Source organism: Tauraco erythrolophus, chromosome 12, assembly GCF_009769465.1.
Source record: "Tauraco erythrolophus isolate bTauEry1 chromosome 12, bTauEry1.pri, whole genome shotgun sequence".
NCBI lineage: Eukaryota > Metazoa > Chordata > Aves > Musophagiformes > Musophagidae > Tauraco > Tauraco erythrolophus.
In genome coordinates this window covers 10,301,387-10,581,271 of record NC_141476.1, presented here as the reverse complement: position 1 = coordinate 10,581,271, position 279,885 = coordinate 10,301,387, and the positions used below count along the sequence as shown (strand labels likewise).

At 46.1% G+C, this 279,885-nt stretch overlaps 15 protein-coding genes and 1 pseudogene across 21 annotated transcripts; 11 read left to right on the top strand and 5 right to left on the bottom strand.

Moving 5' to 3' along the window:
- The first annotated feature begins 400 nt into the window (after window positions 1-400).
- On the top strand, window positions 401-1,436 carry LOC104373534 (epidermal differentiation-specific protein pseudogene; annotated as a pseudogene).
- A 1,203-nt stretch (window positions 1,437-2,639) lies between these two features.
- On the top strand, window positions 2,640-8,768 carry QARS1 (glutaminyl-tRNA synthetase 1). Its single transcript, XM_086618966.1, has 24 exons — window positions 2,640-2,783; window positions 3,022-3,169; window positions 3,243-3,352; window positions 3,480-3,555; window positions 3,879-3,943; window positions 4,163-4,216; window positions 4,414-4,471; window positions 4,594-4,665; window positions 4,820-4,905; window positions 5,146-5,232; window positions 5,352-5,451; window positions 5,574-5,652; window positions 5,757-5,865; window positions 5,948-6,078; window positions 6,206-6,298; window positions 6,395-6,532; window positions 6,609-6,696; window positions 6,776-6,919; window positions 6,991-7,095; window positions 7,503-7,595; window positions 7,872-7,999; window positions 8,199-8,265; window positions 8,459-8,584; window positions 8,662-8,768. The coding sequence occupies exons 1-24, from the start codon at window positions 2,640-2,642 to the stop codon at window positions 8,710-8,712; spliced, it is 2,352 nt and encodes a 783-aa protein (XP_086475092.1). The 3' UTR covers window positions 8,713-8,768.
- A 1,988-nt stretch (window positions 8,769-10,756) lies between these two features.
- Window positions 10,757-34,367, top strand: QRICH1 (glutamine rich 1). The gene is given in 12 exon segments (XM_086618893.1): window positions 10,757-11,170; window positions 12,317-12,456; window positions 14,743-15,072; window positions 23,449-24,115; window positions 24,118-24,467; window positions 27,988-28,165; window positions 28,792-28,946; window positions 29,817-29,931; window positions 31,251-31,359; window positions 31,698-31,849; window positions 32,554-32,644; window positions 33,417-34,367. Coding segments are annotated over 10 exon segments (2,319 nt in total). The 5' UTR covers window positions 10,757-11,170; window positions 12,317-12,456; window positions 14,743-14,763; the 3' UTR covers window positions 33,610-34,367.
- A 6,722-nt stretch (window positions 34,368-41,089) lies between these two features.
- IMPDH2 (inosine monophosphate dehydrogenase 2) lies at window positions 41,090-52,929 on the top strand. Its single transcript, XM_086618780.1, is given in 20 exon segments — window positions 41,090-41,187; window positions 41,278-41,302; window positions 41,304-41,327; window positions 41,437-41,538; window positions 41,922-41,996; window positions 42,461-42,667; window positions 44,840-44,927; window positions 45,530-45,729; window positions 46,805-46,895; window positions 47,611-47,706; window positions 49,080-49,151; window positions 51,320-51,385; window positions 51,388-51,486; window positions 51,666-51,700; window positions 51,702-51,801; window positions 51,853-52,011; window positions 52,014-52,041; window positions 52,426-52,451; window positions 52,454-52,508; window positions 52,787-52,929. Coding segments are annotated over 20 exon segments (1,668 nt in total). The 3' UTR covers window positions 52,809-52,929.
- A 1,915-nt stretch (window positions 52,930-54,844) lies between these two features.
- NDUFAF3 (NADH:ubiquinone oxidoreductase complex assembly factor 3) lies at window positions 54,845-56,135 on the bottom strand. The gene is given in 9 exon segments (XM_086619257.1): window positions 54,845-54,935; window positions 54,938-54,976; window positions 55,150-55,260; window positions 55,550-55,595; window positions 55,597-55,617; window positions 55,713-55,732; window positions 55,735-55,819; window positions 55,822-55,925; window positions 56,018-56,135. Coding segments are annotated over 9 exon segments (600 nt in total). The 3' UTR covers window positions 54,845-54,879.
- A 4,226-nt stretch (window positions 56,136-60,361) lies between these two features.
- DALRD3 (DALR anticodon binding domain containing 3) lies at window positions 60,362-65,006 on the top strand. The gene is given in 15 exon segments (XM_086618988.1): window positions 60,362-60,547; window positions 60,640-60,796; window positions 60,799-60,925; window positions 61,001-61,281; window positions 61,536-61,594; window positions 61,693-61,815; window positions 62,137-62,207; window positions 62,826-62,884; window positions 63,206-63,288; window positions 63,388-63,511; window positions 63,621-63,650; window positions 63,653-63,678; window positions 63,787-63,900; window positions 64,124-64,196; window positions 64,435-65,006. Coding segments are annotated over 15 exon segments (1,614 nt in total). The 5' UTR covers window positions 60,362-60,376; the 3' UTR covers window positions 64,551-65,006.
- Window positions 65,007-65,781: 775 nt separating this feature from the next.
- WDR6 (WD repeat domain 6) lies at window positions 65,782-69,923 on the bottom strand. The gene is given in 24 exon segments (XM_086619256.1): window positions 65,782-65,876; window positions 65,879-65,977; window positions 65,980-66,270; window positions 66,387-66,512; window positions 66,618-66,727; window positions 66,931-67,026; window positions 67,365-67,491; window positions 67,494-67,520; window positions 67,523-67,680; window positions 67,682-67,766; window positions 67,769-67,909; window positions 67,912-67,998; window positions 68,001-68,057; window positions 68,060-68,155; window positions 68,158-68,367; window positions 68,370-68,426; window positions 68,429-68,482; window positions 68,485-68,634; window positions 68,637-68,996; window positions 68,999-69,079; window positions 69,082-69,410; window positions 69,412-69,592; window positions 69,595-69,786; window positions 69,857-69,923. Coding segments are annotated over 24 exon segments (3,276 nt in total).
- A 250-nt stretch (window positions 69,924-70,173) lies between these two features.
- On the bottom strand, window positions 70,174-88,543 carry P4HTM (prolyl 4-hydroxylase, transmembrane). Its single transcript, XM_086618961.1, is given in 15 exon segments — window positions 70,174-70,385; window positions 71,677-71,800; window positions 72,358-72,374; window positions 72,377-72,447; window positions 72,864-72,887; window positions 72,889-73,047; window positions 74,586-74,748; window positions 76,980-77,076; window positions 78,102-78,292; window positions 87,653-87,734; window positions 87,806-88,084; window positions 88,143-88,248; window positions 88,250-88,293; window positions 88,295-88,386; window positions 88,431-88,543. Coding segments are annotated over 15 exon segments (1,710 nt in total). The 5' UTR covers window positions 88,480-88,543.
- Window positions 80,429-83,872, top strand: LOC104384550 (secreted frizzled-related protein 5). The gene is made up of 4 exons (XM_009992964.2): window positions 80,429-80,754; window positions 81,525-81,697; window positions 82,615-82,701; window positions 83,541-83,872. The coding sequence occupies exons 1-4, from the start codon at window positions 80,429-80,431 to the stop codon at window positions 83,870-83,872; spliced, it is 918 nt and encodes a 305-aa protein (XP_009991266.2).
- Window positions 88,544-88,612: 69 nt separating the features above from the next.
- Window positions 88,613-123,949, bottom strand: ARIH2 (ariadne RBR E3 ubiquitin protein ligase 2). 3 transcript variants are annotated; one of them, XM_086618962.1, is made up of 15 exons: window positions 123,433-123,560; window positions 119,824-120,170; window positions 106,361-106,428; window positions 104,611-104,674; window positions 102,135-102,282; window positions 101,293-101,414; window positions 100,279-100,388; window positions 99,114-99,231; window positions 96,922-96,972; window positions 96,799-96,820; window positions 95,133-95,284; window positions 93,926-94,069; window positions 93,511-93,575; window positions 92,495-92,582; window positions 88,613-92,022 (listed from the first exon to the last, which is right to left on the bottom strand). In XM_086618962.1, the coding sequence occupies exons 2-15, from the start codon at window positions 120,070-120,072 to the stop codon at window positions 91,951-91,953; spliced, it is 1,473 nt and encodes a 490-aa protein (XP_086475088.1). In that variant the 5' UTR covers window positions 120,073-120,170; window positions 123,433-123,560; the 3' UTR covers window positions 88,613-91,950. The 3 variants fall into 3 exon arrangements, 2 of the variants coding, with proteins under 2 accessions (XP_086475088.1, XP_086475089.1); XM_086618963.1 differs by lacking the exons at window positions 93,511-93,575; window positions 123,433-123,560 and adding an exon at window positions 123,925-123,949 and having other exon boundaries at window positions 92,495-92,578; XR_015222478.1 differs by lacking the exons at window positions 88,613-92,022; window positions 123,433-123,560 and adding an exon at window positions 123,925-123,949 and having other exon boundaries at window positions 92,541-92,578; window positions 93,224-93,575.
- A 488-nt stretch (window positions 123,950-124,437) lies between these two features.
- On the top strand, window positions 124,438-136,038 carry SLC25A20 (solute carrier family 25 member 20). Its single transcript, XM_086618989.1, has 9 exons — window positions 124,438-124,578; window positions 125,316-125,408; window positions 127,369-127,496; window positions 129,717-129,807; window positions 130,799-130,916; window positions 132,093-132,165; window positions 132,668-132,777; window positions 134,942-135,066; window positions 135,589-136,038. Exons 1-9 carry the CDS (start codon window positions 124,474-124,476, stop codon window positions 135,649-135,651), a joined length of 906 nt encoding a protein of 301 aa, XP_086475115.1. The 5' UTR covers window positions 124,438-124,473; the 3' UTR covers window positions 135,652-136,038.
- A 25,221-nt stretch (window positions 136,039-161,259) lies between these two features.
- On the top strand, window positions 161,260-223,861 carry PRKAR2A (protein kinase cAMP-dependent type II regulatory subunit alpha). The gene is made up of 11 exons (XM_086618892.1): window positions 161,260-161,512; window positions 186,874-186,909; window positions 205,037-205,089; window positions 206,697-206,780; window positions 208,138-208,244; window positions 213,639-213,792; window positions 216,996-217,097; window positions 218,923-218,997; window positions 222,033-222,098; window positions 222,805-222,943; window positions 223,511-223,861. The coding sequence occupies exons 1-11, from the start codon at window positions 161,260-161,262 to the stop codon at window positions 223,642-223,644; spliced, it is 1,203 nt and encodes a 400-aa protein (XP_086475018.1). The 3' UTR covers window positions 223,645-223,861.
- A 6,044-nt stretch (window positions 223,862-229,905) lies between these two features.
- RPP14 (ribonuclease P/MRP subunit p14) lies at window positions 229,906-232,303 on the top strand. Its single transcript, XM_086618985.1, has 5 exons — window positions 229,906-229,991; window positions 230,086-230,170; window positions 230,883-230,959; window positions 231,560-231,638; window positions 232,247-232,303. Exons 1-5 carry the CDS (start codon window positions 229,906-229,908, stop codon window positions 232,301-232,303), a joined length of 384 nt encoding a protein of 127 aa, XP_086475111.1.
- A 35-nt stretch (window positions 232,304-232,338) lies between these two features.
- On the top strand, window positions 232,339-233,087 carry HTD2 (hydroxyacyl-thioester dehydratase type 2). Its single transcript, XM_086618987.1, has one exon. It carries the CDS (start codon window positions 232,351-232,353, stop codon window positions 232,855-232,857), a length of 507 nt encoding a protein of 168 aa, XP_086475113.1. The 5' UTR covers window positions 232,339-232,350; the 3' UTR covers window positions 232,858-233,087.
- A 2,320-nt stretch (window positions 233,088-235,407) lies between these two features.
- Window positions 235,408-272,985, top strand: PXK (PX domain containing serine/threonine kinase like). 5 transcript variants are annotated; one of them, XM_086618994.1, is made up of 18 exons: window positions 235,408-235,530; window positions 246,226-246,276; window positions 246,960-247,007; window positions 251,648-251,834; window positions 253,814-253,891; window positions 254,062-254,135; window positions 255,037-255,111; window positions 256,350-256,454; window positions 256,616-256,717; window positions 257,377-257,538; window positions 258,874-258,991; window positions 259,443-259,521; window positions 261,747-261,795; window positions 262,554-262,631; window positions 263,054-263,140; window positions 263,747-263,816; window positions 264,773-264,832; window positions 271,878-272,985. In XM_086618994.1, the coding sequence occupies exons 1-18, from the start codon at window positions 235,429-235,431 to the stop codon at window positions 272,075-272,077; spliced, it is 1,725 nt and encodes a 574-aa protein (XP_086475120.1). In that variant the 5' UTR covers window positions 235,408-235,428; the 3' UTR covers window positions 272,078-272,985. The 5 variants fall into 5 exon arrangements, with proteins under 5 accessions (XP_086475120.1, XP_086475118.1, XP_086475121.1 ...); XM_086618992.1 differs by having other exon boundaries at window positions 264,770-264,832; XM_086618995.1 differs by lacking the exon at window positions 271,878-272,985 and adding an exon at window positions 268,693-269,076 and having other exon boundaries at window positions 264,770-264,832.
- Window positions 272,986-273,033: 48 nt separating this feature from the next.
- On the bottom strand, window positions 273,034-277,797 carry PDHB (pyruvate dehydrogenase E1 subunit beta). The gene is made up of 9 exons (XM_086618998.1): window positions 277,648-277,797; window positions 277,335-277,442; window positions 277,201-277,263; window positions 277,081-277,116; window positions 276,706-276,991; window positions 275,886-275,996; window positions 275,255-275,346; window positions 274,675-274,816; window positions 273,034-274,291 (listed from the first exon to the last, which is right to left on the bottom strand). Exons 1-9 carry the CDS (start codon window positions 277,777-277,779, stop codon window positions 274,146-274,148), a joined length of 1,116 nt encoding a protein of 371 aa, XP_086475124.1. The 5' UTR covers window positions 277,780-277,797; the 3' UTR covers window positions 273,034-274,145.
- Window positions 277,798-279,885: the final 2,088 nt, after the last annotated feature.

Here is a 279,885-nt window from a genome sequence, read left to right as displayed (position 1 = left end):
GCTGGTCTGCGGGACTGGCTGGCATCCCGGTGCACCGGCTGCTGTGTGGCCGTGCGGGGCCTGGCTGGTTCCTGTCCACGGGAGCGGGGCTGGGTGCGGGTGCGGGGGCGAGCACTGTCATCGCCTTTGCTTCATGTCGCAGCACGCTCGGGCCCCACCACCCTCTCGTAAAAGGTGCAGCCACGGGCTGGTGTCGGGGCACTGCTGGCACAGACGGTGAGAGTGTGGGGACCGGGCGGAGGTGGTCAAAGAGGTGACAGAGGACAGGGGAGGAAAGGGCGTGCCAGAGGCCCCCATTGCTGGCTGGGCTTTCCCTACGGGCTTCCCGTAGCACCCACGACCCCACACGAGCGGACTTGACGCATGCTGTGCCCTCGCGGGGGAAGGCACCTGCAGCACCATGAATCGGATCACGGTATACGAGCGTGCCGACTTCAAGGGGCTGAGCCGGGAATTCACCTGCGATGTGCCTGACCTGCACGAGCTGGATTTCGGGGACTGCATTGCCTCCCTGAAGGTGGTGGGGCAGCCCTGGATCGCCTACACGGACCCCAAGTACGAGGGGGAGCTGCACGCCTTTGAGGAGGGTGAGTACCCCTCCGTGGAGCGGCCCAACAGCTTCTCGGCGCTGCGCCTGGTGCACCATGACTTGGGGGACCCCCAGATCACCCTCTACGAGCGCCCTAACTTCCAAGGCGCCTGCAAGGTGGTGACAGAGGAGACCAACTTGGCGTATGGGTACTTCAACGACCGGGTGGCCTCCCATGTGGTGCAGCGATGGTGTCTGGCTGCTCTACCAGCACCCTGGCCGGGGCGGTTGGCACTGCCTGGCATGGCCCGGTGAGCATCTTGCTGACTACAAACCTGAGCTGAACTTCCAGGCTCGGCTGTCCCATCTGCGCCCGCTGCGGCCCGGGCAGCCCCTGGTCTCAGCACGTCTCCTCTGGGAGCAGAAGCGTGTGGAAGAGGAGCGGGAGGTGCTGGTGGATGAGATCGAGGGGGTGAATGAGACGGAGTCGGAGCAGGTGCTGGCAGCCAGCAGCACCCGCGAGTACAGCACCACGCTTTGGCAGAGCTTCCACTTCAGCAACGCCACCAGCCTCAAAGCTGGGCTCTCCTTCACACTGACTGTGGAAGCCTCTAATGTCTTCACGGTGCAGAAAGGACGCAGCGAATCCAGCACCCGCCGGGAACGCGTGGAGGTGCAGCTGCCGGCAAAGATACCCCCGCGCACAGCGCTCAGCATCCAGGTCCTGCGGAAAGAGGTGACGCTTTCCGTCCCTGTCCTGCTCACCATCACCCAGAACGAAGCCGTTCGTACAGAGACGGGCGAGTACCGCAGCATCTCCGGTACCAATATCAGTGCCCGCTATAGCCTGAAGCCTCTGCCCGCTGCAGGCAGGGAGCAGGCAGCCATTGAGGGGACAGAGCCATAGCTCCGTCCCGGCACTGGGCACCGCCTCTGTCCTCTCAGTGGTGTGGGACCCCCAGGGGCACAGGTGCTACCTGCTTGACCCACCCATGGAGGAGCTGGGATCCGTCTCGCCTGGCTGTGTCCGGTGGCTCCGGCTGGCTCTGGCTGGTAGGACCTGATGGTGTCTCCACCCGACGGATGTTACCAATAAACCCTTTTCCCCATCTGCTTCTGCTGCTGCTGGGGTGGGAATGCGCTTGGGGGTGCTGGAAGACACCGGGCCGGGGGGAATACTGGGCTGGGGTGGACACCAGTTTGGGGAAGCTGGAGGAGACTGGTGATAACTGGTGACACCAGGCTGGGGGAGCCAGAACACCATGCAGCGGGGGCACTGGGTTGGAGAGGACATCATGCTGGGGGAGTGGGAAGACACTCAGCTGGGGCAGCTGCGGGGGACACTGGGCTGGGGAGAACAACAGGCTGGAGCAGCTGGGGGGACATGGGGGGTAGGGAAGTGGGGGAACACTGGGCTGGGGGGCCAAGGGACACCAGGCTGGGAGAGCCGGGGGACACGGGGCTGGGGAAACCTGACATCGGACTAGGGGACAGCAGGCCAGGGGCTGGGGCAGCGGCGGGACGCCGGTCTGGAGGGGACAGCGGTGTGGGGGAGCCAGAGGCACTGGGCTGGTGCAGCCGGGGGGACAGCAGCCGACCTGGCCCCGCACACACCGGGCTGGGGCAGCCACCGCGACCCCCGCGCGAGCCCCGGGGCATGCGTCCCCCCATGGGCCCGTCCTCGGGGTCGCCGGGGGAGGTGGGGACACGGGGAGGCGGCACTGCTGCCGGGCTCACGGCGGGCTACGGCTCCGGTCGGAGCGGGCTACGGCGGCCGGGCGAGCACAAAGGGCCGCGGGGCAGGGGGCGCCGGGAGGGCGGGGCCCGGCAACGGCGGCGGCCCCGCCCCTCCCCGCCTCCAGCCACGCCCCCCACGTGGCCGCCGGCGCCGGTGGGCTCTTTAAATGATGCAACGGGCCGCACGCTTGGCCCCGCCCTCTACGCGCCTATTCGCGGAACCGTCGCCGAGCTCCCCCGTCCCATTGGTGGAGGCGGAACTCTCTCACTGTCGATTGGCTCGACGAATGCCAGCGAGACGCCCTCCGCAATTCGATTGGCTGGGCGTGGTCCCGTCCCTCGGGCGGGCGGCGGCGGCAGCAGCAGCAGCAGCATGGCGGCGGCGGGAGCGATGACAGCAGGAGAGGCGGAGGAGGCGCTGGGGCTTTTCACCAGCATCGGCCTCAGCGAGGCCAAAGCGCGTGAGACGCTGCGCAATGGGGCGCTCAGCACGCTGCTCCGCCGGGCCGTCCTGCAGGTGCGCCCGCCGCGGGCCCCCCACGCCGGTCCCTCGATCCCCCGGTGCTCGGCGAGGCGGCGTCACTCCCGGGACTTCGCCCCCTCCCTGGGACTCCCCTCCCGGCCCCGCCTCCTCCCTACCCCGCCGAGCGGCCTCTGCCCTCGGCAGTCCCTCTGCCCCTCGCCCCGCCCCGAGGCTGCCGGTTCGCCAGGGTTCGCCCCGGGCCGGCCCTGACGCTGCCCCGCGGTGACGGCAGGCTCGGAGCGCGCTGGGCCCGGCCCTGGACAAAGCCACCGGGACGCTGCTGTACAATGCGGCCGCCCGCCTCAGGGACCCGAAGCACCTCGGCTTCCTCGTCGGCTACATCGCCCGCAGGGAGATCCTCACCGACCTGCAGCTCAGCGGTACCGTGCGGCCCCGGGACCCCCCCGGCCCCGGCGGGGAGGGCCCCGCTCCTCACCCCCGCTCTGTCCTCAGCCGCCCTGGAGTACGTGAGGAGCCATCCCCTGGAGCCCCTGGATGCAGCAGACTTCGAGCGGGCCTGCGGCGTGGGGGTGTGCGTCACCCCCGAGCAGATCGAGGAGGCGGTGAGTGGGGCCGCGGCCCTGCCCGCCCTGCGGGGACAGCGTCGGGGATGCTGGACGGAACGTACTGGCAGGCCCTGGCGCTCCCTGCCTGCCTTGCTCACTGCTGGGTTCCGGTCCCGCTCCGCAGGTGGAGGCTGTGATCGGCGAGCACCGAGCGGAGCTGCTGGCGGAGCGCTACCACTTCAACATGGGGCTGCTGATGGGTGAGTGTGGGGTGCTGGGGCAGCCCCTGCCTGGCACTCCTATCCCTCTGGATCCTGAGAGCCAGCCCTTTGCCATGGGCTGCCCTGGCCCCAGCTGCTGCGGCGCTGGGCCTCAGCCCACCCGACGCAGGGAAGATGTCCTGCTACGCTCCCTGCACGCGCAGGGCTGTGGGTGGCAGCTGCCTGTGGTGCCCTGTGCCAGGGACAGCCCTGGGGGCAAGGGTTGCCTTCAGCCACTGGCCGCAGTGTCCTGAGTCAGCGGCCCTGGCTGAAGCCCCCAGGGCTGGGCCATGCCCCTCACCCATGAGGTGCCCTGTCCGCAGGGGAGGCGCGGAGCCGGCTGCGGTGGGCGGACGGGAAGACTATCAAGAACGAGGTGGACCTGCAGGTGGGTGTGAGGGCAGCGGGTCAGGCGCTGGTATGATGTTCCCTGTTGATGCTATGCCTGGTGGGGGACCTGCTGGCCTGGCCCGTGGGAGGGCCTGGCGCTGGGGCACCCTGTCCCAGGCAGGTGTGGGCAGGGTGAGGGGTGACAGCTGAACAGGGCCACCTCCAGGCCTTGGGGCACTGGGAGCCTTTTCTACTGCTGTTTGTATCTCTTTCCCAGGTGCTGCATTTGCTGGGGCCAAAGACTGAAGCTGACCTGGAAAAGAAACCAAAGGTGAGGGGGAGGGGAAAGCTGGGAACTGGGATGGTGTTTCCTTGCTGAGTGTCCAGGCAGGATCCCAAATAGCTGCTCTGGGCCCAGTTGCTGCCATGGGCATGAGTCTGAGGAAGGGCTGAGGGCAGCAGGCTGGGCCCAGAGAGGAAGGCATGTGCCAGGGCTGGGCACTCAGGATGCTGTGCTGGTCCCTGCAGGCTGCAAAGGCCCGGATAGCCCCGGCGGAGAAGCAGAAGGCAGCTGTGGTGGAGAATGGTAAGAGACTGTCCTCTTGCAGGCAGCTTCCTCAGCTCTCCGGTTCCTGGCTGGGACCTTCCTCCGAGCTGGGCCCTGGGAGCTGTGGTCAGGCCCCTCCTCAGCCGCATCTTTCTCTGCAGGTGAGGAAGGCACGGAGACACGGTCGCTGCTGGAACAGCTGCGAGGAGAAGCCCTCAAGTTCCACAAGCCGGGTGAGCGCAAGTAGCTGCTGCCATGTGGAGGACCTGAACCCAGCTCTCTGTGCTGTGGGCGACTGGCCCAGCTGGGTGTCCTTTTCTGCCAGCTGCTGGGCTTGGCTTGGTTTAGAGGGGTGCTGCCGCAACCCTGAGCGTCCTCTGCCTGCAGGAGAGAACTACAAGACGGAAGGCTACGTGGTGACGCCCAACACCATGGCTCTGCTTAAGCAGCACCTGGCAATCACAGGTGGGCAGGTGAGGCCATGTTCTCCAGCTCAGCAGTTCTGCGTGAAGGCAGCACTGCTGTGCCAGGCTCCAGCCTGGTGGGTGGGGTGCTGAAGGGACACACAGCTCATCAGAGGCATGGCCAGAGGCAGCACCCTTCTGGCATGGGGGGCCCTGTGGGATCGTAGGGGGCTCATGTCAGTGCCTCCGCTGTCTGGAAGTGGGGAGATTCTCCTGCTGAAGGACAGAGGTGTCCCCTTCCCCCTGCAGGTGCGGACACGGTTCCCTCCTGAGCCCAACGGGATCCTGCACATTGGCCATGCCAAGGCCATCAACTTCAATTTTGGCTACGCCAAGGTGAGAATCACCAAGCCCCGCTGGCAGCTCCCCTGAACCCTACCTCCCTGCTCTGCTTGGCCGCTGGCCTGGCCCTGTGGTCCCTCAGGGAGCGGTTGCTAACTGTCCTCCCATCCCAGGCCAACAGTGGCGTGTGCTTCCTGCGCTATGATGACACCAACCCTGAGAAGGAGGAGGAGAAGTACTTCACAGCCATCCGGGAGATGGTGGAGTGGCTGGGTATGGCTCAAGCTGGGGAGGGCAGGATCAGGCCAGGTGCTGCTGGGGACATTCTTGCATGCAGGTCCTGCTGCTGGGCCCTGAGGGTGCATCCAACCCACTCTATCTCCCTGTCCCCACAGGATACCAGCCCTATGCAGTGACCCACGCGTCAGATTACTTTGACCAGCTCTACACCTGGGCCCTGGAGCTCATCCGCAGGTGAGCATACTGGGGCGGTGCGGATGTCCTGCACTGCAGCTGGGGCTCCTCATTTCCCAGGGGATGGGCTGCTCACATCTGGTGACCATGTGTCCCCCCTACAGAGGCCAAGCATATGTCTGCCATCAGAAGGTCGAGGAGATCAAGGGCCACAACCCACCGCCCTCGCCGTGGCGGGACCGGCCCATAGAGGAGTCACTCCTGCTCTTCGAGGTACTCCTGGCTGGGCGCAGGTGCTGCATGCCCGTGGGTTCCGGGTCCATGGCTCAGCCAACAGCTTCCCTCCACTCCACAGGACATGCGAAAGGGCAAGTTTGGGGAGGGGGAGGCCACGCTGCGGATGAAGTTGGTGATGGAGGATGGGAAGATGGACCCCGTCGCCTACCGTGTCAAGTTCACTCCGCATCACCGCACCGGGGACAAGTGGTAGGGAGGGCCTGTGGTGTCCTGGCACGTGTGGCGGGGATGAGCCTGTGTCTCCTGGCAGCGGGGAGGTCTCGGGAAGGGCACAGCATGGGGCTCTGCCCCAGGGCTGACTGCATCTGCCTTGCAGGTGCATCTACCCCACGTATGACTACACACACTGCCTCTGCGACTCCATCGAGCACATCACACACTCCCTCTGCACCAAAGAGTTCCAGGCCAGGTGAGCACCGTGCATGGCACGGCCCCAGGTGGTGGGTGCGAGGGGCTGTGGGTGGGTGTGAAGCTAAGCCGGGCTGTGCCTATGCCTCCCTTGCAGGCGCTCCTCCTACTTCTGGCTGTGCAACGCGCTGGATGTCTACTGCCCCGTGCAGTGGGAGTACGGGCGCCTGAACCTGCTCTACACTGTCGTCTCCAAGAGGAAGATCATCCGGCTGGTGGAGACGGGTGCTGTGAGGTAGGAGCAGGGCCAGCAGACAGGGTGGTGGCTCTCACCTGGGGCACACCTGGCTGTCACACCAGTGTTTTCTCAGGGACTGGGATGACCCACGGCTCTTCACACTGACAGCCCTGCGCCGGCGAGGCTTCCCCCCCGAGGCCATCAACAACTTCTGTGCCCGGGTATGTGCCAGGGACAGGATGGGACAGGGCAGGTGGATGCGACCCTTGGCCAGTGTGGTGACAGCAGGCTGTCCTGCAGGTTGGTGTGACGGTGGCCCAAGCGACAATGGAGCCACATCTGCTGGAGGCATGTGCACGGGAGGTGCTGAATGAGCAGGCCCCCCGCGCCATGGCCGTCCTGGAGCCTCTCAAGGTCACCATCACCAACTTCCCTGCCCTGAAGGTGAGACTGCTGCGGGCTGGGGTGGGAGTGGGGTTCCCCAAGGTCAGCACTCACCCCCTCCTTCTCCCCAGGCACTCGAGGTCCTTGTGCCCAACTTTCCAGCCGATGAGAGCCGGGGTTTTCACAAAGTGCCCTTCCAGCCCACCATCTACATCGAGGAGACGGACTTCAGGGAGGTGAGCCATGCCCAGTGGGCCGTCCTGCTGTCACTCCCAGGAGCTATGGCTCAGGCAGCGGGAGCCTGGCAGTGCTGGGAGCAGCGCTGATGCTGCACAGCACACAGTGGGTGTCCTGGCATCTGACTGCAACTCCCAAATGTGCCAGCAGTTCTGCTGGGCACCAGGGAAATGCCTATTGCCCTCAGCCTGGCCAGGACACATCCAACCAATGGTGCCCACACGTGGCCTGTGCACTGGGGAATGTCCCGCAGCAACATGGGAGTTCAAACAGCCCTGGGTGTGCTGATCCCAGGGGCAGCAGGAGCTGGTTGAGGGACGCAGTTATGGGGACAGAGAGACATGCTGGGTGCAGAGACTTGCTGCCTGTGCTGGGACCCCTCGTGCAGCTGTGAACTCTCTCACAGGAGGTGGACAAGGGCTACAAGCGCCTGGCCCCTGGGCAGCCGGTGGGGCTGCGCCACGCTGGTTATGTGATTGCCGTCCAGAACGTCATCAAGGTGGGTGGCTCTGGGCACTGGTGACACGAGGTTGGGCTGTGGGATGTCAGGACATGGCCATACCCCACCAGGGCAGGGCAGCGATGGTCAGTTTGGGCTGGGCGCTATGGGCACAGCACGGGTGCAGGCTGCCTGTGTGGCAGCTCCCTGCCAGCCCTGTGCCTCACACAGCAGGGAGCAAGGTGGCCCTGAGTTGGGGGCTATCGGTTTGGCCTCGGGGCTGCCCTGTGGGATGAGGCTGCTGCCTTTTGGCTCATCTCATCTTCTCTTCTCCAGGACGCCAGCGGGCACGTGATCGAGCTGGAGGTGACCTGCACCAAGTCAGACGTGGCAGAGAAGCCCAAAGCCTTCATCCACTGGGTATCGGAGCCGCTGGCGTGTGAAGTGCGGCTCTACGAGCGGCTGTGAGTACTTGGCCACCTGCAGAGGCGTGGGTGCAAGCTCAGCGGTGCTGGAGCGGCCGTGTGGCCGTGCAGCAGTGGGCGCTGCTGGGGGCTGCCCGGCTCCTTGGCGGGGAAGATGCTGCTGTAGGGTCCTGTGAGCTGCTGCCACGGGGCACCGCGTCCCCTCACGTGGCTTTGGGATGAGACTGTCTCATGGCAGGTTTTTGCACAAAAATCCTGAGGATCCGTCGGAGGTGCCTGGTGGCTTTCTGAGTGACCTCAATCCTGTGAGTAGTGGCAGGAGCTGGGGTTACAGGCCCAGGGGGAGCTTGGGACCTCCTGCACCTACGACGGAGGTACCCACTTCCATGCAACCCCTGGCTCTCCCTGGGCAGGGCTCTGCCCTGTCCCGGTGGGGAGAGGGGCTGTGTAGGGGGCAGAGGGGCCGGGGGTGCTGGCTGAGCTGCCTCCCCCTGCCAGGACTCCTTGCGTGTGGTCCCCAACGCCCTGGTTGACAGCTCCGTCCTCTCTGCCCGGCCTTTCGACAAGTTCCAGTTTGAGCGGCTGGGTTACTTCTCTGTGGATCCCGACAGCGAGGAGGGGAAGGTGAGCCCTGGGGAGGGGGCAGCGGGGCTCCCCCTGCCTGCTTGGGGGCTCCAGGCTGACCCTCTGCCTCTCCCCAGATGGTGTTCAACCGCACAGTGACGCTGAAGGAGGACCCTGGCAAGGCTTGAGGGACCCGCCGCTGCCACCCTGTCGTGGTGCTGCTTCCTCGGGGCTCCCTGTGCACCCCCAGCATCGCTGTGCCTTGGCGCAGCCCCCTGGGGCGCCCCACAGCATCACCTCAATAAACAGAACATCCCAGCACTGTCACTGCCTCCTGTTCCCCTGTTCAGCCTTGGGGTGCCAGGGTTGGGGGGGCCTCCCCTGTTCCTGGGGGGTTGGGGTCTGCTTCTGGCTGGTGCGCCCCCGCGGGAGGTGCAGCTTCCCCTGCCCGGGTCCGTGAGGCTGGGCTGGGCGTTGAGGGTGTTGGGGTGGGATGGAGGAGGGTCCCGAGGGCCCGCCATGGGCCGCGGCGGGTGCAGGCAGGGGGCAGGCAGGCGGGAGGGTGTGCACGCTGTGTACAAACACCGCCCGAGCGCCGTTCCCACTTAAGGTGGACTCGAATGGGGCGGCCCCTGCCCGGCCCCGGGCTGGCGGTCAGGGGGGTGCCACCCCAGGACCGGCTTGGCCGCCGTGGCCTGAGCCCCGTGCCCGGGGCCCCGGCCCTGCCGGGGGTGGGGGGAAGCTCTGCCCAGCTCCGCGGGCCACCTTAAGCGGCAGCGGGGACGGGGAGGCCGCGCCGAGCACATGGGCACGTTAAAGCAGCCCCGGCTCGGCCCACGGTGTGGGAGACTCTTCGCCCCGCGGTCCCGCGCGGGGGGCAGGTGCAGGGCGCAGCCCCCGCCGGTACCAGCCGCGGCGGCCCCAGCGCCCTCCCCGGGGAGCCCCTGCGTTGGGGTCTCGCCCACCCGCGGGCCGGCGCGGGGCCTCGCCCCGGTTGCTGCGTGGGGGTCGCGGCCGAGTGGCGCCGCCCGCGCCTGGCACGGAGCAGCGGGGCGGCCGGGGGGGACCGGCGGCGCCCCAGGGCCACGCGTGCCGGTGGCGGACCGAGCTCCGAGGCCGCGACCGGGAGCCGCCCCCACCCCCACCCCCGTCGGGGTCATCGCCCCCCGCGTGTCCCGGACCCGCGGACCCCCAGATCCGCGCGCGTCACACGCGGAGAGCGCCCCCCGGCGGCCGCCCCCACCCCCCTCCTCCTCGCCGGGGCGCGGCCCCTTTAAGGCGAGGGGCGGGCCCTGGCTCCGCGCTCTCGCGGGACTTGGGAGCCGCGCTCTCGCGAGGCCAGAGCCATGCGCTGATTGGCTGCGGGGGGTTGAATGTAAGATGGCGCCCAGGGAGCTGTGAGGGGAAAAGACTCAGGGCCGAGGCGGCAGCGGCGCGAGGCGACGGCGGCAGCGGGGCCGGGGTGAGGCGGGGCCGGGCCGGACGGGGCCACGCCGCGGCGCAGCGGGGCCGCCGGGTCGGGAGGGTGCGCGGCGGCCGCGGGGCCGGGCGGGGCCTCTCGTCGGGCGCGGGGGGGGAGGCGGCGGCGGCGGCGGTGGTTCCGGGGGCGGCGCGGCGCGGGCCCGGCGGGGAGGGGGGGGAAGAAGGGAGAGGAGGGGGCGGCCCCGCCACCCGGGCGCGCGCACCCCCCCCCCGTCCGCGAGGACGCGCGCAGCTTTGCCGTGCACGCGCGGGGCGCGCCCCCTGCTCGCCCCCTCCCCCTCCACCGGGCGCGTCTCCGCCTCCCTCCCCCCCCCTCTTCCCCGCGCGGGCATGGGCGGTGGCGGCGCGCGCCGGAAGGCGCGGCCTCGGCCGCTGCGCGGCGCGGCCCTCGGCGGCCGCCGTCCCCGGCGGAGCCCCCAACATGGCTTCTGCGGCGGGAGGGGCGGCGCGCCGCGGGCCCGGGCCCGGCCGCCCCGCCGGGGAACAAAGGCGGCGGGGAGCGGCTCGGGCAGCGCCGCGCTCCCCGCGGGCGGGGGCCGGCCGCGCCGCAGGAGGAAGCTCCGCGCCCCCCGCTCGAGCAGGGGAGAGGGCGAACCGTGGCCGATGATCTCAGGGGCTAAGTATGGAGCTTCGCCTCGTCTGGGCTGGGTGGCGGGGCGGCCCGTGTCGCTCCCGTCTGTCCCGGGTCTCCGGGCAGAGCCGGGCCGCGGCTGCTCGGCCGGGAACACCTGCGGAGGGAGGCGGGGGGACCTCTGGATACGGTCACTGCTGCTGCCTTGTTCTAAGTTCTGTCTTCCAGTAACTCCCGGGTCACCGGTTGCACCGTGCCTGTCACCTCACGGCGCGAGTGCTCCGTGCCCTGTGACTGGTGCACTCACACGCTCATTCCCAGTAACACTGAACTAGGCTGAGGGATATGATGGTTAGGAATTGGGCATCTTGCAATTCTTCAGTAGAAGCTGCTAGCTGTGCGGATGATAATATCTTTCTTTCCTGATGTTTTTTTTTTTTTTTCTTAATGGGATACATATTAAAATAAAATGACTTTAATAAAGAAAGAGGAACTGGGGATGGAAAGGGCTTCTTTGTTCTGTCTTCTCCAGAACGTTACAAGTCTAAGAGCTCAGGACAAGAGCAGCAGAAATACATGCAACATGGTGACTGGTGAGTCCAGATTGTCCACATGCTGCAAGTTGTGTGTGTGTTTTCAGTAACCTCAGTCTAAGTTTTATGAACTAACCGTATGTGCTCATGATCTTCAAAGAGCTTCTTGAACTTATTTCCTGGAAGAAATGCAGTTATGCCGAACAGGGAGGAATTACTTCCCTTTATCAGAGAAAGCTTATTGCCTGGGCGCTCTGTTTATTTAAAATGCAGTATTAGAAACATGCTGCCAAGATGTAGCGAGGATGGGTGTTGCCGTTTCTAATGCGTGTCTGCGGGATAAATGGAATGTGTAAATTAGTATGTTTTAATAACTAACAGTAAAAGTGGCAGCTGCAGCAGCAAGCTGTGTATGTTGCCCTACAAAAGCCCGTTGAATGCACACTTGAGCCTTAAAGAGAGCCTTCTGTCAAATGCAGGTGGGTTTAGTTTTAACAAAGAAAATTTCTGGGAATACAGCGTTACTTTCCTGAATCTTCATCTTCCTGAATCTTCTGCGTAGGGTTTGTGAAGTGCAGTTTTGAGTGGTTCCGTGCTTTTAGTTAAATAACACCAAGCAGCCTTCACACTAACAGGAATGACTCTGGGAGAAACTTAGTCCAGCCCACACTGTTACCTGTGGTGTCTTTAACTCCTTTCTGATTGCCAGAGTTGCAGAGCTGTAGAGAAAACCAAAGGAAGATCCTGCTGCTGATCCAGAGCAGGAACAAATACTGTGTGGCATGGTGGGGTTCTGATCTGTGGTTGGGACTCCAAGTGCTGCAGTTGCTCATTTGAGCCTTTCACTGTTTTAGGCTTTAGTGGCTCTCAGTGTAGTAACTTCTAGCAAATATAAAGGAAGTTTTTTTTCCGTGCTAGAAGAGAGGAAAAGAGATTTTCCTTCTGAGTCCTTTTGATAAAGGAAGATTTGCTAGTAGGGGAAGACTGGCCTAGTAGGCTCTGGATTTTGATGCTGAAAAGAACTAATTAAGATGGAGCAGCTAGGCAGGGTCAAGGATTTGTATCGAAGAAATTAACACTGTGTTTGTTCTGCTTCCTGGTGGTTGGAAGAGGTAGGTGATGATTTGGTGGTGGACCTCTTCTTGATCTTTGGGCCTGCTGCTTTTGAATCTGGGTTTCTGATGGCTTCTGGTCTCTGCTACGCAGGAGCACGAGGAACCTGTGAGCAGCTCTTGACGGAAGGGTTGGAGTTCCAAAACTAAAAGTGAGAGCTAGCGGATAGCTGCCGTTGAAAACGGTGACCCTGCTGACCTCCCTGCTCTCTCCTTTGATGAGATTAACAGAAGGTGAATAGCTGTTCCCTGAGTCCTTCCAACATAATAAGCGCCAGTGCAGGAGCAAGGAGGAAGGCAGGACCTTTGCCGAGAGGTGATCCCATCCTACTCAGCAGCAGCTAGCTGTCAAAGAGCACATACTCTCAAAGAACACCTGTAGTGTTCACCGCTGGGTTCCCAACGTAGCATCCTTGAGGATTGTTCCTCAGAAGAGTCTTTCCCTCTGAAAGCTGTGTGTGCTAGTGCACCTCTGAGTGGACGTGCAAAATGATTATGCTCTTCTGAAAGCCTCACTGCAGTATTGATGTCAAATGTTCACAAGTTCCAAGTAGAAAATTGGGATAAGTCGATTGCTCAAAATCTGTTTTCCAGCTTCAGAGTATGTAACGGAGCCTCTTATAATTAGATGCAAGATGCGTTCCAGTGTGCCTGGTGTAGGTCCTGTCCGAGGCACTGAGGATACACTAACAAGGTTGTTCTTTATTGATTTCACCCTGGATATGTGGTCACCTGGGAAGGGGTTAGTAATGTGTCCTCTGGAGGTGTAGAGTGCTCCTGGGTGGCTCCTGGAGGAAACCTCACTCGGCAGCAAAGTGAATAGTCTTACTGGCTCTATCGCACAGAGCTGGCTTGAAAATGTGTTAGATGAGAATCTCTGGAAGGCAGGAGAATTGTTTTTCTGTCCAGCTCTGGGCTCTACAGGAGCTGCTGTATGCTAGTTTTTACAGAGTTGGATTTACTAAGTGAGCACTGTTAGCTGGTGCTTTTTACTAAACACCGATGCATGTTTTAAGAATATTTTCTGTAGTAATCTCAAACAGCAACAAATGTTGCTTAATAACTCCAGAAACTATAGATGGAGTGCAAGCTGTCTCATGTGTGTTCCTCTTACCTTTGATATTCATTCCTTCTCCTGTGAGCCTGGTCCAGTGCACTAGCCATGAACCTTCTCCATGTAAACAAAAATTTCTGTGTGTTTAGACTGCTGTCACATAACAGTAAAGAGTGGTTAGAATTTGGTCTAGCCCCTGGTGATTTTGGTGGGAATTGGAGACGGCCTTCTGGAGTACGCTTGGGCGCCACTGGGCACCTAGAACTAACTCCCATTTTCACACAATTATGTTCAGCCATGTATTTGTCTTGGTTCTGCTTTGTTAAATCATGGTAAAATTACTTAAGAAGTTCTGCTTTTGTACCTGTTCTCTTTAGAACTACAATCAGAATGTACATGTAGTGATGTTCATCCCCTTTTCCTCATTTCTGCAGCTCGATCTAGTGGTACTGAACCACCTCCTCTAGTGCTAATCTTGTGCTGTTTCTCATCTTTTCACAACCATCTCAGTGTCTCGTAGTGGTATAGCTCAAATCTGTTTATCCTTCGTCAAGACTAATTAGTGCCTTAGAAACAACCAATATACTCACTGCAGAAACAATTTGTGGGTTTAAACAAGATAAGTCAATAAAAAGAATGCTGTCAGAGTATGCCCTAGAGCTTTCTAATGTTCTCAGGTGGAGTCATCTTTTTTGTTTATTTTTTTTCCCTTGCTCTCACTTCCTCCCTGATCATCTGATTTCTTTTTCTGTCTTTTGTCTTCATACATGGCATGTTTCATGTTAACTTCTCCCTATATTAAAAGGACATCAGGAATTGGTGCTGCTTTGTCATTTCCAGAGCTCTGCTCCTCCGTGTATATAGTTGCCCATCTGAGGGATCTCTTGATTTCAGCACTCTCCTTTTGCTTACTATGTTCAAATCGATAAGGCTGTCCTTGTCCTAATAGCAGTGGGCTGAATGCTGCATCTGATGCTCTTCTGTTGTGCTTTCCATTAGCTGCCTAGAATAGAACTGCATGGCCTGATAGAACATGCTGCTCAGTTCTCCCACCTCTGTGGCTGTGAAGCAGGGCCACAGATATTGATTTCTAAGCTTCTCTCACTAATACTGCATGCTGCAAATGAATGAAATGTATGACTTGATTTCGTCTGTTATGGGACTCGCCTGGTCTGGGTGAAGTACAGAACTAGAAGATTTCTTATATGGCAGTGAACTCTGTGAATAGTACCACAATTACACCTGGTTATCGTTCAGACTTCCCTGAGCTGCAAAGGGTTAATCTGAGAAACGTGTAGCAGCACAAGATGCCTCGTAAAACTAAAGCATCTGTCTCAGGCATCTGGCTGTGCATGTTTGCTAGTTTTCCTATGGTGCTCGGTATGAGAAATTGGTTACTGGAGTTAGGAATATCCCTGCATCAAAGGAGTGCTGTAGTTAAGACTTTTACTTTCTCTTTCCTTAAGGAACCCTAAGGACTTTGCAATATGAATAATTCTCTGGAGAACACCATTTCCTTTGAAGAATACGTCCGTGTGAAGGCACGAACAATCCCCCAGCACAGGATGAAGGAGTTTCTGGACTCCCTTGCTTCCAAGGGGCCGGAAGCTCTGCAGGAGTTCCAGCAGACAGCCACCACCACAATGGTCTATCAGCAGGGTGGCAACTGCATTTACACGGACAGCACAGAGGTGGCTGGGTCTTTGCTTGAACTTGCTTGTCCTGTGACAACGAGCGTCCAGCAGCAAACTCAGCCAGAGCAGCAGATACAGGTTCAGCAACCCCAGCAAGTCCAGGTAAGAGTCTTAAATAATCTCTAAATTTATATATGACTTGCTAAGCCATGGAGTAGTGTTCAGAGCCAGCTGCTGCCTAACCTGAAACCACAGGCAAACACTTAAAAGGCAGGGGCAATTAACTTTATATAGAGCAGCACTATTTCCCTTTCATTTAAGGAATTTGGTAGTAAATTTCTCTCTTGACTGTGCCTCCATTGAGCCCTGCTGTGGGAGGAGCAGCAGCACACATAGCGATGTAGTGGTGTAACCTATTGGAGAAGTGGTTGACAGTTCTGGCGTGCGCACAGCTCCCCAAAGCCTTGCGCTCTGTGTGAAGCTGCTATAAATACCATCCCTCTCTGCTTGTCTTACTTCATCTGGTTGTTCAGGCTGGCCATGGGATCTAACTCCCCTTCAGTTTTTGTTAATGAAATTAATACTCTTTAATTTGCGTCAGCGTTTTGAAAGTTACAGTTCTCGAACTGGCTTTTAAGTCAGGGGGAAGTGCAGGGGAGTCGACATATGATATGAACCAGGGGATGATACCTTTCAGGAGAGAATCTCTAAAAGATGCATATGTGTCAAGGTAGATTATCCCTTTGCACAGTGGAAGGAGTCTTCTCTGGGTTTTTTTGATAGATATTACAGTAATTTTTATTAAATATTAATTGAGTAAATCCAGCACCAAACATGTAACTTAGGATAACTGCTTTGGTCCTCAAACACACTTTGTAATTTGAAGAATTTATAGGTTGCAGGGCATTTGTCAAGGTTTTCTTGCGATATGTCTCCAATCAGCTGAACTCTGTCTACAGTTGTAATTCTGATACACTTCAGACTGGAATTTTTCTACCTTCTGTAGCACGAATGTAAAGTTTTGAGCTCTCTTCTTTTGCAACAAAGAAGGGTATGGAGACACAAATGACTGGAGATAAGGTAGTGTGAACTTGCTGTGTGCTAACAGCTCACTTGCCTGCTTTTATCCTACAGCAAAGACAAACTTGCTTCTTTCACTGGGTAGCTCGTCTCCAGTTTCTCTGTTGAGTAAATGAAAGCTTAACTGGGACTTCGGTAACCTGTTGCCCTACAGTAACTTGTGTCGCAAAGCTTTTGAAGAATAAAAGCCTCTAGTCTCAGAGGCACGACTTGGATCTCTGCGTGAGTCTATTAAAACTGATCAGGGGTGCTTTTGGTTCTGCCAGCTAGCAAATGTTTTGGGAGAAGTTTCATTTTTCAGTAGAAGAACTAGGAGGGTCAGCTTTTTAGGGTGACTCAGCCCTGAAGAAGTGGAAGGCCTCAAACCAATTGTAAGAGTCAGAAGGAATCTCTTTTCTGTCTTTTTTTTTTTTTCCTTCTCTCCCCTGCTGCTGCCTCCTTTCAGAACTACTCAGAGTTCAGGCTTGACCCTTGCAAGTCTAATAGTAACAGAGATGGGGAGGGAGGTCATATATCATTGCCTCAGAAAAAAATAATCTCCTGACCTTCTTGAAAATAACCATGGAGTTGCTGCCAGAGACCTGTTCTTGTTTTTTAAACTGAATGGCCTGTACCCTGAGCATGAAAAGCATCTGATGAAAGTCAAGATTTCATGAACTTTCCTAAAGAATGTTGTCTGCACTCTCCCTCTTGTTTTTGGTATGAATCTGCTTTAAAATACCTGCTTTCACATCTGTCAGCACAGATCATAATTAGTGTTTGTGTTGCCAACCCTGCTGCTCTCTTTAGGATGTTACAACTCCCAGAACACTTAGGTGGCACATCTGGTACTAGATAAGGCTGCAGCTGGATTCACGTGTACTTGAGCAGCTAGCTCAGAATTAGCTTGACTTTTTTTGCAAGGATGGGGTGGAGAGGAATGTCTTTACCCCTGTGCAAGAGAGATTTTCTGTCTTACTGAGATGTGGTTTATGTTAAACCTGTGATTTAGTGTTCACCTGTCTCAAGACTGTCACTGTGGCAGCAGTAGCAGAGCACAGTGTCTGAATTTTGTTGTGATGCTGAGGAGACAGTGTTCCACTAGAGCTGGCTGGCTCACTTAGCTAAAATACTGCTTGTGTTGTATTATGAGAAATTTTGGTCGTCTGCCGAAGCCTCTTATCTTTCGATCAAACTTATGTCATCTAAGTACTTGACTTGATAATCTGTTTAGTTCTTGCTAATCCAATTGCAAATCAGTGGAAGACCCTTTGAATGACTATGCTTATGTCTGGCAGTGGTGCTGAAGGTGACTAATAATATGACCCGTCAGATGACCTCATGGTTGCAAGTGCTGATGACAAGTTTACGATCATAAAGATAGACAGACGGTGCTCAGGTTTCATCCTAGATTTTACTTGTTGTGAACAACCAAAGATGGTTCATGACTTCTTGCCACTGTTAATTATTCTGGCAAAATAAACTTCCTCTTTGAAGAAGCTGCCACCTTAGGGTTTTCTTGCCTAAAAGGTTCAACAAACTGTTGCCAAATGTTTGTTTTAGAGGCTGAGTGGACGCAAGTGTTGGGTTATGTCCTAGTCAGTACTACAGTACAAGTATCTCGGAGCTCCTTACGTGCCCAGTGTCACAGCAGTGAAGAGTGTAGTTTGTCGAGTTGTCGTACCCTGAGCTGCATCAGGGGTGGCTGGGAAGAGCTGTGTTTTGCTCCAGTCAAGTAAGAGTTTTATCAGCTCTGGCTTTGGTGAGATAGTTGCTAGTTGGTCTTGTGCATGGACGCCATTGAACTTATGCTGCTAGTGAGAGGAGGTGTTTGCGCTGACTTACGTGCTGAGTACGGTATTTCTGCAGTGGGCCTCTTGTGCCTCTTCCTCTTCTGCAAGAAGATTTTACTGAAAGAGTATCAGAGGACGGAAAGTATCTTCCCTTAGGATACATTAGGATATATCCTAAGGAAACGTGGGAAAGATCCTCAGTTTCAGCCTTTTGTTAAGATAGTCTGATGGCTAGGTGGCAAGAGCTTCTTGGACAGGGCTTGAGGGGAGGGTGCCACAGGTGAGCAAGATTACAGGACTATGTAAGGAATGGTTAAATGCCTGCATAAAATGTCTTGTCAGTTAAGACCTGTGCCTTTCTAATTGCTCAGTTCCTTATATTTACTGTTCAGTCTTCCTCCAGTTTATTCTGTGACTTCTGACCATTACAGGAAGCTGGGCATTATTAATGACATGAGGCAGGAAAAGATGCCCTTAAGTAGCTTTGAAGAAAATCTTATCTCTGGCTGTGCTCAGAATACATCTTGCCTCCACTTCTGATGGGTGCAGTTTCCCTCTGCCCCATTCTTGGTTATGGAGCTTAGCCTGGAGGTAGGGCTCCTATTTGCTTACCTTTGAAAAGCATCCCAAAAAGATATAAAGATATTAGTGTAGCGGCTAGTATTAATTAGTGGTAAGCTGTCTTGTTTTCTCTGGTTTATGTGTTTTAACTGTCTTAGGCCTAAATCCTGCCCCAGTGTGCAGCTTGACAACATAATCTTGATATTGTAACTGTTCAAACACACAGAAGGCCTAATTTGATCTGTGGAATTCTCTCTCTGATGTTGATGAATGACCAGAGGAAAAACCTGGAGTGAGAATCTGTCTGGTGGTTATTCTGAAAAGCTGGCTTGTACACTCCCTGTAGACCTTGTTTACTTAGATAGATAGCAAAGGACTTCCTGTAAAGTAGTTGAATAACAAGTTCCAGCATTTCCTGCTACTTCAGTGATCAGTCTTTTCACCTACTCTGTACTTCAGATCTGTTTTTCACTGGTGTGTATGCTTTCTGGCGTAATGTGAAAAGGAACTTTTTGTTACAGTGTTAGTTTTTAATGCTGCAGTCGCTTTAGCTTCGGACTGTGAGGGAAGTGTATTTTGAGCCTTCTTTCCTTAGATTGTGCTAAATAATAATTATGAGATCGTTCTTCTCCTCTCATTAACTTTTTGTCTAAGAGTTTGACTTCTGTCAGCTTGCTCAGGTGTGGAAGTTTGAGATGCACCTACATTACTTCTAGGAGGAATTTGGAGTCTACTTCCTGCAGCAAGTTTGCCACCTGCCCCCACTTACCTCTCCTAGGTTTGGAGCCTGTCATTTGGAATTCCCTTCAGATGAAACTAAGCCGTGAGATGCAGTCTTGTTGTGTCTAGGTGTTTGGCTAGTGGGCAAGGCTAGACCTAAGTTTGAAATAGTCTTCTGGAATGTGTAGTGTGGATGCTAGTAGGTCTTCAGTCTTGCTCTAAAGGTCTGCTGTTAGTGTAACTTACTACTTGCTAGTGTAAACATAGCTTCAGAAGCCAAGATGTGTTTGTAAAGAGACATTTAAGAGCTGGTCAGGTGCTCTAGGGCAAGCTAGATACCAGGAAATCTATGCAGGCAAGAGTTGGTATGCATGCTTGTTTGGAGCTAGGTTTTAGGAAATAGTAGGTAATCAGGTCAGTCCACAGATGAGATTTTGTTTGCTTGGGAATTCTTTCAACTTAATTGTTTCAGAACTGCAGTTCTGCAGTCTGATTCCTGATTGGGTGGAGAATCCACACAGGGCAGACATGTTATGAATCCTACTTGAAAGTTTGTCAGAGTTAGTCTGTCAACCATGAGGAAAATAAACTTTCGGAAACCAGGGTTCAGCTGTTGTCATGCTTGTGGAGTTACTCATTTTCTCTTTGCATGTGCTCAGTTCTAGATGGAACATGTTTTTAAGCTTAATGTGACAAGATTTGCTGTAAGGGAATCTTAAAAATTTAGTTCTGCCCTCCATTTATGATGCGGGGCTGACTTCTAATGCTTTTGATTCTCCAGTCAGCTAGTACTTGGTCCAACTTCTAGCTACTTTATGGTAAAAAGGCATTTCCCTGTGTGATGGTAGCCTGCTGGGAAGTGATTCTTTTCATGCTGTTAGATTCAAACTTCTGGCAATAAGCATTTTTTCAGTACTGGTAACTTGGCAAGTTCCTCTCTTGCACCAGTGCAACCCAGAAATTCTCAGCATAACATGTTCTTGCTTTTAAATCTTCACCTTGTGCTGAAGATTAAGTCCTCTCTGCTGGTCTTGCCCTGTAAACTTAAAGCATTCTTCTTTGTACAGAGTCTTTTAAAAAGTCAACTGCTACTGGTGTTCAGTGTAATTCTTTGTCCTTTTTTTCTCAGCTAGCAAGTTGGACAATGAGGTCAACGTAAGAAGCCCTGGTCTCAGACTGAAGTCTGTAAATCTGAAATGAATGCTTGTAGCACCCCTGGGTACAATCTGCTTGAAAACAGGGAGGGATCTACTGCAAAATACAGTGGTTAAAAATGGATGTGTAATTCACAAGGGGTGCATAATGTGCAGTAGGTAGGGCTCCAATATCCTTTAAATAGGAAAAGTGTCTAGTCAGAAGCATGATGTTTGCAGTTTGAGAACTTTCAATGATTATGGAGTCTGATGACTTCATCTTGTGTGGGTCTGGGCTCTTCTTTGGATGTTAACAGTAACATTCTAGTTGTAGGGGTTAAGATTTAGTCCTGAGGGAGTATCGTAGGCCCTCAGGTCTTGATTGCTCATCTGCTGAAAGCGATGGAAGTTGCCTATGACTTTCAGACACAGCAGGCTCAGGCTCTAAAATGGTTGATGGTTCAAAGCTGCACCAGGGGAGGTTTAGACTGGACATTAGGAAGCATTCCTTTAGCGAGAGGGTGGTCAAACCCTGGAGCAGGCTTCTTAGAGAGGCGGTCAATGCCCCAAGCCTGTCAGTGTTCAAGAAGCTTTTGGACAATTCCCTTAATGACCTGCTTTAGCTTATGGTCAGCCCTGAATTGATCAGGCAGTTGGACTAGATCATTGTAGGTACCTTTTGTCTGAAATACTCTGTTCTGTAAAAGTGGAAAGAAGAAAATCCTGTCTTGTCGAGTCTGTTCTTAGACCATGCCTCTTGCTGACAGTGCCTCTTGCATAAACCTTTTCCATTACCTTTCTAATTGCACTTGGGTGATAAAATTATTTCAGTGCAGGAGTGGGTTTTCAGTTCTTACTACTAGCAGAAAAACCATAGTCCTTACTTTGTGTATGTTACAGCAGTATCAGGAACTGTAATGTAAAATTTTGTATGGAAAGAAGCTGAGGATACTTTTAAGGTGTTCTTAGTCAACCTGTGCAGATTGTGAAAACACACTGCAGAAGTACAGGACAAATGACACGTTTACCTCTTTCTGTGACATGATTTTTGAATCCTAGCCGTTAAAGCAAATGTTTTTTGTATGAAATTGAAAACATATCAGTGCAGTAATGCATTTTAGTTTGTTCAGTCTTGGGCCTTTGCCTTGCAGGTAATCTTTTTGAACAAAGGCTTAAATTAATCCCAAGGACTATATTAGTGGTTTTTAAGTCGGATATTTTGGAGAATACTTGCCTGAGAGGTGTAATTGAAACTGGTTTTCTTAAACTGAACTCTTAACTGGGATCCGTGCTGGGGCCTGTTTGCCCAAGGCAATACTCATGCTGTAGGGCATTATGATAAAGAGTGTCAAATAGAATCGAAGAAGCATCCCATAGGTGACTTCATCTTTTTCAATTAACTGCCTGATCAAATCACTCGTTGATGCAGCTTTTTAAACTGTCATGCTGACACAAGGTCATATGTTTCTTGTTACCTTGCAGGAAATTATTATAGAAAGTCCGTGTCATCTGGATTACAGTATACTGCATATAGGTGCCAGCAGGAACCTGTGAAATTTCCTATTCTTCCTGGAAATAGAATTAGTTCTTAGCAGGAGGTGACTTGTAAAACTGGTCTGCAAGCCGTGTGTTTTGCTACCCCACTTTTTTCCTTGGCAAGTCTTAGTTGGCCGCAAATGAATTCTTAACTTTTTTTCTAAGACCTGTTAGAGGTGATGTTGGGAAGTGAGATTCCGTGTATCTGAGCAACGCAGACCTGCGTGGTAGTTCTTTAGTATGGTTGGGCTGGCTAGTGTGGGGTCTCTGTGCAAATGCTGCATTAGCTTGCCTTACTCTAGGAAGTGAGGTAGAAAAGGGTGAGGGAACATGATTAGGAAGACATAGTTTTGCAACTAAATAAATCTGTGTTGGCTTCAAATTTCATATGGCCCTCAGAGGTGCCACTGATAAAACTCTACATCTCTCAGTGGGATTTGAGAGGAGAGGCTGAGTAATTAATTCACTCTCTTAAGGTACAGTGTTAAGGAAGGCTGGGGAAGCAGATGATTGTGGGAACCTGGGATATCACTTCTAGTAGACAAATGCAACAAAGTCGCTGTGTAAATTTGAGAGACAAAGCGGTGAAATGTTTGGATGAGGAGAGCACACCTCGCTTTGTTCCCTGGGAGTGGATATACCAGCTGGGTTGAGTTTGAGGCCTGGAATGTGAAGTTGTTGAGACCTGGACTTTGTGTTGGGGGCTACCTCTGACTTCTAGCTTTAAGTCTGCTCCTGGACCAGTGCTAGATAGTGTGACTGACCTTGGACAGATGAGCATTGATGTGAGAGGGTGTGATTTTTATTTTATTTTTCCCCTGAAATAAAAGGAACTGTGTTTGGATCCAAGTTTTAACTTATTTTGTCCATATTATTCATCATTGTTGAAGAGCATGAGCTAGAAAACACAACTGAGTAATTTGGACAATAAATGGAATTAAATGGAATAAGTAAATGATGAAAAAAGTATTGGTTTTAATTATCACTGCCAAAGAATACTTCTGAAGTTTAAAAAACAATGCTGCGGTGTTGCCCCTTAGCCCAGGACAAAGATTCAGGTTGAACTTGCAGCTTTGTGTTGACACCCGTTTTTGTAGCGTTACTATTAGTGGTTGATGTCAAAATAATATTTCTGTGCTTTATGTGGAAAGAGCCAAGTGCTGGTTTCAACTTACCCATGCTTCTTGCTGCCTGTCACAGTCAAGTGATCGTGAGGCCGTGTGGGGGACTGGGATTGAAACAGTAAAACAATCTTTAGAGCACAGTAAGAACGACACAGGCTCCTGCGTTTTGTAGCAGGATAAACTTAATATGAGAATTGTAATGTGCGTGTCCTTAAAGCCTTGCTATTGCAAGGCCTATGCTGAAATAACATCTTAGCAATGCAGATAGCTCTGAAGACTCTTTTGGCTTCCAAGGATGCAATCTGTTGGCTTGAGCTCGCACCGCTTTGAGGAGGGAGATGCAGCTCACGCGCTGCTCTGTCTGTGCTGAGAAGTGTGGTCATGTGCAATGCTGCGCAAACACATCATCTACTGCATCGTTGTTATCAACCAGAGTAACTTGGTTTCATTTTCCTGAGTTCTTTACTAATGGAGTAATATATGGAATTGTAAAACTGAGCGTGAAAGACCTGGAGCATAGACCTCCAGTGGTGGACCATTTCTGTTGGTGGCCTCCCTGTTGCATCGCTAATGTGTTGCTGATCTCTAACTGCTGAATTGATGTCGTTGCAGGTTCAGGTCCAGGTCCAGCAGTCACCGCAGCAGGTGTCCGCCCAGCAGCTCTCTCCACAGCTCACTGTCCATCAGGCTTCGGAGCAGCCAATACAGGTCCAAGTGCAGATCCAAGGCCAGGCGCAGCAGCAGGCATCCCAGACAATACAGAGTCAATCCCTTCAGAGCCCCAGCCTGTCTCAGCTGCAGGCAGCTCAAATCCAAGTGCAGCATGTGCAGACTGCCCAACAGATCCAGGCTGCGGAGATACAGGAAGAACACATACAACACCAGCAGATTCAGGCCCAGCTTGTTGCAGGACAGGCCATTACTGGTGGCCAGCAGATACAGATCCAAACAGTTGGGGCACTGTCACCTCCACCTTCTCAACAAGGCTCTCCACGAGAGGGAGAGCGACGGATCAGCACTGCTAGTGTCCTTCAGCCCGTGAAGAAACGTAAAGTGGATATGCCTATTACTGTATCATACGCTATTTCAGGACAGCCAGTTGCCACAGTGCTGGCCATTCCTCAGGGCCAGCAGCAAAGTTATGTCTCTTTAAGGCCAGACTTGTTAACAGTGGACAGTGCCCACCTGTACAGTGCCACTGGGACCATTACTAGCCCCACTGGAGAGACCTGGACCATCCCTGTTTACTCTGCTCAGCCACGTGGTGACCTTCAGCAGCAAACATAACCCACATCGCCATCCCTCAGGAGGCCTACAATGCCGTCCACGTCAGTGGCTCGCCAACGACGCTGGCTACCGTGAAGCTGGAAGATGACAAGGATAAGATGGTGGGAAGTACTTCAGTAGTGAAGAACTCTCACGAGGAAGTGGTGCAGACTCTTGCTAACTCCCTCTTTCCAGCGCAGTTTATGAATGGCAACATCCACATTCCAGTGGCAGTGCAGGCAGTGGCAGGGACGTACCAGAATACAGCACAGACAGTGCACATATGGGACCCACAGCAGCAACAGCAGCAGCCCACGCCCCAAGAGCAGGGGCAGCAGCAGCAGCAGCTACAAGTCACTTGCTCAGTAAGTTAAAACTGCTTCTTGGTCTGTCTGTGACTAACAACTTCCACGTGTGGTGGAGAGGGAGGATGTTAGCGCAGAGCTGGTATTTAGGAAGTAGAGATGTGTCTGTCCCAGTAGCCTGGGCATGACGTAGGGCGTTTGACTCCCGATAGGTGTAGGACTGCCATGTGTTAATGTTGGTACATAATTACAGGAGGCAAAACTTCCCAAAAGAAAGTTCAGTCTTGATCTTCGTAGTGTGAATTAATAAATACATGCTTATTGCTAGCTGCTTCATAGCAGGTGTTCTGAGGTCTGCAGTCTTCTCCTGAGCTGTTCTAGGGGTTGCAGTGGACAGGGCAGGGATGACTGCAGCCAAGTGGGGTCACCTGGTTATCAGTTACGTTGTCTTACACAACATGTTGGAGTCCACAGCCGATCCAGAGCCCAGGTGAAGTGTCAAAATCTGACTAGTTGTGAGCAAACTTCATGGATCAGGTGTACCTATGTGTAACACAGTGTCCTCCTTCTGGTAAATGCCTTGTGTGTGAGAGCACAGTAATAAGCAATGGCAAGTAAGCATCTCTTCATAGTGCTTGGCAAACGTGGCAGCCAAATTTGCTGGTTTTATAAAGACTTTATTGCTAACTTTAAGCCATAGTTTATTTTGAATTGTCTTTTAAAACTTGAATAGCTAGTGCTATTAATGGCCTCTTATCTGTGCAAATGGATGTAATTTATCTTTTATTACCAGAAAGTGAAAAGTGATTGATCTGTCAGATCAATCACTTTTTTTGCTGAATGGAATGAAAGCAAAAATATCCAAGTCTGCTAGCATAAATGTTGTTATAAATTCTTTCCAGTTTATAAATAACACTGTTGGCTTTATAAAGGCATATATGCCCTCTACTTCATCAGTAAGCACTGAGACAAGGAGGATTACTTTCTGTAGTAGGTCTGATTCTGAGTTGGTTGTGGGCTGTAGCCCACCAAGGTCGTCACTGAAAAGTGTTCCCTGCAGCTCTAGGTAACTTTCAGTGCTGGATGCCCTCTTTTATAAAGCTGTACTTTAAGCTACAGCTTATGGGTCTTGTAATGTGTGGGGTTTTGTTTGGTTGGTTTGGTTTTGTCATGTTCAGAGCACCTTCTGTAGCTCATCTTTTCCCTGTATTGGTACTTCAGAGATACTTCATCGCTTTAATCTACTTGAACAAACTAAGTTGATAGAACTTCTTGCCTTTCTGCTTAACAGGGTTTTTAGACTTATTCTAGGGTCTTTTAGGAGCATGAGCCAAGTTTTTGAGATCCTTTCTGAGGTATTAACTCCATGATTTCTTTAATGGTTACTTATAAAGCTTCTACTAATGCTGTATATTCCTGTGCGCAGTGGTCTGCAATTCTTGGGTGTTGGACGCTTTTCTGATCTCAGTTCTCTGGAGTACTGGGTGCTGCATGAGCCCCTAAATACAGAGGCAAGTCCAGGAAGGATGCGTTCTTCCCCTAAGAGGGCAATAAAGCCACTGTAGGTGAACATCAAACTTTTGGAGTTGTCCCTCTCACAACAGTGAGGCTGAGAAGGAATTTGCCTGCTTGCCCCACGCTGTCCTCTGGCATTGTGCTGCTGCGGGATCTGGGCAAATTGCAGCTTTTTTTCTCTACTTGTGTGTGTGCAGTTAAGAAACAACTGCCAGTTCAGCCTGTGTGCCTGCCTTCATGCTGAACAAGGCGTCTGCCAGGTCAGGGTGGAAGATTGCCCTTAGGCTGGGCTGATGGAGGTGGTTGGCTCTGGAAAGCTTTCTGCTCTCTGGAGAGTAATGGAGCAGTGCTCTGGAGGAGGGAAGAGGCTCAGTTCTGCCTCCTGCAAAGACAAGGTGTCAGTTCACCCTTGGACTCTTGTCCTCTGTAAGACGGATGCTTGCTTGATAACTTAAACTTTGTCACCAGCTGCCTTGATAAAAGCTGGGCCCTGTCAGTCATAGTCTCCCTCTGCAGCTGTGGTGGATGCTGCTGGTGATGCAGGGGCTGGTAAGCAAAGAGCTATTAAGAGCTGATGCAGAAAAAGAAAAAACAAGCAGAGGCAATTGAAAGGCTCTAGTCTGAGGCTCTTGCAGGCTTTGCCTCTTCAGCTGTTTTTTTTGATACACTATGTAAGGTACAGGTGTTACTGCAGTTTCTATGTCATTTTCATTATGGTCTCTAGTACTGTCAGAGCAGCTTTCACTGATTATTGGTATTTGGCAGTATCAAAGGAGAAGTTACTTCATTGCAACAAAGCCTTGCTTTTTGGGGTGGCTCTTAAGAAGAAGGCAAAACTGTTTTGATGTAAAAATTGCTATCTTTATAACATTTGGGGTGCCACTGAGAATTTGACTAAGGGCTGTGAAGCTTCAAGTTAATCTCCTTAATTGAGGTAGCCCTGAGACTTTCTGTAGCATAAGATTGAGAAGCTTTAGTGAAGAATGCAGCTGGAGGGCTCACTGCTCTTTCTGGAAACGTGCCATCAGTTGCCTGTAAAATAAGTTTGTTTCACTTCTTGGTGACTTAAGGTCCTGTTGCAAAGTAAACTTCCAAAGGGTCAGGAGACCTTTTAGATCTATAGTAGGTCATACGGTAGCTGTTCACAGTGAACAGTAGCTAGTCTTCATTAGCAGTATTTGATAGTTTATGAGAATTTCATCACAACTGAATTAATGGTTTGATGCTGGTGTTCTAGTGTGTTTTTTTTATACGTCTTACACATTGATTAATCTTACCGGTTGTTGATAAGAACAGAGCATATTTGTTCTGTCTGCCTGTTACATACTGAATAATGAAGAGAGCCATCAAGGGTGGGAAGGATGCTAGCAGCGTACAATGCGTGATTGTACCCAGAACCTTGCTCAGGACAGTCCAGGTTTGGAGCACCTGTGGTCAGTAAAGCCGATGACACCTTGCTGTGCTTCCCTGCCTGGTCTCTCTAGCTGCTGTGTCTCAAGGCTGTGTCTGCGAGGGGCCTTGGGCTGCTCTTGTTGTTGTGAGATTATGGACTTGAGTGGTGGTTCAGAGTGACAAGTTAGCTGAAGCCAAGAAAAATGCATTGGAGAAAACAGGGCTTCAAAATCGATAGTCATCTGCTTCAGTGTTCAAGGGGAGATGAGAAGTCTGTTGTTGAGAGGACTTTAGCTGTATGACGATCCTTGCCCTTGAATGTGCCAACTAGCTTCTTGATGGTATTCCAGCAAGAACAGCTTGTGGCTGTTAGGTCTTCTGTGATGTTCTGCAGGACTTGTAAATGCATCAAATTGCAAGTCGTGTGGATTTGCTGAAGGGGTTACAGATACTTCCATTCAAACTAAAAGTGTTCTTGAAGACGAATACTCTTTCATGAGCAACCATTCAGGTTAGACAGCAATAGTTTTGTTCCTTTAATTAATTTCTTGTTGGAGAAGAGTGTTGCGAAAGGCTGATGCCCTGGGGCTAGAGGTAGTGCGGCATTACTTGTCCTTTGTCAAACTGTTGCGTATCAAAGTGTTTATATAAACTGAAATGTTTTCTTTCATAGGCTCAAACCGTTCAGGTTGCTGAGGTTGAGCCACAGCCACAGCCACAAACTTCACCTGAACTTCTACTTCCAAACTCTCTGAAGCCAGAAGAAGGGCTTGAAGTATGGAAAAGCTGGGCACAGACCAAGAATGCAGAGCTGGAAAAAGAAGCCCAAAATAGGCTAGCACCTATTGGAAGTATGTGTCATGACCACGTGGTCTTTCCTTTCAAGTAGGATTAGGAATGACTAAAATGTTAGCTGTTTACCACTCTGGAAAAAAAAAAAAACCTTTGTTTAATCAGTGATTGTTTTTAAATTTAAACTTTGGTTTACTCTGCAGTACTAATTATTGCATGCTCCCACTGCCACAGGACATGTTCCAAGGGAAGTAGTAGCTCTATCCTGAGCCGACTTGAGCACCTAGGCTGGTAGCAGTGGAAAAAGGCACTGTGTGACTGTGGTGCATGGACGAACAAAATGGCTGTGAATGCCAGCCAAGCTGGTAGAGAGTCATGGAGTTGCTGTTTTCCTATTGCTGCAGGGCAGCGTTTCATTGTGGGCATGGTAAAAGAAGGCAATAGTCATGCAGTTGGTGGGGCAGAGAGTCTTCCTGTCGGATTCTTCCTCGGTTGTTTTTTAGTAGATCTCAGAGCCTAATATCTTGATTTATTTTAGCTTTCTTAATTATACTAGGGGAATGAGGTAATACTGGGCCTGCCAGATAGAATGGCAAAGCTGGAGATGTGGGAAATCATCCCTGAAAGATTGGGAAATAATATGGCTTTATGGCTTAAATAATATGGCTTTGTGTTGTTTTTGCAGGGCGTCAGCTGCTGAGGTTCCAGGAAGATCTCATCTCTTCAGCTGTGGCTGAGCTGAATTATGGTCTATGCTTAATGACACGAGAAGCTCGAAATGGTGATGGTGAACCCTATGATCCAGATGTGCTCTACTATATCTTCTTGTGTATTCAGAAGGTAGGGGGAGGACAGCTATATGTGCAGCAGAGCTGTGCATGTTGCCAGCATGCACAGAGAAGATTCTCTGTTGTAAAATGGAGGCTTCTATTGCTTCTATTCTATGGCTTCTACTAAGTTTCCCAACAATCTCATAAGAAAAAAGACTTTTTGCTTAAAAAAAAAAAAAAAAAAAATTAATGTGCAGCAATGTTTTCACCTACTGGTTACGTTTGTGAAGAATCGTTAATAAGTGAGTTCAGTATCATGGTGAGAATAATAAATCCTTTTAGTCTTTTTGGTGAGAGGAGGAGAGTTGGATGATGTTTGAGGATATCAATGTCAAAACTTGATCTAGTTGAAGCTTTAACAGGCAAGGACTTAGCTTTGTAAGAGGTCCAAGCTGGAAATATTAGTGTGCTTTCTGGAAGAGCTGCAGGAACAGAGGTAAACTCTGGTAGGAGAATTGTGCATCTCTCTCCTTAACCTGAAAAAGTAGTGTCTGAAGGACAGTCATGTGAAATAGCTTGCGGTGAACACACCTGAAGTAAAAGGTGCGGTGAACACACCTGAAGTAAAAGGTGCGGTGAACACACCTGAAGTAAAAGGTGCGGTGAACACACCTGAAGTAAAAGGTGAAATCCAACCAGCTTTACTTTCTAAGATGGTTTTTCCTTTCTGTCTTAGCATTCACCGTGATAGTAACTGAGATTACTTACCCCGTACTGGCCTTGGTGCAAGGGTCCTCACTCTTCTAACTAGGATGTATTAGTATTCAGTGCTGTGCTGTAAAATGCTTGACTGACCGGGTATGTGGGCTCTTAGGATAACATCTGGTCTGAGGAAAATACTTGCTACCACTGTGCTGGATGTGTTGTGAATCTCTTACAGTATCTCTTTGAAAATGGCCGAGTAGATGACATCTTCTCAGATCTCTACTACATTCGGTTCACTGAATGGCTGCATGAAGTCCTCAAGGACGTACAGCCCCGCGTTTCCCCTCTTGGTGAGTACTTTTGTTTAGGAACTTCAAAACTTTCTGGAGTTTGTAATGTTTAAACTGAACTACAGCATAAGTGTAGTCTGCACAAAAGCCCTTTTGAAGTACTTAATGGCCCTAGAACAGCTCATGCTGGTCAGGGAGAAAAATGTTGCATCTGCAGCGAATGCTGGAGTTATTGCACATGTCAGGCTTTAGCCCTGATTGTCGCTGAGGATTATTTGTCTATCACTTGTCACCCATCAGAAAGCAGATTGTTGGGACTTTGTAGTGTCATGAGATTGGCTTACTTAGAAGCCAGCTGATCCTTGATCTGAATCAAGCTTTCTCATCTGAAGTACTAATACATCTTGCCTCTAATATGTATTGTTACTTTGGGAGATAATACAACACTGTCATGTCGCCATGTAGCCAGATGGATACAGTCTGTAGGACCAACTAAGTGTCAAAGAAAAAAAACAATGCATGATTAGAGCCTCGAATGCTCCTATCAAATGCAGCTCATCTCAACCCTGTGTTTAGAAGATGATGGCAACAGGGTTGGGGGGAGCAGTTCCAGAAGACAGATTTTGACAATATGAGAACTAGATTAAGAATTGCATTTTCAGAGCACAGAAACCTAGTTTCTCATTACTTCATTCCCTTTGGTCTGATCAGATGTCAGTGAAGAAGCTGTGACTTGTGTTCAGGAAAGTAGCTGATGTTACAGGGTAGATGGTTAAGTAGCACCATGAGTTTTGGAATCCTTTTGTTTTCACTCTGGCTGTTTGATCTGTGCTTTGTCATTCCACAAGCCCTGGAGTTCATACCGCTGTCTGTTTTTCTGTTTATCTGTGTATTTGGGGTATAGTATTTCTCTTCTACACAAAGGAAAAAAATCTGAGAATCAAAGGATTACTCACGTGTCCAAATACATCACTTGGCACTGTGCGCTGACTAAAGCTGCGCACACGGCCAAGAGCTGATTTGTTACACTGGCCTGCCTGCTCTCACATATTATTGGATTAGGAGCATCTGCATTGGAGTCGAGCCATTAATTAAAAGCTGTTTAAGTGCATATTTATTTCTCTCTGGGCTGGGAGGTATAGGCGTATTGCAGAAGCATACTCTCCGCAACTAGAGGTTGACGTATGTGTACAGGTGTTTCCTAACTGTACCTGCTATTAAAAGTTATTTGCACAGTAGTGAATCTCCATTATTAGTGAGGATCTCCTCCTCCTCCCCTTAAGATTTATGTATTCTCCAATACTTGCAAACTATAAAATGCTGCCTGTGTTCCTGTTGTGACTGTCTCCTGGTGTGATGCTGATGTATGATTATTGCAGGTTATGTCCTCTCCAGTCACGTAACAGAAGAGATGCTGTGGGAGTGTAAGCAGCTAGGAGCTCACTCCCCTTCCACCTTGCTCACTACACTGATGTTTTTTAATACAAAGTAAGTACTTAGGTCTTTGGGAATCTTGGGGAATAAAAACTTCAAGTGCCTTGACAGAGTTGGTAGGAAACTGCTGCACTGGATTAGGGCAAAATAAAGAATTTCCAATGGTTGCGCACAGAGCCCTCTTGGAACCTCATCAGGCACAGAAGATGCAGTACAACAAGGAAATGAGCTAGCAGATGAACTTGTAGGCTGTTGTGTGCTTCGCTGCTGGAAGAGTCTTTAACTTGGTGTTGGTTTAAGCTTCAGGTGACTTAGGATGAGTAAACTACCTCACTGTCCTGACTTTCTTTTACTTGCCTCTCAATGTCTTGTGTTCTCTCCTTGCTGCTCAGATACTTCCTGTTGAAAACAGTAGACCAGCACATGAAGCTGGCCTTCTCCAAGGTGTTGAGGCAGACCAAGAAGAACCCTTCTAATCCCAAGGATAAAAGCACGAGTATCCGCTATACGAAGGCTCTTGGCATACACCAGACAGGACAGAAAGGTAGTGTCTGGAAGTTTTCTTTGGGAATATTTACTTACTGGGCTTGAAGGAAGTGGATGAACCTGGAGATGTCTGCAGGTAGGGCCACGAGAACCCGACTGGCTCTGCCAGTTATCTTCAGCCTAGCAGCACGAGTTTTCTGTGCATTGTCTTGAGAGAGTGCAGTACCTTCTAATAATAAGCCTGGGGACGTACCTTACCTGAGGCATGTAGGACCAATCAAGAGCTAAGGATAACTTTTTTTGTTACTTGTGTTTTTTATGAGCAAAGGGACTGTTGGGTGTAAGTGCTTATGAACAGAGAATCTTCTTTGGGAGGGCTTCTCTTACCTTGACTCCTGTGAACCCATGTAAAATCCATCTGTAAGTACACTCTGTCCTCTTAAAAGCACAGACCTGTGATTTAGCTGAGGCACTTGCAGTCTCAGTAGTGGGATTTCTCTCATTTTGGGTCCAGGTAGAGGAGAAGTGGAAAGAAGGATGTGAATGGCTTCTGTTCTTCAGTAGTCTTGGGATAAAGTGAGCTTTCCATATAATGCTTTGAGTGTTTACAACCAGGTGTCTGTGCCCTGGAACAGCCATATGTCTCTTGCCAGCTCTTACGTGGTGACAAGATGTTTTGGAGTGCTGAGGCTGTAAGGCACTGCTCGGTTTGCTGTGCTTGATACAGAGTGTCTGACAGGCTTCTGGGGGGCTGGTTTGTAGTTACAGATGACATGTATGCAGAGCAGACTGAGAATCCAGAGAACCCCCTGAGGTGTCCGATAAAGCTGTATGACTTCTACCTCTTCAAATGGTGAGAGCTCTTGTTCATCTGTATCGTTGCTTTGTCTTCTGTGACTGTTACGCTGCATCTTGTGGCTGGCCTAGTTCTCAGGGCTGTGTTCTGTTGCTGGCGCAGTTTCTACATTTGCATAAATTTACTTAAATGGGGAGGGATGTTGATGTTAGAGGGTGAGATTTACTCCGATTGCACTTAAGTTGAACTTCTGTGGTATTTAGAGACAAATCCTGATTTGTGAACTGGCTGCTCTTAATCTCATACCCACTCTGGAGGCTTGCTGTGATGGCATCAGCTCAGCGTTCTGCCTGTTACTTGCAAGCAAGTCATCTGGAAGCATCCACTACCCTAATCCATGAGATTAGGGTACTATTCAAATCGGGTTCTGAATGAAAATGAGGACTTGCTATGGAGATTGGCGGGAGCCTTGAAGGACTCACTTCTAAATGTAAACGTTCCTCTGCACGGATGGGTCTGCAGCTAGCCTAGATGTGAAAATACCCCATCCTTGCTTCACTCTGAAAGACCCCCTAAAGCCATGCGTGTGTTATACTTACCAGTGTGAAATAAAAATTACTTTCTTGTAGTCATCACCATGGCTTTTTAACCTTGGCATGGCCTAAAAACTTTGGGACCACTGTTGCCCCCAGATGTAACTCCATACCTTTGTGTCTCATCAGCCAGATGTTCACTGTCAGGACTTGTGAAGCCTGGGGTGAGGACAGTGGTGGTCTCTCCCTCCCAGGACATTCTGTTAGTCTGGTTATTTCTGATTTTCCTCATGCAGCCCCCAGAGTGTGAAAGGCCGGAATGACACGTTTTACTTGACACCGGAGCCAGTGGTGGCCCCCAACAGCCCTATCTGGTATTCCATCCAGCCGATCAGCAGAGAGCAGATGGAGCAGATGCTCACCCGGATCCTGGTGATACGAGAGATTCAGGAAGCTATTGCTGTGGCTAATGCCAGCACCATGCACTAAGGCATCCTTCTTGGCTCAGAAGGGGTGGGATGGGGTGACGGGGGAGGGACAAGCAAAGATAAATTGTACAGACTTTTACACTAAAGGAGATGCCCAAGTTTTTGGTTTTTTATTGGTGTAGTTATATGAAGCCCTTTTAGGCTTCTTCTCTTTAAAAGAATCTAAAGGAAAACCTACCCATTGTGTATCCTACCCAACACACCAAACTGTTGGAACCATTGGAGGCTGCATATCCCCTGCAAGCTGGGAGCTGTGGAAAGCTGCTGGTTGACTCTGTTTTTTTTATGATGTAGAAAACATGAACTACAGGATTGGCCTGGATGGCTGGGGCCTCTGTCTCCTTGGAGCACGTGCAGCCTAGAGGGCACAGAATGATGGATGGACCTGCTCAGCCAGTGGAGGAGAGGCAGGCATCTTCTTTTCTTGTGCTCGGACGTTAATTTGCTGTTATCTTGGAAGGAAGAGGAGAGAGTGAACTGCAATTGTGATTTATACAAAAAGAAAAAAAATACACAAAAACAACAAACCAACGATTTCTATTCAGACCTTTAAGTGACATTTTTAGATGTTAAAAGTACAAACTTTACCACACTCTTCTTTTTTGGCCTGACATTGAGGCCTTAAACCTTGAGGCTCCTGTGCCTGATGGAATTCTTGTAACATACACTTGTGTATCATATAAAGATACCACCCTGTTTCTCTTATGTATTCTTACTCTAGTTGTTTATTAAGAATGACGAGCACGTCTTTTCAACATGCCATTGAACAACGTGTCTTTATTTGGGGAAGAGTGAGCTGTGAGGGTGGGGGGAACTCATTATACACAGATCAGTATGCAAACTGGTTGTTTTCATCCCTGTTTGTGCTTTCCAGCTCGACTCCACTGGACTTTTCACCCCTACAAATTAGGAAGGTAGAAGGGGATTAACTTCTGTTGAAGGACCTGATTGCCTGCTTGCAGATGGAAGCTCAGTGTCAGGCTAGGAACATGGGATCTGTGAGACCAGATCAGACCATCAGTCTGTCCTAATGTTCTGTGGCCAGCCTGTGAGGCTTCACCCCTAGGCAAATCCCCTTCTCCCTACCTTCAAAAACGCATCACACCAACGGCATGATGGAGGGGTGTTGGAGGGAAAAGGCCTTCCAGGAGCAGCATGTGGCTTACTCCTGCCATTTAACAGCCTTTTTCACAGTTTTTAACACAGCCGTGTAGCTTCTGGCATTGTTCATGATCATAAACCCCAACCCTGTAGCCTTGCCTTGCTGCATCTTAAATGGTTGCTGTATTTTATATCATTAACAAATAGTGTGCTCTTTTGAAGCCAGCGGGTAGCCAACTGTGCTTGAAACGGGAGATCACTCTAGCCAGGCTTGTTATTTGTGCCACCAGCTTCTTGGATGCAGAGAGATGACTCTGCCTCTTGAACTTGTCTTCCCTGCTCCTCCATCTCACGCCCCTTCCCTGTTCCAAAATATATATATATATTTAAATATATATTACAGTAAAAGAATTTAAACTTGTGTACAGGCAAGCAATTTTTCTGAAGCTTCTGTTGACCAGCACCTGTCTGTATTGAGAAGGAAGGTCTGCCCTCTCTGTCGGTTGCACACAGTGTAAATCTGCACATAGGGTGAGAGTAGCCGTAATGTTCCCTGCCTTTGTGCTTTTGATTGGTGTTGAGGTGTCTGGGCTTAGAGAGACCTCAAGCTTCTGATGCTTCATACTGTCGTTGGTGTTCATGAGAAAGCTGATGTGCTTGAGTTAGCTGTCAGAATGAGCTGTTTGTTCCCTGTGTAGGACTCTCTGCTCAAATAAGTGCAGAGAGGTGAAGTAGCAACGCATTGTTGTTTCCTAATACCTGTACTCTAAAGTAGACTCTTAGCTCAGTGTCTGCCCTCAGAGCCATGCCAGGGGAGAATAGCCTGGGGTTGGTGTCTAGATCCCAGTGGGTAAGTTGGGAAGATGGTGCCCGGGTGGTGGGTAGTGTTGGCAACATGTACCCTCAGCTCAAGTCAGCTGTTGGAAGCCAGCAGTTGCCCCTTGGTAGGGCTGCTGTCAGGATTGCTAATACTGCTTCAGCTGTCAGAAGCCTGTTAATCCCTTCACCACATCTTAGTGACTGGAATGTCCATCTCTGGCCCTAATTTAAGGACATGGTTAGGGGCAAGCTCCCACTGTTTCAAGCAGCTGAGTGTACTTGTTGCTCAGGGTGACCAACAGGCCTGTACAGAGTGGATTGCCCATTCTTTTGGGCAGTTTGTCCTGTCTTCTGAACAGAGTTGCAAAGATCTGAGAGAAACTGCAGACACCTGTGCTCGAGTCCCAGTGTGTGCTCTGCAGTACTGCATGGGAAGCTAGCTCCAGCATGCCCGCACCTCACTGTGAGCCTGCTGCTGCGTCTGTCTCCATCACAAATGCAGTGGGTGTTGAAGTCATCTGCCAGATGCCCAGTGTGCAAATCAATTCGTTAGGTTGTTTGGGAGTCATCTCTTACTCTAAAAATTGCCAGAAGCTGGAATAACTTGACAGAATATTGGGGCAGTTCCTGGTTAGGGGTGAACAGATACTTCAGCTGAGCTTTCTGGGGAATCAATTCCATGCTACTTTAAAATCTAGATTGTTCACTCTCCTTGCTATCCTTAACTGCAGGATGATCTAAAAATCTTTGTAGGGGAAGAGTTCTCCTTGATCTTGGAGTATACTGCCTAAGAGTTGGGGAGCTTGGTACACGGTGAGCTGTGTAGATCTCCTAACGATTGGTTTTGTCCTGACAGACTGAAGTGTTTCCGTTATTTTTCTCATTGTTCAGATGTACTTAGGAGAGGGATTTGCTGATGCAGAAGTGGACGGCCGTACTGTTCTGTACTGTCTCATCAGAATGTCCACTGTGTTAACTTCATTCCCTATTTTTAGAGACAATCGATATACTGTGACTTAAGGAGTATTTTCCTGGACCTGGTTTCTAGTCTGGCTCTCTGGAGCTAGTTTAAAAGGTACAGTATTGCTAGAATATACATACTATGTTCTTTGATAGTGAAGAACACGATCTGCTCCCTTTTAGGGGCTCATAGGAAGACGTGCACAGAGTAGCACAGAAGAGTGCTGTGGCTTAGGGTTGCTATCCAAGTTCTGGGAAACGTTCCCAGTCAAACATGTAAAATAGCTTTTTAACACTTTCCTGTAACCAGCTTGACTGCTGCTTAAAGGGCATTCCCCTCAGCTCCGAGAGTGCCAAACTGCTAGCTCTTGTGTGCGTGTACATATGAAACGAGAACTCTCCATGCCCACTCCCTTGTATGAGACAGGCTGAAAATTCATTGATCTCCAAATAAAGCTGAGAAGCCAAGCTAGAGACCCTGCGTTGTTGGTTTTGAACTACGCCCATCTTGTCTTTGTGGTATGAAAGGAACCATAGAAAGCAGAACATGACTGACTATTGTGAAGCACCTCACATTCTGACATGAGGCTCGTGTATTGTTCTATCTCTTGATGCTAATAGCATTGCTTTCCAAAGGGAACTTGTAGCCTCTTACACACTTGTCCATGGCACCATTAGGTTTTCATTTGCTTTCAAGAGTTTAAGCGCTTCCTCTAAGTGGTAATGGCTGAAGAACAGAGGGCAGCCTCGAGAGTGGTTCTTCGCTCCTGTCTAGAGTGGTGAGTAAAAGGAACAGTCTGAGTAACTTAATAGGGCTCTCACCTGTTGTCTGCTTCGCCCCTAGAGGTCTCCTGGATTTTAGGTGGGAGACAAGATCTGAAGTAGTTCCTGAACTGTTCTGCCTTGGACCAATGAAGAAAAACTTCATCTGATCCCTACATAAGAATCCTCTTCTGCACTCTTGCTCCTAGGGTAGAAATTGAGAGTCTTGTTCTCAGCTGCATCAGGGCTACTCTGCCTCAGTGTACGTAGAATGGATTAGGCCATCTCCAAGCCTCCTGCGCCGTGATAAGAACAGATCCAAAAGTGGTAGAAGAGAGCCCTCTGAGCATACGTGGGGTGGAGGACTTGGTGGTACTGTAGTTGCTCATCCTCTTGCTGGTCTGAGTGCTGTTAGACATTGACTCTGCACAGTCCAACCAAACTGGAATCTTATCCAAGTTTAATAGTGACTTACTTGCAATTAGTGTTTGGACTCTTAAATCACTGCTAAAGTGGGATTGAAAACTGTCTTCCACCCTAGACAGGGCTTTTCTCCCCATCATCTTGCTGGAGCTGCTCTTCTCAAATACTACAGGGAATGTACCTTACCCTGATGTTTCAGCCTGTTCTGTTTCCCTGGTGCCAATGCATAGGAAAGAGGCCTTCTCAGCTCAAGCATCTTCCTACCTTAAGGAGCATCTCAAATCTTCTTCCGGAAGTCTCACTGACATGCTGCCCCCAAATCTCTGACGTGATTGCTGTGTCCCCTGCTTGTCAGTTTCTTTCGTTGCGTGGCTGCAGCTCAGCTCTCAGCAGTCGCTTTCCCTGTATAACCTCGCGCATGGCAGCCACGTTTGCCTGCTTCTCCGTTCTCCTTTGAGCTCATTGGAATGGGGAGGCAGATTGAACTTACAGCAGCAATAAACTGTGTCTAGAACTTGAGAGGGACCTTCAGGAGAGAACAAGGTGGAGAGGATGTCTCAGAAAGGCAGGGTCCCCTTGCAGCCCAGAGCCTCGCTTAATGATGAGTGTGCAGCCTATATGCAAAATACGTCTTGTCTGTCCCTCCCGTGTTGACCCTGGTCTAAACAGCACATGTGATTGGCATCCTGCAAAGTGACCTTCAGAACTCTCCAGTAGCTTTGCCCCGTGAGTAACTCACACTACAAATCATTTTAAAGAGATGCACTCAACTATTTTTTTAATTTAATTTTACTCTTATATTCTCTGCTCTTTGTAATCTGCTTGGAAATAAAATGTTTTTCCCTGCAGCCTTTGTTGTAGTCTGTTTGAGAACCATTAAACTTTGGTGTTTCTCTTGGAACAGAAGCCAGCCTGCCTGTTTGCTGTTGTGCCCGTGCTTCAGCCTAACAGCCGAGATCGGTGGGTGCTCCCAGAGAGGCTTAGCAAACCTTTGTTAGCGCGGTCCTTATTTATAATACAGCGTAGAGAGACCTATTAAAGCCATCTGGGGCTGGCACGATGCCTCCTGTTCTGCTGAGCCTGTGACAGGTAACACTGACGTGAGAGTGTGTGTCCTTGGCAGGCAGCGTTTCCCTTTGGAAGGCCTCCGGGATGAGCATCTCGGTGCCTTTACTGGTTACTGCTTTTGGTGGTGTGAGCCTAAGATACTTTATTTTACTGCAAAGGACAGTGGATTTCTTACAGCTCCATAGCCCAAGCAAACTGCAAATAATGGGAAATCAGCCTCTGGATAGGTAAAATCAGCTCTTAACTGAGAACTGACCCAGGAGTTATATAAAGAAGTAAAACACCGTCTTGTATAGCAGACTGTCAAGCAACAAGAACTGAAACCCTGTCAAGTTCAGAGCGAAGCGACAAGCACTTTTAACACACGGCTGTGGGAAGATGGCGTTGATGTTGCCATTCACAGTACTAGTAACAGGATCGCTGCCCGTCTCTTGGCCTAAAGTTTCACGTGGCATCAGGAATCCTTGTCGCTGGCTCTACACTATGCAAGGGCTGCCTTTTCTTAGTTATGCCAGGGCCCCTGGAAGCCACACATCCCCTTCCTCACAGAAAAGTGAGCGTCCCTGCACTGGGACATGTGCCTTCCTTGCTGCTCCTGAGACCAAACAGGCTGCCTGAGTGTCCTGCTTCTGTCTGTACCATGGTTCACTGGTTTGGGGTTGTTTTTCCTTCCCTGTGTGAAAGTAAACATTGGCGTCTACTGAAGCCTAGCTTAACTGGTCTCTCTGAACTCTGTTGTCTTTTGGAGAACCTTACTCCAGACCAAAATATGTTCAAGCCTCTAGTTTGGATTAACATGACCGACGAACCTCACAGCATACAATGACCATTTGCTTCCAAGTATTCTGGGAGACCTTAATAGACATCTCCGTTCACGTTTCCTGTGTCCTATAGCTGGGTAGCACAAGTAATGCTTATTTCTTAAAGCTACTTGCTGATCTTTGGACAAGGATTTAATCTACTGCAGTAAGACAGTTGGAGATATAGGAGCACCATTCTTTAGTTTCCTGAACTTATTCATGTTAAATAGTGGGATGCCTTGGAGAGACTGTTGTACAAGAGCAGGGTAAGAAGGGGTCTGGTCATCTCATTGCCCTGGTGCTCTGTGGCCAGGTCCGGTATATCACAACAAGCAAATAAACTATCAGAGGAGGAGGTTGTTCTGTAGCCCACAGTACAGGAATTTTTCCTGATAGCCAAATGGATCTGCAGGGAAGGGAACATCTCATCCTGGAAATAGCTGATCGCTGGTGCCTGCAACTCTCCTCTAAGGCAGATCTGTGTTTATGCCTGTTTCTCTCCTGCAGGTGCAGCCCTCCCTACTCCTGCTATTGCTCTTTGGAATCCTCCCTCCAGCTGCCACCTGCAGCACGGGCAGGAAGGGGCCACGCTGAGACCCCACAACGCACGGTACAGTGCGGCCATCCTCTTCCCATTTGTTTGCACAGCCTGGCCTGGGGCTTTGGCAAGAGGCGGCTTGTGTGGGGCTAATGCCCAGCTGGGATCAGTCCAGGTCCTCCCCTGCGGGACTGCTGCCTCAGCGCGATTCCCTCTGTTCTTTGTGCCTTTCATTCCCCTCCCGTTGCTGGACTGTTGCCTCGCTCCTGCCTCTTGACTTCCATCCTTCTCACAGATCACTTCTGACTGACAAAGTTGCCGTGGTGTCTGGTGACTTCCTCCAGCTCTGCCTCCACCACAGGTCCGACAACCACGCTCTTGTCTTTCTTCCGAAGCTGCTGGAGTATTTAGCGTTGAACTCGGCACCCAGCCCGCCGGGCCCCACGGGTAGTGTCTCCCCGTCCGAGTCCTTTTTAAATAACCTTTTTCGGTTATTTTCTAAGCTCGTGTCCCAGCGCACGGGTCCTGCTGTTGCGAGCGAAGCCGGGGAGTGTCGCACCGGGCAGCACCGCGCCGTACCCGGAGCTCGGTTCTCTCCTCGCTGCGTCCGTCCTACACCTGCACCAGCTGCTCGGCTTGGGCAAAAAAAACGCCCCTTGGAGCTCGCGACGCCCGCGCTGACCCTGTTTCACCGGGCCGGACGTTTGCGGGTCCGGTGCTGTGAAGTCCCGGGCTGCGACCCCGGGGCCCGCTGCGTCCGGCTGCGGCGCGGGGGACAGCACCCGCGGGGCAGCTCCGGGAGACCGGGCCGGCCTCTGGTGCCCGCCGGGCAGGAAGCGGCGAGGCCGCTGCCCAGCCCCTTCCGGCGGCCGCTCCGAGCCGCGCTCTCGCGGGGCGGGGTCTGCTTGAGCCCTCGCGGCCGCCGTCGCGGTGCGCGTGCGCTCGGGGGCGCGCGGGGCGGGGCGGCGCGGCGCGGCGCGGCGGGCACGCGGCGGCGGCGGGCCGGCGCGATGGCGGACTACCTCATCAGCGGCGGCACCGGCTACGTGCCCGACGACGGGCTGACGGCGCAGCAGCTCTTCAGCTGCGGCGATGGGCTCACCTACAAGTGAGCGGGGCCGGGCCGGGGGCGCGGGGCCGGGAGCGTGGGGCCGGGGGCGGTGCGGTGGCTGACGCGTCTCCCCTGGTTACCCCCCAGCGACTTCCTCATCCTCCCGGGGTACAATCGACTTCACGGCGGACCAGGTGGTGAGTGGCCGGGGCGGGGGAGCGCGGCGGGGGCCGGTATCGGGGCCGGGGCCGGTATCGGTGCCGCCGCCGCCGCTCACACCCCCGCCCGCCGCCTGCCTCCCGCCAGGACCTGACCTCGGCGCTGACCAAGAGGATCACCCTGAAAACTCCGCTGGTCTCTTCCCCCATGGACACGGTCACCGAGGCCGGCATGGCCATCGCCATGGCGGTGAGTGCGGCCCCGCGGGGCGGGCATGGCCCTGGGTGCGTCCCCTCTGCCGCCCTTACCAGCACGGCGGGGCCCCGGCCCGGAGCGGGGGTGGAGATGCCGTGCGAGGCACAGGCCCGTCTGCTCTGGGGTCGCCCCGGTGCTCCAGAGACGCCCCTGCAGCCCCCTCGGACAGAGGTGTGCCTCCGGGCTTCTCCTGGCACCCGTGAGGCAGCGGGCAGCAGAGCCGTGCCGCGGGCAGGCACCCCGCTCATCCCCGCCGTGCCACACGGCTCCCCGAGGGTGGTCTGGGCGGTCCCGCTCCCCGTGCCCAGCTGCTGGATCCAGCCGGCGAGGGGCCGTGTGGTTTCTGCAGCGACTCACCGCTGCCTTTGCGTTCCCAGCTCACCGGGGGAATCGGGTTCATCCACCACAACTGCACCCCGGAATTCCAGGCCAATGAAGTGCGGAAGGTGAAGGTGAGTGGCTGGAGCGGCAGCAACGAACCGCGCTCTCAGGGTGCTCCGTGGAGGTGGGCAGTGGGGTTTGGCCCTGCCGAAGGAGCCATGAGAGGAAACCGTTAAAGCGTGCCGGATCTTGGTGCTTCAAAATGGCAGCGCTGCCGTGGTCGCCTGCACGAACCTCTTACTGTGTGTGAGGCACTGTCCCACGTGCAGCCTGGGGTTTTAGAACTGCCCGGCCTCCTGGTGTGGGAGAATTCCCCAAATTTCAGGAAGGAGGTTAGCCTGGGAACTCTTGGGAATCTAGCATTACTTGGATGAGCCTTGGTGCTGGTTGGGAGTCACCCTGCCAGTGAGCACCTGGCCAGGCTGGGTGGTTGCAGACCTTTGTAAATGGCTGCAGTAACCACCAGGCATGTGTCCAGCTTCTGCTCGGCCTGGCAGTGCCGCCTAGCCTGGCTGCTGAATCTGCTTTTTTCCAGAAATACGAGCAAGGATTCATCACAGACCCTGTGGTACTGAGCCCCAATGACCGCGTGCGAGATGTGTTTGAAGCAAAAGCTCGTCATGGATTCTGTGGGATTCCTATCACGGATAATGGGAAGATGGGAGGCAAGCTGGTTGGGATCATCTCATCTCGAGATATTGATTTCCTGAAAGAGTCAGAGCACGACTTGCCTCTCGGCGAGGTGAGGAGGGCTTGTGAGCACCTGATGGATGCGAGCGTTGCGTTGGGAAGCAGTGTGGCTGGTGGTGAGGAGCAGGGTGAGTGCATGGCTGTGAGGATGCTGCGCCAGTGGGAGGTGGCAGCTCCATGTGAGCCCTGCAGGTCTGTCTGTAACTGTATTTCCAGGGGAGAGCGTCTCGTTTGTTTACGCGCTCGCCGCAGCTCCGGCAGTTCAGGTACAAGAGGATCGCCGTGCTGCTGGCGTTCGCGTGACTCCTCCTGCGGGGTTATCTTTCCGTGTTGGGGAAGCCATCCTCTACAGCCGGTGCTCTCCCCTTGTTCAGTAATTAATTCCTGGTGTTCCTGGCTGCTGCTGTGGTCCCATGGTGCGTGCTGGTGCTGGCCAGGGCTGTAGCAGCTGTGCCATGCCTGGCAAGCCCTCCAAGCGCTGATCTTCTTTTTCTGGACTGCCTTTCCCCGCGTGCCTCATCTGGGCTCCCTGCTCTTTAAAATAACCCCCTGGACTTGGAGCCTTGCGGTTCAGGCTTTGTAACGCTGCGCTGTCAAACTCCCCTCGTACAGAGAACGTCCTCCGTGATGCCGATTCCTGTGAGTTCTGGCATTCCTGTCACGTGGGCTGTGTAACCGTAGATCCACGGCACTGTCAGGTTACACCACCAGTGTTCCTTGGCCAGGCTCTGCCCTTGACTCATGACTATTTTTAGCTCTTGCTGACCAAACCTGGTGTCACATGCTCATCCCTGTTTGGTTTGAAATCGCCTATAAATACGTGTAACAAGAGTCTCAAGCCAGGAGTAGGTTATGAAAGTGCACATGGCCCTTGGAAGCGATGCTGGCCCATTCACAGGAGCCAGATAAGAATCTCCTCTCATCCTTTATGTGGATCATTCAGCGCTGTGAAGTTGGAAGCTTGCTGCTGTTAGCATTTGGTGCTTGCCTCTGTCACCAGGCAAGGCGAGGGGAATGAATGGTCTCCTAGATCTCTCCCTGTCCAGCAGTCATCTTGCTGAGCCATTTGTTGCCATCCACTTAAACACAGAGGTCTCCCGTAGCTCAGAAAGCTCATGGATCCCACAGGCTTAGGGAGTGTGTCGGGATATGTCTGTTGATTCCTCGGGCGAAAAGCCTGAGGTGTGGGTTCTGTCACAGACAGGATTTTGGGTGGGTGCAGGTGGGGTGGACCTCTTTCCTGATGCAAAACGACTGTTCCTGTGGTATAGCTAACTAAAACATTACCTCTTTTCTTTGTTGTGTGCAACTAATCTACCTTCCTCGAGGGTTTAGAGAGTTTTCCCTTTTCGCTTTACCTGTCCTTGGGTAACTTTTTATGAAAACATCCCACGTGAACTTTGTGATCGCAGAACGCTGTGGGTGGGGAGGGACCTCGAGGTCCCTTGTCCGGCCTTCTGCTTGAGGTGCGTTCAGCTGGAGCAGGTTGCATGGGGCTGTGTCTGCATCTCCACAGATGGAAGTTTCACTGCCTCTCTGGGCTGCTCTTCCACCATTTGACCACTGTCACGGTGAAAGCTTTTTTGTGTATACCACGTCAGATGTTCCCGTGATCCGGCTTGTGTCCATGGCCCCTTGCCTTTCTGCTGTGTTTTGGTGCTTGTTTGTCAGAGTGAGCGTGGGTGAGCCTGTTTGTTTGGATTGCAGCGACTCCTTTGCCCTGTTGACCTTGCCAACAGCAGCAGTGGGTTATTCTGGGCAGAGCCCTTCCAGAGCCTGTGTGCTGGGGATCGCTGCCTGAAAACGAACCTGGGGGTAGCGTTTCTGCCAGAAGAGCATGGGACTCTGGAGGTGTCTCCAGCCCTTATTTGCCTGCACTCTATTAAAAGGGAGGGCCGTTCGGGTGACATCCCAAACAAGGGTTATCTGAGAGTCACCCCTTGCTTCTGGGTGCGCTTCCTCAGCTTGCTGAGGACCTCTGCCATCTCCTGTTTTCACTGCACCGCTGGGCTTGGGGGCTGATGGCTGCTGCTTGCATGGGGACAGCACTTCGGAGGCTGTTCCTGTGTGTTTCTGGAGGCGTGTTGCTGTGCTGTGGGCTCCTTTGTCTGTAGAGCGCTCTGACACGACTGCTGCGCAGTGTTTCACGTGGGCAGAGGGGTTCGGTATTTTCAGATCAGTGCGAAGGAGTTCTTGTAACTTTTTATCTTCTCCCTCCCACTAGATTATGACAAAGCGGGAGGATCTTGTTGTGGCCCCGGCTGGTGTAATGTTGAAAGAAGCGAATGAAATTCTGCAAAGGAGTAAAAAAGGTACCTGCGCACGTCCGTGGCGTTAGGGAGAGCCGTGGAAGTGCCGGGCTGGGGGCACTAGTGGGTGAATGTGGACACGCGTCCCTGCGTGGGTGGAACATGGAAGGGGTGCGTTCCAGCACAAGGAGAGGACAGTGAGGAGAGAGTGCCCGCAGCCCTGTGCCAGGGTACAGAGTTCACATGCGTTCATCTCAAATCTCAAATCTGTTGAAGCTGAGGGATTCTTGGCAGCCCAGGAGCTGAAGGGTGCCTGAATGTCCAGCCACACATCTTCAATTTTCTATCCCGGCCTTCACATTTTAGCACTCAGTTCAGCTCTGTCAGGGTTTGGTAGTTTGACTTTTAACATGTTGTCCTGGGTCTAATTATTGAAAATGATGCACGTTTTCTTTGGCCAATGTGAGGATACTGAGTCCTTCTCCAGTCTTGCAAACTCCTTGCTCTGTTTCCTGAGCCAGGGCTGCTGGCATCCATGGCCAAGCAAGATTTGGTAACGCACCTCTTTGAGCCTCCGCCTTGTACCAGTTGCTGCCTGCCTGATGCTCCTGGTCTGCTGCGCTGCTCCAGAAATCCGCAGTGATGTTCTTTCTGTTTGTTTCAAGGCAAGCTGCCAATTGTTAATGAAGATGATGAGTTGGTGGCTATAATTGCCCGCACCGACCTCAAGAAGAACCGGGACTACCCTCTGGCTTCTAAGGATTCCAAGAAGCAGCTGCTCTGTGGTGCCGCTATTGGGACCCACGAAGATGACAAGTACCGGTTGGACCTCCTGGTGCAGGCTGGCGTGGACGCGGTAGTGCTGGTGAGCCATGCACAGGCGTCACATTGGGTGGGCTGAGGGGTCCGATTTGAATGAATCCCTCTGACAGTGGGGCAGCAACATGGCACTTACTGTCTTCGTTACAGGCCCTTTTGTGTCAGAATATGACAGTTTGTTGACCTCTCAGTCTCATTTGGGTTGGAGTCCTCAAATCTGAGGGATTCCTCTTGCCTGGGAACTTACTTGACCTGGAGAGAGTATGTGGGGTGCATTGAAGCCCTGAAGGCTGAGAAGAGAAACACTGTCTGTTAATAAGAGAATCTTCTACAAATGCTTCTTGCAGTCTGCCGCCATCTCTGTGACCTTCCTGACTAGTGTTGAATGTTCTTCCAGTTTCCCTTCAGTTGTTGAGTGTGTGTTACTGTGTTACTCTCTTAACCTCCTGATGTTCAGGAGTGGTCAGCCCAGAGCTGCTCTGCTCGTCTCCCTCTCTGGCCTGTGAGCTTTCAGGCACAGCAGTCGCTGCCTCTATTTGCATGTTTGTTTTCGCATCGATTGTCAGCTTGTGAGTCCGTGGTGCTCTGAGGGCATGGCTGGGCAGCGCTGCAGCTGGAAATGTTTAACAGACACTGCAGGTTGGCCAGGTCATGGAGGTTGGCAGGGCCTCAGCGTTCAGTGGTCGACGTCTGGTGTTCCAGCTGCTCTGCTGCGCAGCGGAGGTGCGTCCCTCCGCCAGCCCTTCTGGGTTTCACAAGGAACATTCACCGTTTCACCTGTAGTTAGAGACAGGGCTGACAGTGTCCTGGTGGTGGAACCAGACGGTTCTTACCCACAGCCAGATGTGCTGCTTGTTGCCTTCTGTAGAAGCCACAGGATTTAAACATGAAGGATATTACTGAAGTCTTTACGATAAACTGCCTTGCAGAGGGATGGTACATTATTGTCTTGACAGCAGCTTCTCCTCTGGTTCTGTGCTTGGTTTGAGGAGTCATTTTGCCCACTTAGCCATCCTAGCAGAGCCCAGTAAGCAGAGTGAAGATCTGAGGCTCTTCCAGAGCTGTATTTGTAATCTTTTGCAGAAATTCTGGTTGAAATTTGTTTTTTTTTTCTGTTGCAGGATTCCTCTCAGGGGAACTCCATCTTCCAGATCAATATGATAAAATATATTAAGGAGAAATATCCCAACCTACAAGTTATTGGAGGAAACGGTAGGCATGTGTTGAAGACGGTCCTTGTCTTTAAATTACATTTGTTTCTTAGACGTAGAGGCAGCTGCAGGGACCTGAATGAAAGAGTCATCTTGGTAAACGTCTGTGAACTTAAAATGTTTTCCTCTGGCTTGTGGAAGAGAGCAAGACCACTCTGCAGATATGGTGCAGTACCTTGCTCCTGCCACAGCTGCAAACATTTTGAAACCTTTGTTCTGCAGCCTGTTACAGATTAGCTTCTTTTACACACCAGTTTAAAATTTTGGGTAATAGTAATAAATATTGCTCAATGTGGAAATCTAATGGAAATTCTCCCTGCCACTTGACAGCAGAGTTCAGCAGTCCTTGTCTTTACCTGGCTGGTGTGTTACTGGTGCTGCTGTCAGCCTGTGCTCTGCCCAAAGAGCACCTGGTGTGGCCCAAAGAGTGCTTTGCACCCTGTGATGACCTCTGCTACCTCAGCCTTTGGGTGTAAGCATGTTGCAGAGTAGCCTAAAGGAGCTGTGTCATCTCGTGCACTGGGGACAGCTGAGACAGGAACTAACTGCTGCTTTTGCAGATAGACCTGGTAGCAGTGGACAGCCAGGCCTGGCTCTGACACAGGCTGGTGCCCTGGGTAGGGGACGTTTGCAGCTACAGGGGGAGCACCAGGGCAGAGCAGTGTTGTGCACAAAATCTGCTTGTCTCTCTTCAAACCAGTTTCTGCTCCCCACAGTTGTGACCGCTGCTCAGGCCAAGAACCTCATTGACGCAGGGGTCGATGCCCTGAGAGTCGGGATGGGCAGTGGCTCCATCTGCATCACACAGGAAGGTGAGAGAGATCAGCCGTCTCCTAAATAGGCTGAAGACATCTGTTCAGTAGAGATTCCCTGCTGAAAAGCAGCATAGCTGGGGTGGACTTCTCCTGTAAGGGCAGTGTCTGACAGCAAGCCGTCTTTCACCCCCTTCATCCAGGATGTTCTCATCACCTGGGTCCAACCTTTGGGGTGGCAGCAGCAGCAGCAGCAAAGGCATTTCCCAGTACTGACCGAGACTGAGTAGAGCAGGTGTGGCGCACGTGGCTTTTCCCAAGAGGAGCTGCTGGCTTGGTGTGGGATGGGGCTGGCAGGCAACTCTGCAGGGAGAGGGGCTTACCAGATCCCCAGTGCTGACAGGGGAAGGGCACTGGGCTCTCTGCGCTCCCTTTCCCTCTGGCAGTGGTGCACGTGATGCTTGAGAATTCATCTGCTGGGCTCCCTGCCTTTCTGCAATTTCCAGGCCAAATGGGATTTCTGGCCATTGTCTCTGCAGTGAGCTGGAGCTTGTGCTGGGCAGAGGCCATGTCTCCCATAGCTAAAAGGTGGAGAGGGGCGTCCCTGGGGCTGGAGAAAGGCTGCCTTGAGGACAGGCTCAGTCCTTGTGTGTTGAACCTGGCACACAAGGTGCAGAGAGGTGGTGCAATGCGCTGCAGCCCACAAACACAGCCCCTCCCTGCTTTGCTCCTTGGTCTGCCACGGGAGGCAGCAAGAGGGTAGCTTGTGGCTAAAGGTGCTGCATTAGCTCTGCTACATCCAGTGTGGAGCCTCAGAGCAGCCCTGGACCTAGGCTGCTTTGCCTGCTGGGGGAGCGCTGGCCGCGGGGAGCTTCCCAGTCAGGGCAGTCTGTCTCGGGTGACCTTTCTAGGGAGGTCACAGTGTCCTTGGACTGACGCTTCCATAGCCAGGGCAGAAACAGGACACGTCTTCCTCTGGCTCCAAGGCAGAGGACCCGCTGAGGCGTGCTGCGTTCTGCAGCAGGGTGAACATCTCCAGAGGGTGCCTCTCAGCTACCGTGGGAGGTGGGACTGGGTACTGGTTTTGGGGAAAGAACAAAGCAGAGGTAGAACGTGGTGCTTCACAGGAGAGGTGATTGCAGAACTCTTAACTGCAGCTCCCCAGGTTTTTGGCCCTTAGGGCAAGAACTCTGGCTCTTTGGGTTAGAGGGGGTCACCTCTGGCTGGCTGCTGGGGTAGGGCGAGCATGCACTGTGCACAGCCAGGCCTGGCTGGCTTGGATCTGACCGCTGGCTTGGCTCGGGCTAGGAAGGGTTTGCCAGGTCAGCTCTGTCCCACACCGTATGCTCTGCCTAGTAGCAGGTCACTGCTGGGGTCCTTTGTTCTGCTGCTGTTCTTCTGTCTCTAAAATGTGTGTGTTTGTTTTTGTTTAGCTGCTCCAAAGATCCCTCCAGACCTAAAGTCCCACAGCCCCAAATGCCCTTCTACTGTCACGGGCACCTATAGTAAGTCACTTGCCCTGTTCCCAACCCTAATTACGTGTCTTGAAGCAGGACCCTGATTTGGCTGCACATGGCCCTACTGCTTGTTTGAGAATAATTTAGCTGTAGATGCACTTGGGGTTTTGTGGCTTTGGATACTGGTTTTGAATCTGAAATGGAAGCTGAGAAGCCTTTCTGAATTCCTAAAGCAGGGTCTGAACTGTCAAAGCTGAGGGCACTCAGGCCTGTCCACCCTTTGCTCCAGAATCCAGTTAGGAGCCCGACTGGGCTTTCTGACTGCGTCTTCTGGATCTCTAGCCGGCATGCCCCTGCTGATCCAGTGCTGGGAGGTGATCCCTGAGCAGTCCTCGATCGTGCTCTAAATCTGTCCCCAGTTGTGGGCACGTTGCGCACTGGCTAAGCTTCACTTGAAGCCAGCTCCCCTGGGGCTGCAGAGGGACTGAACTGCAGACGGCCACCTTGGCAGCTGCGTACCAGAACCACGTCTTTCCCCAGTGATGCCTGTGGAGAGAAAGGGCTCTTCGCCTGCCCAGCACCGGGCACAGTGTTGTCTGCTCTGTACTTCTCTGCTGCTACCAGATGGAGCAGCCTAACACACCTCAAAGGAAAGAGGTTTCTGTTGAAGATCCCGGAAGGTTTTCTCTAGCAGATGGTCTTGTAGGGCTGCCCTCTGCAGATACGCTAAAAAGCGACGTACCCTCACCCAGACCACTCTGTGCGTGTGCTCTGAACCCTGCTTTGGAAGCCTGCGCTCTGAAGCTTTGGCGTTGGGCACTGGGACAGTCGGAACGGTGCGATGCTCCCAGGGCCCCTGAGCCAAGCTGTTCCTTAAAGGGCTGGTCTCCGTGGTTGCTCTTGTGAGGTTTCTGCAGGCCTTGCACTGTCTGTGGCACAATCCCATAGACGCTGCACTCTAGACCCTCCAAAATCGGGTGCTTCTCTCCACAGAGCTCCTCCCTTGCAGCGTTGTTCCGCTGCAGCGTGGCCTTTAGCAGTGCGGTACCGAGCGAGACCATCTCTTTAAGACTAACGGCATTCCTGTTACAGCTGGGACTCTCGCTGGCCAGCTGGGCCCCAGCCTAACACCGAGTTTTGTTCAATTAAAATCAGTCCTTTCACCATCTCAGCCCAGAGTCCGGCTTCCCTCTCAGCAGCCGCTGCTGAGCACTGGGAGCAGAGCAACTGCAGACTCCTGCCTCAGCAAACCTCTGCCAGGGATGCGTGCTGCCAGTGCTGCTGCCAGGCAGGCTGAACCTGGAGCTCGCGCTCCAAAGTACTAATCCCGCATGGTCATAATCTTAGCTGGTGTTTTGGACTAATGGTGACTGGAGAAAATGCTTCCAGTTAATTGTGGGAAGGGAAGTCTCCCTGAGAGAAGCTTATCTCAGCGTAGTTGCATGCCTATGGCTGACAAATGAGTTACAAGACATGCCTTGTACTGGTTTTCCCCTCGCACAATGGGAAGCCTCTAACTGCTACCGAGCTGAGAAGAGCAGGTAAATCCAAAGCTAATAACTCCCTTCCTGTGGGGCAGCTAAACTTGACAGAATCCTTGCTACGTTGCAGGGCAGGAGGATAAATTCTTCCCCATAAGCCATCAAATCATCCTGCCCGTTTCCTTTCCCACTGCTGCATGTGTGTGTGTGTGTGTGCAGATGTATATGTATGGATATGTCTATACATATATACACGTACCAGCTTTCTCCCAGCCAGCTGCCTTTCTGTGCAAGAAGCACATCATACAGCTGCTGGGTATACGGAGAAGGGGTCTGGCACCGCTAGGAGGGAGCGAGCGGTGGGACATGGCTACATGCCAGGGATGCTCTGGAGAGGGGCTTTTGGAGTCTGCTCCACTTCCTTCCCAAGCTCCTCACACGTCTGCTGTGCACCAGGACAAGCCACAAGTCTCGGCTGATCCCAGGCATTCAGTTCAAGACACCAGTCCTAAGGTCACCCACAGCTTTGTGGAGTTGAGGGCCGTGAGGATGTCCCATCAGGCATCTCCTGGGCATCCGCTTTTCTTGCAACTCGGACAGGGAAGGAGCATCCAGGGGATTTGTGCATTCCCAAGTGCTGGAGCATGTGTGTGCTGGAAGCCTAAAGGGCCTGCTGGGGAGGGAACGTGCTGCTGCATGGGAGCTGACTCTTCTCTGCTCTCTCCCCACCCGCAGTGCTGGCGTGCGGCCGTCCCCAGGCCACAGCGGTGTACAAGGTGTCCGAATACGCCAGGAGGTTCGGCGTCCCGTGATTGCAGACGGAGGGATCCAGACGGTTGGGCACATCGCAAAGGCCCTTGCACTCGGGGCCCTCCACAGGTGAGCAGCGATCAGGCAGCCAGGTCGCACGTGGTGTGGGGAGCGTACTAGGAAGGGTTCCTGGACAGCGTTTGACGCTGGGTGTGAGGGTGCTGCGGGCATGGCGGGTCCAGCGCAGTGCCGTGCCCAGGGACCCCGAGGGTTTTTACAGCCACAGCCTTCCTGCTGCTGACGTGCTGCTCTTGATGATCTCTTGTGCCAGTGATGATGGGCTCGCTCCTGGCTGCCACCACGGAGGGCCCCAGGGGAATACTTCTTCTCGGATGGAATTAGGCTGAAGAAATACCGTGGCATGGGCTCGCTAGATGCCATGGATAAGAACTTGGGCAGCCAGAATCGTATTTCAGGTAAGAGATGGTGCTTTGGGGGCAGCAGATCAAGCTTTTGAGGCTTCTTTGCTTCACAAACTTTCTTTGATTTGTGCTCCCATTGCAGCGAGACAGACAAAATCAAAGTGGCCCAGGGGGTCTCCGGCGCAGTGCAGGACAAGGGCTCTATCCACAAGTTCATTCCGTACCTGATTGCTGGGATCCAGCATTCTTGCCAGGATATGGTGCCAAGAGCCTGACCCAAGTTCGGTGAGTGCTTCCCCTCACTTGTGCTCTGGTTAGGCCACAGTGCTGCTGCCACTCGGGTCTCTGGGCAAGTGGTACCCAAGCTGCAGCATGTTCTGACCTCGCTGTAGCCCTTTTCCCTCGTCTCCAGTGGGGCACTGTGTCATAGATTTTCGAGCCCCAGGGATGCAGGGACCATGGTCTCCTGTGGCATATTCTGCTGGTTGGACCTGAATCTTGGGTTACCTTACTCTGTCTGGCTCTTGGGAGCACAGCAAAGATCATTCTGGACGCAGCTGGAGAAACTAGTGCCCCTTGTCCCAGCTGCCCCAGCTGAATGTGTGTGTGCTGGAGGCACTGTCTTCCCTGGACTCTGGCTGGCACGTGACGCGTGTCCTTCCCCCTCAGAGCTATGATGTACTCGGGAGAGCTGAAGTTGAGAAGAGGACGACATCTGCCCAGGTGGAAGGAGGGGTGCATGGCCTCCACTCGTAAGTGCTGCTGGCAGGACTGCTTTCCTCCCTGGGGTGGGCGTTGGGGAGAAGTTAAGGTGCTGCTCTCCTGTGCCTCGCTGGCTTCACCTCTTGAGCCGCAGCCTGTTGTCTGGCCTGGGCCAGTACTCCATCTCCTAGCAGGGCATGAGCCAAAGGAGCTGTTCACTGCCAGTGTGCTGGGGCTCTTTCCCCACCATGGGCTGGCAGGCTCTGGTCCTTGTCCTGGTCAGGTGGGTCAGTAAAACGAGTCTCCGGTTTGCTGCTCTCCCTCACAGGTATGAGAAGCGCCTCTTCTGAAGGAGGTCCATCTGTGTCCATCATCGTGCCACTCAGCCCTGTGCCACCCTGCATGGGAGCTACTCTTGCTGCAGAAGTGCCATTACTCTCTGGGCTGCCTGGAGCTCCTGTGTCCCTTGGCTGCTTCTCACCCGGGAGCAGTGATCCTGGGCTAGTGCCTGGAGCTTCGCACATGTTAGTCATGTTTACAATAAAAGCGGGAAAGATGTGCAATTGGCGTCAGCCCTGAGCTCCTTCTTCCTTCTGTCCTTCTCCTTCCCTGCCTCTCCCCTTTGTTTCCTGCACCCTCTTGGGAGCAGCTGATGGCCCCAGAAGGGACACTGCCTATGAGGGGTGATGGGGAGAGGACAGCTCTTTGACAGGGCTGAGTGGATAATTCAGTGTGGGGTGTTTAAGAAAAACTTCCTGAGAGCAGAAAACAAGAAAAGGCAAGAAAGGAAAAGGATTTCACAGCACCATCAGCTACTGCTGGGAGCTGCCGCAGGACCCTGTCCCTGGTGCAGCTGCTGCAATTAGCACGTAGGTGCTTGTGTGTTTATGTGTGCACCCACCCCTGGAACTGCTCTGCGCTGGCAGCTGCTTACACACACCAGGCCTTTGTACCTGCTTGGTCCTCACTCATCCGCCTTTCTCCTTCCCTTTCTTTCTTCTGCTAAACATCCCATACTGTCCCCCACAACCTCCAGATGCTTCTCCCCACAGTGCCCCAGCACCTTGGGATGGTTGGTGCAGGTGGTACAGATCACTTGCACAGGTTTCACCTACTGTTTGTTTGCCAGGTGTGTGGACAATGAAAGTGGAAGGGCACAACTAAGACCTCATGGGCTTATGAAGGAGCCAGGGTCTGTGTTTCTGCACACCTGACCAGTGCAAATGTCCTCCACATGGCCAGGTTACCTGTGCTCCCAACACCACGTGCCAAAGGTATTTGACGTGTGTATCAGCGCCCCTCCAACACTGTCAATGTCACTCCTGCCAAAGAGCACGTTTAGCATCAGTGTTTTATGTTGCTAATTCGACTGAAAAAAAAAAATCACTCTGCAGCATGGCAATTTCCAATTAGATTTACACACTCTAAAACCAGAGCTCTGAATCACAACATTATTGGGTCAGTGTCAAACATTCATTAACACAGCTGGCTCATTAAGCAAAGCCAGCCCACAGCCTGCCTCCACGCTGGGTGCTGCAGTCCCATAAGCCCCTCCTTGGGCCCACTGAGGCAGCAAGGTTTGGGGAATTAATTCCACATACCTCCCCCCCTCCATCCCCAGGGGTGGCATCCACAACCATGAGCCAGTGCACAACAGCAGGGTGGAGGACAGTGACCCTCCCCGTGCCCCCTGCTCGAGCTGTGAGCCTGCAGGGCAATGGGGTGCAGCACCTGGTGCTGAGCCGGGACTGACTGCAGCTTCACAAGGGACCAGGTGCTGTGGGGGGTCCAAAACGCCCACAGGAGACCCTGGGGCAGATCAGCACCAGCTGGGACACCCAGATGCCAGTGCTGGCCGTGTCCAGGGAGCTGCCGGCAGGTGGCGGCCCTAACGCCACACAGGCTGCCCGTGGAGCTGTGTCAGCCAACCCACAGCCCCACTGCCACCACCCAACCAGCTCCGCAGGGGCAGCGAGGCACATGCAGCGTGATGTGCGTTATAGCCTCGCTCTACTGTGCGTTAACGAGCACACATGGCCTTGTACTTCTAATTTACGTGTATTTTCCTTCCGGAGCCCCAAAAGCACCCAGAGTGCGCAGCTCACCCTGCAACCTCCGCCCTGCCTTGGGGCAATGGCTTCCTGCTGCCGAGGCAGAGCAGTAGGGCTGCTGGTGCGGTGCTGCTGGCAATGCTCCGGCTTTGCGTGGTGCACTGGGCGAGGTGGCTGGGAAGCCAGGGACTCTGGGGCAGAGCCAAGTCCGCACAATTCACACCACCCTCCTGCGTACAGAGAGCTACCAGCCAGCCACACCTGGGCTCGCACAGTGTAGTCCAAAGTGTTTTCTCCGCCTGGAATGGTGATGGCTGGGGAGCTCCAGGCAGAAAAGAGGAAGAGCTGCTCCGCCCATGACAGGCAGGGCCTACAACCCCTTGTAGGTGCCCCGCGGAGGGATAAGTCCAGCAGCTGCCACACGCTTTCACTTGTTAGGAAGTTGAAAGTTGCACACCGGCATTTGGCTGTGAAATAGAAAAGGGAGGGAGTTAAGCCCCAGGCTCCCAGCGGAAGATGCAGCCCTTCCCCAGGGGGCATGACCCCCCTCTCTCCTACCAGTAATCAGGCAGGCAGAGGCCCAGGGAGGGGCTCCCAGTGGCCACCACCCTCCCCTTCACTGTGCACACCCCTCTGTCACCCCTCCTCACCGTGTCCTGCACCTCCACAGCGATCCCGCATGCCCGAATCTGCTTCAGCACGGCGGGGTGGAGCCGCTCCACCCTGTCTCCTGTGCCCAGCACCAAGATCTCTGCAACCAGGACATGCCCGCAGGCAAGGGTGGGCAGGACCACACTCGGGCTGCCTCGGCCCAGCCCTGCCCTCCCTGCAGGGACCCACAGCCGCCCCTACAGGAGCCCCACCGAGCGGGAAGCCTGCCCTGCTGTGCTGTGGGAAGGAAGGAAGACAGAGAGCAGCTCCTTCCCCCAAAACACCAGCAGGGCATTGCAGAGCGGGCTGGGGCAGAGCTGTGCGGGCCGCAGCTCAGGAGCCAGCCCGGGCATGCTGTGGCGGCGCAGGGCCCCGGCCGCCCCACGTACCTATTCGGGGTTCCAGCAGCCAGAAGAGCGACAGACTCTCACGCGAAAATGTCCCTGTAGGAGCCAACCTGTGGGGACACCGAGGGGCACTGAGCGGGGCAGACCTCCCACGGTGCCCGCCCACAGCGCGGGTGCAGCCCTTGCCCCGCCGCCGGGCACTCACGTTCCACTGGAGGATGGCGCGGGCAGGATGGCGCAGGGCCCCACGACCAGGTCACCGCTGATGGTGAAGCCGCGGTTGGTGTAAGCCCTCGACGAACAAGGTGTTGGAGGGACTCCGGCTCCAGCACCGTCACCCGCGTCCGCTGGTACAGTTCGTCGTCCGCTGGGGTGAGGCGGTGAGTACGGCACGGCGCCCTGCGGGGACCGGGAGCGGCTCGGACACGCGGGGCCCACGGCCAACCCCCCGGCCGCCCTACCGAGCCCCACGGCCGCCGCCTCTGGGGCCCCGCAGCGATTCCCCCCGACCAGCCCCAGGGTGACCGCCGCGGCCCCGGCACCGCTGCTCGTGCTCGTGCTCGTGCCCGTACCCGCCGACCGCCCGCCGCGCCACCGGGCGCAGCAGCCGCAGCGCCGCCACCGCCATGGCCGCTCCGCTACCGGAAGCGCAGAGCGGCCCCGCCTCCTCGCCGCGCCCCGCCTCGTCCCGCTCGCGCCCCCCGGCGGGCCGCCGCCGGCGCAGCGCACGGGCTGGGACAGCGGGACCGGGGGCGGGAGCGGGACCGTCGCGGGCCCCCCGGGGCACCCACCTCCTGCGGGGGGGCGGCGGGGAGGGACACACGCAACCCTACACCCTCCCCTGCGCCCGAGTCCGTCTCGACCTGCTGCGCCCGGGGCGGGCTGCGGCTGGCGCCGGAGCGAAACCGAAAGCAGCGGCGGGGCGGCGGAGCGGCACGGCGGGTGCGGGGCGGCGGGGGCACCGCGGGGCTGCGCTGCCCCGGCCCTGCCTCACCGGCGCGGGAGTCCGCCCGGGCGTTCCGATCCCCGCTGCCGGGAGGGCCGCGGACCGGCCCGGGCTGCTGCGCCTGAGGCTGCGGGGCCGGAGGTGAGGAGGGGAGCGGGCGGCTCCCGGTCCCGTGTCCCCGCCACCCCCCGCGGGTCGACCGGCAGGGGCGGCGGGAGGGAGCGGGACCGGGGCTGGGCTTTGCTCCGTTCCCGCAGCCGCGGGGCGCCCGCCCTTCCCCGCGCCTAGCCCCGCCGGTGCCCCGGGCTCGGCGTGGCTCCTCGGCCTCCCTGCTGTTGCCCCTGGCACAGCTCTGCTCCGGTCCTGTGGCCCCCGGCACCATGTGCCCCCCGCTGTGGGGTGGCTGCTGCCAGCCGGGACTGAGCCCCCCGAGCCACCGCCGTGACCTCCCTGCCCCGATCACCGCGGGCTGACGGGTTCCTCCTGCCCCTCTCCTCCGTGCCGCACTCGGCGGGGCTGGGGGCAGCAAGTGGCAGGGGACTTGGGGGCTCAGGGGGTGCCCTGGGGCTGGGGACCCGTGTGCCCCACCCTGTCCACCCACCCGGGGCTGGCCAGATCCCTGACACCACAGAGGTTACCAGGAAGCTCCCCGGCGTTGGGTGACGGGACCTTTCCCGCCGCCTTGCCATGCCTTCCTGGGGTGGGGAGGCATCAGGAGTCCCCAGCACCCTGCAGACGGCACCTTTCCGTCCACAGCAGGGTCCTGGGTGCCCCTTGTGAGCACCACGTGAACGCCACATGGAGCTGGTGGGATTCCCCACATGGTTTCACTTCCCCCATGGCGGGTGCCCAAGAGCCTCCTCACGGGGGGCCGGGCGGCAGAGGGGCCAGAGGTGCTGACAGCAGTGAGGGCCATGCTGTGCCACTGCCAGGCGCAGGTGCGCAGGGCGGGTGCCCTCCCTCGGGGACGGCTCAGGTTCCGGGCCGCGCCGGGGGCTGCTGGGCTGGCACCAGATGCTCCAGCCCCACTGGGGCTTTGTTCGGAGCTGCTTCCTTTTGGCTCAGCCGCGTCGCCCTCCCCTTGGCACCCGGCCCGCGGTGCGGGGGGAGCCTGCAGCACAACCCCAGCCTCTGCTGGCACCCCCGGCCACAAACCGGCCCAGCTGCGGCTCCCACGCAGCAACTTCACACCCCGTTCCCCAGTGGTAAGTCGCCCTCGTCCCCACTTGGCCTGCTGGCTGCCCCAGGGTCGGGGTGGCATGGTGGTGGCCCCTGTGCCCATCCCTCCACGGCGCCGGTGCGGGCAACGGAATCCCAAAGCGCTGTCCCCGCTGCGCCCAGCTGCCCTGGGGTTTTCGTTACCCGCGCTACCCGCCCCTGCCTCGCCCCACATGCCCCCCACCCTGCTGCCCGCTGCTGCCCATGCTGAGCCAGGCACTGGGCAAGAGCTGCTTGCCCTACTCCAACCCCTCCATGGGGCTGGGGCAGGCGCCTGGAGGCCACTCTGGGAGAAGGAGGGTGTTGGGATGAGGGATTACTTGTGCTCAACCTCGTGGTTCAGGTCCCCTGTGCCCAGGCCGCGGGCCTCTCTGGCAATCTTGTGCCCCCAATGGCTAAAAATAGCAGCTCGCCTCCTGGGGACTAACTGCCTGGGTGAGCGTGCCAAGTGGCAGCCCCAGCTGCTGGCCACAGTGTGGATGTGGCCACCTGTGCTGGCGCGGTACAGGTTCATGAATGCGGCACGAGCTTCCTGCCACTGCGGGCCTGTGCCAGGCTCTCTCTGCCCCCCCGCAGTGCCCAGTGCCCGTAGAGGTGAGCAGTGCCCAGGCAGGATCTGACCCCTGGAGAGAGACGGCTTTGGAATGACACGATCACTCCCGCTGAGCGGGCAGCCAGAGAGCCATCGGGGATGTCGTGTCTGTCCGAAGCTCTTTCAGCACCTCCGAGAGCCCCCCCCCCGCCACTACGCTGCCAGGCTGTATGTGGGCTGCCTGCAGGGACCACCGGCACTCTGGCGATGGGGATGGATCCAGCCGGACCCCACCCCAGCAGCGTCACAAGGTCCGAGTGTGCTCCCAGCCTGTGCTGGTGCGTCACCCCCGGCCAGCTGGGCAGGGGTCTCAGGTGGCTCCTGCCCTGCGGACAGTCAGCAGTTGGTCTGGTGTGAGCAGCGATTCTCAGATCACCTCTTGGCTGTGGGTGGTGCAGGCAGCACCCCGCCAGGGCATGGCCCCGCGCTGCCAGGTGGGACGCAGCTGCCCCCAGCTGGGGGATATGGCCCCGCTCCTGCCCCGGGGCTTCAGAGCTGCCTGCCGAGCCCCAGAATGAGTCGCTGCGTTTCCGGCAGAGCCCATGCAACGGACCGTGCTGCCAGGATCTGCCCTTGCCCTGGCCCCCCACGCACACAAGCCCCGGAGGAACCGGTTTGGGCCCTGCGGGCAGAGTGGCCCCCCCGGCCCTGGCCTTGTGGGGAGGGCAGGAAGGGAAGGGCAGGAGGGAGGTCTCCAGTGACATGTGCTCCCTGCTGCTGCGGCAGGGTTTGGCACTGCCTGGTTACCCACTCCCTGCCAGGCAGGCTCCGTGGCACAGGGCTGGGTGCGTGCAAGGCCCTTGTCCCCGGCTCCAAGTCGGAACCAGCTTTGGCCGCAGCCCTGAAGGGCAAGAGTGGACCTCGCTGCCCTGCGCTGTGCAGGGACCCAGGCAGCAGTGCAGGCCCCATCTCTGTGAAGCGGCGCTTGAGACACCACTGCTACAAGAGGAGCTCGGCTCTGCAGATGTCATCAAGACCATGATGGCACGATCTAATCGTTTCCACCTCCTGGAGCTGATGAGCAGGACGCTTTGCTGACGTGCTGGGTGGGAGGGCAGCTCCTTGCACCCATCCTTCTTGCCAGGTCCAGCAAAGCAGCCAGAGCTGGGGCAGCAAGCAGCTCGGAGAGAGCGTGGTGGGATATGAACCCACAGCCACTCGCTGTCCTTTGCTGTGCAGAGCCCAGTGGTGGCAAACTGCACCTTGCAAGTGCTGCCAGTTCTCCCCAGCTCACCTGTCCCCTGCCCTGCCAAGCCCTGAGGGTGCTGAGGCCGAGCTGCTGAGCCTCGAGTTGCTGTGCGTGCGGTCGGAGTCTGCCTTATGCCCTCGGGTCCGTCCAAAACCACCTGCCTGCTGCTGCCCAGTGCTGTCAAGCCCACTGCCAGAGCCCTTCCTGCCCTGCCACTCTGCAGGGCGGCCCATGCCGTGCAGCTGGGCTGTGCCGTGCCGGCGGCTCGGCTGCATTTATCGCCTCGGGCGGCCCTGTTTCCGAGCGGCAGCGGACTGGGTCTGCGCGACCTCGGTGCAGCCTCTAGCGCTCTTGCTCCTGCCCGGTTGCCAGTGGTTTTGGCTCTGGGCCCCTCTAGCACCTGGGGACGGGCAGAAGCAGCCCTGAGGAGTGCTGCCCCTTCGTCCTGGGCTGGAGCAGCCCCCGGTCCCCAGTCCAGAGGTGCAGGGGGAGCCCCAGTGCCCTCCGCTCGGCCGTGCCAGTAGCCGCCCCTGCGGCCTCTCCTCAGGGTGCCCCCACTGGCTCTGACACCGCCAGGCCGTGCTGAGGGTGAGACTGTGCCGAGCCCATGAGGGGCCGGGGCCCCCCTGGCGGCCTTTGTGCACGGCGGCAGCGCCGGAGCACACACCCGCCGGGCCTGGCCGCGCTCCGCCGAGCCCCGCCCCGCCACACCCATCATGGCGGCGCTGCCGTGCCGTGGCACACCACGACGACCCCGTGCCCGTTACCGCCAAGATGGCTGCCCCGCCCTGCCCGCGCCCAAGATGGCCGCCCGGGAGCGCCGCGCGCCGCGCCCAACATGGCGGCCGCCCGCCGCCGGGGATGGCGCGCGGGTGAGTGATGCCACTTCCGGCGTGCCGCAGCGGAAGCTCCGGCCGGGCTGCCATGGCGACAGCCGAGGGCCGGCCAGGGGTGGCGGCGACGCTGCGGGCGCTGAACGGGGCGCTGGGGCGGCCCGCCGCGCTCTGGGTGAAGGAGAGCGGCGCCCGCAACCTACGGCACCGCGACTTCCTGGCGCCGCGGGCCGCGCTGAGCGCCGCCTTCCCCGGGGGGCAGGTAAGGCCGCGGGGCGGGGCGGAACGGGGGGCGAGGCCTGCCCCGCGCCACGTGCCGGCGAGGGACCGACTCCTGACGCTTTCGCCCGGCAGGTGCCCGCTGACGTCGTGGCGGCGGTGACGTCAGTGGGGGGCCCGGGGGTGCTGGCGGTGCAGGGCTGCCGGCAGACGGCGGCGGGGCTGGCGGTGCAGCTGCGGCGCCCCGAGGCCTGCCGGCGGCTGCTGGGCTCCCCGCCTGGCCCGCCCCCCCCGCCGCGGCGGCGGCGGCGCGGGTGGTGCTGCACTGCCCGGCGCTGCGCGGCCCCGCCGCCCTGCGGCCCCGCCACCTCCGCCCGCTCCTGCTGGCCGACCACCTGGCCCAGCTGCTGCGCGCCCAGGGGTGAGTGCCGCCCCCCGCCCTGCCGCCCCGCTGCCCGCCCCGCGCCGCCAGCGCCCGCCTCTCCCTCCGCTGCAGGGTCAGCGTCCACCTGGTCCCGGCCCTCGCTGAGGAGGGCAGCCACGAGCTCCTGCGGCAGCTCCGCGTCGACTGGCCCTCCGCCCCCGGTGGCTCAGCCCTCCCCGACACCATCTCGGCCTTGAAGCGGGCGCTGGGCCGGTCCCCCTGTGCCGCAGCCTGTGAGCAGGAACCGGGCAGAGCTGCGCTGCCCGAGGATGTCATCTGCAAAGTGCACTTGAAGGGCTTCGTGGAGCAGCAGGGCTTGGTGGGCTACGACCCCAATCTAGATGTCCTTCTCGGTGAGCCTCACATGTACAGCAGCCCTGGTGTGACAGAGTGGGGGCAAACGGCTGCAAACAGGCCCACTTCCTTTTTTTCCACTTGTTTTTACAGAAAATAAGGGGGGGTTGGATCCAAATTGCCTTCTCCTCTTCTTCCCCTTCAGTCTGGTTTGAGCCACAAACACATACAGCCTGGGGCAGACCCGATGGTGCAGGACGGCGGGGGGCGGTGAAGCCCCGTGTCCCGCTCTGAGTGTCCTTCCCTCTTTCAGTGACGGAGAGGAAGCTGCGGTCCCTGGCTGAGCTGCAGCAAGCCGTTCTGCAGAGCACGGTGAGGAACCCTGCGGGGCCGTCAGCCTTGTGCTTTCCACACGTCGTTCCCATCCGGCATGCAATAGCATTTGAGCTCCCTGCTGTGCTTTGCTGCAGGCTGAAGGCCAGGGGAGCTGCTGCAGCATCGTGCACGTGGTGAGCTGCGAGGAGGAATTCCAGCAGCAGCAGCTGGATCTGCTCTGGAGGATTTTGGATCCAGGAGCTCACACAGCTTTGCAGGTGAGGAACATCCAGCCCTCCTCGCTGTGGCCCCCAGCATCCTTGCGCTCAGCTGACCTTCTTCAGTCCCTGCAGCGAATGCCAAGGCCCAGCCTCGCCCCCTTGTGAGGCCTCCCTTTCCCTTGGCGGCCCCACCATCCCGTTGCCCGGGTGGTGGAGCAGCCTCTCAACCCTTGGTATTTCAGCGCGGAAGGAGAGGCAGGGGAAGACTGCAGGGACACAGCTAGAACAGGGCTGGGTTTAGCCCAGTTCTCCTGCACTGGGTTTTGGTGGAACTTCTGAGTCTTTACCCCCCCAGCCCCAGCCTCTCCTCTCTTTCAGAAACACCTTGTCTGTGGACCAGTGAAGGTGACAAACCCCTCATCGCCCATTGGGGCCGACCAGTACTTCCAGTAAGTTGGTGTAAGGTACATGCCACGCTGCTCCCCACCAAGGCTCCCTGTGCCCTGCCCAGCCCCGTGGGAACCCAGGCAGCCAGCCACACTGCAGCACTGAGCGAGCTGGTGGCACACGGAGAGTTCTGCACAGTCCTTCCGTTCTGTTTTTCCACGGCCTCAGGGCTGTTTCGAGAGGACTAGAGGTGCAAAACACAGGCCACAGGACCCTCCCCAGTCTCAGTGGCCTCCTCCAGCAGTGCTGCTTCTGGTCCTCTCAGTGCTGCCAGGGGGCTGCTGGAAGGCAGCAGCAGCAGGACGTGGGTGCTGCAGCAGTGCAGGGTGGTATCTCCTTGCCTTCACGTATTAGCAGACGGCCCTGGCCAAAAGGCAGAGCTTGTGCCCAGCCAAGCGGCTTCCTTGCAGCTCTCTCCAGGCAGCAGCAGCACAAGGGGCTGGCCATGGCGCGGCTGTCCCTGCCCAGCTCTCCTGGAGGTTTTGTACTGCTTTTGCTCGGCTGGGTCGCTGCTGCAGCTGGCATGCCCTGAGCAGCTCGAAGGCTGGGGAGCCCTGGCGTGCTCTCTGGGGCCAGCTCAGCCCAGGAGTGGTGGCCCTGAGTGTCTCTCTTCCTCCCAGGCTCCGTAAGCGCCAGATGTATGAAGCCTCTGTGATGAAGTACGGGGAGCTTGCACAAGGTGAGAGTTTGCTCTGCATCCCCATTTCCACTGCTCCCACAATCTCCCCCCTCACCTTCAAGTCTGCAGCCAGTGGGGCTCTCCTCTGTGCGGTGCGCCCTCCCTCCCCTCCACGAGGGAGCCTGGTGCTGACCTTGCTTGGGGGAAGGCGTCTAAACCGCCATGCAGGGCACCAGCACAGAGCAGCACTTGCAGATGGAGGCCAGGGCTGGGGGAGTGTGGTGGTCCTTGGCTTCCACCAGAGGGGGTTCCTGCCTGCGCACTGGGGGGTGACACGGGAATGGAGCGAGCTGTGCATGATGCTACCTGTGTTCTCTGCAGATGAGGCCTGGACTGAGGTGATTGATACCCTCACCGTGGCTGCCATCAGGTTTGAGATGCTGAGCACTGCTCACCGGAGTCAGGTAGGACAGCGGTTTGTGCAGCCAGGGCAGGCAAGCTGTGGGGATTGTGGAGTGGCTCTGTGCTGGGCAACCTGGACTGCAGCTTCTCCCTGCCCTCAGATCACCCTGGACCTGGAGGACAGCAGCATCTCCACGAAGGGAACCAAGAGTGGTGCCTTCGTAATGTACAACTGCGCCCGGCTGGCCACGCTCTTCGACACCTACCAGCGGGCTGTGGAGCGGGGTGAGCGCCAGCCCCACAACTGTCCTCTAACAGCTGCCCCTGGGCTGTTCCTCACACCTGGAGCCACACCGGCTTCTCCGGGCACAACACTATACCACCCCCTTTCCAGGCACGTACCCACCTCTGCCATCAGCATCAGAACTAACTACTCCTGCCTCCGGGAAGAGGTGAGTGCTGAGGAGGAGAATGCGGGGACCTGTGCTCCCTGAGCTCCAGTGATGGATGCTGCTGGCCCAGGAGGATCCAGCCCCCTCCAACACGTAATCCTTTCACAGGGCGAATGGCTTCTGCTCTTCAACTATCTCCTGCCATTCCCTGAAGTCCTGCAGCGGGCAGCACAGCTGCCCCCACCCAGCAAGGGGATCCGGATCACAGCCAACACAGAGACAGTCAGTGACACATGCTGTAGCACCCGTGGGTGCTGCCCCAACGCTCCCAGCCCAGAGCACTGCTATGCGCCAGCAAGGTGCTGCCCACCCATGAGCAACGCAGGAGCAGTGCCGAGGGAAGAGACTGCAGCACCCCTGGGGCTGCTTCTGCTGTGCTTGGGGTGGGAAAGGGCTCAAGGCTGGCCACATCCCACCGTGCCAAAAGAAGCTCTCTGTCTTGCAGGTGTGCAAGTTCCTGATCCAGCTCAGCATGGATTTTAGCTCATACTACAACCGGGTCCATGTCCTGGGGGTGAGTCCGATGCCCCAGCCCTGCAGGCTTGTGGCCCTGCAGTCCTTCCTGAGGCTACACTGCAGTTACGGGGCACCTGGGTGGGGAATGGGCTCCGGGGGGGGCCAGAGCATGATGCAGCCCCATGACGGCCCCTCCAGGATGTGTACACAGGGTGCAGAAGCAGTGGTGCCTCTAGGGCTGGCCCATTGTGTGGCAATGTGGCCACCAGCCCCAAGTCGCTGTCCTTCTCCCCACAGGAGCCATCCCTCACCTCTTTGACCAGATGTTTGCCCGCCTCCGGCTCCTGGGAGCAGTGAGGGACGTGTTCCACAGTGCGCTGGCGACTCTGCACCTCCCTCCTCTCAGCCAGATCTGAGCCACACTGAAGAGCCACACCGCAGTGTCACAGGCATCAGGACAACGCTCCACGAGGGGAAGGAGAGGGCACGTCCTCCCTGGCAGGGCGAGGGGCTGCCCCACCACCAGGCAGGGAGTCGGGGCATGCCTCAGCCCCATGCAGGTGCTTCCCTTCCCACCTCCCACACAGTCTGAGGGTTTGGTTCCGCGCACCGAGCTGCTGTGCCCAGCGTGGGAGCCGGGTGTGCCTGCTACGCTCACACCAGCAGAAGGGAGGACGCCCATGGCCCCTGCAAGCTGGGCTGGGGAGTATGGGGGGAGATGGCACCGGTGACCAGTCCCCACAAAGGCAGGCACCAGCCTCACTTCCCTCAAAGCCATTTATTGAACGTTGCTCCGTGCAGGCAGGGAGCTCCTGAGGCTCGAGGCTCCTCTCAGGCCCTGGGCCAGGCCCTGATACCGGGGTGCAATAAATTTCTTGCTGGACAAATGCTGTGTGTGTGTGTCTGACCCCAACAGAGCACCTTGCCCCATGTTGGGGCTGGGGCCACGTGCAGCTTCTGTCCTTCCCTGTGCTCCCACTGCGCTGGGTTCTGCTGCTGCGCAGGAATAACCCACTCAGCTTGAGGCAGTACTGGAGGGGTGGGATGCCAGGCTTAGGCTGGCTAAGCTCATGTGGGCTGCCACTCCTCACCCTGCAGGGTGCTGCTGTGGAGGATCAGTGTCCCCACTCATTTCAGCACAGTCCCCAGCACCACAGGGTCAGGGCTGTTACCCAGGGTCCTGTCCCAGGAAGCTGCAGCGTGCCTTGTGCTGCACCAGCACCAGGCCAGTGCTGGCCTCCTGCTGCCCTCAAGCTCCCAGGGACAGGCGTGGCATGCAGTGCCCTCCAGAGTAGGTTCCTATCTGAGACCAGGGCTGGAAAGCCTGGACATAGGTCCCTCACACCTTGGGGAGCCAGAACTTGTGCTGGGCAGGGTGGACCCTGATGACCCCACTCCTCCTCTATTGCCTGGAGAGCCATAGACTGGTCCAGGATGGGCCACATCTGCCTTCTCCCTGTGAGACCACCAGCCTCAAGCACTCCAGATGAGGCTCTGCTGTCCCCGAAGGGGCCAAACACACCCATCTCCTCCGCAGGGGACATATCAGCACGCAGGCTGGGACGGGCTGCGGTGACAGGCAGAGGATAAGTGCCAGGTGCCCTCCCCAAGCAGGTGGGGAGCGGGGTAAGCTGCACCCCTGCCCCGTTACTGGGGACCCTCCGGTGGAGGGGGCACAGAGGCGGCTGTGCCACACAGCATCTCCAGGCCCTGCCCGCAGAGCACGCAGTAGTACCGCAGCTCCCCCCGGCCTCCGCCACCTCCCAGCAGTCCAGCTCAGCCAGGTCAGGCACGTGGAAGAAGGTGGTTCTGAGTGCGTCCAGCCCACTCGGGCCCCGGCGCACAGCGTCAGGCGCTGGTCCACTGAGGCGGAGAGCAGCAGGTCTGGCCGCAGCACCCGGATCCCTGTCACGTGGGCAGCATGGGCGCAGGGCACGGCCGCCCGCTCCAGGATGCGCAGGCAGGTCCCTGCTGCAGCTGTGCCCCTGTCCAGGTCCACCTCCAGCAGGCAGACGTGGATGGAGCCATCATCGCTGCCGCTGGCCACCAGGTACGTCCCCTCCGGTGTCTCGCGGACGTGGAGACTGTTCACGCCGCAGCTGTGGGCCATGACAGTGAGCAGCGGAGTGCCCAGGGCTGGAAAAACAGGCTCGGTCAGGAGAGCAACGCTCACCTTGGCCAGAGGGAGCAGAGGAGCCGCCAGCACGGCCTCCCTCGGAAGGCAGAGCAGAGCTGCCTGCAGCTGCACCCACCCAGGGGCTGCATCTCTCCCTCTGCTCGGTGCAGCGCATCTGCTGCATCTGTGACAGGGCTGGTGATGTCCCAGAAGGCGACGCTGCCGTCGGTGGCGGCACTGCACAGGAGGTGCCTCCTAGAAGGGATGTGAGGGAGCCTCCGGCTGCAGCTGTGCAACAGGAAGCCCCAAGGGTCCTCGCGTCTCCCCAGAGCCTCGCTGGTCACAGCGCAGTGCTTGGGGCTCCTCTCTCCTGCCTGCGTGTGCAGGAACGCCTCCACCTTCAGCACGCAGCGCTGGTGGTGAAACGACTCTGCCACCAGCACCAGCTTCCGGGTGGCCTCCAGCAGCCCAAAGACCCTGCATTGGAGCAGAGGGCAGCTGGCCATGGGAGAAGAGGGCTCCCAGCACCTCCGCTCTCACTTCCCACCACGCGCCATCCTGCTCCCAGCTCAGGGCCGGCCATGCCCAAAGCAGCAGCCTCCCCATGAAGCTTGCTCTGCTCCTGTCCCTGTTGCCAGCCCCAACTCTTCTCCCTGCCAAGCCCCATGACAGTTCCTCACCGCACTGATCCATCACTGCAGGCGGCAGCCAAGAACTTCCAGGGTGTCAGCAGCTGCTCGGAGCTGGTCCCGGGCACGACCGAGAGGGACATGTACCTGCAGGAATCACACGACGCTCACCGACACCTCAGTGACACACGGGGAGGGGGTGGCCCAGCAGAGCAGTGCAAGCCCAGCACGGGACACAGCTCCGAGCACTCAGAGGAGGCAGGAGGAAAGACCGGGACTTCCCCTAACCCTAAAAGCCCCTCGAGGCCCAGCTGCTGGGCTCAGGACACCAGGGACACGTGCCTAAAGCCAAGCCAGCTCTTTCTGCCTCGGCTGAGCCCATGGCCACGCAGAGCGGGCATCCCAGCAGAGGCCAGTGTGGCTCCCAGCACCCTCCCGGCTCCCGGTTGCCTCTAACCCTGCCTCAGGTGGTCCCCGAGCATCACCTCGTCTCTGGGTCCATCTTGACGAGCTTGTGTCTGTTCTTCTTCCGCTCCCAGTGCTCATCCAGTCGGTGGGAGGCCACGTGGACAACCTGGCAGGCCACGGTGCTCTCAAAGGCTGGGTCCCCGCACACAGTAGCCGGTAGCACTCGATCTGTCCCGACCGCCCGCGGAGAAGACCAGGGTGGACAAGCCCTCGTTGCCGAAGCCCTTGTCACTGGCCAGTGCCAGCGCCCTCACGCTGGAGATGTGGTCGCTGAGCCGGGCGAGGGGCACAGCTGCCCGGGAGCGCTCGCTGAGCGCCAGGACGCAGGCCGTGGTCCTCGCTGCCGGTGACGAAGACGTGAAGGGTGGCGTGGCCGGGCAGCTCCACTGCCCCTAGGCGCCGTACGCAGGCGATCTGCCGCCGTGCAGGGACGCCAGGAGCACCTGCTGCACGCAGGGCTCGGCCTCGTGGCGGTACAGCATCACGTCCCCGCACTTGACAAAGGCGAAGGCCTCAGCTGAGGGACTGCTGCAGTAGCTCCAGGAGCGGTGCCCTCCGCCCAGGGCACGCAGTGGAGGTTCTCACCAGTCCTGCTGCTCCACACCACAAAGTTGTCAGCGTGAAAGCCCAGCACAAGCAGGTCCCCATCTGGGTGAAGCGCAGCTCCTCGATCCACTGCAGCCCTTTGCAAGGCCTGTGCTTCTGCAGGACTCCAGCTGCTGGCCCTGCAGGCGGAGCTGGCGGTAGCAGCCATCCCGACCAGTGCTGTAAATGTAGCCTCTGTGGCAGGTCACTGAGGTAACCCCCATCTTCCATGGAGCCCAAAGAGCACGGACAGGGGGGCCTGAAGGGGAAGAGCCCCTTTTTGCGGCGAGCAAGAGGGTTCCGACTCGCTGCTAGAGTCCTCGCTGACTGGGCTGGTGCCACCATTGGCGATGCTGGTGCTTTCCCCAGCCTGCCCCGAGGAGCTGCTGCAAGGGAAGAGGAGGAGGGAGCCCCGGCGGTCCCCGCAGACCAGAGCCCAGCCTGGGGCAGGAAGGCCGCACAGGTGTGCCAGCGCTGCTTGCAGGGGGGCAGCAATAGCGTCCCATGAGCCGCACCCAGGGCGCCTGCCCAGGGCAGTGGGTGACATCCACCAGAGCATCTCCCCATCGGGCCCGGAGGCCAGGAGGGCGGTGGCGGCGGGCAGCCCGGGGCGGGGGGCCCAGCCCAGCCCACGCACGGCCCCCTCGAACAGCCTCAGCTCGGCGGCGGCCCCGGGGCGGTGGAGGGCAAAGAGGAGGAGGCGCCGTCGCCGCTGCCCAGGGCGCAGAGCGCCCCGGCCCCGCCGGGCAAGGGGGCGGCGGCCAGCACCCCGCGGGGCCCGCCGGTGGCCGGCGGCAGCACCGGCACCCAGCGCCCCGCCGCCGTTTCGTATGCCCGCCAGCCCGCCCGCCTCGTCCAGACCAGCACCCGCTGCGGTCCCGCCAGCAGCACGGCCCGCGGCCGCCCCGGGGCCCTCAGCGCCGCTGCCACGGGGACCGGGGCCGCGTCTTCCCGCCGTGGCCGCCAGAGCCGGACGCCGCCGTCGTCGCCGCCCGCGGCGAGGCAGCCGCCGGCGGGGCGCAGGGCCAGGGCGCGCAGGGCCCCGCGGTGCCCCCGCCGCGCCCCCGCACACCGCCGCCGCCGTCCCACTCCAGGCAGGCGCCGTCCTCCCCGGCGCTGACCGGGCACGGCCCCCGCAGCGCCACGCGGCCACGCGCGCGCCGTGCCCGTAGCACACCAGCAGGCAGGAGCCGTCCCCGTCCCCGTCCCCGCCGCCCAGCTCGCCCACGGCCCACAGCCGCACGCTGCGGTCCTCGGAGGCGGAGGCGAGCAGCCCCCGCGGCGCCGCGTAGCAGAGCGCCAGCACCGCGCCCCGGTGACCGCGCAGCCGCCGCCGCGGGGTCTCCGCCGCTGCCGCCCGCCACACCACCACGGCCCCCGCCGCCGTGCCGGCCGCCAGCGCCAGCCGCGCCCAGCCCGTCCCCGCCAGCGCGGCGCAGCGCAGCGCCCCGGCCCCGCCGCAGCTCGCCCGCCGCAGCCCGCCCGCCGCCCCGCCACTCGTACAGCGCCACGGCCCCGCAGCCCAGCGCCAGCGCCAGCCGCCCGCCCGCCGCCCACCGCGCCTCCCACACCCGCGCCCCCCAGCCCTCGCCGCCGCCGCCGCACGCCCGCGCCGCCCCCAGCGCCGAACCGCCCCGCGCCAGCCGCGCCCCGCCGCCCGCCCGTCGCGCCGCACCATCAGCACCGCCAGCCAGCGCCCGCCGAAGGCCGCCACCCGCCACCACCGCCCCGCCGGCGGGCCGGGCTCGGCCCGCAGCCCCTGCACGCTAGCCTCACGCAGCACGCTCCGCCGGCCCGCCGCCACCGCCGGCCCGCCGCTGCTCAGCCGGAACGCCGCCACCTCCGGGCCCGTGCCTGCGAGCACCGCGTCAGCCGCCGCCGCCGCCAGCCCCGTCCCCCGCCCCGCTCCCGGTCCCGCGCTCACCCGCCAGCAGCACGTCCCCCGCGAACTCCAGCGCCGTCACCGGCGCCACCAGCGCCACCGACTCCATCTTGACGGCACCGGCGCGGCGCCCGCCGCTCATTGGCCGGGCGCCGCGCGCCGCCGCTCTTCCCGCCGCTCATTGGCCGGGCCCCGCTGCCCCTCCCCCAGAGCACGCGGAGGCGGTGCCGCTGCCTTCACGCTTTATTGGCACGCGACGCGGCCCGGCCGCGCAGCACGTGGCTCGCGCCCCGCCCCCCCCCGCCTAGCGCGGGAAAAGGCCACGTGCGCGCGGCGGCTCCCCCCGCCGCCCGCCCGCCCTACAGCTCCAGGTGCACCCCGCTGTACGCTTTGTCCACCGTCCACTCGCCCGGGGCCCCGGCCCCCGCGTAACGCTCCATCTCCTGCTGGAACTGCAGCTGGCGCCGGCGGATGGGGTCCACGTTGATCCAGTTGTTGGCGATCCACTTGGTGCCCTGGGTGACCAGGCAGCCCCCGTGCAGGGCGAAGTCATCCAGGTCCCCCACCCAGCCTGCGGAGCGAAAAGCCCTGCTGGGAGGCGGCGGGGAGTGCTGCGACACAGGCAGGCACAGCCAGGACGGCACGGGAGGCTCCCGCCCTCCTGCCCACAGTGCCTGCTTGGATTTTAGCTCAGACGCATCGTACGGGAGTTGGCTCCTCCTGGCACCCCTCCATCTCGACACTACCCACTCCTAGCCCCTACTTGGAGCTCCCCAGGGCAGGCGCCCTGAGTGCACAACGCTCGTTGCCTCCATGTCTCCACTCAGCACAAGGGGCTCTCGCATTCTGCATCATGACTGCCGTTTTTCTCAGCTCTTCCCAAAAGGGGCGGCTGGCATGGAAGAGATGGGTGCTGCCACTGGAAGGCCCACGGAAGTCAGAGGCTCACAGTCATATTAGAGATTGCATTTCAGCAGTCCTAAATTATCCTGTCTTTACGGAGGTCCCATGGTTTTTCTGTGGTAGGCTCGCATCAGCAGCTGCCTTCCATTTAGGAACAATTGCTCATAAAAATATAACAGGGATCTTCTTACAGGAGAGTGATGGCCTTGATATTATCAGTAGCCCAAAGACCAATAGCCCAAACGCTGGTCTTGTGACCTCCTCTGTGGATTTTCTAGAGATGGAAACATGCTCCCAGGGGAGCTTGGATGCTATACTCCTTTCTTCCACCGCTGCTCAAAATACGCCATGGAAACGCTCTGGGTCATACTCACCAGCAGCCTGGAAGATTCATGTCAATGCCCCAGTCTGGCTGTCAGGGAAAACCACGCTGCCTTTCATCAGAAGAACAGCCCCAAGGACACATACCATCAGGCTGCAGCCGAGCTATAAAGCACGATTCGGCCCCAAGCACAGCAGAGCCTTGCGCAGGGCGGGCCATGCCTCCCTGTGCTGCAGAGCTGGTGGCTGTGCCTTTGTCTACCTCCCCTCCCACCCCTTTGGGCAACACCACATCAGTGAAACATTTTGAATTGCAGACCAAGTTCCAGCAGGAGTTTTAGCTCGCACAGCAGGATGGGAGGCAGTCGGCAATGGCTAGTGCAGCCAAGGTCTTTTGTTTGCTAGCTAGTCCTGTCCCTTAAAGACACTAGGAACCACCGACCTACCGCCTGTAAACAAAGGCCTTTCACAGTCAGGAAGCTCCTACCCAGCTGGTGACAAGTAGACTCCACAGTTCCCACTAGCAGGCAGCTACCACTCTTTGGCCCTCTCTGAGCTCCCACCCGCTGCAAGAAGACGGCTGTCGCCTCCTGCAGTCCTACTGCTCCCAAGAGCTGAGTCCTGAAACAAGCCCCTACCTTCTCCGTCTGACAGGTAGTTGTACCAGAAGACAGCAGTGCCTTGCTGAGGTTTCACTCGCAAATTGCCCTTGTCGCAGTTTTTCCGAGTATCACGCAGGTCAACATCATTCTGGATCAAAGACTGGCAAGAAACCATAGAGAAGGTGTCGCAAACAAGGCTGGAATGAAGCACACGCACTGGCTGCCTCTGCTGCCAGCTGTCATCCTGCCCTTTGCCTGGACGCCCCACAGCTCGAGGCTGATGCTGGGCAGGGCAGGGCTTTCATAACCCACCCAGAGCAGCTGATTTCAGCCCCCAGGAGGTCCGTGACCTGTTTCTGAGCAGCTGCCCATGCCTTAACACATTGCCTGATGGCAGCACAACAGACCTGCCAAGACTTTGTCTGAGGAAACCTGCCCAGGTAGAAGCGAGAAGGACCCGCGTTATGGCAGCAGGGCCAACAGACCACCCCTCACACCTCTGAGTGTGGGGGCCTGCAGCTGTCAGAGCCCTGCGCCCCTTCCCTTGGCCTCAGAGGGAGAGACGGTAAGCAGAGCACAGCTTCCCCATGCTCCAGCTACGCAGGCTGACATCCACCAGCCTCATGCACCGGACCCCTTCTGCAGCCACAGAGAATAATGACATTCAAAGAGGGACTCGAGATCCCCAGGGGTAACACGCAGGTGAGATTCATTTACCATCTCTTCATACGTCTGTTATCAGCTATAGGAAAGACTGTTTCGCCTCCTCCAGTCACGTTGTTCAGGTAGAACAGCACCGTCACATACCTGCAAGACAGAGTGGCTGTGAGGGGACACAACTGGAAGAGGAGGGGCTGTCCGTATCCTGCCCCTCCACCATACATACAGTGGTTCCTCCAAGACATCACAAGATCCATGATTTACATCATCAGCTTTTCTCCAAGGACAAGACAAGGACAAAAAGAAATCCCCAGCCACTACCGTGAAAGTGCGTTTCTAGCCTCTGGTGGGGATGGCCCAGCAGCTCTGCAGAACCACTCTGCCCTCCTTGTGTGGACCCACAGGATTCTCCCACCTGCCCTTTGAACCCCTTCATGCCAGCGATCTCCAGAGCTGGTTTGCGAGCCCACAACCTGAGCACCGAGTTCTGCGTGAGATGAGGCGAAACGGCTCTCCACACCTCTTCCCTAATGCGTTCCGGACTGTGCCAAGTTAGACCTTACCTGCACGAGGTCTCAAAGGGCGCTTTCATTGGCAACCAGCTTGGTGTGGCTGCAGGCAGTCTCAGGGAAGACGGGGCCACTGTCCATGTGGGCATGGTAGTGCCCTCCTTGGTCGTACCGCACAACCTGGAGGGGCTCGCTGTGCTCCACAATCTCAGGGGGCAAGCGAGTCAGGCGCATCACCCTGAGGAAGAGGAGCAGAGTGGGTGAGGGGAAAGCACCATCATCCCCGTCGGCCGCTACTCCCAAGCACTGAATAAATCCAGAGAAAGATAACCCCCTTCCCCAACAGACCGAGAGATGGATGGGCTGCAGCAAGCATGCCAAGAGATAACTAGGTCCTTACAGATCTGTTGGACCATCAGCATCAGCTCAGAAAGTTCTTGTCAAGGTTAAGGAAAAAACCCAAACCAAAGAGTGCATCTCCAGCAGGACTGCTATCAGGAAGACTTTGCTGGCTCAGCAAGATCCCTGTGTGTGTGTCCCTGGAGCCTCCATGTGCCATCTCACCCTTCTCTGGACTCCTGCACACCACCTACAGACCTTGGGGACAGTTAGCAAAGCACAGAGCCCCTGCTGAGAGTGAACGAGAGACTAGCTCTAGGATATTCTTGTCACCTAACTCACCTTTCCCTGTTGCCTTTTCAGCCCTCCTGCTCTGGGATTTTTCCGCTGCTACATCTGAGATCATCCCCAAGGCAAGCAGGTACCTCTCGAGACCTGCCAAAGAACACTCATAGCTCTGAGAATCCAGACCAGTGAAGCCCTCGGGGCAGGTGCAAGGGGAATGCAGCACCCAGGCAGGATGGCAAAGCCCCTCCAGGCACTGCATGGTCCCAGGGAGGACCAACAGCCTCCTTCAGCGCTACATCTTCACGTCTGCAGAGGGCTTGTAACAGTGGCCAACTGAAGAGCGTAAAAGCCCATGCCTGTGTGCGCTGGCTAGCTGGCATGGAGAAGGTGGCAGCCACAGTCTGCTCTAATCAAGGCAATATGTGACCCCATTCTCCCACTGGAATGCTCTGAAAAAAAAGGAGTGGCCAACAGCCACTTTCAAGCCTTAGGACAGATTTTACCCACCCACATTCTGGGAGAGGACCAGCGCCACAAGAACAAGAGAGTCTCCAGCCAATTAGCTGAAACTCACCACAGCTAAATGATTTGGCCTGTGTGCTGTGTTTCAACGCAATGAAGGGAAAGGTAAGAGGTTCTCCTTCTTCTGCTGTGAGCTGCCCCGCAATACTTGTGCTGGGAGCACTGAACTAACTCGGCTCACTTGAGATGAAGTCGTGCCTGGTAAAAAGTCAGCTCTGAACAGCTAAGACAGATTTCAGTGAAATGCAGAGTACTACAGCAAATGACAGTAACTACTGGCACCCAGACAGCATTGGAAACAGGCATTTCTCCCAGTAAGCTCATTTACTAATTAGAATGAATTATTTCATATATGCCAAGTCTTCTTGGTTTTACAGGGCTGTTCCCAAAAGTGAATGGAGATGCTGAAAGGTTTGATTTTTCTTTTTCCTTTCCACGGGACAATACAAATTTTTGTTCTAATGAAAACCTCCTCTCCCCTTTTGTGTCTGTGTTCATTGCTCTTTATACTCCGAAGACTTTCACACAATTAGGAAGTGTGAATATTAGCAGTCTGCCACTGCCTCTCCCAGCACAGGTGGTCCTCGTGCCTACACAAATCCAACCGCTTGGCTGCCTGGCCCTTACCTTTGCCGTATGGCTCTCATGACCTGGTGTGCCCCCTCGCCCTGGTACAGCCAGGTGTGCTGGCTGTTGCGCACCAAGTCACTCATCTTCACTTTCTGGCTTCCCATGTACTTGTGGAAATCACGGATATTCAATTGTTTGAACTCCTCCAAACTCAGCACACCTACGGGAAAAGAGGAAAAGCTGGCTGACTCCAGTGCAGGTAGTAGTTCTTGTCCTGTACTCGGAGAAACCACCAGCTGAGGGCACTGCAGAAATTGCCTTCCTCAAACAAAGGCCATTCAGGGTCCACCACTGTGCCCACCACGGGCTGCACCCTGTACATGCCGCCTTGCAGACCCCAGCAGCGCTCTCACCTTTAGCTGAGCAGAGGGTACACAGTAATCTGCAAAGGTGACCTGTTAGCTGCCATGCAGAGTCAGAACTGGGACAGGCAAAATACCAGTTTGAACTTTAAAAAAGCTCCTAAAACACACAAACTAATCCATCAGAAGAGAGAAGTTACAGTTCTAACACATGCAATGCCACAGCTAAAAAGCCTGTACCACCTGATGCCTTGGGACTTGTTACTTCGATATTTAAATAGACAGTTCTAAGAGGTGGGACACCTCAGACCACATTTTCTACAAGACCTTGCAGGGTCATTGAAAAAAGCCAAACCCAAAACAACAACACTACCTGCATTTGTGTAACTGCAAAACATGAGCAAGAAATACAACAGAGCATGAGCCTGTGTAAGTAGAAATAAACAGAAAAGCGAGAGGTGAAAAGTGGTTTCTACCAAAACAGGTATTTCTTGTTTGGATTCAACTAGACTCAGCAGGGATGGATTTTTGGCTGTTGTCACCTTCGGAAAAATCCTCACCTTGTTGTTTCCCCTTTCTGGAGAAGAAGGAAGCCCTGTGCTGGGAAACTCGGTCCCTGGGACCAGAGCATGCAGAGCGCTGCAGTGTCCTGCCTGACATCGTGGGCTGTGAGCGGAGCTCGCTCAGGCAACAAACCCAGTGCTGGTGTGGTGCCAGCTCTGTTCCCTGGGCACACAGCACACCTCCAGCAGGAGGAAGGACCAGCCACCAGGGCCAGCCTGGGCCAGCTCCTCAGGTGCCAGTGGTTGTGACCAAATTATCCACTGTTATTACTTCTAGCGTGTCGTGGTGGGGGGACATTCGCTGGTGAGGTGGGCGAGAAGCAAAAAAGGCCTTGACTCTGTGTAAGCACTGCTCAGCAATAACAAAAAATCCCTGTGTTATCAACACCATTTCCAGCACAAATCCAAAAACATAGCCCCATAGTAGCTACTATGAAGACAATTAACTCTAGCCTAGCCCAAACCAGCACATAGTGTCTCCCTGTCCCCATTTCCCCTTACTCCACGCAGGTCTTTGATGACGCAGTGCCCATCCAGGTTGTGACCTGGTCTCTTGGTGTCACGTACCAATCTAACGAGAAGGGAAGCAGCTCTGTGGAAGCAGGTTCTGCCAGGAGCACTTTAACAAGACCTTTCATTTGTTAATATCCGGAACAGTGGAAAAAGTCCTACCCCCTGCCAAGAATGCCATCGGCCTGGAGGAGTAGGGGCACAGGGTGCCCTCTGGATATTTAGGCATTCACAGGGGTACTGCTTACAATCCAAAGCGGCTCCTCCTGGGCAGCTCTCAATGCCAGGTCACTGAAGACAGAGCCTGTGCGTTCACTTAATTTGATTAGGAATGGAGAGTTGCTTAATTGAGGCCACTCTAATTAGAGCAGCAGAAGTTAGAGTGCAATTCCGGACCAGCGGGAGCCCTTGGGAGACCAGGGGCAGGAGGGGCAGAAGTGGCCTCATGGAATACGGAGAGTTTGCAGCGGCAAAGAGAGGGGTCAGCAACAACGTCCGACTAATAAGACCACCCTCACCTCTGCTTGTTCTGCCCTCCCTGTCAGTGGTGCGGTGCTGCCAGCCCGCTGCAGAAGTCTCCCTAAAAACAGGGAGGAAGGGAAAGGTGCACCTTAAAACCTGCAGCCCAGTTAACAAGAGCTACGTAGTCAGAGCCAGAGCAGTCTCAGACCACGGGAGCAGATGTGCACCCTGTGACAGTGGGGCACGAACCAAGGCAGGTTGGACAGGGCAGAGGGAGTGCAGAGCTATGTTCTGGTCCTGCTTCGGCAAGATCCGATCCCAGGCGGTGAAACTAGTCTGCTGCTAGACTGGGGATGAAGGGGCAGGAGTCCGGCGATGAGAGTTTACACTGATTTTACTTTTCTGCAAAGGTCCTAAAGCAGTGTCATTTTCCTTTGAAGAACACAGCTAGAGGAACAGGCCTGGGCAGGGACATGGCTCTTGCTCTGCCCTGCATGGCTGTGTGAGGTGTCCAGCGTGCTTAGGGCAAAGGATTCCCCTGGAGCTGCTCTTACCATTCCCATCAGGATCGGCCTTGACTGCAGTGTACATCTCCCGGATGTTTTCAGGGGTCATCCACCTGCCGTTCCCAAGCCGGGTGTGGGTCAACACCTGAAATTCATAAATGGATCAACACTGGGCACTGGTCTCTTGTACCAACGAAACCCTACAAATTCCTGCTTGAGGTCTGGCGAGTTCTCCTCCGCAGAGCATCGGCCAGCCAAGCGTCAGCACGTCTCTGCAGAAAGACGACTGCGGTGAGAATCGTCTGGCAGCCACAGAGTTTGTGGCTGATGAGTGCTGTTATTTCCAGTTTAGGTCATGGCAAATGACTGCTGGGACTCAGTTAACCACTCATGAGATGGAACGGGCACGGCTCTTTCTCTTGAAGGGAAAGTAAACTACTTATGATAAAAGTGAATGCTTTAATTGTCCAAGATAAGGGCTTGGAACAAAACGCTTCCTTTCCATGTGGAGTGAGAGATGCAGTACCCTGGAGACCTCTCAGCAGGCTCTGACCTCCAGAGAAAGGAGCCTTGCCCTGGGTTGTCACTGGCACAGCTCCTCATACTCCACAACGCTGACTGCCCGCAGCCAGCACATACCCCCAGCCCTACCTGAAATGGGAGCCTGGGGAGGGACATCCTTGAACTGCCAGCACCTGCCCTGGTGCACCCTGCCATACAGGGCAAGAGTGCTGAAGAGCTGTGGACAAGGTCCTCATTATCCCCCTCCAGGGTCATCAACAGGGGTGGCTTGCTGATGTCTGGTCAATTAAGTGCAGTCAGTCCCCACAGGCTGTACAAAGCAGTGCCCACGCTACAAACCCACTTCCTTGGGACACCCAGCAAGAGGAAACCCACAGCACAGGAACATTTAACCCAGCATATTCCAACACAAATCTCCTGCCAAGGACCGCTGCTACCTCCCAACAGCATCACAACTGCTGCACGTTTCCCCAGAAACTTCCATGCTGAAGGCCAGCACAGTCTTGAGACATAGTGCTGAGCAAATACTGATCAGCATATAGTGGGGTCTGCCCTACCCAAGCACACAAGCAACCAAGAGACCATTTGAGCAGAAGACCTGCCAGAGGGTCCCCCAGCAAACCTCCCCTGGTCTGTCCCGTGCTCTACCTCTTTGAGCTGCAGCTGCCCGTCCTGATTGTGGTCCAGGAGATTGAAAATGTCCATCTGGCTGATTTCTATCATTTCCATGGCTTCCTCATAGTCATCTGTTGGTAGGATCTGGCTCTTCTGCAGCCCCTTCAGCTGTGCCAGATGGACGATAAGCTTGCACTCCTCCTCTGTTAGGAAGTCAGGAATTTCTGCAGCAAAAGTGTGAGCAGCAACAGAGACTGAGGAACTGTTACAGTGGGATGTCATACTGATGGCAGGCCACTCAGCAGGGGCAAAAAAAAAAAGGTGGTGGAGGGGACACTGAGAAAACTGCCTAAGTTTGGGACATTCAAACACATTCACTCTTCTACCAGAAGAGCTCTAAAAGAGCACACACCATACACCTGAGCTGCTGGAGGCAGGTATTTTACAACTGCAGTTCCTAAATGTTTGGATCCAGGGGTCAAGCCCCTAAACTCTCTGGCAGATACCACAATGGACAAAGGAGTGAACAAACACGTGCGTATCACCGTGTATTATCACTTCAAAGGTGACATGTGGATCACAGTCTGGGAACTGCTGCTACAGGAAGGGAGGCCAAAATCTTTACAGTGGGCAGCGGTGAGAGCCAGGGTTTCAGGCTTCCTTGCTGTCACGTGGAGAGGACAGCACTTTGCACAAAACCAAACGCCTTTCAGGGGAAAAAACAGTGCTCTACTATGAAACTCAAACAGCAAGGAGACAACTTCCAAACCTATTCCCACTCATTCCCTTATCTCCCACTAAAAAAGGTCTCCAAATGCGATATTAAAAGGGAAGACACTGTGCATGGTGGATGCCACACTCCATACCCAGGTAGCATCCCAGTATCACTGGCCTTCCTTTGCAGCATGACATCAGCAGCAAACAGACGATATCAGGACCCCACGCAAATTTACACGCAGAGAAATCCAGCGATGACTGTGAGGCTGAGATTTCTGGCTGCACGGTGCACTGGGCGCATGCTCACAAAACACTGGCGAGGTCCCATTCCACAGCACAGCTGCACTGTGGCCCAGCAAGTTGAGAAGATCCTTCTGGCTGATGATGTCTGTCACTGCTATGGGGATCTTGTTAGCAGCAGCTGAGACTATTGAAAAGGGAAAGCAAAACTACCAAAGCAGGACAGGTTTAAGTGCTGCCAGGCCCAAGGTCCCCAAACTGCAGCCCACTAGAGCTCCTGCAGGTATGAGCTACAGACTCGTTTTATCTCCACTACAGCAACAATCGTCAAAGGGGAAAAAAAAAGTTAATTACTTCCGTGACCTTAAATCAACTCCATCAGCTCCAACTGTCAATAGCAGTTGGCGAAGTACAGACCAGAACTAGCCCTGGAGAAAACGAGATGTTCCTGGGAAGCCCCAGAAACACAATGCAGCTGGCTGTATCCATAACACCCTCCGAGGAAACAATTTCCGCCACAGGCAGCGCAGGGTCCTTGTGCCAGAGGATGCTTCAGAGCCGGAGCTTCCGCTGGCCGGTTTGAACCTCATGGCACGGCACCAGGCCTGAACGAACCACGCACGCTGGCAAGCGACGCCCCTGGTATTTCCAGTTCCCCAAACTGGGCTACAATAATCATGGTTTCTGGAATCTTAATTACGTGCTGGAGGAAGGACAATCCCGCTCTTCAGGGTAGTAACGGGATTTCGTAACGAAGCAGAGAGTCTGTTAACCGGAAAGCGTGCTCTGTCACGCAGGTTGCAAGGTGAGGGGGTTTCCAGCTGCCAATCCCATCTGCAAACAACCTAGCTCCACAGCTGCAAATTAGTTCCTCCCTACCCTCAGCTTTCCCAAACGGTTAACTTCTGGCTGCGAGACCATCCTATCTCTCCGCCTGCTCCACAATAGATCCAGCTAAACAAATGCCTCCTAATTGACTTTGAGCAACACTTGATTGCTTTTACAAAAAACAAAAGAGAGGAAAACATTGGGGTTTATGAAATAATGACTAATCCTGGAGCAAGAGAAAGGGGATGGGTTGGAGCACTGGTGTCAAACAGAGATTCAATCTCGGCTGAAAGAGCCCCAAGACACACTGGCCAAGTCATTCATCCCTCCCCAACTGCCCTCATTTCCACACCTGCTGATCTAAGCCAAACCCCTGCTAAAATCCAAACAATCGGGGCCGCTGGCAAATGAAAATTGGAGCATTGTCTTCCCCATGAGGGCTCTGAAAGGGCCGCGCTTAATGAGGATGGATTGACAGAGAGGTGGCTTGTAGGCTATAAAAGGCGTCCCACAGTCAGGAGGCAGCTCAGTCCAGGGTGTGCCGCCTGTTCGCCCGCTCCCAGCTTGCTCCAAGCATGGTCATGGCCCACCGCAGGCGCCTCTCGAGGTCGGGCGGCCCATGGCTGCTGGGTCTCCTGGCACGCCTGCTGCTCTGGGGCTCTCCAGGAGCCTGGGCAAGCTACCTGAGGAGATCGTCCAGCTGCACACCCATTCCACACCGCATGGCCTTGTGCTATGATATTGGCTACTCCGAGATGAGGATTCCCAACCTGCTGGAGCACGAGACCATGCCAGAAGCGATCCAGCAGTCTTCCAGCTGGCTGCCCTTGCTGGCCAGGGAGTGCCACCCAGATGCTAGGATTTTCCTCTGCTCCCTTTTTGCACCAATCTGCTTGGACAGGTAAGATGTTTTACAAGTTATTTCAGCTGTAGCAAGTAACGCTCCCCATGAGTGCAACTGCCTTTGCCTCCCAAGAGAAAACGCGTGCAACGTGATCAGCACAGCCCCCAAGAAGCCGTGCTGCCCCTCTCGGCAAGGGGTAATTGGATTACCCAGCAGGGACCTTCCCCCTGAAAGTGAAACATGAGAGTTTCATTTCACAGCTGCAGAAACAATACGTTCCCTCCTCTGGATTTTCCTGCTCTCCCAGCCCAGGCACTGCTGCCGTCTCCCCTGTCTGCCCACTCACACACCGCAGCAGCTCCTGGCACCCACCGGCTTCATCTCCCACTTCCCCTGCAGTCCCTTTCCCAGTTCCTGCTCCAGGTGCACAGGGGCTTCCTCAGCCCAACACTGCCAGCACCAGAGAGAAATCCTCAGTTTTGAGGTGCAGCCATCAAAGAATAGAGCTGCTAAGGAAATCAGTTATCTAATTAGACACCTGTAAAGGTCAGCAGTCTTTGCACAACTAGAGAAGATCCGGGGTTAGGGGGTGGGGAAGGGCTTTTGGCAGCAGCCTGTATCAAACAGCCTCATCCCTCCTGTCCTCAGACATTTCTTGTTTGCTTCCTGGGCATGAATGTTCAAAAGACATCAAAGATCCCAAAATAGCTCTGCTAGCGTTAGAGTGTGCAAGACAGCCCTGTGTGGCAGCAGTGCAGTGCCAGGGCTCAACCCTCAGCCTGCTGCCCCCAAGTCCAGAGGTGCTGCAATCCCCATCCCCTCCCCAGGCTCATCTACCCCTGCCGCAGCCTCTGTGAAGCCGTCAAGAGAAGCTGCGCACCCGTCATGGCTTGTTACGGCTATCCCTGGCCCGAAATCCTGAACTGCAACAAGTTTCCTGCAGACCACGAACTGTGCATCGCAGCAGTCTCCATGGACGAAAATTCCTCGAGCAGGAGAAGTAAGGGCTTGGGTTTTTCCTCATGTTTTCCCATATGTAATACTGAAAGCTCAAAAGGATGAGCCTATGCCTTGTTTCTATTCCTAGTATTTCTGGGTTTAAGCTATATTTAAAAAAAAAAAAAAATTCTAGTTTTGTTCTCTCTGGGAACTCCACCATGTGTAGAAAATTAATGTAAAGTTGACTGCAGCTTGTTCCCCTCTCTGCTCTATTCATTAGCTCCCCGGGTGCCATGAGACCACACGGGATGTGGGGCAGGGGGAAGAAATCGCTGCAAAAGCCTAATGCCCAGGCACAGCTTGTGTGCGGGCTCCAGGCAGCGAGATGTGCTCCCAGCGGAGCTAAGGAGCTGCAGCCCTGATCTTTCAGCTGTGTCCAGGGTTTAAATAAACACGCAAAAAGAAATGTTTTGCAAGCCTTCTCTTTAAACATTAGGAAACACCACAAAGGGGCATAAGCCTCTGCAGGCATGAGTTACACAAGAAAAATATCTTTAAGACTGAAAGACTAAATTAAACATCCAGATGCTGATGAACACTGGGGGAGATTTGAGAGCAGTTAAAGGGAGATCTGACGCCTCATTTCAGCATCACTGGATGGAGTCTGGCCATACCAACAGCTTTATTGTTTCATCCAAACCAGGAGATCTCCATTAAGCATTTTCACTGCTGCTTTAACATGCAGCAACACACACAAGCCTAAACAAAGCATGACAAGCAGCGTCTGCCCCAGCCACAAAACAGAGAGCTCAACATTTCCCACTCTGGCAGCCTAAGCTGTCTCTCCAGGGACTGGGTAGCTCGGGAGGAAGCACCACTCGGAAACAGCAAGCCACCACTCGCAGATCTCAAAATTACATTATGCCTTTTCCAGTGAAGCTTGACAAGGGTGTTATAACCAAATTTCTGTTGCAGCAGTACCCCGAGCCAGCTGCAAGGACTGTGAGCTTGAGGAGGCCAGCACTGCCAGGGAGATCCTGGAAAACCTCTGTGCCAATGATTTTGGTGAGTAAACCCCCTTCTCCTTTCAGTTGCTGCCACTCTTTCCAGCAGCCAAGGAGTGCCACGGACAGAAAATGGCTCTGCCATAACAAACTGACTTGGAGAAACTGCAGCTTCCACAGCAGATCCCAGGGATTTTCAGGTCCCAACTTACCTGTTAGGTATCAGGAGGGCCCAGCTCCAGGCAGCACCAAAGGTGACAATGTGCTTTATTTCTGTGGGCTCTGATTTGGTTTTGGTTTGCGGCTGCTAAATACAAGCACTACTTGGTTTTCCCTTGGAGACCAACATTTCAACTGATGCCCATAAAAACCTCTAGCAAACTCCTCGTTAGTTATTTCAAACTTCAATACCGTTGTTCTAGTAACGCGACTCTTCCTCTCCCAGCCTGAGCAGGTGGCTCTGCTCAATCTGCTGGCAGGAAGTTTTCAAGCTACTGTCCCGAATTCAGGCACACAACCTTCATGGAAAAAAAAATAAAATTCAATATCCTGGGCAGTAGGCAGTCATGTCACCTCCTGAAACCCCAGCTCAGAGAAAAGTCAAGTAATTTGCACGAGACCAGGATTTTGATGCATCCACTTGCTTGTGCTCCTGCTTCCTACAAGGTTTCTGCCCACGCAGTGGTGCTGATACGCCTTCATCACTCTCGTGAGAAAAGTGGAGTGAGAAGAATGGCAAATGAGAACTTTTACAAGTTCACTGCAATTACAACAGCTTGGACAGATGTGTCACCACAGCTGTCCAGAAACAGCAAGAGAGCCTTGCGTTGGTTGTGTGTTTAAGTAGGTAAGAGCTATGAAAAGTAAACAGAACTAATAGCTCTTTTTCCAACTCCACAGCAGTGAAAATCCGAATCCTGAGGAAGAACATCACCACCACCATCTCGGACTTTGACCTGGACCCCTCCAGGGTGGAGGTCCTGAAGCACGGCCCGCTCCTCAGAACCGAAATCCCTGCCAGGCTCCAGCAGTGGCTGGACATAGATGCTACCTGTGTCCACAACATCATGAGAGGCACTCATGCAGGGGTCTTTGTTGTAAGCGGCGAAGTACAGAGTGACAAAGTGGTGGTGAACAAGGCCTACGCCTGGCAGAAGAATAGGAACCTGCACCAGGCGGTGCGGAGGTGGAAGCATCACCGCTGCCCTGAACAGGCTGGCCGGAAGGTCTGAAAAATCTCAATTCCAACAACAAGAAACTGCTCCCTTCCCTACGGCTAGAAAATTCCTTTCCCTGGCAGTTGGTGTTTTGGAGTTGTACAGTAAATACTTCTAGGTGATTCAAAGCAATCATAGTCCACAGATAGGGCCTCACTACAGATCCCTGTTTTACTGAGACAGAGCTTAAGGATGTAGATGTAACGCACTCCTCTTGCAAGGCTCTGCAGATCCAGGACTTGCGATGGACAGCTTTGTGTCGGACCCAACATCACAATAAAACTGAACCAAACTCTGCAGGCGAGTACAAACTAGAAGAGACCTTAATAACAGTTCCTTCTCATTCTCGTCATCAAAGTTGACAGCCATTTCAGCTTCCTTGTTTGACCCTGAGACATTGATGTCGCCCAAGTGCCTGCTTGCTTTCCATCTAGAGAGATTACGCAAAAGTATCCTCGACTGCTAAGAGGTGCTTTTTTAGGTAACGGAGTAAATACTTTACTTCTGAACAGTCTGGGGTAAATTAAGGGGGAGAGGAACCAACCCAGGCAATGCCTGCTCCCTTAAAAAATGAAGGCTAAACTCTGCTCTTGAGCAGTCACTCGGCCTGTGTCTTCAGCTTGCTGCGCTGAGAGTTGATGAGCATCCACACAGGTAAAAGGAAACAGTAGGAAAAAGGAAACTTTCCTTTCTCAGGCAGGAAAGGCACAGAGCAACAATAGCTGAGGGTTTCTGCGTGACAGGGAAAACCATTTTTTAACATCAGAAATTCAGTTTGGATCAGAAGATTCTGATAACTGGGAAACTACTCACAAAAGCCTTGAGACAGATCAGAGCAGGACTGGGACATCAGCTGTTTAAAACTCTGCTCTGGTGTGCAACGGCAGCTTCGCTTGGGACTCGGAGGGGAGCCCCAGCCCCAGCACAGCAGGAGATCCCCCCCAGTTCTGATATGGGCCAGGGAAGAAGCATTACACATCTGTCTGGCCTTTCCTCTGCACGCAAGGAAGACAGAAAAGGTGGCAAAACTCAGCCTCGTCAAGTTTTCTGCAGCTCACCCTCTCACCCAAGTAAGCAAGGACCGTAATTCCCTACAGGGGTAAACACAGCTATAGCTCTACACTCCAGACCACAGAGCAGAAACCAGCAAATCCTCAAGTGAGGAAAACAAGTTGGATTTCTACTGCCTCACAAAGCACTGTCCATAGAAAGTTTTCTGCACTGAATTAAACCTGGGACTGAAATGAGAAGTAGAAAAAAACGGCTTTTGGGAGAAACACGTTCTGCCTTGCTCATGATGCCTGCAGTCTCAGCTGTGGAGAGAGCCACTTGGTTTGATGGAGACACATTGCCTCCCTGTGCTCGTAAAGCACACCAACAACCCGCCATCAGATCTCCTCTTCGGATTTAGCGTGAGCTGAGACAAGCACTCAGACACTCACACGGAAATTCAGCTGCTCCCTGACATTTGTGCAGTGATTACTTCTATTCCCTGAGGCTCCGAAGGAAAACACAGCGAGATTTTTTATTTTTACTCCTCCTCGCTGCCTTGTCTTGCAAACTGCTGCCCAATCTACAGAATCCGCTGCCAGGTGGTCCCTGCAACGGCAATATTTTCTGAACAGACTGTGCTTGGAAAACACAACAGAACACATGAAAACTCTGAAGGTGGAAAAGGCTTTGTCTGATATTTGTTTTCCATTAATAGCATTATTTGATTATTAGTGTTTCCTAACTAAAAAGTGCACAGATGGTCTGACTTACAAGCTTTAGAAATGACGTCTCATAGCCAGCAGGGGAAAAAATAGGGCAGGGATTTTTTCATGGCTCCACGAAATACACTTGGGTTCCATGCAAACGACTTACCCACATTTAAAAAACAAACCGCAAGTTCCCTGTGGTGCCTCTGTGCCATGCTCCACAGCACAGAGCTCACATTAAATCATTAACGAGCCATCCGCTGCTGTAGTCCCACTACAGCCCACTCTGCTGAAAGCAAAGATCGCAGACCAGCCACTTATTTCCCTAAATTGGCTCTTGCGTGCCGCAACACTTCATGTTAAGTAAAATCCCCAGAAATCCAAGAGTCCTTCTTTGCTAGCGACTTCTGAGTTTGTCAAACACAACCCAGTTAAATACACACTTCCACTAATTTAAACAACAGAAATGTAATAAATTAGCTTTTTTTAAACCAGTTCATTTAGATTGGTACTATTTGCATAGATAAAGCAGTCTCTGGCAGTCTTTTAAAGTCAGAGCTGGCTCCCGGCAGGTTCATCTGGGAGATAAGAGCTGTCTTGCGACTTGCGGTTTCTAAATAAGGGACTCCCTATCGGAGGACAAAGGAGAACAGCCTCGTATGGCATCTCAAAAGTTGAACGTCTGTCGCTGTCTCTGATACCATCCTCAGGGAGCAAAGCTTCCCTCGGAACCGACGGAGCTGCCAAAGACATAAGTTGTGGCATTAGTGCTGCTGGGACCAACCTGCCTTTTCTTAACTTCAGCGCCTTCCTTGTAGGCCAGGATCAACTCTTCTACTTAAGCAGCGTCAGCAGGGCAGAGAAGGTTGAAACAGGAGTTTTCCTGAGCAAAAATCGGAGTAATTGCCCCAGATCCTGGTTCTGGTAATGACATTGGCTTTGTGAACGCTGGGGGATATCAGTTCCAAGCTAGTGTGTCTGTTTACTGAATGTCAGACAGACATCCACATAGAAATTTGCAAACCATGACCACCACTTATGTAGAAATGACAAAAGAACTTTGTATATTTCTTCCACACAATTATTGCATTAAAGGAGTTTAATAAGAAACCTATCTGATTTACGGCCAGGCTTTCAGTGTATATAATCTGTTTGGAATCAGGAAAAAAACCTCTTCTTATTGAGAAAGCATCTAAAGACTCTCAGCGCTATCTTTTCAGAGACAACAGGTTTTCTCTGACTTTGCAGCAGTAGGAATTTTGTTATCATCTGTCTCAAAAAATTAATTTGTATATTCTCAGTGGATTTCCAGAACACAGAGTTCCATTAAAATTACTTTACCAGTCACAGCAAAAAACACAGAAAGGTAAAGGTTTTAAAATATCTGAAAGACGGATGCCATGTAGTTGTGTATCAGAGCAGCCAGAAATAATGATAAATCTAGAACGGGATGCAAAATGGTGGAAGACACTAAGTCTATCAATTCTGTTACTCGTTTGCTCAGCACTGAAGCACCAACACTAAATTGCTTATCATCATTTATTACCAAAAGCTTGGGGATTTCTTGTCCCTTCCTAATACTTAGCAGTTTCTTCCAGGTCCTCTTCGGTGATCTTCTGTCTATTCATGGTATTTTAAAGGGAATCTGAAAAACCTGGAAAGGTTAATCTTCCAAATTATTCTAGGTGAGCCATCCAGAACAAGCGACCCCTACAAATACTGTACCAAAAACACCTTGAACAAAATCACGTTCATTTCAACACAGCCCCAAGGAAAAGCGGCGCAGGGAGGAGAAGGGAACACGCCAGAAGTCATTTTCCCTGGAGCGGGTGTCAGGGGCGGGTGTGAGCCAGACGCCCCCGGCCATTGTCACTGTCCCCGCCGGGCAGCGGAAATCTCCCAGACCCGCCTGCCGGGACCCACGGGCAGCGCTCCCACAGCCCCGGTACCGGCTGGCAGCTGGGCCATCACCCCACAAGCCAGCCGGCCGGCTATCGGCGTGCCTGGGAGCCGGCAGCAGCGCGGGCCGCTCTCCGCCGCTGCCGTACCGGCAGGGAGGATGCCGGGGACGCGGGCCAGCGGCGCCGGTACTCACCGAAGAGGAGCGGCTTGAGGCTGAGGGTGCGCACGGCGTGGACTCTGCCGGGCACCAGCTCCACCCGCTGCGTGTGGCCCACCTGCGGGGAGAGCGGCGGTGAGCGGCGGCGCGGCCCCGGCCCCGGCCCCAGCACCCCCGGTGCAGCCTTGCCTTGATTCCCTCGAGGCGCGGGAGGGCGCGGGCGGGCGGCGGCGGCGGCGGCGGGGGAGCGGCGGGCGGCCCGCCGGCCTCTCCGGCGCTGAGGTGCACGAAGAGCAGCAGCCCCAGCACGTTGAGGACGTAGAGGTGGGCGAAGACCATGAGGACGAGGAAGTAGGGCCGCGAGCAGACGGGCCGCGGGCGGCCCCCCGGCGGGCCGGGCAGGGGGGGACCCCTCCGCCGCGCCGCAGCAGCCGCCGCCGCCGCCATCGCGCCCCGGCCCGCCCAGGCCTCGCGGTCACCATGGCAACGACCCGGCGTGCTGCGTCACCGCGCCGCGGGGCGGGGCCAGCGCGCCGCCGGGGGTAAGGGCAGCGGCGCGGGCGCGGCGCCGGGTACGGCGGCGGGCGCTGACCCCTCCCGTCCCCAAGAAGAGCCGGGACACCTCCGAAGTAGAAATCACAATTTATTCCAAATAAACCAAGGGCGCGCCTCTGGCAAACCGTCTCGCGGGCGGTTTGTGCCGCCCCTGCCCCTCTCCGGTGCCTGCGAAGGAAAGCGCGGGGCGGGAGCAGCGCGGCGGCCCCCAGCCCCTGCCGGGGCACGCGGCTGCCCCCCACCAGCGCTGTCCCGAAACCTGAACCAGACAGGGGCGAGGAAAGGAATTCCCAGAACAAATGCCTCATTTAAAAATAAGTTCTATTTTTTTTTTTTCACCCGCTTAAAAGTCTAAAATTTAGAGTGCAAGACTATAGTACCGAACCTCCTGCTGCCCCGTCCCGGCGCGGGCACAGCGCGGCCGCCAGCACGCAGAGCAGCAGTCATGCAGTTTGCGTTATCAGTAGAAAAATTTTTTGTTACAGTCTGGGAAGCCTGAGGACTGTTAGAGACGAGGCAGCCAATGCACTAACACAAGCGAAGCTGAAATAAAAAGAGCATTGGATGCAAGGATGGAGCGGTGTGGGCTGGCGCAGGAACTGGAAACAAGTGCAAAAAGAAAAAAAAAAAGAGAGAACAAGCATTCCACATCTGTAGCAGTAACACACCAAAGGGAAACTTGTGCCTCAGAATTAACGGCTCCTGAGCCACTTTCTATTCACCCTACATCCATGTAACCTTGACTCGAATAGGGCCGTCTGCTTATTAAAGGGGGGAAAAACTGGCTGTGTCTTTTGGTGTCGAGAACTCCCGTTTCCTTCCCGTCACCTGCCTCTCAAGCAGTACCTGTGACTTTACACGAAAGAGCCAATAGTCCCTGTGCTGTGTAGGTTTTGTCTTGGAGGCCTGCGACTTTCTGAATGACACCAATACAGAAGTCATCCTGGTCTGCAAAACAAGTAAATCCTGTTGTTTTCTGGAGTATAGAAACAGGACCTGTGCGTGCAAACCAGGACTTTCACTACCTTTTAGAAGGGGTTTTGTTCTTTTAAAACAAATAGAACTGCTGACAAAATTTTCTAGTTTCAGAAAACTTGAAAGAGTTAGGGGGTGCACTGTGCAGTATTTATTACGGTTCCTCAGCCACGCACCTCAGCAGTCTGTTCAGTAAGTTTGGCCACAGCTCTATGGTTTAGCTTGTCTACAAACAAGGATTCATAGCAAAGCATTTTGCGGGGGCATAGGAGAGAGAGGGGGAGGGGAGAGACAAAACCCCATTCTCATCTAGCCCAAAGCTGTCAATTATGTAACAGAAGTGAGAGCTCTTCGGATTAGGAAACTCCACATACCTGCTCTGCAAGAGATTAGGTGTTATGCTAGTTACATTTAGACAACAAGAACACCAGCTTTTATCCTAATTAGTACTTTGCACATTACATTTTTCAAGAACAGTTCAAATATTGGTTCTACGCACTGCGAACTGCTGGGCCTCAGCAACTCTTTCCCCGTGCTATCCCTGGCCCTGGGTCCAGGTGCCCAGACTCTGAAAATCATTTGGAAAGGGAAGAGAAAGGAAGAGTCTAACCTCTAGAACATATGAGGAGGCACAAAGAGGCTGCTGCCGGGAGCAGAGGAGGGAATGAAATCAGGAAACAGCAGCTGGAGACAGGACCTATCTACCCCATGGCTCCAGCCTAGAGGGGAGCCAGAACAGGACAGAGCAGGAACACAAGCAGCCTCAGTTACAGAGATCTCTTGGGCAGCAAAGCAGCACTGCTCCCAGAAACCACGGACTCCCTCCCTGCCCTTGACCTGCTCCCTGGCTCCAGCTACCTCTCTGCAACCCTGCTCTACCCTCAGCTGCTTCTGTTGTAACCCCCACTCCACTGCCAGCCGCAGCTCGGCAACACACTCCCCCGTTCCCTGAGGATATATCCCACACCATGGAAGGGAGGGGAGGAAGGAAAAGGCCTCTCTCAGTTTGAATTTTCTGCTGTGTACAAGAAGCATGGCCACAGGATTAGCTCCCATGACAGATACTCTGCTTTTAAACTGATGCATCTCTCTTGTTAAATCCATCTGCTCAATATTGCAATCGTGCTGCAAATACTTGGCTCACATGCCTCAGGTACACGAAAAAGGCTCCAACAGCAGAGTTCGCTTATTCCAACATGCAGGAATTTAGCACTTTTCCCCCTCCGGTTTAATATTTGTCAAGTGACATTGTATCGGAGCAACAGAGGATACAGGGATGCACCAAAGGCAACACTTCCACATACAGTGTGGAAGAGAATCCCGTGAGTTCTCCACAGAGGTGAAGATTTCCTCAGATCAGACTCCAGCTCAGCTTACTGGGTGCAAACAACACGTTCCTGGTGCAAGTGACACACATGCCTGTGAAATCTTAACGTGTGGCCCGCTTCCTGTAGCAACAGGCATGCATCAGCATTCAGTAACCTTTTTCATGTTAACCCCTACTAAGATGAACTAGGTTTTCATATTTTTATTTAGTGTATATTTTACATTAGAAAAAAGAATGTTAATAAAAAGCTCCACATGCTCCTAACAATCAATTTTCTGATAAGTCCCCACCAGTATCAATACTAATATACAACTAAATTAATTTTGCTAGTTAATTTTCTGCCTGGCTTGGTGCAGGCTCTGCACAAGCAGCGCACCTGTATTCAAGTGCCCGTCCACATTGCCAACATGTGCCAGGGAGCGTGTTGTACATAATTATTCCTCCTCATAACGTAGCAGTGTTTAGTCTCACCTTGATGAATGGGATCGAATTTTCTCAGCCATGTTACCCAGCAGGCACAAATAATCTTTACCAGGCCTGCACGGCACTGTTATAACATGGATTGTTTCACTCTGCAAAAGCCCCAAGCTCGATTAACAACTGTATGCTACTATTCCCTCATCACTCACTTTGGCAATACAACACCCTCCCCACAAAAACAAGTAAAGCAAAAATCTACATGGAAGACCTAAAATCATCAAATGCAGAATATGACCTGACTCAAGGCATATCCCCCAGTGTTAACCTGGTCTCTCCCCTACAATTCCTCTGTTTGCTTTCGTTTGTGTAGCAGGATTTTGCACAGCTGATTTACAAGAAAAGAGATGTCACACGTCATCATACTAAATCACGGCCACTGCTGGTACTGTCGGGTCAGACACAGCAGAAGCCACTCTTAACACCAGCCAGTCTCCTCGTGCAATGCAACTGCTACAATGCCCTGGTTAAAGGAGCATTGGGAAATCCAGCTGAGAGATTTTGTAACCTCCTCCAGCGTCTAGGAGGACTTTTGGGTCAGAGGAAGGGAGAGGGGGGGAAAAGCCCATTTAATTTACAAGCAGATTAAGGAAAAACACTCCACTGCCAATTTATTTTTAAAAAGGGTTGTGTGTTATTCTAAGGTTTGTCTGTATAATTGTACAACCGTTGAAAATTACATAAATTGTAATGATCTAATACTATTAACAGCCATTCAGAGAAAACTCCCTCGCCTTCTGAGACCACCAAGGGCAGGAGGGAAAAGTCCCAGGAAATACGCCAATCTGAACTCTGGCCTCTAGCCTGGCAGAAACAAAAACAGAAAGATAAGAGAACAAACTGGACTAAGATGTGGTGTTTGCATGTGTCTGACTTGCAAGGGGAGGGGTGGCTTTGTCCTTGGCCGTGTTCTCCCAGAGGCAGTGCCTGCTTATCCTGGTGAAGCTGCCATCACTTCACTCGCTGCTCTCACCCCTGCACTTTGTCACTTCCTCCTGTCTTATGTGTCATGGAAGTCTTTCAGCAGGGTCCTCCGTCTCTGCTCTGCTATGTGCATCTGATTCTCTAAGTCCTGATAAAACAGAAGGTAGAAACTGTTAGCATGAACTCCCCAGAGAAGAGCTCATTTCCTTTAGGGAGGGACTAAGCTCCAGCCTGAGAAGCACCAACCCTCACACTTCACATGCACTGGATCACAAGAGCGCAGATCCTTTTTCTTTTGACGTGGGGTCCCTCTGCAGTTACCTGGCTCCTGCTCTGTCTAAAAAGCTACACACTTAAGGAATCTGCTCTTCACCAGAAGGCTACATGCAGCTTCCTCCAGAGCTTTCTTGGTCCTGTTTCAGTTTGCAGGACTCACTGCAATCCTCCCACCTCCCCTGTAAGGCAGTGAGCACTCCACTTCTACAACATCTGCTGGCTAAAGCTGAGTTTCTGGATCTGGCTTCTCGGAACTCTCACTTGACTGCCTTCCTGCTCCTGCGGAAGCGTTAAGCCCAACAAACAAAATCTGGCCAGCAGGCTCAAGTAAGCAGAATACTCACCCCTCTGTCATAGCTGTCTGCTCGCTCCACCTTCCATGAGAGATTTTCAATTTCAGCTTCCAGCTGGGCCTGCTGGTATTCAAACTGCGAAGAGGAAAATTGGAGACAGCAACAAGAAACTAGTTTAGTGGAGCAGTTTTATGCCACACACTACACTTGAGGAGCAGACAAATGTGTTCTGCTGACAGCTGTGCTGGCAGAGCAGGTCTGTGCCTCCTCCTTATCCATCTTCAGCTAGACAGCATTGCCCCTTCCAGGAGTTTCTTGTGTAAGCACTCCCCAGCCTGCATTCAGTCATCCTAAAAACACTGCAAGTGACAAATATCTCCTAACTCAGCTAATTTTGCCATAAACGGGTCACAAAATGCTCTCGTGCACAGCTCTGCAGACAGAGCAGAGGAATAGTTAACCACTGCTAGGAGCAGTAAGTTTTTCCACTGGCACAGTCAGATCAGGTGAGAACATCTGTCCACAGCCTCAGAAAATACATATGATCCTATGAGGAGAGATTGGATAACAGGTTTTACTGGACAACTGAGTCAAAGAAACAACCTCTTCAGTGAATTCAGGGCTATTTTCGGACATGCCCAGCCCATGAGATGCACCAAGTCAGCAAGGAACTTACAGCAGGAATAAAAGCAAAGCTACACCCTGATTCAAGGCTGAAAAAGCTATCCTCCAGCAGCTCTTCTCATGAAATACAGCCCACAGCTCTATGATAAGTCTTACCAAGGAATAAATGCACACTTCCAGCCTCAAACATTCTGGATAAATTGCTTGTTAGTGAAAGTGCAGTGAAGTGCCCTGGGAAAATAACGTAATGTGTCAGAGGACTGTGCTGCTGGACAACTCAAAGTGAAGAGGAAAGGTGCGAAATCACCTATTATTTGACCTGTCCTTACCTCAAACTCAGCACTAATATTTTGGACACTGCCAAGCTCTGGAATTCAGACCAGCATGCTGCCAGCTATACCCCAAAAAGCTATCGGCAAAAAAAGAGCAAAGCATCTTACCAGTTCTTTCTGGGACCAGACTCCATGTAGTAGGCATATGGATATGTGTACTGCAGGGTGTAACGACACTGTGAGGGAGTGGGAGGAAAAGAGAGAAAAGAAGGACAAGAGTCTCAGACTTGGAAGTCAGCACAGTCACATCTGTGTGACCACTACAGACTAAGAAGCTACCTTCTGACAAGGACAACTGGATGCTTCATGGTGGCATTTCCCGTATCTTCCTTGGAAGAACTTGTGCAGTTAAAGTATAACTTCACAGAGGTCACTTCCGGATGAGTTTTGGCTAGTTCATGTCCTAGACCAGAGCTACTGTCCCACATATTCACACCCCCTAAATTCCATTCCTCACTTGGTGTTCTGAATTTAGGATTCTGGTGTGTATTCTCTTCTCTGTGCCAAACGAGACACAATCACCCACCTTTGCAAGTAGTTTTGCAGCATTTTGTAGGTATTGCCAGTCTATCCATGTTCCCAAATTGTTCATAACTCTTTCTTGGATTTTCTCCTGGATTCGTTGGTATGTCTGTGCCTCCAGCTGTAGGCTTTTATTGTGATTCTCCCACTGCAAGGGGTGGGGAAATAGGGAAAGAAAAAATGGCATGAGACCAGAGTACTGCTGCTATAAAAGCACAAGCTCTAGCAAGCAGAAATCGAAGTGGGGCAGGAGTCCAGCAAGGCAAGACATGCTGTGTGAAAGTACAGCAAGGCAGCCCCTCCAGCAGCAAGTGGTGGAGGCTGTATACAACAGACTGACAGCAGCAAAGAGCAGGGAGCCAACCCAGCTCCTCAGAGTGGGAATGCCCTCTGGACACACAACAACCTTGTGTCTAACAAGATGGAAAGTAATGGTGATTCCCCTACTTAACATTGATTTCTATAGAAGGTCGAGAGTTTAAATTAACATTTAACATGGGCTCAGTGAACTCCAACATCCATGTGCACATTGTAAACATAGCCATTTCCCAAAGCCTGTGGTCTGGAGAGCCAGGAACAAACACGTTTATTTTACTGCAGGACTTGGCTCATGGAATGAAACTTATTTTAATGGGGAAACTGAAATGCAGCAGCATTTAACCTCTACCACATTGTCTCCTAAGAGATGCTGCTCTAGAATTGCACTGTACGGTCAGGTGCATCGAGCCTGCTGTGTGGACAGAGATGCTCTGACTGCAACTTTTAAAAAATGTGATTATATGAAATTTTAGGAAAACTTTGCTACAGCCAATGGAGCTTTGAACATGGCAGAGTTTATTTAGTCTTTGTCTCTATAAAGACATATTGCAAGGAACTGAAGTTCCTCGATTCTGGAAGGAAATGACTGGAGCAATATCTATCTACTGCAGCAGCACTCAGCCTGCAGAAAAATGGTACAGAGGCACACAGGTAATACTGATTTTCTCTAGCACAATGGAATATAGGAGCGAATACTATCTGCTTTGGGTACGACATTACAGGTTTGGATGGGACTCGCAGGGCAGGATTTTGAGTGAAAAACAAGGGCCTGAAAATTCTGCACAGATTCTCTTGGGGCAGTTTCTTGCATGGAGATTGCTGGCAATGACCTTTGCACCAGGCAGGGAGCATTAAAAGGCTACAGCAGCTCTGGCCAAGGAGATGTCTCCTACCCTCTCAAAATAGAACAAGTACTTCTTAAGGGCCTCCCTGGCCTGTGCTTGCTGACTCTGGTTTACAATATCAGGATTCTCTTTGTACCGACTGCATTCGTAGTACTCGCTGCCGTGAGTCTTCCAGTCTCCCAGACACATCCAGCAGAAGTCTGCAGAAAACAGCAAAAACCCACTGTGATGCACAGAAAAAAAACCTTTGAGAAAGAGAAGATTCAGAAGACACAGCCCATCTGTTTTCAGATACTTCTGCTAAGCCAAGAAACATATACACTTTGTATCATCTTGCATAATGGAACACATTAGCAAACCAAAAATACCAGCCTGTCTTGAAGATTTCGTTGTACAGCATCCCGTGCAACTATGGAAAGTAAATCCTGAAGCGCTGCATCCAGTACATCAAGACTAATGGGCAGAGCTGTACTTCTGCTCTGCACAGGCTGTCACTCTAGATTAACGAAAAGGCAGGCTGCAGTCTTATTTGTGAGTTGCATCCTCCCCACCACTGGCACACTGCCCCATGCGGACCTCTGGCTGAATAAAATATGAACAATCAAATCCAAAAGTGAACTAACTCATGCAAAAGAAAGTCTGCTCTCAGTTCTCTCAAGGAGGCAACTACCCAGGTAACTTCAGGTATCAGTGGTTTACGACACTTTGAGTTAGGAGTCACTGAATTGGGAAGAAAGTGGAGGAAAGAGAGCAATAGCCAAACTCGTGTAGACAGTTTCCTGATTTAAGAGAGAGGCTGTGAGTGTTCCACTGGGAAGGAAAAAATACGGAGATTAAGTTGCTACGATAGGAATCACTTCTGAATTACTCATAATAAGAGACTGAAATTTATATTTCCAGAGTTCACCAGCCTTCTTGAGTGCTAGTCACCATGGTACCTTGGCACTTGCCTGCTCACCCTTGTCACAGAGCTCCATCAAAGCACGTCCAGTGCTGCTGAGGACCCCAAAGCAAAGGAAATGAGAGAGGACAGTAATCTTCAATAATCTTCCAAAAAAGGTTCTAATATTATAATATTTCCTAGTGGCACACTTAACTTAGCGGGCTGAATACAAACTATCTTGTTCCAAGGCAAAAGAAATTAATTCTGCCACAAAAAGATAAGTGCAAGAGCAGGCTGTCCTTTTGTATGACCACGCAATGGGCCAAAGACACTCAGGCTGCTAATTGCACAGAGGCGGACTGAGAAGTCCAACAGATAATGTCACTCAGAACAATCCATAGCTCCTGTGGTTTCATCTGGGTTGAAGCTCATTTCCATCACTAAGCAGAAGGACTTCAGCTCATCTGAGTAAATGACTCAGTTCTGCCAGTATTTTCAGTTGATGACAAATACAATTACATGGAAAGCATGTAATACTCTCCTCTGAGATGGATTCCACTGCTAATATTATGGCAGAGATGGAGACCTCTCTATACAGCGGACATGTCAGGGAGAGGGAGCCAAATTGGCACTGTATCAGAACCGAGCTGAGATGACAGCCAATAAAAAAAAAGCTATCACACAAGTCTGTAATTAATATCCTGTTCACCTTTTACTAGGGGAAAAAAATATTTCTGTCAATGTTCACAATTTGTCTTCATATCACAAAGAAAAAGAGGAGAGAACATCACCACTAACAAATACTGCAAACTGCTTCCAAATCCTACTTACCATGCTTGCATTTGGAGCATTGCTGAAAAAGAAGAGACAGGAGGCACTGATTAGTGGAAAGCGAGTTAAAAAAACCTTCTGCTTAGAACAAGGAAGGTCTGACGTGTTCAGGGAATTGCTCACCATGTGATTGCAGCCTCCATTCTTTTCAATACAGATATTGCACTTGGGACACTGGGAAAACAGAAGCATTTGTTAGATACAGCTCTGTCTCTAGCAGCCTTCTGAAGAATGACAACACTTGAATGATTATTCCCCTCTTGCTTTTTTTTTTTCTAATATGCATACATGTATATGAGAACATTAACATATACACACCCTGCCTCCCACTGACTCCTGACAGTTCCATTTAAAAAGGAGGCAGAAAGGCAAAGCCAGGGAGTTACACTGCAACACTGGACTGTTTGATCAAGAAAACAAATTTGCCATTGTTACTCCTTGTAAAATTGAAGGTCTCACCGAGCTACCACTTAGCAGTTGCTCAGGCATAGGGATGTAAGTACTTCACATATGACAGTAGCTTCCACAGCTACTTAGACTACAAGATAATCAACACTAGGTTGTGCCTTCAGCAGCCACTAACAGGTAACAACTTAGCTAGCTGCAGAGAATCTGGCTGACCACAGTGAGAGCTGCACACTTTCTCGCTCCACGGATGCCCTGGAGTGTCAAGTGAGTTACATTTTTTGGGTTGCACGGGTACAAAGGAGGAATTGAGTTTTGCTGCTTTTTTTGTAAGTTTTAATGGCAGGCAAAATGTATGCCAGGACAACGCTCAAGATAACAGAACCTGTCCCAGTTTTAGCTGGGACCGGGTTAGCTCTTCTTTTGAACAGCTAGAAGAGCTCCGTGTTTTGGTTTTACTCAGAGGCTCACTCTGAGAAGAACGGTGATAGCAAGTTGATGTTTGTGGTTGGACGTGAAACTCCAAGGACTTTTCAGTGTGCCAGAGTGCAGAAACACGGCGGGATAAGGGGGGAGCATAGCTGGGACAAGGGGGACACGATTCCCCTTGTGATTTGTGGTGGAACTTAAGACTGAGGGCCAAACTGGCCAATTAGTATTCCATATCATGCAGCGTCATGCCCAGTATAAAAGTGAGGGGCAGCCGGAGAGAAGGGCTTTTGCGCTTTGGCTCTTTTGCACTTTTGCTCTTTTGCACTTGCTGCGCTGTTGCTCTATTGTTTTTCTTTCTTCTCTTTCTCTCTCTCTCTCTCTCTGCCCCTCTCTATTTCGGGGCCTCACGTCCGTCCGGGATTGCGGCTTCGGGACGAGACGGGCTTCGCATACGAGGGGGTGGTGAGCATCTACACTGTATTAAATCATCTGTATTAAATTATTCTTATCTCAACCCACGGGTTTCCCGTTTATCCTTTAATTCTCTCCCTCATTCCTGGGGGTGGGGGAGGGAGAGTGACCGGCTGTGTGTGTGTGGGGGGGGGTTCAACCTAACCCACGACAGAACCTTATTTCTACAAAAAAGCATAGCAGAAGCAATGTCATCACACATTGACACCTCCACAGAAAGAAGGGAATTTAAGATCTCTAGTCTAAGTACCCACTTTCCTAACACAACTGCAGCTTGTGGCTAATTGGCACTGTCACAATTGTCAGTGGCTATAGCAGAACAAATGCCAGCTAAGAACTGTATGGAAGTCAGCACACAAAATCACCAAAAGACATTAAAAGTTCCAATCTGTAGACAACTAATATCCTAGAGGATAAAGGTAGTATACCTCTAACTTTTAAAGACAATTCTATAGGTAGACTAAAGTGCACAATATTTAATATTTTTTCTTTTTCTTGTGTCTAAATCTACTAGAAATACTTCCATGTCTAATTTACAGACTTCACCTGTCCCATTTTGCTGTCCTTTCCAAATCAAGACTTTATCTCCCTCACCTTCCAGTTCACAGTACTCCATACAGGTGTTCAGGTTTAAACACCTCTAGTGCCTTATCTGGTACTGACTCCACACTTACTACACTCTGTCATTTTAAAATACATCTCTACTGATCACTTCAAAGTAGTCACAATTCTTTAGCCTGTGGGAGGGCGGCACATCTGGCTGCCAAAGACATTCACACCAGGTCTGGAATAACGACCACCAGGTCCTTACTACAGGAGGGCAGCTGTACTTCCCACACAAAGCATTCCCAAGGCATTCAGTTGTGTTATATCACAGTCCCTAGGCAGCTGTGAGAATCTGCAGTCTGTGAAAAGGCAGCACACAATGCTACGTATATATAGAATCGTATCTTGCTTTCCAGGCAGGGCTAGAGGGCAAGAAAAAACATGCAGGTGCTTGTCCTTACATCTTTAGTGTGAGCACTGATGTAGTTGGCTGTTTCGGAGTCATCTGCACACTTGGTGAGCCATTTCCGAATGGTAGCACAGTCTGTGGGTGCGTGGTACATCTGCCGACACTTAAAGCTTAATAGGGGAGGTGAGGGGTAAGGAGAAAGAAAAAGAGAAAAAAAAAAAAGACATATAAGTTTCCAAGGAAGTGACTCAAGAATTGACATTTTCCTGATGACCAAAATCTGGGAGGCCGAGCGAGGATAAGGGATGCAAATGGACTCGTGTATTTCTAGAGTGTAAAGGCCAAGGTTGAACTCCAGTAAAGCCCTACCCTCTTGTGCAGAAGCCAGAGTCAGGATGGGAACTGAGGCCTTCTGTGACAAATCGCATGCCTGAGGGCGGACACATCCCTCCCTGGAGCCTACCTATGCCTGCAGAGGCCTGGGGCATACCAGCGGCTTTACAAGTAGCCTGACTCCAGTGGTAGACATCAGGCACCCGCATTAGCATGCCCTGACCAGCCCGAGGTGAGTAAGGGCCATCTGAATGGAGATACCAGTAAACTGGGTCTGTAAACTAGTCGTATCGTGCTCCACAGACATTCTCAGCAGCAGTGATTCTGGAGACTCAGAAGCAGAAGACATTTCAGCATCCCTGCAAGCTATCTTTTTTCTCTGGTTCCAAATACATTTGAAGTCAGACAAGGAATATTAGCGTTCCTATTAAGCAGAAATGTATTCTTGCTCGAGCCTCAAAACATACCAGACGCCCTGGGAGTCAAATACTTGTAATAAACTTAAAAACTCAATACCAACAGATAGCGGTGAGGCCTCCACATCCATTACCAGCGTCTCTACCGCTCACTACATGTGTACCAAAATTTGTAACCTAGCCGAAACATGAAAATGGCAGATTTGCAACCTCTTCATTACTCAAGACCTGCATTCCCTGGTTGTGAGAACACCCAGCTCCCAAGGAGCTTAGGGAGCGAGGGGACAGCTGACCACCTGTAGAAGTCAGACCCCAAGTGTCCAATTACTCAAGATAACTCAAGTTACAAACAACTCCAGCAAAGCATTTGAGATGCTGCCACACATTGAACCTGTTGGCAAGCAAACGGAGTAGTTCTGAGGACAGCATACACTTTCCCCGTGATCTTTAACCTTCTCTGTTTCTTACCAGAAGACCTCATTGCAACGATTGCACTGCACTCGCCGGGCTTTTGGCTCTTGTACCTGTATGACCATAGGGCAATCTGCACCAGGACACAGCTGCAGCTGATAATGGCTCTGTGAACATACCAAGGTGGTAAGATCAGCAGTGGGTGCAGAAGAGCATTATCTATTCACATTTAACAACTCCTATCCTCAAAAACATACAAGTCAGTTATTTCTTGCTGAAAGAGAGTGAAAACTGTCACCAGGTCGTGGTTAACGGAGCAGATAAACCTCTTCCACGTTAGGAAAGGGAGTCTTAGTTACTTACAGCTTCTGTAGAACACAGAATTCCAATGGAGGGTTACAGACGAAGTAACCACAGTAACACAACCATAAGACCCCACCCAGACACTGAACAGACAATTTTCCTCCATCTGAGCTCTTTCCCCATCCTCTCCTTATGCCCCAGAACGTACTCAGCCGCTCTCCTGCAGTGGCTTTCCCTCCCAAAGGGTCTCTTATTGAAGAGAGGTGACACCACTCTTTCATACTGCTTTGCTGCTTCTTGAGTGTTCCCAGTCTGTTCCCAGTTACCAGAATACTCCTGCACATTTAACCTTAACAGTCGCTGCTTTAATGTCAAAAACCCTCACATAAAATGTTATCCAGCAAGCCCATTCAGCTGGGCTACACCAAGACAAGGGACATATTTTTCAGAAGCTAAAATATCTGTGCAAGAGCAGGAAGGACTTTAAAATTCAGTCTGAAATTTGGAGTTCTCAGCTGCAATGTTCTGAGAATTCTGAAGCACCAGCCAAGGAGTTGCTGGGTGACCTTACAGCAGAATTTACTTTGGCAATCTGCTAGAGCACTTCTCACTGACACTGTCCTAGAGGGGCAGCCACATCATGTTTACCGGGGACAATTTTGCTGCAGTTACTGCAGTTCTCATCAAAGATGCAAGACACTTCAAACAAAATTTCTGCAAGTCATTGGTGAATTGACCCAGGGTATTTTAAAACTGAAAAAACAATACCTCCACATAGTCCCTGAAGAGGTAGCGCCTGTATTTGTCTTTCAGCTCTTCACTAGGCAGTAATGGAAACACAAAGTCCTCTGGTGTCCGAAGCAGGCAGTCCTGAGCCATGCAGGAGACCCCTGAAAAGAGAAAGCAACATTTTAGCACAGTGCAGCTTATACTAAGGAGTGAATGCACAGAGAGCATTCAACACAGTTTCCTAGGTGCCATCTGTTGTTGTGGCAAGAAAGGACACAACTGTGAAACCAATCTATCAGGGCTGCTGAAAAGCTGAAGCCTAACTGTCTTCACTGAAAGATGACAGGGCACATGCGCATCCAGGACCAGTAGGTGCTTCAACTAGTCTTCACAAGGTCAGATACTTCAAGTAGCGAAATTGCATGTTACTGCCATGCCAGCAAGAAAGGCTAAGAAAAGCCCAAAGCAACTCTGGCAACTACTGGCTTCTACCCAACACAAAGGGAACAGATGTTTGCAACCAGGAGCACTCCAGGAGCAGTGCAACAATACATCATGAGAGATGAAAACTCAAAATGCAGTAGATTTGCAGCTTCTAACTTGTTACTGTCATGCTCTTGAGATCACAAGGGGAAAAAAGCAGCAAACAGATCTATGGACTTGCATGTTTTATCAGGCAGGACTAGCACTCCCCTGGTGGTATGCCAACACTAACCAGGGATTCAGGTAAGACGACTAGTTCAAGTTACGTGTGTCACAAATATTCATTTCCATGCTCCATTTTCTCATTACTGATATGTTTTAGACCAATTCAGGCAGTCATCATCAGAACAGCCAATGTGGCAAATACAGACCCAGTACCATATTTGCCTTGAACTCACCGACTCCGACACCATCCTTGACGAGCACTGTACAATGCTGCTCCCAACAGCTGCGACAGAACTGGTGCTGACAAGCCAGAGAGAGCAAGTTCTCCTTCCGGACAAACTGCATGCACACTGCGCAGTGATGGGAGGAATGTACCATTGCCTGGGAGAGAGACGAATCAGCATTACAGTGAAAGCATCCCAGCTCTGCCAGAGTATTCTCACCTCATCCACAGGCACCTGCATCACCTTCCTTGTGACAATGGTCTCAGGTGAGCTCCAGGCCAGAACAGGTGCATAAGCAGCTGGTGTGTTGGGGTGCTGCACTGCCCCAACAGTCGGTCCTTCTCAAGAACCTCTATAATCTCACGGAGCACAACAGATTGACAGTCACTGCACAGCTCCTGCCTCTAATCTAGTGCTACCCAGAACTCACCTTTACTTTTCTGGTTCTTACTCTCACCTTTTTTGAAAAATGAGGAAATACATCATTGTGTCAGTCCTTCCCTGAATTTACTGATATTGTTTGTTAGCTGGGTCAGACTCTACCACTGTTCCACAGGCCCTGGAGAGTAGCTATAGCTGGAAGCAGGCTTAGCAGTGCCCTTTTTCTGGACAATGACTTTGGGTAAGAGGAGAAGCAACTGAAGGTGCAGTGTGTAGAGTGTTTATACAGACAGTAAAGGGAGTTCATAGACCATAATCTCTTATCTTCTGCCTATGCTACATTTGGCAAAGCAGGCATCATCCCTTCAGCTGAAAAAGATTAGAGGGTTTGTTTCAAGTCAGGCATAATTCTGCTATTGCTTCACCAAACCACTGGGAAGCAGTCTGGATCTCCCCTTGGGTAGCACAGAGCTAATCTCTAGACAACAGATCTAGACTTCAACACATCTCTGCTCACCCTTGGGACCTAAGAACTAAGTCTAGCACAGCATCATCAAAAGCAAGGCTCTACCAAGCTGTTAGCAGGAGTTTATGTTCCTATTTCTTCTTCATAGAGAAGTCATACAATCAGTTTTCATCTGCTAAAACCTTTGCTACTCTCCAAGAAGCCTGTGCGAGATAGCCGTCTGTTTCCATGCCCAGCTCTGCATGCCAAAGACGCAGAGGAGCAGCAGCATGATACACAGCCATGTGACCAACAGAGCTTGCTTTATAGCATGACCACATGAAAAAGGAAATAATGCCACTTTGTTCTAACCAGCCTCACTGATGGACCAGAACACGATTCACTGAGCCTGCAACTGCACTTATTGCCCAGATCAACTGCTCAACTTGAACGGCACGCACACTACCTCAAAACTTCACAAGCTGTCTCTCTGAGCTCACCACTATAGCTTCTACAGACACTCAGTTTGAGCATCTGCCCCCAAAATACCATCATTCCGCATTAGGACTCAAAGCACAGAGCAATTTGCCCTAGCATATGCAAGACTGTAAGGAATTGCCTACCAAACCAAGTCTGTCAAGACTCAAACTAACCTTTTAACTGTAATATCTTTCTTACCCAAATGAAATCACCATTGCAGTAGAGAGTACTTAAGTGACAGCTGATACAAGATTCGGATAAATCTCAAATACATGGGCTAATTTGCAGGTATGTCAAATAGCAAAGTTGTTTTTTTTTTCTGGACTCTGGGCAGATAATTTATTTTGAGTCCATGGAGCTTACTGCTGTCAGCTGTTTTAGCATTTTCACTCTCTGCTAGTTACAAGTCAGCTCAGATGCCAAATCAGGCTTTCAAAATCTCCCCTCCCCCCTCAACCCAAAGAGCATTTCTTAGATGTAATATTTTACCACTCAAAATCTGACACATGGCAACGTGTTCCTGGGGTAACTGTGGATTGTACCAAGACAGCAACTGTGAATGAAACCTGTAAACATGCAACAGGAAGTTTCTATTTAAAGGTAAAAAAAAAAAAAAAAAATGGTATCTAAAGACCTGTGTGGCCCTGGCTGCAAAACACAAGCTGTTGGTTCAAACACCACTACTGACTGGCTCAGCCACAAAAGCACTGGGAGATTTGGCTTAAGCATCCCTGAGCAGAGCAGCGCAGCAAAGTCATCTCAGGAAAAAAAAATATTAAAAAAATTTCTGTTCCAGCCACAGACAAGCTCTGTTCACTCTGTGCAGCCAGAGCTTCCCTTGAGTGTCTTTCACAGAGAGAGCAGAATTGTAAGCCCGTACACTCTGCTCCTTCCATTGTGTACCATCACTCATGCCAAAAAAATGAGCTTCATTTTCTTAAGGCAAGTTATTCTTCAACACTACCTGCAAGACAATGGCAAAGTTGTCTAACATTTAAATATTAGACACCTCTTGAACGCATTCTCACTTAAAAAATAAACCCAGCATTGAGTTAGGGTGTTGGACCTGAGTTTGCAAAGGGTTAACGGGACAGACTATGCCATTAGTAACGCAATCCTCTGATGAGGTGGTCAGAGGTGTCTGCCAAGGGAACAGACCAAAATAGTTAGCATACTTACATGTTTGGATGAGGTGGGCTGAACTCGTGCTTCTACTAGCAATTGAGCAGCATTAGACTTGTGCCTGAAAAGGCAATTGAAGAATGATCAAATCAATTTCTGAATACATTTTGTTCTGTTAAATTGATTCTTCTTGCCCGAATAAATAATAGGCTCTGTGCAAACGGTGGGGTAGGTTTCAACAAGGAAAGTGGAAATGTGTCCTGTGTGAGGAGCTGAACTCTCATCAACAAAACTTAGGGTTTTTTCAAAATCAGAAACAGAACAATACCTCTCCCAGTAATGGATTAACATTTCTCTCACACTCCTTAATGAATATTTTTCTACAACTCTCTCTCTTCTGAAAAATTATTTTTGAAGCTAAGATTTTCTATCCATACTCCTAGAGCAGTCCTAAGCCCCTGTCCATTATAGCACACTCCAGTGAGGCTCCTGTCTGTATCCTATTCCTTTGTAAAATCAAGCTGTCCTGTTAGGTCTCACTTACTCCAGTCTATTATCTAGTTAAGTATTTACTCTGTGACAGATTATCACCCCTTAGGCATGAAGCTGTCTATCAGCAGCTTTGGCATTAAATGTGTTTTGCTGATCGTGATTTCCATTGCAGAGGAATGTTTATATCTCAATGAATTCAGAAATAGCAGCATCACTGTTGTGACTGTGCTGTAAATCCCCTCTCCTCACCAGCAGTTTTTAGGCATATTAGGGAGCTTTCATTTGATAACGTCGCTTTGTACCAAGACAGAAGTTTGAAGACCAGATAAACTGGAGAACAACTGGCAAAGTCATAGCTTTAGAAGCAAACCCTTCCTCAAACTCCCTCTTGTTTAAATCTCGATAGTTAACCTGCAGAATCGCCCTGAGCTGCTGTGCAGGAATCTCACCCTCCACCTTCTCCAGAGAAAAGCCTTCACAGATGCATGGTAACCAACAAGCCAGTTACCAAAGATGCTGCAACAATATGCATACATGAGATGCATTTCCCATATGTTCTCTAAATGAAGTTGCTGGCTACAGGGCCAAAAACGGCATGGCAGAATGAGTCAGACTGATACGCTCTCTATTTTCAGACAATGTTCGGTTCTGAGCCAGTATTTTCTGGAGGGGCTGCCAGACAGCAGTGCCTCCTGACACACTTCCCGTATATGTTTGGGCAGAGTCTGAACCTTCCTTTTGAAATCAGCTGGAGGACTTTGTTACAGTGACACTGACCAAGCAACAAAGGGGCTGCAGTTCTCAGTTCTCTCACACCATCTTCTCCTGCTTTCCAAATGCTAGTCAGCTTGGAAAAAATCATCACTTATGTTCAGAAGGAGCAAAAACATCAATGTGAATGTACTAGTAAAGAATACATCAGCATCAGCTTCTTTATGATTCAGGGCTCATATGTTCAAAACAGAACGCATCTTATCTTTTTATTTGTTAAAATAGATAAATGTAGATGCGGCACTCTCAATCTGGTACCTCTAAGTTTAAGCTAAATGCATCCACAGGGTTCCCAGCACGACAACAATTCCTCAGACTGAAAGACATTCACCAGCACTACGCTCTCCCTGTTTACAAATTTCTTACAGGCAACGCAGCCTCACCAAAAGAGTGGTTTTCCTCTGCTCCCTGGAACGGACCGAGTGGCCTGCTTTCAGGTTCAAAGATGCTTGTCAAAAAGACACCTATGGACCACCCTGAGCACTCTTGCACAGCAAGGGGGAAAAGCACTCAGCACAGAAGAGATAAGACACTTTACACTTACCTTTCCAAAATCTCTGAGATTTGCCAATGGAAACTAACTAAAACTAGCTTTGCAACAGCATGTGATACCTAAGTGGAAAACAGAAGAAAAAAAAAAGTCAAGTTAGGCATATTTTGAGGCCACACCTCTGCTTAGGACTGTGATCATCTTGTAAGACTAGTAAATTGTACAAACTCAGTACAATATCCCAGTGATACTCAATTCCCATTAAACTGCTAGCCATAACATTCACAGACAGTACATCTGCAATACACGGGTTGGAATGGAGCATGGCACAGAGGGGAAGGAATCAAGAATTCACTGTATTAGCTTAATTGCTTATGGAAGTCCCACATCAAGTCCTGACTGCAGTCGTCACTTGAGAGGCCCAGATCAGACTGGGATCAGGGTCCTTGCAAAGTAGGCACCATGAGACAGACAGATACCACTTACCGAGCTGGAGAAGCAGTAACAAGCTGCAAATGCAGGTACACTGTGACAGCAAAGGGTAGAGGGGAAAAACCAAAACATTTTCCCAAGCCTTCAGTAGAGAAGGAATACAAAGGTGGAAAGCTGCTGTTACAGGGATTACTTCCATGCAGAGTTGCTTGCATGACATGGACTCCTGGCAAGCACTAGCACAATCTGGGCTAGCCCAAACACTCTCTAGAATACTGCAATATGACATTTAAAGCCATGTTACAAGGGCACAAGCAAACAACTTCTCCTTTTCTTCCACATATTAATTTATTTCAGAAGAAAACAGATTCATCTGCTAGCACAAAAAGGCTCATACCCACCAAGACCACAGGCATCTGCTGAGCTGCTGAACCTTCAACCTTCCTCTAGACCCTTCATGCCTTTATCAAGCCCATGAAGTTCAAACAAAGCAGCTCTCCTGCAAACAAGACACCTCTACCAGAAGGATTCAGAAGGCTCACAACCCCTGCCTCCTCACACCAATCTGTGCTAGGAAGCACCTGGCAAGCCTCACGGTCTGCACATTCTGCATTCAAACACCCTCTGATGTTAAAGGGCTCTACCTCCTGCACTCCAAGACAAGCTATCACCATAGCACCTTTCTCTCCGAGATAGGAAACACAAGTCCTTCCGTCCTAGCTGCAGAAAGAGCTCCTTTTTTTTTTCCCCTAGAGAAGCTGTCAGTCCCAATCATCAGCTGAAAAGCCATAAGCCTTCTTGAATCCTGTCACAGGTGAATCACAGTATCCAATGTACTGGTGATACAGATACACAGCAACCCCAACACAACCTTGGAAGGAAAAACAAGCAATGGTTGCTCCTTCTACAGAACAGACAGGCTCTGCACACCTAGGCTAGAGTATTCATTACTCTTCTAAATCTACCCCACTAAAGAGGTGCAGTTTCACAACACAACTGACCTTTTCCTGCCACACGACACTGTCCCAGTCTGGCACTGGCATTTGTCAGCGCTGGATGGTCGGTTCAGCAAGCTAAACCTGTGTAGCACCAATACACGATGCCACTGGGGTGTTTAATTGGCTCGTATCCACCTTTGCTTTCTGATTTGCCCACTTTGCTGGCCACTAAGAAATCCCAGTCATAAAAGAGTAATTTTCAATATTCAAATTACCCTTTTTCTAGAAGAACTGAAGCATTAGCTCATGCTGTGTAAGATCTGATATGTCACCTTCCTCGACTTTACCAGCGATGTGACCCTCAGAAAACAACGGCTGCCCAGGCGGTGCCACCCGCCCTCCCTCCCTCCCAGCACAGAAGCCTGTGATTAGATGGAGCGTGGCACACAGGGCTGCTGCTGACAACACACACAGTCTGCTCCAGTTTGTAGGGATGAAGTGCCGCTGCCAGCCTTGGATGGGTTGTTATCTTAAGCCCCCAGCCTGGCAGACCCAGACAGACACCTTTGACTTGTTTGTACAAGACAGACATCTGCATTTCGCGTTTGTAAAACAAACAAGCATCAGGAATGTGGTCTCTACAAGACTGGCTTCCTGCAAATGCAAACCACATGCTAATGAATCATTCTCTAACAGCAATGCAATTATTTCTCAGTAGCAGTAAGGAAGAACCATCATCTGACAAAAAAAAAAAAAAACAAAAACAGACTTAAATGGGAAGTTTATCTGTAACATATGAAAATGAATATTTTTCAGTGGCATTTTCAGAGCCTGAGGTGTAGCATCCATTGCAGCATCATGACTCCATGAAGTTATTTGTTCCCAGAAAAAGAAACAAGTAATTAAAGAGTGAAGATGTACAGAAAAAGAAAAACAAATACTAGCATACACATTTCTGAAATCTAACAATCTACCCTAACAGAATCAAATGCTTTTGAGTCAAATTACTTGTCAAGCAAAATGTGGAATTAATGCTCCACAAAGATGCCAGATTAACAGATCTGGAAGAATAACAAAGCTTCTGTGACCATTCCGATTTTGCTCCAACTGTAAGCACTGACAGGATCAGCTGTAGTGCTGATTTTATTACTTTCATCATAAAAGTACCCAAGAACAAAACATTTTCAAATCATAAAGCCAAGTTCATGACATGAGTCCACTTTCATAAAAGCCCTGAAGCAGGAAAGTTTTTTATACTACCTGATTGGAGTGCATGTGATCTTGCAAAAAAGAAGTCCCAGAGTCAGCCAGTTGCAGCAACGTACCCACAACCTGCTTGGCATGGAAATGCTAGTTCTTACACATTAAAGATAGATAATATTCAAACTGTAAGAAAGAGGGATGGGAGAGGAGCAGGTAACTTATGAGGCTGGGGCCGTGCCTGCTGAGTGGAGTCTCATCACATTATAATCTGTCCTGCTCACCAACAGCAAGGCTGGTAATTCAGAAGGCAACGTGAATACCATCAGGGGTCAGTGCTACTGGAGAGATTCAAGAAAACAAGCATGAGAAGAAAAACAAGTGTTTAACAAAAGCCTGCTTCTATTGATTAGCAGCACTCTCCAGCCTCTTCAATGATTGTACATTCACCATGAGTGAATGATTGTACAAAGTCAGCCAGTTCTTCCACAATAACACCCCAGAATAATTGAAGTGTTTCTTTGTAAGCAGGAGGCAAAACATGCTGAGCACAGAAAAATACCACTGCAATCAGAGGTCTGGTGTACATAATTCATTACCTTACAGTACTGGAGAAGCAACGTAGAGAAGCTGATACTGCTGGCTGAACTATTCAGTTAGAAGACATCGATGCCCCTCCGTACACACCCACTGCAGCCTCAAGGTTTAGGAAATAAGCCTCGGTTGCTGTTCAGGAACACTGTCCAATACAGCGTTTGCTGGACAGTCAGAAATTTCACACAATGAAAGAACTCAAACTTACAAAACATTTCAGAAAGAGCTACGATTCAGTCCCAAATCAGTCACTGGGAAATCTCAAGTTATCCAGGAACAATAATGTTCTGTCTCAGACACAAAACAAATAAAAAAGATGCCTTTGATAAATCATGAGCTTTGTTTAAACTTTCCTATTCTCCTTTCAGAATTCCAAGACCCGATGTCTTGCTGGCAGCGAGTCATTTCAGTAAAATACTTCTACAGACCACGGTGCAGAAGGGAATGCATATTGTAGATGCTGCACTTCTATTTTAGTTTTTGTCTGCAACTGATGAACTGTGTCAATGCTTCTACATAGCTTGACTTCTCCAGAAGTCATCCAGCTGTGATTAAATTTATTAAAGTTTAGAAGATAGAAGCCGAAAGCAGTAGTCATGCTAAAAAATGTCTTTCTTTCCCTCATTCTCATTTCACCATTTTCTCACCATCAGCTTAAAACTTTAAGATCAAAAATCAGCTCAGTCCAATTCCGAACCTGGAAAATTTCCAACTGAAGACTAGGCTTCTTTCTTCACGATGAGGTGGCAAAGCTGAAGAGACAAGACCTCATCCAATCCGCAATTTCAGGCTTCACCTTAAAACAGGAATTTGGTCACCTCAGAAGCCCCTTCCATACCCCTATCAGCCTGACTCTGACTTCCCAGTGATAAAAGGCTGCTGATTGCCAGAAATCGGCACCAAAGGCTAATGTTTATCACCGCGCTGGAAAAGAGGCACAGTGTCTATGCACACAGGAAGAATGCCAAGAGGAAGCTGCTCTGCATAAGGGAGCCTCTACAGGAGTTGTAAAAAAAGTCTCAAAAATTTACACAGTGCTGGACAAAATTTGATTCTGAAAGTAGAACAAAGAAGTCATGCCATCGCATTAAATACACATATTCATCTTCTGGAAGAGAGCACAGTATTTTTTCTTATTATTTCTATCTCCATTTATCTCCTGGGTTCTTCACTCTCCAAGATAAGCAAAATTCTCACTCTTCTGAAGTGCGAGAGACAGTCTGGCACTCTCTAGGAAAACACAATACCAAAAGAATTTGCGAAGAAGCTTTGCAGGTACCTTGCTGGGTTTGGAGAGCTCTAAGACAACTACGTCTCAACTTGCTTCCCCAGATAAGCTAAGTTGTTTGAAGAGCTGAAGTTTCATCTCCCTACAACAGAAAATTTTTTCAACCATGCCACTTTGACAGCTGCTAATTCAGGCAGAAATGTTTCTTAAAAGCTAAAAAACCACCATCTTTTGTAGAGCTTATATTCTACAGAAATTGCTCATGCATATTTATGCTGCATGCATATCTCATGAGTTCCTTTCACTTTTCTCCAAGGGATGGCCTATTTTTTGGAGGTGTGTTTCAATCCTCACTTTGGCAGAGATATGGTATCAGGAATTTAAAACAAGAATCATCATGATTCTCAGATAGATTCAATTCAGAGTGAGTTGGAGATGATATGATCTGGTTGGAGCTGACATTCCATGGCTTAGCACCAAGCTGACAATTCCTCTTAGATTAAGGTTGCACTGAAATATCTGGCCGAGGTGAACACAAACCTGGCATAAAGAAATGCAGTTTCCATTTCTTGTGTTTCCCTTAATCAAAGGGGTTTATACAAATAGATTTAAGCAAATAGGATTAATATTGAGAAGCATTTATTTTAATCCATGTATAGTTTTTGTTAGTTTTACAAGGAAAGTAAGAACTTGGAAAGATATTAGTTTGTGTGTTGCATCGAAACTTCTAAAACACACTCTTAAATTCTTTACAACAGTAAAAACATAGAGCAAGAGCGTCTGAAATTGTTGCTTTTGGTGAGCAATGATGGGCAAAATAGAGGAGACTGAATTGAGTTTGCAGTAGAGAACAGTACCATTTCAGAAAGAAACCGTACTTTGTATCAAATAATTTTGCTGAAGAAAAAAAATATCTTCAGACACACTTTACTTAAGGATACCGAGGTGAAAAAGCAACCTATAAATAGAAAAAATACTATTTTACACTCATTTCTCATGTGGAAAGTAGATTTGACTCCCTCCATGCCCCACTGGGAAAACTATCCAACTGCCCTGTTTTTACTGAAGGACTTCTCAGAAAACTGTAGAAATACTAGGAATTGAGAAGAAATAGAAAGTCAATCAAAAAGCTTTTTTTTGGGCCACATTTTCTTGTTTGTTTTGATCTACCCCTCTTTTAAGCAGACTTCCAACATGCAATCCTGGTAGAAAACGCATGAGGTTGCAGGGGCTTGAGCTGTGATTAACATCACCTGTGATAAACACCCCGTGTTCAGAGTCTTGTGGCAAAGTCCTCCACAGCTGTTACAGGTTTCTGAGCTGTTTTCAAAGCTGAACTAGCCAGCAGTGTGCCCAGGTGGCCAAAAAGGCCAATGGGATACTGGCGTGTATCAAGAATAGTGTGACCAGCAGGAGCAGGGAAGTGATCCTGCCCCTGTACTTGGCACTGGTGAGGCCGCACCTGGAATACTGTATCCAGTTTTGGGCCCCTCGCTTTAAGAGAGATATTGAGCTCCTGGAGCGAGTCCAAAGAAGGGCGACTAAACTGGTCAAGGGGCTGGAAAATAAAACTTATGAGGAGCGGCTGAGGGAGTTGGGGCTGTTTAGCCTGGAGAAGAGGAGGCTGAGGGGAGACCTGATTACAGCCTACAAATACTTGAGAAAAGATGGTGGGAAGGTAGGGGAAGGGCTCTTTACATTAGTGATGGGTGATAGAACAAGAGGAAATGGGTATAATCTTAGTCAGGGGAGATTCAGGTTGGATGTTAGGAAGTATTTCTTCTCTGAAAGGGTTGTCAGCCACTGGAATAGGCTGCCCAGGGAGGTGGTTGAGTCCCCATCCCTGGATGTGTTTAAGAATAGGGTGGATGAACTGCTTAGGGATATGGTTTAATGGGGATTAGGGATGGTTGGACTCGATGATCTCTAAGGTCTTTTCCAACCTAGAAATCTATGAACTCAAATTAATTTTACTTATCAGAGAAAAAAAAAAAAGACAAAGTTACAACAAAATTAGATACCTTGCGCTTTTTTTCTTAGTTCAGTCAAGCTTAACAAAACGTGGGGAAAAAGCCCTCCATCTTTAGGTTTCACTCACAGTATTGCTTACAGTTTGTCTGACATTTCAGCCCCTCTCCCGATTACAGAGTGCAGGCTGCACCAGGGAAAGAAAGTAATTCAGAGTCTGGAGCTGCAGTCTCGATACCGTGGAAAGGTCTTGACAAAGAGCTCTGTTTCATCACAGTGTTTTAATCTGCACCCCTGTCACTTACCCTCTGGCATGCAGAGACCTGGTGTCAGTCTGTAAGATTAGAAGCATATTTAGGAGGCAGAGTGCAGTTTGGGAATGGCAAATACTGCCAGTGTTACACACACAGTTTGTGAAGCTGTTGGTGCACAACCTAGTTGGCCACATACTGAAGAAAGGGGATTTCGGGTTAAATTCTAACTCCTTCTCTGCACTTACATATTGCTTTAATCCATCCGCTCTCCTACGCAGGACAGCAACAATTTCAGATGCAGCTGCCAACGAACAGGATCAGTAGGACTCAGCTAGGAAATCTCAACATACGTATTTCTCAAGCTGTTAGGTTATTTTTCCTGAGGAGATTCAGAAATAAATTTGAAAAAAAAGACTTAAGCAAGATAGCATGCCAGAAGGCATTATTACAAAATAGCTATGAGATTCCTTCTTTGAAAGATTTAGAGCAAAAGAAATGCAGCAAGAAAGCTGTAAGACGGCACATGGATAGAAGATTGACATGAGACTCCCCAGCTGTACTCACTGGAGTTCTTTCCCATGTAACATAGTGTCTGAGAGTATCAATGCCCAGTGCACACTGCACTGCGTTCCCCAAAAAGCCCAGCAACAGATCCCACTGCTGCACTCAACTCAGCCCCTGCCCAGATGCCTTCCCAGTAAAACACAGGAGAAACAGACAATTCCTTCTGGTTGACAGAAAGGAGGATGCGGAAGATGCACAGGGAGGAAGCGAAGGGCAGGTAATAACCTGAATCCACACACAGTCGTGACCAGTGGCTCAGGACACAGGGCAGCCAACTCGAACTGGAAAGCATTGGTGAGTAATCCCTGTTCGGTCCCAAATAACATAGTCCTTTACTTGACAATCCCAGCTTCTAAGGGCATTTTTATTTTGTTATTAAAAAAAAATTAAGAGGAGGAACATCTGCTTTGTAAAACAGTGTTTCATCGTACGCAACATAGCTCCTTTCTGCTGCGCCATCCCTGATAGGCACAGCACACAAATTTGGCAACCTACTTCAGCTGCTTCACGCCACTCCTGTGATCATGCTGTCCAGCTGTAAGCTTGCAACATGAAACACTTACTGAAAGATTGTTTCGGCCTTTTTAATGACTTGTGTCTTGCCTCTACCTCCCACCAAGATCACACTCATCAACAGCTGTGAACAGATTTTTTTTTTTTTCTTCTTACTGCAGTCATACTGGCTGTAAGATACACTTAAGGTGTGAATCACCAAGAAATGTGTGGGCTATAATCACCCTCCACATTTGTGGCTCATTTTTCCAATCAAGTTGAGAATTTCAGCAGTCCAGGGCAATAAGGAACAAAACTGATTTCTCTCCTCAAATGACTTCATGAAGTTGTCACAAGGTTGCAAGGCCTGGGCTCTAGAGCCAGCTCTCTAATCTTGATTATCAGAAGTCTACAGAAACCTACTATGCTTTTTAAAAAAAAGACCGTTAGGAGCCAAAATAAAACACACACCGAAGAGAGTTACGGTTATCTTCATGTCCTCTTGATGCTTAACGCACTCCTAAAATACAGACATTGTGAATCTGGTAAGCAACAGTACAGCTTTCATATAGCAAAATTCCCTGCATCTTTCTGCTTAGGAACAAAAAGTGGGTAAAGGACAAAGGCACGTCTCAAATGTCTCTGCTCCTAAGGGTTACGAGTTCAGACAGGATGCCCCACATAATGTTGGCTTGATATTAAAACACAGAGCACAGTACAGATATAACCCTGTGTGTCCTGACTAATCTAGGGTCTACAGGTACCTTGAAACAGCGCGTTATCATTGCCAAACAGCACCACGGGGGTTCCGTGGAGAAGTCAAATTTGCCTATCGGGGCCTACCATTTACAATAAATGACATTTAAATATTTACTAACTCTTCACTAATTTAAACTAATATTTACCAATGTTGGTTCTTATGGACAATAACTTTGAACGTAAGTTTTTCAAACTGTTTTTATGTACGTGCATTTTAATATTTCAAGGGGCTTTAATACTTCTCGTGTGCTCAATGCACTTAGGTGCAGCTAGTCTTTTATGACCGCCATTTTATGTTGCATGTAAGTTTCATGAAGTCATCCAAAAGGATGACTACGCAACACGGCAGGTTTGTTCAGATAAGCGCCCCACACCACACACTCGGTCGCGGTCTGCACAGCGATACAGGGAGGCACACACGCCAGTGTCTTGACATCTGGCTCTTTACAGACTCCGCGATTGTGCTGAACGAGCGTTCTGCGAGCGCCAGCTCCTTCGAGTAGAGCTGCTCACACAGGCTGCCAATCTCCACGCACATGACTCCGGATCTGCTAAAGATGGTATTTGAAAAGGACCGCTGCCAGCGTTCACCAAGCAGCTCTACAAACTGGCTGTTCTGTGTCAGCGCAATTTGAGTACGTGGAACAGTTTCAGAGGGCTCTGTTTTTATGAGCAAGTGCTAACTTGGTTGCATTAAAAGACGTGACATCAATAAGGTGAGCAAGAATACATGAAAAATTGGCTTATCTCCGAAAGATCAGTAGTGATAACATGCATTAATAGATTCAGTGCTGTGTCATGACATCAAACACTTTTTGCACCTACCAAGTTTTATTCTTCACAGGACAGGGCTAGAAAAAACGCACAATACATCACAAGCTGTTATTTCAACAAGAAAGGGAAGTAAGCTTTTGGCTGTCTGGTAAATATCAGCAGATTACTCACATTAACAAATTGAAAATCATAAGTTCTTCAGTTTTACAATTCCTTTGATTTTAGTGGAAAGACTACATCAGTATCAATTGCCTGTAAAACAACACGACTATCTTTCCTCGTTACCTTGTATGTGCAGAAATACCTTCGCTTCCTCATGACTGACAATCAGCTTCTAAAAAGACATAAAGTCAAGGTAATATTTTTTCATAAATTGTAATTGCAATTGTCTTATCTGGTAGTTTATATTACTAGTTCAAAAAGTTTGGTAAAAACTAGAAAGATCTGTCTCATCACTGAAACAGAGAAGCTACTGCCAGTTATCTGGAACATCACAGATATTCCAGACTTGTACGGAGACCCTCAGCAGAGTCAGTAAGTGTCATTCACAAACAAAACCAATATGACATCATCACATACTTAATTGCTTGCCAGTGACAGGGTCAACGTTGTTTGTACAACTGCTGAGTATCCTACTGTTTGTGTGCATGTACTGTTACTGACATTCCAGGAACCACAATCACTCAATGACGATTCGACACAGTTATCTTGAAAACAAAATTATTACTATACAATTTTAATTCACTTTTGAAAGATACTGGATTTTATAATATCTGCTTTTTAAAAAGAACTGTTGTAAATGTCTTTGCTGGTCTGCAGGCTATAGATGTCATTCTGTTTTCAAAAGTATTGTCCTTAACAAGTGTAGAGTGTTGGTCAGGTGACCTTTTGGGAAATTAAAAGTGATTTGCTTCAATTCACAGGCCTTTTGGTCAGAGAATCATAGTTTTGGATAATATTAGTTTGAGATTTTCTTCTGGCATGTTTCAACAGAGATAGCCTGTCCTAATTTTAGTCAGAGCATTAACTGAACCCTCCACAAACAGACCCTCATATTAACAGCACTAACATTTCCTCTTTTTCCTGGAAAGCACAGATCCACTCACAGTTTTTACTAAAACCTAAATGGAGAGAAACTTTCAGAGTACCACTTATGAAGTCCCTCTAGCTTCAGTATGGTTCTGAGTCAACCACTACAGTAGTTGCAGGCCCGGCACACAGCACAGCTGCTTGTGTCTGCTACCTTGTTTGTACTATTTTTTCTATTCAGAATTCCCCACTTGATAAAAAGCAAGTCAGGAGAATTCAAGGTGCAAGTTTCCTACGACAGTAAGAGATACAGGGGCATACATCTACCTGTATGCTGGGTTTCATGCTTTTATCAGACTTCAGATTTTAACTGATTTTTGTCTCTAACTGGGGTAGATAAAAAAAAAAGGTGTTTTGTTGAAGAGGCTGTCTCTTTTGATGTTGCATTCCAACTTCTAAGCACATGCAAGGTGCTCACACCTAACCTGGTTAGCCAGCCAATACAAGGTTTGTTCAGTCATGTCTTTAGCATCAGCAGGAGCAAGAACCAAGCCAGCTGCATCTCACAAGGAATGAAAAAAGGTAGCCAAGAGGGTTTCCAAGGATGATCACCCTTTACCTCAGTGCTTTCAAGAAAACCAGAATTCAACAATCAGCCTGAAATAGCTGAATAAAACAGTTTTTATAAGAACATTGAGGGTTAGTGACCAGAGCAAACAAAATACTATTATTTAGATTGTTATTGGCTGATAACAGTACAGATTGCAAGTATTAAGATGTAAAGCTCTGAATACTTGTTTCTGGTCTTCAAAGTTTGTTGACAAAACATCACCCAGAAAAACCACACTCAATACACACCTCTCCCAGTTTAACCTTCGGAAAGTGAATCACCTAATGACAACATATAGTGGCAGAACATTCAAACATGGCTTCAAGCCTATTTATTGCATTCATTTTTTCTTTGCTTTAGGAAATTGTATTAGTCTATTCATTTCACGTGACAGCAAATCGCTCAGATACCATGTCACGCATTGCCTTCAACAGCGCACCTCCTGAAGACAGTCTTTAATTTACCTTCTTCTTTCCTTGTCAGGGGCAACCTCTCTGCCTTAAATATGAGCTAATGCTGAAGTGCGCTACGTAACCACTAACTATCACAAGGGACAGAAGATGAAATCAACAAAACGAACTAGTGTGCTCCAAAAGAACAATCACCACTATCCAAAAAACCCAAGACATTATGAAAGGTAGTCTTCAAAAGAAAAAGTTTTTTCGAGCTCAAGCAAATTAGAGGAAAGAAGTTAACACAGTTCTTAACAAAAGTCTGTCCCTGTTTATTCATATCCATTAAGACAACAGAAAATAATGGTAACAAATAGTTCAACATGTTCCATTCAATTTCCTTCTTCTCTACGCTTGCTAATGCAATGCAAATTCTTTCCACTCCAGTTTGTCTCAGAAAACTGACAAAATGACAAGTGTCCTTTGGGGAAGAGAGGGGGTTGCTAAAGTATTGTAAGAAAGCATGCCAGCAAACAAAAAGCACATGTTGCAGATACACAACGAACTTCCAAGAAAAGTGCAATTCTTGCACCACCATTGCTAGCGAACAGAGAGTTACTGTGGCACTTCAAGAGCTAAAGACTTAGTGTGTGGCTTACCAGATCACAGTTTTCCAGGTTTGCACCCAGATTCATTTTGATCTTTCCATGAACAAACCAAAATGTGTAGCGCTTCATTTTTAAGCAATTAAGCAAGCATATTCTTGACATTAAAGGAATCTAAAATGTTCTCTCTTTGCGTCATATTTAGGGCCAAATTTGAGCTAGGAGGTTGGTATTATCTGGTCAACTATAATATTTGCTCAGTGAGACTTTCAGAATTCTTGGAAAACTTATTTTAACTGTGCAAGTTTGCTTCTAAAGACTAAAAGCATTGCTTTTCTTAATTTAATTCAAGAGAACGATATGGCAGGAGTCCCATTTTTGAAGGGTGCTCCATTTGAAGGCAAACAGTAAGGAGCAGAAAAGCTGTTATAAATTTTTATTTAATCGCTAAGAACCAAGAGCAATTGGCAGCTGGATCAAAAGTGCTGACCAACTATTCTCGTTTGTTCTTTTCTTTTGCCTCCCTTTTCTTACAATCTGCAGGGAACAGCAGGCATTCAGAGCTCACTGAAGAAATCACAGACATGAGTTTGACAGTCAAGAAAGAAAACTTCATTTTCCAAGGTGGTGAATACTGGGAACAAGCACAATAGACAGCAAAATCAGCTAGTGTCGCTGCAAAAATATAGTTACACTATTTCTATAGAACACTCTGATGTGCAAATAATGATCAAGAGATAATTCTAAATTTCTTAAATTAGGTTGGATTCAGACCAAATGAGCAGGAATCAAAACCTATCCAATATGTTTTTTCATATGCTGTGGTCACATGGTCTGCTTTCAGGGGTTGTTCCGGAGAAGCAGCAGCACTAAGAGACCTGTTAGAAAGCAGATGCATTGGCAATTTCAACCCAGTATCAACACCTAGAGCTTAGGAAACTGCTTTCCTCTGACCTGCACTGGGATCAAAGTACACAGGCAAGGCAGAGAGGGAACTTCTTTTTATTCCTAGTCTGCACTACAGTAATCAGTTGCACAAAGAGAAAGAAAACTTCACAAAAGTCTTATTGAACATAATACCATGGGGCTGACTTGGAGTGGGACTCTTCTGTGATGAATTAATCACTACAAAAGCTGGCAAGTTGATTGTACTTTAATTGCTGTCACTGCAACATTAGGGTTAATACCTGGCATGACAGCTGATCTGTCTTTTTGAAAGTCTATGATTATTCTCTCAGAACCAACAAAGAAAGGTGGTTTTGTTAGAATTACAGAGTTTTAGCATGTCTTTCTATCTGTCAGTTATCTTCTCAAACACAGGTGTACCAATCGGAACCATTTATGATTTAGTTTATTTCTTTTCTATATACCCTCTTCGCACTGTGCTAATGCAAAGAGTTGTAACTCAGGAATTTTGGTCAGCAAGTTCAGCTCTGTAAAACAAAATAATTGTAAGAATCAACATTCAGTAAGGAAGACTTTTCAGGCCCCAGAACCAGCATACAACAATTTTAAAAGTTTGAGTCAGTTTTGAACCAGGGACCTTCAACAATGTTCCTCCAACCCCCCCGTAACAGTAATATCTCCACAGCTTTTATTTCAAACTGTATATTCAGCATTTACCTTTTCAATCACAGACTTATTTTACACCTGTGTTAACGCAGAAACCTTTCCTCACCTTTAACGTGGCAGCCAAGCTGGCCATGTGTTCATTCAGAGTGCTCTCCGACTCCTTGTAAGTCAGGCAGGTGAACTGATACTCCTCTGGGTCAAAGGCATCTGCTCCCTGCTGCTCCACGTCGTTAGCTACCCCATCATAATAATCCTCAATATCCCCAGGATCCTCATCCTCTTCCTCCTCCTCGCAATTAGGGTCATAATCCTCTTCATTGCTGTCAGAGCCCTGGCTGTTCATGTCCACGGACATCTTAATGCCCTGCCAAACTGCAGACCAGGAAAGCAATTGCAGCTTCTTTTTCTCCTCCAAACTTTATCGTTCTTTTGATTTCATCTGAGCTTTGTCTCCTAAGGGGGGAAAAACAATTTTTTCTGTTGCCTAAGAAATTGTAAGAGAGGCCATGTCAACATCATGCAGGTGATCAAACAGCCAGGAATGGAATGACCCAATGGCCCAGCTAAAGAAATACTCTGCTGTGCAGGTCCCTGGTTTGGATACACTACGACTCTTGCACCTGCAAAGCCAAGTCTGCTCTTACAGGCGAGGTCTAAAACCTTGGAGATTGCCTTATTACATTGCATTCTAGCCCCCAGCACAGGTCCTGAGACTTCTGACATTTGGAAAGTGTCTCCATAACCTTCACTACAGATCTTTTCAGAGATACAACCAGATACATGACATTTTAAGTTCTTACAAACAGCCTGAAGTGCCGCAGAAAAGCATCATAGCCGTTTCACCAACAGGAAAAAACAAAAGCCACTTAACTATGACCACAGTAGCTAGAAAGGCAACCTGTGATACCCTGCACAAGTCCGTGTTGCTTCAGAACCACAGCCATTAAGTGGGGCTTTGGAAAATAAGACAAGGAAACATCTCTCTCATACACCCAATTTAACAGTCTTCAACACTATCTCAGAAGAAATGGTGAAATTAGTTAATTCCTTTAAGTAGATTCTGCTGGATGCGATGTGGTTTGGGCCTTACATCTGAGGAGGGAAATAAAAGAAATTCTGTCATTTTATTACCTTCTCAATATGCATTTGTTACTTTCTGAATGTAGAAATTTATGCTCGAGTGTTGACAGCTGCTATTCAAGAAGAATTAGAACGGCTATTTTTTTTCCCCCTAAGATTCTCACTGATATTGGAAAATTCACATATTTGACTTTACTTATCTAAAAGCCTTATCTTATCTACAAGCCTTCTGCTTATGTAACTAAACCAGCATGGATTCAAGTTCTAAGAGGTTCAGCATTAGTGCGCGTATCAGCCTTGAATTATGGTCACCTCGTATTTGGCCACAAATTTCCATTTAAACAAATAATTCAGCTTAGAAAGAGAATGTATTAAATACAAAAGACTTAATGCTGCAAACAAATTTTACGTATAAAAATATATACCTAAAATCAAAGCTATCTTTTCCACGAGCAGCATGTATTGGGTTTCTTACACGTTTGTATTTTGCATTACTGTGTTGTTAGCTGTTACTCAAATATATTCCCACAGTATCACAGTTTGTAGCTGCTGGGGAAACAATAACCAAGTCTGAAGAATCCTGACTTTAGAGCACAGGAAATATCAACCATAAATCTTCATTATTTGTTCTCAAGTTGTTTGCTTTCTGTTTCCAATAACCTGACCAGGCAGCACAGAATAACCAGGAAGAGATGTGATGTACAATTAATTTCAGGGGCTGCAGCGATTTCAGCAGATACAAACTTCCAGTGAGAGAGAATGAAGGCCAGGAGCTAATTATATTATCCCCTGAATTCTGGTCTCCGTTCCTTTCATCTGCCTCTCGATTTCTTAGCTATCCACAACATAAGTAGCACACAAATAATTCATAGCACTGCTTCCCATAGAACTTCAGTGGAAGAGGGCACCATGTCTCCATACTGGAGGGAAACAAAACGTGAAGTCTGATTCCACAGACACAAAGCAAACCTACACTGTCCCTCCCTGTCCCCTGCTTAGAGTTAATGATTCAGCTCTGGGCTTAATCTGTATCAACAATGACCTCTTGCATAAAAGTAGTACTGGATCTTTACCTGTTAAACCTTGTGTTAAAGGAATAACTTACTGGAGAATCTAAAACTACCGTGAGCATTCCTACAGACTTATCAATAGGCTAGTGTGCAACAGCTTTGTTCAACCAAACTCAGAGCATCACAAAGTCCGAGCAACCAGTCAGGAAGCTTCTCAAACCCACTCGGATCATCCCACACTCTAGAGCCATAAAAAAATGCAAAACATTGGGTTCGTTTGCTATCTCAACACATAGTGAGTCCCGTCCAAGCAGTTAAGATGGTTTTAGACCTTTAAATAGAATAATGGGCCTACCCAGTACCTCAGTAGTTACACACCAGTTGCTGAGGAGGAGGCTCAGAGGAGTGCAGAGCCGCTTCTCTGTGCCACTAGCTCACTTATTCGAACAATCAAAGGAGCTGCTTGCACTGGCAAATAGGATACATCAAGCCGAAAACAGTCTGCAGACTGGATGACTTTTGTGCCTCCTGTAGCAACATTCTTGGAAAGAGCTCACTTCCAGGGTAACTGAACGTCAGACAGACATGCGCGAAGAGAGAGGAAGGCTAAGGTACGAGCTCTGCGGACGAAGCAAAGCAGGATACTAGGAAAACAAGGAACAGAACTTGCCTCACCTAAGGCCCGCATGACCCAATCATGAGCTCTCTGAATACAAACAAAAGCAAGACACAGCTAATACTTGATAACACTAGTTTTAAGACAATAAAGATGCTCAATACAAAAAAGAGGGTCAAAACCCACAGTAATGCCTTCAAGTATGCCACCATCAGCCTCTCTCTGACCTCACCACCGTTAGATACAGTAAAATACCTCACCCTACAGCACACCTTGTCCTTCTACATCATTCTTTTCTGATCTCTTGCCCTCTGTATCCACCTTTGCTGGACTTGTCTAGTAAGTGCTTTGTAGGATACTCTTACTTTTTCTGTTGATACTTCACAGCCATTTGAGACAGGTTTTTCTTCTCTCATCTCTTTATTGATAATTCTGAAATAGAGAAAGTCTAACTCAAATCTGCCTCCCGAACTACTTATCCATGTAAACTCCAAATGGATTGACACTCTCTCTCTTCTCTGCAACCATCTACAATCCCTACTCCACACTTGCTATCAATGTTCATCACATCTTTGTCTATGCCACTCAAGCCTGTAGTCTGTGGATCATCCTGAATTGCTTCCTCACAGGCACAGCATGCATACTTTGCCATTTCCTTCTCTGCTGGGTTTTTCGACAGGATTTTTTCAGCCCAAGAGTGAGAAACTAGAACATCCCCCACCCTTTTCACCACAGATGACTCTGCAGAGCCCTCCTTGCAGCCGTATCACACATCCCCCGTGAATCTGCATGCTCTCCTCCCACTTCTCAGTCTTTGTTCGTACTATCACGACTGCCTTGTCCTTCCCAACTCACCTAATCCATTTCACGCCTGTCCTTTCCAATCTATCATCGCTTCTAGCAAGCTATTTTACACACAAGCCTTCCTTCCACGGTAGCTCCAGGCTCGGGCAGGAAGGTATCCAGTTCATTTAAACTACCTTAGGCCCGTTTCTTTTGTGATGCGTACAAGACTTAAATCCCGTACTTGTCCCACGCTGACAGAACACTGCATACTTGTAGGAATCAAGCCCAGGAAAACTGGGGGAGAGAAGGGAGCCGTGGAGGAAGAGTCCGAGCGGTGGCGGGGCGAGGAGAGAGCCCCAGCACAGCCCGCTCGCAGCCCGCGCCCAGCGCCGGCCTGAGAGCTCATGGGCTGCGGATCTCCCCGGGCAGCCCGGCCCGGACACCGGCTCCAGGGCGGAGCGCTAAACTGAGCGCAAGTTGCAGAGAAGCGGCACCGCGTCGCTCACGCCGGGCTCGCTCCGCCCCGGGACTTGCCGCGCCGCCTAGGCCCCCACCGACTCCCGCTGAGGGACACGGACACGGGCCCGGCAGGCGGCGGCGGTAGCGGCGGCGCTCACCGGGCGCCTCCGCCTCCCCGCCACCACGGGACGGCGCGGCACAGGCCGCCCCGCCGGAGCGCCCCGCCGCCTCCCCCTCCGCAGCCCCCCACACTTACCGGGCGCCGCGGAGCGCGGCCGGGCAGCGGGCGGGGGAGGCGGGGAGCAGCACCCCGGGCTCCTCCTGCCGGGCCGCCACTGCCTGCACGCCGGAAGCAGCCGCCTCCGGGGGGCGTCACTTCCGCCGGGCGGGGCCTGAGCCGCCGCCGGGCCGGACCACTGCGCTGCGCCGGGGAGGGGGGGGACAACCGGACAACCGAACTGCCGAGCAGGAAGGGCGTCGGGCCGGCGGCCCGGGGCCGCCCCACGGTACCGGCTTAGCACCCTCAGGAGACGCTGGCAGCCTGACCTCGGCCGGTGCCGGCGCTCGATGACAACACCCGCCGCCAGCCAGCCCGGCACGGCGGCTGGGGAAGGACCAACCGCCGCCCCCGCACCGCCGCGGGCAGGGGCCGCCGCGATCCCGGCCTGCTCCGCGCTCACCTCCCCCAGTATCCCGGCGTGCCGCGCGGCCCGGCACTGGGGTAAAGGTCGCAGGGCGGAGGGGGCGGTACTGGCTCGGCAGGGACGCAGCGCCCCGCTCCCGTTCTTCCCCCGCCACCGCCACCATGGCGAAGCAGCCCCAGCCCATCAGCCCCGTGAAGAACTTCTTCGCTGGCGGCTTCGGGGGCGTCTGCCTGGTGTTCGTGGGGCACCCGCTGGACACCATCAAGGTGAGGCGGCACCGCAGCGCGGGTCCCGCGGGGCGGCGGGGACGGGGGGGCGGCGGGGGCCCGGTGCCCGGTGCCGTGCCGCCCGGGGCAGCAGGAGGGGGGGGGGACTACGGTTCCCGGCGGGCACTGCGCGGGGAGCGGCGATGCTTTCCGGTGGGGAGGTGGGCTGCGGGGGGACTACGCGTCCCGGCACGCGCCGCGGGGGAGGCGGGGCTTACCCTGCCGTCCGTGCGGCGGTGCGCCCCCTGCCGGCGCGGCGGTGCGGGGTCCCGCCAGCGGCCGGTTTAACGGGAAGGAGCGCCGGTGCTCCTGGCCTGGGGGGGGTTGGGAGCCGGAGCTGATCCCGCGAGCCCCGTGCTGCGGCGGGGGCCCGCAGCGCCCCTGGGCCGGAGGGAGGCCGGGAGAAACTTGGGGCGGGGGGTTGGGACAAACCAGGGTCCCGAAGGATCCGCCTGCGCACCGAGCGTGTGAGGAAGCTGAGCACGGTAGGATAGGAAAACACTTGTCAGGTGTTGAGGTGGGATTATGATCCTGATGTCATCCCAGCAGTTAATCATATACGTTAAATTTAATCTCATCTTTTCTGCAAAGGGCTAAAGTGATGTTAATCTCTCTACCAATGCCATAAAGTCCAGTCACAAAACTTGCTCCATAATAGCCACATAGAGGCGTTCTCTGAACCAAACTTCAGACAGTAATGTTTAATAAAACAATGCTTTCCTCTCCCACCTTACTAGGTCAGACTGCAAACCCAGCCTAAGCCGCAGCCTGGTCAGCCTCTGCTCTATTCTGGGACCTTCGACTGCTTCAGAAAGACTCTCGTTGGAGAGGTACCGTGTCGTTTGTGATGTCTGCCAAAAACATCAGTTGTTCCTGTACATTGCAGGAATGGAATTGTGTGGAAATGTTGCCCCCCAGAGACTACACAGTTATTTGGTTATCCAATTTGAGTTGATTCTAACTAAAATTCTAAAGCAGGTTACAAAACTTGGGGAATACTTAGCATCCACGTGCTCCAGGTGCTTATGTCTCTGTTTTGTTAAGATATGCTTTTGGTTCAAAACAGCGTAATATTAATATCTGAAGTTATAGACTGGAGTGAATGTTGGCAGTTGTTTGCTGGCTTTGTTGTTGTAGTCGGTGGAATCTTGCTGTCTTTGGTATTTGGAGTTGTCTCTGGAAGTCCTAAAATAGGCAATGACTTCTGTTGATACAAGTAGTATTTTTACTTTCTTCTATAGTATGTTATGCCATCTATGGGAAGGCAGAGGAGCATTAATTAATATTTTTTTTTTGGTTTTTTTTGAGAAAAGAGGGTATTGACCTCTTTTAATAGCAGTTTTGTTCAGTCTTCTGAAGAAGGTAGACAGTGGTTTTCACTCCTGAATCAGCCATATCATGTGATTGAACTGTAGTCTATTTTGGTTTTAGAAAGGTGCGTGGCCTTGGTTTAAAGATTTTAAGTGATGTAGAAGCCAGTTTTCTACTTCATAAGTTTTCCCAGCAGCTATTTACCATTTGGAAACAATGACTGTATAGCCGAACTGTTTGTTTACTAGTCTGAAGTCTTATTTTCTAACCACTGGATCTCGTTAGGTAACTCTCTGTTAAATGAAAGATCTGCTTCATATCTGAAATCTGTTTTAATTATGGTATTAACAGGTCGTTATATAACCAAAGTAAATCTTGCTTCCCTAGTCTCTGCCACAAAGCACTGAAATGCTTTGCTAGCTCTGAATCCCTTGTGGTTTTTAACACCCCTGCTGAAGCACAGACGTCAGAACTGAACCGTAATAATAGCCTTGTGATGTGAAGTTCAAAAGTAATGCTGCCTCTCTACTCCTACTCAGTACTCATCAGCTTCTATAAGGAAAACTATTAAATCTCTCTGCCAAGGCCTTTTGTTTCCCACTGCTCATGGGAAGGTTGAGCAGGAGTGTTAGATCTTTGTCAGCCAGATAAAATTTCATTACAGAGTCAGTTGTGCCTGTACGTGGACAGACACGCACTGCGATACACTGATTTATCTGGAAGGGAATGAAGGGGCAGATGGACCAGCAAATATTTAACTTGTGGATCTAGCCTTTATCTAAAAAGATAACTCTCGTTTTTATTAGAAGAAGTTCAGTTCAAAAGCAAGATAAATAAAATAAATGCTGCTGCTGGGGTCTGCATTAAATTTTTTCCATGGGTGTAGTCTGATGAAAGGAAACACGAGGAACGTAAAGTTGTATGGTGAAAAAGTTTTGACTTAGGGAAGGAAAGAAAAATAATTTGCTTTTGAACTCGTTCCAAATTGAGTCTGTGTGGGGAGTGAAGTATTTCAGGTTAGTCTCCCTGGATCTTCCTTTATCTAAAGAATTAATTTGGTTCAGCATTCTCAGGATCAGTGTCAGGATTTTACACTACTGCATTTGATGACTTATTAGTGAAGCATATGTGCGGTTTTGTATGTATCTGAGAGAGAAGACTTTTGACATAATCTATTAGGACTATTTTTCAGGTGGCTTTTAACTTAACTTTCTCATACTTGAGATGTAACAGTACTGGAACAGAAGAGTATAAGTGGTGCCAGTGTTTTCCAGGAAGGACAGCTTTCCTCTGCAACAGGCTCTGAGCCTCAGCTAAACATGTATAACTGCAAATGAACAATAGACCCTGTTATTCCTCTGATTAATTTGACTGTCTGACTGACACTATCCTGTATAGTAGCCTTTTGCTTCTCAGTAAGTTGAAACGTACGCAAAGTCTCCGCAAAACCAAGTAATTCTGTGATAATGTTTCTTGCAGGGAGTCCGAGGGTTATATAGAGGAATGGCAGCTCCTATTATCGGAGTGACACCCATGTTTGCTGTGTGCTTCTTTGGATTTGGCTTGGGAAAAAGACTCCAACAGAGAAAACCTGATGACGTTTTGACGTGAGTTTCCGAGTTAATCAGACAGTTGGAAAGGGCTCTTGCAGCCTGCTGTGTTGTCGCACATTGAGTTGTGGTGTAAATTTGTCTCTTCTCCTAGGTTATAAATATAGTTCTAAAAAATAAAACACTTGTGTGTTTTAATGCTTCTGGAAGCGTGGGACTGATAGCACAGGCTAAAAACAGACAGCATGTGGGCAGGTGCTATGCAATTCCCTTTCTACGCAAGAAAGAGCCATTAAGGAACAATTCCGTTTTAGATGAGTACCCTGCGAGTTATGTAATGATTGCCTCCCAACAGTCTCGCTATTAACAGAAACTATGGGAGAAATAAATTCATGGTCAAGCAGTCTTGACAACATTCACAGTCCTAATTCTCTTTCCCCTGTTAGTCGTGACTCTTACTGTGTCCTTACGTTAGGATATAATAATCGCCATATAAATGGTTTATTATTAATTTCGGAAACGAGGCGTTTATGAGCAGCTGTCCTCTCAGGCTTGTCTGACCTTCTGGAAAAGAGATGGGAAGCTAAGAAAACTTTGTATGGCTTTCTGCAAGCTAACTTAAGCACGAAGAAAGCCCCCCAACCCATAAAGTACGCCCTTAACTTCTTTGCTGAGTTGTGATTTATTGCTCTACAGGAGCTGTAACTTAGTAACGTTTTACTCTATTATTTGTGCAATACGTGGGAGCTCTGTCAGAAGGCAGGAGTTGATTGTGTTGAGCCAAGTGTGGAGGGGTGGGGAAGTGCCGTTTCTGTTGGAGCCTTGCCTGCAGAGGGGCTGAGCAGGTGATGTGAGTGCACCTGACTATACAGCGCTAGCGGCTGCCGTGAGATGCGGAGTGAGCTGCATCTGCTCGGGTTGCTCGGAGGGAGGCACTGCTATCTTACCCTCCAGTTTACCACAGTAATGTCCTCCTGCAGACAAGGCTGAAGAGTAAGACCAGGGAAACAATAAGGGGTGGAGAATACAAGGAAACAAATGGGCTGTGGGCTTATTTCCAGGAGCGTTATCATCTCAATGCCTTGTGTTTTTTACATGTCGTACCAAAAGGAAGTTTTAAGGAGCAAGCTGGAGCAGGGCAGTGTATTTTTTTGAGTGTTTATGCAGAACTCCTCCCAAGGAGAGCAGTGGGAGAGAAAGAACAAAGGTCAACTAATAGATGGAAGAACTGTTGTTGTGCCCAAGTGTGTTGTGTCTTAGGTGCAGACTTTACACGATAAGATACTGTGTGTGTGGGATGTGAGGCCCAAAAAGAAATGTCAGACTCTTAGCAGCCTGGTTGTGGGTCTAGAGGCAGGCAGGATGGCTGTGGTTCCTCGTGTTGATTTTTAAGAGAAGTTTTGGAAGGAAGGAGATGGAGAGAAACTTGAGGAACCTGCTCTGTCTTTTTCTGGGGATGAATAATCCCGAAGTGAGTTAGAAAACTCAAAGCTTAGATGGAGCAAGAAGTGCATGTGGAGTGGTGAGGGAGGTCTGAATGGTTTGGAAGTTTTAATGGGAATTTAAGAGTAAAGAAAGGTGTAGGAATTGGAAAACCTGGATAGAATGCCTTCTCTTGGGCAAGTGAAGAGAAGTGGGAGGTGTGGAATTCAATTAAATTGAGATATTAGATCATCTTACTAGAGAACATAGCAGGATGTTGAATGTAAAAATAAGTTTGTGATGGAGAAACACAGTCTGTTGAAGAGATTTCTGTCATGGAGACTTGAAAAAACATGAAAGCAGGTGCGGAATGTGTGGAATGATGGCAGGTCAGTAGGACAGACTCAACGATGGTAGAGGCCGAAGGAGTGAGGGACTCAGGTGTTACAGAAAGGAGGCTCCTGGCTGCACAAGCAGGAATATGCATAGAAGCTGGAGTTGCTGAGAACAGTGTGAGAGACTGGAGGAGGAAGAGACTGTTGAGTATAAAAATCAATGGGAAATGCTGTAGCGAAAAATGCAAGTACAAAGAATATTAGCAAATACAATGGACGTGAAGAGCTGAGCTATGGTTGCTGTGGGAACCAGGGCTTTGAATCCTAGAGATCTTAAATGTTTAGCTCTAATTATGCATTGCTGAGGCACTTCTGCCCTGATCAAAAGCAGTGGATGTATTTCTAGTTCCACTGCCAGCCTTGTGCGGAACAGCATAATCTGGTGATACAAGGGGTCTTTCTGCCCTTCGTTTCCTCTGTACTGTGTTGTGTTAGGGTCTCTTCTGTTTCCTCGGGGCAGATATCCTCAGCTGTTTGCTGCTGGCATGTTGTCAGGAGTGTTCACAACAGTAATCATGGCTCCAGGAGAGAGAATCAAGTGCCTTTTACAGGTAAGGCATTGGATGGCGGTGATGGGAATTTAATCTTAGGGGTCTTGTCTTTCCATACCAGGAACTTCTTTGGTTAGTGTATTTACTCTGTTCTGTTTTTTGGCAGGACTGAGACAACTGTCATTTAATGCAACTGTGTCACGAAGAAGCATTATACAAACTCACCATGACAGCATAAGTACATACAGCATTCATTGCTCTATTCGTTTTACAGAGCACAGGCCTTACACTGTGTGGCATTATATGAGGCATTGGTGGACGCCTCAGTCCACTTCAAAGTATGGAAAAGTCCATTTTTTCAGAATGAAACTTTTTCTAAAAAATGCAAACCTACTAGATTATAAGACTCTTTCTAGTGTAAAGATTTTCTGTTACCTTGACAGGTTCCCAATAGATAACTAAGGAATGCATTTCAAAATACATTAAATAGTTTTCTAAAGTTTGGGTGACTGTCAGCTCTACACCTCCTCCAGGGTTTTTAAAGTATTGTTGGAAATTGTACACCTGAAGAAAGGAAAATACCGTCTTTAGCAGAGATGGGAAACTCTGGCTATTTCAGACTATGTTGAACTCCGTTGGTATGGTGATGGGTGGTCACGTGTTAGTTCTGACAGACATGATATTATCATGGAAGCTTTTATACACACACAAATATTTGAATTTCACTGAACTATTTGAAGGTTACTTTTTGTCAGTGCAAGTGTAGAATTACCTCACTGACTTCAGTTGTTTCAAACTTAGACTGGGGAAGAATAAGGGAGAATTTAGCTGCTGCATGGAACAGTAAACATATCCTCAGCTTAAATGGGAGAGCTGACAGAGAGGTCACTGAAGAAGTGACAGAGAGGTTTCACATGCAGGAGTGCCTGTGGAATGAGTATGTGCTCTTTCCTCTCTGGAAACGTGCGTATGTCTTTCTAACAATGAGCTGAATGATTGTTCACCAGCCAGAAAACTTCACTAGTCGGAAACTGTCACTTTAATCCTTCAGATCCAGGCAGCTACAGGTGAAACTAAATACAGTGGCTCTTTGGACTGCGCAAAACAGCTGTACCGCGAAGCTGGGATTCGTGGCGTGTACAAGGGGACGGTGCTCACCCTCATGAGAGGTAACGGATGGAGACATTCTGATGCTGCTCTGTGTGGGACACTTTTAAGATAAGAACCCTGACATAGTATCATAGATCTCACTGTCCCTTTAGCCAATTGGAGGTGCTGTATCATTCTTTTTTCTTTTTTTCCAGTCTGCAGAGCCACTCCAATGCCTCAAAGGGACTGACAAATAAACATGAGATTCTCAGTGAGGAAGGAAGAGATTAGATGACAAGGATCAGAGGGATATAGGAAGTAATTAAGATCTGAGAAGCCAAGAGGAATGAGAGACTTTAGGAGAAGAGCAGAGAGAACAAAAAGAAAAGAAAAATACAGAAGTGGGCGGATTTTTTATTTTCTTTTTTTTTTTCTTTCCCCCTTCCTTGGGAGAAGTATTGTGACTGTCTGTGTCTGTTGCTGTGTAATGCTGACTGCTTTAAATGATGTGATTGCAGCAGTTAAGCTTTCTACCTGCTTGAGTGTGGGTTATTTTGGACGGGGATGTCATGACCCCTCTCACACAACAAAGTGTACCAGACACTGAATCTTTTACGTGTTTCAGTACTTTCTCCTTTGAAAAGCGTTAGGTTGTTCCCTGTCCTGAGGCAATGTTTTCCAAAGATAAGCTGAAATTTCTGTATTTTGATATCTCAGTTTAGGAATTTGTTCTATCTTCTGCTTCTCATAGAAGTGTAGCAGCTAGCAATGTAACTCTGGCAGCATCCCTAGCCAGAGGCTGGTTTAGGCATGAGCTGCAGGAGTGCCTTAGAAAAACCCAAACCAAAACCCATTAACTGCAAAAAACACCCAAAATAGAATCATTAGAAGAAATAGCATGCAAAACTCTTGAAGTTCCTGAACTGCTCTGATCTGCTATGCAGTGATTAAGAAAGCTTAGAGCTGTCTTATCATTAGCTGAACGGTCAGCAGACAGGTTACGGTCTGATTTGAAAGGCTGCTGACAGAAGTGCTTGAGAAAAGATATTTTCCCAGTTCTTGCCTTTAGCACCTCTTCTCTCTGGGAAAGTTTAAGCTCCCCTGTCTAGAGCAATAGAAGGTTTTATTTTGTTTGTTGAGAAGGTTCAGAAAAGGAATCTGGATGTAGTGGTGTTGCTGAGCTGGCATGAGGCTGCTGTGCCTCTAGGCTTCATTTTGTTTCCCACCACTTACAGTCTTTGTTGTTTACCCACTAGACGTCCCAGCCAGTGGAATGTACTTCATGACGTACGAATGGCTGAAGAACATTCTGACCCCTGAGGGAAAGAGGTTAGTGAAATCTCACAGTCATCATTTTCTGGATTTCTCAGACGTTGCTGATTCATCTCCCCAGTTAAGAAGAGATATAGAGCAGTATCATCAAAACAAATCTTAAAAAAAAAAAAAAGTTGCTCATCTTGTGAGTTGAGCTGTTTTGGTCTGGAGTTAACTGACAATTAAAGTAGTATTCTGAGTTTCTCTCAGATTCTAGTCTTGGATCTTATTAGCCAAGTAAGGAATACCTGAAGTAGGTCTCTTCACTTTCACCCTGTGTGTGCACAAAGAGCTGAGGGTTTTTGTTGCTGGGTTTTTTGGTTGGTTGTTTTTTTTTTTTTTTTCCCAGAGCGTCTGTGCGTGTGCTGCTGAATGAAAAGATTTGAACCTGTAGGGTGGAATTAGTATATTTTTGCCCACAGGGCTCTGATTCTTGGAAATCTTGAATTTTTACTTTTTTTTTTTTTCCCTTTATTTGTTTTCATTTTTCTCCCACCCCACCCCAATCCTGCCACAGTGTGAGTGACCTCAGTGCGCCCAGGATCCTCTTGGCTGGAGGCCTGGCTGGGATCTTCAACTGGGCAGTTGCCATTCCACCAGATGTGCTGAAATCCCGTTTCCAGACTGGTGAGTTGCGTGCTGCTTGTCATGGCCACACTCAGTGCAGTGCTCCTGGGAATGGGCTGGGCAGCGATGGAAGATGCCATCTGTCATGGCACCTGGGAGGTAGCATGTCTTGAGCACTGCTTGAGACAAGTACATGAAAAATCCAAGTGTGTTCCTAGCTTTTTAGTTGGTTTCTTTGCAAATTTTTGGCAAATCAGACTGCACTTCTCTGTTTCTGCCTCCCTGCTAATACACTGATCCCAATTTAACATACCTGTTGTGAAACTTAAGCAAAGTTGTCATAATAATAGAAGGCTTGTCATGGCTGTTTTGTTACACATGTAATTCTTTGAGAGGTTTTGTTATTTCACTTCAGACATAGTTGTATAAATTGTAGCCTGTGCTATCTGAAATTCTCAGTAACTGAGTGTGCCTTGCTGAGAGCATTGCTTTTAGACTAGGAGCTCTGCTCTGAAGTATCTGTGGCCTAATTATAGTGAGGATGGCCCCAGGCTTTGCGTTTCAGCAAAGTTTGACAGGTTTTTCATTGGTTTCTCTGGGAGTCCTAGTTGAAAGTTTTTGTTAAGGCTCCCCATAGTCTCTGTTTGTAGAGTCAGGTCTCCACTGGACAGTAACCATTTTTATTGAGTCACAGATCATGATAATCTAGTGCAAGAGACTTGTTTTCTCTTTCTCTTTCTCTGAATAATGGCTGCTGTGATTGTTTGATACCGTACCTAGGGCTGAGTGTGAAGTACATTACAGCTTTGCATCCTTGTTCCACTGAGCCAGTCCCCGATGCTGCTGTATAGATGATGTGGGTTAATGGTGGTTCTGTTTAACTGGGCTGGTTTGTGGAGTGCTTGTTCAGAGGGCTGGCAGAGGCAGTACACCCCAGAGAAGTGTCAGGAGATGGAAGACTTGTTCTTTGAATAGAAGAACTTTTTAAAAACACCCCAGCAAATCTGTGTAACATCAGCATTATAACAGCCTGTGCTTTTCACTGGAAGTCTGTTGCTGTTCTTGGCTGGGGCATGTGATAGGATTGTTTTCTGTTTCTTATAAACTGGCTTCATCAATTTTTATATCTGACCTTCCTATCTCCTAATTGCAGCTCTTGGGAGAGCTGTGGTCAGCAGTGTAAGTAACAGCTCAGACTTCCAACCCTGACAAAAGTTATTCTCTTCTTCCCTGCCCCTCAACAATGTAAATTCTTTGTGGTGATGGTGAGCACCTACCTTCTGTTGCTGAGCCTTTAGTAAGGTGTCCATTTTGTTTTCTTGCTTTTGACTGAAACAGATAATTTTCCTAAGCAGATGTTGTCACAACATAGCTTAAGCAATGCTTAGATTCTGGTGTCACCTGGATGGTATAGAAATAGGAAAATCCTGGTGTTGTGGTTTGACACAGACGGCAACTAAACACCACACAGCTGCTCACTCACTCTCCTCCACTCCCAGGGGAATGGAGAAGTGAATTAAAGGGGAAAAGGGAAGGAGTCTGTGGGTTGAGATAAGAATATAATAATAAATTAAAATCAATTATAAAATAATATATGCATATATATATAAAGATAATAATACGTAGAAACAAGTGATGCACAATATATTTGATGACCACCTGGTGACAAATTCCCGTCCCATCCTGGTAAGCAATCCCGAAACAAGTAAGTCCTGACACCGCAATCCTGGACGAGTGAGAGGCCTGGAAAAAAGAGTGAGCGAGAGAGAAATCTGAGAGTTCGAGAAAAGACTGAGAGAGCCCTTCAAAAGAGAGAGAGATTACAACTTCCTTGTCAACCCTGATCTATATACTGGGCATGACGTTGCATGGTATGGAACATTCCACTGGCCGGTTTGAACACTCAATCCTAAATGTAAGTTCAAATCACAAGGGGAGTTTTGGCCCCTTGTCCTGGCCATGCTCCCCTTCAGCCTGCTGTGCTCCTGCACACTGGCAAAGCTGAAAAGTCCTTTATGTCTTAGGAACTATAAACATCAGTGCACTATCAATATTCTTTTCATAACAAATTCCATCCTAAATCCAAAACACAGCACTATTCTAGCTGCTAAAAAGAAAACTAACTCTGTCCCAGCCGAAACCAGGACACTTGTTATATATGTCACATCCTTCAGCACTTGTAAGTGCCACACATCTTAGCTAATGTGTTTTGTATCCCTTTCAGCTCCTTCAGGAAAATACCCAAATGGCTTTAGAGATGTGCTGAGAGAACTCCTCAGAGAGGAAGGAGTTGCATCTCTGTATAAGGGCTTCACAGCTGTAATGATCAGGGCATTTCCGGCTAATGCGGTAAGTAAACTGTGATTCCAGATGGGTTTTGGGGACCTGACCACTCCCAGTGGATGTTCGCAGCCTGTAGAGGAGATGACTGGCTGCTTACTGTTGTACCGTTTCAGTGAGATTCTTGTCACTGCAGGTGGTTTTGACTGTTGGTGTCCAGGTCCTAAAAATGTGCCTTAATCTAGGAGGAACACCAAGTAAACTTTGCTTCAAAGCTTCGCATGAAAGCCCTTAGTTGACTTTCTCTGATAGTCTTTCTGTACTGGTTGTACATCCACCAGTAGAAGACAGAAATGTGTGGATAAGTTTGGACTGGCTTCCCCTTCGATAAGGGAGGAGCCTAACGGAATAGAAGTTCTGCCTTTGTGTAGAGGGATAGCATAGAATTCTTGCCTCTGGTCCAAGACCTTTTTTTGTTCTCTTTCTCCTTCTACATCAGCTACGTCAGGTGTTTATAGTGCTGCATTTCAAAAACCTTGCTTGGAATATGTTTTTAGAATCCTCATTTGTTCTGTGTTCTCTCTTTTCTAGGCTTGTTTTCTTGGTTTTGAAGTTGCTATGAAGTTTCTTAACTGGATTGCACCAGGTCTATGAACACTAGGAAGTCTTTGGAAATTAAAGAGGAGAGGAAGACAGTGCCAAGTCTGCCTCAAAGGAATAAATGAATGATCACTTCAAGTTTCAGGAATTATTGCTTGCCTAATACCTTTTTGCCTTCCTCACATTCTTTAGGTGATGCTATGTGCCGTGCAGAAATGTAAGCCGTAGCTCTGAAACAGAGTTGATGAGGAGTTCGAGGTGATACACCTGTCTTCTGAGTCAGTGTACCACAGCAATAATGCTGCTCACAGACAGCTGTCACTGTTAAACACATGACCTTAAGTACTTCCTCATGGAAGACGGAGACACTTCTTAAAACGTAATTCTTTATTTACTGAAGAAACATGTAGCTATTAATGCTGAAAAACTTCCTTAAAATAATTGTTTGGCAGTGTGTACTGAACTCTCAGGGCCTAAGCAGCTGCACATACTGGTGCCTACAAGCAATATCAGATAGCAGTCTCATCTCTTGTCGTTTTTCAGTTGTGGCGATTTCTATGTTGGCAGTGCTTTTGGTCTCACATGCATGTAACGCAGCAAACGCAGAACTAAGCAGGGGAGGCTGTTTCAGCGGGTTGCGGGGTATTGTAGGTACCACATGGGATCTTGCACACTGATCTTTTCTGTGGAACTAGGAGGGAAAATGAATTGCGCTTGACATTTGTGCTAAGCTTTACTGGAGCAGCCAGTGGGAAAATGTGTTTCATTAAACTGAACTTTTCATTGAAATCCTTTTCTGTCTTTCCCGCTGAAGATAACCCAAATGTGATCTCGAAAGTACAGCATGGTTTGTAGCAACCCACGATATATTTGATTCATCAGATGCTGTGTCCTGGGCTTCGATCCCTGACATTGACTGAGAAAATTTAACAGTGCTTCCAAGAACTCAATTTCTCTGACATGAGGGGGATCCAGGAAGGGGACACTGGCTCTGCAGTCTTGTCTAACTTTATTCTTGCTCCTATTCCTTGGTTTTCTCTTAATCTTATTACACATAATCACACTTTCATTTGAGAAATGAGTATTGCTAAGAAGCAAAAGCAACTTTAATTTCTTTTGGTTTTGATGCAGTGTTATTGGAACTCAATAAAACTAGGTGCTGCTTGGCTAGAATGTGTGCTTTGGTTCATTTACTTTTTGCATGATTGTGCATGGTTAGTTTTGCAAAAGTTTTCCAGCTCTTAATTTTGAGATGTGATTGGGAAATAAGTTGTGCTGCACTGTCTTTAATTCTTAACTTCTTGCCTTTTAGCTTTTGGATTCCTGACATGAGCCGTTGAAGTGAATGTTCTGCACCTTGCATGTCTGTCATACAAGTCTTGTTAGGCGCTGTGGTGCAAACACAACTTTTTTAAATATGAAGCCAGACACTAAATAACGCATTTTCCTTGTGGAAAGCATTTATGTTTTCCAGGGAGAAGCCTGGACACAGATAGAGGGGAGCTTGGGGAAAGCTTCTGTCCTGATGGCCCACAGGAAAGGAGGCTGAGAGTTTGTCCTTGGTCTGGCGTAGTCTGTTTGTCTGTACCGTAAGGACACAGGCTTCACATTGGCTTTCCCCAGGCAGGGTCAGCCCTGAAACCCTTCCACCCAAAAGTGCTGCAGAAGCCTAGAGTCCCACTTTCCTTCCCAATTTTTTGGAAAGACCAGAAGGCAACCTGCCTTTCTCAGAGCCCACCTCTTGTGTTTTACAGGGTGGGGGTGTGAAACCAGTGAGGTAGCCCCTGATGTGGGAAAAAAAATCCCAGTTGCTTGGAGCTGCCTCCATGTTCTCTCTGCTGCCTTACCCACCGCGGACCTGCCCCATTCCTCGCTGCTTGGTAACCTGCTGCTGCTCCTGCTTTTCGAAGTCACTGCAGCTATGGATGAATGAAATACTTAAATCACGAACACAGTTAATACTGGTTCGGAGAAGTGGTTATTAAAGGACATTAACCTCTCAAGTGGTTTTAAACACGACTCTAGGTTCACTGAGGCTAAATTCAACCTAGTTTCAAGAGGACCAGGTCTGCTTTTATGGCTCTGTGCTTCCTGACCACCAAAGGCTATCTCGTACTTCTTTGGTTTCCCATCTGCTCTGGCCACTTTTCTGACTTCAGTGCTTCAGCTGTGATGCTTAGAAGCAACTTTGAGGTTTAAGAAGTGTTAGAAAGCTGAATTTTTTCCTTCCCTTTTACTGTGTGTTCCAGAAACATTGACGTTTCATGGGAGGGACAGACATGCACAGGCTCTGCACCTCCTCTCTTAAAATTATAGACACCGATGTTTAACACTGCCTGTTCCAGCTGCCCTGTCAAATGCATCCCGTTGAGCTCCTCATCTCACCGGAAGCTAGGGAGAACTGAAGCATGTCATCCTCGTTGTAAGTGCTGCTCGAGGTTGGTTTGTGATGCCGTTGCCCAGCAGATGGCTGTCTGGGGCTGTCAGCACGATGGACGAGCCTGCAGGTCCAAAGGCAAGGTCAGAGGCACGGCAGCCAGCGCAGCAGCTGCTGCTGGCAGGCCACCGCCTCCCTTTGTGGCAGCTGCAACTTCCCGAGTTGGGCTGCAAAACTTCTACGTCTTTGTCAGGACAGACAGGCAGCTGGAAGGCAGGAACCTCTTCTCCTCGTCTGTCCTGCTGAGGAAGACCGTGATCCTCCAGGCTTGGTGCTGAGCTGTGGGCTGTAGTTAGTGCTCCTGCCCATTCCAATCCTATTAGTCTGGAGTGCTGCAGACTGCAAAAAACTTTTAATTCTTGGAAACCAAATCAGAGAATAGTAACACCCCAGATTCAGTTGCTGGGTTTAACAGCACAGCTCTTCTTCCATGAGGGCACAGAGGAGCCTTCTCTTAGTCCGTGTGCCGGCTTCTGGCTTGGTGCTCCAGCACTTGCCTTGGCTGTGCTGTCACCAGCTCAGGTCACCTGTCTGTGGCATTAAACAGTAACTGCTCTGAAAGACTGAGAGATTCCCTGTGCTCTCTAACACTTCAGTTGTTACTAGTAGCTGTAAACCGTCTCCCTTCTGCCAAACTATCCTTTTTAATACCTCTTTTTTTTTTTTTAAAATAAGCATTTTAGATCCTTTTTCCAATTTCAGTTGTCCTAATTATACTCTCCCCAGTGTGAAGTTTTTGCAGAGCTTTGTGTTTTGCATGATAAAGTCCTGGCTATTTAATGTGCTTGATTTCATCTGGTGCTTTTAGATAAGTAAAATGTGGAAAAAGGCAATCAGGAATGAGGTTTTGCTTTCCAACAGCAGGGGTGGGAGGAGATGAGCTTTGGGAAGGCCGATTAGACACATCTGCCTGTTTGTTCAAAAACTGAAACCCAGGCACCCTGGAAATGTTTAAAAAGCTGCTCATGTCTCTCAAGATTCTGCCATACAAAATTTGCTAAATCCTTGCTCCCTGGTGTGGGCAGCCTCAGAATGAGAGGAATTTTACACAGGTACAGTTTCCGGCATGCTGAGGACTCTCTTGCTCTCAGAAGCCCAGATTTACACTCAAATGTTATTTTATAATTGCCCAGCTTCTTGTGGGAATTGAGGTAGCACATGTACAATTTAATGGTACGCAGCAGCAGCTGGTAAGCTGGGTCTCTGTAACAGAAAAGGATGCTGATGACATTTGTCTTTACATTCCTTGTCCTGATAACATACCTTTTTTTCTGTATCAAAATCAGCATAGAGTTCCACCAAATTGTTGTGCTGTACATCTTCCTGGCCCATCCTTCTTTGATGCGAGTGATTTTTTCCAGTGGTGATTCAGGGTGCCTGGAAGTATTCCAGAAGTAATCCATGACACAAATCTTTCATGCTTGCATTTCAGATCTTCCATGCTTGTGTTTCTCTGCCCATTGTGTGCAAGTGGCTTTTGTGTACACGCAGCGTTGCTATATTGACAGAAAGGTCCTTGGAATACCCCTGACAAGTCAATCTTGATCAAATTTGACTAATTAAAGGCAGCTGCCTATGGGAGGATTACTACAAACTCTCCAGTTTGGAAAAGACATTGCACATAGATCTTACAAATGATGAGTAGTGAAGAGGGTGCATTTACTCATATTTCTCACAGTACAAGACACACAGTGTGTCCAGTGAGGTTATCAAGCAATATTTAAAATAAAAATACTTTTTATATGTTGTGTGCAATTAAGCTATATAGGTCATTGCCACAGAATGTAAAGTGCTTTAAAAAAAAATCGTGGAAGAACAGTTCATCAAGAACTACTGAAAACTGATACGGCTACAAAGTCTTGCACAAGACGTTCCTGAGTTGCAGGTTGATAGGAACCAGGAGAGTGTGCTAGGGAAGTCACACTGCGTGCTTTATTTCTTGTGTTCTTTCCCTAAACATCTGCTGCTGGCTGCTGTCAGGTACAGGACAGGCAGCAGAGAGCCAGACCTCCGATCCGATCTTTGATAGTATGGCTGGTGTTCTTCTTAGGGCATCACGGGATAAACCCTGACTAGTTCTGTGGGGTCTGCACACAGGAGGATGGGCTGGCCATGACCTTCTCAATAGCAACGTACACTAGGACACAGCACCAGTTACGGCTTTGCACGTGCCAAATTGGCCTCTAACAGCTCAGATTCACATTTTTACGTTGTTCTTACTATCTGCTGCCTCTTAGGTAAGAGGACTCCTCTGTCAATAGCCTGTTTGTGCAGGTGAGGGACCAGCCTTGTGCACAGCCCAAGGAAAGTGGCTTTCACCACTACACAGTTGACAGAGTGACAGAGGAGTTGAGGTTGGAAGACATCTCTGCAGCTGGTCCAGTTCAGCCCCCCCTTCTGAAAGTAGGGTCCACTAGAGCAGATTGCCCAGGACTGTGTCCAGTTGTTTTTTTAGTATCTCCAAGGATAGGAACTCTGCAGCCTCTTGGGGCAACCTGCTCTGGTGTGCCATCACCTTCACAGCAAAGTGAGTTATCCCTTAAGTTTAAGTGGAATTTTCTGTGTTTCAATTTGTGTCCTGTCACTGGACACCACTGAGAAAAGTCTGGCTCCATCTCCTTCTAAAATCCCTCCCGTCAGGTATCTATACACGTTGGTAAGATCCTCCCAGAGCCTTCTCTTCCCCAGTCTGAACAATTCCAGCTGTCTTGGCCCTCCTCATATTGCAGATGCTCCAATCCCTTCATCATCTTTGTAGTGCTTCACTGACTGCTCCGGTATGTCCATGTCTCTCTTGTACTGGGGAGTCCAGGACTGGACACAGCGCTCCAGGTGTGGCCTCACCAGGGCTGAGTGGAGGAAAGGATCACTCACCTCCTGGCACCTGCTGGCTATGCTCTTCCTAGAGCAGCCCAGCAGGCTGGTGGCCACCTTTGCCACAAGGGCACATTGGTGGCCCATGCTGAACCTTTTCTCCACCAGGACCCTCATGGCCTTTGCTGCATGGCTTCCCAGCTGGTTGGTCCCTCCAGTCTTGACTGGTGTATTGGGTTATTCTTCCCCAGGAGTGCCATTTTGTACTTCCCTTTGGAAAACTTCATGCTTTTGGTTCAGCTCTACAGCCTGTTGAGGGCCCTCTGAATGGTGGCATAACCCTCTGGGGTACCAACCACTCCTCCTGGCTTGGCATCATCTGCAAACTCACTGAGGCTCTGTCCCAGCCTCCAGGTAATTAAAGAAGATGTTACATAGTGGTGGCCCCAGTACTCACCCTGGGGCACACCGCTGGTGACTGGCCTCATCATGAGACACCTGGACTTCGTGTTGCTGATCCCAACTCTCAGAGCCTGGCAGCTCAGCCACTTGTCAGTCGACTGATCTAATCTGTACTTTATCAGTTAGTCCAGGAGGATGTCATGGGAGACATCATCGAAAGCCTTGCCAAAGCCAAGATAAACAACCTCCACTGGTCTCCCCTCATCCACTGAGCCTGTCATCTCACCATCAATGACTTTCCCATTGGTCTCAGGGGCCTTGGATTGTCAAGGCAGCTGTAGAAGAAATGCCTCAGTAAACCAGTGGCTGCGTTTTGGAGCTGTCCTCGAGCAAGTGATCTTTCACTGTGGCCAGAACAGTCCCTTCCAGCAGCTGCAGCCCCTGGGCAGGAACGCACCTCATGCATGCAGCGTGGGATGGCTCTCCTCACGACATCTTGCTTCCAACCGTAACGTGTGACCGCACTGCTTGTTTGTACAGGCCACGGACAAAAATACTTGCTGAGTCAGTGGCAAGAAGCCACGTACGCTGTGGCACTGAGCTGCTGCCATGGGGCGTGCTCTGCACCGAAGGGCTTCAATGCTCAACTGTTCCCGTTTGAAAATAGCCCTGGCTGCCCTGGCAGCTGTTTGCTGGGGACTTCTGCTCCTGTCCAGAGGATGGCAGGGAGATGGCTGCCTCGCCACCGGGGGCTTCCCAGGGAAGAGGGCTGTAGGGATGGCTGGGATTCCTGCCTCTTCCCCGCTCTCTGAGATGCATTTTGGGTGATCTGACTGAGTGTGGCTGTGCTCGTTCGTAACAGTGGGCTGGCCGCCTGCTCAGTGGCCGTGGACGTGGCTCCGTCTGACCCTGGTTCATGCTGTGCTTTGCCTCTCTGCCTGGTAGACCCTGGCCTGAGAAAGCCACTCAGTGAAGGAAAAGGAATGGGCTGCCTGATGCTGGACGCTTGAAATGGAAAACTATTTCTAATTCGGGGAGATTTGTGTATAAAACTGAGGACATTTTCCATTACCTCAATGTGTTAGAATAGTTCTGCAAGTATATCTCAAACCTGGTAAAAATGTAAACCTGAGGTAGAGCTTGGACAGGATTTTTGCTAAAGTATATCTCTGAATTCGGATGGTTTAGTTTAAGCTCAGACAGTTTAGCTTAAGCACGGACGGTTCAGTTTAAGCAGTTTACAACGCATAGATTCTCCCCAGGCTTACTAGAAGCCTGCCTATAAAGATCAGTATCTCAGCTACAGCAGTAGGCTATAGATAAGCTTCACTTCCCTTTGCAGGTGACAGCTGGAATGTGGATTTGCTGAAGTGCATGAGGCTGTTGCTAGCCGTCGGCATGGCCGAGTGGAAGCCTACAATGTTTATCCGTGCAATGAGCTGACTTCCCTTCTTCACCAGCGACCCGAGCGCCAGCTTCTCCAGCAGCACTGCTGCTACTCTGGGTCTGAGAGAAGTTGCGCATGAGTTTTGGATACCAAAGTAAATTTTGAGCTGTCTGGTTATGGATTCCCCAATGCTGAAAGCATATCCTAGCAGCAACATTTCTCCTTGGTACTATTTCCTAATACTGTTTCCTAATAGTTATTTATTGCTGGCAGCTGCTTGATGCTTCCTCTCTCCACTCATACCATCAAAAAATTCTAAACTCCAATTTAGCCTTGAACGTTTGTCCTGGTAGACTGAAGGCAAGGAAATCAATTTTCTGTCCCTTCCCATCTTTAATCTCTGTGCAGATTTCAGCAGAACCAGCTGAAATGCTGAAAAGGTGTAAAATTACAGTGAGTCCTCCTGCTCCGGCTAAGCCCATGTGATTCAGAAAAGCTCCTGACTGCCTGCACAGACAAATCCTAAAAAAATACTTCCCTCTGAAACATAATCCTCCCACTCATCCCTCCCCTCCCTCCCTGCTCACCCTTGACTCCCTATCAATCACTGCCAGGCAATTATCTGCTTCGTTTACTGCGTCCTGGCCGGAGCCAAAGTTCGGGAACTGGCAGTTGATGGCAGGAGATCACTCAGCGGGAGGGAACTCGCTGTTCCCCGAGGCAGCCACCCATTTCCCAGCAGTGGCAGGAGTGCTTGGCTGCAAGGCTCAGCGAGCTTCTACCCTGGCTCTGACAGCAGAAGCTTCTCCTGGGAAGGAGCCTGAGGCTGCACCAGGCAGGAAGTCAGAGCAGGGTCTCCACCGGCTCCACCAGCATCCCGGGAAATGGGCTGACATCTTCTGCCACTGAGATGGGGAAGGTATGTGGACAGAGCCCTGGGCAGCCCTCCCAGTCTCTGTCCTTGCCCACCACCCAGGAGTTCCAGGTGGAGGAAGCTGGGCTACTCCGATCCCCCCTGTCTCCGTTCAGCAAAAGCTGCATTGGGACGGCAAAGTTCAATTTCTCCTGGGCTGAGGAGGTGCCTGGAGGTGGTTCTGCTTTCGCCAGGGGCGTCATTGATGAGGCATGGTGACACAGCACCAGTGTGAAAACTCCGTCTCTCCTGATATGAGCAATTCCTTGTGACACAGACAAGTGCTCGAGAGTGCTGATGAAAAATTTTTTGAGTTTTCCCCATTTTCCTCCCTATATGTCCAGCTAAGCATCGCTCCGTCCCACATACCCTTTGTCCCAAAGGTACAGAGTCACTCCTGGCATTTGCAGATCGAAGTCTGTTCTTCCAGGATAATCTGTCCACCCACATTTTCCAGCAGTACCATCTGAAGACATTTCTTTAAGAAATCTGCAAATAAAAGGAAAATGTGTCTTTTTATTTTTGTTTCCTAATCAACTGGAATTTATTACAGCTAAGGTTACTCTTTCTGGAAAAGATAAAAGCAGCTGTGTCACTGAGAATGGCCTTAATCAGACCAAGGATCTCTCAGCCCGAAGCTCTGCCCCCAGCAAGGAGAACAGGAGGCACAGAGCACCCAGCTGTACCTCCCCGGGGTGCTGCCCCCGGCTCCCCCATCCACAGCCACACACTGGGATTTACTGGGCTGGAGATTGTATCTGCATCTTTGCATTTCAGAGCTCCGGACTGGATTATCTATATGATCACCTTTTGGCCTCTGCAATACCCGGTGGCAGCAAGTGACACTGTTTAATTACAGGTCACTTTGTCTTAGATTGGCTGAATGATGATTTCACTGGTGTCACTTAAATCTTGTCTTGTGAGAAATAACAACAAATTGTTTCCCCTTCATCTGTTCTGAAATAATTAATGACTTTCTGGACCTTTCTCCTTTGGGTCCTTTTCCAAGCTAATGTCTTATTTAACCTCTCCTTGTACAAAGCCATGATCCTCCTTTCCTCTTTTTTTATATTTCTTCTAGTTCCACATACAATTTTTTATGGAAAGATAGTAGTTTCTATACAGCCATATCAAATTTTTCTGTTTTATTCTCTATTATTTTCCTAGGGGCAGTGGTACAGTTGGTTAATTAAAATTGGTATTGATTTCTAAATATGCTGAAAAGTTTCTTTATTGAGTAGTTGGCTAATATTCTATCTTCTATAGGTTCTTCTACAATTAAAACCCTCTGGTCCATCATTTCTGGTAAACTTGAATTATCTGAAAAAACAAAACCCTTTTACTAAAGTCTTTGCTGAAGGTGGTGTATACATTGGAAAAGGATGGGGGTTTTAATTTAATCCATGTAGCCTAGCAACATTTACACCATCAATAAACAAGCACTGTTTTTGTGAGCAAAAGGCTGCCCAGCCCTTTCTTTATCCTGACTCCCTTGGTAGGACTGGTAATATTGAAAACGCCCAGCCCACTGCATTTAAAGTGTCTTCTTCTTTCTTCGTGTCCCTTTTATTGGCACTTCAGCTCACCTGCTAAAGCTTTGCTCAGAATAATTCTAAGATCTTGAAATGAGGTGCCCGTGGAAGATGCTTATTTTGATTTTTATGGTTAGTTTTAGTTGTTAAAGGAGCTGCTTATCATATTAGTCATATGGCTGTTCTAGAGTCTCTGAAATGCGATTGCCAGGAAACTTGAAATCTGTTAAATGTTTGCTCACAAGTGTTTTCTGCAGGAAGATCTTTGACAACTGTGTGTCACTTTCTGAAATTTGCCACAACTCAACTTGGCAGGGGAGGATCTTCTCAAAATCACTGGTTTCCTGGGATGTTTGTGTTTAGAAATGTGAGAGCGAACGGCAATGCCATCCTCACCTGGGTCACTGTGGTGATGAAAATGGGAAATTCGACTTCATAATGTACACAGATGCTTTCAGTTAGACATCAGCAATAACTCAGTTTCATAAACTCGTAGATCCACAGAACACATGGCCAAAGAGTCGTCACGCAGTGACCTCCAGCCCCAAGGCAGCTTTGCCCGAGCTCTGCATCATGTAACGACAGATAGGACGCAGAGGAAGGTTCACTTGGAGGGGACTCTGCCCAGCCTCTCAGAGCCTTTTCTGTGCCAAAGGACAGCAGAAACCCCTCTTGGCGACGTGATGCAACACCACCAGTGGCTGCAAAGTCCTTCATGGGTTATACCTGGTATCTGCAAAGGCTTTGCAAAGCCAGTCTGATCTCAGTTTCTTTAAACCCAGTTAATAGCTTACAGCTTGTACGGGCAGAGATGTGAACATCTCGGGATCCAGCAGCAATATCTGGCTCTGGCAGAACATGACACTGAGACATCATAAAGGGCTACAAGAAAATGGCGGAGTTACATATTTTGGGGAAAAGAGTCATTTTGACATGTAAGCTCGTTGTACACAATATGCAAACCCAAGTACCTCTCAAAGAATTTTAAATACTTGGTAGAATCCAGCTGGGAAGGCACAATCTTTTGTGCTCTTGTTAGGTTTTACATCTGTGAGTTTGTTTTTTTTTCTTTTCTGGGATGTCTTCTTTTGTTATTCTTTGTACATTTAATTAAGGAAACAGTCAATACATTGTTACATGTAGAGTGTTTTTGTTTTACTTCAGAGTATCTCAAGTATAATGTCTTTTTTAATAAATAAACAACACAAGTAGTACACATTTTGCTACAATGTGTAACTATCTGACTGAAAACACTGGTGCTCCTGAATTAAATTCAAACCAATGGTCCTTACTACTTGATTTTTTTTCATAAGATATCAGATTTTTCTGTCATATGCCATGAAATTCAACTTAAATTAATTCTAAATATACTTTTTTTCATTTCTGATCTTAAGAACTTAATTACTATTTAATGTTTTAGTTATTCTTGATAACTCCTTTCTTTCCAAGACCTTCTTTGCCCTAAATATTGCTGAAGTGACTTCTTTTAATAAATGAATAAATATAAAAAGAGGTTTCCATTTACTAAAAGCATTGAGCAGTGTTCCTTAATCCCTCTAACTTGTTCCAGCGACCAGAGTATTCATTTCCAAAAGAGTGTTCCCTGAGATTTCTTCTGGAGATCAAATACTGCTTTTGAGATTTGGTCATGATTTTGTTCCTGTTCCCGTAGCTCTTCCCTAATCAGTTTCAATATGAATTTAGAGATGAATGAGAAATCTGTTATTCTATACATGTCATAAGTAAAACATAATCTCATTTCCCTGAGGGTAGTTCTTCTCAGCAGTCTGGGAGCCTGAATTGCTGACACAGGGAATGCTTGCTGCCTTCTCTATTTTATCTTCTTTATCGGGTCTTTTCCTGTAAAAATATATACCAGTCAAAATTCCAAAAATAATTCAACCTTTCCCAAAGTACTGGCCTATTTTAAAGTGCATTTTAAACTATTTGCTTTTGACTGTGAGCAGAAGCTGAACCCTGTGATAGAGATAACTGAATAAGTAACAACATCTTTTATTATGAGATACCATCGCTTCTTGTTCTTATATTCAGCTTCAGTCTGAAACGATGTGAGTTTAACAAAGAGTGCATGGCTTCCCTTTGCTTGAGCTGAACAAAAGAGCTGCTGGAGCAGATCTGTCATGTCTAGCAGTTGATCAGTTACTTGATTGGTTTTAGTTTTATCATTTTTGCCTTTGTTGTTTTGTTCTTTTGATCTTCAAATATCTCTGTTTAAAGGCAATTAATAATCATTTCAGGGTTTTCTAAAGCTTCAGGTGTGCTACTTCTGATGGAGATAACCACTGTGAGGCAAGGGACTGCCCCATCCCAGGGGCAGGGGGCCACAGAGGACCACAGCAGCCAAGGAGGACCATGGGAGCTGCGAGATGCTGAGCAGCAGAGCCTGGTCCAGCTCCCTCTGTGTCCCCACTGTCCCTGGCTGTGGGTCCTGCCGACCCCCAGCCAGACTCAACCATGGCCAGGCTCTTGGCTTGTGCTTGGCTGCCATCCTCAGCAGCTCCCGGCTTCCCTTCCCCAGGGAAGCCACCAGCCCTCGCTGTGTGCCTGGACATGTTCCCACCCAGCACCGGCCCCTATTTTGCTCATCACTGAAGCTCTTCAGGAGGATCCTTTCCATTTTACTAAACCTATTTCCCAAGCTCATCATCTTTGTATTTTTCCGCAATGGGAATAGGCTCTTCCCAGTCAAACCAACTTTCCCGCAGCTTTCTTTTTAAACACCGGCACTGTCACTGTGTCACAGTTCATACTCAGCTCCCAAGAGATCCTCCTATATAACCTTTTGGTTATTCCTCACATATTCAAATCCTCTCTTTTAGCTGCACTTTTGCTACTGCAAGAACATTTTCCATTCTTTTGTCCTTTTTTCCCCTCCACTTTCCACCCCTATTGTGTTTCTCATGCGCCGTGGCTTTTTTTCAGCAGCTAATTATTGGCTTCTCTCTCTGGGCTGTTCCTCTGAGACTTGGATTTTGATCCCAAGCAACTGGCATACATTTTCCCCTTGTTTAAAGCCTCCCTGTAGGTAAAAACAATTTTGCAAACTGAAAGAAGATTTAAATCAGCATTCTTTCTGTAACGGATTTCTCTCCTTTTGAGCACTGCTTTGATTTCCACAGTATTTCTTTTAAAGTTCGGCAGCAAGGTCTTAAGAAAACAGCAGCTCATTGCTTTTGAGATAAACTCTTATCTTTTTTATAATTTAATATCCCTGCCACTAAGCGGAAAATTTACCCACCAGTCTCTGTGCCTGTTACGTAGCCTAGGAAGCAGCAATAACACTTACCCTGTTAGCTCTGGGACAGCTTAGATTAAACAACTTTGCAATTAAAGTGTACGTAAATACATAAATATTACAGCCTTTTTCCTCCTTCCTCATTTCGGGCAATTTCATCAATCAAATCTCCTCTCATTGACTGTTTTTTCTGTAGCTCTGAGGCACTGCCACGCAGCTCAGGCTCAGGAGGTTTCTCCTTGGTCTGGTCAAACACCATCCCTCCCCATCAGCATCCTGAACGCCACCCACCCGAGCCCTCTGCCTTGAGTCCAGTGGGTCAACTCATCCCTCTCTGCCCCTCTCAGTCCCTTCTTGTCTTTGCTGTTATATTTTCACACCCTTTTCAATCAGGCAGTTGAAATTTTCGGAATTCTTTGGCAGTAAATCTTTTTGTAACCCTCTGCTGAGCTTTAAAGGGGTCGATAGGTTTAGAGTGTAAGTGGAGTGGAGTGAGTTTACCCTGCGATACAAAGCTGAACAGAAAATAAAAAGATAAAATAGTTAAATAGAAAAAAAAAAGTGTTTCTGAGACAAGTCCCATTTTGATGCTGATTCTTCAAATCTAGGGTGCTTTCAGATAAGGAGAAATCAGGCAGCTATTGAGGGGAAAAGCAAAGCAAGCACGGTCCGACTGCGCTGTCAAACGTACAAAGAAAACCAAGAGGAAACACGGCGCTTCCAGCTTCGATCAGGTTTGGTTACTTGCAATGCAGTTTGTAATGGCCATGTTCCTTCGCACTGGAGATGGTTCAGCGGGAAACCGTCGTCAAATGGAAACTGCAGAGTGATCGGGGCAGAACCGCTTCTGATCTGCTCTGGGATGTGCTCCGCTGTCAGAAAAAGCTACATTCCCACTTGCCTTTATCTCAAAAAGTTCAAATATTCAGAGGCAGGGAGGAGATTGAGGGAGACAGGCCATAATTACATTCTTCTTTCTGGTATGATTAAACATGAACAAAAGAACAACTGCAATGCATATCCCCTGCGCTGAGATCCTCCTGCAAACGCACACACAGAGCCAAACTTCGCCAGCAATCTTCCTGTTTCATCGGCAAATCTATGTTCTGCACATCAAATGTCGCTGAGAATGACAGGGAAATAAACTCCATAAAATCTGAAGAAGGACCTGACTGAGCTCAGCCAGAGAGAGGGCTTGATTAATAATTCAGAATAATACTTTGAACACTAAATGGTCTTTTGTGTTCCTCTAAGCTGTAGTATAAATCTAGGCTGAATCTTTTTCAACAGGTCTGCGCTAGCTGTGACTCAGAAAAAACAGTCACCTTCAAAGGGGTGCGAAGAAAGAGAGGAAGCAGGTTTTTTTCTGCATGTTGCCTCTAGTTTCTTGCTGACTGCAAATTAAACCTCAAGGAACTGACATTGCTGCCGTGCGTTTGAAAGGGAACTCCCCCCCCCTCACCCCTGGCACAACTGCAGATAGAGTGGAGCATCAGGGTGGGGAACAAGCAGCTTTGAGGTGACATCAGAGTCATAGATGTGTGGGTTTGGGATGCGTTCTTGGCTGTTGTTTTTCAGTTTCTCAGTGTGCTGAAGCGAACAAAAGACACGCAGCCTTCTGGGAAGACAGACTTCCCCAAGGCAGTCTGAATTTAAGGTGAAATACAGCAGATGAATCCCTCCAAGGCAGGGAGCAGGTGATACCATGCTGATGTCCATGCACCAGCCCTCTCTGCAGATGTTTCTGGAGAGCACTGCCCAGCTGTGGTGCGGAGATATGGAAAACCACTGACGTGCCTATTTGAAACAGTGACAGGGGACAGCGCTGGCAGAATGACTGCTGACTGACAGACTTGACTGAAGACGGGTTATAAAGGATGTTGATGGAGAAGATAAGAAATGTGTTTGATGCAAGGGAGGAGAAGGAAGACTGAGAAGTTTGTAGAAAAGTGGAGTGGTGGAAATGATGAGCCAGGAAAGTGGCAGAGTTCATTCTGGACAAGAGTGAAACAAGATTGCATCCACTGGAGCCAGAAAAATAGCTGGCACGGTTGAGCCACAGAATAAAGGAGGGACTGGATATGTGACTCAGCTGGGAGAGATTAAAGAAAGGTTGGATCTTTCCTAGATGTTAAAGGAAAATGTGACTCCCAAGAATCTGATGCAATTACCAGAGTGACTGAGAAAAACCAGCAAGAGGTCAGGGAAAGCAGCATCCTTTCAAGGCTAAATGATGCAAAACCGCACACTCTGAGAAACATTTCTCACAGTTCAGGAATCCTTTGTAAACACAACTAACCATAGCTTTGATTGTGAGAATAAAGTCAGCAGAAAACGCACAAAGAATGGCTCAGAGAGAGTAAGGCCAGTATCAGAAATACAAGGATAAATCAAGTAGTAAGGCTGTAGCTGTAAGTACAGGCAATGTTTACTTGAAACCAGATATGTTAACATCATTGAGATAGAGCGCTGCAGCATATGGTAATGTCTCCAGAGTGGAAAAGTAACACTAGACCCCCTGAAGCGGGCTCTACTCTTCTGCAAGAATCTGTATAGGGCTTAAAAAAAAGCAAAGCAAAGCACTGCTAGCACACAAAAACAGGATACACAGGCTTGTGTTCAAGAGATGCTATTTATTCAAGGGCTAATGAAGGTGAGAGGCTTCTTAATCCAACAATGTAAAGGGAGAAAAGATTCCTACAATAAGAATGGACAAATGACATGGAAATTACCTGTCATCTTGTGTAGATTCTTCTGTCCTTTACCATCTTCCTGCTTCTCAAATTGCTCTTCAAGTGCTGTGGATAACTGCTGTCCATGCATCAAACTTTGAACCCCCTCATCTTACACAGACAGCTCTAGTGAAGTCCACAGAATGCGTTTGGTGCAGATCTCCATGAACCTGGTGGTGATAAAGGGTCTACGGGCTCTGGAAAACTTCTCAGTGTTTCCCCACAGGTTGGGTCTGGTTGTGGGACCACCTGCGAGCGCACAAGCGGCAGGCTCCATGCCTCTCAGTATTAATACAGGCGTTTGCCTGTTTAAATTGATCTTTAATCCTCTGCCTACATGACGCTGTGTTCTGTGTGTGACATGGCGTAATGCAGCACTGGACTATTGTAAAATGAACGTACAAGATCACCTCCATTCATAGACGCGTTGTCGAACAAGAGACAACTGTTTCTGATGTTCAGTGTGTTTGCAGGTCTTGATTATACAAACCAAGAACAGCAGCCTCAGCACTTGCTCCCTTCAGCTGATCCTCTCCCGCTGACATTGTCTTTCCTGCCGCCTGATCTTAACACACTAACTGGTAAGATCCTTTTGGCAGGAGCCCTGTCTCCCTGTGAAGAACCACACACACCGGTCACCCTCTCCTTATCCAGACCCAGGCTGTCAGTGCGTGGTTCTGCACTCTTCAGGGCATCCACCCCTGCGCATCCATGTCACCTGATGGCCAGGGCTGCCCTGCTTTTGGATGTCACGGAGACAATGCTGTCCCTGGGGAAGTGGGATGTGTTGCCATAGCAACGTGATGCTCTCAGCTGCAGCCACTGCCTCCTTCCAATGACACCATGGAGGGAGAATTTCGGATTGCTGGAAGCACCGAGTCCTACCGTGGATGAAAAGTTGGGGCAGCCAAAGGATTGTGGCAAGGACAGATACAAATGTGCATTTGTAACCTTAATTATAAAGCAGATTTGCCAGTGCCCGCGCTAACGCACTGCTCTGAATGAAATCATTTATGTCACATTCCCTTATTGCTCATGATCACATGTTTTGCTTTATAATTAAATTATGAATAATCTAAGCAGGATACGTTTTAATGATGCTTTCACTCCTATTCTGGATGTATTGATTCAGCAGGTTCTTTCAGTACAGACTCTCTGACAGTTGTGCTAATGTAACGAGTATTTTTAAACAACAGAACAGTGAAAGGAGGAAGACAGAAAATATTTGACTATCCATAGAAACTGATCATAGCTACTTTTCCAGAAAGTATGAGAAATATTGTATCACCTTCCTCTGACCTTCACAGAACAAAGTGAAAGGCTGTTCTAGCTCTTTTTCAGCAGAAGTCTCCTATTGCTCCAAGGCAAAGATTTATTATTTGTACATTAGTAGTTTCCACTAGCTAGCAAAGACAGGACCCTGCTATATTAGGTAACAGCAAACCAAGAGAGAGCTCTTCCAGAGCTTATGAGACACTGAGGAGAGGCTGGAAAGGGATGGATCATAAAAGTACTGCCAAGAAACAACAGAGTCCATGAGCCCCTTGGAGCTGCAGAATCATTCCTGGACAGGGTCTGTGCCTGGTGTGCACCCTTGGACCTGTCCTACTCTCCTCCTGAAAGTGTAACACGCGAATATTGGTGCAACAAATCTTAAGCTTTAGTAACATTTTTTTTTTTAATAACTGCCTTTGAAAACAGATTCTGTCAATGGAAATGCTCAAAACATGAACCTACAAGGATTTTTCTCAGTAGAGAAGGATTTTTCCACATCATTCTAGGATCTAGCACAGTGGGGCTATGTTTCTAGCGCAGCTCTTGTGTGCACTACCCCAACTTAAGCACATAAGGGTGACTGAAGGAGCAGGAGGAAGTTCTGTGAAGGTGGAGTTGTTTATGGAGCAGTGTAAAATAATGACATGATTAATTGCTCACTGCCACCGTTCAAGACTTTGCAAAAGCAGAACAGCAAATCCTTTTGTAAAAACTTGGAATTTCTACAGTATAAATAAATAAATATGAAAATAACTCTTGTCATCATTGCAAAAGTAGATAAACCCAGCTCTTTATTAAACAGCTTTTAGTGATATAATGGAGTGTAATAAAGAGGTTTCTAAAATTCAAAAAGACTGTTGCTTAATTAAAGAAAATTAGAGTAATGCCTGACTACAGAAGTACAATACTTCATCAAATCTGTCTTGAATATTTATTGGTTCACAATTGCTTGTATGCTCTGAGGAAAGATAATAGAAATTGAAAGTATTCTGCAGGTATTCACAGGATAACTTAAAAAAGGATAATATTTTGAAATGTAAGGGTTTCCGAAGCCATTTGGAAAACAGAAATCTACAGTTATTACTGCATATCACAAAATGTTGAGTGTAGGGAGATTCCTGTGTTTTCACCATTAGCCTCGCCTACTGCCTGACCTGATACTATCAATAAAAGGTCTACGCATAGGAAAAAGTCTTTAAAGATTTAGAGATGAGTATTGGCAGCACGGCTGTGAGGAATCGAAAGATCTTTCTGCACGGACACTAGATGTCAATGGAGAGACACTTCAAAACAGCTGCAACAAAGGCTGTGCCACTGCGTTCTCTAAAACCAGATTCTTCTTTCCTTCTTTTTCTAATCTGACTCGTTTGGGCTGATAGCCCTGGGAATTATAGTCACAAAAAACCTCAGCAGAGGCACTGTACATGGAACACCCATCCAATTAGTTTCTGATACAGACATGATTTAAGCTGTAGTTGAAGGCAGCAAGCATTTTTCAGCCCTACAAACCCATTACTTTTTTGCTGAGACTGACAATGAGGGATCTAGCCATGGTGAGATGGCCTTACAGTCCTCTGTCCTGGATGCTGAGACCACCTGTTTCCTTGAATGCAGACATCCAAGCTGCAGCCAAACACCAAATACTTTTATAAAACTTCAGAACCTATAGTAAATTGGAATAAATAGCCTAGAAGTAAGAAGTTTCACATTCCCATTATCCTCTCCTGAGATATATAATCCTCTATCAACATTTTTATAAAGCATGCTAAAGCACTGCATGTGAAGAGTGACAGAAAAATGCAATTGGAACTGCTGACTGATGTTCTCTGAAAACTGGAAACTGGTTAACCGAGCTGCATGCTGTGCTGTAAGTTTAATTAAAACAAGTACGAACAGCTGTAACAGAGTCCACAAAAAGGTTTTCAGAAGAAAATATAAAACGTTGGGAATTTGGTGAATAAAGCTCATTTATTACTGTTGTAATTTACATTTAACACTGCAATTTTAGTACTGGGAATTAGTCAACACACTGCTGAGCTGGAAGGAGTGGTGAAATATACTCCTCACATAGCATCCATCGTAGTGCTGCCCTGTGTTCGTGTATGGCAGTTCTGTGCGTGGGGTGGGTCTGTGGGCACCAAAGGGCAGGGGCAGGGACATAAACACTGAGAACAGTGAAATGTGTTAATGGCTTTCTTCTTGCAGATACCATAAAACGAGGCCAAAGAGCAAAGGCATTGTGGCTCCTGACTCGGCAAGGGATCAAGTGCTGCAAGACGAGGGAGACTGACAGGCTCAGTCTGGAAGGAGGCTCAAGGTACCCCACGGCAGGAGATGAGCAAGATGGGGCACGGCATTGATAGTGCATTTGGGGTGAACCTCAGAGGCGAAGTCTGGGAATGGCAACTGCTGTTGGATGAAAAGTTGTGAAGATACACGATGAATGGGAAAATGCCAAGGTGTGAGAAATGGTTAATAATGTTCGATGGACAAAGGTGACAACGGAAGATGTGAAAACAGGAGCTGCAGCAATAGGGATAGAGCGATACGTGTCTGCAGTGCTCCATGGGACGGGTAGTGTCAGGTCAGGACCACGCAGGGTGATAACCTGATAACCTGAACTACGTCAGGCAGAAATGTGAGAAGATAGGGAGGAAAGGGACAAGTGTGTACATACAGTAACAGACCATCCCAGATTTACAAAGGCTCAAGGAAGAAACGAATTTCAGAGCTCTTTGTGGGACACACCCCTTACCTGCAACAATCTTTTGTTTGAACAGGGTCTACTGGAAAACATAGATAGAAATTGATACTTTGGATTCAGTTTAGTCTTTGAAAAACATACTGGCAGGTTAATGTGCTGTCTTCTCTGGAAAGAAAACAATCTAAGAACCTTTTACCTTTATTTGGTAGCAAAGCCCACGTAGTGTAACTCCGATAGAGCCATTCCAGCAGGGTCAGGGCTACGCGGTGAGTGACCGGCTACCATGGAACGTGCACAAAGGTCTATTCCCACCGGCTCCCTCTGCCCAGAATTCATATCAACCTCACAGGAGAAGTTCACGTAACGTTTTCAGTGCTGGGGACAGAAACTAAAGTACAACCAAAATGGCTACAGTTTTCACTTTGTAATCAAGAGAAACAAATGATTAGCTAAGTTCTTATTTGAATATCCTTTGCTTACACATCGGAGTGCTGTTGCCTAGGGCTTCTCTGACGTGGAAACCACAAACTTTACATCTACTATGTAGTGTCGCTCTGGGTAGTTTAAACAACATGGTCATCCCACGTCTTACATCACAGACACTACTTGTATCTAGCTTCATACACGTGCCGTTTTCCGTCATAAGTATGACACAACTGATATTCAGAGATATTTCTTCTTACATCTAGGTAATGGCTAGGACAAATGTTTTACAAAATCAGGTATTTTAAAATTGATGTTTTCAACTGCCTGAAAAATTATAATCGTTACCAACAGAATCAGTGTCTCCTGTGTTCATAAACTAAATTATGCCAATGAAAATCTGGACATTTACACAGATGTTTCTCCTAACTCAATACTTTGAGATTTATCAACAAATGCAGCAAAGTATCTTCTCAGGAATTATCCAAAATACATTTGATGGACTAAAAATAGTGACAAAGTAACATATTTCAGATGACACTAATTTTTATATATATTTATTCAAAAGTCTGATTTTTTCACCTGTCTTTGTACTAGTGATAGACAGTCCTGCATTATTTGTTGAAATACACAGTACTCAAGCTACTAAAAGCTAACAAGAAAAATATACACTGAATCTTGTTTACCACCCGCAAACTGGCTTGTTAGAGTAACAAAGCAGGAGGAGCAGCTTTGTCTTGCGCACTGTGTTGAAGGTTCTCTTACATCCTGGTAGCTAAGCCCAGGATCACTCTGTCTTTTGTTAGTATTACTTTCCCTGCTAAAAGAAAAACTCAGAGGTTTTGTGTACACTGTGCACAAAGTTTTATGACGTATATGCATGTTAACAGCAGAGGAGCAAGCAGTAATTAGAAAATGAAGTTTGAACGTTAAATATAGAAAATTTCAAATACGAAACTCAGCATATCTTTTTTACAATGAGAGTGGTCAGCCACTGGAGAAACAGACCAAGGGAAGTGGGAACATTTTCATCTTTTTATATCTTAAAATGAAGACTGGATACCTTCAGTTTGCTATGATGTGTCAGCCAAAAATTGCCACGGAAATTAATTATTAGAGAACAAAACAGAGAGCACCATTTTTCTGCTCTGTAAAACCACGGTGAGCACGCAGTTTGAGACGTGGAGACCAGACCTGCACCCAGTGCTCAGGAAAGGCACAGTAAAGGTGAGCAGCTACAGAAAAGAGCATTTCACGTGATCCTGTGGATGAAGCAGTTGCTGTTGGAGGAGAGACTGGTAAGATCATGAGGCCTTAATTTGGAGAAGGCTGAAGCTAGGTACGATTGAGGTTTACAAAATCAGAAAATAGTAAATAAAACACATGCAGAATCATCATTCACCAAATCCTGCAATACTAGAAGTAGAGGATGTTTGGTAAATCTGGGAAGAGTGTTTCAAAACTGATGTTTCTGAAAACTGAGTGTTTCTGAAAGAGAAGTGGTGCTTTAGCAAACAGTTATTTAACTTTGGGAATTTGCTGTGTGAGACACCATGGAAGCACACTGCACTTACAGGTTGAAAACAAGATGAGAAAGTCATAAACAGCAGTCCTTCAACTGGAAATCGAAAGAAATAGCCAGGGATGTACTCTCTGACACCTCTAATAGGACAACTGGAGATGCTAGAGGACTACACAGGGACCAGGCTGCAGACAGCAGCCAGGCTTATGTGCCCTTCCCAAGCAGAATCTCCTCCTGTCCTGCCTGAGACAGGAGACGGACAAACCCTGGTCGTTGGCTTCAGCACACAGGAGGGGTGTGGAAAATGTGATGTCCTGAAGTTTACAACGCTTTGCATAAGATTATCAAACAGTTCTGTTTGACTCCAACTCTACGGCTCCATATGTTGGACAGAGGGGCTTTAAAAATCTGCAGCGAACTGATGTAGTTACCCGGTAGGAAACACAGGAAAACGACTAGAACTGAAAAATAATTAAAAACTAAAGCAACCATTAAATTTCAAAGCCACTGCTGAATCTATTCCTCATCCGTTCATGCTTTTCGTGCCAAAAGCATCCCACACCACTGAGCTCCACAACTCAGCCAGCCAAGGGCAGGATTTCACTTTTTTTTGTGGAAGGCCCTGAACCTGGCTTGTAGGGAGGACAGCTCTGGAACATGTTCAACTTGAGAGGGCTTGCTGGTGTGTCACCTGCAACAACACACAAAAGCTATACTCATGGTAATTAATCTAACTTCCTTTAAACAAGAGGACGTGTTTTCTAACACCAACCACGAGAATATTTAGTGTTTTGTTGCATTATCCTTGTACTGAATTACTTGCAGTGAATTTGAAGGCAAGTGTAATTAATCCAAGATGTACGTATGTTTATATAGTGTCTGAGCTCGGGCTGGTGCTGACAGGTTTATGAGAAGTAAATTATTACTTGTTATAAAAGGATTTGTTTTACTTTTTAAGGAGCCAGTCTGGAGGTTTAATCTGATTATTTTTCCCCAGTGCAAGACTACATGGACTATTTTGCTTTTTTGCTTGCAACTTTGCTGCTCCTGCTAGTAGGACAAGCAGTGAAGCTCCATCACAGCTTCAGTAAGGCTGCATCAATGTCACATAGCACTGAGTAAGACAGGCAGAGTGAAGGGAAGAGACCTCAACATTTGGGAGCACAGACACACGATAAATATGGGAATAGTTTTCAGATACTAAGAAATTATTAGGAGAAAATATGAGACTGAAACATATATACTTCAACAGGAATACTGTGGGGACCAGCTTCATCAGTTACACAAGTCTCATCTCATTCCATACTGGGTGCTGAAAACACCATGAAGCCCATGGAAAGAAATTGCATTGGTCATGATCCATGAATTAAAAGTGTTATTATGAAGGGGATCAAATTAAGGCTGCAAGTGCATTTTCTAACTTATTTTCTACCATTCTTTTAATGTGGATGTTTATTATAGTAATAATTTAAAAAGTTATTGAAATTCAGGGTGAAAGCAAGCATATGATGAGCTGTACGTATTCACAGCAGGCAGTGTTACAGTTAACTCGATCACAGACAAGTCCCTTGCATATACGTGCCATCACGTGATGCTCACAAAATAAAAAGGTATATAAAGAAATGGGATAAACTGTGGTGTAAACCAGCTTGAAAATGTGCTTCATGTGACCTTGGATGCTTTTTATTTTGCCCATTCACCTTCAGAAAGAGGCTAAACAGACCTCTGCAGTTTACTTTCCCCTGAAGCCGATTAGTTATGTGTGGACATATAAATATCAGCAGGCTAACACAATGTAGCTCTTCAGAGACTTAACAATATTTACTGGTAACACATTTTTTCATATAAATAACCAGATTTATATCCACAGGCACAAATGAGAAAAAATTATCAACAAACGTTAAAAGCTAATACAAGAGCCAATTAATGCTGAAAGCAGGCGATTGTCAGGTGGCTGGCTGCTGTACAAGAGAGTGGGAAAGAAAAATAAGTGTATTCCCTTGGAATTAGACTTTCTTCCTCTGACCCTGCTTGCCAATGCTTTTTATTAGCATTTTGGTTTTTATTTTTACAGCGTTTTTTAAATTTCATTTTTACTTCTTCACCACTGATATTACATCTTCAGCACTCAACTGGCAAAGGAAAGATCTCATCAGAAATCTTAATTTTGTGGGCAACTAACCAAATGCGGTTTTCTTGTTGATCAGAATCATTTCCTCATATCAGTTTCATCAATAGTTGAAGTATATACATTAAACAGTGAAATGTGCTCTTGTATTGTTTGAGAGCATCAGAAAGCTAATATGGTAGGAGAGGTAAATGAAAAATCAGTATCAATTATCTTTCAAGAAAATGGATACAGCAATTGTTGTGCCTGCTGTAGAAAGGAATAAAAAAGAAGAGAAATGGCTTCATACAAAACCTTCAGATAAGCTGATGTGGCAAATCTACCTCCTGTGCTTGTTTTTAATTTGTTCATTTTGCGTAGATACAAGATGTAATTTTACTCCGTGTAGAAATACAGGAATTGTATTACAAAGAACACCTTTTACCAGAGAGACCGGGTGCTGTACTAAGGGCCATGAGGTTTCAAAGCGGCCTCCCTCAGTGAGAATAGTGGCAGTAAAAGCACTGAATGGGGTGTTCCAGGATCCACTGTTGTGCCCTCTGTGCAACAGTGATGAACAGACTTTATCTTCTATGGCAGTGTGGTGAGGACCATCTGGATAAGCGAGGGGACCCTTCGGCACATGAGCAAACAAAACCAAAACACAGAAAATTGCCTCAGCCAATTCTGGGCTTCTAAGTGAAATTTTGTGTTTTGAGTACAACTCGATTTCTGCCCTTTCATTGCTGAAACAAAGGAAGAATTAAATAAAAATATTTACACTAACAACATGCAGTGGCGTCACTAAGCCAAAAATCTCTATTCCCCTCCACTCATGTTTGCACAGGCCTATTTTCTTCCAAGACTAGCTTTCCAGCAACGTCAAACCCTAAGGGCCAGTGGCTCCACGCCACGCAGCCCCGTCACCTACCCCTGGGCGTCTGCCAAACCTCCCTTGTACACACAGATAACAGGTTTTGTACAAAGAATGGAAGCAAAAATCTGAATAAAGCACATTTGACAAGGCACAAATAGGTCTCACCAAAGCTCGCACGTATAAGCAATTGATGAGCTGTTTCGCTTTTCTGAAATTCTTCATCTTTAATGCTCTCGGGCGTTCAGTATTAAGCAGATCAATGCTACTGCCACCATTTCAGAGACAATGACACTGTGGCTTTACATGGCTTTTATCAAAAGGTGTGCACACCTACACACTTCTCTTCTTGTCCTCACTAGTTTTAAGAACATTTATTTAATGACTTAATTCTGACAAGAAACCAGAGGGGTCAGAGGTCCTAAATCTAATTCCAGCCAAGTATTAGATCGAGATTTAAATTGGCAATCGCTCACTCCTCGGAGAGCTTTGAAACACCCTCACGGACATTGAGAGGAAAAAGAAGAAGAAATCAGCATGTGAGGTCACTGATGTTAAATACGAGAAGGGGAAAAAAAAAAAAAAGCCGTGAGAGTGTCCTGCACCGCTGCGCGCCCCCGCCGTCCTTCACCCCTCCGCACACCAGCACTGCCAGCTCCAGCGCGAAGGTTGGCGACCGCCCCGCACGCCCTTCCCGAAGCCCCGCAGCTGCCGCTCAGCGATGCCCGCCCGTCCCGCCCGGGCACCGCCGCAGCCCCTCAGCCGTTTTCCCACCGGCTCGGCCATCCGCACGAGCATCTCCCCGCTGCCGCTGCTCCGCCGAGCCGGCCCCGGGAGCCCATCTCCTGCTGGGCCTCCTACGTGCGGTTCCGCCCCCGGTCTTGCTGACGGACGCCCGGTGCCCCCGCCCGCCGGTGCCCCCGCCCGGTGCCCCGTCCCGCGCGCCCCCAAGGTCGCCCCTTCTCCACGCGCGCCGCCGCCACCCTCGTGCCCGGCTGCTCGGCTTGCGCCGCGCCTCGCAGTTACGCATGCGCCTCCCCGCGCGGCGCGTGCGCGGCCATTGGCCCCGCGCCCGCTCCCGCGCCTGCGCAAGCGGCGCCGCTCCCGTCCCTGTCCGCCCCCCCCCCGCCTCCGGAGCGGCTCGTGTGACCGGAGCGGCGGGAGTCAGTCTGCGCCCGCGGAGGGAGGCCCCGAGCCCGCCAGCGCTACAGCCGGCCGCGGAGGGAGGGAGGGAGGGAGGCAGGCAGGGGGGCGGCGGCCGCCTCCTCCTCGGTCACCGGCACCATGAGCATCGAAATCCCGCCGGGTCTCACGGAGCTGCTGCAGGGCTACACGGTAGAGGTGCTGCGGCACCGGCCGTCTGACCTGCTGAGCTTCGCTGCCGACTACTTCGCCCGCTTACGGGATGCCCGCGACCAGGAGGCGGCCGGCGGCGGCCGCAGGGTGGTCAGCTTCGACGGGGAGCCCATGCAGACCGAGTCCAACGGCGAGGAGGAGCCCGACCGCGGCGACGAGGACTCCGACTCCGACTTCGAGCGTAAGTGCCGGCGGGGAGAGGCTGCGAGGGGCTGCCTGTGGCTGCGAGGGGCGGCGGCGGCGGCGGAGGGGGGGGGGGGCTGCCCGTGGCGGTGAGGAGGGAGCGGCGGGGTCCTGCCCCTGGGGAGGAAGCAGCCCGGAAGGCCGGCCGGGCGCCTCCGCCACCCCGTGCTCGATGCCGCTGCCCCGGCCGCCGCTGCTCGGGGCTGCGGGGCGAGAGCGGGCGGGATGGATTGAATGGGGCAGAGGCTCCGGCCGCGTCCTGCTGCAGCACGGCCGTACCGTGGCGGTGGGACCCTTCCCTCGGCGGGTCTCCGCAGGGCGTCAGCTGTGCCGGGGGCAGCCGTGCGCTTGCGGGAGAGCTGCCCTCTCCGGGGAGACCCTTGCTCGCCCTCCTTAGGCCCGCAGGCTCCGGTAAGAGGCTTTCTCTGGGTGGGGTGTCAGGAAGCAGATGTACAGATCTGCCGTGTAACGGCCAGAATTGCGCCTGGGGTCTGACCGTGGTTATCAGCGGGAATTGAGCCTCCTGCCAAGCATGTGATAGGCAAGATCATGTGTTGTTGTGCAATCTCTTCTGTGCTTATCTTTACGTTCTGTCTTTGAATCATTGTGAGCAAGTGTTTTCTTGTAGAAGCTGGGGATGCGTATTGCCGCTGTTGTGTGCTTAAAGTGGTTTTTATGAAGCGCCGAAGTAACTTTTTAGTATGTTACTAAATAGCGAAAATTCAAAAACACCTGATGCCCCTGTCCGTGCTGTAGCTCTCAAGATACTTACCTGATCTGGACAATTAAACACCACTTGTGATAGTTCCATTTTTATTCTGTCGAAATGTGCTGTGTGTTGTGCAGTGCACAGTGTTTATAATTTGGACTGTAATTGAGCTGCAATGCAAAAAGTCATTTAAAATGGTTGTGACTGGTACTTATTGGCACACCCAGAATTTTGGACCTGAAGTTACTGGATACTTTCTCGTTATTAGAAGGGAGCTTAAGGGAAGAGGTAAAGGTGAGAAAAGGCATGCTTTCCCTAAACTTTCAGTGACCTCATTTGGAGGTCTTATGCCCTTGACCTATAACGTGAGTAAAGGTTTCTGACTTTTATTGATAGAAGATCCTCTTTTAGACCAATTACTGTATGTTAACTTGTGGGCGCAGTGTGTTCTTACACCTGTGCTCTGGGTAACGGTTTTAAAGAAAGGGGAGGAAATTAACTGTGGAACAAATCATTGCTCTTACTAAGGAAGCATTGAGAGGCCAGCTATTTTTGCAGCCCTTTTAGAATGGGAACTTTACAAAGTAAAGCAGAGCTTCTGCTCTTGAAAACACGCAACCTAAACAGGATGTGAAGTGTGTGAGAGGACAAGAATAAAATGTGTGATCAGAATGAATTAAAAAGCAGTTTTCACTTACTGTCTAGATTTGAATGCTTGTTTTTTTCTAATGAGAGAGAGATTCTGTGTAGGCCATGAAGAAGAAAAATAAAAAGGTGAAGGGTAGAGGGGTGGACACTGGCAGTGACTGGATTGAGGTTAAGGGGATGTGTGAGCACACATTTATGACAATAATTGCAAGAGACTTTGTTTGTCCTTCAAGCAACCCGAGTCATCAGTATTTTCAAGAATCTCTAAATATAAAAGTAGTTACAGTTTCCTGTAAAATGTATGATTTAAAAATAAAGTTCTAGATTGGAAAAATTGCAGTGAATAGTAGGATATATATTTTTTTTAAATATTCAGTATCTCATTATGTAGTGTTTTCCTTAAAAAAAAACCCAAACAAACCCCAAACCGAAACAACCACACTAAAAAAAAAAAAAACAGAAACAAAAATCCCCACTCCACCAGAGCTTTTAATGTCATTGAAAGCAACTTTCTTGTTTCTAGAACAGTGTCTTGTTTTAGGATTTGAAAGATCTTCTCCAGGGAAGTGAGTGTAAAGTTTTGCTGGTGAATGTTGGCAACTGCTGAAAGGATCCTCTGAAGTTAAATATTTTTAGATAAAAATCTAAAAACTTAATGGCAAACAACTTTTCAAATACAGCTTTATGTGGTAACCCTGTCCAACGGAGCAAATTGGTTCCTTTGCTTCGAGTTTCTGCTCATCATCTTTCTGTCTTAGAGAGAAATTTGACTTGACAAGGCTGGTCACTGGTGGCAGTCAGAGCCCCTGTGGCAGCGGCGCTGACAGTGATGCTGTCTTGCTGCTTATCTGAAAACCAGTGCTACTCCCTCCTGGCAGTTTCAAAGACCTGGGGAAAGGAAGAGCGCTGTGATCTGTTTAGGTGAGAGTCTCTCTATAGGGTGAGGGACATTTAACATTGTGGGGAGCAGTCAACCGTGACTATGTGGTTGGTTGTTGTTGTTTTTTTTTTTTTTATTATTATTATTTATTTTATTTCTGTTGTAACTGTTTTCATAGAAGGCTTTATTAGCTAGAAGATGTGAAGTTGGAGGTTCCAATATCTCTGTCTTCTTATGAATTTTACAGATAGGAAAATACTTATACCTTGTTGTGGAACACCAGATCCTGTGTCCTTATAGACTGCTCAACATTTAAAGGATGCTTAAAAATAGAGAAAACACACAAAATGAGAGTCTCAGATAATTTCATTGGACAGACCCTAGTACTCTTTATTATAATCACATTTTTTCATCTTAGGCAATTTAGGAGAAACTTCAATTGATTTCCCTGTGTCTTCCTAGGTTAACACTTTGTTACCTTCCGGTTGCAAAGACAGATCAAATGGATGTTTTAAAAATGTTTCCATGGCTGTTTTTAAATATAAAGATGAAATTGAGCAGTGGTATTTCTGTAAAGTATTATGTTGAGAAAATTTAAAGCTAGTTTAAATAATTAACCTGGTTGTATATGTTGGGAGTATGAAAGGTGTCTGCACAAATAATGTCGTTGTCTTCATGTTTCTATTTCTGACACAGTGTTAAATTTGTGTATCTCACTGGGCTGCACTTCTGCTCTGTGAGTTAGAGAACCCTTTGGATAAGTTAGCTGTGTTTTTTGTGTGCTTCGAGTGCGTATGGTTAATAGATGTGAGAAGTAACTTAAAATCAGGATGAGCTCTTGGCCTTTGGTGTAAACCATGTGGCAAATGTCTTCATGTAGTCATAGTGACACCAGTGGTTCCTTTACTGCCATAATGGTGCTCTGTCAATGTGATAAAAGTCACTGAAACTAACTGGGCTGCAAAAAAGGCTTCCATTCTCTTGTGATGCTTACGAAATTACTTCCAGGTTTATGTTTATTTTCTGAACTCCCTGGAATTTCATCCCTGATTTAATTGGTTTTGTATATGTGATAAAAGGATGTCAGGATGTGGCTGTTCAGCAGAGAGTAGAGTGTAAGGAATGTGTGGAAAGAAAATGATGACAATGGGGGGGGAAAAAACCTTCAGAAACATTTATCCAGTGGGCTGTGGCAGAGAATTTATAGATACAAAGTTTTCTTCAGAGCCTTTATTTGATTGGTGTAACTGCAGAATTGCCAAGTTGGTAGAGTTAGGAAAACATGCAAAGTGACAGCTTCAAAAATCAGGCTGAGGAGGTAACCGAAGGTGGATACGTATTCTTAAAACGTGTCCTTGACCATGACGCTTGTAATTTTAACAAGGAAGCTCTGAATGGATGTGTTAAGGCTGTGAAATTAAAGCCGAGAAGTGGTCTGTCCCGTGTGTGAGACTGAGTCAGGGCTTTGGGAAACCTTCTGCTGTGAGCAGCACGTGTGAAGGCAGGCAGGCAGCTTTCCTTGCCCGTCTGTCCAGGCAGTTGCACAAAGGTGCAAGGTGCTGCATGGGTCACTGCCCGTTTTGTGTCTCCTTGTTTGTAACAGCAATCAGTTAATTAACACCTGTGTTTACTCTTGGAGATATTAAGTCTAACAGTGGAACTAAAATATTTTTGGGATTATATACTAACTTGAACAACTGAAATATTGTAACTACTGACAAATGTTTTGGCGCAAAACCAATTTTTCCTTCCCAGAGTTTCACCTTGATATTGAAGGAAAGATGGTGTGCTTTTCAGCTGCTTCCTGAGCAAAAGAGAACGCTTCTTAATACATTGCTTTTGAAGTAATCCTCTTCAGTATGCTCTGTTGTTATGAAGGAAAATGATGAATCCACGTGAATTTGGATGAACAGGTAAAAAGACCCTGTTTAGTTCTGCAATGAGCTTCCCAATTAAAATTCAAGGCTATCAGTGCAGAAGGGAGTGGGGAAGTGCATTTTTACATCGTTAGATCTTGGACGTGATACTGAATAAGAGTTCAGTACATCTTAAAAATCTTTATCTTTTTAATTGTTAACAAGAAAGCTTAATATTAAACCAAAACTCTTTCAGATTAATTACTTCTTATTCTTAAGCATCATTAGCTTATGCTTTCTTAGTCTATACTTGGCTGATATGTCCTGTGGAATTCCTCAGGAATTACTGTGTTACATTAATCACAAAGCATTTATGCTCCTGCCTACATCAGTTTACAGGTCAGGCATAACTCCTTGCTGTTTTCTTGAAATAATTCAAGGAAATTTATTGAATTGTGGAAGTCAGATGATGTTAAGACTTTCGAAGGATCAAATAAGGAGAATAGTGATCCTTCTGAAGAATATTGTTCAAGTTTTCAGATGTAATTGAGATTCATGGGTTGTTGCAAGTGTTCCTGTGGGATACTGTCACCTCTAAAATGAAAATACTTTTAACTTTTTAGTAGTACATTCACCCACTTCCTCCATAATTGTTAATTTACTGGAAATAAAGCACAGTAGCTCTCTCCCACTCTGCTGTGGTGTTTGTTTTTTTTTGTCCTTAACATTAAAAGAGCCTCTCTTTGCAGAACATCTTTTCTACAGTATTATTGCATTGTGTGATGCAAATTCAGTCCAAAGAGTAGCTAGTCTATTTAAAATCTGGGTAGCACAGTGAGCACTTTCATAATCTGATAATTAGTAGTGCTACATCTTTTTTTTTCTCCTTTGAAATTTGACTGACTCGTGACTTAACGACTTAATAGTGACTATAGCAAAGGTGTTTTGCACTCTACTTAGGTAGATTTTTAGACAAATGGAGGAAGAAGCTCTAGGTTATGATCTGACTGTATTAAGCCTTTTAGTATACAAAGAAAGAAATACACACGCTGTCTTTATAGTATGTTTAAAAAGAGTGTATGTGTAAGCAAGCCTAGCAACCTGAAGGTGTAGAGGAACCTTTAGTTTTATTTATTCTTTGATCTGCATCAATTACATGAAATCACTTACAAAGCAAAGTATTAGCATCCATGTTGATAATGTTTTAAGAAGAACATATTTCTACATTTAATTTTCTGTTTTTAATAGGTCTTGGCAGCATAGTATCTTGAACGTGTTTAACATAAAAAATACCAAGTGAAAGACTACCATTGTGCATCTGCTGTACTTGCACATGTATTTGCTTTTGCAGAGACAGTTCTTGCTGACTTAAATCTGAAGGATTAAACAGAGTAACTGCTGTTAGTACTAATGGAAGTTCACTCCTTAAATTTATCTTGTTCGCACAGGGGAACTTTGAAGATAAACTAAGTATTAAGGAAGACTGATTTCACTTCTCTTTAGTTACTCAACAAAATATCTAAAGCTTTTTTCCTGAAGTTGTTTTTGCTTCTGCATTTACTTATCACAAGACTTGCTTTTCAACATTTGTTCTTAAGATTGTACTTACTCCATTACTTTTTTTAATGAAGTGATATAGTTCTAAGGAAATCACCATTTCTATATCAATGGAGCCTGAAAGAAAGTTTCATCAGTAATCTTCAGTGCAAATGGAAATATTGTTAAAATACAGGTGTAATACATCATTCTTAACTGAGATAGTGAAAGAACTGAACGGATAAAAGCTGCTGGCTGACTGAGAAACAGAATTGTAGATGAGTGAAATTTGCAAGCATCACTGGATATTGCTAAATGTGTAGTGATTTACATCAGGAAGGAGAAACTTCTGTGTTAATTTTAAAAGATAAGTTTCTTGCAATTTTGACATAGTATACTTACAGTGTAACTTATAACATCCTGTCACCAGCACTGTTATTATTCCTATAGTATCTATTACTCCTTAAAATCTCTTGAGAAAGATACCCTTTTATTCCGGCCTGCTTTCAGTGGCAGTACATAATTGTTCTGCTTTCCTTAAGTAATGTGTACATCCTAGAATGTGAGGAGCAAGCAGTACTTTTAAAAATTTCTTTTAAATTCATGTTTGTGATCTGTTGCATGCTGGTAACTTTTCACTTACCTGTTAAGCTTGATATCCACTGAAAGTGCTTTTGATGCTAGCTATAACTGTATAGATTGATTAAATTCTAGACCCAGTTTCTGCTCTTTTTGTGTCCTACAGTTACTTTGGGCAAATAGAAGCTGCATTACTCTCTGTACTAGCCTCTAAAAAGAGCGTAACTAACGATAAAGGAAGGGGACAACTAGCCTTTGCAAATTATTGCTGAATTCTTCAGAGCTTTTTTTTTCCCTATTGAAAAAGTTTATTGTAAGAAAAGTTGTATGAAACTCCTAACATTGGGTTCTTCTAGCTGGTACTAAAATTAAGGTAAAGGAAATTGTTGTATTGCAATACTAGATATTGTACTGAATACTAGCTTCTTCCTAACTGTGCTATTTTGTTTTTCATTTAGTAAACTAATATTAGAGTGCTGAGACAATTCTGTCAGTGTTGCAGAGTGCCATCTTCCCCTTTTGCTAATACTGAAGTTTAGTTGTACCCTCTTGTCTGAAATAGAACAATGGAGATCTCAGGGAAGAGGAGGAGACAACGGAGAACAAGCTCCCTTCAAATTATTCACCAGTCAGTCATTAAAAAGCATTAATGTTTAACAAAGAGCAGTTGCTCATTATTCAAATGCAGACTGGAAGTGTAGCCAAGATGAGCTATAAATGTTTCTCTCTGGCTTCAGTAACATTTTCAACTTCATGAATGATCATTCATGTTTTTTTGTGAAAGAAGAGGGAGACAATGACAAATACAACTCTTAACAAATGTACTGTTTCCTCTTTTAGTGGGATACTATTTTTGTCTCTGTAACAGTCCTTTAGATTCCCGTAGAAATGCTACTCCACTTGCGTCTTTGTGATCTATGTCTGGCTTTGCGTCAGCGCTTCTTTGGTACGTATCGGTTGTTGGGTGGTTTTTGATACATCGAGATTCTTTGATTCACGCAGGTTTAATTTTTTTTCCTGAGGTGCCATCAGTTCCGTAGCAAATGATGTGTACTCTTCTGCACTCTGCTTTTTTAAATATCTTTATGCATCACTGCAATATGAAACAGACAAGGTAAATCATAAATCATAAGAACATTGATTAGAAAAGCAACTAGTGGAGAATTTGAGAAATCTGAGTGTGGAAGAAACACTGATATATAAAAGACTCTTGCACCAAGATACTATTTGTCCTTATGGGATCCTATAATGCAAAAGGATCTTTTTCTTTTGAAGGTGTGGATCTGAAAAAGGGACCATCAGGTGGAAACTCCAGAAATCTGTTACGCAGAACAAGCAGCTGCTTTGTGGTCATTTGTGTTTTGTCTGTGAGGTGGTGAGACTTGTGGTGATCATGGCAGTGTTCTGCATGTGCCTTAACTGGTAGGATACTTAGAGAGAGGAGATTTAGGAGAAGCAAGCCTGTCTTACAGTTATCATACTGCTAGGATTTGGCCTCTGTTTCATAAATATGCAATAAGTTGTGTATAATAAAGCCCAGGTTTGTATTAGTAGCAGTTTTGCTACTAGCCATTTCCATTCTGGAGCATTTATTTTCTATGTAGAAATTGCAAACGATGAGTGGTGGCAATTCTGTTCCAAGTACAGGCTTGGGAATTCTCTGTAGGGGAGAAGACATCTCCAGGGACAGCATGCCTTCAAGGCATGTGGGAGGAACTGCAGGTATTCCTTCTGTGGCACTGCTTGTATGATAATTTAAAAGTAACAACAAAACCAAACAAACTATTTTTTTTTTTTTAAAATTTAAACCACTCTCTGTTCTCTCCTTCTATTTTCTGTTAGCTTTCTGAGGGTGGCTTGAAGAACAGCTTTGCTTCTTCTTAGAAGTGGTATACAGCCTGCAGGAATGCAACTCAATTTCCGACTGGTGTGATGTCAGGTTTCATTCTGAGGTCATCTTAGAAAAGTTTGGAACCCTGCACTCCCTTTTTGGGTGTTGACATGCAGACCAAGATGGTCCATGATCAGGGACCTTACCAGCAAAATCAAGCATTTTGTCACAAAATCTGTCTCTAAACTGTTGTGTGAAGAAGGATTAGGACTGCAAGTCGGAGACGAAGTGGTGGTTTTGGTAAAAAGATGTTCCTCCATCAGTTTCTGTCCTCTGAATCTGAGTGGTATGCAGTGAAGGACTGCAAAGCTGAAAGCACTGCTGCTTTTGTTGTAGAGCGTTCTAAAAACATGTATGGAGCTTGTGTGGGGAGTGAACTGTGAACTACTCTGTAGTTTTCCTGTGTATTTTTGAATAAACCGTAGTGCCAAGTTCCTTGTTCTTGGTGATTGTATATTGACAGACTGTTAGAAAGCAGGATGTCACAGTGGCCCTTCATTTCCATTTTGGTTCTTCCTCCCTTGGGATAGCATATTGTTTTCTGCTTCCTATTGAGAAAACTGTATTCCATAGAGGAGATTTTAAGAAAAGAAAAATACAAATATTTGTTTGTTGTGTTTTTTTTTCCTGTTGAGGCTCCGGTAAACACTGCCATTTCTGTGGCAACACTTGTGCTAATCCTGATCATTCGGGAAGAGTTGCTTCCTCAAGGATATGCTGTAGTGTGAGGAACTGGTCTGTCTCAGATTGTTGTGGATATGGGGAGTACCTCTCTATGAAAGATGTCCCATGGACAGCCCTGGAATGAAAATCCAAAGATTATGGAGTTTCCTCTGTTTTGGAAAGTAATTGTTCTGAAACAGTTAGGATTTTTCTTTAACATTTAATGTTGGCAATGTTTCTGATTAAAATTCATAAGTATTTGTAAGACTTCAAGCTTTCTCAGGGATAAGTTACGAAAGATGGCTCATGAAAACAGTTTAACATTCAGTCTTCTGTCTCTGACACCTTTGGGGAAGGTTGGCGGAAGATTGCACAAGTATTCTTATTCTAAAATGCCCAAACTTAATACTATTCAGAATTACTGATGTTACTTCAAATACTCCAGTTTCTCAAGTGCATAGAAATTAAACATCACTGGACGTAATTTGTATAATGATTTTAATTCTAATCTTGAGATTGTGTAACTTTTATGATAAACAGCCATAAACTGGGCTTCGGTTTCTCTTGTATTCTGTATGAACATCTCTTATACCCATGTGAAGTAATTCTAATTTCATGCTGCTGAAATGTTTAATTATTTTAGTGTGCCTTGTGTCTTTTTTTCATAATGCTAGGAAACGGTATAACTTTGTATGATGTGTATTGATTTTGCTAGTGTGTTTGTTGTTTTTTTTGTAGCTTTTACATGCAGGCATTTAACGTTTCCTAGCTAAAAGATTTGCAATATGTACCATTTGTTTTGAAGTAGTGTGTAACAGTGGCTGTGAGGAGTTTTGTACTAGAAGTTCTACTAAAAACGAGTTAATCTGGGAGCTGAACCATGTAGTACTTGCCACCTGCTGCAGCTCGCTTTGGTCAGGGAGTTTCTTTTTATTGTTACTGGCATATTTATGTTAGGATGAATACTAACTTGTGCCTTCTTGCAGGGACTTCAAACGTTCATGAGTGTAGAAGAGGATTTTCCCTGGTCTGGAGAGAACACACTATTTTTTTTTTCCCTATGTCCCTTCTTAGGAAACAGGGCAAATCTGTCTTCACCTTTCATCTTTTCCCCAAATCCTCTTCCTGTGAAAGCGCACAGGACGCAATTACTGGAAGAGTGTGTGTTGGAAGGGGGGTTGTCTGTCAAAATACTTTTTTACATGGAGATTATTCTTTTTACAGCTATGTGTTTTAAGTAAGCTTTGCTGAATGTTGGCTTAATGTTGTTAGAAGCATAAATCTGAAGGAAGAAAAGCTATAAAATACATTATTTTGAGATGTGGTGCAGAAGTTATTTTTGCTCGTAATTTTGTTGTGTTTCACAACCTGAAGATTGCCTGGATAAGAATTTTTAACTTTTCTAAATTTTAAAATGTACATATTTGGAATCTACTCAAATTTATTTATGCTTTGTGGGATGGGTGGGATTCTTGTTTCGTTGTCTCCTGAGTAAAGCACATGAGAAGAGAATTAACATGAATGGTGGAGTCAGTTGTGCTCATACAGAGGATCCTGCACCCTAGAGATGAAGGGAAGCAAGGCGGGAAGCCTGGTGTCCAGCACTGTGATTCTGAAGCTACCACGACAGGGTAAAGTGCTCTAAATCCAGTGCACCTCTCTTATCACTACTGTAAATAAATCTGTATGTGGGATACAAGTCGTGAGCTGTTGTGGGGTTTTTTGTGTGTTTGGTTTTGTTTTGCTTGTTGCAGGTTTTTTTTTTTGTTTGGTTGTCTTTTTTTTTTAAACTGAAAACCCAACATCTTCAGTTGCAAGTATATCAAGAACTTTTTATAAACAACCAACCAAGATTTTCTGGCTTTGGTTATTAAAAATGTGATACAATTTTTTTTTTCTCCAAATGTATTTTTTTTCAACATATCACATAAGGGGATACTAGTTCTTTGAATACACTTTTTTTTAAATTCACAAATCAACAACCCATCTTTGGTCTTTCTTAAGCATCTAATTAAAAAAACTGTCAAAATCAGACTTCAAGAAGAATTGAGCCAGCTCTTTAAATTGTTGTCTTTTGAGAGACTGGTTTGAGAAAGTTCATTGACAAACTGTTCAGGCAAGAGTGACTCTTCAGTGATTATGTATACAGGATAGAGTGCTAAATCCTAGAGAACAGTGAGGTGGGGAGAATGCAGAGGTTATGTAGATGATCAACTGATAATAGATGCCTTTTGTGACTCTGGCTAAGAGGGCTGATATGTATGTGGAGGTTTGTCCAGGATATGGATGCTGGTTGGCTTTTATGTGGCATTAATAGAATAAGAATTTGTTTATTATGTTGCACTCAGGGTCATCATTGAAAATTTTTCAAGATGCCCAAGAAAGTGCTAAGTTTGCAAATATGGAGAATGTATCACTGATAAAATTTGTAGAAGCCCAGGCTGTTTCTTAGCCTCTTCTCTTCCTCCCTTTCTCCTCTTCCCCTTTGAAAAAAACCAGCCAAACAAATTAAGCTCTAACAGCCTAAAACCTATACAGTGGCTCTGTCAAAATTTATAGACCTGTAAAAAGGATGTCTGGAACTAGAGGGTCTCTTAATGCATCTATCTGCAAATGAAGTTTACTTCTATTTGCCTTTGTGCCATTGGAACTTAAACTGGAAGCAAAGTATGAGTTTTAATGAGCTGTTAGAGTATCTTTATGGAATCACAGAATGGTTGATGTTGGAAAGGACCTCTGGAGGTCATCTTGTCCACTCCCCCTGGTTAAGCAGGTCTACCTAGAGTGGTTGTCCAGAACCATGTTCAGATGCCTTTTAAGTATCATGAAGGATGGAGATTGCAGAACCTCTCTGGGCAACCGGTGCCAGTGCTTGGTCACCATCACAGTAAAAAAAGTGTTTCCTGATGTTCAGACAGACCTTCCTGTGTTTCAGTTTGTGCCCGTTGACTCTTGTCCTGTCAGTGGACATCACTGAAAAGAGCTTAGCTACATCGTCTTTGCACCCTCTCTTCAGGTATTGACAGGAGCTCCCCTGAGCCTTATCTTCTCTAGGCTAACGGTTCCAGCTCTTTTAGCTTGTCTTCATGCAAGAGATGCTCCAGTCCCTTCATCATCTTTGTGGCCCTTTGCTGGACTCTCTCCAGTATGTCCATGTCTCTCTTGTACTGGGGAGCCTGGAACTGGACACAGTACTCCTCCAGCTGTGGCCTTACCAGGGCTGAGTAGAAGGGAAGGACCACCTCCCTCAATCTGCTGGTAACACTGTTCCTAATGCAGCCCAAGGTATCATCTTGTTAGCATATAGGAGTTTACTTATGTCCTGATTTAAATGTGGATGTGTGAGGTTAGGCTCTGAATCAGCTTGAAGTGATGCTTGATGCTGGTGTTTCTAATTGAAATTCCTCTTGCTCTTTTGTACAGATCAAATCAGATGACAGCACAACCCATTCCAGCTTTGTCTTATGTAAAAACATGCTATGTTTCCTCATCCAAATCAGTAATGACAGTAGGAATTGGTAATGAAATTAGAAGCAACCCAACCAAAGAACTATGGGCTTTCATGTGGATCCTGTTTTAGCTGTAGGATGCTATTCTTAAATCCTACCTAGGTACCTATAATTATACAATCCTGAGCTCAGGTTGACCTGGCAGGTATAGCTGTGGAACATCCATGCTGGGCATATAAACCACCATGCCCTGTCAGTGTTGCTGGTTGTTTCTGCTGAGCTTCAAATCTTCCCTTCCATATTTTTCTTTTAAATTGCTCTTTTGTAGAACTAGTTCAGTTGTAGTTGTTTCTTACTGTCTGTCACATGAGCTACAGTACCTGACTGTGAGAGTGACTTCAATCTGTTTTATCCGAGCCTGTAAATAGCTGAGGCAAAAGGAAAAGCTTCTTAGACTGCATCTCATCCGTAACTGCCCACGTTAATTCTTCCTTTCTGTTCTAGTGCAAACTTGAGCAGACCAGTGGTGTATCACTGATGAAAAAGCTAAGACCAACCTTTTTTTTTTCCTTTGTGTTGAAACAGACTGGAAGTGCTGCGACAATCGGTGATCATCGATTGGCTAGTTGTGGGCTCAGGTTTGAGACTAAAACCTTGCTCTGTCCTCTGATTATATTTTTTTGTGTTGCCCTTCCACCATAAAGTGTTCTAAAATGGTGGTAGATGTGCAAGTACAAGCTTGAGACTGGCATGTATGTATGCCCTAAGCACACACAATTGTGCCTTCCCCTCCCGTGTAATTCACGTATTTGTGTTGGAAGCTGTACTGAAGCTAAGCAGTATCCGTTAAGCCAATTAGTCTATCGGAGAAGGGCACTTGTAGTGGGTTGATCCAGGCTGGACGCCGGGTGTCCAGTGAAGCTGCTCTATCCCCTCAGCTGATTGGGGGAGAGAAAAATGTAACGAAAAGCTTGTGATTTGAGATAAGGACAGGGAGAGATCATTTACCAGTTACCATCAGGGGCAAAACAGACTCGACTTGGGGAAAATTAATTTATTACCAATAAAAATCAGGGTCGGATAATGAGAAATAAAACCTAAATCTTAAAACACCTTCCCCTCATCCCTTTCTTCTTCCTGGGCTTAACTTTACTCCTGGATTCTCTGCCTCCTTCCCCATAGGGGAATGGGGGTTGTGGTCAGTTCATCACATGTTGTTTCTGCCTCTCCTTCCTTTTCAGGGGGAGGACTCCTCACACTCTTCCTGTGCTTCAGCATGGGGTCCCTCCCATGGGAGACTCCTCCAAAAACTTCTCCAACATGTTCCCATGGGCTGCAATTCTTCATGAACTGCTCCAGTGTGGGTCCCTTCCATGGAGTGCAGTCCTTCAGGAACAGACTGCTCCAGCTTGGGCTCCTCTCTCCACGGGTCCACAGGGCCTGCCAGGAGCCTGCTCCAGTGTGGGCTTTCTGTGGGATGACAGCCTCCTGTGGGCATCCTCCTGCTTCAGTATGGGGTCCTTCATGGGCTGCTCCCCTCCCTTCTTCTTCACTGACCTTGGTGTCTGCAGAGTTGTTGTCTTACATCTTCTCACTTCTCTCTTTGACCGCAGTTTTCTCTTGTGCATTTCCCCCCCCCCCCATCCTTCTTAAATATGTTATCCCAGAGGCACTACCACCATTACTGATGGGCTCAGCCTTGGCCAGTGGTGGGTCTGTCTTGGAGCCAGCTGGCATATTGGCTCTGTTGGACATAGCAGCTTCCCACAGAAGCCACCCCACCTCTACCAAAACTTTGCCATGCAAATGCAGTGCAGCACTAGAGTTAGAACAGTTGGATTGTGATGGCTTTCCGTTCTGATATTTCTTCTAATTGTGGCAGTGTATCTATATCTTAACGAGCAATGAAGTTTTGTTAGATTTGTGAAAAAGTGTTTGTTATGATACTGTGGCAAAGATAGTCAAGCAAATTCCCCAAGAAAATGTGTGTTTTGTGAAAAGCGAGTGTTGCTGTTTGAAGAGTTCCTACATTCCTTTTAGCTACTGATAAGATTTAAATAACTTGCAATAGGTGAAAGATCAGTTTCATGGTGTAAGGACTAGTTGTTTGTATTGGACAGATGACTTTAGTTTGTGTATATATGCACACACACACACTTTTCTGCATATAGATTGCTGATCACTGCCCCATTTGTCAGAAATTTGCAGACAGTACAAGCTGAAAGTATGTAGATGATTGGGAAATGATGTTACCATGGTTTGGCAAGGATTTGAAGCAAATGATGCTATTAACTTAGTAGTTTTTTTTTTTTTCCTTAAAAAACAGTAACTATATTGTTCATTCTGGAATAATTACTCTGATATTGTAGGAAAGTGTCTTAAATCACTGAGCATACCTGTTAATTGAATTCTTTTATTCAGGTGCTCTTACATGCTTGGCAAAGCTTGAGTTTCAGATTGTTATAAATGCTTTGAGCTTCACCACACAGTTTCAGTTGCACTGAAGACAGGGGTTTTTGTCCTTTGTGTATGTGTTAGATTTGCTTAAATATCTGTCGTAATGAAAGATGTGAGCATTCAGTTGTATCCATTTGTTGACTCCCTTTAAAAATTACAGCTGAATATAAACAATATTTTGCTTATAAGTAGTTTAAGGTGCTAGTAAACTGTATTAGGTATGGGTGGCATTGTAAAACTGATGATGATAGTAAATATTTGATTTTTCAAGATACCTTTTATGTCCTGATATCACATTATTTAAAGACATTATCAGTCTCAGTAGGACTTTATAATAAGCCTGCCAAGCAGCTGCCAAGTGCAGATAGCCAACATTTACATTCAGTGTTGTGTGATGGTAGCTGTGACATGATTCTGATTAAAAGCTTGGTCTGCACACTGCAGATGTCTTCTGAATATTAATGCGTACTACAGACGGAGCAGATGGGATCTCTTTAAAATATTGTGCAGTGAATGTAAAATTAATGTTGGATTTCTGGTGGCAACTGAGAGGCAGTAAAAATTACTCTTTTTTTCTGTTTTTCATTGCTAAACCACAAGAATATCTGAGTATCATCATCATCTTTCTTTACAGATAGGAGGAAATAAACTCTTCATTATGCATTCAAATAAAAATACAGCATTATGCCTTGCTGAAGTTATCTTAAATGCCAAATGTACCTAGAAAAATATTAGGAGCGCATGCAACATTTGCTGTGCCTTAAAATATGCCTCTGCCTAAAGGACAGATATGAGGCAATAGATAATAGTTGAAATGTAGGATGTCTATGAGTTATTTGGGGAGTTGTTCATTGAGAAAGGCCGTGCAAAAGTATATATAGGTGTAATTGGGATTTGAAGATGTCATGTGAGGTGTATTAGGAAAAGATCATCCTGCATCGGAGGGGTACTATAAAATGGGGAAATGAAGAAAGTGACAAGAACATCAGTGCTGCACTGCAATAGAGCGGGTTGCAAATCCAAAGTTAGCTGTCAGAGAACAGCAGCAATCCAGCTGTGAAAGTGTGTGGATTAATTACTGAAGTACTTACCATGCTTCTATTGCAGCTCTTGTGATATGGAGTAAAGCCTTGGTAGTGGGAATATTTGGAAATAATGGGGTAAGTGTGGTATTGAAACAAAAAGTAGAAGGGTTTCTATCTGAGTGGTAATTGTAACTTTCCTCTTTCTGCTGCAGTTGTCTTACCCGCTCAGGCAGAATGCAAGTGTGTGGGAAGGGAGTGAGTGGTTGTGTACAGGTGGAAGCGGTTATAGGAAAGACAGTGATAGGAGGTGCAAAGTATGTAAATCCAGTACATTGTTTAGCTCACTAGTGTTATTACCAGAGCTGTGACATGCTCCTCTCCCACCCTTTTCATAGTTAATTTTACAATAGCTTATATATGAGGCTGTGTAAACACTAAAGCCAGTGCCAGCAATAGCATTTTCTGCTTCATCCATATTACTTTAATGAAGATTTTTTTTTCCTTCAGATCTACATTTGGATTATGTTTGGCTATTGTAGTTATATTGCCTGGCTAATGTTTGTCTCAAAGTTACTGACTTACCTATAAAGAAGAGGTTCCTGACTTCAGCAAGGGTACTTGTTTAAGTGATACATGCATACTTTCAGAGAAGTTGGCTGTGTGTTATTCCTGAGCATTCAACACTCATTTGATAAAAGTGTTTTTAAAGCACAGACCACAGATTGAGAGCAGAATTGCCCATGAGGTTTGGGAGAGGACAGCAGTGACTGGGGTGGGTCACTGAGCTGTGTCTGGACCTCAGTCAAGGTGGTTTTGGTGATGTCCCAGACCACAGCTGTGGGTGCCGTTTCCCTTAAGGAGTGTGGAAATTGCCTGGTGAATCTGATTTCTCTGTCAGGAGAGGCCTTCAGTGGCTTGTTGCTCTCATTAAAAGTCTTCATAATACTGTTTAATGCATTCAGTTGTTAAGGATAATAGTGAGACTTTTTAATTAGGCTTCTGAAAATGGAAAAACAAGTCATCTTGGCTGATTTCAGTGGCAGATCAGGAGTGACTGAGACTATGCTCTTTGGGCCAGTGACTTGTGTACTAGACTTATGCTTAGCAATGGCTCTGTGCTGTGATAGAATGCAAATTTAGTAATAGTGAAATGTATAAAAATTTTGTCTCAGGTTTATGTGGGTGTTTTTGTTTGTTTTAACTTTATTCACATATCATTCACCTGTATACAGTTTATTAATCTATGGAAAAGATCTATGTAAGAGGCACAGTTGGAAATAGTAGCTTACTAAACATAGATGACTTTTTTTTTGTGACTCATTTAGAAATTATCTCCAGGATTTCTAAGTATGTTTGGTGAAACTCAGCTTTCCAAATAAGCCAAAAGAATTTTAAGTGTTATTAATTTGTAACATAGAGCAATGACTCTGCACCTTATAACCAATCAAAGAATAAAAATCTGACCAAAAGTCTTTACGGTTCGATGTTTTAAAAGATATGAAGATGTGAAGTTGTCTTCTCAGTGTAAAAAATCAGTTGAAATGTGAAAGTGTTGCTTTAAAAGAACCGTACTTGTCACATTCAAACGTCGCTTTAAACAGCACGTCTGAAGTTTCTACCGAAAGGATTTCAGACAAAATTTGCCTTCATTACATTTCAAAGATCTTAAATATCCAGAAGTGTTAATCCTCCCGCCTCATATATCTGTGTGTTCTGGTCGGATGGGAGTCTGGTAAATAGAAGTGAAGTTTGAAAGCCAGACTGGTAAGATAGAAGGGAAGAGTCAAGAGACTTGGAAGAGGCTGTCCGTCCTTTGACACTGCACCTAGACATGAGGCTGAGTTGCTCATGTTTCTTACTGATTGGGAAGTGCTCGTGGTTTCCTAGGTAGGATGCAATTACCTTTTCCTGTAAGAAACATTTATTTTAAGGAAACTTGTAGTTATTTACCTTTGATGTGATGTTTCTGTTACTTATAGTCTCATATTCGTCTTTGACCCTTTCTGGCTTTTTCATTGTCAGAGAATCCCTGTGAAAGTAATTTCCAAATATGTTCAGGATCTTTACTTTTTATAATCTGCTTAATGTTGGGTTTGTAAGCCTAATGTCATTCTGGCTCTTAAAACTTGTGATATTAATGTGACTCCTTTGCTTCCCTATCTCTGAAATGCCTTCCTCTTTTAAACTTCCTCCTTAAAACCCAAGCAAATTTCCCTTTTTCACTGACTGTGTCTTGCTTTGCTGTACCCTCCAGTGTCTTGCCTCTTCTGACAATACTTTGAAGACTTGTCAGTTACTTCTCAACTCCCCTAGTTCTTCGTGGCATCCTTCCTTTTCTGTGCAATGTATAATTTTTGTCTTTCTAATCCTTGAAAAAATTCCCAAGTCTTTCATTTCAGTCCCTGACAATCTCTGTTGTATCAGCATGTGGTTATATCTTTAATCACTGTGAAATGTATCCTTTTAGCTGAGATTGTACCTTAGCACTGAGAATTTGTCTAATTTCATGTCTGTAAAGTGAGTGCATGCCTTATTGCTATCTTTTGGTCTTCATGATACAGGTTACTCTCATAACAAATCAATCAAAAAAAAAAAAAAAAAGAGTGCTGTGTTTGGCTAGATGTCTGAAACGTCACCAAGAAATAGGAGAGGGCTGCATGGGTCGTGCTATTGCAATGTCAGATAATGTGGAGTGCTGCTTGATAGGCATTCATTCTCCTGTACTTAGGCTTCTGTCAGGCTATATTAACTCCTGAATTCTGAGAGCAGGGTTCATTGCATAGCAGTCATGGTCCTTTTTGGTATTGAATTAATATCCGTGCAGAAACATAATCAAAATAATACCATGCATGACTTCAAATTCAGTCATGGAATGAGAATATTGAAATAGTGATGCATTTTTTTAAAATGCCTTTAATGGAAAACAAACAAAGCTCTTAACAGCAGTTCTTGACTAAGATATTATAAGCAGAGGTTTCCCTAAATTTCTTTGAGAGTTAAGTAAAGATTTATGATTTTCTTGACTTTATCTGCTATTTAAAGTCTGTCCATTCCAGAGGACGTATTAATTAACCCAAAATAGCACAACTTTAATAACTTTGTAAAACATCTTTTTTTAACTGACATAGATGGCTTCCTTGTTGACTCAACTTTTTCCTTCAGAAGTAGTTGTTACATTCTTTCTGTCAGAGGGATTCTAAAATCTCTGAAAGCAAGGATCAGGGGCTCCCTTAAGATGAGACTTCCAGACACTGTTTTTCCATTTTATGTCAGTAATTTTTAAATCCAAATTAAAAAAAAATCAATTAAATTGAGGACCAGGATGTATTGCTATGTTGTTGTTATGTTTCATTATCTCTTGCTACTGATGAGAGCTTTTTTTAAATACTGGGAATGAAAAGGTATCTATGCCTCTATTACTTCTGCAGCAGAGAAGAAAACAGTGTTCACTATTAATGTAATTTTCTTGATGGTTTTCCATCTTAATAGATGGAAGAGTCTCTTACAGAGAAGTGTGTGTGTGTGTACACAGACAATCCTGACCACAGTTTCCGTTTTTCTGCCTTTTTTTCAAACGTTCCATGTTCGTCCTCTGAAAACTCTCTACTGTTCCCTGACCTTTTGTCTTCCTCTGCATATCTGGCATGCTTCAGTTGACACCATCAGAATCTCTCCTGACTGTCTCTAACCGGGTTCTGAGCTTCCATCCTCTTCTAGGGGACGGGAATAGAAGGAAAAAAAATTGGCACCTGTAAAAGTCTTGTCCATTTCTGTCTGTTTTGCTTTTCTGAAAGAAACGTTGGCATGTGGACTGTTAGGTTCCAGAACTGCCTCTGAAAAAATGGCAGTAGTTTGTAGCCCTACTCGTGCTCCCCACCTTATCAAGCGGAGATCTGGAAGGGGTTAGTGGAATTTGCCACTGTCCAGCAGGCACATCCTGAAGAAAATCATGGATACGTTACTATTGTATTAGCAATAGCCACAGGATAACCCATTATTTTACTTATTTGTTGAAAGACAGGTTCGGATTTGCATTTATTAATGTATGATTGCATATCTGATAATGAAAGTCGTTTCTGCTATAGCATTACTTTTAATTACTAAAAATCCTAAAAAGTTGATAGTTGAATTTTTAAATTTTCTTACAGTTGTGATGGTTTGTGTTCATGTAAGTCCATTAACATCTTGGTGTTGCAGAAGAACAGTTTGACAGCTGTAGTCTGGCACTTCCTTATCGTAACTTGATATAACATTCCATAGAGACAGTCACGTCTCAGATTTATGCTCTGCTCTGCTTCTGTTATTTCAGCTTTAGTGGTTTATAGTGTCAACTCACATGTTGTTTAGATAATCTTAATTGACTTGTTAAATAAGAACAGTTTACATTCTCTTTCTCTCTTTGTCTCTGTTCACATAGGTTGATTTTGTGCCGTGATTCAATGGGAAGGTACTCTGGAAGTCACCGATTTCTGCTAATTTGTTTTATTAAAGCTGGTGTTTTATGCCTATGTTCTATGAACTCCGAGTACTGTACTACTGAATTTATGCAACCTATAGTAGACTTTGCTCCATCTTTCATCAGGAAATCTTCAGAAAATTGTTGAGCTCATTAGAGTGTTACACGAAAGATGCGTATTAAATATTTGTGTGCACAATAGCTTAACTTAGTCTGCTGCTGTAAACTATATCCAACATCAGAAACAATCAGCATGTGGGGACTTTTTTTTTCCCCAGTTGTAACTGGGAGGTGTTCACAAGTCTCGTAAAAAGCAAAGTGCATGTGGAGGAAGAGAAATAAAGTTCTAAAGGTATCCAGTACAGAGTGGTAACATCTCATACTCTAAGCTCGTGTCTTGAATGCCAGTTCTTCGCTTGTCCCTGAATTTTTTTCCTGTGACCCTGAACTGATCTTTTGAGTTTTACTTATCCTTTCTGTACGAATTTAATGTTGTTAATATGTGTAAGAAGAGGATAGCAATAGCTGGGAGAATGTTTGTTGTAATTTTTCTGTTCATTTCAAGGTTTAGCATCTTCTGTAACTGTTCAATGCTTATGAGTGGTATAGAGAAATAACTTACACTGCTACGGTAGTGGTGCAACTTTTAAAAAGCTTGCTGGTGTTTTTCACCAGTCACTTCTCAGTGCACTGACAAAGAAGAGATCCCACGCGCTGCAGGAAAAGCGTTCTTTTAGATTTGATTTGTAAAGTTGGAGAATGATTTTACTGTCACTTGTTTGGCTTAATTACTTTAATTCTTGGTTTAGTTTTGAAAGCAGGGGTAAAAACAGGTAATATATGTGTCCTTTTCCTTTTGTATACTTTTTTTCCTGTGTGGCTGAATTTTAACATCTGCCTCTAACCGTAGTCAGAATCCTTGTAAGTTAAGGATGGTGAGCCAAAATCCAGCATCAGCTATTTCAAAGAAAATCTCAGTGCCAAAGCAAACTGAATAATAGTGGAGAAGTTCATGTTTTTTCACTTTTGGAAAGAATTTTTTAAAAAAATATTTTTTTTAAAAAAAAGCTATGTTTGAGGTTAATTGTTCACAGCATTTTCACATACCAGTCTCTGTTTCTGAAATTTATATCTGTAATTTTTCAAGTAAGAAAATCAAATTGACTGTAGCCACTAAGAAGTGATAGTATAGCTGCATGACAGTAGTGCTGTTTGATATAAGGTACATTTGTGAATTTAACTAATGGGATGTACACTACTGATTTATTTATGCAAATGATTCAAATAATTTTTATTAAATAAATGGAATGACATACCTCTCCTTTGAGGAAGAATAGTTGTGCAGTCTTTTATTAGCAAATACATACGTGACTAATTTTTGCAGAGTTAGCTGATTGAAGGTAGTATAAAATGTTTTTGAAACTGGTAAGCTGAGCACCTTTATAGCATTGTTTCTTCTTTAAGTGTTTATGATCTGTATGTGGCATTCATATATATATGAATGAATGCCCACTATTTTCTTTTTTCTTTTCTTTTTCCCCAGCACAGGAAAAGGAGAATGATGAGTGAGGTTAAGTGATAGTGACATAAAGTTGATAACTGCTTATTTAATAAGTATGATTTAAACTAGAGAACTGACTGGTTCTACAAATTGCAATTGTAAATAAGAAAGAATCCTCCAGCCAGAAACATGTAATTTTTTTCAATCTGAAACAGCCCCTGTTAAGTGTTCCTATCTAGTGCTTAATTCGTTCTGTGCCTCAGGACAGTATGGAAAATATGCACATGTTCAGCAGACATTTATGATTTTTCTTGAACAATGGAGTAGGATGGCTGTCCTGAGTCAGTCCTGGCAACACTGTGGAATGCATAACTTGATCTGCCTTCCCACTGCCGGTGTCACTTGCCTTTGGCTGCCAGGGAGGAAATTGGGCCGTTTTGGTCTCTTCTGGTACAATGGTTTAATTTACCTCGGTTTCTGTTGTGTTTACCCAGTTACTGGGTCTTGGCTCCCATGAGCCAAGTGAAAACAGGGACTGTGCCAAAGGTATGAGACATTTTGAACTGAATATTGCTGCACCTGAGGTATCGACATAATGGAGAGTTTGCAAGTGCAATCATCTGGCAGCAAAATCTTTGAATATCGTTATAATTTCTGCAATTAACAGATAACTGACCTGAGACATGGCCCATTAGAGCTGAGGAGGGAAATTCTAAATGTGGGTAATAAGTAAAAATAATTGTTTCGTGTTTCAAAACAGCAATTTCTTTTTATTGTTGAAGATACCAGCTCTACTGTGGTACCAGGTTGCTGTGCTGGATTCACTGTGTTTTGTTCCAGTGTAGGCAGAGGTGTGCTCTAATGGCTGTGCTGGTGTAAGAGGTTAGTTACTATTAGTGTATCCATCCTTTGCTTTAAATTAGATGCCCTTTAGTGTTCAGCCTAGGAAATAGGCTGGGTTAACCGTAAATATGTTATTCCCCTCCGCCCCATCTAATTTTTTGGAATCTGTCCACAGACTGATCTAGGTTATGTGGGACCTTCAACAGTTGTTCTCTCAGCAGTCCTTGATGCCAGGGTTTTCTCCATGTCCTTCTAATGACAAAACACAAGGATGCCATAGGAGTGGCTATGCTGTCTGTGCAATACTGAAAAACAAGGAGGGCTTTTCATTGGTAAGCTAGAACAGAAGAAAATGCTAATCTTCTGTAGTAGGAAATGTCAGATTTTATCTCTTTAGCATAAAAATAGTCATCTTCTTACAACATATAAAAGTGAACCTGAAATTTTATACATGTTAAAACTGTCACTGGTGTAAGAAAAGCAAACTATCATTTTAATCTTAAAAGCTTTGTGGAGACAGAATAACAGTGCTCTCTTAACTGTCCTTAAAAGGTTGTGTTTTTTTCTTGTTTTTAACATTGTGGAAAACTTGGTGCTGTTTTGATGACATTGAACCCTGCTATGGGATAAAATAATCAAGATTCTAAAAGAAGCCGTAGTCTTTGAAAAATGTATTTTTTTTTTTCCCTATGCTACCCAAAGTATGTCAGAGTTTTCTGTGTTGTTAGTTCTGTTCAAAGATGTTAAAATCTTATTCTTAAACATGAGTAAGGAATGGGTACGGTAGTCAAAACGTGGAGAAGAAAGTCTGCATTGCAAGACAGTGCCTGAGATAAAATAATGTTTTACTTATGGTGTTGATTAGAAGTATCCAAATCTGTATATGAGACTAGTTAATCATTTAGCTGAAACTGTTACAACCTAGATGAGGTGCTTTTACTGCAAACTTATCAAATTATGTTTTGAACTTAGTATTTCTCTTGTAATAAATCATTTTGTAGTGGGAACTGAACTAATTGGTTTTGGTTCTCTTGTTCTTCAATGTCTTAGAACTGGTAGGCTTTTGTGAGTTTTCCTATTGCTTAAGTTCCAAAATTGCTTGTCAACTTTGAGCAGTTACCCAGTTAAACTAGCTCAGTAAACTAGAGATAAGAATGAATGTACTGTTGCAGGGCAGATGAATGTCTAGAGCAGCATTCTGTCACAGCCGGTGGCTGCAGGCAGGCCTGTGTGGAAAATTTAAGAACAGGGCAAAACGTGAACATTTCCAGTTCAGAGAGTTGCATTTTTTGTTTGTTTAATAAACTAGAGTGGGTCTCTGTTCCAAATGCCTGTCTCCCCTTAAGGTGATAAAAACTTCTTGCATCCATGGTGTCCTTTGACCAGTGCAATATATGCCGCCGTTCTTTGCAGGAAGGGTTGCTGCTGTCAAAATTGGTTAAAGGTGTGAAAATACCTATCTTGAATTCTCAGGTTTATCATTCAGTGTTTTGAACCTCTTCAAGCTCGGTGTATGAAACGTTGCGCCAATGTTATTTTCATAAGGATTATACCATGTTGTAGAAGTTTAGGTCTTGATCTAAACTGTAAAATTCAAAATAATATTGCTTTTAATCCTTAGCTTCTTGTTAAGCTGAGCCTTATTTCCATGTTGAGAGATTTGGCTGAAAACTCTGTGGAGGTAGCCTGATTATTTTTCTCCCCAATCTCTTCTTTCTTCTGATTTCCTTTATCATTACAAAAGAATACATGATAATGATTTTGATCTTGTTTTTCTGGTATTAGTTATGTGTTTTAATATAGACACAGGTGGTTTTTAATGCTCAAAAGAAGCTGAGTTCTTGTGTATTTGCTTAAGAAAGCATTGTTCTTCATATTCTGGTGGTGCTGAGGGGCTCAAAAATTTCTAACTTCTAAGAAATGATGGGATCGTTAAGATTGTGGTAGGATGCATTTAATAAATCTGGCTCTGTGATGCACATGCTTTGATGTGGTATAAAAGCTCATCTCATTCCTAAATGTTTAAAGAATGGAATAGAAAAGTCACTGGTTGTATCAGGAAAAATGCAATTATCAGTTGAGGGGAAGAGAAATGGGAAAGCATGAAGCGTGCAGAATAAAATTGCTTTGGTTGTTAGTGGTGAAGGGGAGCACAATGTTTTGGTTTTGTTCTGGGTGAAGTTTTACAGGTGGGGGAAAGAAAACTTTATTAAAGGTTGGCTTAATGTTGTAATATATGTGAATAGTGAAAGTCAGGAAGTTCATCCCAAATTAGAGATAAAGTTTAAATACCTAATAGTAGGAACAAAGAAGCAATGAAAGAATGGATCCTCCATCTCAGAATTTTTCAATTTAAAGGTATGCCCTTAGGGAAGATAGCCTTGGTCAAGGATAGATAACTGGAGTTAGTATGGGAGCACTGCCTGAATAGTTGCGTGGCTGGTGGTGTGCAGGAGTATAGAATGGCCTGGGCCAGTAAGTTCCGTCAGCTTTTGATCCATGTTATGTATGTATAGCTTGAAAGATTTGTAGTAGTGCTAAATGGGCTGGGAATTTGATGAGAGGTTAAGATTGGGTAACCTCTGTAGAGGTATGTTTTTTCAGAATTGGGTAAAAAAAGTCTCAAAACTGCTTACCCTCCATCTTAGCATATAATGATCTTCTGGAAAATCAAGTTTTGACTTTGAATAAACAGTTATTGGCTGGCAAGTAAGTGGATGAAAGCTTTATATTGAACCTTTTTTTTTTTGAGAGAGAGAGATTTATGAGACTTGTGTAGTAAAAATGTATCATGATCATTCAAGATGATGACTTTGAATTTGTAATAATAAATAGCGTTTGTAATTTTGATTTGTTTATTTTGCAGCTCCAGTTGTTAACCGATACAACAGAAGAGTATCAGGTATGATTTCCTTTTAAGAATTCAATGTTTCTGAAAAAGTTTTGAAATGTGTATTTGACTAAAGTAGTGACATTAAAAATGACCTTACTCTTTATCATTGCCTTACTTCTTATACTTCTTGCAGTATTTTTATTTGAAATAATGAGAGTTTTTTCTTAATTCAGTGTAGAAACCAGTGGGCAACACGTTGAGAGTAGCTTAGAAAACAGTTCTGTGGGTGATTACAGACTATCAACTGCAACTTCAGCAGTAGTAATGATTCTGTCCAGAAAAACTTCCCAGAACTTTTATGCAACACAGTAATTATGGCAAAGGCTTGCTTTGCAGTGAATTGGAAAAGTGGCAGCTGCTTTCTGCTGGAACACGTGTTCTTGATCTTCCATGTTGCTAAGAATTTTATCTCTGGTTAGAATACAGAAATATGGGGGGGGGGGGGGCCTGGGGGGGTGGTGGTGGATGTCCCCTCTTTGCGTTGTTTTAACACCTTGCTTATGCAACTGATATTTAAAGTTGTCGGATTTGTGGCTGTTCACTTGTTCTGGAGACACAGATCATGCTTTTTTGTTTGTTTGTTTTCTATCTTAACCAATATTAAATGCTTTAATGAGCAGCTGCTATTCCCAAAAAATTCTTGTAAAAATTGTTTTTAAACAGTGTCATGTGAACAAAATGTTAAGTGTAGATAAGAAGGTATTGTATTATTTTTTCATTTGAGGTGCAGTGTAGATATCTTTGCATATGTTACTACTTTTTTCTTCAAATATTTAATTGTAACATTTAACTGGTCTAGAAAGTCATTATGGTTCCGACTTGAAAAAACGTCTTTGTAAAAATGCCAGCGTGTTCAGTGTTTTCTCTCTAGTTTTCAAATCAAGTTTACTAAGTTTGTAACTTGTGTGTATTATCTGACACGTTCTTTGGTATGATAGTTATGGTGGGACATTGTTGGTAATACACATATGGTATATAAATACATATGAGATAAATACTTATTTAATTTTATGTGCAAAATGTCCTTATACCCCATGCAGTTCAGTTGCTTTGCTCCTAGTTGTTTGAGTATGATTAAGAATATGACACTGTGTTTATGCCACTACATATAAATAATTGTGAATATAATGAGAACTTCATAACTCTAAAAAATTGACAGTGCTGATAGTTTTGGTATCTTACTGCACGAGAAATTTAGACAAGACCAAACTGTATCTTGAATAATGGAGTTTGATACTTTAATAGTAAATATTGAGAGTCATACATTGTAGAGTATCTTAATCTTGAGAGTCCCAAGACATTTTCATATCTCAGTGAGTTGAACTAATATTGATTAGTTTAATTAGTGTTAGTTTAATGGAACCTGCTGATGGAGTAAAATCTTAGAAACGAAAAGTGAATACATCTCAGGTTTAAATTTCCATAAAGGCTGAATTATTCCTGAAGTTAAAAAGTTCAACCTTAATCAGAGGTTAGTTGTAATCTTTTTGAATCTTCAATGCTGGAATATAATATTGATGCTCTCATAGTACTGAGCTATTCTGTGTTTAAAAACAGGTTCCTTCACTGAAGGGTTCTAAAGGTTAATGGGAACAGCTAAACAGCAAATGTAAAATTGAACTGCTAACTTAGGCAATTAGATTAAGGAGGACTGTTTAGATGCTTAATAACACTGCTGCTCCAAGAAGAGCTAGAATAATTCAGAGTTTACAATACATGTTAGAATTCTCATAGAGGCAAACATTAATAGAATATGTATATTTTATTACTGTGTGTTAAATACTTTTCACAGTTTTTTTTTTTCTCCACTTTCTATGTATACACTGTACAGGTCATGATCAGTGTGATGTTTTTTAAAATGTGAGAGAGATGCAAACAGCACTCATGCCTATAAAAGGAGACTCCATCTTCCTTCTCTTGGCAGGAAAAGTACAGAAACATACTGGTTTGGGGTTTTTTTTGTACTCCATACCTGCTGTGTCTGTCAAGAAGTTACCCAAGTAGGAACGAGACTGGCAGGGTTCTCCTAGGTTATTGAACTCAGCCCCTGCTATCGTAAGCAACCACATTTTATAATCCTTTGCATAAAATGAATGACTTATTTGTTGGTTTTGGTGCTCTGAATTTTATTTGATTTCCTTCTTAGATGTGTTAGGCTTTAAGAAACTTTTCATTCTGCAATTTTTATAGGATTTTGATTTTCTTTATAAAAAAAAACAACCATTGTATTATGGATTACTCTCTAAATGTATCTATTTTTAACTAATGAAGTAAATCAGAACAAACCATGGAGAAAAAAGCTGACACTTTTTTTTTTGTAATTGCATTTTGCGTATTATTTTCTGGTCTTCTATTCAGAAGAAATTTCTGCTAGTCCATGTTGAACCTTGTCAGTCCTACCAGCTGTTGTCATCAGTGCAGTGTATGTTTGTAAGGGGAGTAAAGAGCAGAGCTGAATTGTTTGCTGGTATCAAAGTTTACATGCTCAAAATTTTAGATTTGCAGTACTGTGGAAGAACAAAATAGGAGAACTACTTAAAAACTGACATTGGACATACTAAAGAAAAGACTTAAAGTTCAAGTAGGAATTTTTCTTTTCTTCTAAGCGTTTGGCTGTCTAGGGAATCATGGCATTGCTCTCATTGTTCAGTAGGTCAAGAATGAAAGAAAAAAATAATTTTAATTAAAGGAAAAGATAATAAAGTAATGATCTACATTATTCATCCAGTTTAGGACAGGCTAATAATCATTCTGGTAAACAATTCAACTGGATGTGTGTTCTTGGAGACTAACAATTGTTTATGACCCTCTGTTACACAGAGCAGTTACAGAATCCATTTTAAACTGCTTTATTGATGTCCTTAATATTAAATTTGAAGTGTTTACTCCTAGTCGGTTGTGATTAGCTGTCTAAAGATAGCAAGATGATCATGATTCCCTTTGTGCACTAATGCAAACTCTAAGGATATATAAACTTATAGAAAAAAACATTTGTAATGATTACTGAATTTTCATTTAGGTGTTTCGTTGTGAAACATCTAAACCTGGGGCTCTTGACTGTACTGCAAGTACTGCTTTAATGATTGTAAATACTTAGCTGTCATTCTGTAAGACTTACTCAACATTTTTTTGTGTTTTCTGACACATGGCAAGAATTGGTCAGGAAGTTTATTTTTGCACTTTTCAAAAACTTTGAGCAAATTAGTTTACTTTGAGCTTATGCAGTACCTCAATAAAATAGTCCAAGAAATCAGGATTTAATAAAATGCTTGACAAATGGTAATCTATTAGAAAGGTCAAGCTGATCTTGTACATTAAAATATAGCTTGTTTATATTCTTTTTGTCCAACAGAACAAATTTTATTTATACATCTCTCAAATCCACCAAAATGATGATACTGCTTTCATATCCCGTAAGTGATAGTAGCACATTCTCACATACTACTTCTTCTTTCTCACCCTGTAGTACTGAGAACACAGAGATTAATTCTGCTCACTTATGCTCCCCGTTTCTGCGATGTTTGCTACTTATTCATCTCCTGGGTTGATGTGTTCCCTGAGGGGCGGGAATGGGTTACCTTGCTTGTCATTAAACTCTTCCAGGCAGTTCGACAGCCATAAAGGCTCTGCAGGGAATCACATTTGCTTCTTGACCAGAGAAACATGGCTTTGTGCACTGATCAGAGATTGAGCCAGCAAAGCAGGGGTCTGTGGGTGGGACGGTATGAAACTCCATGGACTGTGCAGGAGGATCATCCTGGAAAAGAGGGACTTATCTAATCACGTTCATGGAATTATTTATAGAAGTACAGAGTGGTAAAGTAGTGTTCTCATGAAGAGAAACAGCCTTTTCCAGGAAATGCTAGGAGAGAGAAAGAGAAATGAGAGCTTGGTGTTCCCCTAGAGATGTATCTAATTAATAGATTACTTGTGTATAGCATGTTTGGCCATTTAACGTGTTGACGTACCATGGCGTGCACACAAACCCCAAGCATTGTGTTGGTCAGTTCTTATTTGTATACAAGCTGGTGGCTGACTTAATTAAAATAATCCTCTGTTTGCAAAATCGTAAGCTATGCCTATGTAGAAACTAAAAAAAAAAAAAAAAAAAACAAACAAAAAAAACACAACCCAAAAAAGCAAACCAACCCACTAATTTTTAAATATCCTAGCTATGGGATGCCATAGACTGTGGTGCCGTGGGCAATTTCAGTGCTAATTACCCACTTGAACAGTCATCTTGCTGCTGCTTTAAGTGAATTAGCAATGTCTGAGCCTCCTGCTAGCATGAGTAACTCATGTTACGCAGCTTGCTGACAAACTCAGTCTGCTGAGGTTTGGTTTGGATGGCCTGAAAACCATACAGATTCCTTCCTCCCAAGAGTTGGACTGTGTTGAGATGCATACTTGCTTGATTACATTTCTTGATTTTCCTCCAAGCATAGGAGCTCCTGACAAAGTTTATTTTGTTAGTCATTTCCTTTTCTGTAGTGAAGTATCTCAGCCCTTGGTTAGTGACTACAGGGTGCAAGGAGGTGGGAGAAATCAGTGATACCTCCTTTCTCGAGCAGTAATATCAAAGCTATTTCAAAACTAGAGGGAAGAAAACATTGATATTTGTCCCACTATGACAACCAATATGTAACATTGAGAATTTTGCTCCTGGCAGTATATGAATGAAAGTTAATTGTGGTTTTGGAATGAAGAGTGTGACGCCTACTGCAGTCTCACTTGGGCATAGTTTCTCCTCTTTTAGTTTTCGTATCTTTCAGAAAAGTAAAGTTGTTTTGCTAGATTTATGTGTTGCCATTTCTAGACACCTTTGATTCATTCCACAGAACACCCACTCTCCAGCAGACTTGCTGACTTCTTCATGGGATAGAAACAAATCTGACAAAATATGACACCCATACCATACATGTGTGACAGAAGGTTTTAATCTGTTTTCTCCAATTATTTCTGTTTATCTGAGTGAGTTGGCATAATTTCTCTCTCCTGCATATGCCTGTACTCCCTCCTCAATCTTCTTTTGGCCTCTGTGGGACCGGAATGGGATTACAGTTTTCACATTCAACAACTATATAAGGAGAATAATTAAATTATATAATCTAGGGAAGCAATATAGGATAGTTATTTCCCTAATATTTCTATACCAGCAAAGTGACATGACTGTCAGGATCTGTGACTATTTTCGTGTTAGTATAAAAAGTAATCAAGTGAACAAGACTTGCTTCAGTTAGTCCCTTTGGTAGGGCAGCTTTCAGCAGAGACTCGGAGAAGTGAGAAGGATCAGATCTGCTGTTCCTGGAAAGCAGGTGCTAAGCCCTCTCCAAAGATATGATTGCTGAATAAATGTTTACATATGTAGGGGATATGTATATCCTCTATATAGTGAACATTAATGTCGTTGGGGATGACGACATTTAACATTGTCGGTGTCCCAAACAAATGTTGGATTTGGAATCAGTATTTTCGACATTTCTCTTTGCTTCTGTCTTGCATCTGATATGACAGTATGGTTTGGGTGGTGGGTTTTTTTTAATCATCATGTAACATTTTAACGTGATATTTTTAGAGGGTGTATGTGTAGAAATAGTTATTTGAATAACATTTGAATTGATGTCCCCTGACAGTTTCTGGGTTTTTTCTTTCATTATAATGTGAACTTCCATAAGAGGTCTGTATGACTGTTTGTTCTTCAAACTCACTGATTCTTCTCCATTTTGAAAATGGGGAACTCTCTACTGTCAACTCTTCATTCTTCTGGCTCCTGCCAGAGATGAGCAATCATTTCATAAAGTAGATGTGTTAAAGTCTGATATCTCTGGGCTTTCTGGTGAGATACAGCGTTTTCCACACACCCTGGCAAGTTGAAATGTCAGGAATATTATGCATAGTAAAATCTTTGTAGTAGCTTTTAGCCTTTTAAAATGACAGCTTTAAAAAAAAATTTTCTAAGAAAGCTTTTATATTAATTATTGCCATGCAGCATGTTAGTGTTTGCTAAAGAATACAGTTTTGGGATCCTGTTAAATTAGGACACCTAAAAAGTAGCAATGAAGCAAGAAGCAACACTTTTTTCAGGAGATTGCTTTGAGTATTTTGTCTTGCAGGATACTATCTACTACTTCAGGGATAAAATCTCATCACTTCAAATCATCAAGGGAGGAAGACTGAGTGATTAACTTTCTCTGTGCCATTCTACTCACCAGACTATCTGATTATCAGAGGATGACTTGAAAATCATGATCTGATTTCTTCTCTTGCAGTTGTATAATGAATTTCTATATTGATTGTTCACCATCTTACGAAACTGATGGCATAATAACTTCTGCTGAAAGGTTTTCAGGCAGATGATAAATCGTAAGAGACTTTTAACATCAAAAATTCACATTTTACAAATGGCACAAACAGCTTTCCTATTTCAACAACCTGATGCTTCTATCATTTTTTGCTAGCCCTAATGATTGCAAAACTGATATCATAACTAGAGTGAAAATAATTCATTTTGAAAAATGTTGATATGAGCAAAAGCCAAGTGTGTGGGATGACAGATGAAAGCGGTGATAAATTGTGTGGGTGCTCTCCTGTAAGAAAGTGCCTGAATCATTATTCGTTAAACAAAAAAAAAAAGCTTGTTTTCTCTGTTTGCAATATTGGGTCTTAATTAAAAATTCTTGGCATGTAATTAGCATTCAGTGAATAATGAAAAGCTTATTTTTGGAAATTAACAGTCATGACTTCATAATTACTTGGATTTCACACTGTTGTGAATAATTCTGCTTATAATTCCTAGATTTTTTTTTTTATGACAGAGAGAGAAATAGGACACTCAGTGAGCATCCTTAATTTAAGTCAGTGCAATACCTGGTCAGATGAAATCTGATCCAATCTACTTAATGCAAACATCAGTCAATGTAAGTGCTGTAGTGGAGTAGAATTCATTCAGTTTTCCTCTTTTTTTAATTTATTCTTTCTAAGTAATTGTTTATTCTTATAGTATTATGTAACGATTAAAAGTCGTTCATCTGAAGTCAAATATTTTAACTCAAATTAGTCTTTCTTATTAATTGAGAGAATTAAGGTATAGCTATGCACATTTATTAAGTGATTAATACAGTAAGGACCAGTTTTTCAGAAGTATTCGAGTGGCAAAAGGTGCAGGTGATTAACTCGTTCATTCTTTTACGTTAAAGATCTTTAAAAAGCCTACAGAAATGCTAGTTCATATCATTAGATACATAAATACTTTTGAAAATATCAGCTTTTAGCTGATTTTTTTTTTAGTAAAATTTCATTCTCTCACTTTTTTAAGGGGTTGGAATTTTTTTTTTTTTGAGGCAAGATAGAAAAAAGGAGAATTGCTTCCCCTCCCCTTTTTGTTTTGAACCCAAGCTATTTTTTAGCATGTGAGTTAAAGCCCAAATTAAATATTCCCACGTGGTTTGTTGTGCACAAGAAACTGAAAGCAAGCACACTGGCGGAAATCTCTAAATGCATGTCACAATTCAGGCTAAAAAGGCAGTTTTATACTTTGTGCAAAACATGGTGCTATGTTGTATATACATGGAGTGACCTCGGGAGTTAGATGTGCTTCGTATTTTTCTTGTGAATAAATAAGGCAGCAGTTTATCCCTTTTTTAATGTAACATTTTAGACAAAGTCATAGATGTTATGCTCTTACACTGACTAGCATGCTTATGGCAAGTTTAGATTGCTGTAACTTACGTGAAATGGATTGAATAGTCCATGTAGAACAGAGAAGTTTAATCATACCTGACTTAAATATGAATGGATATCCCATGTATGTTCAGAAACGTCACTCGGTCATTTTTAACACCGGAACACCTTGGTGAGACTGCGTGTACTCCAAATAATGCAAAGCTTTAGTCAGGATGCTAAAAAACTAGCTACAGGGAATGTAATGGGTTTAAAGCAATCTCAGTTAGGAATTGCTGAGAGTGCTTTTATAGTGCTCTCATTTAAAGAGAGGCTTAAAGCAAGGCTTGAATTTGGTTGATGGCTTCTGCATGGGTACATGGCTGCCTGAAGCACTTACCTGATTCAGATTAGCATGTCTGAATGTATGTTTTTCCCATGTCTCCAAAATTTGGGATAGGAAGGAGTGTAATCTTAAACTCAATAATCTTCTGTAGCAGAAAAACACAGAACTAAGTGGTTATAAAGCATGCAAGTTCTAACTGATGAAGGTCCACCTAATATTAGTCTTTGACCAGACTACTTCAACTGTGTGTTTCCTGTAAATGAAATCCTGTAAATGAAAGTGGTTCAGTGAGCCACTGAAGTAGGGAATAGACTCATCCTGAAGATGAGTTGCATCAGATCAAATAGTTATGCCTTCCCCGTTACTAGCAATCACCAGGGCATCAGAGTTGCTCAGTAGCTGCACAGAAATGGGGGTAGCTGCTGGGTTTTTTTCTTCAAGGGATTGGTCAGTAGGCTTTCATGTTCCCTGTTTTGCCTGCGTGGCAAGACGGGAAGCAGTCGTTTTGATGCACAGAGACCTGGTGGCTTCCACATCATTGCTCTGCACACAATCCTTTTGTGTCAAAGCCATGCTGGTTTTACATTGTTCACTGTTGCTCCAGGTAAACAGGCAATATTTGTTCCATTAGGGGTGATGTGATTAATTTTTTTTTAAATCTATTTGGACATTCCCTAGAATTTTTAAATAATCATGTCTAAGTTGCTGAACCATTAATTTCAGAAATGCCTTCTAACACTTTGACATCCGTCAATTCTCTATCATGGTAGGTGTCAGAAAGATGTGGAGAATTTTCTTTGCTAAATATCTGCTTTGCTCTAACACACAAGTGCTTCAGTGCACTTTTCCCAAGATGCTGAGGTTCTTTTAAAATATTATGTGCCTTATTGCAGGTTTAAAAATTCACATATCAGAATTGAAAGTATGAAAAGAAAAAATGCCTTGGTCTGGAAACTGAAAGAGAACTTCTTATTTCTAGACTGGAAAAACACTTTTTCTGTTTTATTCCTCAGCTACATTATCTTTCCTACCTACTGTTTGCAACTAAAAGCCTGTAAGATACATGTTTTGGTGTTTTGTTTGTTTGTTTTTGGAAGGTATATATTTGAGTCCTTTCTTGGAACTTGTGTTTTGATGTAAACTGAATGTAAAATAAACATTCTTCATGGTCTTTTAACTGAGATAAAGTATCACTGTTTCAGGTGCGTAAACAGGCATGTAAATGTTTTTGGTGCTTAATTTCTAGTTTTATCTGCCTTGGTTATGTAACCATTTAGAAATGCGATAAGATTTGTGTGATGGGCTAAACCAGAAGATCATTCAAGCAGAAGGCTTACTTCTACAATTGTGAAGCTGAGTGCTCTGAAATAGTAGTAGCATCATGTTTTCCAGGAGACCTTTTTTATGGATGACTATCTCATCGGTAAAGCTCTCTTAGAAGGCTTGAACAAGGTCAGCAGCATGTTTATCCATTTGAGTCTTCTGATTTCTTAACTTGCAAGAATGAAGCTTGCTTCATTTGAATTTCTCAGGCTGTACCACACAGAGTAATAATGTATAACTCTAAAGACTCTGCTGCTGGTTTAAGATTTTTGTTTAAATGTAGTAAAGGGAGTTGGAAACAGAAGCAGCAAATTTTAAGTTACTGTTTAAGATCTAAGGGGCAGTATTTTGGGTTTGGTTGTTAGCATGTCAGAGCTGTGAACTCCTTTGATACTGCCACATGGAAAGCTTTCTTATTTTTAGTTAGTCCTCTACCACGATGGAAAGCTTCCTGTTGTTTTTTAATTTTTCATGCAGACTCACCTCTTACTCCAAGGTCCAGAGCACAACAGTGTCTGATGGGATAGTGGGCTCTACTGTTGTGAATAGAGACATGGAAGCCAAAAGTGCAGGAGCCTTAGTTGTGGCTTAGTTAGCAGATGACTTCTGTGAAATCAGGTAATCTTGTCCCTTGGCTTCTCCAGCTGTACAGGAGAGAGGCTACTTGTAGAGTGCTGTATTTTATTGACAGAGTGGTTTCACAATAAGTCCTTTGTAAATTGTAGGATTTAAAATTATCAAAAATTACAGTCTAGGAATTATGTGGAATTATTGGAGTGTATGCACAAATGTGTGTTTAGGTGATCTAGAAGCATTTTATTAAGTTCTTTTTGCCAGTGTTTTATTCTATTGAAACAAAGTAGCCTAGTGACATTATTATTATTATTATTATTATTATTATTATTATTATTATTATTATTATTCAGCACCTGGCTTCTGTGAAGTGGGACAATATGACACTTTAGCTGCTTGTGAGCACGTAAAGTGGAAGGATAAGCTAAAGCACTTTGCATAACTCATACTAAAGGTATTAAGTAAAAGTTGTGCCTCTGTATAATTCAACAGGCAACCATATAAAGTAAATACAATGATAAACAGCAGTTGGTTTAATTAAAAAAAAAAAAGAAAAGAAAAAGACACGTCATGCTCATCTGGCTATACCAAAGAGGCAGAAGAGTGTAAGAGAATTCTGTCCCCAGTTTTTAATTGGCACAAGGTTTTTTTTGTTTTTATTGATCCTGAATAGGAGGAGGATTTAAATAAAGATATACAGGCTGAGGATTGTCTTCTGAAGTTTCTTTGCAGTTCAGCAGGATGCCTCCCCCCTGCCCCAATTTGCTTCTTACTTTGACAAGAAATGTCTTTCCATAGCAGATCCCAGGAGCGCGTTCTCAAGCTGCTAAGGAGCCTTTGGTCTATTATTTATCTGATGCTGTATGCTTCTGCGATGTGTGGGATGGCTGTGGTAAAGCAAAGCCTGTCAGTTAACCTGGGGTGGTTTCCAGATAGATGCTTTATGTTGCAGAAGGACTTAAGCAAAACAAAACAAAAACCTTAAACTTGAACAAAGCCTACTTGGAAATAATAATTAAGTAGGAATGCATTGTATTGTAAGTTAAAAGTGTTTTATGTTTGCCTTTAAAATCTAGTTGAAGCAGTATTGTCTGCATTGTAATGCTTTGGTTATATGTAAATATATAAATCTAAAAGAGACTGTGATTATTTACTTACCGGTTATTATTCTAGGTCTTTCATCATGAAGGTTCTTGTTTGCCCCTAGGGAAATGTACTTTTAAATACTTCGCCAAATCTTCCTGTAGTGGAAAAAAACTTTTACTTTTTGGCTGTATCATTTTAATGGCTGTTCTGCTGTAATGCATTGTCTAAGTTGTTTTACTCTATATCTGATGATAAAGCCTTTTAAATAAACACTTAAAACCAAATTTTTATTAATTTTTATGAATTTAGTAAAAATATTTAAAAAATGCATTCAGAATATGAAAAACAAATGTACATATGGAAATAGTTGTCAACCAGTTGTCATAATGCTTAAAGGGTTTATTGTATTGCCTGTACTTACATGTCTTGGGAGAAAAGATGTCTGTGGATGTAGAGCTGTATTTCCTGCAAAGAAAAAAGCCCACTTTATCATAAAAGGTCGCATTTATAATTGATTATGCAGTCTTTTCTGAACTAATAGCTGAAATGTAGTATGAAGTAGGAGTGTGTGACACTGGCATTACAGTTTTATCACAAGCCATTGTCACTGGAACTGTTGCGTTTCTGTCTTGATGGAAAGAAAACAAGCTGGAGAAGTCTGATTTAGGTAATGATAGTACTGGAAAGTAGGTAATCATACTGTGGGAATGGTTATCAAAGGTTTCTGAAGGCAAGGACAGCAAGCACTGTAATACATCATCCAGTTCTCTTAAATGCCCCAACCTCCCTAGGCAAAAACTTCTGTCTAGAATTGTGCCTTGGGGTGGCTGTGAACTGGAGTGGGTACTTTCAAGCTCTGCCTGTGACCTCAGTTTTATTACTCTTTAAAGTAGTGGGCCTTGAGAAATATCAGTAACATCCGTGTCAGAGATGGGCATTTTGAAATTGAATTAGGGGTATAAGCAAAGCTTTGGGTCAACCAAGTGAACGTTTTCACCTTTCTGCCCCTGAATTACCTGTATGTACAACAGTACAGAGCTGGATGAGACAGTGCAGGATTTTAGGACCTTACAGGTTTATCAGTGTCTCATAGACTTCTTTGCCTGACACAATGGTCTGTGCAGCTTTCCGACCTGAGCAGGCTTTGGGACCATGTCCAGAGCTGCGCCTGAACCTGTAATCCTTGCTGGACTGAGCTGATTTGGCACAGCCATGCTGAGTGACTTTGTATCTCCGTAGTTAATCTGTAACGCAGAATAACTGCCTGTGAAGAACCAATTGATTTTATTTTAATTTCCTTTTAACTTTAAATGAAACTCGAAGCTGTTTCCAGAACTGAAGATCCCTTTTTTTGCCACCTAAATTTGTTATTTCTAAATATTTCTCCACTGAAAAATCTTACACTTGATCTGACATATATGGCCATGCAAGCGGTTGTGTGTTTGAATATTCTGCGTTGGTGTTTGACCAAGTCCCAGTCGTTGTACGTCGTGTCTCAGTTATGCCTCTTTGAGAATTAAGGGTGAAGTGATGGGGTGGTGCTGCTGTGGTTGCTCCTACATCTGGAGATTTTCATGTGGCCCGTAAAGTAAAAGAGAAAGACTGGTCTTAAGACCTGAGATCCGAGTTTTGGGCTAGCACAAAGATGTTCTTTTTAACTAAAAGTTTACACTTGATTTCAATCAGTTCTCGTTAGTGAATTGAAGGCTGAAACAGCTGATTTTCCTACAGATGGCTTAACTGTTTTTCAGGTTTCAGTGTTGCTTTTCATTCTAAATGAATTCATTTCATAAATGTGTAAATTGTTCAGGTAGTGCAAATGGGTGCAGGTTCTGTTTCCCACTTGCTGGATCGAGGTATGACTCTGTCATCTGCTTTGATATGATGAGATATTTAACTTGGGAAACAAAGTGCAATTTCTAAACCAAAAAGTTCTGAGCTATCCAGCAACAGAAGTGAGAAGAAACTTGAAGTTGTTTCCCAAGTGCAGAAAATCATGTTGAGCTGTGCCAGCAGAGACCTATGTATAAGCTCTGTTTAAGCTTCCGCAGTTCATCTCGACGACATCGCTTTGGAAGTGCTTGCTTTAGCAACTCAGCTGTCAAAGAGGGAACGACAAGCCACTGGAAGTGGTCACCTTTCCAGCTGGCGTAGTGCTCCCAGAAGAGGCTGTGCATCTGTCCCTTGAGAGACAGACTTAAGAAATGTTTGAAGCTTTGGCAAGCTCAAGTGCAAAGAATGTAGCCTTAAATGTAGTGCAAGATTACTGATCCGAATAAATAACTGGAAAAGTTGTTCTGTGTGTGCTGTTCTTGGTGGATTTTCATTAATGGGTCTCATAGGATTGATTGGCAATGCATCCTCATAAGTAAAGATAGGTGAATAGGATTTTGCTCCCTAGTGCAGAAAGCGCTATACAAAATTGCAAAGAGAATATGACAGATCATGTCTTTGCTGCTTCTTCCAGTAACAGCAGAATCATAGAATGGTTTGAGTTGGAAGGGACCTGTGTAGAGATGATCTAGTTCCAACCTCTCTGTCACAGGCAGGGACACCTTCCACTAGACCAGGTTGCTATCAACAAAGCATCCTCCTTACATCAGAATGTAGAATTTTCATGTCCGATATGAAAATTTTTCCTCCACTTGTGTGTGTCTGAAGGTCTTCAGGCCTCAGCCTCTTGGCTGCTATTTTGAGAAAAAAGTGAGCGATGTCTCAGCTACCGGATGGTATGCATTTCTCACAAAGGCTTTATTTGGTTATGGGAGCTGAGTGCTGAACTATTATGCAGATTTCATAGAGTTCAAGGACTTCAATCTTGACAAAACACAAATGTTGCGGAACAATATTATCTTGGGAGTGATTAAAACTTGCCTAAACAAAGGTGATGTTTGTACTGGCAAACTTTTCTTGCAACTTCTCTCCCTATTCCTTGCTTTCCCCTCACCCATCCACTGCTTGTGTCATTGCCACAGCTAGAAAGATCTTGGTTGCTTTCAGATGCTGTCACCTGCATAACAAAGCAGTGATCAAGCTGTATAATTTCTGAGCGTTCAGAAGTGTTAACAGATGTGCCTGTTCTTGAAAGCCAAAGAAGGTGCCGAATGAGGAGAACGCTAAACTAGCTGTAGAAGCTGCAGAAGCTAAGAGACTAAACGTAGATGTAGGATAAAAGCCCGAATTTCTTTATATCGTAAAGCGTCTTAAAACTGAAAAATGTTCTGAAGCTGTTTGAACTATGTGGGTAGATTTGGAAGGAAGCTTGATCTGCATGATGTGTGCTGATATAGCTGTAGCATTGGAAATACGCAATTGAGGCGTGTGTCTCACTAGTACCTGACTTTCACTCATGCATTCATGCTTAGCGTTTGCTCAAGGGCAGAGCTGTGCTGAAAATCTCACATAGGAAAGGTGTGATTTCAGAAGTCACTTTAAATTATATCAAGATATTTGAGCTTTAGGTTGCACATTTAAAAAAACTTTCTTCCCCAGGAGGGCAGTGCAGCAGTGGAGCAGGTTAGCTAGAGAGAGGCGCAATCTTCACCCAGGGAGGTTTCCAGGTCAGCCCCAATCTAGGATTGCAAATAGCTCTCCTTTAAAGGGGTAGCTTGGACTGGATGACCTTCAGAGAGAGATCCCTTCCAGCTGCTCTTTCAATGAATCTGAAAAGATGCTACCAACACATTTCTTCAGGATAATCTTGTGAGAATAAGCTTGCCTCAGAATACTTGTTTTATTGGGACACCGAAATAGTTAATATGTGAATTCAGTTATGTATAAAATAGTGGGGCAAGTATGTTTTCACTCCATCAAGATGAAAGATCAAATGGTTTTTCATTGGGACTGGCTGTACTGTAACCCGCAATTCACTAGCCTTCAGGGGTCCTGAAATTAACTTCTACCAATTTCTGACAGGGATTGGCGGAGTTTAGGGTAACTATGCTATTTTTTTTTTTTTCAGTCGGAAGACTAGAGAAGCAATACTGTTTGAGCACAGATAACATGAAACATATTGAAGATAAGACTGACATGCAGATCTTGACACATAATATGTTAACCAGTGCAGACTTCCACAAGTAATTTGCCAATTAAAAATAGTGGGAAGAAAAATTGGACGTATTGCCACGTAAACCACAGGATGGTGTTGACGTAATGTCCACCTTTTCTTTGCATTAGTCATGTTTTAAAATATTTGGAAAATGCTGTTGGTTGTTATAATATGAGTAGGCTGAAAAGCTTTCTGTGGGCTTTCCAGCATATCACAATATTAATTTAAGCTTAAGGTCAGAATTAATCATTTTTGTCTCTCTCCCCTTTTTTTTTTAACCATCTCACAACAGATATGTTACATTAAGTGTTACAGCTCTGCCTGCAAGTAAATAAAGTCCTGTCAATCAGAGCTGTCAGTTGAAGTCCAAAATGTCCACCCTACTGCTTCTACATGAAAAAAGAAATCTCGGCAGGAGGTTGAAGAACGAGAAGTATAATGGGAAGGCTTTCTACATGACAGCATGGGAAGAAGTAGTATTTTTGCCACATTTTTACTGTATTTCTGTGGTGCCCATTCATGAGCACTACAGAAGTGATTTCCATATGTAAGGGAAGGATGCTAAGTCCTAGTCTGTATTCCTCAGAGGGCTTTATGAAGCTGTTTTCGCCTTTACTGGACAAAATGAAATAGGGGAGACTTACATGTAAAAATCTCAGCCAAAGCCATTTGATACTACAGTTGCAGAGAACTGTGTTGCTTTGATTGCTGTATGTTTTAAGATAAGATTTTGCTCTAATGCTGTAGTCTTAGCCATGGTAATTAAACTTGTTTTCCCAAGGAGATCTTGAAGACGATTTCCTCAATTCCAACCATGTTCTTAGCAATAGCTTCCCTGCAGTTCAGGCAGGAGCAAAATCTAATTTGTGGCTTAATATTGAGAGTTTAAATGATAGAATGACATAATGAAGTACAAAGATCTCTGAATTCGTAGAGACATGACTTGAACGTGCTTATATGCCAGGTACTTTCAGAAACATATGGATTTATAGTATGTTCTATAGTGCATAATAAAAAATTGAACTCTAATTACTGGTAAGATATGCTGGTTGTAAAGAATAAAGATACTTTTTGTCTACAGTTTCACCGTGTTGTTTAAACCAAGGAGCCTTTCTTCTAAAATTTTCCTTATTAGAAAACCCAAAGCTTTCACAATAGATTTTGATCCTTACTGTAACATGAAAGGAGGAGGAAAGCTTTCACATCAAAATGCTAATAGTGTTCTCTTTGTTAGTGCCTTTGTATTGCATATTAAGTGGATCTTTGCCTATCAGTCCAAGTTCTGCAGCTTTGTAGGCATCTTCCTTCCCATAATAGCTATGTTTGGACTGTGTCGTGTACTATAGGGTTTTTTTCTCAGCTGGGGAAGAGTGCTGTTTGTCCTTTCTAAAGTATCTGCCCTAAATGTGGGTGGACCGCTCTGTTAAACTGAAAGCACGTGTTTGTTGTAGGTGTACTGTTAATACACCGTTTCTATATTGTTAAATGATGCAAACCAGAAGAGCCAGGGCGACACTGGGTTTATTGTGTGAGCAATAACTACTCTTTAAACACCTAATGATTACATGATTGGATTTTTACATTGTGGTTTGATAAATGTAATGCTTGTGTTGTATTCCAGTCTCTTCAACCTATCCATGAAGAAAAGGAATTAAAATCCAATTTATTAGGAAAGACTGGTACCTTTTAGGCAGAAAAAAAAAAAAAGCAAGTCTTTCCTAGCAAATTATGCTGGACTTGTGCATTTTTATAGTCCTTTTGAAAGTGTGATGACAAGGTCAATAGTCCTGTGTGCATTTTCAAGTTATTTGCAAGTTGCTGAATGCTAGGCCTTCTAGATTTTTATTTTTTTAAAAAATTTGCTTATATTTATTTATACTTTCCAAGTCCATTCAGTGATTAGATGTCACTGCAGTGAGCTTCTGGGCATTCTGCCAAGTCTTCAGTATTGTCAGGATGCTGGATAAAGTACAAAGAAAAATGCTTGTCTATGTTTCCTTCTAAAATTTTACAAGTAGCATATAGCCTCAGGAGTGAAACCACCCTTTTTAAAGTCAGAGCAGAACTAGATGGAAACAGGACTGACTGTCACTTTCTCTAACTATCCGTACAGCTGGTTAGAGTGTAGAGTTCACTTTGACATGTACGAACTGCAGATGTCCATGAATTAAAAAGAAAGTCTGCACTAGACACACAGGCTTTTGGCAGCCAAAGGTGTCTATGTTTAATATTGTAAAATTGTATAACAGTGTAATGGGTAAGATAAGCCTTTTCTGAAGTATTAAAACCAAACAAAAATGATTTGAAATTTTAGAAGCTCACTATTATCATTACCTCTCTTACAATTGATCCTGTAGTTATGACAACATGTTTGGCAGAGCCTTGTTCCTATGTACTACAGTGTATGGTTTCCACAAATGTTCTCTTCCTTTACAAAAAAAAAAAACCCAACCACTTTGTGTAATTTTTAAAGTTGTTCTTATATTGCAACTTGACATTCATTTGATTCAAATGAGGTAAGATATAGGACCATATGGGGAAGGGACAAGCCACTAGTTTTTGTTATAGTTTTTGACCATAGACTATGGTCAAGCTGATTGTTCGTTTCTCACGTTAATTTCTGTGTAAATGTCATTTCTCTGTATCAAAAAAAAAACCCAAAATATAGATACTCACTTGCAAATCTGTCGTGAGGTGGAGTGCCACATGCCTCCTTGTACTCTTTTTTTAACTGCGTTTTGCTGTATACTTTGCACTGCAAAGAACAAAGCAATCTAGCTGCAGTATTTTTCCCCTGTGTTTTAGAGATGATGTTTGTAAATGAATCTGAATGGAGATTGTTATGCTTTGGTAAGAACTGAGAGGGAATTGGTATGCATGCTTTGGAGTACTCACTAGGCAAGATTACCATGAGAGTTAGAGAACAGCTATGCTGTGCCTGCTCAGAGAATAAGCCTCTGACACTGTAACGACATAAAACCAAAAGTGATTTTTGTTTTTCCTGTAGGAAAAAAAAATATAGAAGAAAGGAATTTAAACTTGATTTGTTTGATGTTCTCATGTAATTGCCTTTCTTTACTAATTTTCTCTCTTCTTTCAAGTTTGTGCTGAAGCTTTCAATCCAGATGAAGACGAAGAAGATACAGAACAAAGGGTAAGAATGAGTGAATTGCATCATGCGTGGTTCTCTCTGCAGTTTGACAGGCAGATGTCTGTACGTCAGCTTTTCCTTACCACTTGTGCATTGCGTTCTGAGAGGCCGTGTGGTATGCTGACACTGACAAAGTGACATTGCTCTGAAATTTAGGGCCACTTTGTCTCATGCACTTTATTAGTCACTATAGCTTTAATATAATTTTACTTCAAAGGACTCAAGAGCTGTGCTTAAGTCTACCATCTATAAAAGTTTGGATATTTTCCTTTCTTAATTATCTTAAATGCTTGTTGAGGCAATTCCTAGAGCAACCATGCTGTTGTGAAGAATTAGTTAAGCTTTACCACAGCTGTTTCTTCATGGGTGCTTAAAATTCCTCACGTGCTTTTTACTGCCTTTCTTGTCAAAGCAGTTCTGCCTGGGTAGGAGAAATACTTTCTTGAAATATTTTAAGGCTGTGGCCACCTGTTGTTCTATTGGTTTTGAAAGTTGGAAATTTCTAGGAATTGCAAATCCGGATACCGTAGTTGTATTTCTTTAGAGATACATTTATGTAAGCAAATCCTGTAGTCTGGCTGGTGAGGGTCAATGTTTTCTCTATGGACTTTTGGTGTTCCATTTCCAGATTCCATCTCAAGGATGCTTGCACTCTGCAATGAAAATCTAAGCCTAATTTAATTTCTCTTTTAAAAAAGAAGATACTTCATAAATAAGATGCTATAAAAAGAAAAAAAGACTATGAGTGTGTCCGATCATCCAAATGTTTGTAAACCTGGATACATTCATTCCATCAAAAATCTTAATTTTCCAGACTGCTGATTCAATGTTCAATTTTTTTTTTTTTTAAACAAGGTTCTGAGATCTGCTCAACTTTGGACAATTAGTTTTCTTGAATGCCTACTAATATAACTGTTTTTTGGAAATCTTGTTATTCCAGAAATACAGTTAATGTGGTGAATGTGACGTAATTAATATTTTTATATATGTTTTCATAATTAGCCCTCAACAAGCACATATATAAACATTTTTATGACACAGTGAGTGTTGGTTCCTTTAACCTCATGAGATGTTTGTAATTCGAAAGAAATAAAAAAAAATCTCGAACAGCACAGCTTTTATTTAACTAATTTTGTTGAAAAAAAATACACTTCTTAGATAACTTCTGTTATTAGATAGGCTGAGATACATATGTATCATAAATCTTATAAACCACCTGTAGGCCAACAATAAGTATCCTGGGACTAATATAGGCAGGGTTTAGAAAGAAAACTGTTGACTTTTTCCTCTGTTCCAAATGCTGAAGCCTTGATTGTATCTATGGCTGGGTTAGAAGGGAAGGAAAAGGAAAAGGCATCCTCCTCTTTCTTGTCTTTCTTGACTGTTATTTTGCATGTGTCAATTGTCAGCATAATATTTTTCTTATGTCTCTCTCATTCTGTCTTGCATTGTATGTTATTATATAAATGCTGTTTATGCGAACAACAAAAAAGAACGGTATTCTTTGACACTTTTAAATTGTGTTCTGCTTTTTCACTCTGAAATGAAGGTTCAGTCTGCAATCATATTTCTTTGTTGTCATGACTGTTTTGTTTTACTTCGTTTTAAAGGTAGTTCATCCAAAAACTGATGAACAGCGATGCAGACTACAGGAAGCATGTAAAGATATCCTGCTCTTCAAAAACCTAGATCAGGTAATAATCACTTTAAGGAAATCTTAACTGGAGTTGATGGTTTGTAGGTACAGGTAATAGCATGATCTAACAATCCAGACACTTGTTTACATGTGATAGTTCATGAATTATTGATCATATGCAGGCTGGATTGGGGCATGTGTTTGGAGGTCAACCATCGATGAACAATATAAACAAACATGTCAAATTGTCAGTTACCATGACTGTCAGATCCCTCTCCCTGCAAATTCCTTTTTTTTAATGTCAGATAAAAGTAGGTGGTTTTTTTTAGTTCTTCAAAAAGTTTCCTTGAAAGCTGTCCTTTCCAAGACTGGCCTTTCACTGTTCTGGGGTTCCTGTTGTCATTAATCCTATTTACTTAAGACGTTTTAGAGGTTCCTTTTGTAAGTAACCTGATGATGTACAGTAAAAAATGAAACGTATTTAAGAACATTCAGTAGGTGTATGTACAAAATGCGATCACCATACAAATTTAGTTGGCCAATCTTTTAGCTTCCAGCAAAATCACCCAGAAGCAAAAATAAGAACCAGTTTATATTCAAAGATGACTTTGAAGAACAAATTTGAGCTGAGAAAGTGGGCTTGGAAAAATACTGCTTCTTGGGAAAAGCTTTCTAAGCAGCAGAGAAGTAATGGAAATTATCTGAACTGCAACTGTTAAAAGACTCAGGCTTTAAGATAGCACATGACTCATAAGAGAAACCTAGCTTGAGTCTGCTGTGCAGACCAGTATCCCATTTTCTGTATGGTCTCCCCATCTGTGTACCTATCTGATCTCATCTTGTACTGGAATTGAAGGTCCTCTAAGACCCAGACTGTGTAGGGAAATAACTTCATACAGAATCTTTTTCAGTATAGTCCTGATCATGACTGGGTCTCTTAGGTGATGACAGTGCACATTACTAATAAATTGTGGTGCAGTTTCTAGACATACGTACATATAATGAAATATATATACTGTTGACATAAATCAATGTGCATCCATTGCAGTGAAGCCGTGTCAGATCATACCAAGTGAAAGCTTGCTGTACACGGGCGCTTTGGCACTGAAATGTTATGCATAAGTTAAGCCATTTGGACATAAATTTCAGATAATAGCTCTTCTGTAATGGAAGCAGCTATGTTTGTCTGCATTATTGAACTTATAAGCTGGAAACAAGTGAGGTACTTACTAGTGGACATCAGCGTTTAATATCAGTATTACATATTATTTGCATACAGTAAAAATAATGCAATGCATGTTCCACTTCACTATCCAGATCAAGTCAAATGAACTTGCCCTTGTCCAGCAATAATGCTAAGGTGTATTTTCTGAGAGTTTTTTTTATTCCCCTCCACCCTCTTGTTCATTTTATAGGAGCAGCTGTCTCAGGTCCTTGATGCCATGTTTGAGAGGAAGGTGAAACCTCAGGAACATGTGATTGACCAAGGTGATGATGGAGACAACTTTTATGTCATTGAGCGGTAAGCAGCGGTGCCTTTGAAACGTAGAGTATGTTTCTTTTCAATTTTTTAGAAATAGCAGGGAATGCTACTGCAGGACAGTTTTTGAAGGAAACTTACTTTTTGCAGTCATTGCCTCTTCCTTTGATCTTTTTGTTTTCCTCTTTAGACCCCCATTCACTTTTGGACCATTTGCCCAGAGGCAATCGAATTTGACCAGAGGTGGACATTTCAAACCTGCTGGGTTTTAACCCATTCTGGGTGACTGCGTAAAAACTCAAATACCCCTTTCTCTCAGGGAAGGGCCGCAGCAGGACCTTGCCTGTAATCTGTTCAGTTCAGCTTTTGTGCCCATCAGCACGTGCGTAGCTTAAAACCAGCCGTATCACATGCTGTCTCTAGACCAGGATGTGTTTTTTCTGAAGAAAGGAAGGGGAAAAGCAGTAAAAGAAACCATGTGGTAAGGGAAAGGATAGGGGATTATTTTGGGGAAGGAGGGTATGGGGAATAATAATCCGTGGTCATGACTACCGTGGAACAAGCAGGACTTGGTCCAATCAGTGTTGATCGCTGACTTTAGCAAGACTTATCGTCACTTTACTTCTGTTGGTCATGTGATCTGTATTTGGAGAGTTAAAGGTGACATTTTGCAATTTCTTGCATCAAGGAAATTAATATGATGATTTTGTAGGCCACATATATGTGCAACAGGCTATATATAATAGATATGTGTGTGCATGCACATTTTGAGTCTCTTTTACCCTTTTGGAAGAAATTCTGCCTAATGTTACTTTTAATCACCATACTTGAAGAAGAATTAAGGACAGATTTATTTCCTCCTGTAATATTAAACAGCATATTACTGACAAATTAGAAATGTCTGTTGGAACAAAGTCTTAGTAAACTACTCTTTTTGACGCACTGTTATCTTAGTGATAAGGAAATAACAGCACCATTAATATTGTATTAAAAATTTTTCAAAGCGTGTATTCAAGACAACGCGTTGCCTTTTGGATTGTCATTTATGCTGTGTTTATGGAATTTGCCAAACAATTTCTAGGTTAGGAATTGTTCATTTTAAATGATCCTTGTTCATTTTAAGGACACTCCCCTTTCTGATTAGTGGAATTACAGAACATAAGGCTACTTGAAACATATTCTGACCATATGCCCGTTCCCCTGTCCTCTACTATACCATCCCATTAGCCTAAACCAGTGCTCTGTTTCTACACTCAGCAATCTCCCTCAACTGCTCTGCCTCAGAGCAATCCCATGTTCCTTCTCTTGCCATGTTCACTGGGGAGGTCAGGCTGTCTCAGGTAAGAGTAAGGTACTGCAGATCAGAACTTGTGTAAGCCAGAGCCACCAGGTCTGCAAAGATGAGATGTATGCAGAGCAGTGGTTCCTAATCTTGAGGGAACTTAAACTCAGTTTGGGAGCCTCTCAAAAATGTTTGATACCATCAGCCTATTTTAATTTGTTTCTGTGTAAGACCCTTAACCTGTTGGTTACTAAAAAGATCTTCCTGCTGTGAGTTTTAACCTAAAATAAAGAAGTGAAATGGAACTTTATCTTTGATATTCAGGTAAATGTTTTTATGATCTCTGTTCTACAGATGTAATGCTATTCCACAACGTTTTTTTTTCTGTCAAGGAGTTGGGTTGGAAGATTTCAGGCTTTTAAGTTTCTGTTTTGTTTTACTCTCAAGGTATAATGTACCAGTTATATAAATATGTTGTCAAAAGTATGTGGCAGAAAGGCTATACAGTGAGGGAAATTAAACTCTGTGCTGTCTAGCAATAGAGCATACCAGCCTTTGCTGTGAACACCAACTCAGCTGCAACTCTTATGTAGGCTATTCAGTTGTTACAAAGAATTCTATGGTTATTAATCTTATGCCCCACTCTCTCCCTTTCCAGTCTTCCTCCCTTCCAGTCCTCCTCCACCTCCCACCCCCTCATTTTTTTTCATGCAAAAGAATAGGAGGATACCAGTGCTTATGGAAAGCTACAATATTTCCACTTGCCTGCAAGTGCAAATTCAGAGGACTTTGGCTCTTTCAAGGCATCCGTAGGCATTTGTCTTGTTACTTTAAGTCAAGTCATTAATGCCTAAATATCCCTCAGGATTAGTTTCTTCCTATCTGAATGAACAGTGACTTTGTGTTACAAGTGTAACTTTTAACTTCTTGCCTGCATAGAAAAACAGACTTTCTGACACAGGGCTATTTTTTTTTTTTATTCCCCCCCTCAAAGTCTTCTGGTTGTAATACTTTCTCACCACATCACTTCTGTCTAAGCGTCTTTTACCATGCACAGAGGGACAGCAGGCAGGCTAGATGCAACGTGAGGATGCAGCAGCTATTCAGTGTTTACTGCATGGAAGAGAGCTAAGACAGATGTGTTGCATGGCTAAACGTTAGTATGCTCATCACTGCCGAGGAGGCACCTGATGAGTCTCTGCTGATTGAGCAGTCATCACTCAGGAGGGGCAGCGTTGGCCTCTGCCTCTTGGAACAGGCTGATCCACAATCTTGCTGAGTTGCCACCTTCTGCTTTTCTGCTTTTTTTCTTTGGGGTTTTATATTTTCTTATGTCAGTATTTTTCTTTTGAGTCCTTGAGCTCCTAATGATTACCATCTCAAAAATTACACTTCGGTCTGTGGTTTTTTTTATTCTTATCTTGCAGGGCTTTAGCTCACAGACTGTCTCAAAGCTCAGTAACAATTTTCTCAATAAAGCTGAGCCAAGGTCAGCCAGTGGTGCCTCACCAATTTAGTCCTTGGGCCACAGGCAGCTGAATGCTTGGCTGAAGGTTATGTGACTATAGCTATTTGGAAATAAAGGGCACTAGTAAGTGACTTTCAGGCTGAGGGATGGGAAGAAGTTGTTGCATTTCACTTAAAGTGCTTATAGATGGCTCTTCTAGATCAAAAAGACCTCTGAAGATTGTTGCTTCTGGTGCCTCTCAGAGAATCATAAAATAGATATTGAACATGACTAGAATTAGTGAAACTTTCCATCAACACTAATCCTTATTTAGTTCACTGTTAGCATGCTGTTGGTTTCTTTCTCTCTCTTAGGTGTGAGTAACCAGTATAGTGTAAAAAGTGTCTGGTAAGGATGTTATGCAGTCTTCATGTGCGCAGCTTCCTCTAGCATTCTGGGTGACAAAGAGACTAAATTTCTTGGATCTTCTGACGTGTCTGAATCTCGCCCATCAACTATTGATCAAGTAGCCAAACTCTTCTCTGGGTCTGAAAAGCTTTGATACAGTAGGCCCTCAAGTCATTGTGCAAAACTTCCTCACTTTGATGTATTTTGTTTGTTTTATGCATGTAATATCCACTTTGTGGAATCTCCTACAAACGAAGCTGGCATAAAGCTGTCCTATAGTATGTTTTTTTTAGGTGCAGCAGTGTTGGGATAACTAACAAACCCAGGCCTGTCAATCAGTAATCCTGGAAGACCCTCTGCTGTTAATACTAGGCAGGTCTCGCCAATGAGTCTTCCCGTACTTGTTTACCATGGGAAGTTTCACCTACTGTCTTTTCTGATGATTCTTTTTTTTTTCTTCTCTCTCTCTCTCTTTTTTTTTTTTTTTTTTTTTTTTTCCCTTGCGTGTCTAATGATGTTCTGGGAAATAATACCATTCCTTCGGACAAAGATCTAAACTCCTGGGGAAAACTATGTGCATGTTCAGCTGCTTAAAGCCGGGAAGGTGTTCCCTACCTGCTTTTCTCCAGGACATATTTTCTAAAGTCTTTTAGGCCAGTGTCCAGTCCTCAGATGATCTCTGGTGTCATAGCCAAGAATTAATCAAGCCTAGTCAAGTTATATTTTTAATTATTTTTTTAAAGCCCCAAGCAGAAGACAGTCCTGGGGATGTTACAGACACTTATTTGACTTTGACTTTTAAAGGGCTACCCTTCTGTGCACAGCCTGTTTCTTCATATCCAGTTGCTGAGGTACAGTTTGATGCAGATTTGTCTCTTGAGCTTTGACTCACTGGACTTGGACCTGCTTCTTTATCAGAGTAGTCTTTTGATTCTTAGTAAATTCTGGGATACTTAACTTCAGTATAATGTAGGAAGCATGCCTCTTGGACAACAGGGTGAGGAGGCCTTTCCAATTTAAATAGGTTATACCTCCCTATGAACAAAGTGCAAGGAGGCTTCTGGTACTTCAACACTTTCCTCTTGGTCTGCTCAGAGATCCTGGCTAGATGTCAGTAGTTTTAGAGTGCTTTTCTGTTTCTAGATGTGAGCTATAACAGAAAAAAAAAAAAATAGTTTAAAAACCTTTTAGGTCAGCCACTTTAACTGGAAGCCAGTATGACTAGAGTGGAACCTGTAATATTCTGCAAAACTGCTGGAAGTTGCTTACCTATGCTTCCTAAGCTTGTGCATCCTACAGTGTCACCTCAGCACACAGAGCTTTGAGAGTGGAACAGATGCTCTTGAAGTTTGAACACTGCATGCTGTAACCTGTGTTCTTCAGTAGCCACACCTACATGAAAATGGTGATAAAATGGTTGGTTCAGCTGTCAGCATGCTCTGAGTCACAGCATGGTGTGAAGTTGAACTGAGTGATAAAAGTTTTAGTCATAAGGGAGTTACTAGACAAATACCAGGTGAGAAATGTTTGCCTCTGGAGATGTCTGTGCTGCAGCATAAAGATGTGGCATGCGTAACATTCCCGAACTAGCTTTAAATCCTCCAGCTTGAGGATCAGTATGTGCTGCTCATAGTAAGACTGAGCGGTTTGCACTGCGAAACTCACTCAGTACATTGGCTTTGTAAAGGAGAGCCCTTTCTATGATCTTTGTGCTTCTACAGCATCCCTGTTGTCCATACAAGAGTTAGATAGTTTGAATCTAACGTGGGCATATGAAGATACAAGCTACAATTGCATCTCGGGGTTACAATACAGACATACCCTTAAGCTGGAGTTGGGGCAAAACCATGGAAGCAGAGGAGCAGCTGGACTGAGTTTATCCCAAAGGTACTGCAGCAATGGTGTCACTGAAAAAGCAGGTATCGATGGATCCAAGTCACTCGGAAGAGGCCTCGCTGGATAACACACATGCTGTGAAAAGAGATACTGTTAAAGACTATGAAACTACCTATCACCCTGGCCACAATACTTAAAATAGCAATGTCAAAATTCTGTGCAGAGGAAAGCAAGGAGATCTTGCCCAGATCTAACAGGAGTGAAATGCTTTATTAAGAGAGAATTATTATGAAAATAGTGTAGATGGAAGCAGCTTAGTATCAGACAATTGGAAAACTCAATAAAGTATGTTTCATCTCACCCAGCAAATAAATACGACTATTTGTATAACAGCAAAAAGCTGTTTTTATGATCTGTATTGGAATGCTATCTAATAAAAAACATCTATTCCATTGTTTTCCAGGGGATTGTATGATATTGTTGTAGCAAAAGACAACCAGTCACGCTGTGTGGGCCGCTATGATAATCATGGTAGTTTTGGGGAACTGGCATTGATGTACAACACTCCTCGAGCTGCCACCATTATTGCCACAACAGAAGGAGCCCTTTGGGGACTGGTAAGGAACAGAAGTTACTCTCATCTGCATAATATTTTAAACACTATCTCATCACGTCCAGTGCTTCTCTTGGTATGAATCCTTGTGCTAATAGCTATTTTATCATGACCTGTTATCTCACCTCCTGGCACATGAGATCCATTGTGCAAATCTTTTTGGCCACCTTTCTAGAACAGCTTGTCTGTAAAAAACTCTTATCACTAGTTTTATCTGTTCCTTTATTATTTTGCATTTGCTGTAATCAGGGCTTTTGTTGGGGGGACAGGGGGAGAACCATAGTTTTCTTTTCATCCTGCAGGGGACAGTGGAGGCATGTATTTTATGGGAGGGGGAAACAGTATTTAAATGATGTTCTTTATTTTTGACTTGCCTTCCTACCATTTTGTCTGCTTTAAGGGGAATGGGAAGGTGTTAAATACCTTCTTGAGGATGTCAGTAATTTGAAGAGCTAGGAAAACTGCCCAAAGCTTTGTTTTTCTTCAAAATAAACTGTCCTAATGTTTCTGTTCCCTTTGTGTTACCTTGGAAGAAGTTCTCAGGTCAGCATGACCTATGAGATACCAAGCTAAATGATGCAGTTGCTTTGTCTCTAGCCCAGCAGTGTTGAATGTGAAGCTGTAGACATTAGTTTCCTTTTTCAGTTCTTTTCTCTGTACTATTTGGATAGGGTTATTTTCACAGTGCTCTCTTACTCATCTGTGAGGGCTCACATAATAAGCGGATTGTGTGATCAACGAAGCGTTTGAAGCCAGAAGTGTTGTATGCTTTCTGTATGCGCTGGGCTCCTCGGCAACTATCGCTGCGGGTTGACCATGTGTTGTGACCTTGATTGTAGGACTGATAAGCAGCTACACACGGTGTGCTTATGCAAGCTCAGCACTTGCTGAGAGAACTGACTTCTGAATTCCCTTTTCTTTGTGAGCTGAAAGAAAAGATTTTGGTAAATCAACCAGGGAGTAATGTCAGAATCTAATTTCTTGAACAAGGCAGAACAAAGCAACTACCTGCAAGCTGAGCTCATTCATAAAAGGAAGAAAATGAGAAGATGATTCTTTGTTCCAGTTTGCCTTTGAAAAGATCTGAACAAATTGGATTGATTTTGGGCTTGTTTTTTTTCTGAATTGTATTCACTTTTAATCAGCGAGGTGTAGTTAAAGGAGGACCTCTGGCTAGTCATCTGTCCTGTGGATATTTTATTAGCTAAGGCTGCATTTTCCTACCTGAAACTTTGGTTATTTCTTCCAGTTATTCTGTCGTTGTCATGTTTTATTGTACTGTGTTGTGCCTGATGTAATTTAAACATATTTTTATAAGTCTGCAGAAATCATTGCTAAAGCTCACAGGTTTTCTGCTGTTTAAGAAATGTGCATTACTCCTGCTGCATTGCAGACTTAGGCCAGCAAAAACCTGGAAGGCTCAGGCACAAAGTGGTTATCAAATGTGGGTCTCTTGGAGCAGAGAAATGTCCTCAGCCTTTGCTACTGAACATGTCTAGGGAAAACCTCATGATCATGCACGCTTCCTTCACTGCTCTGCCTTTTTTGTTCGAATATTGCTGCTTTTACTCCCTCGCTGATATTCTGTAACACATTAATTTTCATTTTTTTATACTTTTGCAATTCCCCTGTTTCTATGCCTTTCTGCTTCTCCAAACATAAGAATTTCTTTAAAAAAATAAAAATAAAACAATCCCTCATGCTTTGTCATCTCTTGTTCTCCTTTGTATAACAAAGGACAAACAATCCCTCATGCTTTGTCATCTCTTGTTCTCCTTTGTATAACAGTAATACCATTCTTCCCTTCATCTTTCACCTCCTTCACCTTTTATACTCCAGCAGTGTCACCTGGATCAGTCATTGTTTCATGTTACAAGTATTTGCAGCCTGCATCCGATAAAACCGTTCACTTACTTGAAAACACCTCTTCACCTCAAAATGTCTCTGCTAGGGTGTCAGTTGATGTTTTCAGAAAATGAGATGCAGAGCAATGGCTCTCAGGACTTCGGGAGTTTCTGCTAATATATAAACTTAAAATATAACTCTTTTTTTTTTGGTAACATTTTCCTAACCAAATTTCTGCTCCTTTCCTCTGACTTTTTGGTTTTCATTTTTACACTTAGGGCCTCGCCCCGTGTAAGGTAACTCTGCAGCTCTCGCTGTTTGTAATTGGGTGCTGATCCTAACAGGGACCACGGGCACTATTGTGGCACAAGCACAAAAATAAGTGCCCTTCCCCTTAGCCTGGACGTGCGTTTAGTTTCAGCTCTCTCGTGCCCTTTCTCGTCGGTGTTTGCCCGCAGCGGAGCTCTGCCTTTTCTGGGTGGGAATAAAAAGCGTTTCGTTAAGCTCTCCGACAATGAACTCTCAAACATGTCTGCCGGCGCAGGTAGGGAGGCAGGAGCTGTGGATAACCGGGCGAGTTCGCCTTCACTCGGGCACGTAGTGCCGCCCAGTGGCCACGGAGCGTGCACAGCACTAGCCACTGCCAGGGGAAAATCCTACCCCAGCCGGAGGGGCGGCAGGGGGGTGGGTGGGAATCTTGCCCAATGTTTGGGCTTCAGAAAACAAACCAAACAATTTTTCCATCAGGAGGGTGCTTGTGGGACGTGCGGACAGCTGGCAATTAGGAAGTAGTCGTTGCAAAAGGCTGCCTCTCGGATCCGAGAAGGTGGAGGAGTGAATCAAGCCTGTTGCTGTTTGATACTGTTCCTAATCTATTTGAGACCACTGTAAACCTCCAACTTAATTTTGAAGTCTGTGACTCAAGTAGAGAAGAATCCAATTCATACTTAATCCTGCACTTGTCTTAACAAATAAGTGTTGGAAATTCCAATTTCCAATGGCTTCAGCAAGAAGAGCATAACTTCTTCATTGTATGTGGAAGCGTGATATTAACAAAAAGCCAAACAAAACCCAAAAGCTCAGCCCTGAAAAACCGTACAACATAGACTAAAAATGGAATTCTTAAATGCTTATCTGAGAAGGACCGGGTCTTACAGCTGTCTGTTTTTCAACTTATTACTGCAACAAGTAGTGTCCTAAGAGCTGTTAGGATCACCATTGTGATGGATATGGTATCATTTTAACAGCTGGCTTCTCAAACCCAGTGTTTGTTGCAAATACTAGTTCAGGTTCGTCAGTTCTTTAAACAAGGAGCGTTTTAGTCAAGATGAATAATGTATTTCTCTGTGCTGTTTCTTGCAGGATCGAGTGACGTTCAGAAGAATTATATTGAAAAACAACGCAAAGAAGAGGAAGACGTATGAATCATTTATTGAGTCTGTGCCCCTTCTTAAATCCTTGGAGGTAAAGCCTCTCAGAGACATCTGCATCAAATTCTTGCGTTTGCATTAGCTCTGCAGTCAGTGTTTCTGCTACATCAGAGATCTGTGTAATTTTTGCTTAGAACAAAATTTTAAGAGCTGCTTTTGTATCGCATTTACTCTACAACTTAATTTGCATTGTTGAAGTTGTACACTGTTTTTTTATCTCCTTTGTTCACAGTGATTTGCTAATTTTTATCTCAGTCTGTATAAAGATTAAAAAAAAACCCCACAAAACACAAACCAAAAACATCTATAAATGTATCAGAGAACAGATATTAAAGTGAAAATTGGAACTCAGGGCTGTGGTTTTCTTTGAGGGTGATATGAAAGTAATGATACAATCGCTGGGATATTTGGCCTTTATTAGCCATGAGTGATTTCAAATTTGAGACAAAGATGTGGGCTGTAGTAGGTCTCGCTTTAACCTTAACCGATATTCAGAAGGTAAACTAAGCATAGGCTAAAGGGAAGCACTGCTACCTGGGAAGAAAATGACCAGACAGAGTGGGCAGATGTCATACTGATGTGTGTGGTGCGTGATTTTGGGAACAAGGTGTGAATTGTCACTTCTAAGCTATTGATTCAGCCTGTATCTTCAGAGGGCTTTTGGAGCCATCTCAAACTGCTTTGAAATTAGTATGTATCTGTCTTTGCCTTACACCATAACTTAGCTTTTCTTTGCTTTCTCATCATAAGAATATTTTTCAGCATTAATCTTTTAGTATTTGAGAAGACCTTTTCATCCCTTTGAGAGAAGATTACAAAATTGCCAAGTATCATTAGGTGTGAATAGCAACCTCTAATAGATATTATTTTGGATGTATGTTGGTAGCTGTGGAGGGGTAAATTGCACACCACCTTCTCCCTCAGTGCCTGGCTTAAACTAGTTCCATCAATGTGACTTTTTTTGAGCACAAAAATGACTCATAAATATTTAAAGATATAGAAAAATAACTCATTAGCATTAGGTGGCTTTTTGCATGACAACGCTGCAGTTGAATCATACGTGGATCAGAATTAAGTTTCTCAAACATGGGCTAGATTCAGGTGCATTTTTTGGAATGAGTGGATTGTAACTGAATCATCTGTTGAGATATTAATCTTAACTGTAGGATTTTTCTTCCTTTCTTAATATGTTTTTTTTTACAGTGCTCTGAACCAATGAAATTGTTTTGTTGTGTTCTAGAGATAAATTTAACTGTTCTTTCTCCCTTCCTGTTTGTGAAGACTCAGACATGTTTCATGACATGTCACATTAGTACCTCTTGCCCTTGCTGCTGGGCATCCTGTTGCAGTGCCTGCCCACAATTTAGAGCCGGTATCCTTTTCATATCCCCTTCCTCCCTCCACTTTAGGAATGCTTTGGGACAAAAACAACCCTCACATATTCAAGTATATGGTGATTAAAATATTTCGAAAATATGTTGCTCATGTTTCTTGTTGAAGTTTGTTCTTAGGAGGCTTATGACATTTTTCAGAGTGTTTTCTTCAAATTTCAACTAAATCTTGGAGGAAATGGTTTATTTATTTAAATTTGCTGTAACCAGCCAAATCAGTTACTTGTTAACTTTGGGGGTAAGAAAAGTGCATGGATGGGACACTAGACAGTTTTCTTTCCCTTTTGATTATGGTAGCCTTGAAAGCGGTGGTGTAGTACGACGACGTCATTGTAGGGGCTGTATTTTTCAGTACCCATGTACTGTGTGTTTGTGTGTCTAGTGAATGCCTCTTCATGCCAGGGCTACAAAGTTTGCAAGAGAGGTACTGCAATAGATGATTATTTTTATTTTTCCTCTTTGTTCTAGGCATCAGAGCGAATGAAGATAGTGGATGTTATAGGGGAGAAAGTGTATCAAGATGGGGAACGTATAATTTCTCAGGTACTTGAAGTCTAAATTTCTCTTTATTGTTCTCCTTTCTCTGCTTCTTTTTTTCCTGTTTGGAATTGATTTATAGAATCCTATTACTTGGACCAACTTGGCATCACTTAGTCTTTTAATATTTCCAATTTATTTAACCACTTCTTAAATTTTGAGGAATAGCTGGTATGTCTTTTGCTTCAAATTTATTCTATTACTTCAGCTTCTGGCTTTTTCTTCTCATCTGTTTGTTTTTTATAAATGGTCTTCGCAAGATTTCAAGAGGAGTATGCCTTAAGAAGCTGAAATTAAATGTCTGCCTATGCAATTTTCCATGACAGCCCTCAGCTAGACTTCTCACAAGCACCTATGACCAGATTAAACAAGTCACAAGCATGTAGTAAAGGCATTTCTATTTTCCACGTCTGGCTAAAGAACAAAACCAAACAATTCAACAAGAGTATGATTTGGATGAAACTAAATGAAGTTATTGGGAATGTTTTACTAGTTGGACCCAACTCGGTTAACTATTCTAAGAAACTATCAGGGTTAATTAAAACCACTGTTTTTCCTGATGCTCTTAAGAAGAGTGTTTCAATGGTGGAGTAGTCTAGCTTTAATCTACTGTCTTGGGTTGTTGGTATATGTTTTGTCTGCTGTAATAGATTGAGGCCAGAGTGGTGGAACATGAAGCTGGACAAACTTAAGCTAAAGCTGTGGGGTTTTTTTTGGCTGTGACACAAATAACTTTTTGGAACACTGTTACTGATGAAACACTAGAATTTTCCATCAAGTCTAGCTCCAGGGTGCTTTGTTTGTTGCACCCTAGCAGTGCTCTAGTTCAAGATAATGCAAGTTAATGCAAGAAAGTCCTTGGCTTACCTGAAATTGCAGGCTTTTGATGACAACCGTTGTCTTGTTTTATAAACAGACTATGACTCCTTGATAACATCTTGAATAATTATTCTTAATTACCTTGAATGTCAGATAACTCTGAATGCAGGAAACTTTTATTTTGCTGATAACCAAATACTGCCAAATTACTTCTCTCCAAAAATACTCTCAATTTTGTAAACTGAAAATGTTGCTTAAGACCCTGAGAAAACTGAACTCTTGGCAAAATCAAAGCTTATAAGTCAATCTCAAAACTGGGAACCCATGCAATCAGTGACCCAATTACGCAGTTGGTTTTAATCTTTTGTAATAACTGAATTAAGGACAAGGATGTAATTACCCTTAAAAGGAGGATTAATAGTCTGAATAGGTCTGGGTGATGCTAATACATGGCTAAAGATGATGAAATTTTATGCTCGGAAAAGATGTGATACCTCTTACATTATAGCAGTTGCATCAGTGCCATGAACCTCTTTTCTCTCATGGTTAATTTTACATTTTCATTATCTTTCTGGAGTTTGACCCTTCATTTAAGGGCAGGATGCTTTAAAGCTCTTGAAGATTGTTAGTGCCTGCTGCTGTTACGAGGATGTCTTCCACTCAATGTGTTTTCTTTCTTTTAATAAAAATAAGTACTCTCTCGGTAGTTACTCTTTTAGAAGCGTGCTGCGTCTGTTAGTTCATGTTGTGATAGATGGCAACAGTGAAAGAAAAGTTTCGTGCTGGATGGTGTATGACCATCCCCAGGAAGCTTAGCTAAGGACCTAATTTCTTCTGTAATTCTGCGTTTAAATCTCATATCATCTTCTCCCATGTTTCATACTCAAATCGTAATCATCTCCATCCTTCCCACCACATTCATAGTCTCCTTGCCCACTTGATTTCTCTCTCTGCTCACATTGTTTCACAGGTTTTTTTGCTAAGTTGCTCCCATTCCCTTATCAGTTTCTTATTCAGCCTCTGTCTCCATGAAGCCTTAAAGCCCTTTGCTTCTGATTCATAGCAGGAGACGTGCCAGTTCTCCACTCTTGACTTCCAGTCCTGTAGAGAGGGAAAGTCTTCTCTGTCACAGCTAAAACTTTCAAAATACTATGTCCTGGCAAAGCTCTCGAGAGCAGATGTAAACTATCTGTTGAAGATCTGCAACTTGATGTGATTTAGTTAGACGTGAAAAACATTTTCCCAGAAATTCTCACAGAATCACAGAATGGTTCAGGTTAGAAGAGATCTCTGGAGGCTGTCTTGTCCAACCCTTCTGCTCAAGCAGGGTCACCTAGAGCCAGTTGCCCAGGACCATGTTCAGATGGCTTTTGAATCTCCCAAAGGATGAGGACTTCAGAACCTCTCTGGGCAACCTGTTCCAGTGTGTGGTCACCCTCATGTGACTTTTTCATAGAAACAACTGCATTTGAATAACCCTTTTTTTTTTTTATTTCACATTCAGGTATTCAACACCACCTTGTGATATCTTTCTGGAACTTGATATAAAATGGCTCTCCATTTTTATTTTCTTCCACTTGCCCTATGTGACTTATTTTCCTTTAATGGCACGATACTATTGAATGCTTTATTCCTTACCATTCTCACTATCTTTGCTTAGCCGTTGCATCGTTACTCATGTAGATGGCTTGCATTGTGGACTTGCTTTTTTGTAAACTATCCTCCTCTTACTTTCTATGTTCGTGCTCCTCAAATACAGCTATTCTGGGGTTCTGCTGATCTCCCACTATTTTACCCTGGATTGACTGAGCTCATATTTAGTTTAGTGGATCCTTCTTCATGTAGAAATGCGGTCACTAAATTGATGTTTTATTAAAACTTGCTTCTGGAAATTCTAGACCCTGCTTAGTTTCACTATTGGATGCTTCCATCAGGATCAGAAGATTTGTACTTAAGTGATTTTGCTCTATATCGTCAATTTCCTTTGCTTTTTCCTTTCCACCTGCCCTCTCACTGAATGATCTGTACTAATAGTTCCTTCCCCTGTGGGTTCCCTTGGTATATTACCTAACCAGTCACCTTTTAATGTTAAGAATTTGAGTGTTTGTCAATTCTAGCAGATTTCTGCACAAGGCCTAGTTCAGAGCGAATGATTTAATACCATTTATACATACTTTTATAGTAAACTAAAAAAATAATTTTTTACCTTTTCCTCTCTGCAGGGCGATAAAGCAGATTGTTTTTACATTGTAGAATCTGGTGAAGTAAAAATCTTGATTAAAAGCAAGGTGAGTTTAAATTGAGTGATTAGGCTTTAGGTCAACCCGTGATTTGATCGATTAATACAAGTGGTGTGAAAAAGCCTACCCTGACTTTAAGATACTATTTTATTTTATATATATATATATATATATATATATATACACAGCTTATATCGCTTGTTAGATGTAGGTTGTAAATCCCCATACCTGTTTTGAAGTGGCCAGAAGTCACTTTAGTAAAGTTGTAAAGTCTTTTGCTTGTGTCTGTTCCTCTGCAAACTAACCTGATACACTTTCCCTGACCTTAAGGGTGGAGATGAAACTTTCCTTCTAGGAGTATAGGCAACTGCAACTCACAAAACCTGGGGTCTATTATCTCCAGTGACATACTACACATTGGCATTTGAACAGATCTCAGAACAGCTGAAGCAGCCTTAGGAAACAACGTGTTGTGCATGATAAAAGCTGTGTAAGGCTAATGTAATAGCAGTTCCCAAAGCTGTAACAGTAAATATCTGCCAATCTCAAAACTTGTGTGCTGGCGTAGGCTTTTCTTATCAAACTTCTAATTGAACGTGCTGTTAAGGTGTTCTACTAGTACAGAGCATGACTTGGGACTTGCTAGTTTAAAAGCCCTATGAGCTGTTGCACATCTGTGAGATATCTGGGATTAACTGCAGCCTCGTGCAAAGACAGAACTTTATGCAAATAATTAATGTGTATTGTCTAACAGACTATGACGAGTAAAGAAGCTAATCAAGAAGTGGAGATTGCGCGGTGTTGCAGCGGGCAGTATTTTGGAGAGCTTGCACTTGTTACCAACAAACCCAGAGCAGCCTCTGCCTATGCTGTTGGAGTGGTCAAGTGTTTAGGTAAGCAGATATTCCGTGTTCCTAGTTACCGTTTTCTGGTCTTGGCTTGTTTTGTGGACCATGCCTGAGTGTGGACCATGCCTGAGTGAGCAGCTAGTCAAAACCTAGCAGCCTTTTGGTACCTGGCGGTCAGACACAAGAAGCTGGGAGCATGGGCTGGAGCGGATGTCCACTCTGAAGTTTGAGAAGCTCCACTGCTTCCTTACAGCAGATTCTGTTTTTTCTGCTTGTGTGGCCTATACTCTTTGAGGGGGTGAGTAGCATCAGCTTCTTGACTACATCTTGTTTGTCACATACAGCTTTCAGGTGATCTTTCAATGCCAGTGTGGTGTGTACTTGGCTCTTGTATTTATCCTTGAGGTCAGGTGTGTATTTTGTTATTCTTGTTTCTCCAAATAATAGTACAGAGGGAAATCAGAAATATGATTTCTGTTTCTGTGGCTTCTGTTGAAGCCTCAAACCTGAATGGGTTGGACTGGAGATCTGTGTTCTGAGTTCAAAAAAATAGATTAGCGTTTGGCATCCTTTTTGACAAACGATCTTGTTTTCACTTCTGTTCCTTTGCAGTCATGGATGTGCAAGCGTTTGAGAGGTTGCTTGGACCCTGCATGGACATTATGAAGAGGAATATAACGCATTATGAGGAGCAGCTGGTGGCAATGTTTGGCTCTAGCATGGACCTGTTGGATCCAGGGAATTAGGCACAGGGTACCTCAGTGCCTTCTTAGTTCAAGACACAGAAAAGCCTCCTATCAGCAACACAACTCACAAGGAAAACGGACACTACAGAACAGTTACTGCTGCTGTCTTCTTGGGCATTTTAGAAACCATAAACAAGTCTCAGCACAGATGGATTGCTCACTCCCTGCCTCCACTTTGCTGCTGATACTTCATTATTAGACCTAGATTAAAGATGATTCTAACCCTATGTTCACTTACTTGGTTCAGAATGGCATCTGTCCAACAGTTCAAGTGCCTGATATGAAACCCAAAGTGTGCAAGATATAGAAGCCTCCTTCCTTCTGGTGTTATCTTTGGGATAAATTTTCAGATCAGATTCTGTAGTGGGAGGCTGTCTGTTCTGCAGAGGCAACCTGTGGAATACGAGCCTTTTATGGGCTTACTACCTTCATCTGATGCTTTCCTTACACAATGTCAAATTTGCTTTTAATTGTAGCGTCTGGGCTTGAAGTTAAAATATCAGTGGAGCCAATTAATAAGGTGGCACCAAAGTTTTCTTCCACTTGCTGAAAGCAGCAGGTACTATAGTTCTTTAAACCAAGTAAACCCAAGCTGGGGACATGGGAGAGTTTGCTCAGCAACAAAATGCAGAGAACGAAGCATTACTATATTTTAAGTGTTTTCTGAGCAGCAAAGAAAATTGGTTTATTCTATGCTGCCCAAAAAAGTGCAGTGGTTCAGATCAAATGGCCTGAAGGTGTCATAATTGTCATCTCTCCAAATTTGCTCCTTGTTCCTGACACTGAGTACATTTTATTGTGGTGAGATCACAATATATGACCTTCTCTTGCTTACAGAGATCCGTTATACTGCTAGATTTCCCAGGGCACTGTTGTCGACTGGGTCAGTTTTAAAGCTTTTTAAGGAGGTGAATGTTTTGTAATTTAAATGAAGACTACTTCTGTACTTGTTTACAGGAGCTCCCCCTAGTCCTAACATTTCACAGTATTCTAACTTCATTAGACACTTGGATGCTTCCAAATACCCTGTTGATTTGCTAAACTTTTCAAAAGTTGGCAGCATTTGACTTTGTAAAGCAAATGTCTTTGCTAACTATGCAGTTGGTGTGTTTGAGGAGTCTTTTTGGTTTAGGTGGTAACTAAGCTAATGATGTTTATCTAAAAATACCTGTTAAATTTGCAGCATTTATTAGGTAGATTCTATTTCTATAGCTTTAATGACCTTAATTGGCATACTGCTGAGGTTTTATCAGAGTATTATCTAAATAAGAATCAGACCATAAGAAGGACATTTTTATGGTGTACAAACAGAATATTTATATTAAAATATTGAATTTGTAGGTAATAAATCTAGTGACCCTTTGAACTTGCATTCTTCTGCAGCTCACGCAAAACTTGTGTTTTATGGGGTTATAAAATTTTAATTGTGGATGCTAGCGTAACAGAAGCTGCTCTTTTTATTCATGGCCACGTAAACAAGAATAGAAGGATGCTAATGTTGAATCCTGCTTCCAGTTATCACAGCGGACATTTCTCTAAGGCATGAGATGCTTAGCTGCAACTCTAAGTTGATTTCTGGACAATTTTTTTCCTTAAATGGATGAGGTCCTCCCAGTTCCTGCAATATGAGTAAGATGGAAACTTGGTAAGTTTGAATGGCTGTTGTCCAGTTGCTGTAATTGGAGTCATATTTTTATATAATGCAAATGATTTGTAATGGACACCGCTGAACTAGGTGTTTCCATATTATTAAAGTCCTGGTTTTGATGTCTAGTGGCTGTTCTAACTGCATGTATTTTAGAACAGTGAATTTCCCTTGCTTTACGGGGCTGTTTTTTTCTTGTAAATTACAGCCAAAAAAGCAGCAGGTATTTCGTTCATGCTTCCAAGATTTAACACCAAAGACAAAATCATTCTTTTGATTACAGAATTTAAAAAAAAACACTACCAAAAAAACCCAAACAAAAAACCCCACCACAACAACAACAAAAAAACAACCAAAACCAAACCAACAAACAACAAAAACCAAGCACACACTCATCAGGTCCTTGCACTGATAGCAGATAAAACTTTAAGATACTTTGGGCTCTAAGACAAAAGTCTTTTTGAAGCCAGCTCATGACTGTCCTGCAAACCAGACATAAACTGGTCTCTAAAACAGTAGGAGTTTCTGTGCTGCCTAAACTGTCATGTGAGCTAAAAAGAAACTTGCTGTGAATAATCATCAGCTGGCCCTTGTTGCTCCCAGGCAGAATATCTTCTCCTTTATCCAGAGGAGCCTGGCAGGTTGGGCTGCCTTACAGATGGATTCTGGTTCTTACAGCCTTTGGTTCTCAGTAGGACAGGATTGTATACCTCAGCATATGCAAACATTGGCAATTGTTCTGAAGCTTAACCAAAAACACAGGCAAAGCTGATGTTAGATTCTTAAGGTAATTCTGCCTGGAAGGGAGGATTTGATGGCTTCTAGAAGTCAAAGGAAAGGACGAGAACATAAAGTCAAAAGATGGGGATTCCATGTGAGCGAGAAGTTTTGAAGCTTTACCTTTCTCTAGACTCCCCGAAGCAAAGGCATACTGGGCAATGCCATCCTGCATCCAGGATCCATGTGACATCACTGTGGTGTAAAGAAGCAACCTGACCTTGAGCTGAAAGAGAATGAGCCTGTAAGAAGGCTTGTCCATTTAAAAGCTGTAATTTGCAGTGTGCCTGATTAGTTTGGTCTGGTTTAACCAACCTTTCTATACAATTTTGGAGCATGAAGATAGTGAGAGAAGCTTGTAGTAAGAATACTCACCATTGCCAGGTATCTGGTTAGAGCACCAGCAATGAGCGAAGTTGGAAAGCGTGTGAGTGACGATACTAAGACCAGGGAGTGAGGTGGGGCACCTCTTTGTAAAGGTGTGCCCACATCACTGTATCTCAACTCATTCCTTTTCACTCTGACTCTGCATCGCAATTGTCGTGGAGAACGAGGCCGGGTTTTTTGTTCATACTGCTCAGTGTTCAGTAAATCTGCTGTGGAGTCCCTGAAATTGGCAGTAGAGAGAGATCTAGTTTTTAATAAAAGAACTCAGCAGCAAAGTGGGCAAAGAGGATAGTGTCTTCGAGACTTAGAGGAAAAAGTCTCTCGTTCGTGATTCTGTGCTTGTGATTGTTGTGAAGTCAGTGAGAGGAGCTGTCAGTGGTCAAATATCCTGGCATATGGTATTTCTGTTTAATGTCACAGCACAGGTTTCACAATGTAAAAGAACAAAAAAGGGAAAAAGTGCTCTCTTTTCAGAAGCAAAAGTGCAAAACTTAGAACTTTATAACAAAACTTTGAAAACAAAGTGCAATTTTGCACAGAGGGCAAAAAACGAACCCCCTTTGAATGTCGCTTCCATTCTTTCTTTTCCGTTGGCTGAAAGTGGACTCTTGTTCTTGACATGTATTTGTAAACTAGTCTTGCCAAAATACAAACACTTTGGGGTTTTTTTCACTCCAGGTAATTTTTGTTGTTACAGTTATTGCTGATTATTTTTACTTTTCTCAAACCATGTATTTTATTTCAAGAGGCCTTCCTTGTGGATTTCCTCCTGACAGTCTGCAGCACTGCACTGCTATCTGAAGATGCAAGAGAAAGTCACTAACCTCATAGGAGAACGCTCAACTCCACTTAGCTGGCTGGAGCTAATAATGCGCTACTAATTTTCCTCTGCTCTGTGGGGCAGGAGGGGAATTAAATTCTGCATAAAGTTGCTACCTCAAGGCTCCAAGTGCTTTTAAAGGTCTTTCACTTGGGAGAATTTCGTAAGACAGTTCTTAAAATTGGTCTGTTCTTTTGAGTTCAATGGTTTTTTAATCGATTCATTGAGGGACCCGTATTTTAACTCACTTTACATTTAGTACTTGATTCTCAAAGGATGAACAGCTGCGAGGTTTGATTCTTGCACTATAGCGTTGAACGTGAAAGAAAAATACTTGCCATATGAACATGTGGTTTTAACAAGTTAAACCACTCTGGGGTTCAGCTTCACTGTTGGTTAATAAAAAACTGACATGTTGTGTCCAGCCTTCCTGTGCAATCCTGTGTGTGCTCTTTATTGACTTACTGCAGCTGACACAACCCTCCCAGTGCTTACATCAGGAGTGGACTTTGCAGCAGCCCACGAGATTTGCTCGGAGTGCCTGAGTTACTGTTGCTTGTGTTATCAAAGCCTTATGGAGAACAGCACTCGCCCTCTTGCAATAACCAAAAGAGATTTATACCTTACCCGACCACCAAGTTTTGCTGTTTGGTGATAAAATTTTAATAATATCTTAAAAATAATTCCAGTTTCTGTAGATATTATTGCTCCCAATAAAACTGGCTGCTCTGTTATGTCTGCCAAATTATCGTATAACTGATTTATTGTTCGAGCACTGTGCTAACTGGTTCTTGGTTCCTAGGAGAAACATTATATTCCTGAAGGTCTCTTGCTGGCCTGCACTTACAGCTACCGAATTCTATGTGGCAAGCTGCCTTTTTTTTTTAACCTAACTAACAATTCGAAAAGAAAAGTACTTTGGTACATGTGAAATAGCCTGTTCAAATACTCAGTATTTGCTTTTGCTGATCTAAACACTTTGTATTTTATGTGCAGTTTTTAAATTAGTCTGGGAGAATAGTTCAGAGGGATTGTGGTACTAATGAGAGAGCCTCTGCCAGAATATAGTACTTCAGCTTTGGGCACTTTAACTCAAGGAAGATGTTGACACCTGAAAGGGCCAGAGGGCAGCAGCATGATAAACAAATATCTAGAAAATGTTACATTTTACAGAAGGAAAAACTGGATTTTTTTTTTCCTATGGAAAGAAGGACTGAGGGAATGGGGGCAGGGAATATTCAAACGTGAAAGATTTCAAAAAGGAGGAAGGATCCCATCGTGATTAGGACAGCCCTATTACTATGGGGCATAAGCTACAGCAGGGAAGCTGTTGATGAAGCATTGAAAAGATCTGTCTGGAAGACAGAACAGACTGCTTAGGGGAGTGTGAAATCTTCCAGCGCTAGTTGTGTGGTGTGGTTTTTTTTTTTTTTTTTGAACACTTGTAAACTAGGTCTGTTGAGCATGTACAATATCTACCTGAGGCAGGAGAGGATTAGCTAACCTCTTGGAGAGGCAAAATACCCTGACACAAATACGCTGTCTCCCGGCTTTGTGCAGCATCAGCAGTAGGAAGATGAGAACGGATCAGTGCCTGTAAAAGAGAGGGAGATGTGCCCTTTTTAGCCGGACACTGTCAGGGTTCTAGGGTTCAGGTCCAAAGCTTGCCAAACACCAGGGACAGAGGAGGCTGGGCTCCCCATGGGACAGAGAGAAGACCCCACATCCAAACAGAGAAAACATATTGACTGCTGAAGTTCCTTTGCACAGACCGAGCAGCTTGATGGCAAACACAGATGGTGTCTTGTGAGCTGGGCCCTAACACAGGTGCACCAGATGGTTGTGAGGCTACTGTTGGGGTGGGTATTAATTCCTGGATAAACCCTTTTTTAAAAGAAGATTCTGTAAAGTTGTTATGAAATGTCATCCTCAGCATCATTTTGGCAGAGCAAAGATACCTCCATCCTTTCTGCTGTTTCTCCCTGAAGGATGTATTTCACGCCAATCTTCAGATCAGCTACACGGATTCGTGCTGGTACTAAAATTGTGTTACCTCCTCAGCCTGGGGCTGACCAGTGGGATGCAAAGACGCTGCCAACCTCCTCCTACGTGCTTTTCAAATCTGTTCCAGCGGTGCGTACTGCAACAGAGAGGCCAGGATAACACGATGGCGCAGCGCTCCGGTGCCAGACAACGCGCTCCACCGGGAACCGCACCGGCACCAACATCGTTTGTTTAAAGGGGAAGCCCAGGCGTGCCTCCGCCAGCCCCTCTCCAACAGCATGTTCATTGTGCAGCCTGCAATATTTGCCTTTCTGAAGCTGAAAGCCACCGTGCAGCACTCGGAAACGCCACCTGCTCCCGCGGCTTCCCCGGGATCAATTTCACACCGAAGGACTGCTGGTTGCCTTCCTCAGCCTGAAACGGCCGAGCTCCGGTTTCCCCGCGGCCGGTGTCGGGGCTCTGGGCGCAGGTGCGGCGCGGCGGCACCGAGCACCGGCCCGCAGCCGCGCTGACCGAGCCCCGCCGCCGCCGGGGCGGAGCGCGGGAAGCTGACCCCGCGGGGCCGCCGTAGAAGGCCGGGCGGCTCCGCGCCGTGATTGGCTCGGCGGCGGCGCGCGGCCGGGCGGGCATGGCGCGAGCGGAGCCGCCGACCGCCGCCTTCGAGCGGCGGGTGGTGCGGAGCGGCGCGGAGCACCAGTACCTGCGCGTCCGCCTGTGAGTGAGTGCGGTGCGGCCCCCTCCCGCCCGGAGCCCCCGCCGCGGGGAGCCCCGCGCAGCCCGCCCTGCCCTCTGCTCTGCTTCCCCGCAGGGAGCTGCCGGACGGCGCGGCCCGGCCGAGCGTGGCGCAGTTCAAGCAGCTGGTGGTGTCGGCGCTGAGGGAGCTGCACGGAGAGGTGGGCCGGGGCCCGGCGCCTGCCTTCCCGCGGCCGGCGGCCTCGGGCTGCGCACCGGAGAGCCTCGCGGGAGTGGCCGGGGCGCCCCTGGCTGCCGCGGCCGGTTTCTGTCGGCGCTGCCCCCGACTTCGGCCCGTCTGACCGCGTCTGAGCCGGAGGGGGGAGCGGTCGAGCCGGCGGCGGGCTGGAGACGGGATAAGCGTCTCCGGTTGGCCTCTTCCTTCACCTGTTTCCTGCTGTCCGGCCCGTATTGTAACCTGCTCCTCATGAAGCCGGGGTCGTACGTGTTGTCTTGGCGTCTGTAGTAAAGTGGCTCCAGCGTATCTGGGTTTTAGGATCTGGGGTATTGATGCTTCTGCTGCAGTGAGGCTTCAAAAGGAGAACTATAGGAAGGGAACGGCTTCTTGGATGGGGAAGTCCACAGTACTGTTCTTGCTCTGTTTACGGTGTTCCTGGGTGACTTTAAGCAAGTCACATCACTGCTGGGTCCCTGTCTATCCAGCCGTAATGTGGAAGTAAAAGTGGCTTCTGTCTAAGTAGCTCTGAGAGGAAGGGTGCTGTATAAAAACTAGGGTGGTGTAGCTAAAACACTCGTGAGATTTTAGTGTAGATATAACACCTTTAACGATGTCATGTGCTGGCAGTGAATTTACTTGCTTATAAACCACTATAAGAACATGGGATGGTACTTATTTAATATATTTTTTCATAGGTTGGAGCAGCTTTGCCTGTTGATGTCTTAATATATGAGGAAAAAACTCTGTCTGCCATATTAAGAGTTGTTAGCAGGTAAGGTGCAGTAGGTGTGCACTTCAGAGATTGCCACGAAAATATTTCTCATAAGAAAACAGAACTCTTAAACTAAGAATGATCTTTTAAGAATTAACCCTAACTTTTAAGATTAAGCTTAACTTGAAGAAACTAAAAATTCCCTAATATTTGGTAACCTACATCCATTGGTACGTTATTCCTGCTTTAAAAAAGAATAGTCTGGCAGGACCATTGAAATATATGGCTTTCAATCTCTTTCTGTAGTCCAGATGAGAATGGTTACCAGATTCCATGATTACCAGTGAAGACAACTGGAGGTGATTTAGGGGAAGAAGAAACGTAAAAGGCACAGAAAGCACAAGAACAGGGCCGATAAAGTGAACTTGAAGAGGTTACAGTACGTATCTCTGTTTATCAGGGACAAGAGACTGTAGTCATTGCAACAACCCTCCAGGGCACAGTGTTGCTACTAGAACCCATTGATGAAAATACCCACTGTTAAACTCCGTTAAGGATTCATTACTCTTTATGTAACGTGCTTTTATTTAAGATACTTACCCTGAAAAAAACCTGCAAAACCCAAATTTTATTCATATATTTCATTTTCTTTTTACCTAGTGGCCTTGTCAAGCTGTGGAGTGCTCTAACATTGCTGGGCTTCTACCAGAACAGGAGGTGTGCCTTTCGAGTGCTGCAGGTAAGGCCTCACGGGGGCTGGATGGCTTCCCCAAAATGTCAGTGCTCACTGTGAGGTTCTCTGGCTAGCAGAGCACACTGCCTCCTCGTAGGAAAGTCAGCCTAGATGCAAAACCGTCTTGATTTGGGAGTGAAATGCTTTCCAGTACAGGTGCGCAGGCCTGTGTTTAAGTAATTCTCATCTTACAATGAATCTTGTAGAATGTGGCAGTAGTTTCATTCCAATGAGAAGTCCTGATCTCATTAATACCTCTGCGAGAAAATAATTTCTGGAGAGTTTTGTTCACTTTTCATTTTCGCTGCCCCATTTCTTCCCTTTCTAATAGTCGCTGTCAACTGACCTTATTTAAAAATGCATGCATGAACATGCACTTCCAGAGCCTGTTTTTTCCTGAGGATGCTGCTTAATAAATAAGATGCAAGAATCCTTTGTCTCCAAAGCAACGGCTAAACAAAAATCTGCTCAGGCATAGCTCTAAGTTTTTTTAATCTTTTCTGTAAAAGAGAAATTTCACTATTTCCAACTTTGAGTGCATTTGATGGTGTTTTGGGGTTTTTTTAAATGCTTTAGTTTGTTTCTTGCTTTGTTTTTGTTTCCCCTCAAACTAGACATCTCCGTTTCTTCTTGCATTATGTGGGAATAGTAGAGAACTAATCTTGGACTGAATGCAGTTGCGGGTTTGGCTGTACGAAGCAAGCAGAAGTTGCTTAAGATGTTGCAGCCCTTCAGGCATGGAATTTGTGGAGGGGTTTTCCGACAAAGAGCCTTGACAAAGCTAACAGTTATCAACTCCCTGCCTGGACGTCACTTCCTTCAAAGTTTACACATAAAAGTTGGAGACAAAGCTGAACTTAGTAAAGCTTTTACACAGAATGATATCGCTACTTTTTCTGATTTAACAGGTGACACAAATCCTTTACATTTAAATGAAGATTTCGCAAAGAAATCTAGGTTTGGGAGAACTATTGTACATGGAGTGTTGATCAATGGACTTATTTCTGCAGTTCTGGGTACTAAAATGCCCGGTCCAGGCTGTGTGTTTCTTTCGCAGGAGATCCGATTTCCAGCCCCTTTGTACACTGGTGAAGAAGTGATAGCAGCAGCAGAAGTTAAACGACTGAAGGGTTCTATTGCACACATTTCAGTATCATGTAAAGTCAGAGAAAGTGGAAAGACTGTTATGGAAGGGATGGTGAAAGTCCTGGTGTCGGACAGTTAGAGCTGTTGATCCTGTGCTGCTTTACTATAAAGGCCAGAAATGTGCGCTTGGTTTTGACTGTCTTTTTATGTGACATCACTTAATCCAGTAAATTTGCAACAAAAAACCTTCAAAATGTTTCGAAGATAGTGCAAAAACATTGATAGAACTGCATTAAACTCAGAAGTTTTAATTTTTCCCTGTGTACTGCCAAGGTGAAACCAACGGAACCAGGTACTCACCATGACAGAAGCGACCCGTTTAGATGAGCCTTTGCTCTGCTACAGTGGGAAGTCTGGAGCAGCAGGGCTTACAGCGAGGCTGTTCTTTTTGGCAAAATGGCAGTCCACACTAGCTATGTTCAGTTCAGACTTGTTCACTCTTTACAAAGTCGTTATACTGCTAACAAGCCCCAGTGGGAAGGGACAAACAGAGCAGAAGTGGAGGTGTTGACACATGTACTGCAAGATGTGTTGTAATCTCTGTGGTGCTCTGCTATTGGTGCAGTGTGCTCCTTCGCAGTGTTCTAGCTAGTAAGGCCTTCCGTAGCTCTGCACTTAAATAGTAGTAGTCAGCCTTCACATGAACAATATACTCTGCCTGATACAGCTGGACATGTCGCTCTCATAATACTTTGAAATCCTTGAGATACTTTATAAAACCTGATTATAAACAAACAAAAATTTACCTTTAATGATAAATGTCTCTGAAACTTGCCTCTCAAAAGCAGAGCCAAGGAGGCTTTTAAAAAGCTGCATTGTCAGTGCTCATCCCTATTGCCTCCTTGTGTTCCTGTGGGCAAGACAAGCAGGGGCAGTTTTGTTAGACACTGACTATATGGCTTATTTGACTGCCTGAACGTACATTCCCCTCTGCCTGCTGAAAGTACCTTGGTTGCTGGTAAAGAAGGTTTTGGTAAATTCATTAGTAAACCATCCAGGATAAATTATTTTAGCACCAACATAAGAAGATTATTATATGCTAAGAAACTTTTTTTTTTTCAGGAATGATGAGGAGTAAAAGTACAGGCTGTCTTCAGTTGGTGGCTCCTAAAAATTTTCTGGCAAAACATCTGTTTTCCCCCCATCTTCTCTGCAGCAGAAATGCATCCATAACTTTTCTTGGCTGCAAATAACCTCAAAAGTTATTTTGCTATGAAAAGAGAGTTTGTCCTCAAACTGTGATGAAAGCTACTGGTAAAACAGTTACACTGGCTGTGGTGTCTTGGTCTCAAATGCAGCTGCACTGTAACAGCAAACCCCACGTGTTAAGTCAAACTGGATCAGAGGGAGGGGTGATGTATAAGCTGTCTGACTCCAGTGTGCCCTCTGTTTTCAAAGCACAGGGCTTGGCCGTTCACGGCGTGGAACAAGTATTCAGCGAGAGCTCTCCATATCTCTTGTCTGTAGGAGCTGCTCCACTTCCCGTTCCCTTTTCTTCTGCCTTCAGTCACTGGCGATCACTGGCTTTTGCTGCACAAAACACCATTTTTCAAAGCCGGCTGCTCCTTCCCTGTGCACCTGCCTCTCTAGATGGGAAGTTGCCATGTTAATGCCTATTAAAAAAGGAACCAAATGCAAGGATGAGACGGTAGGTGAGGGGTTAGGGCAATAATTAAACCACTGTCTGACCTCCTGGTCCCTGTAGAAGGAGCAGTGGGGAAAGATTGCTGGTCCAGCCTGAGGCTTAGCTGCTTAACCACAGCTCACGGCCCACTTCCCTGTTGGTGTAGAGCTGCGAGACAGAGATGAGGCTGTTTGTGATAACTGTTTAAAGTTTATGACAAACTCAAGCTCTGCAGTCTTACTTACAACATCTTAAGTGAGATTAATTCCCGAATACGGTGTAAAAAGACTAAAGGAAAGGCAGGCAAGTGTTCAACAGGCAGTACGTTCCCCAGCACTAAGCAGTATTGAAAGAAAGCGTTTCCTACACTGCTGCAATGAAAGCGAGGTTGTGGAACTCAATTTAACAACAGCTTCAAATCTGTGTTTTGGAAAAAATTAACTAAAATGCACCAATTGACTAGAAAACACTGGGTGCTATTTGATTTTTTGTGATCGTTTAGCTACAAAAAAAAAAACCCCGTACAAGGTAAAGAGCAGCAAGTGCGCCAGCCCTTTTAAATTTGTCCCTCTCTGTGAGGATCAGCAGTATCCCGGGGCTAATCCCCTTCCCGCAGCCCGCCCCGCATCGACCGCAGTCGTTCGTGTCGCCGGAGCGGCGCGGAGCACCGGGCGCGGAAGACCCGGGCGGCGGGGCGACTTACCGAGAGCAAAGCACCGGGCAGCCGCACGCGCTCTGCCGGCCCCTCCAGCTCCTTCCCCCGTTCCCGATCCCGGGGGACGGCCCGCACCGGGCCCCGCTGCCCCCCGCCCCGGCTCGCTGCCGGGGGCGGCGGCGGGAGCGGCCGCGCGTGCGGGCGGTGCGTGGCACGGCGCCCCCTGGCGGCCGGCGGCAGAAGGCGGGCGGCCGGCGGCGCTAAGGCCCGGCGGCGGCGGCGCGGCGCTGCCGTGTTGACAGCGGCGGCCGCGCCGGGAGCTGCCCCGGGAAGCAGGTTGGCGGCGCCGAGCTCCCGCTCCCCGCCCCGGTATGGCCTTCATGGAGAAGCCGCCGGCCGGCAAGGTGCTGCTGGACGACACGGTGCCGCTGACAGCGCAGATCGAGGCGAGCCAGAGCCTGCACTCCCACACGGTGAGCGGCGCCGGCCGGCGGGCAGGCCGGGCCGCGGGGGGCGGCGGGAGCGGCCGGTGCCGGGGCGGGGAGGGCAGGGGTAGCGAGGTGGGGTAACGGGAGGGAGCCGGGTAACAGGGGGCGCGGGGAGGGCGCCCGAGGCGGTGTCCGGGGTACGCGGGGCCGGGGCACAGGGGGGAGCGGGGCTGGGCGGGGGCCTGCGGCTCAGCCCGGCAGGAGCGAGGCCGAGGGCAGCGGGAGGCGGGGAGGGCGCTGGGGCAATGCCCGGGGCAGTTCGGGGGGTGGGCTGGGGCTGAGCAGGGGCCTGGGGCAGCTGGCGCGGTGCCGGGGGGTGAGGGAGATGCGGTGGGGGAGGCAGCGGGGCCGAGACCCCAGCAGCGCGGGTTCCATCTCCTGGGGAGCCCCTCCGATGGGGAGGTGGCGGTGCCGCCGCTGCCTGGTCTCCTGCAGGCGAGCCGGGAGTCGTTCGGCTCCTTCTCGTCCTCGCTGTGCCGCGGGTTTCCCGCCCGCCGCTCCCGGCGGTGGCACCGTCTGGGCTTCGCGGGGCGCAGCCGGTGCGTGGGTTCGGGCTGTCTCGGGCTCAGGTCGGCTCTGAGGGAGGCCTGGTGCCTGCTGGCTAGGTTGCTGTGATTTCTGTTTTTTCCTCGGAGCCCGTTACAGCGTTTGGAGCAGAGGTGGCTCTGGGTGCCTCATTTCGGTAGCCGAGATGAAGTTACGTTCGAACGGGCTGCGTTTGCCCGCGGGTCGCACCGTGCGGCTGCTGCCGGGGCTGAAAAGCTGCAGAGACGCACCCGAGGGTACAGCCCCACTTGCTTTGGTGTGGGGAGTGATAACACTCAGCAAACGAGCCCTACCCTGACTTTATGTCACGGATTAGTTCTTCTGGGATATCTAGTACACGTGCACGCCGCCTCCGTAAGAGCTGTACTGTCTTTGAGCATGCAGTGATAGTCCAAATTTCATAATCTCCTGTTTGCAGTTATTTTCTGCTCTAAAAACTGGGTTTACTTATGGTGTGACCAAGTAGTACTGTGATTCAGAGAGAGAGCTGGCTGTCACTTCTGATTCCTGCTTTAGCTGAGCGCAGGGATGCTGGGCTCAAAAGGAGGCCAGAGGGACTTCAGCAGCAGGTACGCTAGCAGGAAGCGTGTTTTAAATGGAGAGAGAGTGTTCCTTCTGCCCCTTACACAGCTCTGACTCCTGCGTTGTTGATCGCTCTTCCTGGATCCTTGCATGTGATGAATACTCTTAACCTGAATGACAATAATTGTAGGTTCACTACAGGATATACTACTAATCTGTAGACTGTATTATTAAATACTCTTCCTATAACTAATCTGCACTTAAGAAGTGTTTTGGGTTTTTTTTGTGTGAAGAATTTGCTTGAGCTAATGTTCAGGTCTTTCAACAGAAGTTATGTTTCTCTAGAAATTGTCCAGAAGATCTTGTGAATCTAGGAGGCTATGGCTCTCAATGGTTGCAACTCCTCTTCTAAATAAAACTAATGAGGTTTGTTTTCTGGCAAGCCTGATACTTTTTAACTGTTTCAGGAGCTGAGGGGTGCATGTGCTGCATCCTGTGAGAAGTTGTATAACTTCTAATACTCCCCAGTTAGCAGTCCAGATTACAGTTTCATTGTTAACTTGTTTCAATCATGCCTTATTACGCTTTTTAGCTAGTGCAAATCACAATAGCTGTTTGTGTTCTTTCCTTTGGTTTGCATGATTCTGTTTAAAAAAAAAAAAAAGTCACAAAATTCTTTTAGAATGAACACTTGGAAGTAGTTTTTCAATCCAGACTCTGTGTGTGTGTTGTCTTGTCTGGGTGAGCGTGCTAGAAAATGTTGCTCCCTGCCGCCTCTGCCTTTTATCTCTGTATTCTGTTACTAATGGATGTTCAGAAAAAAAATCTCTACTGTTTTGTTCTGATCTTTTGTTAATAACAGAATGCTGGAGTACTGTGCCTTTTGATTTAAAATCTGTCTCTAAGATACATCTATTAGTAATTGTTTGTTTTACTGCAGAAGCCCTGTTGATAGTTGAAAGATGGCTTGAAGTGTGTGTAGCACAGATGGTTTATATAGAGGCAGTGTGGGATAACAAAACACAGGAAGCCATAACATAGACTTGGTTTCTTATTTGATGTAAGTCGACTATTTTGTCATTTTGGACACTTCATCTCATGTCTCTGGTATCTGAATAATTTGTTTCTTGGTGGATGATGCTGTCCCTGTTTTGAACTTTCCTGGTTTAAATAAGCCACACAAATAGATCCTTGTGTTTGAAGAGGTGTGCAAAGGAAGCCTCTCCAAGAAATAAGGATTGAAGTGCTTTTGTGAGGTGTTATGATTGTATTTTACTTTGTTATATTAGAGATGTGAGGAAGTAGGTTGTCATTACCTGAATGTTTTTTCAATTTGTTCCTCATTCCACCTCAAAGCAATATCTTCAAAAGATGTAGATCTATACAATTCTTCATCCCAAACTAATGTTTGGAGAACTAGGTCTTCACATGCTAGACTTCTTCTAAAGCTGAAATACAAAGGCATCCATGAGTAAATTTTCTATTCTCTTTTCAGCAGTATGTATTAAGATTTTATAATGCTGCTTAGTGTTGCAAGAATTGCTTTAAACTTGCATTTATAATTTTTTTTCCTGTAGATCATTGCTTATAAAAGCACTCATAAGAAGATGATTTAGGCCCGGGTTAGATGCAACTTTAACGTGGCAACCGAACTAGTAATTATGTAAACCACCTATGGTTGCTGAAAATAGTCAGTGTTGTGAATAACCAGCTAAGGAAAAGGTGAAGAATTTCAGGAAGAGCTCTGTAGACATGGTGAAATACCATGCAAAAGACCAGAGCTTGTGTCAAATGAATAGTTTGCTTGTCTGTTGTTCTAAGCAGCTTCTGTTAATTTAAATTTAATACAACAGACTGGGTAAGTGTAAACTTAATAGCATTGAATCAAGCGCTGTACTTGGCAGAGGCCGAGTTTCTGTTTCCTGGGGATGAAGGTGAAACGAAAAAAATGAAACCGAAACCAAAACCTGAAACTTGTACATACTTACCTGAATTTTCCAGAAACCTAAGAAGGGAAAAAGCTAGTATTTAAAATGTACTCTTGAGGGTTTGCACTCTTTGCTTAGTAAGAGCATGTCAACCCCCTAGTAGATGTGGGGTTTAGATTGTTAGGAAATCAACTGCAAAATTTTCTGATGTGCTCACAAGCTTTTTATGTTTCTTTCAAGTCAGAAGAGCTCAGAAGTTCTTACTTGGGTTAGGATATCTCAGCTGGTACATAATCTCCATGCTTTTGTGTTGCAACAAAGAAATTGTCGGATGAGGTTTTCTTTCTGAGTATTTGTTTCCAATGATAATTGAAGATGAATATGATGACTTTTTTCTTTTTTAACAAAAGCTGTTTCCCCGGTTAAGTGTGTCACAAGCCATCTGAATTTTGTTGGAATATGCACTTACGTACAAATAATTCTATAGTGCAGTGTTTATGGAGCCCTTTTCATTTTGAAAGCCAAATAAATTTATATTGCAGGCGCCTTCCAATGGTACCTCACTTAATAGATTTGAAATTACATGAGCAAACCCTGTCAGCTTCATTTTGTCTCGTGCTACGTGCTCCAGTCACTAGCACTGCATGAGCAGAGAGAGTAACTGCGTGACTTCCAGGAGTGTGTTGGGCACCTTTTCATGAGCATGGTTCAGTGCTCTTGGTAGGTGTGTGTACCAACTGTTGTGCAGAAAATGAAGTTGTTTTCTTGCCATTGCATTCCTTTGAGTTCAATAGGAGTGGAATTGCATCCAATATATTAAGCCATTTGCAAGCATCTCGTCTTAATGCCAAATGTTATGTTCTGACAACAGAGGCATTTTCAGCAGTAAAGCTTTAATAAATCTTGGCTATTGAACTTGCTTCATATTGCAATATTTCATCTGGATATTCGCTAGTTAAAAGTGGCCTTCTTTCTAAGCCTTAAAGTAGGATGTTATTTTCTTCCACAATAATCTAGACATATTCCTTAATAAGAACTGAACATCTGTACATACAAGTTTTAGAGCACTTTACAGCAATAAACCCACTAGCAAGTTATGCATATACTTCTGAACATTCCTTAATTCTTTTCTGAAGTGGTTTTCTTTTTTCATGCATTTCGTGTTGAAATTGAAGTAGTGAAACAGCCAATTTTGCTACAGTACGTTGTTGTCTTAAAGGCATTTTGAAATTAACAGCTGAAATGAATCCCTCTTGTGACATACTTTCAGAGTTTTTCATTTGCCTTAAGCAATGATGAATGTTGACACTCATAGCTTTTAGATTAGAAAAATGTTGAAAAAACATTAATATTTTTCTTATATTGTTCCGTGATACAAAAATGGAGCCATATGTTTCTAGAACTGTAAGATTTATTTTAAAAGCTTGTAAAGGACTTTGCATATCTGCTTTATAAGGAATTCAATCTCAACAAGGTTGCCTTCACTTTGAAAAAAAAAAAAAAAGAAGTTACTTTTAAAGGTGACTTTAGACAGGGAACTATTATAGTTCACTTGTTTAAGGTTTTGGAAATGCAGTTCCTCCACTGGACTTAGTAAGTAAGCTTGATCACCTCCCACCTCTCCCCCCAGCCTGAGCTCAAAAAAGACAGCTGTTTCATCACACCTAATTTTAGATATCCCAACCTTATGGTTTCCTCTGGTGAACTTACTCAATTAGTATTGTGTTTGTAGCTCCTGCAAAGATTGCAGTCAAAATATTAGTTGCCATATCATACCTTAGTAAATCCATTGCCTTAGAGATCTTACAGTGTAATTAGAATATTTTTATTGGCTACTGAGTATTTCCTCAAAATACTGAATATTTTGCTTTTTCTGATGAAGGCCATGGTGATGCAGGGTACTGAAAAGCTGTTATTTCTCTTGTCTCTTTCCAGAGCTTTTCTCGTTCAGTACGTTTCATTACATGTAAATGTGTGTCCTATTTTTTTTCCTGCAGTTGTCCTACTTCGTAGCTTTCACTTATTGAATGGTTTACTCATTCCTACACCAGCGCTACAGTGTGTGTGGCACCGTGTAATGTCCCTGGACAAACAGGTGCATTGTTTCAAGTGCAGGTAAACATCACTGTTGCTGCTGGTACCTCAGATGGGGCTTAATGGCAGGTTGTGCAATAGGAAATAAATACTGTGCCCTGTAGTGAAGAGGTCCCCCAGTCTGAGCAGCTTTCCTGATGTCATTGCTGCTTTTCACATGGGAGATTTTCTAAATAAACATTTAAAAGAGCTTCTTACTAGAAATTGTTCCAATCCAGCCTACTTAAGCAGGGATTGTATTCATGCTTAATTAGGCTTTCCTCTCTTTGATGCTTGTAAAATAAAGCCCTTTCAAACTTTTAGTTGATGTGACCTGAAGGTGACCTGGATCTTTATAATGGTTGGCTTTTCAAGCCTGTTGGATTAAACAGATGAACAGCAGAAATCTGTGGAAAAATAGACTGACTATCCTGAGCCAGAAATTTAGAGACTATTTTCTTGGGAAGACAGAATGTGTTACCCAATATTGGCAAGCTCTACATTTTATTATACAAATCTCTAAATTCACCACTTGTTCTTTCCTATTTTGTCTCTGCAAAAGCCTTTCTTTCCTGTTTACTTTCTGTTTCAAAAAACTAGGAAAGATGATAACCAGCAATTATTAAACATTTAGACATGCTTTGCTGTGTAGCTTTCTTCTAGGAATGTTAACAAAAATATCTGAACAGTGCTGAGCTGCTGATGTTCTAACAAGTGCTGGAATACCAGGGAATAATCTTGGTGAATTTTGGAGGAAAAAAATCCACCTAAATGTTGGCTTTGTGTGAAAATGGGTAAATTCAGGATAACGTTAATCCCAGGCAGTGATTGTGAAACTGCTACTGGCAAAGGATTGGAGAAATGCAGCATGTTTGTCGCTGATTCATGTGGATGTTTGGAAAAGACTCTCTTTTAGAAACTCTATCCAGCACTCTGTAGTGGTAGGAAGAAGATTTTAGGAAATGGCAGTGTGCAACTGAGGTCATACAGCTTTCCCTACTCTCGGCCTCCTCCTCCCAGCACCAGTTTCCGCTTTCTTGACTAGTTGGAGCAGCCAGGAAATGATCCCATAGGTAAAACTGCTTTGCTGGACATCTTTAAAAATGTATATTGACCTGCTGCTGGAATATCAAGGCTGTGGCAGAACCTGGCTTGGCAGTATCGATAGGAAGAGCAGCGGACGTACAAACCTGACCTGTGTGGGAGTCTGGAGGGACACAGAGAGGCTGTCTTGGGGAATGGTTTTGTGGCCTGTCTTGTTGGTGGCTCTAGCGTGGCTGCTGCCACTGAGCTTGCTGCCCTCCGGCAAGATCAGTAGCTGGAGGCTGTCTGTCTTCTGCAAGCTGAGACCTTGCTTTGCCAACGAGCAGTTATTAGGGCTCCTTTGAAGTTGTTTGGTAAACTGAGTCATAGGAAAGATTTTGAGCCATTCACGTAGGAGTGACAGATGCCATGGGAATTTCTGCATGGTGTAGCTAACCTAGACCTCACTGAGCCTGGTGGTTGATCCCTAATATTGCTGGCAGGAGTGAACTCTGGTAATTACTAGCCCTTTCTGAAGGCTTTTCCATCATATTTTCCTGTGTTAGATGATGCAGCTAAGCAGAAATGATTCTGAGTGTGCCTATCTGCTTTCCTTAACACTTTCATTTATTTCCTACGGCACAGTCTCAGTTCCACTATCAAATCAGGCGTCTCAGAAGAAAATCGTTGTAATTCAGCTTTTTTTTTTCCTAAACAAAAGAGAATTTGGCAGAGTAATGAAGGCTTCTGTGCATTTAGGCTTTTTCCTTGAAGAGTGGAAAGCTCTTCTTTGGTCCTATGGGAAGCATATATCAGCAGTGCTAGTTACAATCCCAAGCCAAGCTTGTTGCTGTGTGGAGGCAATAGGAAGTACCAGCTTCTCACTGGAACTCAGCATACTGTGGTCTGCTGATCATGTGTAGCCATGGCAGATATTGGGAATGGGATTGTATTTCTTGCCGTGGCTTTTCTACTATAGTTATTCTTTCACTTTCAATCTCATTATCAACTTTGGGGAAAAAATGCAGAAGACCATTTAGGCGTTTTCGTTAGTTGTACTGACAAGGTAGTGCTGAGTTGGCCAATTCTTTGTTACAGTCAGTGCTGATGGAGGGAGTCGGGTGGGGACTTACCTTTTCCATACAGACAGAACGAATGACTGCATCTGAAGAGTGATGCTCTCTCCTTTCAGGTTGTGAACCCCATGACATAAAGAGGGGGCTTGATTAGTGCTTTAGGGTGCCAGAGCAGAACTGGATGGGAAAATGATGGAGTATGTGTGGGAAAAAAAGAGTTGTGGCCCAAATATGTTGGGGTTTTTTTGTTTGCTTGTTTGTTTGAAGTATAATCCTACTGTGTGAATGAGCTCTGAGCCCCGAGTTGTTTATCACTAGGCTCTCCAGAAGAGACGACTGTCGTATTGATCAGAGTGGTTGTATGCAGTAAGATGCTTTGACGGTTGTCTAATGGATTTGTGTGCTCTGCCTGCCCGAGAGCATTTTCTTGGGGTACAATGGAAAAGGTTAATCACTGGATAAAGAGTAAGTGCTATGAGAGATTGAACAATAACTCTGCTTCTTTCAAAATCCTAGAAAAGATGAATGACTGAACGTGGTGAATCATCACTGATGTGGTTTTTCGGAGAAACAGCCAATGTTCCTTTGAGACTTGCTCAATAAGCAGTTGCTGCAATTTTTTTGGCTGTGTGTGAAGTAGCCTCTTCCTACTTCCCATAATGCTGCAACGATCACAAAACAGGAAAAGCCACGTTAGTTGTGAATCTGGGTCTCCAGGTGTCCTTTTAATCAGTTCCTGCTGCACAGTTTCCAAACATAATTACACTGGTTGAATTCCAATCAACTCTGTGGATTTTTTGGTACTATTTGGGAGGATTTGGGCTTCTTGTTTTGCAGGAAAATACCATAATTGTAATTTCAAATGGGTAAGAGAAGAGAATATGGAGAGATCATGTCAGGCTGACTTTCTGAAAATAGACACTTTATTTCAGTATGATAGTTGTGTGTTTTGGTTTGTGGCATCTGGGATTTCTGTCATTTCTGACTGAGCTGCTAGGACATGAAGTGTTTTAAATCACTTTGGTTTTCATGCTTACTAGTCTTGAATTTGTTCTCAGCACTAGATGGTTCAAAATTGCTACAGATATTTGACAGCTGTTGATAATAAAAGATATTTTAAGTGAATTTTAAGTTAATTTTAGAAAGCGGAATAGCATTCTTCCCTGAGCAGCATTGTACTTTGGAAGAAAACTCCAGTAAATAAATTCTGGATTAGCTAAGGTTGAACACACAAGGTAATGCCATCTGATAAATGTTGCCTTTACCTGGAATAATAGTTCTTGGTTTACACTACTTACTTTTCATGGTGGTAAATGGTAAATGAGAATTTAATTCTCTGATGTGCCCTGCTTTCTTTGTTTGCATCCAGTGGTGTATTTATGTTTCTCAGTGTACAAGCTTTTAATTTCACTTAATTTGAAAGAGGAGAATTAGTTCTGTGTGGTTCTGAAGGCAACTTCCAAAACCAGAAGACGCTTTACAGTACCCGAAAGAAATTACTAATACTAATACTAAATGCCTGTAGTGGATTTTTAACTGTGAAGCTGAATTTATAACACTTCATGGATCAAACACTCAATGAATTGAAGTATCTAATTGGTATGCAGGTACATGCCAGATAGCGTTATTCTAACAGAATGGACAAATTTGGTATATAAACTCAAGGTGCTGGAAATACCTTTGTTTATTTGTTGTTATTTCATTATTGTCGATTCATGATATTTGGAATGCAGAATTAATCTTAATAGTTGAAAAAATTGTGCATAATGCTCTGATCTGTCCTTTTTGTTTGTGGAAAACTCCTATTGATGTCAGCAGTTCAGCAAAATTAGGTGGCGTTTGAAATAAAAAAATTATTCAGCACTTTACATAAAATACATTTGAAAGTTTGTAGCGGGGTGAATGAAGTCAGCTGAGCTGAATAACAAGTGATTTATCATGTGATGTTTGCTGCACTGCAGGCAATAACTGGGTGGGTACTCACGCGTCGCTTGGCATGGATACCAAGAGCTTTTTGCATGTTCCAGCTTAGAAATACTGTGAGCCATGGCTGGAATTTGTATTTGTTTCAGAATTTCTAGTTCTCACTTTGAATTTTGTCACTGCAGGTGTGCGGTGCGACTGAGCGTGTTCAGTGAGGAAGCCTGGGGGGTTTGGTGGTGCTCTGAGCACCGGTGGTGGACCCCTTGGCCAGCCCTGGCCAAGCACAGCAGAGAAGAAGAATGTGCCTAAAAGGCATTGGGGACATAGACCTCTCCTACAACGTCAGGCTGATACAATTGGAAGGAAGGTGTAAAAGCACAGGTGTCTGTGTGGCTTCTTCCCCCTCTTCTGATTCTGGCTACTCTCCACCTCTCTTCAGTGTTGGGAGTTGCATTTTCTCAGGAAGCCTCTTACCTTTTGGCTCTCCATTTTCACGTTTTTTTCGATGCAAATTATGGGGCCATGGGATTATCTGTGTAGTAAGACTTTAAAAAGAGCTGCATTTATAGAGCTTTGTGTATGCCAGTGGTAAAGGAAGTATCTGTTACTACACTTAGCCCAGATTAATTTTATTTCCTTGCTAATTAAACAATATCCGAAATGGAGATTATAGGCTTTCTAGGAAAAGGACTTGTCTCGTTTATGATCTTTGAAACGTCAAAAGTGTTTTTAGAGCTGTTTTCTAACCTAAACAGAGTAGGGGTAAACAAAATTACGGCGTCGTTGAAGTATGTCTGAGTAGGTGTACAAAATACTTGGTATCTGTTCTTGAGATAATTATATAAATCTCAAATAACGATATTGCTGTATTGACCGGATATTAGTCTACATAAGGTACAGTGGAGCTTGAAATTAAGAGACTGAAAGGAATTGTGCTTTATGAGTGTAATTGTGATGGGAAAATTACTAATTCTTAAAATTTAAAAGTGGTTCACTGAGATTTAGATATATCTGCATAGTTGATACGTAAATAATTAACATTATACATGCATTATAAATGAAGAATTATCATCATGAGAAACTGATATGTTCTAGTTACTCAAGCATAATCCAAAGCTTATGTGGTAATGTTTCTTGTACAAAAATAATTAGAGGTTGGTCAGTGGTGGATATGTACTGGAATTTTATTCTGTTATGATGGTGGCAGTAATTCCTGGGGGCTACTTGTTAGATATTGGAGGTGAGGTGAGGTGAGGAGAGGTTTCTTCAGCTGTTGTGAGTAGAGATGTGTGGTGAGTATGCTCTTACTATCTTTTTCCTTAACTAAATAAAACTGTTTGAGTGCTTCACAGGTCTGCAAGCTCTTGGACCTCTCTTTGTGTTCTACTCCGTGAAGTGGGGAGAGACAGCTGCTAGTGATGGGTCTGAGCAAACCCAGCTCTGACCTTCACCTGGGCGCTTAAAATCAGGATCTGAATTTTCTGTTTCTGAATGTTTCCTAATTGGATCGTGGTCATATTTGGAGAAGTACCTAATAACTTCCTTCAGCTTGTTACTTCTCATTTCTAATAACTTTTTCCTTTTATTAGGAATACATAATCCGTGTTCAGAGAGGAGTTTCGGCAGAAAACAGTTGGCAGGTAATTTCTTAAATTGTGGTTCATGTAATCAGGGTGCCTTTTTAGGAAGAGTTTGAAAATCGTCTCTTCCTAGCTTTTAAAATTTGAGCTGGAGAGGGAAATGTTGGTTTGGAATTGAGAACATGAAGTGCTTGAATACTTTTGGTCAAAAACTAAGAGAAAAACAGTATTGCTGCCAGCTACAAGAGGCACGTTGTCTGCTGCTATTGTGAATATTCCAGGAAAAATGCCTGTCATGTGTTACTACTGTGTGTTGGCACAACCATCGTTTTTAAATATCCAATGCCAGTTTTCCTTCCTTAGTGCTGAAATCACAGCCTTGCTGATACGTGACCAGCAAAACCTAGAAGCAGTGATGAAGATGACTATGAAAAAGTGTTGAATCTAATATGGCAAAAATGCTTTGTTTGCAGACAACTGTGCTAGCAAATGCTGTGGGTTTTTTTTAAGCTGTTTTAAGATAATGTTTAGAAATGCATTTTCGTTCTGATCGAGATGTGATTTAAAACTCCTCTTTGCTCTCTGGCAGTGTGACATAAATCCAGCAGTTATGCATTTGTAGAAAAATGGTTAAAAGATGATGATTATAAATGGGAATTACTTTTCTCTGATGGGATTTTGAAGAGTAAAATGTTAATGGGAAAAGTAATATGTTTCCTGAACTTTGTCTTTATATTTTGCAGATTGTGAGGCGATACAGTGACTTTGACTTGCTTAATAATAGCTTGCAGGTAACTTTCACCCTTGATATATAAATATAAAATGTTATTTAGAAGAATATATTTAAAATAGCATGTGGTATTTTTATATATTGCAGTGAAGAAAAAATACAAATTCACATAGCTGTAAAGAGAAACCGTGACTTCAAATGTAACTTGAATGTATACTTTTCTCACTCGTGTGTTTTCTCTTGTATAATTTTAATTTTAGCATAAAGATGACCAAGTTATATAGAAATGGAGGAAATTGGCAGATACTGAATCTTTCCCTTCAGTACTGTGACTCGTTCCGGTTTTGTGTGTTATTATTTGTTCCTCCTTTGATTCGAAGAAAGCCAAGGCACACACCAACCTTGTAAATTCAGCATTGAAGTGCTATGTGTCTCGTTATTTACATTCGTCTAAAAGCACTACCAGATGCTGCTTATCATGTGATGGTTTTCTGTATCACTGGAAAGTGTTCCTTAGTTAAACATTGGACTTACTGTGTGTTTTCTTTTGCTTTTTGGGACAATTATTTCTTTTTAGTTTGCGTGGGAAAAAGCCGGGTATATGAGTGTGTTAGGAAAAGGGGGAAGCAGCAGTGTCTAGCATCTACAGGAGGGAACCCTATTACTCGAGATTTCCATAGTACTAGGCAAATAAGATTAAAAAGTGAATGCTTCTGCTATTTGAGGATAGATTTTTGTAACTTTGAAATTTTTCCCCCTATTAAATGTTGTGCCAATTCAAGAGCTTAATACTGCTTCCACTTCCTCTCCTCCCCCCACCTCCCCAGTCAAATCAGCTATCTGCTTGATGAACCTCAGTGAGGAAAAACATGTAAAGATGTTGAATTGTGCGCTCTGATAGTCTGCTATAACTAATTCCTATGCTAGAAGGTGGATGGGGGCAAATTAGTTATAATTCAACAAATGCAACATGGTTGCCTTCTGGAATTATTTTATTGAATGTGCAGTAGCATGAGGGAACTTTTATCATGACCTGGAAACCTCTTGTGTGATGTGCTGAATAAATGCAATACAAAGGTATCCCCTGCTCCAGAGAAATCCAAGATTTAAGATTAGATAAACACTCATGAGAACACAAGGCAATGAGATGGTACTAGTTGTCACAGTACATAGTGGCCATTGTGGTCTTAACGTTAGTCAAGTTTTGATAGAGATCACAGAGAAAGAATTTTGAGAAAGTTTTAAAAAGGAGTAGTTCACTTTTGCAGCCACCTATAACAAGCTTCTCTTAACCATGGGGAATAGAATGTGTTAAGGCATGAAAAAGCTTCATTGCCTTCTCATTTAACTTTCAAATGAGGCAGCTTTAGTTGAGAAGGCGATTGACCTTAGAGATTTAAAATTCAGAAATGACAGGTACTGAAAGGTTTGGCCTAGGTGGGAGGTGTAGAAAGGGAAGGTAAATAGGTTATCTGTGATGTAATACAGAAAGAAAAGGCCTTTGTGTCTGAGACAGAGGTGAATGATAAAAGTGGAGGGTTCAGGAAATTGCTTGACAGCAACTTGCAGAGTGGGAGAAGGAGGAATTTGAAACAAGAGGGAGATTTTGCAGATACAAGATACCGAGATCTGGGACAAACATCAGCTGCTTGGCTGGCTAGAAAAGATCAAACAAAATCATCAAGACATACCTCTAACTTGGACAGGAGGACATGCAGAGGTTGGCTAAATTAATAGGCTGTGTTCGTTAGCATTTTGTCTCCTTCAGTGAAAACTACCGCTCACCTCTCGATGTTCATACTCCTGTTTCTGCATTCCACAGTCTGGAAAGGCAAAGATGGATCTCTGCTTAGAAATATCCTTTTCTGGCTAGTACAGAGAGCTGCCCTAAGAGGTGCAGTTCTTTATTATGTGCCCAGCAGGAGTGCAGGAAGGGAATTTTAAGCTTTTACCAAAGATCCCAACTCTGCTTCTGACAAACAGCATTGCTCCTCCAGCCTAGTTCCGTATGCCAGGGCTTGAGAGACAGCAGACAGTAGCTGGTGAGAAGCGTGTTAAAATGGCTCTTTTCTCCTACTATTTTGGAGGTTTTTTTATAAATTGCTCTTTGTGATGCTGGAGTTTTCTGTTCCGTTAAAGACATGCAACACTCCTTGGTTTGTTCCATCCAGAACTCTAAGCAACAATATTTCATCACAATATTTAGGTCCCATGACTTGTTTTTAAACTGTTTAAACTTTCATCTTATGTATACTGAAATTAGAGTAAACAAACAAAACTCCAAGCAAAACAAAACATCTCCTTCCCCAAACAGTATAAAGCAATAAGAATACCAAACCTCAGTTTCCTTCCTTCAAAACCAAAATGTTGCCAGAAAAACTGCTGGGGCTTCTTTTGGGTGTAAAGCCCCACGTTCTTCCAGTTCTTGTGGCATACTTGACCTCTCTGTAGGTTTAGGTGGTTGTACTTGAACACAGAGCTGCAGTTGAGTTGGAATGCAGCTTTTCTGCTGTTGGTCTGGTGCTACCTATTTAACAATAGTAAGGACTGAGAATTTCAAAACTGTCCAGGTTATGGGATGCAGTCCTACCAAACGCCTTGGAAATAATGAGAGGTGTATACCTGACCCTGACCTGTGTCAGAAAGTTCCAAGCCAGATTCTCTGAACTCTCAGCGGTGTCCTAGGTTGAAAAGCTCCTTCCAGACGATCCTGTATTTCTTCCCCTTCACTTATGTGACAGGGATGTGTGGAGATCGTTGGCTGCTCTTCAGTTTTGTCGAGTGAACTACTGGTATAGTATTCACAGCAACATATCTGGCTTTCGTGAAGCATTTTGTTGCAGCTTTTGAACAGGCATTCCTGAGCGGTTTGTGGTTTGAAGATAAGAATGTTAATTCCCAGGTTCTTCTGTGGCAAAGCCCATCCTGGTCACAGCGCTCAGCTGGGGCCGCTGAGTACTGCTCAGGTTTGAAAGCATGCGAGGTCTTTGCAAGGTCAGGACCTCAGCGAGGTGTTCTTTTGTGGTGGACAGCGTTCTCCTTGTGCTGTGTGTTTTGGCAGATAGCTACAAAAACCTGGGGGTGAATGTTACTTTCTGCTGAAAAATAGCAGATGTGTTGTTTATTGAAATAAATTTTAAAACAAATAATAGTGGTTTGCAAACATCTGAACTAGAGTGCTTTTCTCTCTGATAGTAGTTAGTAGCTAGCTGTCAGGTTAAGAGGGTAAAAGCGATTATGATTTGGTATGCTTTTCAAGTGAATAATTCCAGAGACGGATTTAGTTTTTGTTGAGAAACTGGTTTTTGAATTGAAGTAAGAGTGGTCTGCCAAATGAAAGGTTTGTATACCTCTGATGTTACAGCCAGTAATTCAGGAATTTAGTTTTAAGTGGTATATTGTTGCTTTTGGGTTTACTCCTGGATATTTTCCTCCCCCCCTCCTTGGGTGTAAAATAGCATTAAAAATGCTCAGTGAATAGGATGATTTTTATTAACATCTTCTGTAATTCAGGCATAGTTATAGCTCTTTCACTCCATGGTTTGTGGTCAGAAACAGGAGAAGTAGAACTGCTAAGGTTAGGGGGGAGCAACTCCTGTGTTCAAATGGAGGAAAAAAAAGGGACGAGATTGCTACTTTCACCGCAGTTTGTTGAACTAATCCTATACTTTTTCCACTAGTTACAATGAAAGTTGTTCAAACACCAAAAAGCCCGGTCTTCTCCCTGGTGAACTGTTTGCTGTAGAAATGAGGTTATTGCATCTGGTGTAATTGATTCCTGCAGTACGTATTTCTTAAAGATAACTCCCATGGAGATTCAGCATACCCAAAGCAGGTGCTTTGATCTGCAGGACAACAATGTGTTAACAACATGAAAAATTTATTCTTGCAATTCACATGACGTAATTGAAGTACACACTGTGTGCAACCTAGTTTTGTGTTCTAAAGATGATCTCTTTGATCTGACTTACATAAGGCTTTGAATTTCTGTACGTTTTTTTCATCGTCCTATTTCGAAGTATTTCTCTGAGGTTTTGGATCACTTATCTGAGGTTTTGGATCACTTATGTCAACATAAAACAACTACTGCATATCCACTGGTAGAGTGCAGCTATTTCTGTGTTGAAAGATGTGTAGCTCTTTAAAAACCATACAGCAACAAATTCAGAAGAGAAAATGGAAAAGTTGCACCATATTTGAAATTACAGATTTAAAATGCTGATAGTAAGGCTTTAAATTACCTATAAAGGCAGTAGTGACCAAGCAAAGTTATTAATCTGCACTTCATGAAAAAAGAAAGCATAAATCTTATCTGGAGAAAATGGGAAGGTGTGAATTGTTTTTGTGCTGTCACAGAGGTATGTCATAGAAAGGATTTGGCTTAAAATTGTAGTCATTTAGTATCTGAAAGTTTTGTGTAGTGATCTTAAATGCATGACTCACTAGCAAAAATTTCTCTCTTCACATTTTCAGTGTCATTCCACTTACTAATCTCTTCACAGTGGGATGCGAGCTGTTGTCTGACGAGCTCACCCTGATAACAGTACTTAGAAAAAACATAAAAGCTTGTATATACACAGTACAAAAAGAGTTATCCAGTAGTTAGCTTGCTGCTGAGAGTCTCCTACTTTCTGCGTTGCTAGTTTATATACCTGAGGCCTTTTGAGAGCAAAGTTAGTAATTTTTTTCTTTCTTTTTAAGATCTCAACTCTAAGTCTACCTCTTCCTCCAAAAAAATTGATTGGAAATATGGAGCGTGAGTTCATAGCTGAAAGACAGAAGGGACTCCAGGCCTATCTCGATGTAATTACTACCCATCACATACTGTCTAACTGTGAACTGGTAAAAAAATTCTTGGACCCAAACAGCTATTCTGTAAACTACACTGGTAAGTGAGGAATTGCAAAACTTCTTTACAGTTTCACTTCAGTGTGTGTGTGTATCTTCCATTAATGCTGGCAAGGATTTACACTGAAGCATGGGGGGCGGAGAGGAAAACAACCTTGAAAATTATCATACTGTGCATGTGATTTTGTTTATGATAATGTTTCGCCAGCTCTGTACGTGAATCGTGCTGCGATTGTCAAATCTAAATATTTGAATCCTTTTACAGAGGAGTGATGAGAGTCAAGATCTATATAAGCAGAACTTCGGGGGGGGGGGGGTGTGTGTGCTGGTGAGAGCGACATCTGTTTTTTCACAGCTCGTTGATAACTGGGGATAAATTTCCAAATGTTTGGAAATTATTTGTCTACCAAAGTGTACGGTGGCGTTAAGTTTGTCAGCTCTGTGTTCTGTTAAAAGAGACGGTCTTCTGAACACCGAGTCTGCCTTCGTCATGGTTCTGAGGTTTTTCAAATCAACAGGAACAATTGTGGTCATCTTGTCTAGCTCCCACTATCACTTTGGGTTGTGACACTTCCTAGAACTAATTGAGCTAGGCTGAATGCTTTTTTCAAGGCTTGAATAAGTCACACACCCGCTTCCCCCAAATACTGGAAAATTGCTGCACCCCTTAGAATGATATCCCAGTGATCACTTCTCTTCATTATTAAATGTTTCTTCTTTGAATTTGTCTGACTTCAGCTTCAGCCATTGGAAGTTGTCAAATATTTGTCCTACCGACTGAGAAAAAACTTCCCCTTAGTGGTGAGACCCACTCCACAGGTTTAGTTCACAGGCAAACTGACTCTGCGAAATGCAAAACTTGTTTTCATAAAAGCGGAGCCTGCTGAAGCAGGAACTTACTGCTTCCTTTTCGCTGTCTTTTTGCTCTCCCTTTTTGTAACATTCTTGTGTCTTCAGCTTCAAAGCGCAAAGAACATTACCCGGATGTTTATGATAAGCTGTGGAGAAGTTGTAAATTATTAGTAACATTTTAAGGATGCAGTTTGTCTGGCTAATGCTGAACAAGCAATTTAAATCCTCGAGGAGACACTGTGACTTCTGCGTTAATTTTGAGCGCTTTATCAAGATTGTGTTTTTCAGCAAGTTGCTGGGAAGTTAGTAATCAAGTCATTGTCTATGGCCTTTGGAGACACCATCAGTTTGTCATTTCATCAATACTGGAGCAGTGAGTTGATACTTATTGTACTGTTCTCTCTCTTTTTCATAGGCTATTTTTGGAGAGAGAAGATACAATGCAGAAAGATCAGTGCACCCTTACCTTTTTGTTGTGTTTCTATGCCAAGATAAGCCATGTTAGAGAAAACTCCTTGTTGGCTTGATTCCCTTTCTCCCCCTGCTGTCATCACTTCTCACTGAGATTTCCCCTCAAATTGCTTCATGAATAAACCAGTTGCGTTCACAGCTGTGGGAGAATTCGGCAACCAGAAGGATGACCTCCCCCCCAGCCCTGAAGTGTGTGTGTTAGATCATGGTAACTTGCAAAATACCTTTGCCTGCACAGAAGAGGACAGAATAACACATACTGAAACAGAACTGAATACTTTACATGTACTAATGGCAAGGTAGATGCACATTAGAGAGATGTAAAAATTAGAACTTTTACAGGTATAGCAGAAACATTTCATGATCTAATGTAGTGTGGGAAATCTTTGCTGTGAGCGTTGCATTTGGACTTGGAAATGTAGATCTAGTACAAATAGAATGCAAGCTCAGTAAGCTAAGTTTTTTGAAGGCAGTGCGTTCTCTGTTTGCTCCGTGGATTTGAGTTCTCAGGTTAAAAATGCAAACGCCCTTTAACTGTGTTTTTATCTGATTTCCTTTTAAAGTGATTTTGCTGACTTTCAGTCTCAATTCCTGCAGGCTTCCTTCTAGCAGTGAACCTTACCTTACATACGCATAATCATCTTTAATAGTCTCTTAAAAACTGGTTTGTTTTTTTTTTTCTTTTCCTCCCCCCAGAAATTGCCTTACAGCATGTTTCAATGTTCTTCCGATCAGAGCCAAAGTGGGAAGTGGTAGAACCATTAAAAGATATAGGTAAGGAGAATATGTATGCCTGAAAACTGGTCTGATTTTTTTTTTTCCCCAGCTATACAAGTTGTCCTAAGATTATGATAACTATCTTTGCTTACAGACCTTGTCTTGCCTGTAAGCTGTGTGATTTAGTAGTGTTTTAATTAAAGCTGTTGATGACTCTTCTTTTGTAGGTTGGCGAATACGTAAGAAATATTTCTTAATGAAGATTAAGAATCAACCAAAGGAACGGCTAATGTTAAGCTGGGTAAATATACTTTCATCTCATACTCAAATCTTTCTTAATGAACCTGGCTTATTTCTTTTATATTGACTACCATGCTTGAGTGAGAGAGAGATGGACTTACGAGCTCAGACTTCGAAAGAGCCTTGAAAGCCCATAGGTGGATGTGTGGTGTGGGAACTGCTTGTGTTTCTTTCCTCTGGTGGCAAATCCAGTTCTCAAGTTTCTGTGTCTGGTCATTTGTTCCCATTCCTGCACCTCTATTTCTTCAGTTGTAATGATGTAGCTGTTGACCATAGTATAAATTTACTCACTAAAAATAACAAGGTGATCCTTTTTAAAGTGGTGAGTTTCCTTACTCAGATCTTTAGTTTTAGCAACAAACTATTAGGTGAGAGAGGCATGAATTGCTCCTTTGAGGTAGACATGTATTGACACCGAGTAGTTTGTTGTTACTAAACATTTGCTTTGTGTTCCTGTGCTGAAATGTGCTGCACTCTTAATTATATCAGCATAGCTGTTTGTGAGACTTCACTGGAAAGCGGATATCACTAAAGCATGCAGTAGGAGGGAAGTTTTTTTTTGCTGGGGAGGAAGAAGGTGGGTTTTTAAGCCTTATCAGTTCACAATGCACATAATCCCCAAGTTTGGAGTTGGCAGAGTTCATTCAGTGGTAGTAATGCCTGTCAGATACGGGGGAAGAAGGAGGCTATGATACTTATTTACTGTCAGACACTTTGTATTGTGAAACCATGGCCTTATTCAGCCTCTTCGAGTTTCATTCTGTAGGTATGATTTCCTTGCTTGCTCTTCAAAATACGCATTCAAGCAGCTGTATTAATTTGTGAGAGCAGAGTATGGATCACATTTTCTTTATGGAATGTAACATCTATTATGATGCCATTCTTTTCCTATTTATTTCCAGGCTGATCTTGGCCCTGATAAATACTTGTCTGACAAAGACTTACAGTATGCTGTGAAACTTCTTTCCTCCTGTTCTGTGAGTATTACTTGAAGACTTTTAAACTGTGCCTGCACAAAAGTGCTTGTCAAAGACTGATCTTGCAAAACCACATGTAGCCTAGTAGACGTAGTTTGTAATTTTAGAGTTGCTTTCATTTAAAGGGATGCGAACCTTTTAATTACATTTCCCACACAATATGAGGTAACATGTTCTCAGCACAAATAATAATCCCGGAAGATTATTACAGAGGATTCAGAGTTGTGGTTAATTGTATTTTTTTTCTTCTTGGGCAGTAGTGTGAGATCATGAGCTTTTATTTCAGCTCATCACTTTTAGGCTGTCTAGGTGTAATTGCTAACCCGTGTGCTGGAGATGTTCTCAGGCAGCAGTGGATAAAGCAGTGCAATAAGTATCCTTATTTTTTCAGTTCTTTGAATTTAAGACAGGAATATCTTAGTAGAAGCACGATGGAGGCTGTACAATTTAAGCTCCTATGCAATGCCATGTTATAAATCCAGTAGGCACCTCTGTCTGAAAAACTGGCATTTGACACCAAAAGGAGTTTCCCTTTAAGGATGTTAAGCATGTGAGAGACTGGCTGAAGAGGGTGATATTTAAACTGGTAAACCTCTGTGCAGTTTTGGAATTCAGCAGATGCACACAACAGAAGAGGCTGAGAGGCTGAAAACCAGGCTTTTCAACCCCCAAACCAGACTGAAACTGATGTATTAAAGTAGGACGTGAGCAAGGGGTCTTTTGCTAACTTGTAATTTCAATTAAAGTATGTGTTGCTTCTGTAATTTATTTCCAACTGTGTTGTCTCATTTGGTTTCACAAAGTTGCAGGAAGTCGTTATAATAATTTCTGAAGACATAAAACCATTATGACAGCTATTAATGCCGAGTTTCCTTATGTGTCATAGTCGTATAAAACCATGAATGAATTTATTAGCTTAGCATGACTTAAACCTGCAGTAAAGCTGCTCATGTATAAGTATTAATGGGGCTGGATTCTTTGTTTATCTAAACTGCCAGTCTGTTTTGTTAAAAAAAGATTTTTATTATTTATGTGGAAATTAAACAATGTCCTTGTGAAATTTTCTTTGCATTTACTCCAGGTTAAGACTGAGTAACTTGAACAAATGTCACTGACATAATCCAGTTTATTACTTTAAACATACAATTCAGGCAGATCTTTTCTTACTTGTGAATCAAGAAAAAATGAATTACAGAATCTGTCATCTAAAACTTACCTACAGTTTCTTCTCTTGGTAGCATCCCTATATTTACAAAATTACTTTTGCCACTGCCAATGAATCTTCAGCGCTGGTTATTAGACCATTCAGTGAAAAAGGGACGCTAAAGGACCTTATTTATAAGGTAATGTCTCCCTCCTGCTGCCCCCAACACAAATGGTAGAATATTTGCTGGAATGACTTTAGTATATCTTTTTAAAACTGTTTACCATCTATTGCTAAGCAAACAAAGACAATGACTGGCTTTTTGGGGCATGATATTTGATATATGTGTTTCTTTTAAAGGCAAAGCCAAAAGACCCGTTCCTGAAGAAGTATTGCAATCCTAAAAAAATTCAAGGTCTTGAACTTCAGCAAATAAAAACATATGGAAGGCAAATATTAGAGGTATTTTTCTTTTTGTTTTATGTTTTTTCTGTTGGTTTTGTTCTGTTTTGGGTTTGTTGGTTTGGTTTTTTTAGGCCAACTGGTTTAACTATAAAAAGTAGACAAACTTTTGAGCACACAGCTTTGTTTCGGCAGCAAACTTCAAAGCTAAATGTAAATTGAGATTAGCTGCTGGGAGTTCAATTTAGATACATATGTGTGAGGCCATCTCTGACCAAAACAAAAAAGGCAGTTGATATTTGTGGAGCTGAAGTGGGAGAGAGCTGATTAATGTAGTTTTTTTCCTTGCAGGAAAAGGGAAAGAAGTAATTTAGAGCCTGCAGAACATGTGCCATAAATTCATTGTCATTAATGTGTTTTTAAAATTGTTATTCAAACTGAAATATTGAGTAGAATTGTGAATTTTAGTTTCCAGATCTCTTTGGGAGGTGTCTCTAAGTCTACTGCGAGGATTGGCATCGAATGTTTGTTTTGTGACAAATGTTACCAGTGAAATGGAAATGAATAGTCGTCCAAAGATGGTGTAGATAGAAGATTGAGTTTAGCAAGCATTCCAAATAGGGGCCTCATTTATTATGTATCTGCGTTAGTATTGGAGCATTTAAGATCTTGAGGTCATCAGAGCATCTTGTGACAGGAGGTCTTGGATTTTTTTTCAGGTATTAAAATTCTTGCATGAGAAAGGATTTCCTTATGGCCATCTTCACTCTGCCAATGTGATGTTGGACGGGGACACTTGCAAGTTACTGGATCTAGAAAATTCCTTGTTGGGACTTCCATCATTTTATCGATCATACTTTTCACAGTTTCGGAAAATTAATGTAAGATTCAGACAATTAATTCAGCTGGCTCTTATACATCCCTTTATCCTCAACTTCTGTTTGTGGAGAACTGACTAGAACGAAAAAAAACCTCTCTCAACCCCCTTTCTTTAATCTGGGCTTTTCTCCATCAAATCCCTTTTCTGCTTCCTCCAAATCACTGTGTGGCTGCACAGAGGTTTTGTTGCAGCACACTGGAGTAAGGCTGAGGCCAAAGGTAAGCAGGTAGAAGGGGAGTGCAGGTGAATGTTTTTGTAACAGCAGTGCTGGCACAAATAGAGGTAAACTGCAGTTGTTTTAAGATCTCTTTCCACGCTGGTATTGTATTTCATAGGAATGTACATATTGTCTACCACACTCTTTCACTTGTATGTCTGTACAATGAGCACAGCTTACTACTTGGTCTGAGCTGGGAATAGTAATCAGCCTTGTCTTTGGTGGGTACTGTGAAAATTGATTAGATGCTTGCAGATGTCTAGCTATTAAAAGCTGGTTTTTATTTGTTTGAAGGGTCTCTCTTAACTGCAGGCTTGCAAAGCAAAATAGTGTCTTCCTACAAAAATATGAAAACAAATTTGCCCTGTTGCAGCAATACAGTCTTTTAGCCAGCATCTTGCCCTGCCTTTAAGTGCTTATTGTAATAAGTTCCGTACGGCATCACGAGACAGCTGCTTGCTGACCTTGCTAAACAAGTTCTACTGTGTTGTCAAAGAAACGATCAAAAGTTCATGGTTAGTCCAAATCTGTTGGTGCCATCAAAGCTCTAAGCCTTTTCCCGTAAGAGGAGCCATTTCTGTTTAAACATTATTTTAAAATCTTGGAAGTATGCTGTCTGGGAGCTTAGCATGTATGTACAGCTTGTACAAACCTAAGGAGGAGTGGGAGAGACTCTCCTAGGTTGGTTTGGTATGCATTTTTGCTGTCTTTTTATCTACCTCTCTGTAAAGTGGCAGCTGGTTGTATTACGAATCTCATTCTTCACTGTTTCCCTTAGCTAGGAAAATATGCTTGGTTGTGGTTTATATCAATGTATAGCTCTCTAAACTTCTGTGTTTGAAAAGAGTTTACTAATTTATGCGTTTTTACAGAACATGACTATGCTGCTATCCCATTTGTATCATCATGTACTGAAAGACAGCAGTAGGTTCTTTAGCTTGAGGCGTGAAGATGTCGTTTAGGCTAAATTTACGCAAGGGAATGGTTGTGGTTACGAACTGTCTTAATGGCTCCTCTTTTCTATCTTCAAATGTAAGACCACTCTTTAATGGTTACAAACCAGTTGTAAAACTCATTAATTCTGGCAAGTTGTGTTTTTATTTTTTTTTTCCTCCACAGACTTTAGAAGGTGTTGATGTGCATTGCTTTGGACACTTACTGTATGAAATGACATATGGAAGACCCCCAGATACGATCCCAGTAGACAGCTTTCCTCCTGCACCATCAGTGTTTGTTGGTTAGTATAAAATGGAGAAAACGTCAGTCTCAACTTCCTGAGTACTCTTACCTTTTACCTAAGCTGAGGTGCTGTGAAAGAACAGCCTAAGATCTTTGCAGCCTATGACCGGAAAGAATTAGTTAGTAATTTGTAAAAATAGAAAATGTGTTCTTCCTGAAATATATGTAGCATATAAATATTTTTTTTTTCTTTTTTTTAACTGAGTGATAAAGCAGTGTGTAATAAGTAACTAGATGTCTGGATCGCTTCGCCTCATGTCTAACATTCTTGAAAAGTTTGTATGTGTAATAGTAACACTGTAATAAAAAACACATGCTGCAGAGCTTCATCACTGCTTAGTTGATGCAATACTTAAGGGAACATCACACAGCAGTGCCAGACGTTCATTCTAAATCATTTGCTATCCTGCCGTGCAAAAATGTGTTCGTTCTTACTCTTTCTTTGGTAGTGTCTGTGTTGGAATCCATTCTGACCTGTGAAGCTATGAAGAATGGCATGCCAACTGTTTCACGGCTCTTACAGATGCCGTAAGTCTTGTTTTACTTGTTTTATATGCATAGCCATGTTTTTAATTATATTAGGAGGAAGAACCTTTTTGCTCTTGTTCCTTTTTGGAAAGATTTGCTTCTCGTTCTAAGGGATGTACAGTGTATGCCAAATGAAGCTTTAAAATTGATGGACTTTGTGGAACCATCCTTTGTGAAAATCATAGATGCTCATTTAACATTTCATTGTTTATTGGTGTGTTGAACCTGTTATGGATGCATTTTATTTAGCACGGCGCTATGGTTTAAATTGATCCAGCTATTAAAGTAGTGCAAGCATGATTAAGATCATGTACAAGTTGTTTTAAAGCACTTAGAATAAGTAGTCTTTTGTACGTCCCCTTCAGACTACTTCAGTAGATTTTGCTATCAGTGTACGTATGACTAGCAAAATGGATCTCTTGCTTTGCTCTGCAGTGACTGGGTCTGGGTGTGAAATGTGTAGAAGTTCTGACTGGTTTCTTGTAGGGCTGGCTTGAGGGATTCTCTGAAGCATAGACAGAATAAATTTCCTTACAGACTATCCTCCCAGTGATGCAGTGAGGTGATAAGGGCAGGTATAGGGCAAGACTAGGATGCAGAAGGGGAGCAATGTCAGTGCAAGACTGAGCTGGAGATCGTACCTGTCTGCAGTGCTGCCTTTCGTGCAACTAGGAGACAGTATTACCTGGGAGATTGTCTGCTGTCAATGTGCTGCAACATGTCACCAGCACACTGAGCATAGAACCACAGTTCCTGGTTGGGGCCTTCCTTTATTTTTTTCTTAATACGAAGTGCCAGAGCCACGACCTTATAAATGACAGATTGCCCATGCCTAAATCTGAGTCTGACATCACTGTATACAGATTGCAGTACATTTAGAGCATGCTCCCAAGATTTGTATTTCCTGGTTGGGAAAAGACACTTCAGGCTTGTCTCAGCCTTCAATTCCTTCTACTCCTCTCCTCCTCTGCTCTTAAAGGAGGTGGGAGGTAGAGAGCAGAATGTGAGCAGGGGAGAAACACTGTCAGAAAGCTCTGAATACAGGAATATGTAGATGTTAAAAGATGTTGAACAAACAATCCATGCCCAGCTCTATCTGATATGTAGGGTATTACGCTACATTCCCTTCATACTAATACTCTTCACTACTGTTCTACGTAGATGTGCAATGCAAAATTAATGTAATTTAAATCTTTACCAACTTTTAATTTTTATTATAACCATACAAACTATGAGTTTGCTTAATTTTACAAGGACATGTAATCAGGAAGGGTCAGAAAAATGCCCTGTAAACGAAAGTGTAGGCTTTAGGTTTAGTAGGTTTTTTAGAAGCCCTTTAAAATTTGATTTGTATCTGAAATTTTCATGGAATACAGTTCTTATAAGTTTGATTCTAGACTTGAATTTGTTTTCTCTAGTATAGGCCTGTGATAATTTTCCAACAGCAACAAAAAAATCTCTGAAATCTTCATCTTGGACCCAAGCTTGAGATTTCTTTCTGGGACAGTTTTCTAGTATGTTCTCCAGAACAAAGTATCTTGAAATGGACTAACCAGTTTATTTTCAGGCTACCATTGCCCTCTAGTGTCTTTGCTTTGTATGGAAAGGGATTAATCATTTATACTGTTGCTGCTGATACCGTAGATGGGAGAGCAAAAATATTAGAATATTTGCTTTAGTTGCATTTGCCAGAGTACAGACAAGAATGCAAGTATTTTCTAATGTTAAGTTCACTGAAATGATCTTTCACGTGGTGCTTGTTAATGCTAAAACAACAATTATGTGAAGAGAATTTTCTTAAAAAGAGCAATGATTTTGTTTAGGTGAAATTTAAAATAAAGTCCCTGGTAATCTTTTGTCATTAAAGAATCCATATACTTTTAAGGAAAAGGCATTCTTGCTTTGGGGAAACCCTTCTCTGCCTTTGGTAATTGTACCTGTTCTGTCAGCTTTCAAAATCCTTCACACAGTCTTGCTAGCTCTGCCACCAGTAGTGGCTACTTTCTGAGGGTTAGATGCTGCTAAATTTATGACAGTGCTTGGAAAATAAAAAGCGGTACATAAAAACCTGTGGGGGAAAAAAAACAAGCAGTGGCCTAGGGATGAGGATAGAGAAGGAAAAGAAGAGGTTAAGCAAACAGGACCAGTGGTATTTTCGCTGGGGTTCTGCCTGTCTCTTGGGAATAATATCCCTTTTTTTTTTTTCTTTTTTCATCCACACACAGATTATTCAGTGACGTCCTGCTAACAAACTCTGAGAAACCACAGTTTAAGGTAGAGTTGAACACTAATTTGTTGCTGTTTGTGTAAGTGCCACCCTTTGGGTAAGCGATGCATTAATTGACAAATAGGGTAGAGGAGAGCTGGCTGTATCGCCATGGCCATCAGTATTTGGGTTCCTTTGGTGACTTGTACGCAAGAACGTTATATCACCCCTTAGAAGGGGGACACAGTGTGATCCGTGAGTGTTGGAGCGTTATTCCCGTGCTGGAGCTAGTTTGCATGACTGATGATGGTGCTCTAGCTGAGCGGAGGCTGCGAAGTAATGTGGGTCCCTCGCAGTGAGAGGAAACGAATTGCTAAGACCTGTGGAAACTGATTTTGCTGGCTGTCACCAGCAGCACTCTGTTGCCAGCTCCAGCGCTGCAGTGCTGAGACTTTTGGAGAGCCGCATCTACTCCCCTTGGGGCGCTGCCTTAGAGCCCTTCTCCTGGAGGGCACGTGTCTTGTGTTGTCCGCCTCGTGGAGCTCTGGGAATGTGACCGGAGTATCAAAACAGTTAGCTGTCCCTGCCATTAGAGCATCCTTTCCATTATTCAGTGTTTCTTTGTCCCTGCTGTTAGATCTGTAGCTGGGTTTGGAGTGGAAAACATAAATCTAGAGTCTCCTTTTCTCCTTCACTGAGGGAATAGTGTCAGAACTTGGGGCTTTAGGTGGGTAACATCATCAGATGAATGGTGAGTTTTGAACAATGAAGCTATGTTTTCCTTTGTCACGTTTTGCACTATGATTTTTTCCATGTTCTGCCTTAGATTCCTACTAAGCTAAAAGAGGCATTGAAAACCTCCAAGGAATGCATAGAAAAGCGATTAACAGAAGAACAGAAATTGGTAACGTTGGCATTTCTTTATTGTATTTCCTACAGATGTTCTGTTTCCTCTTACCACTTTTACATGGGGAAAGTGAGTTTTTACTCACTCAAGGTGAGCAATAAGGGCTTTCATCAACAAATTTGCTTTCCCAAAAATGCAGCGTGAGGAGCTGTAGAACAGTTGTTGACTGTATGATATTTCACTGTTTTAAGTGGTGCAGATTCGCAGGCAGTGGCTCCTAAGTTAAAGTATCATTTTAACTGCAGTATGAGGCTTCATCCTCTACCAGGAACAGTAAAGATAAACACTAAAAATGAAAAAATAAAACAAAACATATAAAGTGACTACAGTGTGTTTTCTTGCACCCCAAACATATGCCTTGTCTGAAAACATTTAAGATCTTGACATGGTCTTTTTCTGTTTCCCTCTTCATTTTGAAGATTCACCAGCACAGAAGGCTGACAAGAGCTCAATCTCATCATGGCTCTGAAGAAGAAAAAAAGAAAAGGAAGATCTTAGCACGAAAAGTAAGCAATCTTTAAAAAGATTTCTCACACAGAAAAAGATCTGTATCTTTTTTAATTTTTAGCATGCACAACCACAGGTACGCAAGTCTATTCTGTCCTGTGTTTTTCTGGACAGATTGTTTTCACTTTTGTAGCTAAGCAATACACTTCCTAAGAAGTTTAAGTTACAATGGTAGCTGATTTGCATATTGATTTAACCTGGTTGAGGTTGCGGTATAAAAACAGGCTTAGTTAACACCTCATACACAGATGAGCCTGTGCTGCTTCCTGCTGCACTGTGAGGGTATTGGAGCCTTTTTCAGTCTGCTCCTGCAGTGTACCATCTCTGTTTCTATTCCTTTTCAAGGGTCAGTTTTCTGCCTTGCCCTTGTGGTCAGAGGACGCTGGAGTTGCCCTCCTTGCCTGCCTGGAGATATTCGAGCGTAGAACAGCCGTGCTGCTCTTACCATGGCAGCACTTTGGGTGTGGGAAGAGGGATGTTGGGCATTGATAAACTTTGTGTGATACAGTGGATGGTTGTTACAGATCTGTGTTGTCAGTTCAGTCCTTATCATGGAAAGCGTTTATTCATTTCTGTCTTCTGTTTCTTCTGCTCTATTTTTAAAGAAGTCAAAACGCTCTGCCTATGAAAGTGGGGAAGAACACTCAGCCAAATACAGCAACTCAAATAACTCAGGTAACTACAGATTGAAGAGCTTGCTTCTACATAGCTATGTCAATGTTTTTGTTGTTGCTCTCATTTCCTGGCTTAAAAGATCCAGGGTCACCATCAGTTCACACATTAATATTGGACTGCCAGAGCCTGATACCACTGTTTTGAGTATTTAATAAATATTTAATATAGTATTTAATCAAGGGCTGAAAAATATTGTGTTAGATTTTCAGCTACCTAATATAAAGCAATGGGTCATCTCTTCTGTGCCCCCTTCCTCCAGAAAAAATCAGTCTCTTCATTCTGTTTGACATTTGAGTGCAATAATAATAACATCTATTATTTGGGCCATTTAATAATGCATCCTTCAGGGAGAAACTCTGTGCTGGTGTGTATTCTGTAGTAACGTGTTAAGATGAATGAGGAAATTATTTAATTGCTACTTCAGTGCCAAATTCTAAAACAACAGAGCCTTTGACAGGTCTTCATTTAGTTAGAAGGAATGGTTGGTACTAGGGTTGACTTGCCTGGCTAAAATGTGTCCAAAAGCAGCCTATTGTGGAATAGTCAGATATCAGAGTAACTTGAGGAGTACAGCAACTGACTGAAAATCATCTCTTAGAAGGAGAAATGGGGTGCCATCCACGCAGTGGCACAACTCTTAAGGAGAACAGAATTTGGACACTGAAATCCAGCACCCTAAGCAACAGAAAAGAAGCGTTTCCCATTGAGGAGTACTGTTGAGTGTGCTTCTTAAGTGTTTGGACCTCCTCTGATACTGTGTACTGTTAAGTGTCTCTGTTAAGATCTGGTCTGAGTGACACTGTTCATATGAATGGGAATCTTTCCCAAGATTTCAGTGGAAGCAGGACTGGATCTTCAGTCAATAAAGTTGGCCTGTTTCCACCAATCTGTCTTGTCTGACTGTGTTGAATTTTAATGTCACACTTTAGTTACTAGACTGTTGTTTTATTTAGCAGGCTCTGGGGCGAGTTCCCCATTAACATCTCCATCATCCCCCACTCCACCCTCTACAGCAGGTAAGTTCAAGAATCATTACAGTGTTTGTCTTTGTTTTTTATTCCCTTTTCCCCCCCCAACTGTGGGTATTTTTCCCAAGGATGGTTAAGGAACAGTGGTTTTCAAGGATGGAACACAGAGATAACGTTTATCTTGTGTCAGCCTGAGTGTGGGCTTTTGCTCTCTTTGGAGGGCCACAGAGAACCTTTTAATACTGTTGTTTTTCATTAATAACCTTTCTTGAGATATACACGATATGATTTACACATAGAGCATAAGTGCTTGCTTTAAAGTCTCTATTACTCTAGTCCTACCGACATTGCTACTTCCCAGACATTTTCTGGCCCTCATGTTGCAGTATGCGTTTCTTCTGATGTTAATGGTCTGTTAACTTTGAAGTAGTCTGTTGATCCCTTGTTTTTGTGTATTGTCTCTTTGTGCCTGTATTGCTGTGATGTAGTTTCAGGAATTTTAGGGGTGACAAATTTAGTGGCTTAAGCTGCCTGAATCTTCCCTGTTCTGCTACAGCCAGATAGCTGATAACACCAGTGGAACTGACAGGAACTAGTCAGAAACTGATTTGGGTTAAAAATAGTATCTTTATTATTTTGGCCAGTTCTCTCTTCCAGTTTGCTTAGGAGCTGTGCAAACAGTTTTGCTAATGTTTAGGACAAGTGGTGGGAAGTGGTGAAGAATCTGCTTGAGTGGGCAATAGAAATGCTCATGAAAGTTTGATTACAAATCTGAACATGGAGCAAGAGCAAACGTGCTTCAGTCTGAAAGGCTGGAAGAGGAGCACTGGCAAACAGTCACAGCAAAAGGTGTCAATGGAATACATTTCTAGAAGGGAAGCAGTCCATAGCATTGCTGTAGCATTATGATGACTCATGCCATGCGATTCCTGGTCTCAGGAACTTTCCATACAGCTCAACTTGTTAGCTGAAGTGATGCAATCAAATTTATGTTTGCTGTGGATGGACTTTCAAAGGACACTGCAGGCTGTGTGATGCAATTGAAATCGCTCATGCTGAAATTCAAATTGGTCATTTCTTCTTCAAGTTGAGGGTGTGTTGAAGTGTATATTTTGTGAACTAATGTCTCCCAGTTAGTCTAAACAAAATAATTACTGTTATTGTGTTGCACAATAACAGCACTGTTCTCTGGATGTGCTGACTCTTAGCTGGAGGTTTTATTTCAAGTTCTGTATGCTTTAAAAAGGAAGTAGCTGAAAATGCAAAAGAAAACGTTATGCCTCCAAAGTGGACAGATGTTTAGAACACATTTTTTTCCCTGCAATAAAGCTACCTTTTACTTACGTTTTAACTTTAATGTATTGGAAAGCTTTTTCAAGTTTTGAGCATGTGATGCAGGTTTATGTGTAGACGTGGCTCAAATGGCAAAGAATGGCTCAAGTTTGGGCTCAAAACTTGGCTGTTGTTCAAACCACATTGTCGCAGCGTGTCAGTCATCCTGCTGCCAGTGTGCTCATGGTGATCAGCCCCGTTGGATGCAGCGCACTTTGCCCTGCTGCATTCAAATTGGAAAGTGCTTTAGTGTGCTGATGGCACTGATGCATTTGGTGGGGTGTAAAGGCAAGTGTCACCATTTCAGGAATGCTTTTGTGAGTAGAGTTCATAGAAGGAACTTCAGATATTAGCTCTAAGACAAAGCTAGCGTGCTTGATTTTTTTTCACCAGCAATGTTGTAGTTCTAGCTATTTAAGCAATTATGCTGTTAATGACGCAGTGAAAGACTCACTGGCCTCATGGTAGGACTTTCCTTGTGACAACTGATGGATCTATAGCTTGTACATCTCCCAGTTTCCTTGTACTTATTAATAATATTTACCTCTGAATCAAAACTACTTGTGGGTATCAGTGTGGTGAGATGACTGTCAGAAGGGGAATGAGGCTTTCAGTCTGTCTTTCTGGTTTAGTTGTGGTTGTGTTAGAATCAGCAAGATGCTTTGATGTGCCATGATATTTCTTCACTCTGAGGGTGGTGAGGCATTGGAACAGGTTGTCCAGAGAAGTTGTGGATGCCCCATCCCTGGAGATGTTCAAGGCCAGGTTGGATGAGGCTTTGAGCAGTCTGATCTAGCAGAAGGTGTCCCTGCCCATGGCAGGGGGTTTGGAACTAGACGATCTTTAAGGTCCCTTCTAACCCAAACCATTCTATGAATCTGTGATGCCATGGCAAAACGAAGGTTGACATGGAAAAGTGTAGCCAGCAGAAGCTCTTGCCCCTGCCCTGGCGTGTAACCAACCAAATCAATGTAGTGTGAGCGTATGTGCAGAGCCAGAGATGCTGACCAGAGGGGGAACAGGCTCCAGGCTGACATGCCCTGGGGAAGGAGCTTCTCAAGATGTGAGAAACCCCCTGAACGATGTGCTTTGTCTCTAAACAAAGGCCTTGTGAGACTTAGCTTGCAGCAGAGCGCTTGGTATAGTCAATGCAAAACATACTAAGAAGTAAAAGGATTGCTGGCTTTAGCTGTCTTTGTGATGATAGCTGCAGCTGTGGGATCCAATGTACCACCTGCTTTGAGGGGAAAGGTGTCTATGAGAAACGTAGACTCTCATGGGCGTTTCTCATTGACTAGAATGCTTCAGGCTGGTTTCGTTGCAGATACTCGGCTAAATAACATCTTTGAAATATGTTGTTTAGATAGTGCCAAGTGATTCTAATGTAATTTCCTATGTTTCCGACATTCTCCCTTGAATGTTTGACTCTCATTTTTTTTTCTTCCTTTTTTTTTTCTCCCTCTCCTTGCACAATTCTTTATTTTCTTGAAAACCTGTGATTTTTCTTTGTGGCTGTGAGCTGTGGGTAGGATCAGAAGGGATGCAGAACATTGCGGTATGGGTTATTTGAAACTTCACTGCATCTTCTCTAAATCCAGTAAGCCCATAAATTACCAGCGAGCTCTCTTACAATAGAGAAGAGTTCAGAGGGCATCATTTTTGCTCCCCTGGGCTTCCCTGTGGGAATAAAGTGAAAGAGTTGTACTTAACTTGAGCTATCTTTTTCTGTGCCTGTTGTTCTGAATCCTTCAGTATGACATATGTTTCATAGATGCCCATATGGTGCTTCTTTTCTACTGTTCACCTGCCTGTAAGGCAATTCGAATGCTTTAGTAAGTGCTCTTCTTGAGTGTCTCTGATCCATGCAGCGTAAGTGTAAATACAGGTGCTAACGTGACAGGAAGCCTTCCTTGAACTGAATGGATTTCGTCTTCTATGGCTAATCTTCCTGCAGATTCCTGCTAAACCTAAATGCACTTTAATCCTGTAAAACTTGAAGTATGGCATGTGCAACTGAAAGCATATGTGTTGTATTTATTCCTCAAGTATAATAATGCTTATAGCAGGGAAAATTGTGTTTCGTTATTCGGAATCAAAGTATTGTGTAGGTAATGTGAAATAGTCGATCTGCTATCCTCATGTTTGTCAGTGAATAAGAATGTATTGATTTTTGTACTAACTTTTCAGCTAACAGTATCTGTTTTTCTTACTTTGACACGAGAACTGGATGATTAACTTGTGTCCTCTCTCTTTCTCTGCTGTCTTCAATAGAGCATGCATCATTTTGAACGTGAATTTTCGGAAAAGTAAGCTAATGCTGATTTCTCTCTTTAAAGATGCTCTGTTTCTGTATGGGAAAGTTGAATGCAAATCTTGAACTTGCTTAGTATTGGGAGGGAATAGAAAAAAAAATTTGAACATTCTTATGGATTATTTTAATGAAATACAGCATCTTTAAAAAATCTATCACTAAAATGATTTTCTTTGTTTGCATCCCATTCTCAGCCAAGTTTTTAATGCTTTTGGCACAATTACTGTCACTTTAAATTCATAATTAAGTTTTTGTTTCAATTCAGGCATCAAGTTTACAGCATCTGATTTACTTCCTATTCCTTTTAACACACTCTCTTAACAAAAATGTCCCTGTAAAAAACCCTTGGTAAGTTCCTGTTTTGAGTGTTTTATTCTTACAACTGCATGAATGAGTAAAATGTGTGTTTGCAGGCATCTTCTTCAAACATGTGTACTGGAAAGGGCTAGTTATAACTGAGCACTTGTCTCAAATGTCTTTTCTAGTAAATACAGGAAAATATTTCACTGTTGGACAGAACAATTTAGTCTGTAGATGTAACTGCATATGAGTACACCAGTGTGAACTCAGATTTCCTTTGCACCACTCGTGACAAGAAGGGAATGACAGCTTGGTTTTGATTGACTAATTGAAGTGAATTGATTTGATGATTTTCAGAACCATGGTCTTAATTAATAGATTCAATATGTGTTTGCTCATAGCTAGTCAGATACCATCCTAAAAACTGTTGTGTTTTAAGGCAGAGCTCAGGTGTAAGAGTATCATTGTCTGTAATCAGTCCCCCAAGAATGTAACTGTATGATGTTCTTGGCAGCTCAGTTTCAATAACAGTTAGTCCTGAGGAATTTAAATAATTTCCAGGAAGGAAAGTGGCCTCTCCCCCTACTTCCCTGTCTTTTCTGCCCCCATTGTAGCATAACCAGACCAAAATTTGAATATAACGCATGGAATCTTGGCCTAACAATACTTCGTGATCTAAGCACTTTGTGACTTTTTTGCCCCTCTCTCTGTCAAATGTGTGCCTTCTTCCACTGCCTATGTTACTGTTGTATTTCTCTTCCATAGAGAGTCCTGGCCACTGTTTTCATGCTTATTCCTTATTGCATCTTGTACAACTACTTGCACAACCTCTCCAACCTCACCTTGCAATTCCAGCCAAAAATCTTGTCTTTGTTCTCTGCAGTTCTTGCATCTCTTTCAAGCCATTTCATTTATGATTAGCTGGTCTTGGCTCTTTTACAGCAGTTCATCTGATCAGTTTGGTGATAGCGTTGGTATGGCAGTCCTGTGGTGTTCTGCTCTGACCACTTTAACTGCAAAAGTGGTTACTTTAACTGTTTTTGGCCTTGTTCTTCCTTTGGCAAAGTGTCAAGATTTGCTTTGCTGGCGGTCTGTACACGCATGAGAAACAGAAAGACTGTAACCTAGGAGATGGTTTTCCAGTATGTCTAATAATAAATTGGCTTTCATCTTTGGCTAGTGTAAAAAGTAGATTTGGATAAATTAGATGGCCCCAAGGCATCAATATGCAATTTATTTCAGTCTGTGCTAACATTGTGTAGTGTTTTCATTATTTAAGAGAGCAGTTGATCCACATGCAACAGGCATGCTACATTGTTTCAGTTGATCTCTGATATTTCTACTAGGACTTGAGTATTTCTTCTGGAAGGGAGGAGAGTGAAGATAAGCCCAATATGTACTTCCATGTTTTGTTGTCACAGAAGGTTTTCATGACAATAAGAATTTCTCCTGAAGAGCTGGAAGTGCTACAGTCACAGCATGTATTAATGTACACTGGCAAAGTTGGATGCTTTGTGTGAATACTCTGCATTTTGAGCTTGTTCTCATATGGGAAAAGTCTCTTCAAAGACTGGCACAAATAGAAAACGAGGGAACTTTGGGTTATGGCTTTCATCTAGTGTAACTGCTTTTTTTAATTTCAGCACTTACTTTTTCACTATTACTTGTTAGTCTGAGAGCAAGTGGTAGCGAGGAATTGAGAGAGAAGTGGAGCACAGAGAACTTTGCCTGCTTTTTGTTTTCTGTAGCTGAGCTTTATCCTTCCTTGAATACCTCGTGAGCCCCTGTGGCATAATGCCCCTTAACTGCTCGGTATTTGCCTGCTTCATAGCAAGCAGTTCTACGTCAGTAATCATAGCCTCTTGGTTGGCCTCGTGTTGTTTTGCGTTGTGTCATAGTTCTTGCCACTTACCAGTGTGTTCCTCTCTGTAGGTTCGAGCTACCAAAAGCAAGTGTTATGCTATAGGTGCCATTTGTCTCTCTAGTCTTACTGTGGAATAACTTATGATCTAAATGATCGTAAGTTAAAATTCACTGTTGAGTAGTTGTAAGATACTAATCATAATGCCCCTGCTCATTCCAGAACACGAGACAAGACAGGCCCATCATTCCTCATATAGCTGGTCATGTGCTGCAAACACCACCTTCACGTGGATGTCTTGCGGAACAGCAGGCGGTCACCTCTGAAGCCCTTTGCTCTCACTCCAGTGTGGATCTGATTGTACTTGTGTAGAAACGATGGTGCAACGCGCAGCAGCAGAGTTGTGCAAGATCAGGGTGTTTGGGAGAGCTGCTTGGGGCAAATCAGGCCACCCGCCTGGATCTGAGCTGCCAGGAAGCACCTCCATGCAGGCCCTCGCTGCTGGGCTTGCTGCCTGCATGCGCTGCTGTGGGCTCTGGCTTCCCAGGGAGTCAGGACGTGAAGGCTGAGGCACGATGAGAAGCACGAGCTGGATGTGACTGGGGTGGAAAGCAAGGGCCAGAGTGCAGAGTGACTGGTGGGAACTCTAGAAGCAGGCAAGCGGTGTGAGTGGCAGATGGTTGTGATTCATTCACCCTGTGAAACAGGCGTTTGTTACAGCATGTTCGGAGAAAGTCTGATAGTACTGTGGAAGCATAAAACACTTCCAGGAAACTCTATCTGCAGTTAGTATTTCAAAAATGGAACATAATCTGACCAAGCAGTCATCAGAAATACTACAGCGATGTGGTCCTTCGTAAGAATGTCCTTAGTCATGTAAATAAGAACAGGTAGCAAGACTTGCTTCCGGTCTTTGTTACTGTTCGTGACTCAAAGAGCAAACTGCTTCACTGGGGACAAACAATAGAACTTCCTAGCTTCACTTTCTCTTAAGTTCTTATCTCTATTTCCCCCAGTGCAAGACCACATTTGAGTCATGTTTTGCATCACCAAGTACTGAGGCACTTAAGGCTTTTTTTCAGAGTGTCTTAGATGACACAACTCACCTGCAGATAGAGGGATTTGATCACTTTGGCATTTTTTCATGCTTTCTGTTCTTCACCCTCCACTGGCATTCAAGGAATGACGTGACTAGTGCAGGACTGACCAAGTCAGCTCAGGGCTGCCGTCCTCTGCCACAGGACGTTCTTGACATAATCAAACTGCATCTTCTCTCCTCAACGCAACAGGAGCATCGTCGATACCCCCAGCACCGCCACCCCTGCCACCAGCAGCTCCTCCTCCAAGTACAGAGGTGCCAACGCAGCCAAGCCCACAGCCTGATGTCAGTGCAAGCCGAGGAGCCTTACTCAGCTCCATACAAAACTTTCAGAAAGGAACTCTGAAGAAAACACAGACATGCGACTACAGCGCTCCCAGGATCAGCTGAGGCTACTGGTCACACCAGGATTGAATTCCCTCTCCCTTTCCTGTGCTGTCTAGGAAAAAGACCCTCCTGACCGGCGACTGATCCACCAGCATATAGCAGCTAATCACGCTGTAGCTCCATTTACCCCCATTTCAGCTTTCCTTGAGTAGCAGCACTACGCTGTTGGAATTGCGTTGCCGTGCTGTGCTAAGTACTCCATTCTTCACTGGGTTTCAGAAACTCTGCTCTCTAGCTACAGTTTCAGGGGTACAGCAACTTCTATATAGCTGAACAGAAATCTGAAAATAGGAATGACCATGATCATCATGAATTAATGCAATTTTTTTTCTAGCTCTATTCCACCCCTTTTTTCAAATTACAGAAATGTAGTTTTAGTCTGCTCAGGTTTTCAACACTTTTCATGCCATTGTAAATCTTAATTCTTGCTGCACTGAATCAGCAAGTTTTGTTTTGGATAATCCAGCACCCTCCCCGCCTCCCCAACCCTTAAAGCATACTGCACAGGTGAGGGAACTGGAGAATTGAATCTTATTCCCACCATATTTGCTGGTGGAATAAAAATGCTGTTTCATTAAACTTGTTTAAATGGACATCCTACCTGTAACTCTAAGGGAAAGCGTTTTTAAATGAGGAAACAGTTGAAATAAGAGTGAATAGGGCACTGGGATATTATTCTTGATTTAGTTAAATGCAAAGTTACTTCAAGTTAATTCTACAGCTTAAACTTTATTGAAAGATCCTTTTGATTTAAAACCTTAAACAAATTGCACTTTAAAGGATTATAGATAATCCATTTTTTAAAATCAAGTACATCAGTGTTTGTTACTATGCAGAGAATGTCTGTACAAAGTTTCATGTAACCTGTGATATTCAGTCATTTTTATTAAAATGTTAATGGAATTCCTTCAGCAGTGTGGTGGTGGGTATGTTCAGCTAGGATCTCACCTGCAAGCCAGACTTCCTAAGAACCTAACAGCCCTTCTGCTCACGGAAATACCCTGAAAAGTATTCCTGGCCCTTGACTGAAACAGGACCCGAGCGTTTCTGTCTGCTTACAGAGGGAAGTATCTCCTCCCCAACAGCTCAGTGGAAAGGCAGCCACTCTGGGGTACAGAGCAAGCCACACTGCTCACACTCCTCTGAGCAGCTTCCACTCTGCACCAGAAGCTGCTGAACCAAGCCTAACAGAGCTCTCCCAGCCCGCCAGGACTAGCCCCTGGCATGTGGTGATCTGCCTAAAGCTGCTACAACTGTTTCCCAGTTCTTCAAACGCAATCTATGCAGCTGCTGCTTCAGACCCAGGCTCAGCACATCTGCATAAAATAACGTACTTTGCACTCTAAGAACTATAGTTTTGAGCATGCTGCTGTTAGCCCATGTGATGAGTTTAAAAAAAATAATACATAAAGCAAAGCATCTGGGCAAGTATTTTTTTTATCACTGTTTGTGGCAGCTAGTAAAGAAAAACTAAGTAGTGTTTCCCATCACATATTATTTGAACTCTTGTGCAGCTTTCCTGCATGAGCAGAGCGTTCCTTGAACTACACGTTGGCCCATCTCTCAGCCCACACCACAGGCTTCCAAAGCCATTTTGTGCAGATGCACTTCACTTGTCACCTGAAAAGCAGGGCTTCACTCGCTCCAGTTTGCTCATTCACCTTTAATAAGCCTTGTGACCGTGGGCTCCTAGAGAGCCCTAGAGCATTCCAGGGCTGGACTTTTGCTTCCTGCAGTTCTTCACAACCACACTGCAGCCAGTTTAACACAACTAGTCTGGTAATTACAAGCCAAGCAGAAATGGAGGATTCTGTCCTCACTCTGAATTTAGGATCAGATTTCTCCACATACAATAGCACTTGCCCACCTGTACTGCTGAACAAACATACATTAACATGTTGCTTACACGAAGTGTGGCTTAGAGGGTAACCCCATATAAATATTCTGGGAGGTGGCGATACTTTCTCCACTGTACAAAAGTTCATGAAGCTATACAACAAAGTTATGCATACAACTTGCCCTACACCATTGATACTTTTTAAAGCAGGACTTTAAAACGTGTATTTACAACTCAGATATTCAAAGTTTTCTTCACTGCAAATATTATATCCTTCACTTGAGGTATGCAGTTATCTTCTAGAATTTTTGCATAAGGCATAGGAACATCTGCACCAGTAACACGCACAGCTGGAGCATCCAAGTAGTTAAAGGCAGATCCTGAAACAGAAGATGGGTGTCAGGTTGCCACACACTACGTTTTTCTCTCAATTTCATTTTCTGAATCTTAATCTATTTAAACAATTCTCTTCCTGTAGTTCTAATATTCCCAAAGCAGCTGTTCCTGCTCGTTTATCTTCATGCACTATGCTTAGACAAAAAGTTTATATCCTGCTTCTGACACAGTCAAGTTCCTGGAGTGAGAATTGGTTGCAAGAGAACAGGAGTTGGATCCACCCTGTGAAAATCTAGTAGAGGAAGACAGCTAGGCTCAAGCTCCTCAGATAGAAAACCCTAACTTTGCCTTCATCTGGCTTTATGAAGAAGTCGTCAGGATTTAGACTAGGGAATGACATCAACATGTATATTGCAAAACTCAGTACCTTCCATGATCCTGGCACAGATTTCAGCTCCTACTCCAAATTGTGGCCAACCTCCTTCTACAGTTACAAGATGGTTTGTCTTCACAACACTAGCTTCCACTGTTTCAATATCCATTGGTCGAATGGTACGCAGATTTATAACCTGAAAAAAAAACAAAACAAGAAGGACACTGAGTTTTGTCCTTTAGCACTTCCATCTACTCTGACTTTCAAGACAAGTAAAATGTCTAACTTTTTATCCTGGCAGAGACTGTACAGAACAGTTTCTGGTGGCTCCTGGAAAATCCCAGATAGGTGAGTCTTATTGTATCGAGATACAACCATACTAACACATACTGTCAATCTGCTTCCCAGGCAGCTAGGTCAATCTGAAAATCATTATCAGTTCTGCCTTAATTTTGTGATGAAAAGGTCAAATGCAGAAACATGAAACGCAGGTGCTTGGCTCACCGACTGAAGGCATTTACAAATATAAGCAGCTAGTAGTTGTGACACTGAAGTTTTGCAGAGCCTGAATGAGAAGACCCTCTGTTTTTTCCCCAGTTCAGGGTAAGAGAAAAGCAACAGAAACCTCACCCACCTCACACTCCACGCCTTCTTTGGCAAGTACAACAGCTGCTTCCAAACAGTGTCCAACAGGTCTTGAGTGTGACACTAACGTAACATGAGTTCCTACAATGGATGTCAATGTTAAAAAAGAAAAACACAACTTAAGAGTTAAAGCTTTTCTCTAGACCTCAGGCTCCTTTCAAGGTAATGTTAGGATTCTCTTGTAAATTTAAGTTCCTTACATTTATTTGAAATGCTAAGTATTCTACACCAGTACACAGCATGAGGAGTTGCAGCAGAAGGACTATGTGAAGACAGAAACTCCATCCTTTAATTCAGAGAACTGAGAAGATATTTAATATTGTTTTCAGATTATCCTTTTCAAACATTCATATAATTAACTGGTAAATCATGAACAAATGGGCCAAAATACTACAGTGATCTCTTTTTGCATTTTTGACAAAAATTATGTACTAGGATGAGGAAAAAAGTTTTTCCAGACATCGCCTACTCCATCTCTATAATAAGGAACAAGTCTTTTAGACGAGATAGAGAGAATCAAGTGAACTTTCTTTATATGGGCAACAGAACAATAAAGTATGCTACAGGATAAAGTAACATTCAGTTCAGTTAATAAGGAACAAACTGTATTCTTAGCTTACCTTGCCTTTCTATTTTAGCTTTTCCAATTGGAACAACAAAATCTTTTGACTGTGCCTGTTCTGACATTTCAAAGGGAACACCATACAGTAATTCATTTTCCAGCATCACAACTAAAAGAAAACATACTTAGATTAACATGTACATCTGCAGACACAGCACTGTACTGATGATTAACGGTACTGCAGCAGACTAGCTCAAGATACTAAGCCCATCCAGGCAACAAGAACTTAAGTATGTTTGCAGAAGCAATTAAAAAAAATAAAAGTCAATACTGAATTATTTTTAAAATGGTCTACAACTAGTCTTAAATTTGAGATCAGATATTTAACTTCTGGTACACAACGGTAGAATCACTAGTTTTGGAAAGTCTTAGATTTTGCATGCATGTTTGTAAAAAACAACAACAAAGGTTACCCTGCTTTTAATTAATGACATTCTGAATTTACCATATGAATTTCATGATCTGTTACACAGACACTGTATATGCAGGAACTCCTCCTGACTCATCTTTATCCCTTTTAACCCCTTTACTATAGATTCACAAACGCTTCTAAGTTTCCTGATTTGGTCCCAAACTAGCACTAAAGACACGCAGCTGGCAACAGCAAAAATGAGTCTACTGTGAGTGAGGCAAGTGGCTGTTAGGAAAAGAGTAAATACTTCTGTCTTTGTAAGTATCTGAAAGCAGCAGTAAAGCAACATTAAGTGTTTTAGGGTTTAACAGGGTTTTTTTGTTTGTTTTAAATGGGGCAGGAGGGGAAAACAGACATTGTTTTCAAGATGGAGTGTTAGGTATTGCCATGATCTGCCTGTGTTCACCTGGATTATCGTCCCGGATTGATGCTTTCAGCAGACCTTTGGCATCTTCTGAGCTCCAAGGACTAACAACTTTCAGCCCTGGGCAGTGCCCGTACCAAGCCGCGAAGCACTGTGAGTGCTGGGCAGCGACTCCAGCTGATGCCCCGTTGGGGCCCCGGAAGACAATGGGAACAGCAATTGATCCTGCAGACATGTAACAGGTCTTGGCAGCCGAGTTTATAACCTGATCGATCGCTTGCATGGAGAAGTTGAATGTCATGAATTCACACACTGGTCTCAACCCTGCCTGTTAAATATATTAAAACACGTATTAGTATGGTTTTACGTAAGAATAGTTTAAATGTTTTAATTCAAAAGGAACATAAATTTACAAACCATTGCAGCCCCAACAGCAATTCCCGTGAAGCCCATCTGAAAGAGAAGGAAACCGAGGGTAAGCACTGGGGGAGCAGCTAAGGAAGGGGTCGCCAGGGTCAGAGACGGGGGCAGCCGTACCTCTGATATCGGGGTGTCGATCACCCTCTTGTCCCCGTACTTCTTCCAGAGACCCCTGGAGATCTGCAGGGCAGAAGAGCGGAGTCAGGGCCTGCCTGATGCCCTCTCCCGGCCCAGTAAGGGCACCCACGCACCTTGTACGCGCCATCGTACTGGGCCACCTCTTCGCCCAAGAGGAAGACGCGCTCGTCCCGCTCCAGCTCCTCATCCAGCGCCTGGTTCAGCGCGTCCCGCACCGTCACCTGCGAGACACCGGCTGCCGAGCACGGCGGGGGCACGGCCCGCCGCCGCCCTCCCCGCACGGCGGGGACGCGGGGAGACACCGCACCGCCCGCCCGCCCCGAGGCCGCCTCGCACCAACGGGGCCGAACGCTTCCCTTGAGCAGGACGGGCGCCTTTCCCCCAGCCTCCCTTTCGGGGCGCCGCTCCCCGCGGCGGCCCGGTTACCTGTATGGCGGCAGGCGCGGAGAGGCGGATTCCCCTGCGCTGCTGGAGCAGCCGCCCGGCGGCGCGGCCCCGGGTCGAGAGGCGGGCGCCCAGCGGCGCCAGGTGCCGCAGTACCGTGGCGCACGCCGCCATCTTGGCCGTGTCCTCTAGCGCGGAGCCAGCGGGGCGCCGCGCGCTGCCGGTGACGACGAGACCCCGCCCCCGTGCGCCCCGCCGGCGGCCTCACTCCGCCCCGCGCCGCTCTCGCGGGAACCCGCGCGCGCGACGGCTGCAGGCGGGCGGCGCGGTCTTCGCACGCCACTTCCGGTCCGCCGCGGAGGTAGCGGGACAACCGCGCGCCCGCCCGGTTTGGCGGGGACACGCATGGCTCGGGCTCAAGCGCCCCGCACGCGGCCACGGCTTCGCCTGTCGGCGGCGGGGCTGCCCGGGCCGCGCCCCTCGCAGCCCCCTCGGTGACGCCGCGGCCGGGCACGAGGCCGAGGCGGGCGGCGCGCGTGGCCACCCGGCTGCCAGTCCGGAGGCGAACGGGGCGGTGCTGAGGCGCTTCGCGGCCCGGCATCGCCCGCCCCTCCCCGGTTCCGACCGAAGGGGCGTGGCCGGGGCGTGGCTGGATGAGAACACACCCTCGCTCCCTTCCCCCCTCCCGCCGCACCGGCGGCTCAACTCAGGGCTCGCGCTCAGTCGCCCCCGCCGCTGCTGCTGCCGCCGCCGGGCTCTGCCGTAGCGCTGGGAGCTGCGCCCGTGAGTGCTGGGCTGCGCTGCGCCGCCTTGGGGCGAGGGGCTGAGCGCCCGGGGCCTGCCCGGGCTCGGGGAGCGGTGGGGGGCCGGGCGCCCGGGGCCCGTGTGCGGCGGGCTGCCCGCAGCCTCCGTGGGGGACCGCGTTATGGCGGGACGGCAGTGTCCCGGGCAGAGCTGAGGGGCAGGGCGCGGGGCTGCGCTCTCAGGGCCTTCTCGGTGCTGGGGAAGGGCTGCGGGGCGGGATGCCGGGGCCCCGGTGTTAGGGTGGGGATGGGACAGCTGGTGCCTGGGTTCCCGGCTGGGCTGGGGGAAGGAGCGGGCAGGGTGCCGGGGTGGGTGCCGGGTGCCCGGCGGTTATCTCTGGCAGGGAGGGTCTGGGTTACGTGGATCTTGCTCTATGCGGGGAAGGGAGTGGGTCCTCCTGCCCCACCTTGTAGAGGAGGCAGAGCTGGGACACTAGTTTAGGGTGGGAGTGAGGGTCTGGGCTCTTGGGTCACTTGCAGGGGGGGGAGCAAGATGTCTGGGTTCGTTTCCAGGATCTTTGCTGAATCATTGTGATCCTGGGGAGAGTTCTTCCACTATGAGCTCTCTGGCTCCTCTGTGATGGAAACTGGCACTTCCCAGCTCCTGCTGCAGGCCTGGGCCCCTCTCTGGCCTGGGCTCGCAGGAAGGATTTCTGCCCTTGTCTTGCTGTTGCTCCTCGGACCATGCACGTGCCAAGCCCTGTTGGTGTGTGCAGGGAGGCTCCGTGTTTCTGACGCCTGCCTTCCTGAAAAACTGTTTGGAGACACATTTCCACACACAGACAACAGTGTGGAACTAACACTACCAGTTAGTTTCACAGAAGCAACGTACAGTTGGGTGAAGCCCAACTGTTTTCATGGGTGCTGAAAGCCTGTGTACCTGTGGTTCCTTCAGCAGGACCAGGGCAGATACATGTGTCTTCTTTTGGCTCTTGTGAGAGGGGGGCCGAAGTGATACTGCGATGTGGACATTTCAAACAAGAAGCAATTAAAATAAAAGTTTATAACCTGGACTTAAACCAGGATGTCTTAGAGGTCCTTAGGGGAGGGAAGGAAACTTCAGGAGCTTGGAATTTATAGTGAAGTGATTAGACATAAAGGAGTGAAGATGCTGGTGTGAGCATTTTGTCCTCCTGCCTGAGGTGAAGACTAAGTATTAGTAAAAAGCAACTAAAGAAAAGCAAGAGCTGTGTTAACTTTTAATCATCTGTATTAGTCATTATAAACTTGACATGTGTAGAAGGTGATGGATGTTTTTTTTTAGTGAAGCTGATCTGCTGAATTACCAGAAGATTCGGTAACTGATTGCTGTAAGAGCTTGCCTCTTCCTTGCTCCCTTGGTTAGGGTAGCACGGTGCTGGATCCTCATGGATTTGCTTTGCAGACTATTGTCTCACGCTACAGTTTGGCGGAGTACAGTCATTGCTGGTGCTAGCTTAGTTTTTGTCAGTTCAGGTGAGTCACCGATCATGATTTA

Excerpts from the sequence above, each read along its gene's own strand:
- QARS1 (XM_086618966.1), top strand. The coding sequence starts at position 2,640 with ATGGCGGCGGCGGGAGCGATGACAGCAGGAGAGGCGGAGGAGGCGCTG. Across the intron at positions 4,666-4,819 it reads CCTCAAGTTCCACAAGCCGG|GAGAGAACTACAAGACGGAA; the intron begins GTGAGCGCAAGT and ends CTCTGCCTGCAG. Across the intron at positions 7,596-7,871 it reads CCGTCCAGAACGTCATCAAG|GACGCCAGCGGGCACGTGAT; the intron begins GTGGGTGGCTCT and ends TCTCTTCTCCAG.
- LOC104384550 (XM_009992964.2), top strand. The coding sequence starts at position 80,429 with ATGGTCATGGCCCACCGCAGGCGCCTCTCGAGGTCGGGCGGCCCATGG. Across the intron at positions 81,698-82,614 it reads AAATTCCTCGAGCAGGAGAA|TACCCCGAGCCAGCTGCAAG; the intron begins GTAAGGGCTTGG and ends CTGTTGCAGCAG. Across the intron at positions 82,702-83,540 it reads CCTCTGTGCCAATGATTTTG|CAGTGAAAATCCGAATCCTG; the intron begins GTGAGTAAACCC and ends CCAACTCCACAG.
- ARIH2 (XM_086618962.1), bottom strand. The coding sequence starts at position 120,072 with ATGTCCGTGGACATGAACAGCCAGGGCTCTGACAGCAATGAAGAGGAT. Across the intron at positions 106,429-119,823 it reads GCTTGGCTGCCACGTTAAAG|GTATCACATGCTGTTGCAAA; the intron begins GTGAGGAAAGGT and ends TTTTCCACTTAG. Across the intron at positions 95,285-96,798 it reads ATGCTCCAAATGCAAGCATG|ACTTCTGCTGGATGTGTCTG; the intron begins GTAAGTAGGATT and ends TGTTTTCTGCAG.
- SLC25A20 (XM_086618989.1), top strand. The coding sequence starts at position 124,474 with ATGGCGAAGCAGCCCCAGCCCATCAGCCCCGTGAAGAACTTCTTCGCT. Across the intron at positions 127,497-129,716 it reads AAACCTGATGACGTTTTGAC|ATATCCTCAGCTGTTTGCTG; the intron begins GTGAGTTTCCGA and ends TCCTCGGGGCAG. Across the intron at positions 129,808-130,798 it reads GAATCAAGTGCCTTTTACAG|ATCCAGGCAGCTACAGGTGA; the intron begins GTAAGGCATTGG and ends TTAATCCTTCAG.
- PRKAR2A (XM_086618892.1), top strand. The coding sequence starts at position 161,260 with ATGAGCATCGAAATCCCGCCGGGTCTCACGGAGCTGCTGCAGGGCTAC. Across the intron at positions 208,245-213,638 it reads AACTTTTATGTCATTGAGCG|GGGATTGTATGATATTGTTG; the intron begins GTAAGCAGCGGT and ends ATTGTTTTCCAG. Across the intron at positions 218,998-222,032 it reads GGGAACGTATAATTTCTCAG|GGCGATAAAGCAGATTGTTT; the intron begins GTACTTGAAGTC and ends TCCTCTCTGCAG.
- RPP14 (XM_086618985.1), top strand. The coding sequence starts at position 229,906 with ATGGCGCGAGCGGAGCCGCCGACCGCCGCCTTCGAGCGGCGGGTGGTG. Across the intron at positions 229,992-230,085 it reads CAGTACCTGCGCGTCCGCCT|GGAGCTGCCGGACGGCGCGG; the intron begins GTGAGTGAGTGC and ends GCTTCCCCGCAG. Across the intron at positions 230,171-230,882 it reads TGAGGGAGCTGCACGGAGAG|GTTGGAGCAGCTTTGCCTGT; the intron begins GTGGGCCGGGGC and ends ATTTTTTCATAG.
- HTD2 (XM_086618987.1), top strand. The coding sequence starts at position 232,351 with ATGTTGCAGCCCTTCAGGCATGGAATTTGTGGAGGGGTTTTCCGACAA.
- PXK (XM_086618992.1), top strand. The coding sequence starts at position 235,429 with ATGGCCTTCATGGAGAAGCCGCCGGCCGGCAAGGTGCTGCTGGACGAC. Across the intron at positions 255,112-256,349 it reads AACTTCTTTCCTCCTGTTCT|CATCCCTATATTTACAAAAT; the intron begins GTGAGTATTACT and ends TTCTCTTGGTAG. Across the intron at positions 256,718-257,376 it reads ATGGAAGGCAAATATTAGAG|GTATTAAAATTCTTGCATGA; the intron begins GTATTTTTCTTT and ends ATTTTTTTTCAG.
- PDHB (XM_086618998.1), bottom strand. The coding sequence starts at position 277,779 with ATGGCGGCGTGCGCCACGGTACTGCGGCACCTGGCGCCGCTGGGCGCC. Across the intron at positions 277,117-277,200 it reads TCGACACCCCGATATCAGAG|ATGGGCTTCACGGGAATTGC; the intron begins GTACGGCTGCCC and ends CTTCTCTTTCAG. Across the intron at positions 275,347-275,885 it reads AGCTAAAATAGAAAGGCAAG|GAACTCATGTTACGTTAGTG; the intron begins GTAAGCTAAGAA and ends CATCCATTGTAG.